The sequence below is a fragment of the Mobula hypostoma genome, chromosome 3, assembly GCF_963921235.1.
Source record: "Mobula hypostoma chromosome 3, sMobHyp1.1, whole genome shotgun sequence".
NCBI lineage: Eukaryota > Metazoa > Chordata > Chondrichthyes > Myliobatiformes > Myliobatidae > Mobula > Mobula hypostoma.
In genome coordinates, this window is record NC_086099.1 from 90,118,939 (window position 1) to 90,366,061 (window position 247,123).

Consider the following 247,123-nt stretch of genomic DNA (forward strand, 5'->3'; position numbering starts at 1 on the left):
TGTCCTCACAATGTTTGCCAACTTTAATAAAATGATGTGTTTTACTTCCCAGTTTGCAGGGTGTGTTAATTCTTCAGTCTGGTTCATATGCCAGCCAGCTTGATGACATTACTCTTTCGGAACTCCACAGTAGTTGGTACCTAGTTGTGAATCAGGTCTGCAAAGGGGAAATCTATGTTACAGAGTTCATTTAATTTATCCAGAAAAATTCCTGGAAGGTCAATAGTAAGAGCTATCTCTTGACTGCTATCATAAATATTCATGCATCCAATTATCCCCTAAGTGATTGCTCTTCGTAAAGGTAAGTGGTGAACATTGTGCTGTGAAAGGTTATATTAACCACTGGCCTTTTCTCACAGAATTTTACTGAAATTGTGAGCACTCGGGCCAGAGTGCCAAAGCACCTTCACCAATCAATCCTATCATTGCAGGTCAGACTCAGCAGTAGCAATCCGAATTACATACGAATACACGGTATGGTGGTGAAATCATGTGGGATTGCTTTGACAGGGTATTATTTAACATTGAGAAAGAGACCTGTGATGAGCTATTAAGTAATCAAAATAATGAGGTCATTATGGGACAGAAATATATCGTTTAAGTATTTGCATTCATAGACTGATTGTATCCACATAAGGTGATGCTAGGTGATGTGTAGGAAGATGTGGGAGGTGGTGTGGTAGGCAATGGATTGAGGTGTCGATCAGCCTGATAGCTTGGGGAAGTAACTGTTTTTGAATCTAGTGATTCTACTGAGGATGGTGTGTAGCCTGTTCCTTGATGGAAGTGGAACAAATAGTCCATAGGCAGGATGGGTGGGGTCCTTTATGATATTGCTGGCCTTTCTCCAGCACCTTTCTACATATATATATATAACCTTGATGGTAGATAGACTGGGGGAAGTATTGCATTTTGCAATTTTAACAGCCCTTTGTAGAGCCCTCCTGTCCACTGTAGTGCAGTTTCTGTACCACACAGTGATGCAGAATGTTAGGACGCTCTCAACTACACATCTATAGAAGGCTGTGTATATTAGACCATAAGATCATTAGACATAGGAGCAGAATCTGGCCATTCAGCCCATCAAGTCTGTTCTTCCATTCCATCATGGCTGATTTATTATCCCTCTCAACCCGATTCTTCTCCCTCTAACTGTTGATGCCCTGATTAATCAAGAACCTATCAACCTTTACCTTAAATGTACCCAATGGCTTGGCCTCCATGGCAATCTGTGGCAGTAAATTCCATAGATTCACCATCCTCTGGCTAAAGAAATTTCTCCATATCTCTGTTCCAATGGGATGTCCATCTACTCTTCAGTTGTGCTCTCTCGTCCGACATTATCTCCATATTGGAAACATCTTCTCCACATCCAGTCTGTCTAGACCTTTCAAAATTCAATATGTTTCAATGAGATCCTCTCTCATTCTCCTAAACGCCAGCAAGTACAGGTCCATTTGCACAGATCCTCAAAAGTTAACCCTTTCATTCCTGGGATCTCCTCTGGACCCTCTCCAATGCCGCCTCATCTTTTCTTAGATAATGCGCCCAAAACTGCTCACAATACTCCAGAATTAGTTAGAGTAATCATCCAACTCAAAAAATAATCCCCTGCTAATGCCCAGAAGAAAGCAGTCAATACAAGGTTCCAAGTGAGAGACTACAGCAGTGGGCAAGAACACTCAGCCCCATTCATCTTAACTGGTCACTCCCTTTAGTTAATTGTTTTCAAGTCTGGGCAATAAATCTCCAGACGGATAAAATAGGTGGGATTAGGCATTGCACCCATCAATCTGCCATTAATATCAACATATTAGTTCTAGTTGTGTTCTTCCAGAATTTAGAGGTGTGGGATCATTTTAATGAAGATTTAGTCAATAAAATTGATAGAGAACATATTTCCAGGTAGAAAGCAAAAGAAGCATTAAAACATGGTTGAGATATAGAGAAGTGATATCACAAAGTAGAGGGTTGGGTTGACTTTGCACTTTGCTCCCTTTAAAGCCTCCACTTACTGGGGCACAACTGAATCTTCAGGACTGACAGTGATGGATCTCCCTTGGGCAGAGAAATTAACATTGTTTCAGTCGCTATCTTATTCCTCCTAAACTGAAGTTAGTATTTGTGACCTAGAAAGCAAATCTGCAGATTTCCCCCACTCTGAAGCATTGACTTAGGATGTGAGTCGGTTTTCCTGGGTTTTTGCAGCCCCCAAGAAACCACTGATAATGTTGTCTGCACAAAGTATCAATTACATCTTTCAGGAGGCAATAGAGACTAAACCATTGCATAATATCACTGCAAATCCCATAAATACATATTCACAATATGACAATGAGTTATAACCAGTGTCGTAAGATATAACACCATAACACCATGAGATATAGGAGCAGAATTAGGCTATTTGGCCCATTGAGTCTCCTCCGCCGTTTCATCATGGTTGATCCAATTTTCCTCTTTGCCCCAATCTCCTGTCTTCTTCCTGTAGCCCTTCATGCCCTGACCAATCAAGAATCTATCAACCTCTGCCTTAAACTTACATAAAGACTTGGCCTCCAGAGCTGCCTGTGGCATAGAATACCACAGATTCACCACTCTCTGGCTAAAGAAATTCCTCCTTATCTCCATTCTAAAAGGACACCCTTCTCATCTGAGTCTGTGTGCTTTGGTCTTAGATTCTCCCACTATTGGAAACATCCTCTTCCCATTCACTTTATCAAGGCTTTTCACCATTCAATAGGGTTCAATGAGGTCACTCCTCATTCTTTTGAGTTCCAGAGAGTACAGGCCCAGCGCCTTCAAACACTATTCATATGACAAGTCATTCAATTATGGAATCATTTTCATGAACCTCCTTTGAACCTTCTCCAGTTTCAGCACATACTCGTGATGCTAAGGGGCCCAAAACTGCTCACAATACTCCAAGTGAGGCCTCACCAGTGCTTTATAAAGTCTCAACATTACATCCTTGCTTTTTATATTCTAGTCTTCTTGAAATGAATGCCTTCCTCACCACAGACTCAACCTGTAAATTAACCTTTAGGGAATCCTGCACAAGGACTCCCAAGTCCCTTTGCACCTCAGGTTTTTGTATTTTCTCTCCATTTAGAAAATAGTCAACCCTTTCAATTTCTTCTACCAAAGAGCATGACCATACACTTTCCAACACTGTATTCCATCTGCCAATTCTTTGACATTCTCCTAATCTGACTAAGTCCTTCTGTAGCCTCTCTACTTTCTCAAAGCTACCTGCTCCTCTAACTATCTTCATATCATCTGCAAACTTTGCAAAATTGCCATCAATTCTATCATCCAAATCATTGACATATAATATAAAAATAAACGGTCCCAACACAGGCCTCAGTGGAACACCACTAGCCACCGACAGCCAACCAGAAGATGCTCTCTTTATTCCCACACTTTGCCTCCTGCCAATCAGCCTCTGCTTTATCCACTCTAGAATCTTTCCTGTAGTACAATGGGCTTGTAGCTTGTTAATCAGTGTGCCTCCTTGCCAAAGGCCTTTTGAAAATCTAAGTACACAACATCAACTGATTCTCCTTTGTCTATCTTGCTTGTTATTTCTTCAAATAATTCCAACAGATTTGTCCAGAAGATTTTCCCTTGAGGAAACCTTGCTGACAACAGCCTCCAAAACCCCGAGACCTCATCCTTGGTAATTGACTCCAACATCTTCCCAACTACTGAGGTCAGACTAACTGGCCTAAAGTTTCCTTTTTTCTCCCCCTCACCCTTCTTGAAGAGTGGAGTGACATTTGCAATTTTCTAGTCTTTCAGAACCATTCCAGAATCTAGTGATTCTTGAAAGATCATTACCAATGCCTCTATAATCTCTTCAGCCACCTCTGTCAGAACTCTGTGGTGTATACCACCCGATCCAGGTGACATATCTACCTTCAGACCTTTCAGTTTTCTGAGAACCTTTTCTCTAGTTATGGTAACCTCACATACTTCATGTCCCTTGACACCGGGATCTTCCACTATACTGCTAGTGTCTTCCACACTGAAGAATGATACAAAATACTTATTCATTTTGTCTGCTATTTCATTGCTCCTCATTACTACCTTTCCAGCATCATTTTGCAGTGGTCTGATATCCACTCTTGCCTCACTTCTACACTTTGTGTATCTGAAGAAACTTTTGGTATCCTCTTTTATATTATTGGCTAGCATACTTTTGTATTCCATCTTTACCTTCTTAATGACCTTTTAGTTGCCTTCTGTTGATTTTTAAAAGTGTCCCAATCCTCTAACTTCCCACTAATTTTTGCTCTATTATATGTCCTCCCTTTGGCTTTTATGTTGGCTCTGATTTCTCTTGTTAGCCTCTGTTGTGTCATCTTTCCTTTAGAATACTCCTTCCTCTTTGGAGTGTGTATATCCCTTGCCTTCTGAATTGATTCCAGAAATTCCCCCTTTGCAGCTCTGCCATTATTCCAGTGTTCTTTTCCAGTCAATTCTGGCTAACTCTTCTCTCATGCACCCACTTTATTCAAGCCCATGTCTATGCAGGTTTACGCCCATTCATGCTCATTCCTTTGGCCTCTCTTGATCTTTGTCCATTCCTCCATGCCTTTCCTCTCTATCGACCTGCTCAAGTGCCCTTTAAACATTGTAATTGTATCTTCCTCCACCACCTCCTCTGACAGTTCATTCCAGTTACTCACCGCTTTCCCTGTGAAGAACTTTTCCATCTGAACATAAAACACTAACGATCTGGACCCTGTGTCTTAAGATCTATGCTGTTTCTTGCTAATTTACTATTTAAGCAGTAAACTATTATGGACCATTTTGTCTAAATTTCCCCACTTGCCCATGTGCATTTTCATATGCAACAAATTTGTCTGGTGGTTTAATCTATTAATATCACTGTATGTTTATGCTTCCATTTACATTGTTTACAATGCTGCCTGCCATTACATTGTTAGCATACCTAGAAGCACAACTTTAAAAATATAATTAATATTTGAGGCCCTAACAAAGGTCACTGAATGAGATCACCTGTCAATTCTGCCCCCATTCTCTTTCTTCTATTTTCTGCCGTTCAGGTCATTTTCCCAACCAGACCATTCAACTTTCTTCAAAACTGCTGACAGTTTCCAGTGAGAATCTGCTCAAGTGATGCCTATAGTCATTCCCATGTCTCCCACTTTAGTCATTCTTTTCAAAACAAAAATCAGTTATATTTGGCATGACATTCCCTTCACAAATTCACACTGGCTATCTCTGACCAGGTGAACAATTTCGTGATGACCAGACACCTATCTTTAATTATAAACCAGTAATTTTCTGACATTTGATATCAGGCTAACTGGGCTATAAAACACTTTTTCCATGTTTCTTCTTAGGTAGCATGTGATACGCACAATTGTTAATGCAATGAATGTTTCTTTTTAAACATTAGTTATGTCATTTGCAATGTTGTAAAACATCTTTTATTATTCCTAGGATGCAAACCATTTTTTTAACATTTCCCTTTGTTGATTTTCACTTTGCACCTGTTTTTTTCCAATTGTAATATTATTTTACCTTCATATTCCTTGTTTACTTTCACAATTCATTTCTGTAGCTCTTACTGCACTATCTACTTTGTTGCCTAGTGTTGTTCTTTATATCACTCCCAGTTGTGTATTATGTCACTTCTGAACTCTTCAGATGTCTATGATTGTTAGTTTTGAATAACCAATGATCTTGCTTGTTTAATAGTATAGGGCAGCTCTATATCAAATTCCTTTATGGAAACAATTCACTGATCTGCTGATTGTTGCCCTATGAACTGATTTGACTGATTCTCCACAGGCAGCCTACATTATTATTCTGGTTCATAACAGATGCAATAATGTTCCAGCATGTTTGAAGCTGAAGAGTGCATATCTGCAGCAGACTAATTTATTTAGAAAAGTTCATCATTATGGGATATTTGACCTATTGTAAAGTGTTCAAAAGAAGCATTTTCTAAAATATTTTTGAAATATTAAATTCTTGTATTTTTGTTCTTGTAGTTTTCAAGAAATAAATGAAAAAGGAAAATACCATTGTTGGTAACAAACATGCTTGACAGCATGTAAAAGGGTAAAGGTATATAGAGTGGGATTTCTTTTGCTATTTAAATGAATGTTAGAAATAAACTTGAAATTCATTTATGTTAAAAATGCTGCTGCACAGGAAATGGACACCAGGTTACTATTTGTGAGTGAGGTCAAGGCATGTACACCTTGTCAGAATATATAACTAAGTAGAATCTATCTAATGCTTATGTATGCTTATGTGCGGCTCTGGAGATGGGCTGATTCAAGGCTGCTGCACCTGACTGAGGCGTTGCAGGAAAACGAGGAACATCAGGAACAGCGGGTTGGCTGCTGGCTGTGTATCCAAAGACCCGAGCCTTTCGGGGCTGATTCTCTGGACACAGAGCTTGCAAAAAGCAACGCAACAGACTCTTAACATCATAAATCAGTGAGTTGTTTGGTGTGTCTCGCCTCTCGCTGTGAAACAGAGCACTTCTTTTCCCCTTAGTAGGGAGAGAGAGAGCCTGTGGTATGTCGAATTACTGGGTGAACGAGTAGTCTTTGGGGTACTGTAAGTCTGGGTATTTATTGATGCTTTGCTACACACTTGAGTGCTCAGTGGAGGGTGTCAATGCTTTTTTGCTGGTGGGGGGGTCGTTGCTTTGCTGCTGCTTATGCATGGGAGGGGGAGCTGGGGGGACTTTAGGGTTCTAACATTTAACTGTCATTCATTCTTTGGGGCACTGCTCTGTTTTTGTGGATGTTTCTGAAAAAAAAAAGAATTTCAAGATGTATATTATATACATTTCTCTGAAGAAATGCACCTATTGAACCTATTGAACATGTGAGCCAACATTTTGTCTGATGCTATTCATGTGCGAATTCTTAAACAGAACCAGTGAAGGAAACAGTGGAGTGGCCTGTGAACTGCAGTTTGGAAGATGTAATCGAATTATGCCAGATTAGAAACATAGAAACATAGAAAATAGGTGCAGGAGTAGGCCATTCGGCCCTTCGAGCCTGCACCGCCATTTATTATGATCATGGCTGATCTTCCAACTCAGAACCCTGCCCCAGCCTTCCCTCCATATCCCCTGATCCCCGTAGCCACAAGGGCCATATCTAACTCCCTCTTAAATATAGCCAATGAACTGGCCTCAACTGTTTCCTGTGGCAGAGAATTCCACAGATTCACCAATCTCTGTGTGAAGAAGTTTTTCCTAATCTCAGTCGGAGATTATGGAGAAATCATGGTCGGAGAAATGGAGAATTAGATTCCAGAACAATCATTCAACTCCCCAAACAAAATAAAATAGAAGGCTTTGTCGGAGTAATAATGAGAAACCTGATCCTTTATAGTTTCTGAGCAGTCTACTGAAATTTTCTGTAATGGAAAATACAACAAAGTTTTGTCATGAAGTTTTCACACACTGAGAAGGTTTGCCTCATTTTGGTTCCATCCATTTTCAACAAAGCAGATAGCTACGTTACACAGATGCCGCATGATGATTGTCTGTTGCATGCTCTACCTCCCTAGAGTGCACCATATGTGCTGAGAAGCCATGGCTGTATTCAGGAACCAATGTGACACTGCAGTCCAATCACACGGTGCATCATAAAACATTCCTCATCCAGATCTTAAGTTCCCAATTATGATTCATGGGTGTTAGACGCATCATAATATGAATAGCCAACAGTTATAGGAAAGATGTTATTAAACTAGAAAATGTGCATGAATAACTCATAGGGAAGATGTTATTAAACTAGAAAGAGTGTGGCAGCTCATTGGTCTAGGAGTATGATTCTTACCTTGGGATTCTATGAGTTACCAGGATGTTTCCTGGACTTGGAGGCCTGAATTACAAGGAAAGGTTATATAAACTAGGACTTTATGTCTGGAACATAGGAGGTTAGGGGTTGACCAGATAGAGGTATATACAACCTCCAGGTGTATAGACATGGTGAAATCACATAGTCTTCTTCCCAGGGAGGAGACGTTAAAAAAAGGAGAGCATAGGTTCAGCGGCAAAATATTTTAAAATAACATCAAGGGTAGCCTCTTCATGCAAAGGGTGGTTCGCACATTTGGAATGAGCTCGCAGAAGTGTGGTTGAGGTGAGAAAATTGACAAGCCATTTAAATGGAGAAGATATGTTTAAGAGCTATGGGCCAAAGATGCAGATAGGACCAGCTCAGTGGGCAACACGGTTGGCATGGATGAGTAGAAACAAAGGGGACATTTCCATGCTGTAGGACTCAATGACTCCATGACCCTGGCCAACCTTGCAGCTTTTGTATTGATAAATAACATGTTGCAGCATTAGAAAATTACCAGATACTTATAGGTGGGTCTTAATAATGATATGGTTTATCAAAAGGCAAAGGATAATGAGTCTTCTCTTGTTCAACAAGTAAATATCTTACACACGCATTATGAAAGTTATCACCACAGCCAGTTCAAAACAATGTATTATCTTGTTTCAGCCATGGTCTGGCATGGACTCCTTCATTGCTGGACATGTTAGAATTATAAATATACCATAAGCATAAACGATACTGGCTGAAATGACTAATGTGCTGGTTCAGTGTATATGACTGCATTTTTTTCACTGTATATCTAAAATAGTCTGGCGATTACAGACTAATAATAGAGCATACCAGACAGTCTTTCCTAATTCTGGCCTGTGCGAGCTCAAGAGAAGAGAGTAGTCTCTAGTGAAGAAAGTTTGGTTAAGTTATATGTCTGTCTTAAGTCCAAATACATTTTAAACACAAATTTCTGATAAGAAAATGGTGGTTTGTTTTAAATTTTCTGTTCACTTATCAAGGATATGTACTTTTGAGAAATTCAGTGCAAGATGCCAAGTTTAAAATGCTATTATATTTACACTATTTCTGGATAGATAGTAAAATTGAAATGTGAAGCATATATTTTAAGAAATTAAATTGTTTACGACATGCAGTATGTACTACATATTTAGTCAACAACAGATATCTACAAAGACCGTTCTACAGGGAACTGTGGAGGGGAAAAGAAGGAAAGGCAGACAGAGGAAAAGATGGATGGACAACATTAAAGAATAGATGGGGAAAACATTTGTGGTGACCCAGGCTCTGGCACACAACTGCGACAAATGGAACAGACTGGTGCAAAGTTTGTCATGATGGCGCCCCGACGACTCCACCAGGAGTTTAGGGCGCAAGGCAAGGCAAGATATCTACTGAACTGCAACAAGAAATCATTGGCAGCAAAGTTGAATTGCACTGGTGAAAGGGTGTGGTGTCCACAAGGCAAAGAATAACTCTCATTACTTTCTAATGCAGGCTAAACCACAGTAATAGTTTCATCAAACAACCAACTCATTATGCCAATGTAACCTAAGCGGAAATATCTTGTGAAGTGGTAACTGCAATTAGCCAATCAGTGATACTTAGGGTCACATCTGGACCCATTAAAGTGGAAGTGCTTTTTGGCTGAAACCAACTTGGATATTTGGTACTTACAAGCTTTGTGGATCTTGAAGATTGCAATGAAGACATGACTGATGGGGGAGAGAATGGACACATTGAATTTCTGATTTAACCTTGGAAACAAGGTGGACAGAAGGATAAATATCTTTTGCCCTCTGGAGACCAAGAAGTCTCTTGGGCTCACAGTACAACAGCAGATAGGTGAGGTGTAACGTAAGCAACATGAGTAGTATGAACAGCAAAGTCCAAAGACATGGTACAATGCAGTGAGATGATTAACAACCCAGCAGGAATGATCAAGATCAGTCAAAAACATCATCAAGTCCCAATGGCTTTAAAGGTACTGCTGTATGGGTTTCCTTCAATGGACATTACACAACTAGCAGATACGCTATCATTCAGTATTCTTAACAACCCAATGTACTCTGCAAGATTTATCACTACTTTAAGCTTCACACCACATGTAATCTTAGATCTTTCATAATCCAAACACTGCAGTGAAATAGGTGTTAATGAAAATGATGATATGCTCAGACCTAATCCTCTTTCTCACATCACTTCTCCCCGATTCCTGAAAAGGTAACTGGGAGACTTATATGTCGTGTATCTTTATTTTTTAAAAGGCCTTTAATAGCATAGGCCACAGAAGGCTAGTGGGTAAGGTCAGAGAATGGGAAGGCAGGGAAGAAATAGAAGTGGTTGTTAGATAATTTATGAATAAAGAATATCTTTTCATGTTGGAAGAGGTTTTATAGTGGTGTTCCACAGTATCAGCGCTGGTATCCTTCACAGGTCACATTCATGGTTCAGTCCCGGGACTAAAAGCACCATTTTTAAATTGCAGCTGATATGAAATTGGTGGGGCAGCGGGGGGGGGGGGGTGGGAGGGCTAAGGTTAACTATGTCAACTTTTGGGTGGATACCAATAAACTTACAGGATAGGCAATCAAATAAAGATCTACACAGATACGCCTTCAGATTGCAAACTACACTGCCTCTAGCTCCAGTGCCAGCCTGGACCTTGACCGACAGTACCTCCAGGTCAAGACTTTACTCACTGCCGCCAGGCCCCCAGGCCCCCAGGCTCCCCTTCCCCTACCACCACTCTCCAACCCCGCCGTCACTCCGGCTCCACCATCAACTCTTGGGTCCTCGGAGCCTCCATCTTCCTCCCACCCCACCCCTCCCCTCTCCTTTGACACTACCAACTCTCTTCCACTCTCTGATCCCAGGTCTAATCCTTGCCGTGTTTTCATCATTGCCTCCAAACTTCCCGTCTCTGGGGCAGAAGGTTCTATCCTCAGCATTCACCTTTGTGCCCCTTCACCTGAACATCAGTCAGCTCCACACCTGCCACAACTTCGAGCTCTTCTTCCATGTCCTCTGTCTCCAACCCACTTTGGCAAGGATTCCATACCCCGCACAGATGAGCCTTTTCCTGTCTCCAACCCTCCTGCTCTTCTTGGGCACCCCACTCTGGTTCTCTATCTGATCTGAATCTTTTCATCTCAACTTGCCCTTGAGACATCAACCATCTCGACTTCCGCACCCTGTCTCTTCATCCAACCTTACCCCTCTGAACCCACTGCTCTCAGCTCTCTCCTCACCAATCCCAACCTTACCATCAAACCCACAGACAAAGGAGGTGCTGTTTTAGTTTAGCGAACTGATGCTTACCTTGCTGAGGCCAGGCAGCAACTCTCAGACACCTCCTCTTACCAATCCCCTGAAAAGGACCCCACTCCACACCATCAGCAAACTATCTCTGGCACCATCACTGACTTCATCAACTCTGAAGAACTCCCATCCACTGACACCAAACTCATAGTCCCTTACCCCACACTGCTCTCTTCTTCCACTTACCCAAGGACCATAAACCCAACTCTCTGGGTCAAAGAACTTGTGTCCTCATACCTTGATTCCATTTGGTCCTCCTTGGTTCAGTCTCTTTCCACCTCCATCCACGACGCTGCTCATGCTCCCAATCTGCTCAGAAACTTCCATTTCCCAGGCGCTGGCTGCCTCATTTTCACCATGGATGTTCAGTCTCTATACATTCCCATCCCGCATCAAGAAGGCCTCAATACTCTCTGCTTCATAACAAAAGAACCAACAAATTCCCCTACATCACCACCCTCCACCATCTGGCAAAACTGCTCCTCACCCTCAACAATTTTTCCTTGGGCCCCTCCCACTTTCTCCAGACACGAGGGATAGCCATGGACACTTGCATGGGCCCCAGATATGCCTGCCTCTTCATTGGCTAAGAAGACCAGTCCGTGTTCAAAGCCTTTCCTGGTAATACTTCCCAATTCTTCCTCTGGTACATTGATACTCCCTTGGTGCTGCTTCATGGAAACACGCTGAGCTCATCCAAGTTATCAACTTTGTCTTTAACTTCCATCCTGCCCTTAAATTCATTTGGTCCATTTCTGACACCTCTCTCCCCTTTCTCGCTCTTTCCGTCTCCATTTCTGGAGTCAAACTGTCAACCGGCATCTGTCATAAACCTACTGACACCCATGGTTTGCTTGGCTATACCCCTTCCCACTTTCTCTCCTGTAAAAAATGCTGTTCCTTTTTCTCAGTTTCTTCTCACCCCATCTTCACGCTTCCTTAGCAGTGATAGAGTTCCTCTTGTCCTTACTTACCAACCCCCATAAGCCACTGCATCCAATACATCATCTTCTGCAACTTCCTCTATCTTCAAAGGGATTGTACCACTAAACCTCCCCCCCCCACCCCTGACTTTCCACAGGGATCACTACCTCCACAATTCCCTTGTCCCTCCCACTAATCTCCCTCCTGGCACACATCCCTCCAAGGAACAGAAATGCTACACTTGCCCATTCACCTCCTCCCTCACCTTGATTCAAAGCCCCAACCAGTCCTTCCAGGTGAGGCAACACTTCATATGTGAATTTGTTAGGGCTGTCTATTGTGTCTGGTGCTCCTGAGGCAGCCTCCTCTACATTCGTGAGACCCATCATAAATTGGAGAACTGCTTCATCATGCAACTCCGCTCCATCCACCAAAAGCAGAATTTCCCGGTGGCCAAACATTTTGATTCCAATTCTCATTCCTGCTCCAACATGTTGGTCCATGCCCTCCTCTTGTGCCAAGATGAGGCCACTCTCAGGGTGGAGAAGCAACACTTATATTCCATTTGGGTAACCTCCAACTTGGTGGCATGATTATGGATTTCTTTTTCCCAGAATTTTTTCCCTCCCCCTCCCTCTTTTTCTATTCCCCGCTCTGGCATTTCACCTCTTCTCACCTACCTGTCACTTCCCCCTGGGTCCCCTCCTCCTTCCTTTGCTCCCATGGTCCACTCTCCTCTCCTATCAGATTCATTCCTCTCCAGCCCCTGACCTTTCACATCCACCTGGGTTTACCTATCACCTTCTAGGTGGCCTCTTTCCCCTTCCCCCATGTTTTTATTCTGGCATCTTTCCCCTTCCATTCCAGTCCCGAGGAAGAGTCTGGGCTTGAAACATTGACTGTTTACTCGTCTCCATAGATGCTGCCTGACCTGCTGAGTTCCTCCAGCATTTTATGTGTGTTGCTCTGGATTTCCAGCATCTGCAGAATTTCTTGTGTTTACACAGATAAGTGCCAGGTAGGACATTCGTAAAGAGGATTAGAAAGATAATGTATCATTTGAATAGTTTGAGTCCAAGTGGAGTTGTGGACCAGTCACTAAATGTACCAGTCACTAAAACTTGCACCAAAGAATGGCAGTTTCATAAAAAGCTACTAATTTCTAAAGGGATAGAACTGAAAACTAGTGAAGTTATGTTCATTCTACATCAAAATACAGAACCACATACTGATTTAGTCACCATTCACAAAAGGGACACATAGGTACTAAAGGTGTGAAGATGTTTGACAAGGATGATGCTTGAAATGCATCAGGAAGAAGGAACAAATGAAGTCTCATTTCTCATAAGAATGAAAACTTAGTGATCACTTGATAGGGGTCTTTGAAGTTATGAAGTGGTCTGAGAGGCTGAATGCATTAGGCCATATCATTAGAAGATAGTCACCAAGAAATCCAAAAGGAAATTGAGAGGAGACTCTCGTACCCAAAGTTCTGTGAGAATGTTGATCTTGCTACCAGAGTGAGTGAGTAAATAGCCTGTATTTACACATTTAAGGGGAAGCTAGACAAGCATATGAGGAAGAAGGCAAAGGAGGGTTATGTTGGCAGATGTGGAAATTTCAGGAAGATGTTTGAGTGGGCACAACTGCTCGGATGGTTTGGCTGGGCCCGACAGCCTGTTTCGAAACTAAATATCCCAGACTGCAATTACTTGCAATCTGCGAACACCAGGTAGGATAGATACACACTGCATACTTGCCTCCACATTTTGGGTAAATTTGGTAGAGTTAAGGGTGTTCAATAACTTTTTTCCCCTGACAAAGAACTGCACAGAATTTATTGTAAGTACGATTATTATTGATCAAAATTATTTTGTGGAAGAAATGACATCCGATTACATTTGCAATATGATTGCTTCTTTCCTCTTGAAATTTGGAATTTAGCCCAAAGTCTTCAGAACCCAGGTTCCCAATTCCACAATCATTGCCTCCATCAAAAACCAATGCTACCATTGTTCCAGTTTCAGGCGGGCAATTGTTTAGAGCTGATATCTGTATTTTGCCTTTAGAAAGCTGATCACTAGAATATTCAACTGCTATTCTCAGTAGATCTCTGGGGGTGGGTGGGGGTGGTCACTGAAGTTGTGAGGTAAAGTATCAGCATTCACAAAGAGCAAGGAGTTGCTGACACTTGCTGTGGAACTTGTGGGCCTCAAATGGGGTCACACCTTGTCAGCACCTCAGGCGTGAACGTACTGACAGAGGGAAGGGAAGAGTGGGTCAGTGCAGGCAGGGAAAAGCAGTAATTCCCTTTCCCACTTGTTGCTCCTACTCACTCATCCAGGCTGTGCCTTGGATCGGACAAATAAGGCAGAGTGCTTTCTTTATCTGAAAGAAGGGGCATGCACTCCCAAATCAATACAACAGTATCACTGGGAGCAGAAGTGACAGCTCTCTCTCGCTTATCTAGTCTGCAGAAAATTCCAAGTTAATCTTTGTAAATGAAAGTTGTGGGTCAGCATACACATGCTCTCTGTGACACTACAAACATGCTTCCCATTACATTCACATACACACATTGTACTGTAGAGAATACTCAAATTTTCATTATGCTTTTTAAAATCTTGAATGACCATGCAGCAATCATAAAAAATCAAATCATATAGCAACAAAAGAGCACCCAAAGAGCTGCCAAATTCCAGGACTACCCCAATCTTTACTGTCCCCGGGCGATGAAACAAAACATTCTATGTGCTTTCTTCACCACCCTGTTTAGCTGTGTTGTCACTTTCAGGATATCATGTACTTGAACCCTAGGACATTCACTTTCAAGTTACTATGTACAGTACCTAAATCAGAGCAGTACATACACAGTGAGTGAATGTCCCCAGGGTTCTCCACTCACTGTGAATGCCCTACCCTGGTTTAACTTCCCTAAATGCATTGCTTTGCAATTGCCTGAGATGAATACCATCCACCATTCTTTTGCCCATTTTTTTCCTGTTGTAAGCTGAGACACAAGAGGTTCTGCAGATGCTGGAAATCTAGAGCGATATATACACAATATGCTGGAGGAGCTTAGCAGATCAGGCAGCATCTATGGATGGGAATAAACTTTTGATGTTTTGGGCCAAGCCCTTCATCAGGAAGCTTAGACAACCTTCCTCATGATCTGCTGTACCTCCAACGCTGGTTCATCTGTAAGGACTTCCAATATTGGTGTCATCTGTAAGGACTTCCAATGTTGGTGTCATCTGTAAGGACTCTGACAAGTTCTGCATGGCAGGCAGATCTGGAAGATTGAGCCACATTGAATTCAGGAGGAGCTAGCGAGGTAGATTCAGAACTCAACGATAGGAAGCAGAAGGTGATGGTTGGAGTTGCACCAATCCCTATAGCACACCACTGGCCACAGGCTTAAATCTGAAGAACAAGCTTCCACTAACATCCTTCCACCTGGTCGATTTCGTCTTCAGTTGGGTACCTCATCCTGAATCCCATGTGACCTAACCTTCTAGATTCAAATACCATGAGGGATCTTGTCAAAGGCCTTGCTGAATCCATTTAGACAAGATTAACACCCTGTGTTTATCAATTCCCTTGGTCATCTCTTCAAAAAACTCAAATTTCTGAGATTCCTACACATAACACCATGCTGACCATCCTAGATCAGTCCTTGTGTTTCCAAATGCACATATATCCTATCCCTTGGGATCCCCTGAGGTGACTTACCCACCACTGATATTGGGCTCACTGGCTTACGCAGCACTTCTAAATAAAGGCACAATATTTACAAGCCTCTGGTCTTCCGATAATCATGCCTAATGATGACACAATTATCTCTGCCAGGACCACACCAATTTCTTCCTCGTATTCCCATAACACCCGAGCATGCACTTGGTTTGGCCCTGGGGATTTACCACTTCTATATGTTTCAAAACTAGCAACACCTTTTCTTTTATAATGTCGATATATTTTCTTCCATGAATTCACAAGCATACTTGAATTTCTCACAGTAACTGCAGATGAGAAGTATTCATTAAGAACTGATCCTTATTCTCTCCTTAGTTGCTTCTTAATATATTTACAGAATCTTTTATGATTCTCCTTTGCATTATCTGTCAATGATATCTCATTTCTCCTTTCTGCATTTCTTCTTAAGTATAAGTTCCTTGAACCCAGCTGACTATACCTGATATATGTTCCTTCCTTCTTCCTGACCAGAGCTTCAATATCCCTACTCCATCCAGCCTAGCCTTTCACTCTAATATGTTGGCCCTGAACTCTGTCTATCTTAATTTTCAAAACCTCCTACCTGCCAGATGACCCTTCAACCACAAGTAGCCTATTCCATTCAACCTTTACAAGTTCCTGTCTTGTGTCAGCACAGTTAGCCTTACAACAATTTAGCACTTTAACACTAGATTTAACAAGTAGATTTCAATACAGCTAAGTGAACGGTGATGCATTTTAGAAAGCTGAATATTATTAACTTATATTATAAACGATATCTTCAAGAAGGGAGAGAGACAGAAGAAAGGAGATTATATGTCAGTTAGTCTGATCTCAGTGGTTGAGAAGATGTTGGAGTCGATTGTTAAAGATGTGGCTTCAGGGCAACTGGAGGTACATGATAAAATAGGCCATAGTCAGCATGGGTTCCTCAAGGGAAAATCTTGCCTGACAAATCAGTTGGAATTCTTCAAGGAAATTACAAGCAGGATAGACAAAGGAGAATCAGTTGATGCTGTGTACTTGGATTTTCAGAAGGCCTTTGATAAGGTGCCACATACAAGGCTGCTTAACAAGCCATGAGCCCTTGATATTACAGGATAGGTTCTAGTATGGATAAAACAGTGGATGATTGGCAGGAGGCAAAGAGTGGGAATAAAGGGAGCCCTTTCTGTTTGGCTGCTGGTGACTAGTGGTGTTCCACAGGGTGTCTATATTGGGACTGATTCTTTTTACGTTAAACGTCAATGATTTGGATGATAGAGTTGATGGCTGTGTTGCAAAGTTTGCAGACGAAACAAAGATAGGTGGAGTGGCAGTTAGTTCTGAGGAATTAGGGAGGCTCCAGAAAGACAGATTAGAAGAATGGGCAAAGAAGTGGCAGATGGAATACAGTGTCGGGAAGTGAATCCTCATGCATTTTGGTAGGAGTAATAAAAGGGTTAACTATTTTCTAAATGGAGAGAAAATACAAAAATATGAGGCACAAAGGGATTTGGGCATCCTTGTGCAGGATTCCCTACAGATTAATTTGCAGGTTGCATCAGTGGTGAGGAAGGCAAATGTGATGTTAGCATTCATTTCATGAGGGCTAGAATCTAAAAAGGACTAAAGGCCTCACTTGGAGTATTGAGAGCAGTTTAGGGCCCCTTACCTTAGAAAGGATGTGCTGAAACTGGAGAGGGTTCAAAGAAGATTCATGAAAATGATTCCAGGATTAAATGACTTGTCATATGAAGAGTGTTTGATGGCTCTGGGCCTGTATTCAATAGAGTTTAGAAGAATGAGGGGTGACCTAATTGAAACCTATCAAATGGTGAAAAACCTTGATGGAGTGGATGTGAAGAGGATGCCTGCTAAGGTGGGAGAGTCTAAGACCGAAAGACATAGCCTCAAAATAGAAGGCGTCCTTTTAGAATGGAGATGAAGAGGACTTTCCTTAGAGAATTGTGAATCTGTGGAATTCTTTGCCATAGGCAACTGTGGAGGCCAAGTCTTCATGTATATCTAAAGCAGAGGTTGATAGATTCTTGATTGGTCAGGGCATGAAGGAATACGGGGGAGAGGTGGAGAAGGCAGGAGATTGGAGCTGAGAAGACAAATGGATCAGCCATGATGAGATGGCGGAGCAGGCTCAATGGGCCAAATAGGCTAATTCTGATCCTATATCTTAGGGTCTTAAGGTAGGACACGAGGTAGCACAATGGATCAGAGGAACATGGAAATACAAGTGTGCAGTTCATTGAAAGAATCGCAGATAAGCAGAGTGGTGAAAAACGTGTTAAGCAGATTGGCCTTCCCCAGGCAGGGCAATGGTATAGGAGTTGAGACATTACCTAGTAGTTTTATCAGTTGCTGGTGAGCCATATTTGGAACATTGTGGCAGGAAAGGTACAGTTAAACTGGAAAGAGTATGGAAGAGACTTACAGGGATGTTGCCAGGACAAGAAGGCCCGAGTTATTGGGAGAGGATGGATGGGCTACTTGTTTATTCCCTGGATAATGGAGGATCATACAGAAATGTTTAAGATGATGAGAGGCAGTGATAAGGTGAATGGTAATTCTTTTCCCTGGGATAGGGGAGTCCAAAACTAGGGGCCATAGAGTCAGAAGGGAAAATTTCATAAGGGACCTGAGGGGCAACCTTTTCACATAGAGGATGGTAAGTATATGGAATGAGCTGCTAGTGCACGTACTTGAGGCAGGAATTACTTAAGAAGCACTTGGATCAGTAGAGGTTTACAGAGATATGAGCCGAAATCAGGAATTGGAACCAGCTGAGTGAGCACTGTGGTTAGCATGTACTTATTGGGCCGAATGGCCTGTATCTGTGCTGTATTGCCCTATGACTCTATGACTTCAATCGGTACATTTAATGTCAGAGAAATGTATACAATATACATCTTGAAATTCTTCTTCTTCGCAAACATCCGTGAAAAGAGAGGACTGCCCCAAAGAATGAATGACAGTTCAACATTAGAACCCCAAAGTCCACAACCCGCAACAGCTTTGACCAACTATTTTTTTGCACAACTATTTTAATCTATGAGAATTATGGTCACTGGTCCATTCTCTAAGATGATTTTAATGTAGCCCACTATCTAGTAGGCCATTTGCATATTACTTTAGAAAACCTTCCTGTACATATGAAAGAAAACGTGCCTCTTTTAACCCCTTAGCAGTATGTCATCCCCAGTCATTGTTTGAGGAGGTGTGGTATGTCACCAAAAAGCTATGGCAAAATTCTACCGAGGTACAATGGAGAGCATTCTGAATAGTTGCATCAGCACCTTCTACGGAGGCTCCGATACGCAAGAGTGAAAGAAACTGCAGACGTTTGTAGACTCATCCAGCTCCACCATAGGCAAGAGCCTCTCTAACACCAATGACTTCTTCAAAAGGCTGGCCCTCAAGAATATGGCATCCATTGTTGAGGACTTTCACCATCCTGAACATGCTCTCTTCACGTTACTACCATTAGGGAAGAGGTAAGGAGTCTGAAGGTACTCACTCAACTGGTTAGAAACAGCTTTTTCTCCTCTGCCGTCAGATTTCTGAATGGTTCATGAACTCACGAACATTACCTCACTATACCTCTTTTTGACTATTTACTTTTTTATTATAACATAATATTTTTACATCTTGCACTGTATTGCAGTACAAAACAACAAAGTTCACAACATACGTCGATGATAAACCTCCAAGAAGAAAACAACATTGTCATAGGGTTTGGAGGCTTGTGTGCGCAATGACCCAGAGAGCTATGTTGGCTGGAGTCAGGGCTTTATGCTTTGGCTCTTGGTAGGGTCACCCATACCAAACAGGTCAAAGGGCATGGGCCAGACTAAGAGTGGTCCATAAGTTGTCCAGGTTCGGGGGTTCAGCTCAGGGCTAACAACCCTGACTGATCATAAAAGAAAATTGTTACAGAAACGGCAATGAAGAATCTTTCTATAATTGTGTGCGACCAAGGACAGACAGAGATGGAGGACCTTCATTGTTGCCCTAAACGCCAGCAGCATAGCAGGCTATAAGAAAGTAAGCAAGTCGATGATAATAAACCTGATTCTGATTCTGCTAGTGAAGTTAAAATCACCATCTATTACAACCCTACAATACCTACACCAATCTGTGATGCAAATTATATTTGCACATAATTCCCACTGACTATTGGAGGACCAATAGTATAATCCCATCAAAGTGATCCTGGCTTCCTGTTCCTGCATGCTACCCATAGAACTTCACTGGACATTCCTCTATGAATATCCTCCTTACGTTCCACTGTGATGTGCTTTCTGATCAATAGCCAAATTCCCCCTTCCTACACCTGTCCCACAGATGTAGCATCTACACCCTAGAACATTGACATCCAAGTCCTGCCCATCAGTCAAGCCTGTTTCTGAGATAGTGTGTCAGACACTCCAGTGCATTATAAATTTTCCTGAGATGTTACCCACTTGAAACAACAACTCTGTTGTGGCCTGTCACCCAGTCAATTTTGGCAGGATGGATGGTGCAGTCGGGGAGCTGGGGGTTGAGCGTCTTAGAGGCACTGATATTCGTTTTCATGGTTAAGGCCATCTGCAGCCTCCAACATTTTTTATCACAAATACATCAAAACATACAGTGAGATGTGTCGTTTGTATCGGCAACCAAGAAAACCTGAGGGTTTGCTGGGGCAGCTTGCAAGTAACACCACACATTCCAGCGCCAACATAGCATGTCCACTACATTCAGCAGAACAGCAGCAACTAAACAAAACCCCTTTCCTCCATCCCAACCACCCACCCACCTACCCATTCATTCATATCTCCAATGCCAGGGCAGGCCAGGCTCCCAGCCTCCACTGGACTCACGGACTTGCATATCAGCCTCTGATTTCCCCAGGGCTCAGGGCTCAGGCCTCAGGCCGGCTGCTCTAATCTGCCAGCTGCAGGGGCCAGAATGGCACTGGACTGAAAAACTGTGGAGGGCAAAGCACACACAAAATAGTGACTAAAGGTACACATAAATGTAATTAATTGTTAATTCTACATTTCTCTTGGCATGCTTGGATGCATTAATATGGATTTAATTTGATTTTACGTTCATCCATTGTGATCTAGGAAACGCTGGGGTGATCAGAAAGAACTAGTAGGTAGGGTCGAAATTGTTGTGAAACTGGATTTGTTATTTCTTAATTTTTATTCTCTTTCATTGTTAGGACAGGGATTTCATGATGATCCTAAATGTCACTGGTGAACGCCTGCCTTCTTGAACCATTGCAATGCTCGTGACTGTGGTTCTTGTACAGTGCTCTTGAGTTCCTGAAGTTTCATATGCAACAATGAAGCAATGCCAATACCTGTATTTACCTAGCCAGGATGAGGTGAGGCACTTCCCCAACAGATGTCCAGTTAATTTACAAGCCATCCCCCACTATGTGGGCCTGTTCTCCTGCAGCAGCACGCACCATCACCTGGCTGAACTTGGAGCGAAAGCCAGAAGAAGCTTCACACAAAAAAAATGAGACCAGAACCTCTAGTAAATGAACTGATGCTGAGGGAAGTAGTGAGTTTTTCCACAAGTCAGTTTGCCCTGTGATATTTTGGGCATCGGCACATCTTGATGAGAGTGAGTTCCAGATGGCAGAGTTGCAGAGCAAGGAAGTTGCAGTCGATGTACTGGCAGACAAGAGAACTCCATGAGATTGAAAGAGAGCTGCAGAGTGCCGTTACAAATTGAAGTTGCTTTGCTTTTAGTTAATTGCACGGTGGGTTTTTTTTGGGGTTTTTTTTTCTTTTTCTCTATTGATATATATATAAAAATTAGTATACTATTATGTTACCTTGGTATGTTATGTTTAAATTACATTGTTTGTAGTTTTTTTTGTATTAATATCTTCTGTAATTTTATTATATTCTAACAGTGTATTAGTGCCTATATGGCTTACCTTTTTGTATACTTATTCAATAAAAAGATTTAAAAAGAAAGAAAGACAAATTGAAGCATTTGTGTCAAGTGAAGAGTTTGCAATATTGATATTGTCATTTGCTTATTCTGCATTTTTTTAGTCTTATCAGCTCTGCATTGTACTGGGAATCTCATCAATAATACATCTTCAGCGAGTCCAGTGACAAATGAGTGTGGATGCCTAATTTTTGACTTGTAAATATACATAGCTCTTAAACTTGTATGTATTGAGCATTTCAACACCTCCACAAGATCCCTTTAAATCTTCCACTCTTGCTGCATTTATACATCTTCAAGGGCAACCCTTGTTTGCATGAATTGTTCTAAGGTGATCATCAAAACATTCAAAATTAGTGCTGTGGAATTATGAACTATTTGCTGTCTGCTTCAAAAAACTAGTTTAACAATCGAATGCAAGAAATGGTAATAATTGTTAGACCAATTCTGCTGTCCTGAATTGGTCAGCAATTCTCCATTGCGTACACTTCTCATGAAAATACTTTACATTTGAAGGACCAATCTTGTATCAAAATTTCAATATTTTTCATAACCATCAAGCTGTATGTCCAGGTGAATTGTACAAAGGAAAGCATTAATACTTAAATATATTTGAATAAATGAAACGATTGGACTAAAGAATGCTTCATTACTGACAAGTGTAAGATAATGTATACTGAAACAAGAAACAGCCAATCGATGGATGGGAGGAGTGGACATTACAAAGGTTAAAAAATTAACTTCTGCCTGTACCATCAGGATTTGAGGGATAGATGCAAATACTGACCAGCAGTTAAAAATTGTTATAATGCCAGTTTATTTGTAACAATTTCAAATGTATTAATTTTAACAGCCTGTGATTTTCTTTGCCTGTCATATAACTGTTCCGCAGTGATGTGCTTCTGCAGTACTAAGTTAACTGCCAAAAATCACATATCTTGTACATACTAATGAAAATTATTTGCTCAATGGCTATTAAATCAGAGAGCCATACAGAATGCAAGCAGCCCTTTAGACCAACTTCTCTGTGAAAATCAAATTGCCTAACTGAGCTAGTCCCATTTGCCTGCACTTACCTTGTATCCCTCTAAACTATCCATGTCTTTCATCTGTCCTGATGAAGAGTCTTGATCTATTTCCCTGCACAGATGCTGCCAGGCCCACTGAGTTCTCATAATTCCATTCTTTTTTTTGTTTGATACTTTCAGTTACATTTGACTTCTACAAGCAGCTTCTATTACTCATCCAAAAATGCAATAGGTAAACTAGCTGTAGTCAAATTTATGCATAGATATACCAACATATACAATAGCCATACATATATGTATTGTATCAATAATAGCAACATTTTCTTTTATGTACAGTCTAATAAAATTGTAAACATTTCATGGCAAGTTTCTCCAAGTATGTAATATATAGTACATAGATGTTAGTATGAATTACAGTAAATGGAATTATAATACCCGTGAATGCGAAATAGTATTGTGTTATGTTTCTATGAATTAGTAATTATATATTTCAATGAAGAAGTACTCCTTTGTACAACTCAACGGAGAAAAGATTCTATGGTGCAGTAGTGCGGTTACTTTCAATTTGATACATAATAGTTTGCCATTTGCCTTAATACATAAAAATATGACTAACAAGTTAAAACAGAAAAAATTAGAAAACACACAGCAAATTATGGTGTAACAGGGATGTGATATCCCTTACTAGTCTTTGTGATCTGAAAGTGATCTAATATTCTTGCCTGAGAATTTCCCAGAATATAAACATTTAATTTAATTGAATGTGATTGAAATATGATTATGAAAAGGAGCATTGCATTGTTCGTTTTCTCTGTGAACTGTGTTCTAAAGTTACATTCTAGACTCTGCGAAGATTCGAAATGAGTAGTTGTTGAAAACAAACTAACCACATGATGGCAATATATCCATCAGAACTGCGGAATTTAACCAACATTTCCTCTGCTTGCTTTTAGTTTTAATTCTTGTTTATATTTATGACATTATACAAATGTTGCTCATACTTTCTTTAAGAAAAAAAGTACCCTATGTGCAATAATGAAGTCAATGTGATTAAATACAGTCAAATAAATTAGCAGCTACCCTTACATTATTGATCACCTACTAAAATTCTTTGGAAGGTATGTGGATACTTTGCCGAGAAAAGCAAATTTCTTTTCAAGAAAAGCCACTGAACCTACTGAGAAAAGGTCCTCTGGTTAAATGGGATGTTTATTCTTTATTGCTCTGCATTAATGTGAATGTGAAGATATTATGTTGCCAAGGGCTGAAACATTCTACTATTGGTTTAAATAGTTCAGATTTTGTTCCAGATTAAAATAAAATTACAATATTTCGAAACTACCAATTAAATCCTGCTTGTGTAATGCAAACATTGTTGTCTTCAAAACTTCTAAGTTTAGTCATTTTTAGATTCAATTACAAATTACACACCGTATCTGTTTATGGAGTTCATGAAACTAAATTATTAGGATTTTGTGAAGTCACACACCAATAATATTCCCATTTGTCGGCCTCTGTGCAACGGTGTCTGCACTGAACAATTGGAAAAGTCTTATATTACCAGCACAATGATTGATCAAGTGAGTACAACGATAGCACTTTCAGAGTACTTGATGTCACTGATCTGCTGAAATGATATATTGTAAACTGCACAGGTCCAAATTACAACATGAGGTGATTTATCCTTCAATACTGTAAATCCATCAGACACCAAATAGTCTACAGAACATGATAAATTCTACATACGGTATGTATTATTCATCAACGTTTATGTCTTTAAAATAGCATGTGGTTTTCCAGTACTGTATAGAAATTGCTTTCATAAATAGAAAAGTGTGTTGCTGCATCTCTGTTTAATATGACTCCTACAGCATTTGTCTCCCAGCTGATGTAAATTATTTGTTGCTATCTCTGCCTGTACACCCACAATAAAAGAGAATTTAGAAATTTAAGTAGTTTCCTCAATATTCATTTAAGTGTTTGGAGCACATCGAGCTTTCATCCAATCTAAGCTTCATTTCAGTCCCAACACATGCAAAATAAAAGAAGAAGGGCAGATTATAAATCATGTTCCTTTTCTCTTAGATTTCCTCCAGCACCACTGCGTTGTGTTTCGATTGACCACTGTTGATGTAGGTAAGTGGACATGAAACTGATCCTGTTTGCTGATTTAGCAACTTAATGGTAAAAATTAGGATAATGATCATGAAGGGAAACCTCTAGACAATTTTTCTAACATAATTTAAGTATTTTCTCTCAAAATGCAGTGCCTATACTATCCTAATAGAGAATTAATAAATAAAAACTCCCAAGAGCAGAATGGGAACAAATCTCTTTTTTTGAATGTAGAAGGACAAGCCTGGCTATATCAAATGGAAAAACAGAAATCATATAAGTGCTGCATCTATAAGCATAATTTAATTAGCATTTTTAAGTTTAAATGACTACGCTTCTATGTCTGGATGAGGCTTTTGTACTTCAGTTTTTAATATGAACTAATTCTCTCTCCAGATGACTGGGCAAGTACTTAATGCTAGGCTCCAGAATAGATATGGTTAACTTGAACAGAATCATGGAGGTTAGCATAAATCATGTATGCATAATATACATAATAAAAATTCATCAAATTGTCCATTGCCCATATGTTTAAACAAGATATTTGTTTCTGGACTTAAATCTGTGGAGATGACTGCAAAGTATGGGCTTTAGTTTTCTACAACTATAGATTAGTATATAACACTCAGTATTTATATCAGAACATAGAACATAGGAAAGATTGTATAGCACAAGAATAGTCTCTTTGGCCCATGGTGTCTGAGCCAAAATATATAACAATAAACATAAAGTTTTAAAACAATAATTCTAGTTGAGTGATTCATGCACTAAATTTGCAACTAGTTGGCATTATTTCAGGCAGAATACTGAAGAATGAGATTTTCTTGTAAGAAGTAAGACACCAATAAAATAGTGTAATGCAATGAATGCAGAGTGTAGGTCAACTTTTCTTGAAAATTTTTTTGGGCATCCTGTCCATAAGGGTAAATCTATCATTGTACCTCTACTAGATGTTATCTGTGTAGTTGGTGCTACATTTTGAAGATTATTAAAGATACCCCTGCACTTTAGAGTCATGCATAATGATTTTCTAAAGATACTGTATGAGCTTATATACAGTACTTTCCTCATATTTCCATTTAATATATTCACTTATATTAAATGGTGACCTAATAGAGGTGTTCAAGATAATGAGAGGCATTGATCGTGTGGATAGTCAAAGGCTTTTCCCCAGGGCTGAAATGGCTAGCACGAGAGGGCATAGTTTTAAGGTGCTTGGAAGTAGGTACAGAGTTGAATGTCAGGGGTAAGTTTTTAATGCCGAGAGTGGTGAGTGCATGAAATGGGCTGCCGGCAGTGGCGGTGGAGGCAGAAGCAATAGGGTCTTTTAAGAGACTCCTGGATGGCTACATGGAGCTTAGAAAAATAGAGGGCTATGGGCAAAGCCTAGGTAGTTCCAAGGCAGGGACATGTTCGGCACAGCTTTGTGGGCCGAAGGGCCTGTATTGTGCTGTAGGATTTCTATGTTTCTATGTTTAAATATTTCTAATGTTTTGAACCTTCATCTCACCTTGGAATTCTTGAAAATGCATATATTAAGTTCAACTTTCTATCTAGTTCCAAATTACCTTAATTATCAAGGCAACTTTCTCATGGTTAAGAGACTTTTTACTTAATTTTCTTAAGATTTAATTGCTTGTTTTTGATTTTTTTTGATTAATATGTATCCACTCTCTCAGTTTCAATTACCCTATCTATTGCCAAGTTTCAACATCAGACCTAGCTATAGCCTTGGTCTGGCTGCAGTTCATGCAATCATACAACCATTGAATTGTTACACTGGGGAAGAAGGTCATTTGTCACATCAAATCTAAACCAGCTGTCCCACAAATAAGGGTATGTGTTCTCTGGAATTTCATCCCTTTTTTTCTGAATTAAGAAAAGATTTTTTGTAGCAGTTAATGTGAACTCTTTCGCACTCCCCCCTCAAGCCTGTGCACATATCATGTTGAGTTAGCCGTAGGGCAATCCATCCATATTAATGATAGTTTACAACTGAAGGGATTTCTATATTTTCTTCACTTACTTAGAGCTGGAACTTTCCCTCTAGCATTTTTATATCTTTGATTTCCAAGAATTAGAACTTCCAGTAGCAGACCTCAACCCTTCAACCCTACATCCTACCATCACAGAATAAAATACACATATGTCAGCAAAGAATTTAGGAGATTTCAATCATGTTAAATTTGTTCATCCTTAGAACTCATATTAATGGCATCTTCTGAACCCCTGAGAACTGACTCCCTTGGATGTGTTACTGCCCTGTGCATAGACTCATCAGTCTTTTACATAAATGGTCTGGAATCCAGCCACATTTTCTTATGCAAGTTATCGATTTCACTTGACAAACTAAACAGAATCATTGAGGTGTGCAGCACATTCAGCCCATCCTATTTGTGCTAGATTCTTTGTAAGACCTGTCCAATTAGATTCATGGTCTTACTCTTCTACATAACTTACAAACATTTCTTATTAAGTTATATACTGGATCTTTTGATATTGTCATATATTGATTTGCACCCATTTTCATGTAATTTATTCTGGATTAAAACCAGTCATTTAAAAGCTAAATCTCTTCAATGACTTTCTGGTAGTTTTGTCACAGTCTAGCAATGTCTACTGCAATTATGCCTAGTGACATAAACAATAATTCTACCTCTCCAACACAACCCATCATTACTTTGAACACCCCTACTACATTTCCCCTTGATGTCCTGTATATAAGACTGTATAAGAGACACAACCTCGGTTTCATTGTCTCTTTGCACAATGGAAATTTCCCTTTCTCCAGTTCTTCACTTCTAAACCAAAATCAGCTCCAAGGATCATGCAATGACTTTGTTAATAAATAAGTATCAGTATTATATTTTCACTGAATATGGCAATACACAAATTGAGTATTTTTCAAAGTAAGTTTTATTATCAAAATATATGCATGTCCCTGTATACAACTCTGAGATTCATTTTCTTGTGGGCATACTTAAAAAACCTAGAGAATAATAACTATAACAGAATCAATAAAATACCATCCAACTAGGGCATTCAACCAGAGTGCAGAAGGCAAAAACTGTGAAAATGCTAAAGAAGATACAATAATAATAAATAAATAGGCAATATAATAGGCAGATGTTACAGGTTGAATGAAGAGTCAGTGAGATGACCTATTGCTCCAGTAGGGAAATTGGAGCAGAACTTATTCATTTCTCAGGCTAGAGCTTGACATGAGTGAAAAGGGATCTAGTGCTTTCCCAGTGTGTATGACAAATAAACTCTTCTCGGGTTTCAGCTGGGTACAGGTATCAATTTGGTATACCTGGAACTGGCTGGAAGCCTGTGAAGAGTGTATTCGTAAAGTTGATATATTTCATTACCAACCTCTCAAAACACTGTAAGTGCTACTGGAGGATAGTCATTGAGGCAGCTCTCCATGCTCTTCTTGGGCACTAGTATAATTGAAACCTGCTTGAAGCAGGTGGGTACCTCAGACTGCCGAAGTGGGAGGTTAAAGACCTCAGTGAACACATCAACCAGATGATCAGCACAGGTCTTTCGTACGTGGCCAGGTACCCCATCTGGGCTGGACGGTTTTTGTGGGTTCACTGTCCTGAAGGCAGCTCACATGTCAGCTTCGGAGACTGAAATTAGAGGATCATTGGGGAATGTGGGAGTAGGCGATGGTTTCTACATGTTTTGACAGTCAAATTGAGCATAGAAGGCATTGAACTTATCTGGAAGTGAAGCCCCACTGTCACCTAATTTGCTTGATTTAACTTTTTAAGATATGATAAGAGGTGATACTCTCTACTTCCACTATCTTAGAAAGAACAACAGAATGGACCTTTCAGAAGGCCAAAGCTTGGTGTTGTGACCTTTGAACATACAAATGTAAATACCATTACAGATATTATGATAAATTGAGAACACAAGACAGTATCCTTAATGTAATGGACATTTGATGTCTATTCTCTGAACTCAAAGAAAGACAGTAAAATATATGGAAAAGGTATCAGGCCCATCAGCCAGCTGGCTGTCCTTTTCATAGCTAGGTTGTTTGCAGTGAATGCTTTTTAAACAGCATCTGTTTCTTGAATAAACAGTCTGTCTTCTGTGAAGATGCCTATAAGGGTTTCTGTGACTCCTGTCATCTATTAAATCCCACCCTCTGAGTGAAACTGTGTTACCATGTGTGTGACTGCAACTCTGCTTCTTTTACCTTGCTGTTCGTAAGACCAGAGATGTAACATTAGAAATAGGAGACAGAGCAGGTCATTCAGCCTCACACAAGCTCACAACGCATTGATGCTGATCTTTTACCTCAGCATCACTTTCTGAAATTAGCTCTATATTTCCCTGATATCTAGACATTAAGGGGGGCAATAACAGAGTTTCCACCCCAATGCCCATCCCAATAGTTCATTATAACAGGGTAAAATACTGGTTACTTCACTCCTTGCTACTACTCAGTAGTTCCACCAGATATGGTGGACCAGTTCTACTCTTGACATTTATGTAATCAGCCTAATCTCCAGCCAAGTTAGAGCACTGCGGCAGTGCTTTTTCGCCGTTTGGTGCAATCTAGTCAAACTGGTGACTGATAAGCCTTTTGTGACTTGAAGGTTATGGACAGAGAGATCCAATAGGGTTCAGTAGCACCTCTCCCCACTCCCACCCCCACCCCACCCCGCAATGCCTTGTTTTCTTGTAATATTTGAATGAATTAGACCTAAGTATAGGAACATGAAAAATAAATTTGCAGCAAGTGGCCATGGGGTTAACAGTGACGAGAAAAGCCTTAGATTGTGGAAGAAATAGCTGGTCATCTTAAGAAATAGGTCAATAGAATTAATCCAGAGAAAAAATGCAACTGGGAAGGCGCACAAGGCAAGAAAACATGAAATATATGAGAAGTTTTGAGTTGTATTGAGGAAGAAAGGGACCTTAGAGTGCATGCCTCATGACTAATTAATATCATGGTTCAAGGACATACAGGATGTTTTCCTATGTAGTGAAAGACATGGTGGTTGTGTTGAAACTATTTGGCCACAGTCTGAGTGCAGTCTACATTGCTGGTCACCACATTGAAGTGTTCCACAGGAAAAGGTACAGTGGTGATGTACAAAGATGTTACGAGGTATGAAAAACTGTAGGAGTGAGGAGAGCTCAGAAAAACTAAGGAAGTTTGTGTTGGAGCAGAAGAGGTTACATTAAGATTTAAAATATTACACTAAGAGGGGCCTAGTTAAAGTAACTGGAAAGGACCTACTTCTTTTGGCAGAGAGGTCATAGGATGAAAGTAAAGTTCAAAGTTCAAAGTAAATTTTATTATTAAAGTACATATATGTCACCATGTTCAACCCTAAGATCAATTTCCTTGTGGGAATACTCAACAAATCTATAGAACGGGAACTATAACAGAATCAATGAAAGACCATCCAACTAGGGTTTTCAACCAGAGTGCAGAAGACAACACTGTGCAAATGCAAAAAGAAGAAACAATAATAATAAATAAATACGCAATAAATATCGAGAACATGAAATGAAGAGTTCTTGAAAGTCAGTCCGTTGGTTGTGGCAACATTGCAATGATTGGGCAAGTGAAATCGAATGAAGAGACTGATGGTTGAAGGGTAGTAACTATTCCTGAACCTGGTTGTGTGGGTCCTGATGGCGGCAGCAAGAAGAGAACATGTCCTGCATGGTGGGTGTCCCTCCTTTCCTGCGACAAAGTTTCATGTAGACATGTTCAATGGTTAGGAGGGTTTTATCAATTGGTACGAGGATTAGATGGGAAAGGAAGAATTTTTTTTTTCACCCAGGGTGCTGGGGCTCTAGAACTCTCTACTTCATCAGATATAAGGAGTACTGTAGGATTGCAGACCAAATACTGGTAGGTAGAATCAAGAATCTGGCTGTGTAGCTAGTTTCCAGCTGGCAGGAACACAATAGGCTGAATGGCTTTTTATGTCATAACCCTTATGTGTCTATATGAATAGACAGAGATCTGCTGTTCCATGGGGAATTTCAGACATTTTGATCTAGATGCACTTTTGAGTTTTTATCTGATTATTTTTCAATAGTATTAGCTAACAGTACTAATTGTTTTCGTTGTGTTAGTCATGTGTGCCTGCCATTCTGGGGATTATGAGCAGGGAAATCTTTTCAAGTTTTGTTTGAGACTTCTTAATACGCATTCACTAAAGTTCAATGATTAGGCTTTAAATAACCTTATTATACTTACTTCAATTGTGGGTTTAAGTCTTCTGAAGATCTGGGAAGTTTGCCTCTTTTCAAATAGCCGTCTTGCAATGAGAATCAGATGAGACAATAACCACACCCACATGGTCATTGTCCGCTTTAAAAAAAGTTAGCATTTATTTAAAGTGTAGTTCACCACGCTGTAACATTAGCCGAAAATATTGCGTATAACTTAAAACAAGAACCTTTTCTTCTCGTTACATCTGCTGGTTCGAGGCAGCTTGGAAGTGGGTATTCTGTACAAAATTTCTCCCTTTTGTAAGCAATATGAAACTTCGCTGCACTCTTAGCTTGACTAGAGAGTGCAGTCACTGTCCTTATTTGCTCATCTTCATGATATTTTAGCCGAATAAAGTAGACGGTGAAAGGTCATCAACCTGAAATGTGAACTCGATTTATCTCTGATGTTACAGATGTTGACTGACCTGCTAAGTGTATTTAATATTATCCGTTTTGTCTTCGGATTCCCAGCATCTGCAATTATTTTAATAATTTTCGATTGGACATAAAATGCATGTTTCCCGGTTTGGCATTACACAGGATAATTGAAAGTGAATTGACAGGCACCCGCAATGAGTATCCACTCAAAAGTTTATTTTATGAAAGTTAGAAATCATGTAGTCCTCTGTACTCATGTTGTCTTTCAGCCAAGAACCATTCAGCGGTTTCAAAACGCTACAGAGCACTAGATTAGATAATGAACTTTAAGCACTGGAAAAGCGTTTATCAAAGTAAAAGCTATTTTAAAAATGACTTTTGAATGATGTGTTAAGATTACATTTAAAAATATTGATGTGCAGCTTTCTCGTGAGCATGCCAATACGTGATACTGACTCTAGGTGGCGCGCGAAAGCCGACAAAGTCAACCCAAGGACCTCTCAGGAAGGGGGATCAGGAGGGGCTAGAATCTTTTAACTGGCGTGTGCTCACCCGCACTTCAATCGCTTTCCCGAAAATAAATTGTTTATGTGACTGCTGGGGTTATGCCTTATTGTGTTCAAATTAAGTTAGATGTAGGAGAGCGGATGATTTGGAGGCAGCGGGCGGTGCTGCTTGGAACTTGGAAATCGACCTTGTATTTATCAAACTCTTGTTGACCTTACACCTCACCCTGGGTTGGAAGAGCCTTGTCATTGTCACGCTGAGGTATGCGGGCTGCGCGAGTTCAGAGACGATGAGTAAAAAGGCATTGGCTACATTCGGACAATTTTAGAGGCGCCGGTCAAAGGAAACTCCGACTTGCGGTTGAAACTCAACCCGCTGAAATAACTTCACTGATAATCCCGCAGGCTAGTTACAGTTCGCATTTAACATGCCGAGCAGTGCGCTTAAACGCAATGACCCTGCTTGCACTGGGAAAAAAAAATCAGTTCTTGTACTTTATTTCCAGAGTTTCGGCTGCTGCTCAGTACGGGGCGTTTTTTTCTTGTCTTCGCAGAGTTAGACGCGTTTTCTCACATGTTTCATGGTTTGCAGCCACAGGAATAATATTGGGTTGGTTATAGTGGTATGGGACATTAACTACCATCCGCCTATCCTGTTACAAGTACCAGCCCCTCACAGAGGGAGACACTCCTCGCATTGTACCTACCACCTACAGCCAGTGGCCTCTTTGATTCGCAACAATGGGAGATTCTGACCGTGGCGGAGACACACAATCCATTCACTCAAGGAGGACTTTTGTCACGGCTTTTGACTTTTGCATGTCAGAAACCGGAGCACGCAGCACTTAAGCAGCCTGTGAGTTTCCGTCTATCGTTTCATCCTCGGACTTTCTTTTTATGCCTAATCAGTCTGGTTGTTTGTAAATTTAACAGGTGATGAGAGGCCACCCGACAAAGATTGCTCCCCACTTTTTTTTTAAAGTCGAATTCCAATCTGTGAAGAATTAACGCCACTCAGTCGTAATTTACATGTGATATAAATGTTTCGTTTAACTGAGACTTTCTCGCTCATCCATTCGTTTTAAGCCTCCGTATATTCTGGCCATATTCCTAATGTTGAAAAATTGTTTTATACTCGGGGAAGAATTTAAAATGCTTGCTGTATCAAATGTTTCCGTGTAAGCTGTGCAAGCGCGCGCATGTGTTGGATAAGAGACAGATTGCTTTGAAATGGTTAAGGGATATTGGGATGGGTTTAGGAAAACAGTATGGCGGAGCTAGGGGCACCCCGCCATTTGACACTGTATTGCCTATAAATTAGCGGCGTGATTACTGTGCAAACAAACGAACACGGTATAATTTATATTGTTTCTCAGGCCGCCCACTCCCAATTGGTTAACAGCTATGAGCCGCACCACAGGAAGGCATTTGGTAAGCTGCTGAAATGAACACGGACCACCCAGTTCGACTACCAAAACGCAGGAAGCAAAGCTGCGCTTAAAACGGGTTATCTTTAAGTTTTTAATGTGTACGCTGTTCTGTTTTTACCCCCTCTTCTGAAATAACATAAATTGTTGGTAACTCCCAATGCTGAAGTTCTATGGATAGTTCGATATGTTTCTATATACAAATAAACGAAGATATACATACACTTATACACGTTGCTCAGTAAACAGCAACATCATTTATTAGGTGCTTTTAGAACTAAATCTTAAAAACACCAAAAGACTTTGCATCAGCGTTTCTTACAACAAATTCTACCATATTTGTGACTAACCACCTGCTGGTCTGTGTGTGCACTGTTTGTGCTTGTCTATATAGTGCCCAATTATATGTCTTAGCATACCTGATTACCAGCAGATGTCTATCCGAGTAGTTTATCTAATGAGTGTATCTAATATATATGTTTATCTGATGTCTAATACGCTCATCAATTCAGTATGTCTGTTTTTCTCTCTGTGTATGGGTGTCGCGCATAAAACGTTGACCCTATATATTATTGTAGCACAGGAAAATATCAAACAGTAATCTTTCATCATTGTCGAATGCGAAATAGGTGCTTGTTGGCCAAATCTTACTAACTTGCAAGTTCTCCGTTTGTATGTTGTGATATTGGAAGTATTTTTTCTTGAAACTGACGATAATTCAATAGATGGATAAGGAATTAATGCGGAAATCTCCCTATCACAGATATTAACGCAATCGCTAATTTTTATTAGATGCGGTCCTCCAGAGTTCTGTCTAAACTCTAAACGGCAACCCAAGGTGCAGCGGTTTCTTCAGACCTTCCGGTAAACCACTGTGCGCCGCTCTTAGGGATAAAAAAAACAAGCAACCAATGAAGAAACGCCGAAACTATGAGCCTCTTTGTGGTGGTCCAATAGGATTTCAGATCTTGGTGGCACGGCTGTCAATCATCGGGGAAGCAATGACATGAAAGACGAGGGAAGGAGCGGAGTGAGAGCGCGAGTGTTAACCTTCTACGGCGCTCACAGGCAACCCTAAGGAGGAGCGATGCCTATCGGGCTCATCTCGCCAGGAAAGGACGGATATCGCCGATAAATAAAAACAAAACTTTTTACAAGTTCAGCATTTTTTGAAAATGGCTCTTCGTGGTAACACCTTGAACCCATTCTCTATCCAGGCTATTTTAACGAGAAAGGAAGAGAATCGACACACGAAAAATTTGGGCGTGTCCTGCTTTTCGTCTGCTACCTGTTGGAAGATGTTGGACAATTTGAATTCCTGTCCAAAGATGAATCCCTCCTCCGGCAGAATCGAGACAAACGGCGATCTGCCGAGTGAACAGCTCTGTTGTGACTCGGATTCGGGCGTCAGCGATGAAAATGACAGTAAAAACCTGTCTATTTGCAACTCGGAAAGGGAATTAGATATTTCTGCAGCCAGTTCGTTACAGGCGAAGTCAACCAAGGAACTGCGATCTAGTTTCAGTGAGGAGACCGAGAAGCGCGACAGTAAGGACCATCTGTGTAACCGGGGGAGAGCAGAAAATTTATCAGGTAGCATACAGTTTATATTTTCCATTGAATGATCTCTCCATTAGCTCGGAGTTTGCAATACTTGTTTTTCGACCACATGTTTATATTTAAATCTTTCCTAGATCGCAAAGTGCTTCCAGGAAATGTCACAATAGGATGTAATTTAATTCAGCGTATTTAAAACTCCGTATTTTTCATTGATCACTAAGCGTGTTAAGAAACTTTACAGAGAAAAGTGCGGAAGAAATTAAAATCGTTCGGGGTTATCGCCAGCCAGCCAGCCAGCCCGCAGACTGCGAAAAAGATAGATAAACAGATAGATTGGTAGATGGATAGATAGGCAGGTAGATGTATACTTAGGCAGATAGATAGATAAATAGATTTATCTCTGTATTGATAGACAGATAGAAAGAAAGAGAGAGAGAGAGAGAGAGAAGTTAGACAGTCGCTATTTATTTAAGATATTATTCTTCACTCCGTAGCTCCAAGTCCAGTTGACGAAGAGTTGAAATCGGGCCAAACCCCGGACCAACCCAAACAGAGGAAGAAACGCTCGCGAGCCGCCTTCTCCCACGCTCAGGTATTCGAGCTCGAACGCCGCTTCAATCACCAAAGATACCTCTCGGGTCCCGAGCGGGCGGATCTGGCTGCCTCTCTTAAACTCACGGAAACTCAGGTCAAAATCTGGTTCCAGAACCGCAGGTACAAAACCAAACGCCGCCAGCTTGCTGCTGACCTGATGGCCTCGGCTCCAGCGGCAAAGAAAGTGGCGGTGAAAGTGTTAATCCGAGACGATCAAAGACAGTATAGCCCGGGAGAATTGCTAAGACCTTCACTGCTTTCTCTTCAGCCGTCTTACCAGTACTATCCATTCACCTATTGCCTGCCTGCGTGGACAGTGGCTGCTTGTACAGGAACTCAATAGCCGTTCATCTTTTACGAACAAAGTTTCAGATCCACGCTCTTAGAACTACAGTATTTATTTGCGTTGTTTTTTTTTAGTGTAAGCTGCAGACTGGACTCGGCAGACAGAGTTTCCATGGTATCCATGTCCTTGATATTTAATTCAAATCTAGCTTCAAATATCTAAAGACTGTCCGCGAGAAGCAAACAGGGAGAAGGTGCTTCTCTGGTTTTCACTGAAAGGAATCTCGATGTTTTGCATTGGTTGGACATTATTTCTTCATTCCCTTCATTCGAAGTAATGTGTGCTGAATGCAAGAAACGTAGAGAAACCGCGAGTTTGTCTCTTAAGTGCAAATATCCGTACAGATATATATTTTATTATACTTCCCGGTTAAGAACAGCAGAGGAAAGAGCAAAACATTTAACATTTTCTCGCAGATTGCTTTGTGTTGATGTTGTGAAGATATTTGCCCCAACTCCAAAACATTTCGATCCGTGATTATATTCAAGCAGTATAGGGGTAAGAACCTAGCACTTTCCATGTAAAAATACTTAGTAGTGCTTAGTGTGGGCGATCATATTCCAGGCTTTTCTTTAATAGTAGCGTGTGAAACTTTATCTGGTTGGTGGTTTCTCCTGAATAGATCCAGGATTGAAAGAATATGAATGAATGTTTAAATAATTGCAGCACAGCGACAAAGGATAGCTCGTTTCAGGGTAGTGCATTTGGAGTTGTGTATCTCTTATAAAATCGTGCACTCTGCATAACTTCCGGTCTTAAAATAAAATTATTATGATTGAAAATACGTGCTTTTTGTTCTGTGTAAATATCCAAATTCGATTATTGAATAGCGATCACGACATCTCATTAAACACAAGGCTTCGATTCTATACTAAACACGTCATTGACCCTACTATATAAATAGTCGTAGGTTTCGGTCTTGGTAACCATGGAATACCGAGTCATCTGGATTTTATAAATCTTTACTTGGTTCCATGGGTCTGCATTACAATTAGAAAGTATAACAACTAGATTTTCTCAAGATTATTTTAAGAGTTGAGCTATTTTTAAAGTTGAGTGCAGTGGTTCTTAATATTCAATCGGCTCACGGGAGTAGGTGCCTAATACCTTCAGCATTATATCTGCTTTGATTTTTTTTAATGTTTCAGGTCTACGGTTAGGCATGCAGTGAAAATGAGGTACACTTCATTTGTACCGTTAATTAATGAGGTTTCCCCGTTAAAAATAATTAAAATATATACCGCATAAAGTATTCACTATAACCAATGGAATGAGGTGATCAATGTTTGTTTACTATCTGGTGGCATCAATGGCGAATTGCCAACATTTCGTAAACTATATTTATTGCATTAAATACATTTCCACAAAATGAAGGTCCCAAAAGTTCACTGGATATGGTTTCCTCAACTATAAGCTAATGAAAATGAGGTATTATGTTAGGGAACTGATTTAAAATTACAGAACACATCTTTTTTCAGTTACTGGGTGGGGCGTATGATGTTGGGATATATCCTCAGGGACTTCCCCATAACAGGGAGCTTTGCGAATCACAATGATCCATTGTCAATGATCTTACAAGACTATTTACAAAGCTAGCAGCCTATTCTGCCTGCTTTGCAATATACGATTAAGACTATTACTCTGAAGCGGGGTTTCTCTTTTTGAAGTTTAACTTTAACCTGCCGCCCAACAAATCAATCCTTGAGAATAAAATAGGCTGGAAATGTCATGATCAATATTCTTACTGGTTAACGCAATAGTCACTGATATCGGTGACACTATGCGACCCCAATTCCACGAACTGGTTGTTGTTTGTACCTAACGCATTGTTTTAAATAAAAAACAGAAACTCTATCAGAAGTTTTTCAGAATAATGAACATGAAATTGTGATTTTATATTTTACAAATCGAGCAGTCATTCTAATATGTATCATTCAAGTATTGTCGTGCTTCATTTCCACAAGATTTCTTTATTCGGAATCTTCTTTAAATTCGGGACTGCAGATGTAATTCGATATTCTGTTAATTCCGTCATTTCTCAGAAAGTTCCCTGTTTCGCGTGCAGCAGTTGTTGTTTTTCTTGGATTTTGGTGTTCACAAAGATTTAAGGATTCTGTGAATTTTGCCAGCGTGTTCCTCAAGCCCTTTTACAGTTCGAGGTTCATTGGGTACCACGTGCGGTCGGATTTAACGGAGGGTGGGGGCTCGTAGAATGCACAGGCAGCATAGGAAAGGATGTTCCATGAACAAGCGCGTATTCTCCCTGACTCTAGTGATGAATTTGCAAAACAAAAATAAAATCATGCGAATTATTTATTGCAACAAGAGAACTGAGTTCCATTTTGATATATAAAATACCTTTCGTCGGCACGTTTATACAAAATTTCATTTCTCAATTATTAAGGAAGTTGACTCTCCACAAGAAACAATTCACATCTTTCCCCAAGAAACGAGTAACTAATGATACTTGCGAACGGCAGAAAAGTGCGAACATATGATGACAGATATAAAGTTTCTTAGCACAATCGGACGCGGTCCTCTTCCACGGCCTGTACCTCCTCCGCCCCCCCCCCCCCCCCCAGTTATATTTCCGAAATGAATGACGACTTGTTTCCAACGGGCTGTTTTCAGAGATAACATAGCGATGATCCCTGTTTGATTAATGCTCAGAGAATGGGAAACACACATCTCTTGTGAATAAATAAAATGTCATTGGTGCACGGGGAAGAAAATGGTCAATGTATATTTCCGGAAGCAAATAAATCGTTGCAAACAACCGAAGAATAGCTAGTAATGGTAGGCGATAGTTCGTATGATAGGCTGTGCGGTATAGTAAGAGGACTGTGATGCTTGCAAAGTCCTTATTGCCTAATATTATGGTTTACATAACTATGTGCAAGATCTTGTCTTTGAGAAAACACGTGTAATTACGTTTTTATAAAAATGTTTTATTTTACTGAACCGAGAACTTGTACTGCTGTCGGGATAGCAGGGTGAATACTAAATGAACACTACTAAATTAATGCTTGGAAACCGGTAGTCGGGAATCAAAATAAAACGCTTGCCCGATTCGACAGCATCCGTGGAGAGGAGAGTTCACGGCTGCCTCACTTCTCTCCGCATTTAATGCCAGATCTGTTGAAACATTTCACTGTTTTTTTTTAAATCCATATAACCTGATGTGATCTCTGAGCATAGCGCAGTATAGCAAGCTTGTTTTTTTTTAAAAAAAGATTCACAATTGTATATTTGTATTCTCTATATCCATTGAGTTTTATCTTCCTGATATTCTATGAATAGCGATGTTTATATTTTAAACGGTGGCTATTTTTTAATCAAATGAGCACCGGCGACACCCCCATTCTGTTAATGTGGGGGAGGGGGAGGCGGCTTTCCTAGAAAGAGGGGCATATCGCGATTTTTTCCATAATACGAAGCTCGGTGCTCTGCGCATGTATAACACGGGTTAAACACGAGTTAAGACGTGTTTGATTTTTTTTCACCTAAATTCTGTGAGAGAAAATTATATTCTGTATTTCACTTATTTTTGGAGGGGTGTAGCTATTTGTCAGTTCTGTGAGGGTAAATCTCCTTAATCCGCAAGGCTGTAATGCGCATGAGCTGTACCATCAATAGAATCAGAATCAGAAACAGGTTTATTATCAACGGCATGTGACGTGAAATTTGTTAACTTAGTAGCAGCAGTTTCTGAAGGTTCTCATATATCATGTAATAGCACAGTATTTCATTTTATACAACAGCGTTTCAAAGATTAACTTTTAATTCGTATACTGTGTGGTATTTAGCAGCTCCAATATCATTTTATAATCCCGTTTAATAACTTTTTAATACCGAATACAGTATACAGCAGTACCGCAGACAGTCTTGAAGTTTAATCTGATAAATAAAACACCAACTCAGTTTTTGTAATTGCAGATGCTTCAAACTGTTTCTACAACAATCGGTGCTTCTTTAACGAAGCATTGCATGTTATAAACGGAGTAGCTTCAAAACAGTCAAACGTGAAAGTGCGATAACAGCGTACTTAATTCACTAATACCGATCACAGAGAAGCATCATTTGAGACATTCGGTTGTAATGTTATAATTAGGATGTTCTTCTGATTAATCGGCACTCTGACATCTCAAAACATCAGGCTAATTCCTAATCCGGTTACTGCAGTCTTTCTGTAGTCTTGTGAACTAGTTTGGGAAGATGTAGTAACTGCGGTTCACCAGCGATAGCATGAGGGAGTGTAGTAGTGAACAATGATTTTACATATTGCGTGTAAAACCGGTGGCAACCTTTGGCTCTGCCTCGACAGCACTTAACTTGGTGCTGAGAGATGCTGATATCAGTATGCCGAGAGGGTTTCCCTTTGCACGAGCAAATAATACGAGCTGAACACCTGCGGTTTTCACTCCTTCAGCTATTGCTTGGTATGCTGGTAACTTGCAACATTCGAACATTACTCGCGTATACAAGCAATTTTATTGTGTTAGCCCCATCTCTGAAGAAAGCAGGGCCAAGAACGATGTTATTATTCCTGATGATTGAGTTATTCAGTTTGAAATTTGCAAACTGATTTCACTAAAACTGAAGTCACGTAATGCAGCCTTGCCAAAGATAAAATATCAGCTTAAAATATATTTTGCACTTTAGTGGAGTTATTAACTACATTGCGAATGGTCAAGTTGATAACGGTGCCATAGTAATCATCTAATGTGCAATGTTATTAGAAACATCGGTGCATACCCCGGGGTAATGCACTAAATATAATTACTGAAAGTCTTTTTCGAGAGTTATTTTGCTTCTACATTAACTAACAAAATCAACGACAACGTCCATGTTTGTTTATTTAGCAATTAATCCAGTGCGGATTGAGGCTACCATCAGCAAGTTGCTATAAATGCATTTGTTTGGGCAGATACTTCTATTTCTAAGGAAAACTTAAACAATACCACGTCTCCCATTGCAAAATATCTCGAGAGGTTTCCTGAATAATAATCTACACTTACAGCAAATTTTAATCACACGCGCAATCGACTCTGGCATTCCAGTGCAGAGTTCAGGGAGGTTGCTCTGTCGGAGGTACTCTGTTTTGGACGAGATAGAAAACTGAGCCCCCAACTGTTCTCTCAGACCGAAATAAAAGACCCCAAAGCGGTACTTTGAAGAAACGTTGGATTAAGGATCTTTATTCCCGCAAATATAAAATAGGCGATATCGTTGTTTTGTGGCATCTTGTTACGTGCAGAATTCTTCATAACAACAATTATTTGTTTACGGAACGACGCAATTGCTGTAAAATGATTTGGAATCTGGCAAAGTTGTAAAAGATATAATGTAAATTAAAGTATTTCTTTCACATGATAGGGAGTTGGTAGGTTGCTGGATTTTATATTGAGCCAAAAAAACTATTTGGATAATGGTATCTCAAAGTATGGATGTGGACATTTGTTTTGTCTGCCAATCTTGGTTCTATTTCTGACATAATCGGACTTGCTTATTTCGTTTTTTAAATGATCAATTGATCTAAATTATTTATCCACCTCACGTTGCGTTGATTTGTTTTTTGCCTCTTTTATCGCGGCCTTCTCGCTTCACGGAGTATGGAACTTTATTGTTTTTATCATTGCCAGCTTAGCGCTAACGTGTTTAGGATTCTCCCCTAAAACACAAAACATGACGCGCTTTGCAATGTACACAAGTAGGAAGTGCTGTCGATAACCAAACAAGCAAAAGTTCTTATTCTTTCTTTTCCGGAAACTTGCCTCTCTTCCACTTTCTGTATCCTTTTCAAAAGTTGCGGTCAACCAGAACGCACTGATAGGTTCTGAGTTTGTTTTGAGAATCTACACCGACAAGCAGTCGATTGTGAGAAGCGTGACGATTTATAGTCTGACTGGATCGGCGGATATCTCGAATTATTCGTCGCTGACTTGTTGTTTTGCTGTGCGGAGTAACATCAATATTTGATTCCAATCTCCGATCAAGAACTGGCGAGGAATCCCTTTTCTACCTCACTAACTGTACTTGGGCGAAACATATACGTGACCAGCTGAAACGTTCCGAACAACGCAAATGCACAAAACGTAGCAGAAATCAACAAAATAATTTATTTCACTTCCATAGTTCTAACATCATATCAATTTCAGACTTTGAGCCGATGTACACGCATACACAGGATACTAAACAGACGCAGCGTTTGTATTTATCACAGGCTTAGCAATGTAACGCCACGATCCATGTAAAATGGATGGAACTGTTACTAAAGCTGATCAGATTGCAGATATTTGGATGTAGGTAAAAAATATTAAGTAACGCAAGGGTTTTGCAATAAACACCGTTCCTACTTCAGGGTGAAAGCATAGGTACCCAGTAATACAAAGGTGCGATTTGAAACACAAGAATTGTTATGCAAAATTCTGAAAGCCATTTAAATGTTCGCAGTTGTTTAGTCTTTATTGTTTTGCTCATTGGCAACATTTAACTGGACGTAACAATATTTATTTATGTTTCAGTTTGCACAAATCGCAATCTCAATATAATTCCTGGTATCAACCAGTTCCTGGGAAAAACGCATGCACGTTTATTATGCTTTATTATATGAATGCATCTCAGTTGAACTAAAACAGACCGACATAGGGCTAGATATTAAAATGTTTTACTTTAAAAGACTTATATGGAAGCAATCAGTTAAGTCTTACATCGAATTGCATTTACCCTCCGGCGGAATGTATATGAGTTCTTTGATATAACATCTCATCTCTCCCTCTCTTACTCATATTTATGCAGCTTCTCCCTAAACGCATCTACGCTAGTCCCTGCTGTTGTGCATCCCACCTTCTTTTTGTAGATATTCCTCAATTGGCAAATGGATTTATGAGTAACCATCCAATATTAATTATCTCGATTTCTGGATTCATCCACAAATGGAAATAGTTCTCGAACTCCACCATCTCAATCGCCTTTCTAAAATAAAAGTAAGACATCCTTTTCGGCACAGACCTACACAGAAAGTTCCTGTATCACATTCATCTTATGCACCTTCTCCGCCGCCTCGATTTCCTTTGTTTAAAGTGGAGAGCAGGAGTTTCTTAACGCGCACTGCTCGACTAAGATGAGATGCGTTTAATTTAACACACACCCAAAAAATAAACCTTAGTGTTCAGCATTTAACTTCTTTATGAAATTCTCATGTGACTTTCGCTAATTAAAAACATGAAATACCGGCAGGTCAAGAGGCATCTATAAAGAGAGAACAGGAGCAAAGATTTCATATCGATGACCTTCCGTCATTTCTGAATATTCCCTCCATTTTCTCTTTTATGTAATATTTTCAACATCCGAAGTTTTCTTTGCTTTAATTTTATATTATTTTCAGTATTGTGTCGAATCTTGTGTACTGGCCTTCTTACCCACCAGCTGTTAGATCATATTGTCTAAACTCTATTTGCTCTTATTTTTCTTACGGAAATGAATTCATCTTGCATTCATTGTTACTTGAATGTAATTTTTATTTCACTGCCCATTTATAATATTATGCATACAATATAATAAATTGGTCAAGTGAATAGAAATGTTGTTAAGTGATATTCCACGTCATGTAGATGTAGAGACAGCCAAGTGGATGGGAGTTATAAATGCTGCTTGTGAATACAAGGACCATTACTGTTTTGAGTGGCGTTGGGGCGGACAGCGCCCCCTGGAGAAAGCGGCCTAAACTCTTCAGATAAATTGCCGAGGCTTGTAGATTGTTTCTATTTACTTGTCATCATGCAAACCTAAAACGGAATTTGAGAATCCATCAATATTCAGAAAAAAATACTTGCAGCTTTTAAAAAAAATACCTTATGCTTGTTTATTGTAATAAAAACATTAGTGTTATAGACGCATTTGCGAAAGATCAGATTTCGACCATCTAAAGACTTCGAGCACAGTTGTACATTCATATGCTGCAGGAATATTCGTGTGGGTGAGCGTACCTGTGCATTTTCTGATTCAGTTTGCACCTACCACTTGCAATGCAAGTGCAAAAATACAACAAACTGTAAATGCTTAGCCATTTTCTTAGATAGATTAAGATAAATACAACTAATATTTCAACGAATCATTGGACCTCATTGAAGAAATCTCCAGAGTTAATAAAGCATTCTAAATATTTCGACCACTAAGAGAGTGTAAGTTCTGGGCTCAGCAATTCTATATATTTCACTCTGTTAATCTATTGGCAAACCTATATAATAGTGGAAGGCAGAATTTCATTGAGTTTATATTGAATTTCATTATATATTGACTTATACTGAGTTTCATTTAATGAGACCATTACAATATCTGTGCTTTGCCAGTAGCAGATGTAAACAGGTGCGCATAATAGAACAGAAATAAACGTACTTATTTCTAAAAGGCAACTAAAAAGTGATGCGATTTACCAAAGACCGAATAAACAAAATATTACATTCCAAATGATATCACGAATGAAACCAAGAAACAATCTTTTTACGCGTTATTGTTTCTTACATTAAAAAAACAGAAATGAAATAGGCTTTCTTAGAACCTCTTTTAAGGTTGAAAGAAATTGAGAAGTATCAATTGCTAATTTAACTAAATTTAGCTCCGAAGTCCTTACTTGCCATCAGCGAAGCCCAAACTGGGAACAAAGTAACATCCACTCTGAGTTTTATAAATTATTCGATGTATACAGTAGCCCGGATAATTTTGATAGCTATCCTCTTTTTCTACGGGTGCAGTCCCAAACGAGCCACTCAAAACCTACTTTATAGGATCCTGGACATGATCCAATTGAAGAAATATTGCAAACGCATAACAGAAAATATTTTGAAGAAGAGCACGGCCGTCGACGTGGACTAGAAAAACGTATTTAACATGCCAATAGAATTAAATGTTATTTACTGTTCCACTTGACGTTATTTTTCAGGACATTAAGTTTTGTCATTCCGGTCAACCGAAATCTAAGGCTTCCTTTCAGGAATAATTATTTTAATCTCAGAAAATAAAATGGCCGGAGGCGTGGGGTGAACGTTATCTATAATGTCGACATAACTGAATCCTTAAAACCAAAACCACAGTATTTGACATAATATCTACATATCACCATGCTCAACTATAGTGTATTTAAACTAAAATATTCCACCACTGAAATGTGGATGGTGAACCTAGTGAGACCACTGCTCACCAGTGAATGAACAGCCCTGTCTCAACCAGAAACTATCCTCCTGTGTGTGCTACGGGAGGCTACGTTTTGGGGGTTGACTTATTTTTTAAAAACAAGCGTACAACATAAGCACCTTCTATTTCACATATAAGGCTGATGGTAAACGGTGCTACCACTTTCTCCAGATAAAAGCTGCACTATAGGATCAATAACGGTATATTTTTTCTCGTGTTCTGCATTCACCCCAAAGATTACACTCTCATTATGTTTTGCTGCAGTTCCAAGCCGTGTTGAAAAGCTCTTACGGTTAAATAAAAAAGTATTATATTACTAGAATGAAATTAAAAGCAACCCTTCCCCCTGTGTTTAATATTAATATCTCAGGTTTGAAATTAATGCAACGTAGTAGCTTTATGATTTGAATTATTAGGTTGTAATTCTACGGTAGTATGTTTTTACAAGCGTGTCCTACAATTTGTTTCTATCTACAATGACATAAATTACTTGATGTGTTATTTATATTTTTCGAACACACGATGTTTGACACAACACAGTCCAGCTCTAACAAACAGTTGCATTGTAGCAGCATTCAGCTTTATCTGCTCTCTACATTTAACCCAACACTAAATTCTTTATTCAGTTACCTTTCAAACCCGATTTTCTATTGTTTGAACAATCTCTTTGTAGCAATAAGTATTTCAGAGATCAGTGTTTAAAATCACCATTTGGTTATTGTTTTGAACAGGTACTTTACAAACTAGGCATTATTATAACTGGCACGGCAACTTCGCTATAAATTTGTGGACGTCCGTCAATATCTACAGAAAACATTTCTTAGTGTAGTGGTTAGCATTACACTGTTACAGCGCCAGCGACGTGGTTTCATTTCCCGCCGCCGTCTGTCAGGAGTCTGCACGCTTTCGCCGTGACTGCGTGGATGCACACTCCAAAGGCGTACAGGTTAGTGGGACTATTGATCACGTGGGTGTAATTGGTCCGCACGGACTCGTTGGGCTGGAAGAGCCTGTCACTGCGCTGTATCTGTAAATAAAATCTAAATAAATAAAATGAACTGTTATTTTCCTTTCAGCACACGAAATGAAACCAAGTTTAAATGATTATCAGTAATTTCAACTAGGATCACCGAAATAATAGATTCCAACTTATTCACAAATTACAGTGCAATTTCGTATACATAGTCGCATATTCTGCTAATTTCTATATTCTTCAGCAAATGCCACATGGCTGTTATAAAGTGATTAATAATTACGTGTTTAATAAACTGTGCTTAGTTTCCCAATCTACGCGAACACGGTTTCAACTGACCAGGCACTACACAACGTGTCAGAAGCAATAAGAAGAATCAGTTATTTATCACAACTTACAGCGGTAGATGTAGTCGCTGTTTAAATGGATATCTATCAAAGGTGCATTCATGACGGCTTATTTTTCACGTTTTATAACCGCGTTGGATAACATTTCTCAACATCATGAGCACAAAGGGGGGCTCAGAAATGACAAACTAGAGAAACGTTTACAATATTATCAGTCTCTGCAGATTTTTTTCTCTATATATTCAGACGCTGACCGAGCAGTTGCTTACTCTAGCTTATCATCCTTCCACTTCAGATGTTCATATGAAACTTACATCCGATCCAAATATTTTCAAGTTTATATTTACATATACCGCGGCTTTCAAAAGCAGCTCCAGTTTCCACGCAATCGTTATTCCAAATGGAATAGTTTTCGAAAACTCTATTTCCCGAGGACAGGCTTGATTCCTGTATCGATGTGTTAATGTACATGATTAATTAAATTGTGCATGAAGACTAGGAGACAGCCATGAGAAACAAAGGCTTTGACAGTGAATGCACACTCAGCTTAGACGGAATACTCGTTTCCGTTAGAGTGCGTCGCCAAAGGTAATTAATGTTTGTGATTTTTTTCTCCCCGCTCTATTTAGATTAATCTACTAAAGGCGGGATATTTGGCCTAGTTGGAAACTAATGCTGCGTGGAACTAGTCCTGGTTGATGTCTGTTGAAATGAAAGAGTATTGATTGCGGTCAGTGCCCTGTTGGTGTCATTAATCATGGGAAACAATCAAGCAGGCTGCCAGTCTGAAAGCCGCAGACAGTCCATCGACGGAACCGAAGCCAACAGGTGGTATTAAAACCTTCTTTAATGCGAACGATAGCAGGATGTTGATATAATCCATCGCATCTTTGCGAAAAGTGCATTGTTTCCTTAAGCTCCGTAGGAAACGTCTGTGCTTAATTTTATTTGGCGTCACGTTTAAACGCTCACCATCAGCAGTCAACCAAATGACCAGAAAGTTAATTATCTTGTCCCTATTGCTTATTAATTTCCACCCTTCGTTAAATGATTCTTATCTGATGGGAGCCTTCGAATGACCAGTCTTTCTATTTGGTATAAATGGAGTCTATTCATAGAACCAACGTTACAATATTTCTTTACTTCGGGTCTTCTCAAGGCCTACAAAATATATTTACTGGGAGAAATAAAAGTACTTCATCCATTTTAAATTTCCTAACTATTTTGTCTTGGTAACTCTTCTGATTTCAAAGTTAATTAAATCATATAACAGCAACCCGGGTGTTGCTAACTATGCTCGTCGGCGAGTTTCACTGTCCATAATTATTTAAAACATTTGAAATCGACAAGGAAATTGGTGGTTAGACAGACCTTGGGTTCAGCCAGAAACATTCATGTAATTTTCTATAGCTTTGTTTCCGTACTTGTGTATACTTTTAATCGTTTGCACATTCCGCAATGATTTTTAATAATTTTATAGTGTAAGTTTTTTAAGACTTGGGAAAGTTTCTTAAACGTTTTAAATAGAATACTATACAACTAAACCGAATGTACTTGACAGCCATAATAGCACTTAATCATTAAAATTATTCTCAATTGCGCAGACATGTTCCATTTGCTGTTCCATATCCAGTTTCACACTTAATGAACTCAAATTACCAACATACCAACGCTATCATTTTGACATCTATCGCATATCAGTGTTACTTATTTAATCAATCATTATATTTTGACTTACCAGTTTATTGTTTTGTAAACGTGACTCAAAAAGAAACGTATTAGATCGCCTTTCAATTCTTTTGAAATATTATCATGAACAGTGCGCAAGAAAAAAAACTATTCAAACTTTAAATAACTTGCAGGTTATTTATGCATGGGCATTTCCTCTCCGTTCAGTCACATCACAACCTAAATAATTCCTTTACAATTTCTTGCCATTCGAGAAGAGAGTATTTGGAGTCCCCCTCTCAACACCACCCATCCGCCCCCCAAACAAAATAATCAATCTGCACTTAAACGGACGCATTTCTCTGTATTTGTAGAAAACACTTTGCTGCGGTTGCCTTTAGCAGAACCATCAAGTACTGTTGTCCAGGTTTTGGGCCAATTCCGGATTTAAAATGTCTTGCTTGCTCCACAAAATGGTTAGTTTGCTTTTTAAAAAAAGAGACAAGATGCCCATTTTAATGATCCCAGTATAATTTGATATTGATTGAACTGCACGTAACTAATTGAATGCGGTATGCACTTTATTGGGAAAAAAAATCTGAAATTTGCCTATTTGTCCAGAAGAATATTAGTTGTATGTTATCTACAGACCAGTGGCATCAATGTATATATCTGTCAAACCAGAGGTCTGATCCATCATGTTCAAATGTGTGTGATAATTTTCTGCAATTGCGCTGAAATAAATTAGGGCATTTCCGTTCTTTTCCGTTAGCAATTGAAAGCGTCGGTTTTCTTGGATTAAAAAGAATCAGTACAATTGACAGTTTTATTAACTAAATAAGCCACGCTTTCGCTGAAGCATTTGGTATTTTGAACTGGTCACTTTCACAATTCCTTCATCAGTCGACCTATAGATAGCACTTTGCAAATGCATCGCACTTCTGTTCCAAGTAGCATTTAAATATCGAAGTGCTTCGGTGGTATTTGATTTTAGAGACATGTGTTGGACAAATTTCAAGACATCAAGTCATTGGATAGATTGGACGGAGAGACTTGTTGAACAGGATCCCAGGTATCTGCAGTGTCGCATTGAAGTGTCCTTCAAACTAAGCACGTTGTACGTTCGCACACCATCTTAAATGAGTTTAAGTTCCAATCAGTTTAGTACTGCGTGAACACAAGTCTGTTTTCAACGTTTTCCTCCGACTTTCTCCAATCAGAGATTTGAAAAAGTTCTTTTGTAATTAGTATTGAACTTTAGATAACGCGGTAATATTTGACATGCTGACCGTTTCTTTGAAAGGCATCACTAACTAACGAAGGATTGCTTTTAACATTCGCGACCTGTCTAACATTTCACAAAATGTAATCTTTTGGCCCGCATGAGATTATTTATGATTAGAAACCAGAGATGTTTGTCATTTTATCTAGCTCCAGTCACGCCAACAGATGGCAATGTATCGGCTTTTCATAAAACCCGTCAAGTTAGTCGTTTTTCTAAAGCTCTCCAATTCAATAAATTAGGTAGCAGAAGTACAAGGTTTCTCAAACGTTAAGGAAACTATAGAAAAACATGTAATTTCTTAATTAACCATGACTGTTAATTAGCAAATCACAACCACTTTGCCTTCACAAATGATCCCAATGGGTGAAATTTGATTAATCCATTACTCGTGATAAAAATTAAATTAATTTTGGCAAACATTCAAATTATCCTAAAGCACCGAATGGGGATGAAAATTTTTATTAACAGTGATAGAAAAAGCAGCGGTTCAAGTCATTAAGGTAGAACACAATGCTTTCATGGCACATATCCTGCATCATGCCAGATCTTTCAATAAATATAAGATATTTATGTGTATACATCCCAAAATAATCTAGATTGTTTCAAAATTGACAAGTGTAAAAGCACAAGTGTGCATTCTACCACAATTTCAAACATTGTGATGAAACATTTATCACAGAAGGGGACACTGAATCAAAGCAAATGTCTCTCCTTTTCACAATTACTTAAAATAATTTATTGATTAAAGCTTCAATTTTAGCCTAAATTATATTAGAGCTGGATTATCCTGTAGCTAGGGGTATATATTTGTACTTCTCTTTGTTTCTCTAGTGTTCTTTAATACTTTTGTATCAATGTTAAGTAGCATCAATTATATTGAATGTTAAAACATAACTTAAAACTATTTTAATAAGATTATCTGTCAAATTTTGCTAAAGATCAAAATGCATAGTCATTAAACGGGGTGCCAGGCAAGAATATATAGATTTACTAAGGCATCTGTGATCACTCATTTATTAATGTGACTACAGAATAATCATCATGAATTCTTTTATTAGACATCTACAAAGATTGTGCCTTAATTGCAAACATTAGTCCATTACTAACATTTAAAATAGATTTTTAGATAAGTAAGACACATACTGCAGGAAGAAAAGGTCATACAGGTCCTCAATGAAATGGAACTGAGTGTGCTTGATAAGCTAAATTCATAAATATAGCTTTTGCCTGTTAACATTTTAATATGTGTAAACATGAATGCACTAAAGAAAGCACAGGTAATGTAAAAAGAGTCATTTTTCATTTATGATTACATCCTTAATATGTTTATTTTTTCAGGGAAAATACAAAACTACTAAGTTACTTACTATAAGCAAGCTTGCATAATGAGTAAGTATATATTATGTACACACCCTTACAGTTAACTATTTTGTTTCATCAAATTATTGAACAATTGCATTTAGAAATAATTATCCAACTAAGGTGTCCAGTAAACAGGAGCAGTGTATTTTTTCCTTTTAAGTTGCAGACCTCTTTCATGGACTTCAGTAAAATGGTTCCAACTAAGGTATGCGGTTTAGAATCAGAATCAGAATCAGAATCAGGTTTAACATAACTGACATATGTTGTGAAATTTCTTGTTTTGTGGCAGCAGTACAGTGAAATACACAAAAACTATAAATTACATATTATAACTTATAGTTTACAGTAAGAAGTGTATAATATAATGTATAATATTAAATATACAGTATATTATATTATACACTGAGTAAAAATATACATGTACACAGTGGCTACTTTATTAGGTACACTTGGACAGCTGCTCATTAATGCAACTATCTAATCAGCCAATCATGTGGCAGCATCTCAATGCATAAAAACATGCAGACATGATCCAGAGGTTCATCTGCTGTTCAGACCAAACATCAGAATCAAGAAGAAATGTGATCTAAGTGAAGTTTACTGTGGAATGATTGCTGATGTCAGAGGAGATGATTGCAGGATCTCAGAAACAGCTGATCTCCTGGGATTTTCATGCACAACAGTCTCTAGAGTTTACAGACAATCATGCAAAAAACAAATGATTTACTCTGTGAGTTTTAACCAAGCAAGGAATTTCATTGCAACTTGGTGTATATGACAGTAAACTGATCTAATCTAAACTGAACTAATCTAATGTTTTGTATAATGACTTCAAAAAGGAAGTCCCAAAGATATGGTCAATCTTATTATTTCAGGAACTTGTTTGTATGAGACATTTGTCATAATCTATGAATGGGAACGTGTGAAACTGAACTTACTTACTTGAAGATATTGCAGTATTTGCATTCTCACAGTAAAAAGGCACACCAAAGATTCAGGTGAGTACAAACAACCTCAGTGTGTCACCTAAATGATTTTTGATGCATTACAATGTTACATCTCAGGGACTTAAAATATGGCACAGGAATTGTATGTTCACAATTGTATGTTAACAGGGTTTGTTAATGATAAAGTATCTTGTATATTTTCCACAGTTTTCATTAGGCTGCAACAGGATCAAGATCCTACAGTTCACATATAGGCATAGTCAGAAATAACAGGAACATTTCAGTTTTTGTTCATATATGTTTATATATGGCATACAAAAATATTAAAGACCTTCTGATCAGCAGAGCTTTACCTGTGGAGTGACTTTCTTATCATTTGTACCTGTTTGATTCACTCCCTGTGGAGTATCAAGACAAGGTTACCAATAAACATCAAAATGGATTAATAGTTACACTATTAAAACTAAATTGTTACCAAATATGGGAATTTCTTGGTATCATCTGTCTATAGATACTTGTTAAGTAAAATGAACATAGTTCATTGTTTTAGTTGTGGAAAATATTTAATATGGGATATTACTTTTTGTTATAATGATGTACTGAATATGTTCTCCTTTCTAATGATTCCCTGTCAAATGTACTGTCAAATATTTTAAAAGGCTTCTATTCTTTTTTATCACTATAATTTTGAGGAGCAAAAGTTGTAGAGTAGAGATGGTGACTATGCTTTCCTGTGATGCAATTTTAGTAGTTTTCTAAGCTTAATATTGTGTACGTCCAGTTTTCTGTTAGAAACTACAATGTTTTTTAAGAGGCAAATTTTGACGAAAGGAAAACAAGGTACAACTGGAAAATACAAAAAAAAGAACACAAATACATAAAAATAAGTATTTGCAGGCTATGCATACTACGAACGTTTGTACATTAATAATTTGTTGCAAATAGTCATACAGCATAGAAACAGGACCTTTGGTCAAACTCATTCATGGTGACCTAGGTGGCTTCCTGACCTAGTCCCACCTGCCTGAATTTGGCTGACTTCCCGATACACTGTTCATATTCATATACCTGTCTAAAGGTCTTTATAAAACTGTAATTGTATCTGTCTCTACCACTTCTTCTGGCAGTTTCTCACTTGAGAAACCTACCATCCTCTATGTGAAAAACTTGCTTCCAGTCCCCTTTAAGTCTTTCCCCTCTCTCCTTCAACCAGTTCCCTTAATTTTTGGATTAGATTAGATTAGATTATGAAGACACGCAGTTCTCTTTTATTTTCATTTAGTAATGGTGTGATATCACAAAACACAGGACAGATCAAGACTGAAAAAACTAACAAAACCACATAATTATGACATATAGTTACAACAGTGCAACAATACCATAACTTAATGAAGAATAGTCCATGAGCACAGTAAAAGTTCAAAGTCTCTCAAATGTCCCACATCTCACGCAGACGGGAGAAGGAGGAAAAACTCTCCCTGCCATGCCCGACCACAATCCGACTCTGAGTCGTCTGAAAACTTCAAGCCTCCGATCAGCTCTCCGACACCGAGTACCGAGCACCATCTCTATCCGAGCGATTCGACCGCAATCTCAGTCGCCAACAGCAGGCAAAGCCAGGGATTTTGAGCCCTTCCCTTTGCAAGATTCACATCGCGCAGTAACGACAGCAGCGAACGAGCATTTCAGAAATTTCTCCAGATGCTCCTCTGTGTTTTCACGTCTGTCTCCATCAAATCAGAATTGTCCACGGCCCCTATTTAACTGATACAATATCATTTTTCACCGGAGGGCTGCGCACGCGCGGCGCGCTGCACTCTCTCCTCCCGCATTTACCCTGGGAAAAAGTCTGTGACAATCCGTCTTATCCATGCCCCTGGTGATTCTATAAACTGCTGGAAGGTCACCCCTCAGCTTCCTTCACTCCAGTAAAAACAGCCCTAGCCTATTCACTCTCTCTGTAACTCAAGACCTTCAATCCTGACAATGTATTTGCAAATCTTCCCTGCACTCTCCATTCTAACACACACTTCTTAACAAGTGACAAGTGTGTCAGTATTAGTGTACAGTATATTAACATTGCAGATACACCGAAAGAAAGTAATTACAAGGAATGGAATCTCAATTTTCTGCCACTGAGCCATTGACTGTGAGACAAACAAATCACACTATCAAAACTAAGCTGAAAATGATGGAATTACCTTAAGATTTCCATCTGAGATCGGTGAAGACACAATAACATCCATTATTTTAAAAAGTAATTATATATCAACTAGGAATGAATATCAATAACATAAAAAGAACAAAAAAGATTATGGTGAGAGAAAAGAAAAATATGAGGGAATGAGAGGAAAAAGCATAAGGATGAGCGTAGTAAAGTCTAAAAAAGGGAAACAGGATTTAAAATAAAAGAAAAGCAAAAGCTGTGAGTTAGGTCTTATATATTCATATATTCATATATGATATATGAATATAGTTTATACACTTGTTCATGTGATTTAATTTATCGATTGCTTTATTAGAGCATCGCTGTTGAGGAAGGAAATCATGTTTGAGCTGGTTGAGCCCAAAGGGTGTCTAAGCCCAAAAAATTGGTTCCTGTCTAGCTGCTGCAGAGAATCCAAGTTAAATTAAGAGACATCAGAGGGAAATGTGGGTCTCTAGCTATTGATTTTGTGTTTGTATCATTATGAATTATTTACTTTGCTATATTTGACATGTACTGGTATCAAACAGTTTTACTGCAGTAGAAAAAGCAATAAAGTATAATGTGCTAGTCTGTTAGCAGAGGAATAAAATGTTCTGCTGAGATCCTACATCATATCAGGAAGTCAGCCTCATTTTTAGGACTAGTCAAAGCCAAGAAGAGAGAGAAAAACTCTTTTATTAGCTTATGATTTATGGAGAATATTCCTAAGAGGTTATCATGCATTACAAAATCAGCAGTTGAGGTCAAAACAAGTATACCCCCCACCCTGATACAAATTAAACTGAAGCTTAATAGTTAAAAATGTCTTATTACAGGGTATTAACAACAAATTATGTTAAAGGAAGTGGTTAAAATGAGACCAGTGTCAAACTGCTTCATTTGAGAACTTTATGTAAAAGTATACAAAGAATAAAATAAATCAAAATATCACAGGGAACCTTCAGCCCACCGTATCTGTGCTGACCATCATGCAATAAGAAAATAAAAACTTATGACACAGGAGCAGAATTAGGCCATTCAGCCCATCAAGTTTGCTCTACCATTTCACCACAGCTTTTTATCCCTCTCGGCCTCACTCTCCTGCTTTCTCCCTATAACTTTTGACAACTTTACTAATCAAGAGCTTATCAACCTCTGCTTTGAATATACACAGTGATTTGGCCTCTACAGCCATCTGTGGCAATGAATTCTGCAGATTCACCACCCTCTGGCTAAAGAAATTCCTCCTCATCTCTGTTCTAAAAGGACGTCCCTCTGTTCCGAGACTATGTCCCCTGCTCCAAGACTATGTCCCCTGCTCCTAGACTCTTCCATCATAGGAAGTATTGTCTTCACATCCACTCTCTCTAGACATTTCAATATTCGATTGGTATCAATGAGTTCATCAACATTCAGTAAGATGTCGCCATTAGTGGCGACTCCTTGTGTGCAGCTCTGAAGAGAATCATCAAGTATTCCTGTTTAGGACTACTGCAGCTGTAATCTACAGTCTCAGCCATGGGTACTTCAGAAAGCAAAATTGTTTTAAGACATTTTTTAAAAAATCTATCAATACTTAAAATGGACAAACCTCAGATGGCAGACTCAGTCCCCCTTTAAGAAAATGGAAGTGGGGATCCCAAGCCAGTCTGTAGGTATGATTGAAATGCGGAGGCTTCAGACTTCCACTCTGGCAACCCTGCTGGCAAAGGTTCAGTTTCTGGAAAATAAACTTCAAGAATCAGAGCAAGGTTGCTGTAGCAGACAGACATGAGGGACTGCAGTGTAACCTGCTTTATGGAAACATGGCTCTCTGGTGTCATTTTGGATACAGCGCTGCAGCTCGATGGCTTCACCATTCTCTGCAAAGTCAGGGCAGCTCAGTCTTTTACAAGTAGAGGAAGTGAGGTATACTTTATGATTAACTCATCATGGTGCACAAATGTGCCAGTTCTGTCTCAGTTCCACTCACCTGACCTGGAATATCTAGCGTTCAAATGTTGTCCATTTTATCTGCCGAGGGAGTTTTTCACCATCATCCTGGTAGTGTTGTTTATTCCACCTCAGGCAGGCACTGGAGGAGCTGAGCTCCTTAACCAGCAGCACAATAATGTGCACCCAGGTGCCTTCCCTATCATTATGGAGATTTCAACCAGGCCAGCTTGAAAAAGTCTCTGAACAGCTACCACCGACATATGGCTTGCAGAACCAGAGGAGCCAACAAACTTGACTACTGTTATACCACCATCAGGAACACTTACTGTGCCATCCCATGCCCATACTATAGATAGTCCAATCAGCTGGTTGTACTTCTACACACAGTGTATAGTTGGTTGGCATCCATCTATCTCGAAGGACAACACGTGATGATCACAAGAAGTCCAGGTACAACCTACTGAAGGCTATTTTATGGGTGAAGAGACAATTCTGATTAAGGTTAGAGTCAGAATCAGATTCACTTCAGCTCTGGCAGGGTTTGCAGGCTTCGATAAAGCGGAACCTGACATAACGAATGGCTATGATGCGTCATTCCTAGATGAGCTCAATGTCTTTTACGCAGGCTATAAAATGGAGAATAATACTCCTGTGCAAATCCCTGCAGCATTTGGTGATCTTGTGACCTCTGTCTCAGAGGCTGATGTCAGAGCACCTCTTAAGAGAGTGAACCCTTGCAAGGTATCAAGCTGTGATGGTGTTCATGGTAGCGCTCTGAAAACCCGCCATCCAACTGGCAGGAGTGTTCAAGGACATTGCCAATCTCTCACCGTTGCAGTCGGAGGTTCCCACCTGCTTCAAAAGGGCGGCAATCACACCAGTGCCCAAGAAGAGCAGCGTGAGCTGCCTCAATGATTATTGCCCAGTGGTGCTCACACCTTCTGTGATGAAGTGCTTTGAGAATTTGGTCAGGGCTAGAAACAACTCCTGCCTAAGCAAGGACTTGGACCCACTGCAATTTCCCTATCGCAGCAATCGATCTACAGTGGATGCAGTCTCATTGACTCTCCACTTGGCTTGGACAACAGTAATACCTGGACAATAGCAATGCCTACATTAGGCCGCTTTTTGTTGACTATAGCTCAGAGCTCAACACAATCATATCCTCAGTTCTACGCAACAAGCTCCAAAACTTCGGTCTCTGAACCTTCCTCTGTAACTGGATCCTCAGCTTTCTCACCGGGAGACCACAGTCTGTGCGGATTGGAAGTAACATCTCCTCCTCACTGACAATCAACACAGGCACACCTCAAGGATGCTCAAGTATGATATGACTAATATGGGCAGAATTTCAGGTGATGATGATAAGGCGTACAGAAGCAAGATAGATTAGCTGGTTGAGTGGTGTTGCAGCAACAATCTTGCACCCGTCAGTAAGACCATGAAATTAATTGTGGACTTCAGGAAGGGGAAGACAAGAGAGCACACACCAGTCCTCATTGAGGGAGCAGAAGTTTCAAGTTCCTGGGTTTCAACATCTCTGAAGATCTATTGTGGGTCCAACATACTGATGCAATTACAAAAAAGTTAAAACAACCAGTTCACTTAAATAGAAATTTGAGGAGAATTGGTATGTCACCAATGATACTCACAAATTGCTACAAATGTACCGTGCAGAGCATTCTAACTGGTATGGAGGGGGCTCTTCACAGGATTGGGGAAAGCTGCAGAAAGTTGTGAACTCAGCCAGCTCCATCATCGGCACCAGTCTCCCCTGCATCAAGGATACCTTCAAAAGACAATGTCTCAAAAAGGCAGCATTCATCACCCCATCATTCAGGACATGCCCTCTTCCCATTGCTACCATCAAGAAGGAGATACAGGAGCCTGAAGACACACACTCAACATTGCAGGAATAGCTTCATCACCTCTGCCATCAGATTTCTGAATGGACAATGGACCCATAAGCACTACTTCAATTATTTTATCCTCTCTTTTTGCATTACTACTTCAGTTTAATTTTTATACATATATATTTTTGTTATTGTAATTTATAGTTTTTATTATGTATTGCAATATACAGCTGCAGTAAAACAACAAATTTTATGACATATGCCAGTGATATTAAACCTAATTTTGATTTTGATTCTAATTCATTTCTAAACTCCAGCGAGTACAGGTCCAGAACTATCAAATGCTCCTTATATGTTAACCTTTTCATTCCCAGAATAATTCTAGTGAACCTCCTCTAGACCATCTCTAATGCAGCACATATTTTTTTAGGTAAGGCACCCAAAACTGCTCACAATACTCCAAGTGCAGTCTGGCCAATGCCTTATAAAATCTCAGCATTACATCCTTGATTTTATATTCTAATTCTTCCAATATCAATGCATTGGTCTTCCTTACTACTGACTCGACCTGTAAGTTAACCTGTAGGAAATCTTGCACAAGGATTCCCAAGTCCCTTTGCACCTCTGATATCTGCGTTTTCTCCAATTTAGAAAACAGACTATGCCTTTATTCCATCTACCAAGTGCATGACCATACATTTCTCTACACTATTTTCCATCTGCCACTTTTTTGCCAATTCCCCTAATCCGTCTAAGTCCTTCTACAGACTTCCTGCTTCCTCTACACTACCTACCTCTCCACTTATCTTTATGTTGTCCACAAACTTGGTCATAAAGTCATCAGTTTTGTCATCCAAATCATTGACATATAATGTGAAAAGCAGCCTCAACACTAACCCCCATAGGCACCACTAGTCACCAGCAGCCAACCAGCACAGGCCCCCCTTCTACCATTCTTTGCCTCCTTACAGTCAGCCTACCTTCTATACGTGCTAGGGTCATTTCTGTAATATCATGGGCCCTTACCTTGTTTGGCAGCCTCATGTGCGGCACTTTGAAAAAGACCTTCTGAAAATCTAAGTAAGTAACATCCGCCGACTCTCCTTTGTCTATCTTGCCTGTAATTTCCTCAAACAATTCCAACAGATTTGTCAGGCAAGTTTTCCCCTGAAGGAAGCCATGCTGTCTTTGGCTTATTTTGCCATGTGCCTTCAAGTACCCTGAAACCTCATCCTTATTAATGGACTCCAACATCTTCCTAATCTAACTAATAATGTCTGCCTGCACATGGTCTATATCCCTATATTCCCTGCTAGTTTATGTATCGTCTAAACTCCTCTTAAGCATCCCTGTCACACCTGCTTCCATCCACCTTCCCTGGAAGTGCAACTATTATAATATGATTTTTTGACCTGACCAACAGGAAGCCCTGGACAACTAGGAGAAGACATTGGAATATTCAACTTGTGGTTTAAGTTGTGTGCAACTGGGCAAAATGCCTAAGCTTCTGTTAACCTGTTTTTAGCGTTCATTCCAAAATTCAAAGGTAAATACTTTTTCACACAATGGACGAAACTAATTTTAATGTGGAACATTATTCCTCACTCCTAGGAGCTCTGAATACTTGCCTGGTTTCTTTTGGAATTTTTGTGCGATTACTGAATTCTTCAAGCTTTTAAAAAAAAATCTTTTAGGAAATGCATGGCATCTATGTGGTTGACCTATTACTTCTCCAAAGAGTAAAGAAGGTTTTTTGAGTATATATATGCTTTACAAAAAGTTTTTGGTTGCAGTGGGAAGATTGGAGGCATAAACTTGAAATTTACATTAAATAAATTCCAATGATAATATTTGTGAACTAATTATATAAAGAAAAATCATTCTTTTCTTCTTTAATTTTGTTTCAACAAAATTGGCAGTTATATTAGCTTTAATTTATTAACTTCTGATTTAGTGGATTTAATGTCTTCCATTTGCAGGGCATCAAGCTATGCAATGAAAAGAATATTTTTGAGTAGCACTTTTATCATGTTTAAATAAATTAAATATGCAATTTATGAAGCTGAGCAAAAGTTTTGTACCAAGTGGGTTGAAAAATCTAAGAATCACCCAGGAAATTAAGCAAGCTTATAGAATGACATTAACAGAATGCTGGAGGAACTCAATAGGTCAGGCAACATCTATGTAGAGGATAAGGAGTCGATGTTTATTGCTGAGACGCTACATCACGACTGGTTTAGAATGGTTTGCTGGATTGGTGGATAATCCCTCCCTATGGGGTTATCAATGAATCCAACACACCAGTGTTTAATACAGAACTGTCCGAATGAAAAGTGACCGAACAGTAAAGGACAGTGTTCTTGACACATTTTAACATTCACACTTAATGTTGTGCTTAGCACATGCATGCTCTTGCTTTCTCTTTAGCAGTACCTAATTTTTCACAAAGCTGTCCTGATCCACAATCTTTCTTCATTATTTACTGCATTGAGTGATTCAACCCTTAACATTCCCTTCAGGTATTAAAAATTCAAATCTTCAACAACTTCTGAAATTAAATATTTTGGAGATAGATCTTCCTTTTCTTATCCTTTCCTTTCTCCTTCCAATCTCATCCTTGTCATGTCTTCATTATCCCTTCTGACTCTCCCCATTTTTGAATTTGAAGGACTAGTCCACAGCAGAGTCTTCATTTTCTTTTATATTACCTTTTGTAAATTAATTCTGAACCAGACATAGTACTGTCCTCTTCTTCCAGCTTGTGTGCATACCTTTGACCACTGATCTCTGACCTATTTTTTTCTGTAGATTTTCCCACAACAGTCTTCAGTCTTGACGTCCTACTAACTGCAGTTTCCCAAAGTACCACGGGCAGAACTATCCTGAAAAATATATCATTTCCACCTGTTTTTTTTAAAAATGTAGCATTTATTTTTTCCTACTTTTACTCTATTCTTCCATGAATAATGTCCTCCCAACCACGTCTACAAATTTTTTGGGTCTGCTGCCATAATAATAATCCCAGTGGCTAATTTTCCTGTCTATCTCATATCAGGATAGCTTGATGGTTCTTTGAATAAAGGCACAGTCGGCCCCCTTCCACTACCATCCTCCTTCACATAACTGAGCTTGTTCTCACATTAATAACTCCTCTTTTCGCATCTCTCATTTACTCTGAATAAAAGATGCTGTTCAGTTGAAGTAATGCCTCTTCTTGTGAGATATACAGAATATTCCATTTTAAAGTTATACTTGGGACTTCCAACCTTACCTCTTTCTTCTGGCAGATAACTCTGTTAATGAAACTTTCTGCTCGTGCACAGAATTCAAAAGTTTCATTACCTTAACTTTATGTTCATACAGTTCATTCTCTCTCTCTCTCTCCCTCCCTCCTTCCCTCTGTCTCTCTCTCTCTCTTTCTCTCTCGCTTGAAGGGATAAGTTAGCATTCAATACTCACTAAAATATTACGGATTCCCACACTTATTTCCATCCTATTCCCCATAAGAACTTTATTTTCTTGTTCCAATTTCTTCAGTTTTCACACCAAAGCTTCTACAAAGTCCCCCTTTTCCTTTAGTCATAGTTTCCCCTGCAGCATAGTTGATAGAGTTCCCAACTGTACTTATTACATTTCCTGACTCACTCTCCCTCTCTCCTGAACACAGATAATGTTTCCTTCATCCTAAACTTCCACCCCTTCAGTTTCCTCATTCATAGAGTAGATTATCCTCCATAATTTCTGCCACCTTCAATGTAGTTTTTACCACCAGATATTTTTTCCTTTCCACTTTACAAAGGGACCATTCCTTCTGGGTTATCTTGATTTAACCCTCCATCTTCACAATACTACTCCCTTTCTCACATAATTCAGGAATTCCTGCTCTCTTATATCTTTCCCATTGTCCAGAGACCCAAACACTCTTTCATGTTAATTTATTTGCATTTGTTCTAATTAATGCTGTAGATGGCATTTGGTGCCCATGATGTGATCTGGGGAAAGAGATATGCAGACTGGGTGATTGCATTGCAGATACCTCCCTTCATTCAGTAAGGGTGACTGCAAGCTCCCGGTTTCAAGCTCAGTCAATGTCACTCTAATTTCTCTATCTTTGGCCTCTCACACACTTTTATAACCAAGTTTAACATTAGCTGGAAGAACAGCATATTACTTCCTACATCTACTCACATTATGATTTTGATAAGCTTAACTCTGAAACAGATTATTGCTTATTCTAGCCTTGTTTACTAATATTTACCACATTCTTTTTCTCTCTGGTCATTTGGCATTTTCAGATGTTATTTGTCACCTCCCTAGACATTGGGATTTACCATTCCCTTTCAATGGATATCATTCCAATTCATGTCGTTCAACTTATCTTAGTTTCTACTCCACTACATATGTTCCTTTTTGCTCTTCACTTTCCCTGTAACCTTTTTAAAAACTTCCTTTTCAATTCTGATGAAAGATCTGAAATGTTAACTCTTTCTCTCTCAATAGATGCTGCTTGATTTGCTGTGAATTTTCCACATTTTTCCATTTTTATCTAACACAAAATATTATTACTTGCAATAAGAACAAGAAGTCAGTGATTCTGAAAATGATTCAGACATGTCCAACAATTTTGTTTCAGCATTGAGTTTTGAAGAGGGTCAGAAGAGCACTTTGTTTCTCTATGAGATCCAATTTGTCTGCAGGAGGCGACTAGCAACACTGAAATTGGTATCTCCAAGAACTCTTTTAAACTGGTGTTTGTTCAGTTCATATTTCAGGAAACTGGTGTCTGTGACTCAGTTCTCTAAGTGAGTCAGCTCACCCTGTTTACCCTGCTAAATCTGACTCTTTCCAGCTGCAGAATCTCCAAGTTGCAAAAACATGGGCCTGTAATACTGTTGCTAGGATAAGCTGTTGGATTTAAAGGAATAACCGGGGTATACCAAGGGAATAGACCTTTTCCAATGCTGAAAGGGGAAGGGATAGAAAGATACATCTAGTGGTGACATCATATTGGGTCTGTCAGAAATTATACATTTTTACAGTCTTTCAAAAGGTTTGGAATTTCTGAAATGTTTTACTGTCAAAGAATTAAATGACTGCTGCCATGGACAGAAACGTCTGTCAATTTTCCACACAGCAACTTCACATAAACTGTGAAAAACTTGTGGCTAATGAACTGCTTTTGCTGTTGTTGGTTGGGAAACGAGTAATGGTGAGGACACTGCAACTCTTCAAAGATAACCTTAGATGCACTTGAAGGGTCAGGGTGGGCCTCAGTGTAATATTTCTTCCAAAATACACGAAGTAACCCAGCACTCCCCATGCACCCCAATGAATTGTTTGGCGAGTTTCAGAGCTCAAATCCTACAATGAAGTTTTTATCAAGAATATTTTTTTAGCAATGTAAACCTAACTGTTCAGCTCAATCATGTCAGTTTTCCAGAATACATAATACCGATTAGCATCCTTTTAAACTGATGGTCAGCACTTTATATCATCTATCAGAAAGCTTGTATTGCACAAAAAAGTCTTTCTTTTTAAAAGGAGTTTGATTGTTGCCAACAGTCAAAGGTGTCAGAAGTCAGACCTGAGCAAAAACTACTGGTTCTCCATATTACTTTCTCTTATTGCTTGTATGAAAATCCCAGCAAGAAAATGTTAAGCAACACACACAAAAAATGCTGGTGAATGCCCCGGCCCGAAACGTCGACTGTACCTCTTCCTATAGATGCTGCCTGGCCTGCTGCATTCACCAGCATTTTTTGTGTGTGTTGCTTAAATTTCCAGCATCTGCAGATTTCCTCGTGTCTGCGAAGAAAATGTTAACATGGGCTGGCTGGTGGCACAATGACATCAGCGCCGGACTCTGGAATGGAGGTTCCCGGGTTCGAACCCAGCCGGGTCCGCTCCCGAGTACGCTTTCCATCCGTGCCAGGTTGAGTGTCAAGATCGCAACTCAACCTCGTAAAATAAAGGGAAAAATACTGCAAAATATCTGTGTGAGGAGTGGCGTGCCACACAGTCTCTCTCTCTCTCTCGCTCCGCGCCTTGAAAAGGCATGAAAAAGACATTGTCCCACCAACATCGCACACGCACGCACAGACGCATGCACGCACGCGCCAAAAAAAAAAGAAAATATTAAAATGACCTAATGGATTTCACGTCTACTTACTAGATAAAGGATTTAGATTTCATATACAATAACCTGCTAAATCATACTTTTTAAAAACGTATTCTTGGGTGTGCATTTCCTTTTCTTTTCTCAGCATTCACATTCTCCATGTTTAACATTTCTTGCGCAAATACATCTGCTCTTATTCTTTTTGCCACACTAGCTGTTTATTAGATTTTGAAAATAAATGGGCATTGGATTTAAGTCGTGATGAGTTTTGCACACATTTCATATCTATGAGTAAACACACAAAGTGCTGGAGGAACTCAGCAGGCCAGGAAGCACCCAAGCAAAAAAGCACAGTCGATGTTGATGAAGAAAAGGAGTAGATTTAAAAGGTAGGGGGAGGAAGAGAGAGACAAAAGGTGATAGGTGAGACCTGGAGGGGGAGGGATAAAGTAAAGAGCTGGGAAGTTGGTGAAAGAGATGCAGGCCTGGAGAAGGCTTTCATAGTCATAGTCATAGTCATACTTTATTGATCCCGAGGGAATTTGGTTTTTGTTACAGTTGCACCATAAATAATTAAATAGTAATAAAACCATACATAATTAAATAGTAATATGTAAATTATGCCAGGAAATAAGTCCAGGACCAGCCTCCAGACCAGGTCCAGGGTCTGCAGAGATCACTCCCTACGCAACTCCCTTGTCCATTCGTCCCTCCCCACTGATCTCCCTCCTGACACCTTTTCTTGCAAGCGGAACAACCTTCTCCGTCACTACAACTCAGGGCCTTAAACAAATCTTTCCAGGTGAGATGACACTTCTCCTGTGAGTCAATTGAAGTCATATACTGTGTCAGGTGCTTCTCGTGTGACATCCTGTATATCTGTGAGACCTGACATAGATTGGGAGACCACTTTGCTAAGCACCTATGCTTCGTCTGCCAGAAGAGGCGGGATGTCCCAGTGGCCACCCACTTTAATTCCACTTCCCATTCCCATTCCAATATGTCAATCCATGGCCTCCTCCACTGTCACGATGAGGCCACGCTCAGGTTGGAGGAACAACACCTTATATTCTGTCTGGGTTGCCTCCAACTTGATGGCATGAACATTGACTTTTTGAATTTCCAGTAATGCTCCCCCCAACTCCTTCACCATTCCCCTTCCTCTTTTCCCTCTCTCACCTTTTCTTCTTGCCTGCCCATCACCTCACTCTGGTGCTCCTCCTCCCTTTTCTTCTTCCATGGCCTTCTGTCCTCTCCTATGAGATTTCTCCTTCTCCAGTCCTGGATCTCTTTCACCAAACAACTTTCCACCTCTTTGCTTCAACCCTCCCCCTCCCGGTTTTACCTATATAGGCACCCGCTAGTCTCATGAGACCATGGATTTGCGCCTTGGAAGATTTCCAGGGCGCAGGCCTGGGCAAGGTTGTATGGAAGACCAGCAGTTGCCCATGCTGCAAGTCTCCCCTCTCCATGCCACCGATGTTGTCCAAGGGAAGGGCATTAGGACCCATACAGCTTGGCACCGGTGTCGTTGCAGAGCAATGTGTGGTTAAGTGCCTTGCTCAAGGACACACATGCTGCTCCAGCCAAGGCTCGAATTAGCGACCTTGAAATCACTAGATGAACGCCTTAACCACTTGGCCACGCACCAACACTATCACCTTGTGTTTCTCTCTCCCCTTCCCCCACCTTTTAAATCTTCTCCTCATCTTTTTTTCCCCCAGTCCTGCCGAAATGTCTCAGCCTGAAACATTGACTGTATTTTTATCTCTAGATGCTGCCTGGCCTGCTGAGTTCCTTCAGCATTTTGTGTGTGTTGCTTCAATTTCCAACATTTGCAGATTTTTTCTTGTTTCATATTTATGATTTATATTGGTATGTTATATGATTATTAGTCAGCTTTTGTGGGAGCTATTAGGTTTGATTTTTCAGTTTAAGGGCCCACCAGGGTCAGTGTTGCCAGTTAATGCGAAGAATATTTGCATCCTAAAACAGATAACGTACCCGGTAAAATCTGAGTAGTGATCACAAAAGTGAGGCAGTCACGTGAAACAGGTGCGGTTGAGCATACAACATTCATTTCTTCATAAGAATATAAATAACTTTCAGTCCCATTCAATCTGCTTCACCATGAGAGAAATAAGGTTTAGCAATTATATAGAGCTTTGTTGTTCCTATGTTTTCCTTATATAATTAATATTTCAAGTACGTTTGAAATGTGTTCAAGATGACATTTTGGAATTCATTTTCATAACTATTACTTGTACTTCAACTGCAGTTGCATGCCTATGCTCTGGACCTCTTTTTAACTTTACTTTTCTCTCCAGTCTCTTTCCTCTCTTAGGTAGTTCCTCAGGATCAAGGATGACTTACTTCCACTTCAGTACTATGGGATCTAAAATGGCTGATGAGGTTAAGGAGGGGACCACAAACTCTACCTCCGATCAAGTGCATGAGAAATTTGGGGATTGGTACACCCCTGCCATCTACATGAAGCTTCAGTGCAATCAATGCAGGAACTCTGCATTCTCAACACCATCCTTAATGCTCATTCTATATTTTAACTGTGACAAACACTAACATTCTTCAAGGAGCTCTTGAGAACATCGAGCCTTGTACCAATTCCTTTAATCATTTGTTAATTTCTGGCCATGACAGAGTATGCAGTGGTACGTGCCTCAAGAGCCTGGTGTTGGTTGTGCAAACAACTAGACTTGGGCATTGGAGTCTCCTAGGGCAACCGTGCCGGAGATATTGGCAGTGTCAAGAATGACAGGAATGATTCGTTTATCCATCTTGTGAATTTGAAGAATTTTATGGGGATAGCATTGGGAATGGTTTGAGGTACCTTCTGTTGTTGGTACTTCATGCTGCAAAAACATATATAGGAAGATAATGATCGCTGCTAAGAAAACCCACTATTGGGTGCTTTGACAGCTCAATAATTCTGGAATTCACGGCTCTGTGGTGGAGACTGTTCCAGATCTACCAAAGTACTTAATGATTTCTCTTGAATGGTCCAATTTTAATTTAAAAATTATATTGCCATATTTATTCTTTTCTCTCATGTAGGGGGATAAAAGCTTACCTATTGCTACCCTATGAAAACTTAAAAACTTTTTAACATTACATTCAAATACTATTTAACCTTCTTCTCAAGGGAGTACCCATTTTTGTTTGCAGAGCAGTTTAATTTATTAATAAATGTAATATGTAATAATCAATAAACTTCTTTAATATGTCCAAACATATGACAAACCTAAAGCCTAATACCTTCTTAAGGGACTCCTCTGTACAGTGCTACATTGGACTGTCTAATTTTAATGAATTATTGCCCAAGCTAAAATACAGAAGGTTATTTGAATAGTTAAGGGTTTGAAAGGAAAAAGAAAAAGTACTAAGACTTGGTGGAGGAATGCTGCAGCAAGGGGTGCTGGACACATTGTATGCCTACAGAGGTGGGCTGCAGAGGATTTGCTGGTCAATCCCTTTTCCGAGCCGATAGCTAAATGGGCATCTCAGGAGCCCAGAAGAGGAAAGCCATCAGGAATGTGACAGAGACAATGGAGCGAGCCTCAAGATGGCTGTGGATCAGGAGGAGTGATCCATGGCAGAATGCTACTCAGACACAAGTCAGGGCTTGATCTACACTGGCAGGGTTGCCCGGGGGAGAGTGTCTGATGCTAAAAGACCCAAAATACTCTGTGACCCCAAGTTACATCACTGACGATGTGTCTGAGTGCATCGCAAGATGTATCATTCTATGTCTTTATTAGTACAAAATGAGTAGCTGTGTTTAAAGAAAGGAAGAACATGCTTATGTATAGTATCTTTCAGATCACGTCAAAGAAAATTACTGTCAAGTAAATGGTTCTTAAAATGTAGTTAACATCGAAGGCTTTAAAATGCACATTGGTTGATTGCCACATAAAATGGACACATTCATTTTTTGATTCTGGACCATCATCATAACTACTAGAAAATTATTTAAAATAGCTATTCAAATTAGTTAAATACAATGCAAGAAATCTATGGCCATTTCTGTTGTGTCATGAAGCATAAACACAATGGGATTAATAGCATAATGAGATAACTTTGTTTTATAAATGATGGATTAGATTATTGTGGATGTAAAATGGTTCAATTTATTGAGCAATGGATTCAAATCACAAAGTACAAGGAACTGAATCCTGTGAAGTTATACGGAAAGTTCTATAACTAGTTTTATTTTCATATTTAAAATATCCTTCAGAATTATTCTTGGCTTGAGTTACAGTGGGCTTCAAAATGCTCAAAATTAACCAAATATAGTGTCAAAAAATCAATATTTTCAGTGCTGGGGATGACCCAAACCTTGCGAGAAAATAAACCTTGTGCTTTCACATCTCACAACCACTTTCAATCATTTTTAAATTCACTGGCGCTTCAAAGTAGCAACTATAGACTTCTGGTTAATTCCCCCCCAACAGTAAAAATGACTGAGGTTTAAACACTCCTGCAACTTAAGTTATGACAAGTCTATACTTGACTGCACTTACAATCTAATTCCTTGTCTTCAGCTGTGAGTAGGAACATATTAGACGGCTGTTTTCAAGCTGTCTGTTTCTTTGGTGTTTTGCCAGTTTTAGCAAAGGATTTCAAAGCAAGGGTCTTATTTTCCCTCATTCTGATTCTGGGTTAAGTGAAAATACTTTTTGCTTCATTTATTTTTGTGTGTGGTATAGGGAGGTACAATTGCACTGGAACTATTACACATTTGCTAACTGGAACAAACATAGAGTAATGATGAAGAAGAATTTCCAAACTTGTAAATAAACCAGTAGTCACCCTAAATAAAAGTGCATTAATATACATATGAGATGCACAATCTGGTAGAATAAAGAGGGAATAAAGCCAATCTGAAGATGAATTTACCTAATTCATTGGTGAATAGCATGAGATTAATGGAAAATGTATGTAATCCTAAAACTGCTACCTTGGCAAAATTGAAGGCCTACAAACATAGGAGACAAATTCATAGGAGTTGATTTTAATTTATTCTGGCTAAATTACATCAGTCTAATTGGAATTATTTTATATGCTTCCTTTGCTGTGTGTGTCATGATAGTCATTCTTGTCTGCCTTATTAAACTGAAGTTCCTATGCAGTCCTGTGCCCACAGAGTGAGGAAACAATGCCCTTCCTGGCAGTAGAGGAAAAATTCCATAATAAAATTATTCGTTATAACCTGTTTATAAGGCCATGATTGAAACATTATTTGAAGAAAAATCCGGAACAAGGAAAACAGCAACATGTTTAGATGCACTGGATATTTACTTTGCTTCCACTGGAAACAACATCATTAAATGATTCAGAATGTGGAGACACAAAATAATATGCTAAAATGAGTACACAATAATACACTTGATGTAAAGGTGTTTACAAAGTCAGAGTTAGCTTAACTGGAACTGAAACTTTTTTTACTAAACAGGCTAGACGTCTACACTGGAACTCAAGAGAATTTTTGAAGGCTGAAAAAACGAAGCAATGTAGCTATGGAAAATTGAACTCTTTGTAAGTAAGGTTGTCAAATTTAATGAAGGGAGTGATGGTAAATTTAATACAGTAGTTAAGTGTTTTTTTTTCATTAAACTATGCACTTCTTATTACTTTACTTCAGAATATACTGAAGCATGCTTTAAACAGACTTGGCTTCCAATGTTAAATTGAGATCAAATGACACCACCAAAAATATCTTTCATGAAGTAGGAACTCTGAAAGCAATAAGACCTAAACACAGGAACACAACATAAGGTTTGGATGGATAGCTATGGAATTTTTACTGGAAAAGTGAGCAACACTTACAAAATTCCCTAGTCAAAAGAGTGTGGATAGAGGTGGTTTTGGAAATCATTCAAAATCCATTCCTAATGTAATGGAAAAATAGAATGCAAATATTTAAACATTATTTAAATTTGTAAATAAAGAGTCCTTATTTATGTTGTAAGCTTCAACTACCACAGGGTTTTCCACATTACTGTCTGTGGAATTAATAAAAATAAATACAGTTACTTTAGTGACAACATTTTATTCGCCTATTTTCTGCTGAAGTGAAATATTTAACAATACTGAAAGCTTGATAAAACTTTTTTTGTTTTGTAAAGAGTATTTGAAGTTTGGAGAGTCCAACTCGAAAAAAAATCTGATCAAAGTAGGTCAAATGATATAATTTGTCATATTTCATTAATCACATTTGTTAAGCCAATTGAATAACTTGTTCTTCACAGTTTAAGTGCTCAGAAAAGTAAACAAGGTTTCTTACAACATACCATAAGACCAAAAGATATAGGAGCAGAATTAGTCTATTTGGCCCATCGAGTCTGCTCCTCCATTTCATCATGGCTGATCCAATATTTCTCTCAGCTCCATTCTCCTGCTTTCTCCCTGTATTCCTTCATGCCTTGACCAATCAAGAATCTATCAAGCTTTGCCTTAAATATACATAGAGACTTGGCCTCCACAGCTCCCTGTGGCAAAGAATTCCACAGATCCACCACTCTCTGGCTAAAGAAATACCTCCTCATGTTCATTCTAAAAAGACGACCCTCAATACACAGGGTAGATCTGGTCTTAGACTGCCCCACCATAGAAAACATCCACTCCATTAAGGGCTTTCACCATTTGATAGGTTTCAATGAGGTAACCCCTCATTCTTCTAAATTCCAATGAATACAGGCCCAGAGCCATCCAACGCTCTTCATATGACAAGCCATTCAATCCTGGAATAATTTTCGTGAACCTCCTTTGAACCCTCTCCAGTTTCAGTACATTCTTTCTAAAATAAGGGGCCCAAACCTGCTCACAATACTCCACATGAGGTCTCACTAGTGCTTTATGAAGTCTCGACTTTACATCCTTGCTTTTATATTCTAGTCCTCTTGAAATGAATGCTAACATTGCATTTGCCTTCCTCACCACAGACCCAACCTGCAAATTAACCTTTAGGGAATCCTGCACAAGGACTCCCAAGTGTCCTTGCATCTCAGTTTTTTTTTGTATTTTCTCTCCATTTAGAAGAGCCAACCTTTTCATTTCTTCTACCAAAGTACATGACCATATATTTTCCAACACTGTATTCCAACTGCCATTTCTTTGCCCATTCTCCTAATCTGTCTGTCCTTCTATAGCCTCTCTACTTCCTCAAAACTACCTGCCCCTCCACCTGTCTTCGTATCACCTGCAAATGTTGCAACAAAGCCATCAATCCCATCATCCAAATCATTGACATATAACATAAAAATAATTGGTCCCAACACAGACCCCCTGTGGAACACCACTAGTCACCAGCAACCAGCCAGAAAAGGCTCCCTTTATTCCCATTCAGCCTCTGTTTTATCCATGCTAGAATTTTTCCTGCAATACCATGGGCTCATAGCTTGTTAAGAAGCCTCATGTGTGGCACCTTGTCAAAGGCCTTGGATCCTAAAAAGCCAAAAGGTAAACTGTTCATAATTGACACTATACACTTAATGACCACTTTACTAGGTACAGGAGTGTCATCTTCTTGTCAGTTTTAACCAATCTGGCCATTCTCCTCTGACCTGTAATTAAAAAGACAATTTCACCCACTGATCTACCACTTACTGGATGTTTTTTTTTTGATTTTTGAACCTTTCTCTGTAAACTCTAAAGACTGTTGTGAGTGAAAATCCCAGGAGACTGGCAGTTTCTGAAATACCCAAAACCACCCTGTCTGCCATCAATAATCATTCTGTGTAACTTGTATCATATTTGGTTTGAACAACTGAATTTATTGAACATGCCTGCATGCCTTTATCCTTTGAGACACTGCCACATGATTAGCTGATTAGATATTTGTGTTAACAAGCATGTGCACTGGGTGTATATTTGCTTCCAGATCGGAACATTTCTAATAACATGATCCATTTTTGGTAAGAATTTATATGAAATTCTTAGGGCTTGATGTCTAGAAATTATTTATTGTATATGTGATAAAAGGTTCAAATAAATGATTGGTATATGGATATGCTGTGAGAGATATTGTTCATTTGTCAGCTTGGTAAAGGTTCCAGTAAAGAATTCTAGGGTCTGCAAATAAAGCAGAGGCCAGACTTCTGTACAGGTGCTTAGTCCTTGATTGAGGATTATTTCTAAATTGAAATATTTAGTGCATAACCAGCATCAAGCTAAATGAACTGAAGATTATTTTGTGAACATGTAATTGGAAACACTGCTTAAAAGTCTACTGTATTGATTCTATTAGTGGTTGCCATCAAACAATTGTCTATTCTTAAACCGTTAGGCAAACTTGAAGTGAGCAACTTCAAGAGAGATATTTCCAGTCTGATAGTAATCTTTATGTTTATTGCTGACTTCCATTCAGCATTTTTTATCAAATAATCTTTCCTTAACAACCAATTTAATCTTGACCTCCACCTTCTCTCCCAGGACCTGCGTTTGGACTGCTGTGTGGAAGCAGACAGGCATTAATATCATCCTTACGATACTGGTTGAGTTACAACAGGATGTCCATCCTGAGCAAAGTGCTGATGAGACAAAAGTTGCAAATATGAGGCAAACCTTCCATTTCAGGCTGCAGTATGCTTCTGAAAACAGAGTTTACCACGTTGTCTAAAATTTTAAAATGGTAATATTTTCCATACTTTTCTGCAGTTCATAGTTTATAAACTATGATTGATCCACACAAACTCTGCTGGATTGTATCTATTCAGCAAATTTAGAGTTGGTATAAAGCAGTTTTAGCAATGTACTGATGATGAACTGGCAGTCTGAATGTGAATTCAGAGCTTGAGCTAAGAGTAAGAGTATCAGGAAGATGTAGCCTTATCCCATTTCAGTTCGATACAGGTTTGACATTGAATTAAAAAGGTTTAAAAGGTTCATTTATTATCAAAGCATGGATGCAGTATACAACTCTGAGATTCTTCTTCTCCAGATATCCAGGAAACAAAGGAAACCATGGAAGAGAAACAGCAACACCCTCCCCCCGTACAAAAAAAAGAACAGCAATGTGATCGTCAACCTCCAAACCACCCTCCCCCGTACGAAACGCAACAAGAAACCCCCCCTCCCCCACACAAAAAAACTAAAAAATGCAACAGGAACACCAACCCCCAAATCCCCCTCACTCCACACAAAACACAACAAGAACATTGACATAAAAAAAAGTGAAATAAGCAGTTTTGTAGACTATCTAGAAGATGTTGACCAAGGGGGGGGGGGGGGGGTTAACTCTCCAAGTTGTGTATAAAATCTTGAGTATGTCCAACAGACTCTTCAGACATTGTGTAAGTCCATTCCTCTTCAATACAATTAGTTAGGAAGCAGAGATTCTTCCCTTGTACTCTTGTATCAATTAATTTCCTATCTCTTGGGTGATTGCTCTGTGCTTGCTTAAAGGATGTGTAAATAGCTATTGCCTGAACCATGGTTACAAACCTTAGCATCACTTTAAATACATTCTAGGTATGTCAAATTTGAAATTTGAACATAATTTATAACAATTATAAGTGACAATTTAGCAATTAAAGTTGAGCTATATTAATTATTATTCAGAAGTGAAGATCAAGCCCCTAGGATCCTGATTAGTAAATACAAAGAAAATGCCACAAGATCGTCTTGCTGAGTTCACAATAAGTTGGAAAGAAATTCCAGCATGGCGAATCCAGTGGGCAGAAGTGAAAGTCACAGTTGTGAAGAGGATAGGGGTGGGGAACCTGGAGGTTGGAATCAAGAAACTGAAGAGGCTGAAATGGATTACTGTAAAAAAAATACACAGTAAGTTCAACATTTTGGATGACTCCTAATAATCTGTTGCCAAGAGGTGGAGAAGAGCAGACAAACCTAGAAATGCAGGTTCTCAGAAGCTCATAGGGGCAAGTATATAAGCACATAAGACAATTCACTTACCTTTGAACTAAACAGAACGGTGTTTAGGTGATAGCAAAAGTACCATGTGGAATTCTAGTCACCACATTACAGCAAAACTGTGATAATATTGGAGACTGTTCAGAGGAGATTTACAAGTATATAGCTAGGTATAGGGGAGTTTAGTTGAGGAAGTATTAGCCAAGCTGAATTTTTTTTTTCTTTAGAACAAATGAGGCCAAGGACGGAGCTAAACATGATTCATAAAGTTATAAGAGACCTAAGTAGGGTGAAAATAAATATTGTATACTTTGGAAAGGTCAGTAACTTGGGGAGATGCATTTAAAATAAAAGGTAGATGAATTAGAAAGATAGGGAGGAAACAACTTTCATTCAAAGAGTCATGGGGCTTGTCACTCATAGCCTAAAAGAGCAGGAAAGCAAAAATCCTCATCACTTACATATAAAAAAATCTGCTTGAATTAATGTGGGGGATCCTACAGATTTACAGGCTGAGAACTGAAGTTTGTGAGTAGTCTGAGTAGCTCTTATATGACATGATGAGAAGTGAATAAATCTGTGAATGTGGTAAAATAGCTATGATTCTATAACCCATGGAGACACATCACAGAAACTAGCCTCCCCATGGATTCCTACATTGCTTGACCCCTCCCACTACAACCATTTTCTCTTCATCAGACATAAATATAGATGTCTGAAAGCACATCCCACCGGGCTCAAGTACCTATTGAATAGACCACTGGTATGATAAGGTGGAGTCCTGACCTCACAGTCTACCTTATGGCCTTGCACCTTATTGTATGCCTGCACTGCACTTTCTCTATAACCGTAACACTTAAATCTGCGTTCGCTTATTGTTTTCCCTTGTACTGCCTCAATGCCATTGTTATAATGAAATGATACTAATGACTGTGAGGCTAAGTACAGCTCCAATGCCATAGTTAAGTTATATTGCTGTTGTTGGCTGAATTAAAGGTGGTGATGAATTGGCAATTAGGAGGGAGATTGAACAGGTCACAAGAACAACCTCTTGCTCAATGTCAGTGAAACCAAAGAGCTGATAACTGGCTAGAGGAGGGAAAAAATGGAGATCCATGAGCTGGTCCTCATTAGGGGGCTGGAGGCAGAGAGGATCAATAACCTTATATTGCTGCACGTTATCTTTTCAGAAGATCTGTCCTGGGTCCAGCCATTACAAAGAAGGCAGACAGCACATCTACTTTCTTTGAGGTTTGTGTAGATTTGGCATGTCATCTAAAACTTTGACAAACTTCTATAGATGCATGGCAGCAAAATGGACTTGCAGGGCAAAAACTTGAACCTCTACTACAGTATTCAGATGCTGGTGCCTTTGGCATTCCAGCAGAGTCTTTGATAGCAGAAGTCAGGTGCTCCGTGATAGTTGAGTTCAAAGTGTTGAAATGGAGTTGTTTGCTACATTCTTTTCTGCGCAAAACTCTTGTGCTAGGGTGAAGATGGAACTAATGCCTATCATCTTTAGCCAAAGTCACCAACATCTGAATACTGCAGCAGAGATTCAAGTTCAGTTTGCTGCCATACATGCTCGAACTGTTGCCATCTTGACTGTGAACAGCTGCAGGCAATGAGTTTTCAAGGTTTGTAACAGTATAACATTCCAAGCTGCCTTTTGGTAAAGTAGCTGTGGCACTATGAAACATGAATCTTCTATTTACTTGCAGACTGGATTTTGGGACCTCACTTTTGTCAATTCAAGTGTCGTTGCTGTTGTTTCCCAGCCGCCAATCTAGACTGCTGTCAATCATGACAAAAAGGTCTAAGTCTTAAGCTAGACTCCTGGGCTAGAGATGCTTAAAGCTGTTTTGCAAAAATGGCAAAAATATACAGACATCAATTAATTACTCAAAACTTTCCCTTGGGATGTATCTCACTGTACAATACAGAACATGAGCCCTGGCGGCAGCATGACTTTTAGAACATACCACATTAAGGTGGAAGCGGCTGCTGATAGGCTTGAAGAAGTATCTGTAAGAAAATGACATTTGTCAGTTTTAAACTTTTGAACAATCGCAATGTTAATCATTCCAATATTACAATCTATTATTTCTGATCAGATCCTAAAATTCTCTCCGTAATATTTGCCACCTTCAAATTTCTCTAGTTCCTTAAAAGCTACTTATGTCTTTGATCAGATAAATATCTCTAGTGCAATTGGTGTCAATTTTTATTGCTATTTTGGTGGCATGCCTTGGGACATGACTCTCTGTTAGAACTCTGGAGGAAAAGGGATACCTTAATAGTTGAGTATTGAAGAAGATTTTTGCATCACCATTGCGTAATCCTCCTACCATCTTTACCTTGAAAGTCACAATTAATGCAAAGATCAGTTGGATCAGGCACAATAATTCATTACGTAAGTACAAAATATCCTTAAGATAACCACTTGATATATGAAAATCTTTTCAACTTTTGCAATCCCTAAATGAGGTTATTATGGAATACTCTCTATTTGGTTGGGCAAGAGCAGCTTCAACTTCACTGAAGAAGCCCAAGACCATTTAAAACAAAGCATCTTGCTTGATTGACACTTCATTCACTGCACTGAATCTTCATTCTTTCCAACACCAGCACATAGTGTCAATAAAGTATAGCATCGATAAAATGCAAACCTCTTTATTAGCTAGGCTACTTTGACAGCATTTTCCAAGGCTGCAAACTTTGCCACCTAGATAAAAGGTTTAAAGGATGACTAACAGTGACAAGGTCCTCTCCTCTGCAGTTCAAATACCATCCTGTCTTGGAACTATTTTCCATTTCCTTCACTGTCACTTGGTACAAATTTTGGAAGTTCCACCAACGCCATTGAGGAGTATCTTCATGAAAAGAGCTTCTGCAGTTCAAAAAGTGGCTGACTCTCACTTCACAAAGGGCAATAAAGAATGGGTGGCAAATAATGGCCTTGTCATCCTGAACAATGAATTAAAATATGAATAAAATTTAAAGCAACATTGGTGTTTATTGTTTATATTTATTGCTAAACTATGGTGTGAGATCTTATGTTTTGTGTTTATTCCAGGTACAGAGTTACTTTTCACTCCATACATTCCAGGACACAACTTTAATGATTAGCTCTTCTGTTAAGCTACTGTATTTCCCAGTTTTGTGGCTCCTTTTTGATTTGAGTGAGAGCAAACTTAAGGAAAGTTTTTTGAGAGATCAGAACTTCCCCAAAAATGTTGAGACCTTGGACAATGCAAAATGGACCTGGACCTAGAAGGAATTAGGATTTACAATGAGCCTCTCAGTACTCACAACAATCTAGGACATATTTAAATCCCTGTCAATTTTCTTATTCAAAATCAATGCTGGCAATCTTTCTGTAACATTTTTTGAATCCATAAAACTCATAATTACTTTGGCAAATGCACATATCTGAAAAATCCAATTCGATCCCACAGTGTTAGTTGATCTCTACCAAGGTTAGGAATGGGGGTTGGGGAGCGGGCAGCATTTACAGGCCTGCTGCAACTTGCTGCAGAATCACTGGATTCATGAATTACCCACACTTTCATTCCTGATACTGATCTCCTTTCACCAATCATTGCATGACGTGTGGAATTTATGGATGAGGTAAGGACTCAGTTGCAGTGTCTCTTAAGTCAAATAACCTGCTTATTATCTTTGCCAGTACAGAAACCAAATATGATGGCCAATTGAGTGAGGTTTAGAAGTTAACTGGTGCTTATGGAACTGTATCCTAGGAAAAGCTCAAGTGACTGCAGTAGAGGAAAGGAGGTGAGAAAATTGGCAACATTATGTCTCCTAAATAAACAAAATTTGTTCATGAAGTTCTGGAGAGGAAATTAGACTTATGGGTGACAGCCAAGAGCATGAAGGATACAATAACGCTGTGAAAGTAGTGTGTGAGAAAGTAATCCCTTTGGGGGAAGTTCGGTCTGCAAGCTTTCTTCTGGCTGACAAGAGAAGCATTGAGATACAGTAACAGAAGAGTCCTCTGGCTCAAACTACTCCAAATGAAATCGAGCAAAGCATTTCTAGCTGACTATTAGAGTCATAGAATTATAGAACACTACCAAACAGAAGCAGCCCATCTAGTCTGTGCCCAACTATTAATCTGCTTCATCCCATCGACCCGAATACCCCTCCTATCCAAATTTCTCTTAACCGTTGAAATTGAACCTGCATCTACCTCGTCCACTGGCAGCTTGTTCCACGCTCTCCTCACTCTCTGAGAGAAGGAGTTCCCCCTCATATTCCCCTTAAACATTTCACCTTTCATCCTTAACCCATGACCTCTAGTTCAAGTCTCACCCAACCTCAGTGGAAAAAAGCTTGCCTGCATTTAGCCTATCTACATATACCCCTCATAATTTCCTATACTTCTGTCAAATCTCCCCTCATTTTCTTATGCTCTAGGGAATGAAGTCCGAACTTACGCAACCTTTCCCTATAACTACGGTCCTCAAGTCCTGGCAACATTTTTATAAATTAGCTCTGCATTCTTTCAATCTTACTGACATCCTTCCTGTAGGTAAGTAACCAAAACTGAACAAAATACTCCAAATTAGGCCTCACCCACATCTTCTAGAATTTCATTACAACACCCCAATTCCAGTACTCAGTACTTTGATTGATGAACGCCAATGTGCCAAAAGCTTTCTTTATGACCCTATCTACCTGTGATGGCATTTTCAAGGAACTATGGATCTGTATTCCCAGATCCCTCTGTTCTATCATACTCCTCACGGCTTTACACCTCACTATTTAAGTCCTACCCTGGTTTGTCATCCCAAAGTGCTACACCTTACACTTGTCTGCTTTAAATTCCAACTGCCATTTTTCAGCCCATTTTTCCAGCTGGTCCAGAACTCACTGCAAACGTTGATAGTCTTCCTCACTGTGTACTATGCTTCCTTGATATCATCCACAAATTTGCTGATCCAGTTTACTGTATTATCACATAGGTTGTTGATATAGATGACAGACAACAACATATCCAGCACCAGTCCCTGCGGTACACTAGTCATAGGCCTCCATTCAGAGAGGCAACCATCTACTACCACTCTATGGCTTTTCCCATGAAGCTAGTGTCTAATCCAACTTAGTATTTCTTCTTGAATGCCAAGCAGCTGAACCTCTTGACAATCCTCCCATGTGGGACCTCATCAAAGGCCTTGCTTAAGTCCATGTAGACAACATCCATTGCCTTGGCTTCATCAACTTTCCTGGTAACTTCTTGGAAAAACTCTGTAATATTGTTCAGACATGACCCACCAATCCTCCAATCCTCTGACACCTCACCTGTGGCTAAGGACATTTTAAATATCTCTGCTAGGGCTCCTGCAATTTCTGCACTAGCCTCTCACAAGGTCTAAAGTAATATCTTGTCACCCCCCTAGGGATTTATCCAACCTAATTTGCCTCAAGATAGCAAACACCTTCTCTTCTGTAAACTGTACGGGGTCCATGAACTCACTGATGTTTTGCCTCACTTCTATAGGCTCCATTTCCATCTTCCAGGTTGCATTCAAAAATGATTTCACTTTTACTCAATATTTTCCTTTCTCTTCTCTATCTCTAAATCAGTGCAATCTGAATTTCTTTTTAAGTCTTTTTGAAGATCTTATTCCCTTTGATGGAACTTTTGTGAAAGTCTGAATAATGGGGCCAGATGGAGCTATGGTGGAGTGGGGAAGAAGGACACTCGCAAAAATGTGACTGTTATAAAGAAGGTAATCTGATACCAATTTCGGAAGGACAGGAAAGCGCAGTTAGGGACAGAAATCCCGAAGATGTTGTCAACGATGCCCACTCTTGCAGATTTTTCTGTTTCTATCAATGAAAATAGCACTGGGAATGAAATAGCTGCTTTGCAGTGAATGCAAGGAGACTTCCCCACTAGAGGATTCTGAAAAAGCTCGGATGGGTTTCAGGAATAAATTACATTTTAATGGAATGAAAAGTTATAGTCATTGCCAAACCACCTCTTTGGTCCTGAAAATTTAATAAACATACAATCTTATTTCTTCGTCAATCAAATCATGTTGAAGATTATTTATGAGTAATCTTACATTTTCAGTCTATTGCTTTTTCTTTCCCAGTCTCAAGTACCTGATTCATTACTTCCGTTTCTAAAGTGACTTAAACATAATATATATTTCCTTGTTCGTAGATTAAAACTTGATGATGATTCTTCAATCTGATTGGTTAAAAGCCTCATTGTTCCTTTCCAGAGTGCAGTGCTGCTTCAAATTTCTGATCAGTTATGCTGAGAAACTCACAAACTCTGTTGATACTTAAAGAGTCTTCAACCTAAATATTAACTTTGATCTTTTCCTTCAGATGCATCCTTCTTGGGGAGTATATCCAGCACTTACTGTTTTTAATTTTCCAACATCTGGACTTTTTATTTTGAGCTTCATCCTTAAAGAGGAGGTGCTTCATGATACGAACTGGTGGTGCAGTTTGGAGGAAGTCAAATTGAGCAAGTGAAAAGGCAGGAATCCTACTTTTCTGATGCAGCATTGGAAGGAATTGTAAATAAGGAGGCAAAAGACTACAACTCCTCAACTAACAGGGTCAGATTAAAAAAAACTACTGAAGTAGTAATGGGGGAAGACAGCTGTCAGGTCAGTGCCAAGAATGCTATCCTAAGGGGTTGGTTGTAATGTTGAAAGTAGTTATTGAAGCACAATTTCAAATCTAGTGCATTGCTAGCCTTACATACTGCTCAATGTATCACATCCTGTCACTCATGTTCTTACAAGTGCAGTCAATTAGAACAGAAACCTAGCAGTCTCATGCACCGCAATACTACAACTGCAAGCTTACACACCAAGCTACTATTCAACCATGACAGGCACATCAACTAAAGAAATAGTGAAAGACACTAATCAATACATTAATTGATTCTCTTACAAAAAATATGTCACACAATAATAATTAATTTTATTAAAATGGTATAAACTTGTATCTGTCTTTCTCCTCTTAGCCAACCTTAGCCTCATGTCTTTCTGCCAAGAATACCAATAGTTAAGAGGCATTTTGGCAGTAGAAATAATCATTCAATATAATACTTCAAAATATAAGTTCAAATACCAGTATATCAATTAGAAGTCAGTTTAAGGTGGAATGAGAAGAAAACTAGGCTAAGTGCCAGTTCCTTGATAGGAAAGGTTTATGAGTTCTCCTGCATTCTACCGTCCCACTTGGTGGCGGACTCCGGAGCGAAGGTTCCCGAGTTTGAATCCAAGTTGGGCTGAGTGTTGAGCTAGCAATTTGGCCTTGTAAAAACAAGAATAGCTTGCTACAGAAACACCGCCATGACGGTGCCCCGATAACTCCACTGTTGAGTTAAGGGCTATTCCTCTTCCGCATTCTACGAATAGTTCCAAATTCTAAATAAAGTTGTCAAAGTAATTTTAATCAAAATACATATATGCCACCATATACAACTCTGAGATTCATTTTCTTGTGGGCATTCACAGTAAATACAAAGAAGTACAATGGATACACAAAACTGTACACAAAAATAGGCAAACAACCAATGTGCAAAAGATATCAAATGATGTAAATACAAAAAACCAAATGTAAACCTCAGGCTCAGCCAGCACGTGCTCGTCCAGGGGAAAACAACTTCTGGCCCTGCCAAACTGAGAAATCTCGTTTGTGTGGATGCAGCATGATGTGTTGCCTGGTTACAAATCCGCGCTGCAAAATATCCAGCAGTACACCATATACAATTAAATGATTGAACTTTATAAATCTTAATCTGGATAGAGGGTTAGTAAAGAAAATAAAAAGTAAAAGGGCCCATTTTAGGGGAAAAAGTCTATTGCGCATCGTCGGAGCTCACTGTCTGTTCATTTGTTCCTGTCAAACTCTGAGTGTAGCTGGCCCTCGGACCCTCGCTCCTCAGTCCACTCCATCCGGTGGTCTTCCAACTCTCTCCATTCGTGCCCTCTCTCTCCATCGCTCCCCCATGAAAGGATCGCGAAAAACCCAGCTCCAGACACACAAGAAAGAACAACATTTCTCCCATTGGATAACATACATTCCAAAGCCCTGTTATCTCTAGCCATAACCCAAGCATTGCTGCTACAGGGAAACCATTACCTTAACAGTGGTACATTACGCAGAAGCCATTACATTAACCTTACAGTGTGTTACACAAAATAATAATAATAAATAAATAATATTGAGAACATGAGTTGTAGAGTCCTTAAAAATAAGTCCATAGGTTGTGGAATCAGTTTATTGCTGGGGTGGTGAAGTTATCCACTCTAGTTAGCAGCCTGATGGTTGAGGGATAATAACTTTCTGACCTTGGTAGTGTGGGACTTAAGGTTCCTAAGTATCCCCTTCTTGATGACAGAAGTGAGAAGAGAACCCGGATGGTGGGGGTCGTTGATCATGGAAGCTGCTTTCCTGTGACAGCACTCTTTGTAGATGTACTCAGTGGTGGGAAGGGATGTGATGGACTAATTTTCTAATTTTACTTGCAGGGGCATTGGCATTTCCATACCAGGCTGGGAAGCAACAAGTCAGTAAACTCTCCACCATGCATCTATAGAAGTTTGTCAAAGTTTTAGATGACATGCCAAATCTTCACAAACTTCTAAGAAAACATAATGCTGCCGTGCCTTCTTTATATTGGCAAATTCTCTGAAATGATAATGCCGAGGAATTTAAAGTGATTTACCCTCGCCACCTCTCATCCCGATGAGGACTGGCTCATGGACCTCTGGTCTCCTCCTCCTGTAGTCAATAATCGGCTCTTAGGCTTTGCTGATGTTGAGTGAGAGGTTGTTGTGGCACCATTCTGCCCGATTTTCAATCTCCCCCCTATATGCTGATACGTCACCACCTTTGATTTGGCCTATGACAGTGGTGTTGTCAGCATATGGCATCGGAGCTATTTTTAGCCTCACAGTCATACGTATAAAGCAAGTAGAGCAGGGATCTAAGTACACAGCCTTGTGGGGCACCTGTGCTGATGGTGACTGTGGAGATGTTGCGAATCTGAACTGTCTGGAGTTTGCAAGTGAGAAAATCGAGTACTCTGTTCCACAAGGAGGTATTGAGGCCTAGGTCTTGGAGCTTATTGCTTAGTTTTGAGGGGATGATAGTGTTGAATGCAGTGTTAGTAGTCAATGAAGGGCATTCTGATGTATGCATCTTTACTGTCCAGATGCTCCAGAATTGAGTGAAGAGGCAATAAAATGACATCTGCTGTGGAACCGTTGCTCCGGTAGACAAATTGGAGCAGATCCAAGTCACGCCTCAAGCATGAGTTGATATGTTTCATCACCAACCCCTTAAAACACTTCATCACAGTGGATGTAGGTGCTACTGGATGAGTGTCATTGAGGCAGGTTCCCATGTTCTTCTTGGGCATTGGTATAATTGGAACCTGCTTGAAGCAGGAGGGTACCTCAGACTGCCGAAGTGAGAGGTTAACTATATCAGTAAACCCTCCAGACAGTTAATTAGCATAGGTTTTCAGTACTCAGCCAGGTACACTGTTTGGGGCTAGATGTTTTCAGTGTGTTCAACTTCCTGAAGGACGTTGAAGGACGTGTTCACCATCGGCCTCAGAGACTGAAATTGTCAGGTTGTCGGGGACAGTGGTAGTTTGTGAAGGTGCCTCCACGTTCTGTCGGTCAAAAGGCAATGACTCATCTGGGAGCGAAACCTTGTGGTTAATGTTGCTTGGTTTTACTTTGTAGGAGATAATAGCATTCAAGCCCTGTCACAGCTGTTGAGGACTGTGACAGAGTGGGTCTGCCACAAGTAACTTATTTCCAGTAGCCCCGTAGTTCTCATTACCCTGTCTGGCAGTGCTGACATAATGCTTATCGGGTGGACATGTTGAGCTAATGCACAACATGGACCCTTTCGTTTGTATTTGCACACTCCAGGACCGAGGCATTCTTTGGCACATCCTGTTTGCTGTTGCTTTCAGTTTCAGGGAGAGGACCCAGCTGATGGATGGGATGTCTTAAAAAGGGTGCCTGTTCATGGTGGCACATGCTCAATGCTGGCTCATTTTGGGGGGAGGGGGGTAAGTGCTGACTCCTGGAAAATGGCTAGTTATTGAATGGTCGTGCAATGTCAGTGTGATCTTATTGTGGTGAGTGCATTTCTGACATTTGTGATTGTGAAGAAGGATGTGAATTCCTGTGTTTTGTTTTTGTGTAATTGTGCAGGCTCATGGTAACAACTCCTCTGCATTCCTTTTCTCCTGGTGTAAGGAGATCCTTACTGAAAGTTTCATTGTGGTGTAAGTGGGGAAGGGAGAAAGGGGTAAGGTGAGGGATATTACTTCAGACTGATGTCCTTGAGCTGTAGTCCTGAAGGTCTGATGGTCTATATCTGCATTTTTTCTTTTGACATTTTTCTTATTTTGCTGTTTTTTCACTGTAAGTATTTTTGTACTTTTTCTGGAAGTTTTTTTTTACACCTCTGGCACACAATAAACACCTTTGCACTGAATGTGCTATTACAGCCTATTAAAGTCCACTCTTTTTTAAGGGCACATGACACTCACCAGAACCCACGGTGGGACAAACAACCTTCTGTGATTCAAGTTTGGTGCCGAATTGCTACTTCACATGTGAGATAGCTTTCTGGAGGTTATACCTGGACCTCTTTTACTTTCCTGGGTTACCAGTCCTGAATGCCACCGATCTAACCCCCAAGCAGATTGTGAATTTCTTGGTTCATCCAGGGCTTCTGTTTGGGGAGGATTCTGAATGATTTTGTGGGGATATATTCATCCCCAAGTGTCTTTATAAAGTCCATGACAACCATGCAGTATTCACTCGGGTCCTCTGAGGAGGTCTTGAATATGGCCCAGTCCACTGACTCAAAGTACTCCTGTAGCTGCTCCTCTACCTCCCATAGCCACCTCTTTATTGTCCTTACAGTTGGTGCCTTGCTCAAATGAAAGTTGGTGATGCAGACTACACAAGAATAGGTGCAGGGACAGGTAGTGCTGAGAAAGCAATCCGATTACAGCAGGATTTAGACAAATTGGAAGAATGGGCAAAAAGATGGCAGATGTTATACAGTGTTGGGAAATGTATGGTAATGCATTTTAGTAAAAGGAACAACAGTGTGGACTATTATCTAAATAGAGAGAAGGTTCAAACATCAGAGGTGCAGAGGGACTTAGGAGTCATTGTGTAAGACCCCCAAAATGTTAATTTACAGGTTGAATCTGTGGTAAAGAAGGCTAATGCAATGTTGGCAGTTATTTCAAGGGGAATAGAATATAAAAGCAAGGAGATACTGCTGAGCCTTTATAAGACACTAATCAGGCCACACTTATATTGTCAACAGTTTTGAGCCCCATATCTCAGAAATGATGTGTTGTCATTGAAGAGAGTCCAGAGGTGGGTCACAAGGGTGATTCCAGGAACGAAAGGGTTAACATATGAGGAGTGTTTGACAGCTTTGGGCTTGTACTCATTGGAATTTAGAAGAATGTGTGGGGGGCGGGGGGGAATCTCATTGAAACCTACCGAATGTTGAAAGGACTATATAGGGTGGATGTGGAGAAGATATTTCCTGTAGTGGGGGTGTTACTTAACTGGCAACAATGTATATCAATCGAGATAGGTTATATAAAAACAACCAAACATTTATTAAACACGGATAAACAATAAAAAAACGAAAACCTTAACCGGAAGTTAACCACTATGCGGCCGTTCAACGAATCGTCACTCGGTACCGATTCTTAAAGCGATAAATTGAAAACAGTTCTTAAAGTGGCAAAGTCAAACACAGTTCTTAAAATAGTAAATTTGAAAGTCCAACAGATTTATACCTACAATTGGGAGAGACTTCTCTGGAGAAGGATTTCTTCATAGACGCGACTTTCGTGCTGGTTCTATCCAAAAGATTCATGATGAAAGAAATAAATGGCTCAAAACAACTGACCTTAATTTCTTCTAGAGAGCAAATCCCGCATGAACTACCTTTCTCTTTCGGCAGGAGTTATCTTTGATGCAGGTCGCTACTTCTTCAATGAAGACTCAATAAGGTCGATCCTTTATTAAACTGCAAAACGTCTCCTTCAGAGTCCCTTCTTCACTCTCCAATGTTACTGAAAAGATACATTAACAAACCTAGCAGCGATTAGTCAAATTGCTGGCTCAGACTTCTGTACCTTACGTTAGAACATAAAACTCCGTTTAAAGTCAAAACTGCGTCATAATGCAAATACACAGCGGAGCAGAGTATCTCATTAACATTCTAACTGGAAAACTAAAAACTAAAAACTAACTGCGTCATCTGAGGTCTTCCCTTATATACCCGTGGTGAACAGGTCATCACGTGACCTCACATCGGCTGGAAAATTACATCAGGTGACCTCCAAAAGACCATTACATCATTCTCACAAGAAAGTCACAAAATCTCCTTGAGGTATGTAACAGGGGTATCCAGAACTAGAGGGCACAGCCTCAAAATTGAGGGCAACCCTTTAGAACAGAGGTAAGGAGGAATTTTTTTTAGCCAGAGAGTAGTAAATCTGTGGAATGCTCTGCCACAAACTGCAGTAGAGGCCATGTCTGTGTGTATATTTAAGGCAGAAGTTGATCATTTCCTGATCAGTCAGGGCATCAAAGGATATGGCAAGAAGATAGATGTATGGAGTTGAGTGGGATCTGGAATCAGCCATGATGGAATGGCGGAGCAGACTTGATGGGCTGAATGGCCTAATTCTGCTCCTATGTCTTATGGTCTAAAAAAAAATGATAGAATTTTACAATAAAATGTTTTGTTCATTACCATGGTGGAAGACAATGTGTAAGTTAATTCTAAGATGGGGTACTTAGATTCAGATTTGCCATGCTCCACTTCGAAGTTAAGTTCCAATTTAACATATGTGGGACCATCAAGAAGCTTTGGATAGGAGTCCCTTTCAATATAAAATAAAGAGTATGCAGTCTGAGATGATTACTATCTAACTTTGTTTCCTCTCATATGAACTCAGGCCGTGGCCACTAAACTCAAAAAGCTATCACAATTGCTACAGTCAACTTTTCTAATGCATTCCTGATAAGCTGCCCTGATTCTAACTTCTACAAATGAGAGGTGAATTGAAAACAACACTGTATAAACTTGTAGTTCTATTCATCCATTCATTTATGACACATATTGGCTTTCAATTATGCAACAGCTAAGTGTTAACATTTTTAACCCTATTTTCAGATTTTACAACTGTAATTTCATAATTTCCCAGTTTTTATAGATCACCTCCTCCAATTTTGGCATTGTGACCATGTATTGTTCTGCAAACTGTGGCCCTAACCTTACACTCTCTCTTTCTTTCAAATAATCTTAAAACCCACCCGGATGATCAAGAGTTTGGTAAACTCTGTTATTATTTCCCTTGTTTCATATCAGAAAATGTTTTAAAGTACCCATGGGAAGCATCTTGGAAATTTATGTTAAATGTTTCATAAATACAATTGCTGTTCTCTTGAGAGATTGTTCCAGTTACAGATGTGTTGATGGTCATGGGCAACATTACAGAAATGGCAAAGTTTTATTGGTGACATAGATAATTGTTCAAATAAAACAGCAAGGATATGAAGAGCCTGATCATCTTCATGCAAAGGTTTGATAGAGGCAGCAAATTTATCAGTGGGGAATGAAATCTTTCATGGTTTCTGATGATATCCCTGTGTGTTGAATCAGTGATGTCTGTCAATGTGTGGCAAATTTGTGTAACCCTCTTATCGTAGGGTTGTTATGAGTTAGCTGTTACTGAGAATACAAGTGAATAGCAAAAAACCTTGACTACTCTGCCATCATCCCTGCCAGTGTTCTTTTCCAATCAATTCTGGACAACTCCTCTCTCATGCCCCTGTAATTCCCTTTACTCTTTCTCAAATTTCATGGTGAATTCGATCATATTATGAACACTTACCCCTAAAAGTTCTTTTATCTTAAGCTCTCTAATCAATTCTGGTTCATTGCACAACACCCAATCCAGAATAGCTGATCCATTAGTTTTAGAGCAACCACGAGCTGCTTGAAAAAAGCCAACTTGTAGGCATTCTAGATATTCCCCTCTTGGAATCCAGCACCAACCTGATTTTCTCCAATCTACCTGCATGTTGAATTCCCCCATGACTATTGCAACATTGCCCTTTTGGCTTGCATTTTCTACCTCCTGTTGTAATTTGTAGGGTACATCCTTACTACTGTTTGGGTGTCTGTATACAACTCCCATTAGGGTGCAGTTCCTTAGCTCTATCCACAATGATCCAACAACTTCTGACCCGATGTTACTTCTTTCTAATAATTTAAGTTTTTCACCAAAAGAGCAACACAGTCCCCTCTAACTTCCTGCCTGTCATTTCAATACAATGTGTATCCTTGGACATTAAGGTCCCAGCTATAATCTTCTTTCGGCCATGATTCAGTGATGCCTACAATGAGGGCATCACTGCTGGTCTGCATGAGCATTTTCTGACAGCAGTATCTGTCCTAATTGGGTTCTGTGAGTGTTTCACCGTGTTGTTCTGCTACGTTTGTTGTCCATTTCCCTTCTTTTGTCAACTTTGATTCCCGCACTCTCTAGTATATGGCTCCCTGTTCTTTTTCCCGCACTCTCTAAAATGTTCACAAGACAAATCCTATTGGTTAATTCAATGAGCCTAACTTAACCAACTGAATTTTTATTTTAAACAGCAAAAATGAAATAGTCAAATCCACAATGTAATTAAAGGAACACCTGGTGCATTTTGAGAAAATCTGCAAATAAAAGTAAAATACCCAACAGCATAACTGTAGTAATAAAATAGTTCATGGTCTTAAACCAGGGTATTACATTCATAACAAAATTTAAATCAAAATTTTGTCCAAATCTTTCTACACACAAATAGAAAATGTGGATCACTTCTACTGAAATTATTAATATGATTGCTCACTGCGCAATCATTATCAAACATTTCTCACTTTTGGCCCTACAATGGAAGGGAAGTCTGAAGCATAAAAATAATTCACCTAGGATACTGCCCCAAGGAACTCTTGCAGCAACATTTTGAGACTGAGATGACTGACCTTCCCTAACCATCTTCCTTTCTGTGAGGTATGTCTCCAGCCAGTGGATCCCTACCCAACCCCTGTCCCAAATTCTGATTGACTTCAGTTTTGCATAGGTTTCTTAACATCGCATTCAGTTATGCCTTCGCTTGATTGCAGGAACTGACATACTCTCATAGCTTCTCTGCTGTATGATTTAGTGACCTGTACATTGCAAGTGCATAACTCATGTCAGATGCTTGAAGACAACTCTGAAACTGCCTAATTTATTTCAATGGAGTTGGGCTGGAAATATTGATTTTTTTCCATTAACACGAGAAAGTCTGCATATACTGGAAATCCAAAGCAACACACACAAAATGCTGGAAGAACTCAGCAGGTCAGGCAGCATCAATGGAAATGAATAGACAGTTGACATTCTGGGCCGAGACCCTTCTTCAGAACTGGAAAGGAAGGGGGAAGATGCCAGAATGAAAAGGTGTGGGGAGGGGAAGGAAGCTAGTTGGAAGGTGATAGGTGAAGCCAGGTGGGTGGAAAGAGTCAAGGGCTGGAGAAAAAGGAATCTGATAGGAGAGGAGAGTGGATCATAGGAGAAAGAGAATGAGAAGGGGATCCAGGGGGAAGTGATCGGCAGGTGAGAAGAGGTGAAAGGCTGGAGTGGGAAATAGGGGATGAGAGGAAAGGGACTGAAATTATTTCTTTACCTGAAGGAGAAATCAATGCCATCAAGTCGGAGGCAACTCCGACAGAATATGAAGTGTTGCTCTTCCACACTTGGTGGCCTCATCTTGGCACAAGAGAAGGCCATGGACCGACATGTTGGAATGGGAACGGGAGACGGAATTAAAATGCTTGGCCACTGGGAAGTTTGGCTTTTGGCGGATGGAGCCAAGGTACCTGATGAAGCCATCGCCCAATTTATGACAGGTCTCACTGAGATAGTGAAAACTGCGTCAGGAGGAAGTCTTGCAGGTGAGGTGTTGTCTTACTTGGAAGGACTGTTTGGAGCCCTGAATGGAGGTGAGGGAGGAGGAGAATGGGCAGGTGTAGCATTTAGGCCGCTTGCAGGGATAAGGTGCGGGATGGAGATTAGTTGAGAAAGACAAATAGACAAGGGAATCATGGGGGGCGGAGAGGTAAAGATATGTTTATTGTTTAGCTTCTTTCCCTTTAATTTCCCTCAAAATTAATTTTTCTCAATTACATATGTCCATAAGTTCATTTTCACCTACTTAAAATTACGAAATTGAAAATCATTTCAATCTGCTTTAACCGATTCTAAACTGCTAACAAAGACACTAAAATAAATATTTTAATTGTCATAGGACTAACTACTTGAGCCAAGATGAACCACTCTGCTTGTGAATTCTCCATAGTAAGCCCTAAAGCAGGGGTGGCTGATCTACGATATGTGTGCCCAAAATAGAATGTGTAAAAACGTTGGCACACAGCATGCAGTGCCATCACTTGATTCTTTAAATCCCCATCCATAATAAAAATGTAATGATCATCTTTACTGCTAGAAGGAAAGCAGATGATTTTTTTACAATCTGAGAGCAGGGAGATGTTTTGACAGGAACATCTCACACCTGCTAGGGGGCCAGCTAGATGGTCATGTGATCAAGTGACGTTGGATGATGTATTCTGAAATCCTCGCAGAACTGGCGTACCAATTAGTGTTTGGATAGTAAGCGGACTAGTAGGCATTGGCTTTGCTTTGTGTATATTTTTTCTTTTGTCATTTGAGAGTATACATTTATATTGGTAAAACTACATTACTTGTTTATTGGTGAGATATTTTTAAATTGTGTTTACATTTTTCAACTTGTTCAGAATGCCAGATACACCAGTTTAGAAACAAAACCATTCAAATGATGGTTGAAGTAGCACAGATTTTCGAGAGGTGGAGTGAAGGGTTTAGCATGATTGAAATGGTTGATAAAGTATTATGAATCTTAAATTTTGAAACAGTGGTGTGCAGGACTTCCTCAATAAAGTAGCATTATGAAACTTTTCATAAATGGGTTTGTGATAAAAGTGAGCAAGAATAAAAAGAAATCATTTCTAAAAAATGCAGCCAAATATTTTTATGACTTTTATTTCAGGTAGTTCCAACTTGATTGCTGCTAATTTTGAAGTTTCAAGGATTATTGCTCAACATGACAAACCACTATGTGATTTGAAATATGTTGAAGAATCACGGCTACAGTGTGCTCCTTTCCTTTCTGAGTTTTCCATACCCAGCACTTTTAATGATTTGCCATTGAGCAGAAACACAGTAAAAGATAGAATATTGTGGACAAACATAGCAGAACAACCAACAACAGATATTAGTTCGTGTAAATTTCTTTCCATTAGTCTCGATAAGGGCACTGATCATTAGCTGGGGAAGCTATTATTGCTTGATTTTGTAGGGGTGATGAAATATACAAAGAACTGGTTAAGTTGATAACATTACCTGAAAAAGTTACAGGTGCTGAAATATGTAAGGGATGTAGCAGAAGTTATCATTTCAAAAATAGTTTCTATGACATCTGATGGTGCACCCAGCACAATTAACAAAGATAAACACAAGACATTCTGCACATGCTGGAAATCCAGATTAATACACACAAAATGCTGGAGGAACTCAGCAAGTTTTAGGGCAGCATGGTAGCGTGGTGGCTAGCACAACGCTTTACAGTATCAGCGACCTGGGTTCAATTCCCGCCGCTGCCTGTAAGGAGTTTGTACCTTCTCCCCAGGACTGTGTGAGTTTCCTCTGAGTACTCCAGTTTCCTCTAACTGGTAACTGTACATTGTCCTGTTTGGACTAGGATTAAGTCAGAGCTGTTAGGTGGCGCAGCTCGGAGGGCTGCACAGTATCTCAATAAATAAACAAACGAAAAGCAAGGCAGCCTCTAATGATTCTGGCCTAGAACAGGACTCATAATGAATGGTCTCGGCCCGAAACGTTGACTGTTTATTCTTCTCCACAGACATTGTCTGACATGCTGAGTTTCTACACTAGCACTGGTAGCTCATTCCACACTCTCACGACCCTCTGAGTGAAGAAGTTTCCCCTCATATTCCTTTATACTTTTCACCTTTCATTCTTAACCCATGACCTAAGATGTAGTCCCACCCAACTTCAGTGGAAAAACAACAGGAATTCTGCAGATGCTGGAAATTCAAGCAACACACATCAAAGTTGCTGGTGAACGCAGCAGGCCAGGCAGCATCTCTAGGAAGAGGTCTCGGCCTGAAACGTCGACTGTATCTCTTCCTAGAGATGCTGCCTGGCCTGCTGCGTTCACCAGCAACTTTGATGTGTGTTGTTTCAGTGGAAAAAGCCTGCTCGCATTTACCCTGTCTATACCCCCTCATCATTTCATACACCTCTATCAAATCTCCTCTCAGTCTTCTACATTCCAAGGAATAACCTAACCTGTTGAACCTTTCCTTATAACTCAGGTCCTCCAGTTATGGCAATATCCGTATAAATTTTCTCTGTACCCTTTCAGCCTTATTTAGTTTTCCTGTAGGTAGGTGACCAAAACTGCACAGTACTTCAAATTAGCCCTCACCAACATCTTACACAACTTCAACATAACATCCCATCTCTTGCCAATGTGCCAAAAGCTTTCTTTACGACCCTGTCCACCAATGACACCACAGTCAATGAATTATGGACCTGTATTCCCTGATCCCTTTGTTCCACTGCACTCCCCAGTGACATACCATTCACTGTGTAAGACCTACCCTCACTGGTCCTACTGAAGTTCAACACCTCGCACTTGTCTGCATTAAATTCCATCATCATACAATGCTTTTTGGCTGAGTAGAGGTCTCGTCTTCAAATGAGTTGTTGATTGTTTGGATCATCTGTTTATGACGAATGATCTTGTCAAGGATTAAATGATGCCATGTGGATTTGTAGATCGATATTTTTTTGCAGCTCCATTTGGGAACAAAAATTTGTCGACTTAAAAGAGCTGAATTAGAAAATACTGAAATATCTGTTAGTGACAGGATCAAAGCATAAAAATCCAGACAATGAGATTGTGAAATTCTGAAATTTCAGTCCTGAAACTTTTAACTGTCTGAAAAATCTTGCAATGGCAGTTAGTAACAGTATTTTCATCGACGTATTCATGTGTCATCCTTTTCAGTAATGAACTTGGTCATATCTAATTATAACAATAGACTGAATGATGAAACTAGTGGTATATGCAGAACTCTCAAACCAACCAAATATAAGCCAGATATAAAATATTTGTCATAATTGGTAAATGAACTAAAGTCTCGTTTTTGTGGAGGCATTAGTAAAGGATTCTTCATCTCATGTTCTCTATATTTATTGCTTATTTATTTATTATGATTATTTCTTTTTGTATTTGTGTTTGTTGTGTTTTTTGCACTTTGAGTGTTGTCCACCCTGTTGGGTGTGGTCTTTCATTGATTCTATTGTGTTTGTTGTACTTACTGTGAATGCCCGCAAGAAAATGAATCTCAGGATTGTATATGGTGACATACCTGTACTTTGATAATAAATTTACTTTGAACTTCGAAAGTGTGCTCTAACCAGAGTTTTATAAAGTACCATTGAAGAGTGTTATAAGGATTTACCCCTTAATAATAATGATCAGAGAGACTATGTATTGACTGACATGTCAATTGACTGAATATGTATTGGCTGAAGCCACACTCAGGTTGGAGGAACACCACCTTATATTCCGTCTGGGTAGCCTCCAACCCAATGGCATGAACATTGACTTCTCAAACTTCCGCTTATGCCCCACCTCCCTCTCGCACCCCATCTGTTATTTATTCATTTATATACACACATTCTTTTTCTCTCTCTCCTTTTTCTCCCTCTGTCCCTCTCACTATACCCCTTGCCCATCCTCTGGGCTTTCCCACCTCCCCCTTTTCTTTCTGCCTGGACCTCCCGTCCCATGATCCTCTCATATCCCTTTTGCCAATCAACTGTCCAGCTCTTGGCTCCATCCCTCCCCCTCCTGTCTTCTCCTATCATTTTGTATCTCCCCCTTCCCCTCCCACTTTCAAATCTCTTACTAGCTCTTCTTTCAGTTAGTCCTGACGAAGGGTCTCGGCCCGAAACGTTGACAGTACCTCTTCCTAGAGATGCTGCCTGGCCTGCTGTGTTCACCAGCAACTTTGATGTGTGTTGCTTGTTTATTGACTGACAAGTAACTTTTATTGTATCAACTAAAGCAGTGGTCCCCAACCACTGTACTACCGGGCTGCAAAGAAACCATATGATTTGGCGATATGAACCGATATGAGTCAGCTGCACCTTTCCTCATTCCCTGTCATGCCCACTGTTGAACTGTCTGCAAGAATATTGTCAATATTAAACAGGTCTGCGGTGCGCAAAAGCTTGGGGACCCCTGAACTAAAGGACTTAAGGTGTGATATTAGAATGCACGCAGTACATAGAATAAGGTAGCACAGTTAGAGACTGGCAGGTATGATGCTGTGGGCATCACTGAGTCGTAGCTGAACGATCATAGTTGGGAGCTTAACATCCAAGGATACACCTTGTATCGAAAGGATAGGTAGGTAGGCAGAGGGAATAGGGGTTCTTTTGGTTAAAACTGTAATGAAATCCTCAGAAAGGGGTGATATAAGATTGGAAGGTGCAGAATCCGTGTGAGTAGAGTTAAGAAACTGCAAGGGTAAGAGACCTTGATAGGAGATATGTACAGGCATACAAACAGTAGTGAGGATGTGGGATATAAATTGCAATGGGAGATAGAAAAGGCAAAACGTAATAAGGGCAACATTATGATAGTCATGTGGAGTTTCAATACCCAGATATTTTGGGAAAATCAGGTCGGTGCTGGATCCTAAGAGAGGGAATTTGTAGAATGCCTATGAGATGGCTTTTTAGAGCAGCTTGTGGTTAAGCCCAATAAGGAAAGGCAATTCTGGATTGGGTGTTGCGTAACGCACCAGATTTGATTAGGGAGATTAAAGTAAAGGAACACCAGGAGGCAGTGATTATAATATGATACAATTCACCCCATAGTTTGAGAGACAGAGGCTAATGTCAGATGCATTAGTATTACAGTAAAGAAGAATGGGGAAATATTGCAGTGTCCAGATGTGCAAAGCCAAGAGAGCTACACACACACACTCAAGGCTGTAATTGCTGCCAAGGGTGCATTTATTATATATGGACTTGAAGGGGGTGAATACTTACGCAACTATCTTGTGTTTTATATTTGTAATTAATTTAGATCACTCTGTAGAGATCCGTTTTCACTTTGACACAAAAGAGTCTGTTTTCTGTTGATCAGTGTTAAAAAAAAGCCAAACTGTAACTTAATGTTATAAAACAATAAAACATGAAAACTTCTGCGGATTTGGGGGGGGGGGGAACACTTTTTATAGGCATTGTATAAAAAGAGAAATGAAAGTGGATATCAGACAGTTGGAAACGACGCTGGAGAGGTAGTAATGGGGGAACAAAGACTTCAGTCTTCACGCCAGAAGATATTGGCAATATGCCACAAATTTGTGAGTACCGGGAGCAGAAGTGAGTGCAGTTGCTGTAATTAAGAAGGTGCTTAGAATACTGTAAGTTCTGAAGGTAAATAAGTCCCCTGGACCAGACAGACTACATCCTAGGGTTCTGAAAGAGGTAGCTGACGAGATTGTGGAGGCATTAGTAATTATCTTTCAAGAATCACTAGCTTCTGGAATGGTTCTGAAGGCCTGGAAAATTGCAAATATCACTCCACTCTTTGCTAAGGGAGGATGGTAGAAGAAAGGAAATTATAGGCCAGTTAGTCAGATTTCAGCATTTGGGCAGATGCTGGAGTCCATTATTAACAGTGTAGTTTCAGGGTACCTGGAGGCCCACGATGAAGTAGACCAAAGTCAGAAGCAAACTCTTGCCAGACAAATCTGTTGGATTTCTTTGAAGAATAGCAGGCAGGATAGATAAAGAAGTCAGTGGATGTTGAATATTTGGAGGCGGTCTTGGACAAGGTGCCTCACATGAGGCTGCTTTACAAGATAAGAGTCCATGGTATCACAGAAAGACACTGGCATACATAGAAGGTTGGCTGACAGGCAGTAGGCAAAGAGTCGGAATAAAGGAGGCCTATTCCGATTGACTGCCAGTGCCTAGTGATGTTCCACAGGGGTCGTTATTGGGACCAGTTCTTTTCATATTATATGTCACCAATTTGGATGATGAAATTGATTGCTTTGTCACCATGTTTACAGATGATACAAAGTCAAGTGGAGGGGCAGGTAGTGTGAGGCAGCAAGAAGTCTGCAGAAGGACTTAGACTGGAAAAATGGGAAAGCAGTTGCAGATGGAATATAATGCAAGGAAACATAAACACAAAATATTCTGCAGATGCTGGGGTCAAAGCAACACTCACAACGAGCTGGAGGAACTCAGCAGGTCAGGCAACATCCATGGAAACGATCAGTCAATGTTTCAGGCCGGGACCCTTCATCAGATGATCGTTTCCATGGATGCTGCCTGACCTGCTGATTTCCTCCAGCTTGTTGTGAGTGTTGATGAAGGGAACTGTATGGTCATGCACTTTGTAGAAGGAAAAAAGACTTTTTTCTACCTGGGGAGAAAATTTAAAAAAATCAGAGGTGCAAAGAGACTTGGGAGTTCTTGTGCAGGGTTCCCTAAAGAGTTACTTGCAGATTGAGTCGGTGTTAAGGAATTTAAATGCAATGTTGCTTTTCATTTCAAATGGACCAGAATATAAGAGCAAGGACGTGATGCTGAGGCTTTAAAAGGCATTGGTCACACCACTCTCGGAGTATTTTGAGCAGTTGGAAAGGGGCCAGACGAGGTTCACGAGAATAATCCCGGTAATGAAAGCGTTAACGTTATGAGGAGCGTTTGATGGCTCTGGGCTGTACAGTTACTAGTTCGTTTACAAGAATGAGTGGGTGGGAATCTCATTTAAATCTATCTGACAGACCTAAACAAAAAGAATGTTTCCTATCGTGGATGAGTCGAGGACACAGCCTCAAAATAGAGGAGTGTCTATTTATAACAGAGATGAGGAGGAATTTATTTAGCTAGAGGTAGTGAATCTGTAGAATTCATTGCTACCGATGGCTGTGGAGGCCAAGTCATTAAGTACATTTAAAGCACAGGTCGATATGTTCTTGAGCAGTACGGGTGGCAAAGGTTACAGTGAGAAGGCAGGAGAATGGGTTTGAGAGAGATAATAAATCAGCCCATTCTATATGGAATGGCGGAGCAAAATCGATCAGCCGTACAGCTTACTCCCATGTCTTACAGTCTAACTAGCGTTTCAGTAAATCAATATCATGAAAATTGAGTAAATATGCCACCAGATTTCTCGTGTTCTAACCATATTTACACGAAAGGGGGAAGTTATAATTACTGTTTTGCGGCACACTTTCACGTGAGATGCGTGGAATTTTAACCAATAACTGGCTGTGATTCCCAACCCCTCGTTTCAATGTAAGTAAACAAAAGATTAACTTGGACGGAAGGTTATCGACCTCCAATCTGTGTTCTCTCCCCACAGGGGCTGCCGGAGCAGCAGCACATCTCGACGTAAGAATTACCAATGGAAGCGACGACACTCCGCCGGCGCGTCAGCAGCGCGGCCCCGCGGCCCCGCTCGCTCTCGCCGAGCAACTGCGTGAACTCTCACCCCTTCATCCCTTAGCGACCAATTGCGTCAGACTGGAAGAGCCCATCGTTCACAGAGGGAAGAATGTAGTATTGCACATCATTGTAGAGCAAAGGCGCCGAGACAGTACATGCGACTATATGGTTACCAAAGAAGGTTCATAAACTTCTTCCAATCATTGTTATGTTAGCTGTATTCCCTCCATCGCCCCCGTGACTGAACGATGTGAATTCGGAATGCTACTCCCCATGTCTTGAAACGTTTCTGAAAATGGACCCTGGCAACGGCGAGCTCCAGCTGTGAACGCGACGGGATCCGGAGCGGAACCCGGACCGGCCGACCACCAGAATCCGGAGCGGAACCCGGACCGGCCGACCACCAGAATCCGGAGCGGAACCCGGACCGGCCTACCACCAGGATCCGGAGCGGAACCCGGACCGGCCGACCACCAGGATCCGGAGCAGAAACCGGACCAGCACTCCAAAAGCATCCAGAGCAGCACACCACTAGGATCCGAAGCAAAACCCAGACCAACACTCCAACAGGATCCGGAGCAGCACACCAATAGGATCCGGAGCGGATCCCGGACCAGCTCACCAACAGGATCCGGAGCAGCACACCAATAGGATCCGGAGCGGACCCCCGGACCAGCAGACCACCAGGATCCGGAGCAGCACACCAACAGGATCCGGAGTGGAAACTGGACTGGACACCGCGTGGTCTGCTGACAGTGGCACTCAAGTGCCAGCGACATGTCCGACTCCGAGGACGAAATTCAGGACCGTCAGCTGAAGATAGTCATCCTTGGGGATGGCGCGTCAGGAAAGGTGAATGGTGGCGATTGAAAGCCCTGAAAATATGGGGCCCGTCTCCCATTCTGACCGCCTTCACTCTGCATGCCTCATTCTTCGTCAACCGCTGGTCTGTAACCACCTACCCCCTTCAGTCACCATAAGTCTGCCACCATTGGGCCCCCAAGCACCCTGACCTCTGCTTCACATCCCCACTACTCCCTGCCATCTTGTTTCTTCCCTCCCACCCTCATTCCTCCTCCTCAACCCTCTTACTTCCCTCTCCCGCCCTCTTACTTCCTCCTCCCACCCACTTATTTTCCCCTCTCCATTTCCCACTCTTCCACCCTCTATTTCCATCTTTCTCCTTCCACTACCTATTTTCGCACCTTCCCCCTTCCTCTGACTATAACCCCCTCCCCCTCTGATTACACCACTATTCCTCCTCCCACTTCCCATTATCCCCACCATTCCCCCTGTCCCCCTCCCGCCATTCCCCCCACGCTGTCCCCCCTCACCCTTCCTCCCCATGCTGTCCCCCTCTCACCATTCCCCCCAGCCCCTCCCACCATTCCCCCCCAGGCTAACCCCCTCTCAGGTATCCCCTCCCACCATTCCCCCCCAGGCTAACCCCCTCTCAGGCTATCCCCTACCACCATTCCCCCCTACTATCCCCTTCCCACCATTCCTGCCATGCTATCCCGTCTCAGAATTCCACCCATGCTATCTATCCCCCTACCATCCCCCTCACTATCACACTCCACTGTTCCACACCCTTTTTGCACTGTTCTGACTCAAAATATTACAGCCCCATTACTTTCCTAAAGTATTGCTGCTTTGCACTATTTCCCAACTTCCAATATTCTCCACCCCCCCCCCCCCCGTTTTCCAACCACTTGGTTACGATTACTGCCGCTACAATTTCAGCCCTCTTTCAGTATTCCCAACTATTATGTTCTCCCACTATTTTTCCTCTTTCTCATCCACAATTCCATCCCACTGTGCTAATCCTCCACTCCACTATTCCCCCCCGCCCCACCACTGTAATCTTCCTTACGCTATTCCCCATGCTTTATTGGTATTAGAATTTGCTTATGATTGTCATGTGGACCAAGATAGAGTGAAAAGCTTGTCCTGCACTCTGTTCATGTGGATCAAACCATACCCAGTGCATTGAGGTAGAATAAGGTAAAACAATAACAATGCAGAATAAAGTGTAAAGTTACTAGAAAAATGCAGTGCAGGTAAATAATAAAGTGCAAGATCACAATGTGGTAGATTGTCTGGTAGTCCATCTTATCATACAAGACGCCCATTCAAATGTCTGAGAATTTTGCAATAGAAGATGTCCTTGAGCTTTCAGGCTTTTGTATCTTCTGCCTGATTGCAGAGTGGAGAGGAGAGAATGTCCTTGGTGGATGGGGTCTTTGATTATGCCGGCTGCATTACTGAGACAACTGGCAGTATGGACAGAGCCCCAGAGGGGAGGCTGCATCCCGTGTCCATACTGGCTGAGGTGTGTCCATTACTCTGCAGTTTCCTGCAGTCACGTGCAGAACAATTGCCATTCCAAGCCGTTATGTATCCAGAAAGAATGCTTTCTATGCTGCATCAACAAAAATTGGTAAGGGTCAATGGGGATGTGCTGAATATTTTTAGCACCCGAGGAAGTAGAGGCATTGGTGAGCTTTGTTGGCGATGACATCAATGTGGTTAGACCAGACGGGTTATTGGTGATGTTCACACTGAGCAACTTGAAACTCTCAACCTCAACACTTGATGTTTACAGGAGCATGTTTTCTGAAATCAGTGATCAGCTCTTTTCTTGACATTGATGACAAGTTGTCATGGTATCATGTAACGAAGGTCTCTACCTCCTTCCTGTACTCCGACTCATTGCTATTTGAGATGCGAACCATTACAATGGTAATACAACTTGTAGATGGAGTTAGGGCAGAATCTGTCCGCAGTTATGAGTGTGCTGGAAGTAGCGTCTGAGAATGTAACCTTGTAGAGAGCTTCAGTGTTTAGAATAGTTGTTGTGGAGGTGCTGCTGCCTTGCCTTACTGGTTTCAGTCTATTGGACAGGAAGTCAAGGGTTTCCCTCCCCAAAAATTCCTTCTGCATTAATACGCCTCCCCACTATTCTCCACAGCACTAATCCACTTTCTCTTACTATCTCCCCATCACTATTCCCTCTACACTAATCTATTCTCTCACTATTGCCCCTCCAACAATTCTGGCTCACAATGATACCCCACTATTCCCTCTTCCTATTATTTCCTGCACCAGTCTCTCTCTGTTCCCCCATCCCACTCTGCCCTCTCACGCTATTTCCCTTTCCCACAATTTTCTCCAGCCCCATATTATTCCCATCCCCCATCATTTACTCCTTCCCACTATGTCCCCCACTAATCCACTATTAACCCACTCGCACTATTCCCGCTTGCAAATAATACCCCACTGTTTCCCTCACTATTTTTTCCTTACTGTTCCCACTCTCACTTTCACCCTACAAATCTCTACCTCTGTTCCCATTTTCTCAGTATTCCTCATTTACAATGTTCCCTGCATTTTCTCCCACTATTAACCCCCAACATTCCCCCACCCACTAACCCTCCTACTGCTAACCCTACACCTTCCCTTTCCTCCTCCCTTCACCTCCCCTCATTTCTCCCACTTCCATCCACCACCTTTCAGTTCCCCACACCCCCTTTCCGCTTCTCATTGCACCTGTTTAGGACCATGTTCTTTGATGCTCAACATTCTCCTCTCATTCCCCTGTTTACCCTACGGCTTCCCTGACCCCTGTCCTCACCACCTTCTCCCACTTAATTTCCTGTCCCGCTCCATCCAATTTACCCTCCCCTCAGGCCAACCCTCTCCTTCCACTTCCTGTCTCATCTTCTCTTTCCCTCCCATTTGCTTCGGTCCTGCTGCTCCTCCCTCACTTTTCCTCCCTGTTCCTTTGCTTTCCCTCATATTGCTTTCTTTTTCAACTCTACTTTCAATTTTCTGCTCCTGATAATCTTTGCACTGTGATCCCATCGCCTGCCCTCCTCTCACGTTTTATTACTTTGTAATTGTCCTTGGTAATTTTATTAGGAATGTGTCTTAAGATGAATGCTTAACTGTTACAGACCTCTTTGGCAATGCGTTTTGCGCAGGAAGCTTTTGGAAAGCAGTACAAACAAACAATTGGGCTGGATTTTTTCCTGAAACGAATATCTCTACCAGGTATGAATATTCAAATATGTTGCATGTCATTTTCAGTATAATCAGTATTCAATGGAATGTTACTTAGAAGTCTTGGAGAACAGACTGGTGCCTGAGATTGGTGAAGAATTTGCCAAGGTCTCCTGTGACCTAAATTGGCATTGTGGTCAGACAGGCCTCCAGTAAACCTTCGACAGAAGTCAAAAACCACTCGCCCTACTGTTGAGAAACACTGAAAATAAAAACAAATAATGCCAGTAAATTAAGACTTTAAAGTATTTTTAGAACTTTAACAACTTTGAACAGCTCTTTAACTTCTTTAAAACATTCCTTTAGAACAAAAATAATTTTAAAATAATGTAACATACTACTTACTTTACATTTTTCTTTGCAGCCGCACAAAAGAGTTTATGGATCCTGGCATAGGATTACAATTTTAAATTCCCATTTTAAATATTGGGGATTTCTTAAATATGTGGTCTGCCTCTGAACTCCGTATAATGTAGTTTCGGATTTCTATTAAGTGCCTCTCTTGTGCATTCTCATTCTATGAAAACCTGATTTTATTTCTACCAATCTTCAATACGTAATTAAAATGTGCACGATATTTGTTTATATCCTTGTAAACTACCCTATGACAAATAGAAAATATATTGTTATTTTACCTATGAATGTGTTTCCTCCCTTTACTGGGGATGAGATAAGTTCGCTTTTATTGGGGGGAGTTTGCAATGGGATTGCTCTGGAAATGAAAAAGGTTACCAGCTTGATTTTGTACTTTGTAGTCATGCCCACTGGAAGCGTACAAATCCTTGGAATTTTCCAATATGAATCAATGAGAATTACCTTCTTCCTTTCTAATGCTCAGAAACACACATTTACTCATTAGTTCTCTAAAATTTCATCTGTAAGTCCATTAGAACATTTCTTCTCATTTTGGTCTTAATACAACCACTTAACTTCCAGGACATCAATGAAACAGTAAACACTCTACAGGTTTCCCCCGCCATCCGAAGGTAGAGCGTCCCTATGAAACAGTTTGTAAGCCGGAGTGTCGTAAAGCGAAGAAGCAATTACCATTTATTTATATGGGAAAAATTTGTGAGTGTTCGCAGACCCGAAAATAACCTACCAAATCATGCCAAATAACACATAAAACCTAAAATAACAGTAAGATATAGTAAAAGCAGGAATGATATGTTGAATACACAGCCTATATAAAGTAGAAATATGTTTTCACAATCATTGCGCACTTTTCTCCGTAGCGAAAATCTCACGCAAGCGCCATTGGCAGAAACACGGTGCAAGCGCTCTCCAGTAACCTTTAAGCTATGAAGCTGCCAAATCATACCAAATAACACGTAAAAATATGCAGCCGATATAAAGTAGAAATAATGTATGTACAGTGTAGTATCACTTAAGGGAATCGTGAAGACATCAAGCACAATGACGATAGTGTGTTCGGCTGAGTCGTTGGAGTCGCTCCAGGCAGCGAACCGATACCGATCCGCGAAGCATGCAGGGGTACAGCGGTGGCCGGGACGCACCCAGCACATCTTTATAAAAAAAAAGACCGAAATAAACAAGCTAATTAATTAGGTGCCACCCGGCATGTACATGTCAGCCCAGTTCAGAGGTGACGCAATCGGTAATCGCCTCTGATCTGGGCCGATATTTACATGCTGGGCGGCACCTAATTAATTAGCTTATTTATTTCGGCTTTTTTCTTAAAGATGTGCTGGGTGCCTCCCGGCTACCACTGCATTCTCTGCGAATCGGTATCTGTCCGGGGCCCGGTGGTTGGGGTGGTGGGACACTGGGATGTCACTCATCGTTGATCAGGGCAGGCAGGTCATCTTCTCTTATATCTGCCTGCCTCGATGTCGAAGGTCGAGGTTCGTCCTCTGCTGTGGCTGATGTGGAAGGCTTGCTTGACTGCTTAGCCTCGCGCATTTTTCTATCATACATTTCTTTGTAAGCACTCAAACCATCCTGCCAATATGCCCTAAACCAGCGGTCCCCAACCGCCGGGCCGCAAAGCATATGCTACCGGGCCGTGAGGAAACGATAAGATTTGGCGATATGAGTCAGCTGCACCTTTCCTCATTCCCTGTCACGGCCACCGTTGAGCCATTACGCATGCGAGGTCATTACCCACGCGTCATCCATGTCAGCGCGGGAAGGAGATCAACTCCTCGAGCTTGCAAATGACGGCGGGCTGAGAAGTATGTTTGACATAACACCTCTGCCGGCATTCCGGATCAAAGTCAAGTCTTGAGATAGCCATGAAAGCACTGAAAATGTTGCTTCCAACATATTTCTGCGAAGCAGAGTTTTCTGCAATGAATGCAACGAAAACTAAATTGCAGAATAGACTGGACATAAGGAACCCCCTTCGAGTATCGCTGTCTCCCATCACCCCTCGATGGGACCGTCTTGTTGCAGGAAAACAAGCCCAGGGCTCCCACTGATTCTGCGATATTGGTGTGTTGCAATGATTTTATATGTTCATACGGGGAAAATATGTGCTGTGTGTTTAATATTCCAAATGTTACGTAAAATGTTATGATGCTATTGACTTATATAACCATATAACAATTACAGCACGGAAACAGGCGATCTCTGCCCTTCTAGTCCGTGCCGAACGCTACTCTCATCTAGTCCCACCGACCTGCACTCAGCCCATAACCCTGCATTCCTTTCCTGTCCATATACCTACCCAATTTTTCTTTAAATGACAATATTGAACCTGCCTATACCACTTCTACTGGAAGTTCGTTCAACACTTACTGCAAGCTCCTCTGATAATTGACTTATCACTATATTCATGTGAGGAAAATATGCGCTGTGTGTTTATATTAAATTTGTTAGATAAACCCTTTTAGAAATGAAACTGAGTGTATTAGCCACTTTTCACTTGTATTCCGGCCGTGATTAACACCCCCCCCCGAACAGAATCGCCAAAGCGATTTGCAGGAAAAATAAATTGGGAGGCGCACGCAGGATACGCATGCGCACTGGTGCCTGCGCAAGGCTTCATGGTCATTGTAGTCTTTCTCTGGGTAAACACAACGTATTTGACTGCTACTCTTGTCCGTTGGCAATCCTACTCCCCCCACCCGGGTCGGCCGGTCCTCAAGAATATTGTCAATATTAAACCGGTCCGCAGTGCAAAAGAGGTTGGGGACCCCTGCCCTAAACCGACGTACACTTTCAAAATTAAAGTCGTACTTTATCACTGCAGCGAAAATCTCACGAGGTCGCCTCACGTTCAGTTCCTGGACGACTTCAATTCCACTACTGCATTCGGTTTTGATTGTTATCCTTTCCTCATTCAATTGCATCAGCTCTTCATCTATCAGTTCTTGGTCATTGGATGCCAAAACTTCTTCAACATCATCTTCGTCAACTTCCACAAGCCAAACTCACTTTGTCCTTACTTCATTCACCACGATCGAAACACTTAATTATGTCCAGTTTTACGCCAAGTGTAACACCCTTACGAGCTCTTTTAGGCTTTTCCGAGACCTTAGAACTCACCTTGCTCATGGCTGCTCACAGCACATGTTTAAGCAATGCCGGCGAGAATGCTGTTCTGAATCCGAGGGAGAGCGGCTGCTCGGGGCGCGCGCTGTTTTTTTTTTGTGCGCTGCCTTTTATCGCACGCTGCCTTTTTTCATAACAGTGAAAACACCTGTTAACAAAAACAGGGAACTAATGTAGGTCTTTCGTAACAGCGAGGTTTCGTAAAGCGAATGTTCGAAAAGCGAGGGACACCTGTATTTGAAGACTGTTCATTCCTGATAGTTTTAGAGTAGGATATGGATAATGAGGAAAATATTCTCCAGCACGTTGTATTTTGAATATTATTTGTGAAATTTAAATATTAAATACAGTAAAAATAACTGACAAAAAAGAGAAAAATTATGCCCTGAATGTGCTTGTCATTTCTAATATTGTTTCATTATCAAAATATGGTCTCAAAAGTTGTTCTTTAACTCTTGCATTTTTTTGGAGATTATTATGTGAATTTTATACTTGGTTTGTCTGATCATCTATTTCAACAGTGGAAAGGTTTGAGTTAGGAAATTGGAATACAGGTTTCCCCCGCCATCCAAAGGTAGAACGTTCCTATGAAATGGTTCGTAAGCTGAAATGTAGTAAAGCAAAGAAGCAATTACCATTTATTTATATGGGAAAAATTTGTGAGCATTTGCAGACCCAAAAATAACTTACCAAATCATGCCAAATAACACATAAAACCTAAAATAACAGTAACATGTAGTAGAAGCAGGAATGATATGATAAATACGCAGCCTATATAAAGTAGAAATACTTTTCCAGTCATTACTGAGCTCTTCTCCGTATCGAAAATCTCACGCAAGCGCCGTCGGCAGAAAATCTCACGCAAGCGCTGTTGCCAAAAACATGGCGCAGGCCCTCTCCAGTAACCTTTAAGCTATGAAGCTGCCAAATCACACCAAATAACACGTAAAAATACACAGCCGATGTAAAGTAGAAATAATGTATGTCCAGTGTGGTATCACTTACCAGAATTGGTTCAGCGCTGAGCACACTCATGGTGGTGTGTTAAACTGAGTCATTGCAGGTTGGGTGGTGAGTGGCCCCCACCCTCCAGGCCGCCGACAGATACTGAACTGCGAAGCATGCAGGGGTGCAGCAGTAGCCAGGAGGCATCCAGCACATCTTTAAGAAAAAAGCTGAAATAAACATGCTAATTAATTACGTGTCCGGCGGCACCTAATTAATTAGCATGTTTATTTCGGCTTTTTTCTTAAAGATGTGCTGTATGCCTCCCGGCTACCACTGCATTCTCCGTGAATCGCGGGGTGGTGGGACACTGGGGTGTCATCTCGTTGTCTGTTTCCATTAGAGCAGGCAGCTCATCTTCTCCTATGACTGCCTGCCTCGATGTCGAAGGCCGAGGTTCATCCTCTGCTGTGGCTGATGCGGAAGGCTTGCTTGACTGCTGAGCCTCGCGCATTTTTCTGTCATACAGTTCTTTATAAGGAAGGATTCAAACCATCCTGCAAATATGCCCCAAACCGATGTACCCTTTCAAAATTAAAGTCGTACTTTATCATTGCAGCGTAAATCTCACGTAGTCACTTTTGGTCCGTTCGCTACTGCATTCGGTTTCGATTGTTATCCTTTCCTCTTCCAATTGCATCAGCTCTTCATCTATCAGTTCTTGGTCATGGGATGCCAAAACCACTTCAACATCATCTTCATCAACTTCCACAAGCCAAACTCACTTAGTCCTTACTTCGTTCACCACGATCGAAACGCTTAATTATGTCTAGTTTTATGCTAAGTGTAACACCCTTACGAGCTCTTTTAGGCTTTTCCAATACCTTAGAACTCATCTTGCAAACGACTGCTCACGGGCACGTGTTTAAGCAATGCCGGCAAGAATGCAGTTCCGAATCCGGGGGAGAGTGGCTGCTCGGGGCGCGCGGCACGCTGATTTTTTTCACGCGCTGATTTTCCCAGCGCGCTGCTTTTTTTTTGTAACAGTGAAAACACCTTCTGAAAGTGAAAACAGGGTACTAATGTAGGTCTTTTGTAACAGTGAGGTTTCGTAAAGCGAACGTTGGAAAAGCGGGGGACACCTGTACCTTAGTGAAATTTTCAAATGCTGTTGAAGACAATTGAGACAGAAGCAATTTACATCATTCTCATGCTTCATTTCTCTGAAAGCAGTATTTATTTGTAATCACCTATTAGCTGTCAGGGCACCACAGGAATCTTCCAAGGATACTTTTACTCTAGTTTTCTGGTTATTAATTGTAAATGGGTAGGAATTTAGCCTCGATCTTACTAGAATTTGGAATTTAGTATACAAATTGCCTTAGCTTTGTTTTAGACAACTTTAAATACCAAATTTTAGTATTCATTGTTTCATTCCTCATTTAATTTTAACTGAAGATTCTGTTTGAATAAAATAAACAATAAAGATGAGCAAACTTTTATGTATTTCCATTTTGGCTTAATTAATTTTTTTATCTCCAATATGGAAGACACTGTTTCCAAAATAATTAGTAAGAAAATTAATGACACAGAGTAGAGAGGTTATTAAGAACAGTTTCTATGGAGTTCACAAAGCTACTAGTGGTACATCTTCTGGACTGTTATCACTGGTATCTGCAGCCTGTAATTTTCCTTTGAGAAATACACTTTTGAAACATGCAAATGCACAAGCAATCTTATGATCTCCTGAGGAGCCTGAAGAATTTGGCAAACTTGACTCTCAGGAATGCAGGTATGACCCCTAAAGTTGACTGGTTAACCACCATAGACTGTGAGGGTGGATTTCAGACCAGGCTGAAGTAACGAGGAACAGGTCTACCTCTCCCTAGCCTATACAGTCACTGGACAGGGGACCTAAGGAGAAAGACTGTTGATAGGAGGGAAATGAAGGATTACTGCATTGGGTGTTTCACTGAGACATATCCCCTCCCCCTCCCCTCCCCCCCCCCCCGCCACCTGGCACTGTGCTTGGCCTGATGGTTTCCCAGTTCACTGGATAACCGGACAGCAGCATCAGGGAAGGGCAGAGGAGGTGGTATCTGCTTCATGACAAACTTATTGTGGTGTTGTGACGTAGTGGGCTAGTCTCACCCTTGTTCTTCTGACCTGAAACATTTAATAATTAACTGCCAACCATTCTACTTACTGAGAGAACTCTCCGTCGTGATTCTGTATGTAGTTTACATATCACCAAAGGCAGATGTCAAGCTACTACATGATATGTTGAGCGTCATGTTTAACAAACAAGAAATGACCTACCCTGACGCCATTCATTTCCTTGCTGGGAACTTCAGTCAGGCTGGTTTGAAGAAATCTCTTCCCAGCTACCATAAGCATATATGCAGCACCAGAGGGCCCGACACTTTCAATCACTGCTACACTACCATCAAAAATGCCTACCATTCCATCCCTGGACTGCATTTTGGCAAATGTGATGAATGCTGTTCCCATTCTATCTGCATATAGGTAGAGATTAAAGAGCAAGACACCAAAGGCAAGGATAATAAAGAGGTGGCCATGAGAAGTCAAGGAGCAGCTATGGGACAGCTTTCAGTCAGTGGACTGGGCTATGTTCACATGAGTCCCTTCAGAGGACCTGAGTGAATGGTTGTCATGGACTTTATAAAGACACTTGTGGATGTATGTATCCCTGTGAAATTATTCAGCTTCTTCCCCAACCAGAAGTCCTGGATGAACCAAAAGATGAGGGTCAGATTGGTGGCATTCAGGACTAGTAACCTGGAAAGTAAAAGAGGGCCAGGTCTGACCTCCAGAAAGTCATCTTGAATGCAAAGTGACAATTCTAGAGCAAACTTGAATCACAAAGGATGTGCAACAGCTGTGGCAGGGTTTTAATGTTATTACCTCCCACAAAATAAAACCAAGGGACAAAACAATAACGAGGTTTCACTCCCAGATGAGATCAGTGCCTGTTGTGCTCACTTTGAACAACTGAACATGGAGGCACCTTCATGACCTCCACAGCCCTCGACCACTACATGATTTCACTCTCTGAGACTGATATGAAAGCATCCTTCAGGAGCGTGAATTCACAGAAAGCATCTGGCCTAGACGGCATACTGAAGTCCTGGGCTAATTAACTGGCAGGTATGTTTACAGGCATCTTCAACCTCTCGCTTCGCAGTCCAAGTTACCCAACCGTTTCAAACAGGCTTCAGTCATACTGGTGCTCAAGAAGAATGTGGTAAGCTGCCTCAGTGACTATCGTCCAGTAGCATTTACATCCATTGTGATGAAGTACTTCGAAAGCTTGGTCACAAAGAACAGCAACTCTTGCCCGAGGAGTAACCTGGATCCACTCCAATTTGTCTACTGTCACAAGAGGTCAATAGCAAATGCCGTTTCATTGGCCCTTCACTCATCTCTGGAACACCTTGATGATACGTACATCGGGATGCTCTCCATTGACATCTGCTCAGCTTTCAACACTATCATGCCCTTGAAACTAATCAATAAGCTCCAAGATCTTGGCCGTGATACCTCTCTATGTAATTGGATCTTCAATTTTATCACTTGGTCAGTACAGATAGGCACAACATTTTCTCCACAATCACCAGCAGTACAGGTGCACCACATGCTGTGTGGTTAGCATCCTGCTCTACTTTCTTTATACCTATGATTGTGTGGCTAAGTACAGCTCCATTACCATATTTAAGTTTGATGCTGTAGCAGTGTGCTACACACAGCACTAGAATAACCACATGGAGTCGGTGAGTTGGAGTTGCGATGAAACAGATTTATTCAAACTTCGCGGCCTGCTTTAAAGCCTTTCTGTTCCCACCCTCCCTGGGCGGGACTGCTATGGGGAATGCATATTCCCAGACCCTTTCCATGCACGGGATTTTCCCCCTGCTGGTGAAGATGGCCTGGCGCCCTTTTTGGGGCCGGCCCTCTGCCTGCGCGTGTTGTTGTGAGCCGGTTCGTGTGTGCTAGAAAGTGGGTCGCCACAATGCCACCATTGTTATTGGCGAATCAAAAGTGGTGACAAATAGGTGTATGGGGGGAGATTGAAAATCTAGTTGAATCGTGCCACAACTGCAACCTCTCACTCAATGCCACTCAAACTAAAGAATTGATTATTGAAGCCAAAGGTCCATGAGTCAGTCCTCATTAGGGGATCGGAGATGGAGAGGGTTAGTAACTTGAAATTCTTTGGTGTTTTCCAGAAACAGCACATCATAATGAAGGCATGACAGTGCCTCTGCTCTCTTAGGTTTGACAAACTTTGCTTAGACTTGCATAGATTTGGCAACTTTGACGAACTTCTATAGATGCACAGTGCAGAGAATCCTGCCTGGTTGCATTATGATCTGGTATGGAAACACCAATGCCCAGGAACTGAAAACTCTACAGACATTGGTGGATACAGCCAGTCCATCACAGGCAAAACCATCCCCACTATTGAGCACATTGACAAAGAGTACTAACAATATCCATCATCAAGGATCCCCACCAGCTAGGCCAAGTTCTCTGCCTACTATTAACACTGGGCAGGAGGTACAGGAGCCTTAGGTCCTACACCACCAGGTTCAGGAATGCTTATTACCCTGAACTGGTGTGGATAACTTCACTCACCTTAACTCTGAACTGATTCTACAACCTACAGACCCACTTTCAAGGATACTGTAACTTGTGCTCTCAGTATTAGTGAGTTAGTTTGTTTATTTATTTATTCATTTTCATAACTTGTCTTCTCTCACACATTGGTTCTTTGTCAGTCTTTACTCATGTATAGTTTTTCATTAATTTTATTGTTTCTTTGTTTTCCTGTAAAAGCTTGTAAGAAAATGAATTGTAATATGTAGTATATAGTAACATATATGTACTTTGAGGAAAAAAATTGCTTTGACTTTGAATGTTCTTTTCTGCTTAGATCTCTCTCACCTCCTTGTTGGCATTTTGATGTTTCATTGATGTCTTGTCTCATTGTGCACTGGGGAAAAATCATAATTTTTATTGTTAGTGCTATTCTTCATTTATCACTATTTTTGTCTCCAACTGTTCACTTCTTCATACCTCTATATATGTTTTTGAATATTGACTAATATATAGCATATGTCCTTAGACAGTAACTGCCATCCAATTTAAGTCTCTCCTTTCTTGGTTGTTTAGTGCTTTCTGGTATCAGTATTGAACCATTTAATATTAGACAACTTGCTTTCTCTGTCTGTAGCGGAATGGACCAGGTCATCTTAACTTCTCTGTCTCCATGAATATAGCCTGATTTGCCAGGTATGTCCTGCAGGCCTGTGTTTTACAAAAGTTACATGCTTGTGTTCTCACTCTCCAACTACTCTCTTCTCATAACTATTGTGAATAAAAGACCATGTTCTGTCTCCTTAACCTGTCAACCTGATTATCTCACTTAACATTGGCCTGAAGATGAACTTTATCAGAGATATTCCCTTTATCTTAAATATCCCATTCCCACCCTCCTGTGGCTTGATATTAACTGACTTGATTCCTTCCCAGTTCTGACCAAGTTCTTTGCATCTGAAACATTAACTCTGTTTGTCTTTCAGAATATGCTACCTGATATACCGCATATTTCCAGTATTTTAAATTTTTATTTCAAATTTCCAAAATGTGCAATTAAAAAAAATTCTTTCATGCTCGTCTGTTGTGCTGCTGAGAGTGCAAAGGAAATTGACCTGGATTGGAGGATTTTGCTAGTTACTAGACAACGGGTTGACCCTTTGAGAGAAGGGTGGTGCAATCTGATGAGACCAGAATGAACATTAAATTTTCCTGAATGTTACTGGTATCGCTTTGCTTTGGAAACTGAAGTAGAAAACCACAGTTTATTAAAGACGAACAGCGCATAGCAAAGCAAATATAGCTGCTCTTTGTTTAACAAAGGACACTTTTGATGGCATCATTTCTGGTTTATCTGTCACCCTTGTGCCCCTTGTTGTCATTCTGGAGACATGCAGCCCTTTCATTCCCCGTCTCTTCATCTCTTCTGCTGTTTATTCTTTCTCTCTGATCCTGGAGACGTGCATGCCTCTCCTCCTCTGTCTCTTCTTCTCTCATTTTTTGCCCTGACTCTTTGATCCTGGAGTCGTACATCCCTGGCCTCATCCGATTCTTGTTCTCTCCCTCTCCTTGCCGCTTCCCGATGACGTTTGGCGTCATCTCTTGACCATAATATCACCCTTCCCTTTCCACGTGGCATAATTAGGCTGACCATTTGTTTTACCCTAACGCTGGATAGAAGATACAAAGCACTAACACCAAAGGATGCTGATTATTCTTGATGATGTGGTTGGCGCTCTCTGAAATGGACATGATATAGTCACTGCTGTCCTTTGACTGCAGCAAAGGGTTTTATGGTTGTCTCGAAGTACGTCATTACAATAAGATTTAATTATCTCTTATTGATGGGTGGCAGTTCGATCTGACCCAATCCTGCACATGCTGATGGTGATTAGCAGAATGGGACCCCTGAAAGTAGAGCTGCCCTGACCTTTTGGGTAGATGGTCAGAATTTTTACCATGGTTAGGCTTATGAAAAACAAAAAGGCATAGATGTAAGATTAGCAAAAAAGAGTTTTGAAGGAGATTTCAGGGGTAAAATTTATTTGCACAAGACATCGGGTGATACCTGGAAAGTGCTGGCAGAGGAGGTGGTGGAGTCAGATACAGTCACTACTTTAAAGAGACATTTAGATAGACCATTATAAAGGCAAGGGATTAAAGGATATGAGCAATGCAGGCAAATGGGGTTAGTGTAGATGGCCAAAAGGTCATCATGGACATGATGGGTGGAAGGGCCTGATTCTGTATTGTACAAATCTTCGACTCCATCACTCTCTGATCACTCTACATTATTTCCAACAACTTTATTAATCTCACATTGCAATTTTATTTTCTTGATAGTATGAGATGAATTTTGTACAATATTTGTCTGAAATTAGTACAAAAAGTGTATCAATTTTATTCATCTCAAAATAGTCATTGCATGATTTGTAATGAGGGCATAGTGGTTTTAACACAATAGTTTCTATGTACCTCTCCCGTAATTTGCTAACATTAACACCCCTGAACTTACTTTACATTGATATTTCTCAATTATAATTAGCTGATTGCAACTGGAACACATATTGCGATGAGCTATCAAAGCATGCTATATCAGACATCCCACCCTGCAAAAATTCATTTCAGGGAGATAGCACCACCATTTCAAGGAGGTAGCACCCTCGTCCCCCGCAACCCCATATCCCACCACCCCCCAGTCGACCTCCAAGGGTGCATGTCTACGGGACATTTGATTATGAAAGAACACAGCAAATTATCTGACACATATTGAAATTATTTACACACACACATACATATATATATTCTTTAAGTATTTTGTTGGCAATCTCAATGCTAATGCAAGTAGCTTTTCTATTTCTTTTGCAAACTTTCCCGTACTGTGATGTGGCTGTGCTGAAAAGAACTGTGAAATACCTGAGCAGCCTTCCCTGCGATTAGCCTCCCTAATATGTTGTGGTTCCTGAAAGAAATAAAAGCATAAGGTGTATCCTTATTATATTGTCTTATGTAATACTTTGTTTAGTGATTTTGTCTAATCTGTAAACCAAACTGTAATCTGTAAACTGGGTATATGCAGAAAATGTGACATTAAAATATGTACTTATATATTATCATGGAGTCATTTTTTAATTCTATTACAACTTTAAGCACGTCTATAGGGAGTTTGGCCTCATCACGTTGGACATCAATAGAGTAGCTCCTTAGCAGCCAGCCAGCTACTTTAAATAATGTTAGCTATGCTAATGAACAAATGACATCTGTTAAACTCACCTCAACATGTCTTTTACAGTCCTAACCCACATGGACAATAGAAAAGTCACTGTTGCAAACAGTGCAGTGAGCAACACTGTCATTATTTTTGACCCCTATTAGGCAGGGGTATACTTTAGTGTAGTCTGGGGTGAAGTGCGTTTTATATTTTCTTTTTTTGAAACACTTTGCCATGGCGGTGCAGGACACGAAACAGAACTGATGGAGAGACAGAGGTCGACTGTAAAACCTGCCCACAGAGAAAACTGATAGGTCTACTTAGCTCAAGGAGAGACCAATCAGGGTACTCACTCTTGCTCCTGCTCTTGATCTCGCTCTCGTTCTCGGTCCCGTTCTCGTTCTCACTCCCGCTCTCCCTCTCCCTCTCATTTCCAGAATATTGTATATAATTTGCGGGCATCAGGGAGTTGCTATTAATATGCGGGAGACTCCCAGAACTTCCGGGAGAGGTGGGATGTCTGCTATATGTTGTGCTCCTTTCTCTCTGTCCACAGTGAGGCCATTGAAATGTGGATCACGAATGATGATCAATTTCGGCCTTGATACATGGTCAGTTAATGTCAATAACAGGGCTACATAATTAATTTGGCTTTTGTGCTGTAACTCTGCTATGAGTTCACCAATAATTTAGTTAATTCGTTCTGAGATTGATTTCATGTCCCTTTCTCTGAATGGACATAGCAGACTGTACAGCATCTTGACATGAAATGTTGACTATCTCTTTTCCTTCCGTAGATGCTGCCAGACCCACTGAGATCCTCTGGCAATTTTTTTTTCACTGCAGACAGGATTGTTGCTGCCAGCCATATGACTTGTGAAAGTTTTAGTGCTGTTACAGACAGTCAAAACTAATAGTCTATTTCAGTTTGATAATTCCCAATATCACGGGGTGAGGGTTATGATGGCTGGATCCCAAATGTGAGGAAGGAGGCCCTTGAGCCAAACAGAATCTTTAATGAAGTGCTCAGTCTTTCCATCACAAAGGTAGCTTGAATTCTTGGAAGCTCTAAAGATATGAGACAAACTTCTTGAAAAATAAATCAGTACATAGCCAATGAGTAACTATACATAAGAATTTGCAAGGATTGTGGTGGAAATAATTGTTGACTTCATAAATGGAACTAGGTTAGGCAACTGACTATGCAATATTTAATTAATCAAAGCTTGCACTTTATTGTCTCTGCACAAACAACAACATTAACTATGTGGACCCCAGGCCAACAACTTAAAACACGAATTCTTCTGTTTCCTAGTACCAATACTCATTCAGACCAATTCTCTAAATTATAACACTAATAGAGAGATCTTCCATTGGCCAAATGTTGGATCCTTTTTCTCCCAGCCCCCAACATGGGGATTCTTCCATGTGATAGTTAGTCCTGCAGTTCTTGCTGCTCTGCATTTGAAGCTCCTTACTTTGAAACACTTATCAGTTCACATGTTGCATTTCAATTTTGTTGGCATGAGGTCATCTGACTGACCTATGTTAGTTTCCTATTGGATGTAGTCCAAGAGCTATACAACTTTGTGCTTTAGGTGACTTCTTTGTTCTATTTGAACAAAGGTTCAAACCAGGTCATGCAGACAATGAGAGATAATGAGAATACTTCTGCAAACCTGCTATTGTACACAATACACAGCTTATTAGAGAATGGTCTCAGGATTATCAAATCAATAGCAGAAACTCCTCGTGTCCACATTCAGATCTCTGATCAGGTCATCCCAGAACAGGAAACAGTTCATCAAACAATTCCAAGATGGAGGCTACAGAACAGCTTCACAAAATGGCAGCTTCCATTCCTTGAAGCACATGGCAAGAACAAAGGCAATTGGTTTTTCTGCTTCCACTGTGCTTGATTTATTCGAGTGCGATGTTTCCTTCCATATTTTAATTCCTTCATGGCCAACATAATTACTGAACAGTAGATTGTAGTTTATTTATTTTAGCAATGTGCTAAATTTTGGTACTATTGCTAAAGAAAAGAACATTCAATAATTGTTCATACTTTAGTGTGCCTTTAATATGTTGATTCCTGTAATGAGCTATCCTACATTTTTCCCCACTATTCCCAATTACACAGCTATGACTTATTCATATAATTCACATTATTAGCTCTGTGCTGAGAAACAATTTTCATTATTTAATTAAACTTGTTAGTCAATTAATCCAAATTGGTTGAAACAGAAAACATCATCAGTCTGCAAAAAAAAGAAAATAGTAGTTGATATGATAATTAACTTTCAGGATTAGCAGCAAATTTTCACACATTTCTGCATGCTTTTTGAGAGTGAATCAAGTCTCTGCTTGCTATTTATGTTATGTGGAAAATGCTGAAAGCACATATAAGTTAACTGTGGGTGACTTTTTTTTCATAATTACTTCACCAGGTGCCCTCCAGAAACGCTTTGAAATTTTATCTGCCATGTATAGCTTGAAATGAAATATTCTTAACATTAAATTTGCACTCTTCTGCAAAATCTTCAAAAATAGTATCAACCTATTGACAGCAACTGACCTGTCCAATTCCATTAGCATTTTACCTCTGAATGAATTTCACAGCCTCTTGGTATTTACTTTGCAGTGGTGAGGATGTAGATTAGATCGGTTTGAAAGATCCTCAGGTTTTTAATTGAGGAATTTCAACCGCATTATAGTTGATCACAAAGAGTGTCTGTCTTTTTTAATTCTTAATTCTTATCTTTCTTAATTACACAGATATGTTGAGATATCTGCAAGTATTATTTACTCATGCATCCTCTGGAGTCTAGCTTCAAATCTCACATAGGCCTCATAAGTCAAATACTTAGCATTGCAATCTATGTTTACGCATTCTGCTTTGGTGGTATCATTCCTATTGTGAGCAAATATCATACCTACAACGTCAAGTAGAATGTAATGACTGGTAAGATTTTCCCATTGTCACCTAGTAAGTATGTGAAATAACTTGCCTTTCGATATACACTGTTCTGCAAACTATTTCCATTGACTGAGTAATATAGCAAACATATTATTCTTTACTCAAAACAAAAGCATGAAGGAAATTTTGAAAACAGATCTCAGTGCTAGAAAGAAAAACTGTAACCTGGGGAGAGATTGTGAATACAAATGATTTTAAGTTATTACTTATTTAGAATAAACTCCTAAAAATGCAATATTTGTGACGCATATCAAAATTCAAGTTGCCTTTCCCTTCCTTCTGACTTCTGAAGAAATAACGATTCCTTGCTGGAGTTGGCATCATCCTTTACATTCTTACCCCACTGGCCATTTTAAAACAAAATGCAACAACGGTAATTGTTGATGAGCTATAGAATCACAGGTATCAAAGCTGGGCTTAATGTTTCTTTTCCCAAATGCATACTTTGAATTGATATCAACGATGTAACCTAGGCAGAGGAATTTTGACTGCCATCTTTGCGCACACATATAGTAGCAAATAATTTTTTTGGTGAAATTTGAGGCCATTTTCAGTGCAGTAATTGCATAAAATAGGATTAAGTATGAATTTCCTGTGATGCTTTCCTTGATAAGCAGCCTCTACAGGGCCAACCAAAGGTGTTACTGTCTTTTTTAATTGTCTACATAATTGCAAGACGCTATTGGACATTAAGAACTTTAACTACTGCAGATCTACCCCATTAGCAAATTGCAGAGGAGCTGGACTCTATGTGGACCATGTTGCTGCCTAATACCGAGAGGTGTCAGAGTCGGTGCATGAAGGCGGTGCACAGTCTAACAGCAAGTGATTGTCTTAGTCAATTTTCTTGTGATTGCTAGACACTGTTGGATATTAGTAATATGGAATGCTGCAATGTGTGGTTTACTGGTTTATTGACGCTACTGACGGTAGTAGAGCTGCGTGGTCTCAGTTGCAGCATGGACTAGGCCTCAGGCCATGGTGTCATCTTTGCAGCCACCCAGGAGAGGTGACAACATAGGCGGTGTGGCATGGCGTCCATACTAGTGTTGATCCTGGCCGCCAGTGTTCGCTCAGTGGAAGGCAAATGGACTGTGCTCATCTGCAGACTGCTGTGACCTTGTTCTTGCCGACAACATCCATGGACTCAGGGTCTTGGGCTATATTATATATTATTTGTGTGACTGTCTGCTTACTACTATCTCCTCTGCTATATGTGCTTAGTGGTGTTTGTGACTATTGGTACTGTGTTCGTACCTTGATGCTGGAGGAACACTGTTAACTTTGGCTATATTTGTGGGTATTCGTGAATGGGTGAATGACAATTAAATTTGAACATGAACTTGAAATAAAGTTCAAGACGATGGCACCAGTGAACAACGTGACCAAGGGAGACATCCTCAAGAAGGTTCATAAAACTACTTCTTTTACTTCTTCTTTTTTCTTTCAAATGTGGTTCTGCTACTGTTGGACCAAAATGTGATCTGCAGTTTGGTGATGTCTTTTTGGATGGATTGGGCAATCTGGCTCTTTGCCATCTCAGAGAGGATTCCGTGAGGTTTCAAGGAAAACGTGCAGCCTCAAGGCCAGGAAGCCTGGAGATGAGCCCATGACCAATTCCATTTCTCGCCGATCCCTCCAATTAAAGCATCGAGGAAGATTGGAATCGTTGAGGAGTGAGCTGAAAGTGAGCAGGTGTTCAGTGCTGTCTCCCAGTCGCTGCAGTGAGACGAAGGTGTCTGTGTGTGACAGTCTCTCTCTCCATTTTTCCGCTGCTCCCAGAGGATGGTCCCTCTCTCCCTCTCGCTCGATGCCACCAAAGGTTTGTGCTGGAGTGCTGGGTCTTGGGTATGGTTTAATTGATGTGGTTTGTGGATTGGACTCTAGCTCATGTTACGATGTGTTTCTCGTTCCTGGTCGCTCCTTTTTTTGTTGCTATTTTGGGCGATTTTGATCCGCACAGCCTGCGCTGGATTGAACTGAGCTGAACCGAATGTGTCTGGACTTTTATGATTTTAGCCTTCATCATAATGTCTTACAATGCTACCTGTCAGCCTAGTCATCATATGGGAGCCCAACCACGGGAGGATGAACCCTGGGCGCCCTCCCAAGACTATGGTCAACACGCTCCTAGAAGACAGTGGAGCAGCTAATGTAGATGAACTGAACACACTGATAAGGGAGAGGGAGAAGTGGAGGGTCCATCATTGTGTCTGACACTGGCCCCCTAGGCCTGAGTCGACGTAGTAGTAGTACTTATGATTTTGTGTTTTATATTCTGTGTTTTCTCGCTCATTTTTTTGCTGCGTGCGCAATTCGTTTTTCTTTTGCACATGCGTGAGGGGGAGGTTAGGGTGATGTTTTTTTTCCCTTTAAACTGGATCGAAGGTTTTCTTTGTTTCATGGTTATCTGTGGGAAGGCGAATCTCAGGATTGTATACTACATATATACTTTGATAATAAATGTACTTTGAATCTTTGTATGTGGGCCAGTTACTTTGCAGATGGCAAAACAAGTTTAGCAGAGCCTACAAGATGGTACCTTCATATTAACATAACTTTGCAATTCCTTCGATGAATGATCTCGATCACCAAGAAGTTCAAAATTTTGTAGCTTCTTACTGAACACCATCATACCATTATCCACTTTTGTAGTGGTTTAGAACAAATCCATGCTATTTCGACTGGAAATGCTGGAAACATTGTAGGTGGAGTAGCATCAGATGGAGAAACAGAATTGACAAACCAGATTAAAGGTCCACTGCAGTGTCTTAGAACCGAAATATTAAATGCTGAATGTTTTGAGCTTTTCCCATGTGAAACCCCTTTTTTACCAGGAGGCTCTAGAGCTGCGGCTCCTTAGCCCCCTAATAACAGCCAGTGGACTCAGTGGTGAGAAAACCACCTTTCTCAAACTCTGTACGTCTCAGGTTGGTATAATTCGGGTCCCACCAAAATCGGGAAGTTGGGATGTCTCGACCACCAAAACCCCGATCTGTGTGAATATTGTGTAAATACTGCCCCCAGCAATTATCCATTGACAAGAAATAACAGATCATCCACTGCATAAGGAAAGTATATTTACAAATGTCAGCTTCATCGAACAGTTAGTAGGAAAAAGAAAAGGAAAAGAATAAAAAGGGCCCATTACAGTTAGTCCAGTCCAAATGTGCATGCAAGTTGGAGCTCATCTTGAAGTTGTCTTTAACTCACACGCTGGACCCATGGTCTGTGTGGAAGCACACACCACATTCCAATCTTCACTCGAAATCCATTTCAAAAACGGGCTCCCCCATGGGAACATTGGTCCTTCTTCCTTGAAGCCATTCATCTGCACTAAGCACCTTGTGCAACAGGGACAGCATCCTCAGCCATTTTCCCTCCTGTCCTCTCCCAGCTCCCACTAAAAAAGACCTCGACCCACACTAGTATCCGTCACCAAAACCTCTCCACCCAGCGTTCTCTAGAACCTTCTCCCAATTCTGCCATCCTGATCGGCTGACACAACATTCCTAAGTTGAACAGCATAGCCCCTTACCTTTAGCTCAAATCCAGACGTCCTAAATGCAGAACAGACTGTTCTTATAGAACAGCTAAAATGAAATACCAACAATGTAGCGGTAAAAATCTTAAATAGGGTGTTATACGTGCTATTTCTGGTTTCCATCATCTGCAGTATTTTTGATGTCATCTGCGTAATATTGTCTGAATCTGCCCTATCCTTGCCTAAACTCCCTTGATTGCCATTTCCATAAGCTTGTAACCTTTAGACTTTGCAACTCTGATGGCCTCTCTTTCTCTTTACTTTCCATAAACGTGAGCTTTTTTGAAGCCAGGTGCCCACGTCCTATTTTGTAACACACCCTTCCTCTTATCATTCACATTCACTCATCACCTGAAATAATGTTGGGCCCCAGATAAATGACACATTAATTTAAAATTCTACTCACTTTTACATGTCCTGCTCTTACTCATCTCTATACCAAAACTTCTCGATAACTTTGTAACCTTCCATGATACTTGTGCTCCTTCAACTTTTACCTCTTGAGCATTTCCAAGTTTAGTTGTCAATGTCTAAGAACAGAAATTCCCATCTTAAAACTTCTTCTCTCTGTCACTGTTGCTCCAATTGACTTCTTAAGATGTCACCAAAAACCTGCATCTTTGTACAGGATTTTCATCATCTGTGAAAAGCTTTTCATCATCTATCCATAGTTTTTCATCATCTCTCCATGGCTTTATGTTGCTCCATGTAATGTTTTATTGATTATTCTTGTGTGAAGTGCTTTGGGATACTTTGCTGCATTAGAAGTGCTGTATAAATGGAAATAATTGCTGTTTTTAAGAAGGCCCTTATTCAAAATGGAAATTAGAAGTGGATTTACTAGATTTGTGAAATTTTTGTTTAAAGCTTAAAGCTATATTGGTGTTGCTGTGCGCTATCACAGACGTTAATTTTAATTCAAACATTTAACATTGAAAAATCAGATTTTGTGCATTTTTTCTGAAAACAAGACTAATATTCCTTTGGCTCAAATATCACTGTAAGATGTGCTTTTACTCTATGTCATTGATCAATTATGGAAATATAAAATTCAAGCTAAGATTTTGTATGATGTAGTTCTGAAAGGAATTTGGGGCTATCAGATGCTGGTATCCTAGTAAGTCTTGATCTATGTTTAACTGTGCATGTACAGTCCAGAGTGTCTTGGTTAGATGCTAGAGCATACAACTATCCATTATGGCACCAGTGTTCAGCAAAGGAACAATGACTTCTTGAAGAGCAGGTCTAGCCATCAACTTTATGCCACTGGTATAAGGATTGTGACACCTTTTCCATGATAGTTTTTTCTGTAAGGGGCTTAATGAACCAGTGGTACCAGTTTTAGAGAAAGAGATCAGCCATTCAGACAGAGCTGAGAAAAAAAATTCTTCAAACAGAGGATATTGATTTCTCTATCCAAAAGGACTGGAAGGCTCTTTTAAATTATTTGGTAGTGTTTTCAAATAGTTTCAATTAAATTTATTTATTAATGGTAAAAGTATTTTAATTAATTATTTAAGTCTATTTGATTACACTTTATATGTTCCTAACTGTCTGATACAGTTTAAAAGTTGCTAAAAGCTATCAAAGACTTAGGGTGTTTCAGAGCCAGGACTTTCGTGTACAATGCTTTGAGGCCCACTCGCAATATGTAGTAATGAGTTTGTTTACCCTTTGCTTCTTGAAGAAGTGTGTGCAGGAGAACATGGAACACAGGCAGAGAAGTCGGGTAGCAAGCTGCTCAATAACAAAACCTTCCAACCTTTCTAATTCTGAGGATGCTGAATATTTTTATAGTTAACACTTAAAAAAATTAACACATTGAAGATTGACTTGCTGCTGTTTATCAAGATATGCATTAAGCTGCTTAAATGGTTCATGGTATTGAAGAGTATATTTTTATCGAAGCACCAAAATGGTGGTTGAAGAGCACTCAGGGCAAGAGGTAAGCTTGAAAGAAGTGTGTGGTTGTCCATCATTGCATGAGCTCACATTTGATTAATATAGAGTAAACCTTTTCTTAAAGGATCTACTGTAAAATATGTTTTAACAGTTATTTGGGTAGCATCCAGTAAATAGGACTGTCCCACTGAATGGATTATTTCAGTCTTTTAATGAAAAATAGCCAAAGTAATGTTTTTAATTCAATCCTTGGCTTTTGACACTTAAAGTAAGGTTAAAAGCTACGCCAAAAATGTTTTACAATGTTAATACTGAGTCCCAATGTGGGTTTTAAATTCAGCCCAGTATGGACTGGTCAGTGTGAAGCCTGTATTTAAAAAAAATTAATGCATTTTTTTGGTTCATTTATATCTTCCACTGCTATAAATGCAGTATTTTCCCCCATAGCTTTGGTGATAGAAAGGAGAAGAGGAGCAATTCTTGAAGCTCTTAGAGGAAGACCTCTTCCATATGATAGATAAATGCTTGCTTTCTAATATGTTCACCATATCTGCCAAATGTAAATTGCTGCAAAATATATGGCAATAAACTTCTAAATATTGATTTTGGTTAACTTCAATATTAAAAAAACTAAACTGCTATTAAAAAATATTACCTCTTTGCTCATTATACACTTAATGTTTTTCAAATGATAAACACAAGTGTTTGCTTCGGCTCAGGTTTAATTTGTGACCCATAATTAGACACTTATGGACTATTTGCAAAGTCTGAAGATGAAACTCTTCTATGTATTAAGGCAAAGTGTATTTAAATCCAAAGATTATCCACATGTTATTTTGCGTCTTAACTTGTTAGGCCATATTTTGTATGAAGGTATAAACTGTACAATAATTAAGCAATAAAAAAAAATACTGATGTCTTTGCCTACAAAGATCATGCCATTTTTCCTACTATTCAGACCCTTTACATCATAAGGAAACCAAAGTAAATAATTTGCATGGATTTTCTGTCATTTTTATTTCTGCCATTTCATGTCTAATTGGACTTGTGTCTCTGCTTTGCAGGTAATTTAAATGTTACACTACAAGTCTGGGATATTGGAGGACAAACCATAGGCGGAAAGATGTTGGACAAATACATCTATGGAGCTCAAGTGAGAACTTTTTGATTTTTAATCTCCCTGCGAAATAAAATATATGCAAGATATTTAGATTGTAAAGCATTAGAGATGTTTTTAATGATTTGACTATGATTATGGATTGGAAGGTTTTAGAGGGATATGGGACAAAGGTGGGCAGATGGGACACGTTTGGGACAAGCAAAATATTGCAAAGACATGCTTATTAGTAAGATTTGACAACATTTGTGGAAGAATTTTTAAATTGATCAGTTTCAATGGTATATCCTACAGAAAGTAGGATGTGATGTGATACTGAGATCCACGCAAAGCAGCTGCCTTTTATTCACAAAGGTTGCAATAGGTGCCATATTACATCTGAAACTTTGTATGCATGCAGTCCTGGTTGCAACTGCATTATAGATATTTCTGGTTCTGGTATTTTTTTTTACAATTCTCATTGGACCTGGATTGATCTGTTTAATGAATTTTATAGTTGAGTTCAGAACGGGTTGTGTTTTGATAGCATCACTCATGCCCATTTTTGAGCTGGAAGATCCATCCCATTTAGAACAATGTTAACGCTACATAACAAGATGGAGTGCGTCATCAGAATAAAAATGTGACTTTGTCTCTAAAATAGATCCCCGTCAAAGGTTCATTTATTATCAAAGTACACAACTCTGAAATTCTTCTTCTTCGGGCAGCTATGAAACCAAGAAAGAAAAGAAGGGCAGCATGATTATCAACCTTCAAATCCCCCCTCCCTACACAAAAAAAAACAAACAAAAACAGATCAGGTATATCAACCTCCAAATCCACCCCCACCGCCCCGACACACAAAATAACAAACAAAAATGGAACGGGCACATTGACCCCGAAATTTCCTTCCTTTCACAAAAAATGAGAAAGTTTGGATGAAAAACACAGAACATAAAAAAACTATAAAAAGTATGACACTGACGAAAAGTCTATAATCCAAGTCCAAATGCAGAAAACCTGGGCAACACTCTCCGGGCACGTTGGTGGGCTCTCCCCTCTGGTACAGATTGATCAAAAGACAGGCAGCTGGCACTCATTCTCCGCACTCCTCTTGATGCTTCAATCTCCCTCCTTGCTTTAATTGGTGCACAAAGGAAGCTTTAATTGATGACATGCAGTCAAACATCAGCTTGCGTCGGATTCTGCAGCCTAGTGGCTACAAGGTTTGCATACGCTGCCTCTGCCTCCCGGAATCCTCTCAGAGAATGCAGAGTGCTGGAACACCCAAATGATCTCCAAACAGCAAATCTCAGGCTCTAACAGTTCTAGGATCACATTCAAGATGAAAAACAAATGTAAAAGACATAATAGAAGTGAAATATATGGTTTCATGATCTATCCAGAAGATGTAGACCGAAGGAGCGTTGTATGCAGGCATTATCTTGACCAGAAAACAATATCCTATCAGTACTTTTACAGCAGGTGCATCTGCAACAGGTGGGTTGATGAGGATTAGCTTAAAGTAGTCGCTCATGCTGGAAGAGTACATGCATACAGTCTTGGAATTTGCAGTGGAAGTACTAGCTAAACTAACAAATTGAGTCATTTCAACTATCAGTAACTTGCTATCTCAGAAATCTTCAATCGATTGGCTCTTCAGTGAGCTTGATGGTATCAGGTTTTGGATCCAGAAGCACAGGTCACGTTCAAAACGTCAACATTGTTGACTGTAAAACTGCACAGGCTTCTTTAAGTTCAAGTTCAATTGTCATTCAACCATACATAATTACCCATGAATGAATACAATCAAATGAAACAGTGTTACTCAGGTCAAGATGCAAAACACAGTACCAACAGTTACACACAACACAAAAGGCACGTATGAGATAGCAAACCCATATAAGATTTTGGTAAAATACAGTCACACAAAATACAGTCCAAGACCCTGAGTCCATGAATGTTGCAGGAGTCTGAAGTTGAAGACAATACGGATTGTTTTCTGCTGAGTGAACACTGGCAGGCACTGGCATGTATTGTTCTCTTACTGTTGTAAGGAAAATTCAGAGAATTCATTCAAAGAAATAAAAGCTATACCTACCTAGGCTGATGGATATCACTAAAACCACCAAGTGGCTGTATTGTGTGTTTTATGCCATTTTCAGTTACAAAATCAGATCAGTCACAGATTGTGAAGTCAAAAAGTTGTCTTTAAACCCAGCTACTTAGTGTTTTCATCATTACAATCTGTTCCTTCAAGTTTACCTGAATCTCCCAGGTCTTAAAAAAAAAATGGAAATTTACTGTTGCAAATTGTGGGTAAAATTGTTTCCAAAGCCTCCTGGAAGGAAACAATTCTATGATTGAAATATCATTAATCTAATGAAAGGTGTATTTCCATTAATGCTCTGTTTTTGTTCTCAGTCCACTTTACAGTATCAGTAAATAATATTAGATGATTTCTCAGATTAGGTTAAGAAGAAATCATATCTGATAACAATTAAGTAGTGTAATTATCTATATCTGATAAAATAATTTTGGCATCTAGATTCTGGCTCTAAGGGAATTCCAATTAATATTGTAAAGTTGCAGTTACTCACTGATGGCTTCCCAAACTTGGGGTCCAAGGATCCCTTGCCTAATAATATTCGTCTGTGGCATAAAAAAGGTTGGGAACTTTTGCACTACAATAACCCTACATACACTACAATAAGACATACATCTTCCCATGTTTTGCCATCTTGTCAGTTCCTCTAGCTCCCGTTAGCTATTGGGAGGCCTGCAATATAGCCCATCATTAGTGACTGCACCTTTCTTATTGTTATGTTCTACGTATGTGGCTTTGCTAGCTAAGCCCTCCAAGTTAACCTCTCTTGATGATTTCCTGATTTTCTCCATAATTAGGAATACAACTCTCCCACCATTTTACAATTTGCACCATTTTATATATTTTTTCATTCCTTATTGTAAAGTCTGAAGCAGCTACACTGTATTTGAGCTGCCAGTCCTGCATCTCTCAAGCAATTCTGTGCGACGAACACAGTATTATTATTCCATATACTAATCCAGACATTAAGCTCATCAGCCTTACTTGCAATACTCCTTGTATGAAAATAAATACACATCAGGTCATAGCCAGAGAAGTGATGACCCTCTGTTAGACTGTTCGTGGTAACTTATTTTTTGTTCTTTCTACTTCTCGTCTAATATTTATTTCCGTGCACTTGTAATGCTACTGTGACACTGTAATTTCCTTTGGGATCAATAAAGTATCTATATATCTATCTATCTATCATCATTCTTGATGTGTTTATCCTGGCCCTGCTTGCTTTTCTCATGAGACCTTTTAACTCATTCTGCTGACCTCTGGTTTCCAATTTCCTATCACACTTGTTGAAACCCTCCCGAGTAGCATTAACAAACCTCCCTGCAAGGATATTGGTGAGCTTCAATATGGTCCCACCTTTCTTGAAAGAGATATCAACGATTCAGCTATCAGAAGCCCCCTTTCCTAAGGCAACTCATTAGCCTTATGTTCAACCATACAATTTTCCTATTTCTGAACTCACTAGCATTTGGCATAGGGAGTAATCAAGAGATTACAATGTAGCAGTTTTACTTTTAACTTATGAACTTATGACCTAACTCCCAAAATTCTCTATGTAGGGTCCTTCATCTCTCTTCCTATGTCATTGGTACCAAAATGGACCCCAGCCTCTGACTGCTCACCCAGCCCTTTCAAACTGTCCTTTGATCCTGGCATCAGGAAGGCGACACGCTATCCTGAAGTCTCGCTCACAGCTACAGAAATGCCTATCTGTGCTCCAGCCACGGAATTCCCAGTACTATCGGTTGCTGAGACTTTGACCTTCCCTGCTGTACGACAGAGCCGAATGTGGTGTCACTGCTCTGGCTGCTGCTATTGCTCTCCCCCGAGAAGCCATCCCCTAAGCGGATCCGAAGCGGTATGCATGTTAGAAAGGGGAGTAGCTACAGGGTGCTCCTGCACTACCTTCCTGCCCCTCATGGTGTTCACCCATCTATCTGGCTGAGCTGACCATTACCCTGAAATTCTATATTATTTTCTGCTTCCTTTCTGCTCCTCAGTGAGTCTACTTTACACTCCATAGAATCGATGACATGTGAAAGGAGTTGATGCACTTATTGCTAATGTAGTATTTGGGTTCACTTGACGTTTCACAGCATGATGAGTAAACCACTCCAGTGACTGCCATTTCTACCCCTCAGGTTACTCAATGACATTTAGAAAAGTAAAGACTTTATCTTGACTCACCTTTTCAATTCTTAGTCTCCTCGTCAACGTGTCTGCACTTTGACATCAAGCAGAGCATTTTGACTTCAAAACAGCCCTTCTCAAGAGCTGGAGGAACAGGTATGCGAGCAGATCATGCTGTGATGTTAAACCAAAACAACCGTGATGTTTTGTTGTTGAAATGAATAATAAGCTATTTATTTGTCTTCACTCTCCCGTAGGGTATTTTATTGGTATATGATATCACAAATTACCAGAGTTTCGAGAACCTTGAAGATTGGTTTGCCGTAGTGAAGAAAGTAAATGATGAGTATGAGCAACAGCCTATGGTTGCACTGGTTGGAAATAAAAGTGAGTAACCTGTCAATTTTGTGGCATATCTTAACTGCATATAAATATTTTGTATTTCAAGAAAGAAATTTCAGTTTGGGATCACATGGGTAATTTTTAATGTCTTAAATAAAATTAACAGTTTGGAAAGGTAAACTCATTTTGCATGTTCATTCAAGAGAGGAAACTATCATCAGCTTTCCTTCCAACGTAAATTGCCTTATTTCCCATTAAAGCAAAGGAAACAGGCAGTATTCTTTCTTAACATTGTCACTCTCCTAGATCAATATTATACTGTGGCTTACAACTGTAAGCTGAATCTGATACTGTGCTTCGGTGCCTGGTCTACATATAAATGGTCCCGTTTATGAAATAGTCAACAAAGGGATTATTTTGTTTACTTCCACTTTCTAGCTCTTGATCTTAAACCTTTCGCTTATGGCTCTTCAAGTTCTCGATCCATGTACTTTGAAATTAGTGTAGGTTTGTGCTTTGAGTAGTGGTTTTTGGGCATTCACTTCTTATTGGTGAAGACATTTTTCATTGACTCACTTTGATACTTCTACCCATTATCTCATATCTGTTTACATTTGCTATCCTCTTGTTATGGCAAATGCATTTTACTTGTTTGCACTGTCGTAAACAATAAGATCGTTCCTCAGCCTACTTTAATCCAAGTAATAACCGTCAATGTAGCTCGTCTGCTTTGAAATATAACTTATCAGCTGTGGCAACATAATTGCAAAGTACTTCTGCATTGTCTCTCATAAATGATCAGAATTATTCACAATACTCTGTTGTTATACACTACTTCAGCATGACCTGATTGCATTTGTATCCTTTGCCTCTGTATTTGTATGCTTGCCACAGGACAAGATGCCTTTGTTCTTCTACATTTCCTTGTATCCTACGATTTATCTCATATTCCCTTGCCTGAATTACCTTACAGTTCTTAAGTTTGGATTCCATTTCCCACTTTTTTTTATTGCTGGCCATTCCAGCAACCTGTAACATGTTTTTTGCATGATCAGTCTCATTGCCTGTCACTTTTGTTATCTTTGGCAAACTAATCAATTGTGACTCCTGTATATAAATTGGAATCACTTACATTTGTCACAAAGAAACAAGAGGTCTCTACTGATCTACTTTAAGCTCTTTACATATAAATCTCCAGTGACAAAACTGTCAGTGACCATTATCCTCTATTTTCTCCATATGAGCAAAATTTTAACCCAGCTGCTACTTTCCCTTGGATCCACTAGCATTTTTCAGTTTTGATTAATCTGCCATGTGGGACATTGTCAAAGACTTTTCTCAAATCCGCTTACACTACCAAAGGGATACTATAATATGCCTCTTCAAATTATTTTGCTTTACCCATATGTATTTAATCATCTATAAATGTTTCTAAGTGTCTTAGTTTTTAAAAAATGTCTTTTACTAATTCATCATTTTCAAAATATTTACATTAACATTTATATGTTTTAAATGATTCTTAATGCCGGAGGCATTTAAAATCTATTAAACCAATTATGACTTTTCCCGTCAGCAAAACCCCCGACCAGATTGTACAGATTTGGAAGCCTGTCTGGTGTATTTTTTTGGGGGGAGGTGTCCTCGCTATACAGCTCCAGGCTTTGTTACCGTTCATTTCATTGTGCTGGACTGCATAGTGCTGGTGAGATAGGCATTCTGCACCTGAATAAGGTTGGAGTGGACAAGGGATGACCACAGGTGCCAGCAGCAGCGATGGGGAGATGGCCAGCCTGATTGGGTATTTGATGTTTGAGACTATCATGAGGAGATCTAACCAATTCAAATCGTAGTTTTACTCAGCAATGTTTTCGAACAGAGGTCTTGGAAGAGCAAGAATCCTAGGCATTTTAGCACACCCTGTTCTTTGATGAATTTGAAATGGTCCCTTAACAACATTATTTTTTTTTAAAATCATATTTAAACTTCATTTTTGTGGTTATTTGTTTTGACATATCATTGATTCTTATGGTTTGTGTGCAAACTTTAATTCAACATTCCAATAATTTGCATGCACCTCAAGCTGTGGACCTTGCTGCTTTGCTTGAAGGCTTACCTACCAGTTGGTTAACAGCAGAAAAGGCAGGACTTTACACATCCAAGAATATAGCAAGAATGTATAAATATTCAAATGGAACTAAGCTTCCCAAGCAACGTTGACTGGATTGCAATAATTCATAGAATGGTTATGGCTTTGGCACTCCAGGTAAATGTGCTTGTTTTATGATTCCCGATTTTTTGAAAGGAAGTAAACAAATGGTAGTCAAATTCATCTCATTCATAAGAAGGAAAGCATTAAGTGGAGAAGCCCAATTATCAAAACTGTCTGTTTTTGGTGTATGTTTACAAAGTAAGCAGGAATTGCAATATAACGACCAAGTAGATCAAATCTGCAGATAAAATTAGTCGGAGTGATGTGACTTGAATAATGGGAACTTGCACCTTGGAGAGCTTGACAAATCATCTAGGTTGACTGGCTGTCTTAGATGTGTAGTAAATAATAAGACGTAGTGTAAGTTAATTGAATTCAATTTATCAGAGACTGTGCACTTTGATTTAGTCAGGCTGCAGTTGTAGCTTTCAGTCATTATGACATGAAGGAAGCCTTCGTGAACAGGCGACAGTACAGACAAAAGAACAAATGTTTCACTTTGATACACTTAGGCAATATTGTATCAGATGTAGATCCTGCAAAATCTAAGGAAAATGTCATATAAACCAGAAAATGAGGGAAACTCATTGTTGGAGCTATGATATGTTTCTCATTAAACTTCCAAATGTGTTTTGGATTGCTCTGTAGGATCTGAGGCAGGCAGAACTGCTAGGCTGAATGCAGGTAATTTTTTTTGCCATAAACCATACGTGAACTAACTTTAAGGTTAATTTTAAAAATATTTATAAGATTCCCACATCAAACAAATTTCAGATTTAAAATAATAATGATGTTTGGATCCCTTAACTAAAAAACTTGTATTTGAATACATTTTGTTGGAAGGGAAGGAACACTCCTGTTCTCTTGTTCTCTTCAGACAATTACCCAACAAGAGTACCTCCAGTAAGTTAAGTGAAGGAAATTATTAACAACAAAGAACTATCTTTTATATTGCAATGGAAGCATTTGCCAGGTGTTTAGAACTTGTGCCATTGTGCAACTTGTAAAACATTCACACCTTATGTTTGTAATTTGAGTAAAACTGTCATTTTGTATTTCAAGTTGTGGAATGACTGTGTGAGTAATAAATCAGTGATAACAAAATAAGGAGCCTTTTCACTGGGACCTAATTTTGTCTCAGTTGAGCATGTCTCATCTTAGGCGGCTTTAAGGATGGAGAGAAATATCCTTTTCTCTCCATCCCTAAGCTGAGGCTACCTCCCCCCACAATTATATACCAAAAATTATATTGAAACTACAGCACTGAAGCAAGGCACTTGGCCCAGTTGGTATATGCTAGCTTTATGTTTCACTCAGGCATTCTTCTATCCTTGTACATCAGTATTAGAATAACTGTTTATTCCCTTCCACCTCATCTTTAAAAAGACATAACTGTGGGAAAGACATGAAGGTAAGACAGCCAATAATATCAAAAATGATACCAAAAGTTTTTATAGATATATAAAGAGTAAAAGAGAGGCAAGAGCAGATATTGGACCACTGGAAAGTAATGCTGGAGAGGTAGTAATGGGGGACTTAGGAAATGGCAAATGAACTGTATCAGTAATTTGCATTGGTTTTCACTGTGGAAGACACAAGTAGTATGCCAGAAGTTTGAGAGTGTCAAAGAGGCAGAAGGGTTAGTACAATTGCCATTACTAGGGAGATGGTGCTTGGGAAACTGAAAGGTCTGAAGGTAGGTAAGTCAGCTGGACCTGATTGTCTATACCCCATGGTTCTAAAAGAGGTAGCTGAAGAGATTGTGAAGGCATTAGTAATGAACTTTCAAGAATCAATAGAGTCGTGGTTCTGGAGGAATAAAAAATTGCAACTGTCACTCCACTCTTTAAGAAGGGAGGAAGGCAGAAGAAAGGAAATTGTAGGCCAGTTAGCCTGAACAAGATAAAAGCCCAAGTTTTTACAGGAAAGATACTAGCATGGATAAAATATTGGCTGATTGGCAGGAGGCAAGGAGTGGAAATGAAGATATCCTTTTTGGATTGGCTGCCGGTGATTAGTGTTGTTCCACAGGTGTCTACATTGGAACCGCTTCTTTTTATGTTGTTCATCAATGATTTGGATGAGGTAGTGTTGAGGAAGCAGAGAGGCTGCAGAAGGACTTAGACAGATTAGGAGAATGGGAAAGATGTGGCAGAAGGAGTACAGTGTAGGGAAGTGTATGGTCACGCACTTCGGTAGAAGGAATAAAAGCAAAGACTATTTTCCCAATGGGGAGAATATCAGGTACAAGTGGATTTGGGAGTCCCCGTCCAGGATTCTCCAAAGGTTGATTTGCAAGTTGAATCAGTGGTGAGATGGCAAGTGCAATGTGTTACGTACCCCGTAACTGGGTTGCCAAACCAGCAGAAATGGATCACTCAGTTGGAGTCTGGATTACTAGAACTAAGAAAGTTTTATTAAAGAAACAAGCAACACAGTACTCTAATCAAAAGGATAATAAATGCAACAGTTCAGCAATGATAAACACACATGTACACAGAATTAAGATAACAGGATCAATCAAGCTCTATCGTTGTCTAGGGGTAAATGACCAGTTTCAAGGTGATGCAAAGTTCAGTTCAATTTAGTTCAGTTCAGTTTGCAGTAATCGCTGCCATGGGAGATGGACAATGGGGGGAAGGAGAGAGAGAGCAAAACGAATGAATATTCAAACGGCTTCCACACACAGACCTTCGCAGTCAGCTTTCGGGCGAGCCCTTTGTGATGTCATCTGAGGTCACCGACCGTGACCCCCTCCGTTTCCAGATACGATCGTTTCTCTGCGGTGAAGCTGGCACCCAGGCAAGGGTGGACACACACCAGGTTCCCGCTGATCGTGCCTTTCCACCCTGTACGTCTATGGCTCGATCCCGCGACCAGCCGTCACTTCCCACTGACTTGTGGGAGACGCACCGCTTCCAGGGTCTCGTTACCTCGGGGTGTCATGTGTGTCGCCTTAGCGAACCTGTCCCTTTTTATCCCCCTGCTGGGGTATCGCCTGTCCATCACTTCAAACAGTTCAGGGTTCAAAGGGGAAGCCGATCTGCCAGCTCTCCTTCCGTTACTCTCTCCTGTCCCTTCATTAACATCTCCAAATGCTGCTCCATTGTTTTCCTTATCTCTCTTTCTCCTGAAGACAGGTGGCAGACCAACTGCTGATCCCACTGGTGCCAGCCCAGGCCAGCTAACATCTTAATTTATGTGTATTCTCGTCACACTTCCCACCTTTAAGGATTTTTACCGGGGTAAAAATTACAAACATGAATACATTATTTGATACACACAAATACACATCTTTATTAGCTATTTGGCTAATACAGCGAATTTGAAGTTGTCAACACCTTGACAGACAGTCAGCAATCACATTTTCCGTCCCTTTTATATGTGTAATTTTGATATCAAATTCCTGTAGCACCAGACTCCAACTTAGCAATCTTTTGTTTTTATCTTTCATATAGGCCAAAAACACTAAAGGGTTGTGGTCGGTGTAAATTACCAGTGGTTTCCGTGCCGGGCAAATATAAACTTCAAAATGTTGCAATGCTAGTATGATGGCCAGTAACTCCTTTTCCACAGTGGAATAATTTCTCTGATGGATATTAAATTTCTTGGAGAAGTAAGCGACTGGGTGCTCAACCCCCTCTTTGTCTGTCTGCAACAGCACCGCCCCGGCAGCTTCGTCGCTAGCATCTGTTGCTAGGGAGAAGGGTTTTGAAAAATCAGGCGCATTTAGCACAGGATGGTGACACAGAATCGCCTTCAGACTCTCGAAGGCTTGTTGGCAAAGGTCGTTCCACACAAACTTCGCATTCTTTGGCAAAAGCTTAGTGAGAGGGAGGGAAATATCCGCAAAGTTTTTGCAAAATGTCCTATAGTACCCCACCATCCCCAAGAACCTTCTCAGGGCTCTCTTGTCTGTCGGGGTGGGGACCTCCGAGATAGCCCGCACCTTAGCCTGCATCGGAGCCAGCTGCCCTTGTCCTACCAGATAAGTGACCTTCGCGTGGCCGAACTCACTTTTTGCGAGGTTCACTGTCAGGGTGGCTTCGGACAGCCGTTTAAATAGCTCCTCTACCGCCACAATGTGCTCCTCCCATGTGTCACTCCAGACCACTAAATCATCAATATATGCTTCTGTGTTCCTTAGTCCCTTTATTACTGAATTAATCATCCTCTGGAAGGTCCCTGGGGTGTTTTTCATGCCAAAAGGTAGAACATTATACTCGTATAAACCGGAGGGGGTGACAAATGCCGAGATTTCTCTAGCCCAATCTTGGTGATGTACGTAGCTCTCCCCACTTTATCGATGCAATCGTCTACCCTTGGGTTGGGGTAAGCATCGGTTTTCGTGATAGCATTCACCTTTCTGTAATCTGTACAGAATCGGATGCTCCCATCGGCTTTCGGGACAACCACACGGGGAGGCCCATTCCGACTTGGATGGCCTAATAATATCTGTGGCTAGCATGTGTTCAATTTCTTTCTCCACTAGCTTGCCCTTCTCCAAGTTCATCCTATAGGGGTGTTGTTTAATAGGCTGGTCTGAGGTGACCACAACATCATGCACCATCCCTTTGCATCGCCTCGGGGCATCGGGACATACATCTGCGTGCCGGTGAATTAGCTTTATCAATGGCCTGCTTTGTTCGGGGGTTAGGTGAGAGACCTTATCAGCAAACTTAGCCAGAACAATAGAGTTCTGCAATCGGGTCGGCACCATATTCATCTTCTTGAGATGGGTTTTCCCCGTCTCATTCGACACCCCCGCCTCATTAATTTCCGTGATAACACCAACCGGGTTTTCTTTCTGATCGTGGTAGGCTTTTAACATGTTAATGCGTACCAACTGTGTGGGTTTGCGCCTGTCCGGCGTTTCGATAACATAATTCAAAGGGTCTATCTTTTTAATTACCTTGTACGGACCGTGGAATCTCGCCTGGAGGGGGTTGGCTACCACTGGGAACAGAACTAAGACCCGATCACCCACTTGGAACACTTTTTCGCGGGCACGCCTATCGTACCATTTTTTCATTTTAGTCTGGGAGTGTCGCAGATTTTCTTTTGCAAGGTCACAGATCCTTTCAAGCCTCTCACGAAATTTTAAAACGTAATCAATCACATTAACCTGGACAGCTGGACTGGAACATTGCTCTTTTAGTAAGGTCAGGGGTCCTCTGGGCTGATGACCAAAGACGAGCTCGAATGGGCTGAACCCCAATGACTATTGAACCGTGTCCCTCACGGCAAATAAGAGGAGGGGCAAAGCATCATCCCAGCTCCTAGCGTTTTCTTGACAGTAAATTTTAATTATGGTCTTTAATGTGGTGTGGAATCGTTCCAACGCCCCTTGTGACTCAGGGTGGTACGCGGAGGCCAAAATCTGCTTTGCTCCCATCTCATCCAACATCCGTCGGAAGGTGTGAGATGTGAAGACACTCCCCTGACTCGACTGGATTTCCCTGGCAGCCCCACCGTAGTGAAAAATTTCACAAGCGCCTTTACCACTGCGGGAGCCTTTACGCTGCCCAGGGGCACCGCCTCCGGAAACCTGGTGGCGGCGCACATTATAGTCATCACATACTCTCGCCCACTCGCAGTTCTGGGCAGGGGACCAACAAAATCCACAATTACTCAAGAAAAAGGTTCCCCGAAAGCGGGTATCGGTCGAAGGGGTGCCTTAGGCAGGACCTGATTTGGTTTTCCCACCACCTGACATAAATGACATCGCCTACAATATTCAACAATATCTTTCCTCATATTTGGTCAGTAAAACTCTTTCATAATTCTGTCGACTGTCTTCCTCACCCCAAAATGTCCACCGAGGGGTACTTTGTGGGCCAGGTTAAAAATCTCGCCCCTATAAATTTTCGGCACTACCACCTGGTGTCTAACTCCCCATTCCTCATCTGCGGGCACAGTACGTGGTCTCCATTTCCTCATTAGTACTCCCTCCTTTACATAATAGCCGACTGGCTCCCTTCTCAATTCTGCGTCAGAGAGAGCTGTCTCTGCCAAATCCATCAGCTCCTCGTCTCGCTCTTGTGCCTGTATAGAGTCCTTCCTGGCTAATGCTAAGTCTGCCTCAGCCCCCTCACCTCCTCTTGTTCCACCACGCTCCTCCTTTTCACTTTCTACCCCCTCCTTGTACAAGGCTGGCAGAAACGTCTCAGCTAGCTGTATCTCAGCCTTTGCAGCCTTCCTCGGCATCCGTTGAGTTATTGCGCAAACAGGGTAAACCTGTGAGTCCATGGGCGGGGCCTCAATGCTGGCAGGCTGACTTGTCAATCTCACGGCTGGGAACACGATTCCCCCGGCGAGGTCATTACCGAGCAAGACTTCCACACCTTTCATCGGTAATTCGGGCCTCACCCCAATCGTGACTAGTCCAGAGACCAAATTGCTTTGTAGGTGTATCTGGTGCAAAGGCATGGCTTCCGTCCCTTTTCCAATGCCTTTGATCACACTGACCTCCCCAGTCTCGGTCTCTGAACTAAAGTCTAAAACACTCCTCAAGATCAGTGACTGACAAGCTCCCGTGTCTCTCCAGATCCGTACTGGAACTGGGTTTAACCCCTCCTTCACCGACACCAAACCGGCCGAGATAAACCTCTCGCGCCCTTCCTGAACCTTATCCAACCTCCCCTCTCCTGGAGGTTGGAGGTTGGTTTGCCGGCTCAATACAGCCAGTTGGAACCCCTGTTTTTCCTTTTCCCGTCTCCTTCTTTGGGGCAAAGCACCTGGACGCAAAGTGTTCGACTTTCCCACAATTATAACAGACGACCCCAGGAAACTTCCTACCAGACTGCTCCCGGTCTACCTTATCCTTCTCACGAGTCCCCGGCTTACTTACTGACTTTTCTGGCGGACTCTCCTCGCCGTCCTGACTACCCTTCTGGTAGCCTTTACTCGGGGCAAACTTCATTTTATGCGTCAGCGCATACTCATCCGCTAACTTAGCAGTTGCGGCTAACGTGGCTGCCTCTTTCTCATCTAGGTAGGGTCTCATACCCTCAGGGACACAACCTTTAAACTGCTCAATCAGGATCAGCTGTAGCAGTCTATCATAATCCCCCTCTACCCCCTTCGAGGCGCACCAACGCTCACAATATGTCTGCATCTCACGGGCAAACTCTAAATACGTGCGGTCCCACTGCTTCCTCGCATTCCGGAAACTCTGCCGGTATGCCTCCGGGACCAACTCATAAATCCTGAGGATGGCCTCTTTCACCACCTCATACCTCTGGGCATCTTCCGCGGACAAAGCTGAGTAAGCTTGTTGGGCTTTCCCTTTCAGTACACTCTGAAGCAAAACAGCCCACTTATCCCTCGGCCAGTCCTGACTGGTAGCAACTTTTTCGAAATGGAGAAAGTACCGATCCACGTCGGTATCGTCAAATGGGGGAACCAGCCTAACCTCCTGGGTTGCCCAGAACCCTCCACCTTGGTTCGGCACGGGCCCCTGCTCTGCCCTTATCTTTAACTTCTCCAGCTCGAATTCCCTTTCCCTCTGTTTCTCCTCTTGCACCAACTGTCTCTCTCTCTCTCTCTCTCTCTCTCTCTCTCCCGCCTTTCTAACTCTTCTCTCTCCAACTGTCTGTCCCTCTCTTTCTCTTCTCGCTCCAACTGCCGTACCCGGAACTCATGCTCGAGTCTCAGTTTTTCAAGCTGCACCTGTACCGCGTCTCCAGCAGGTTTTTCAGTAGACACCACCTCCAGCTCCCCTTGGGGAAACACACCTTTAGATACATAGTGCTCTACGATAGCTCTGTGTATCTCCTCTCTCCTCATTGTCGACTTCCCCTTAGCAAGATTCAACCGTTTGGCCACAGCTACCAATTCTGTTTTCCTGGCATCCTCTAATGCCTCCAAGGTCGGCGCCTTTATAAGTTCCTCAGCCTCCATTTCTGCTGTTTGTCTTTTCTTTCTTTCGGGAATTTTAACCCAATCAATTTACTCCGTCCCAAATTTAGCGTTCAAAATCGCGGACGAGAACCCCACTTACGTTACGTACCCCGTAACTGGGTTGCCAAACCAGCAGAAATGGATCACTCAGTTGGAGTCTGGATTACTAGAACTAAGCAAGTTTTATTAAAGAAACAAGCAACACAGTACTCTAATCAAAAGGATAATAAATGCAACAGTTCAGCAATGATAAACACACATGTACACAGAATTAAGATAACAGGATCAATCAAGCTCTATCGTTGTCTAGGGGTAAATGACCAGTTTCAAAGTGACGCAAAGTTCAGTTCAATTTAGTTCAGTTCAGTTCGCAGTAATTGCTGCCGTGGGAGATGGACAATGGGGGGAAGGAGAGAGAGAGCAAAACGAATGAATATTCAAACGGCTTCCACACACAGACCTTCGCAGTCAGCTTTCGGGCGAGCCCTTTGTGATGTCATCTGAGGTCACCGACCGTGACCCCCTCTGTTTCCAGATACGATCGTTTCTCTGCGGTGAACCTGGCACCCAGGCAAGGGTGGACACACACCAGGTTCCTGCCGATCGTGCCTTTCCACCCTGTACGTCTATGGCTTGAACCTGCGACCAGCCGTCCAAAACTTCCCACCGACTTGTGGGAGACGCACCGCTTCCAGGGTCTCGTTACCTCGGGGTGTCGTGTGTGTCACCTTAGCGAACCTGTCCCTTTTTATCCCCCTGCTGGGGTATCGCCTGTCCATCACTTCAAACAGTTCAGGGTTCAAAGGGGGAGCCGATCTTGACAGCTCTCCTTCCGTTACTCTCTCCCATCCCTTCATTAACATCTCTAAATGCTGCTCCATTGTTTTCCTTATCTCTCTTTCTCCTGAAGACAGGTGGCAGACCAACTGCTGATCCCACTGGTGCCAGCCCAGGCCAGCTAACATCTTAATTTTATGTGTATTCTCGTCACAAATGTTAGCATTAATTTCAAGAGGACTAGAAGATAAAAGCAAGGATGTAATGCTGAGGCTATATTAAGCATTGGTGAGGTCTCACTTGGAGTATTGTGAGCAGTTTTGGGCCCCTTATTTAAGAAAGGATGTGCTGAAAATGGAGAGGGTTCAGAGAAAGATCACGAGAATGATTCTGGGAATGAAAGGGTTATCATATGATCAGTGATTGAAGACTCTGGACCGGTACTCGCTGGAATTTAGAAGAATGGCGGGAGGTGGGGGCGGGGGGGGTGTGGAATCTCATTGAAACTTATTGAATGTTGAAAGGCCTAGAATTAGTGGATGTGAATTGGAGGTTTCCTTTGGTGGAGTCTAGGACCAGAGGGCACAACCTCAAAATAGAGGGGCATCTATTTAGAACAGAAATGAGGAGGCATTTCGTTAGACAGTAGGTGGTGAACAGATGATGGTAAAGCCCAGGTCACTGGTTGCATTTAAGGTGGAGGTTGATAGGTTCTTGATAAGTCCGGACTCAAAAGGTTATAGGGAGAAGGCAGGAGAACAGAACTGAGCGGGAAATGATCAGTCATGAAATGGCGGAACATACTTAATGGACCAAGTGCCCTAATTCTGCTCCTACGTCTTATGGTCTTATGTAGTTAACTGCACTTCCCACCCTCCCCTACCCCCCATGCTACGAGTACATTTATACTTTGGTTTAACTATTCCCTGTGGTACTGAGTTCCACATATTCATCACTGTAAAATCAAAAACTTTATCTGATTTCTTTGGATGACTATCCTGTATTGATAGTCATTGGATTTATTATTTCATTTAAACAAAAACACCTTTTCTATTTGCTCCATTAAAATCTTTCATTATTTTAACAACTGATATTTCATAATAATGAATCAACCCTTGATTAATGCAAAATGGAGACCCAACCTGTTTGTTCTGTTGCGAAAGATATATTATTACATTTTTACTAATACCCAAATCATCTTTCTTTTTGTACTCTCTGCAGTGTCCTTTGTAATGATTTGACAAGCACAACTCTGTGCATTACAGCTAAGAATAGTTTTACCAGTACCTAAAATGTTAAGAATAACTTTTCCAGTTTTGAATTGGTTCATTTTAGAAATAAACCCAAATTTGCAGAATTCATTTTCCAAACTCGGGTAAATACAGTTTTACATATTTTCCATTTGTACTCAACATCATTTTCTGTCGCTTTATTTTCCAAATTGCACTCTGAATTTGTCAGACTTAGCTCTCCTCTGAGATACTACCTTGGTCTTCATAAGCAGAAGAGATTCTGTAGATGCTGGAAATCCAGAGCAACACACATAAAATGCTGGAGGAACTCAGCAGATCTGGTGGCATCAATGGAGAGGAATAAACAGTTGATGTTTCAGACCAAGACCTTTCATCAGGGCTGGAAGGGAGAGGGAAGAAGTCAGAATAAGAATATTTGGGGAGGATGTAGGGGAAGGAGTTGGTAAACACTGGTAGTTGTTCGATGAAACCAGGTGGGTGGGGGAGGGGATGAAGTAAGAAGCTGGGAGGTGATATGTGCAAGAGATAAAGGGCTGAAGAAGGAATCTAATAAGAGAGGGCAGTGGTCCATGGGAAAAATGTGAAGGAGAAGGGACACCTAAGGGAGGCGATAAGCAGGTAAGGAGAAGAGAAGGGGTAAGCAGGAAGCCAGAATGGGGAATAGGCAATGAGAGAAGGGAGAGCTGGAGAAATTATTGGAAGTTAGAGAAAATGTCGTCCTCAGTGCCTTTTTACTGTCTTCATGTTTGCTCAAAAAAGGATAATTTAACGCTGTGTTTTTTGCCAGTTCTCTAAAATATCATGCCTCATTATGATGAATTGTCTTAATTTCTAATACAATCATGTATTAGTAATTCTAAATACATACCAGTATATCAGATAGAAATGCAAAAAAAAATTCGTAGAAGTGTTGAAAAATTTTTGAGAGTGTTAAAAAGGAATCGAGGAAATGATCAAAGAACACTTGTTTTAAAATAGCTTGTGAAAGAACAGAGGGGAATTGTGAAGAAAGACCCTTCAGACTGAATTTCTTCAGCTCAGATAGGCAGTGTGTTAGAGAGTGTGAAGCAAATTTGGAAGTAATTTTCACAAGGAAGTTGGGTACACGCTTGCAATCTTTACCAGACTATGAAGCAGGAATGGAGGAGTGGGATTATTCTAAAACTGCAGTGCAGGATGTCTGAGTGCCATTCTTTTTGTTGTAAGTATCTGTGATACATAATCACATTACTTTGAATTTGTGTATTGTATGTGTTAATCAGTATACAGATTTCCCCCACCATCCAAAAGTAGAGCGTTCCTATGAAACGGTTCGTAAGCCGGAAGGTTGTAAAGCGAAGAAGCAATTTCCATTTATTTATATGGAAAAAATTTGTGCGCGTTCGCAGACCCAAAAATAACCTACCAAATCATGCCAAATAACACATAAAACCTAAAATTTAACAGTAACATATAGTAAAAACAGGAATGATATGATAAATACACAGCCTATATGAAGTAGAAATACTTTTCCACAATCATTGCCTGCACTGTCCTCCGTAGTGAAAATCTCACGCAAGCGCTCTCGGCAGAAAATCTCACGCAAGCGCCGTCGGCAAAAACACAGCACAAGCGCTCTCCAGTAACCTTTAAGCTATGAAGCTGTCAAATCATACCAAATAACACCTAAAAATACACAGCCTATATAAAGTAGAAATAATGTATGTACAGTATAGTATCACTTACTGGAATCAGGAAGACAGCGCAGAGCGCACTGATGATGGTGTGTTAGGCTGAGTCGTCGGAGGTTGGGGTGGTGCAGTGGCCCCCACCCTCCAGGGCAGTGAACCGATACCAATCCGCGAAGAATGCAGGGGTACAGTGGTAGCTGGGAGGCACCCAGCACATCTTTAAGAAAAAAGCCGAAATAAGCAAGCTAATTAATTAGGTGCTGCCTGGCATGTAAATGTCGGCCCAGATCAGAGGCGACGCAATCGGCTCTAATCTGGGCCGACAATTACATGGCGGGCGGCACCTAATTAATTAGCTTGTTTATTTCGGCTTTTTTTCTTGAAGATGTGTTGGATGCCTCCCAACTACAGCTGCATTCTTCGCAACTCAGCTACCGCTGCATTCTCCGTGAATCGGTATTTGTCCACGGCCCGGGGGTTGGGGTGGTGGGACACTGAGGTGTCATCTCGTCATCGATCAGGGCAGGCAGGTCATCTTCTTCTATGTCTGCCTGCCTCGATGTCGAAGGTCGAGGTTCGTCTTCTGCTGTGGCTGATGTGGAAGGCTTGCTTGACTGCTTAGCCTCGCACATTTTTCTATCACACAGTTCTTTGTAAGCACTCAAACCATCTTGCAAATATGCCCTAAACCGACGTACCCTTTCAAAATTAAAGTCGTACTTTATCATTGCAGTGAAAATCTCACGCAGTTGCTTCACGTTCAGTTCCTGGATGACTTCACTTTCGGTCCGTTCGCTACTGCATTCGGTTTCAATTGTTATCCTTTCCTTCCAATTGCATCAGCTCTTCATTTATCAGTTCTTGGTCATGGGATGCCAAAGCCTCTTCAACATATTCGTCAACTTCCACAAGCCAAATTCACTTTGTCCTTACTTCGTTCACCACGATCGAAATGCTTAATTATGTCTAGTTTTATGCTAAGTGTAACACCCTTACGAGCTCTTTCAGGCTTTTCCGATACCTTAGAACTCAGCTTGCAAACGGCTGCTCACAGGCACGTGTTTAAGCAATGCCGGCGAAAATACCGTTCCGAATCCGGGGGAGAGCGGCTGCTTGGGGCACGCGCTGATTTTTTTCCACGTGCTGCCTTTTTTCGTAACAGTGAAAACACCTTCTGTTAGCGAAAACAGGGTCTTTCGTAACAGTGAGGTTTCGTAAAGCGAACGTTCGAAAAGCGGGGGACAGCTATATTGTGAAACTGTACTGTGAAGTTTACAAGCTGATAAGTTTGTAAACTACCATAATTGACCCAGATGCCTAATAAAAAGCTCGCAGTTCTGCTTGGACTTGTTGACTTTTATCTACACAACTGTGTGGCTGACTGGGAATCTAGAGTAGAAGTGGGAGTCCTGAACTTCCATATGATGATAGTTGCTGTGGTTACTACATGAGTTTCAACAGGGATGTTTAAAACCTCAGTGAGTCCATTTATTTGAGTGGGAATAAACCGCAGCAGAGAAAAACGCATACAAGGTAATTTTTTTATTCTTTAACTAGTTGAGTTGACTTAAATGTTGTTATTCGATACTCAGTGTTTTAGGCTTTTTTTCCTTAAAAATAATGGTACCTTTACAACGTCTTTAATTTTGGGAGGCCACTTTGCCAAGCACCTACTGCCAGGAAAAGCAGGATCTCCTGGAGGCTACCCATTTCAATTCTATTTCCATTCCCATTCTGACATGTCAATCCATAGCCTCCTCTGCTGTTGTGATGAGGCCACACTCAGGTTGGAGGAACAACACCTTGTATTCCATCTGGGTAGTCTCCAACCTGATATCATGAACATCGATTTCTCGAACTTCTAGTCATTGCGCCCCCGCCCCCCCATTCAAAGATGTACCAGTTGATAGGTTAATTGGTCATTGTAAATTGTTCCAGAAAGGCCTATTCTGTGCAGTATCTCCATAAATAAAAATAAAAATGTACAACACTGGAACAAATTGTTTAGCCCAATCAATCTACACCAGCATTTTCTCTCAGTTTAATCCTCCTCTTGTGCTTCCCCAAGTAAGTCGATTAACATAGTAATCTCTTCCCTTCATCACATGATTGTCCAGCCTCGCCTTGCATCTGTCTACGTTATTGGCCTATAAATTCCCAAATTATTTTGTCACTTTAGATCAAGAAGTTTTGTCTGAATTCCCCTATGAATTTCTTGCTGGTTTTGTTACAGTGATGGTTTCCAGTCTTTCTATTCTTTACTAATGGAAATATTTTCTCTATATCTGCTTTATCAGAATCTAATTTTAAAGACCTTTATTATTTCATAATTAACTTTCTTTTCTCATGATAATACAGTCTTACTCATTCCCTCTTTCCTAATATGCCCTCACATTTCTGGTAGATCTTTGTTAATCTCCGTCCCCTTTCAATATCTCTATATTCTTATTATGTATAGGTGAACATAACTGAACTATTTATTACAAGTATTTCCTCTGCGCCTATTTTGGTGCTGCTGACAAGTGGGAGCCTTTTAGGATTTCTAGGCACTTAGTCTCAGATCAGGTACAAAAGAAGTAGCTACAGAGTAAAACTGATCTTCTGCTCCAGCACACATGAGGAAATCTGCAGATGCTGGAATTTCAAGCAACACACATAAAAGTTGCTGGTGAACGCAGCAGGCCAGCCAGCATCTCTAGGGAGAGCTACAGTCGACGTTTCGGGCCGAGACCCTTTGTCAGGACTAACTGAAAGAAGAGCTAGTAAGAGATTTGAAAGTGGGAGGGGGAGGGGTGATCCAAAATGATAGGAGAAGACAGGAGGGGGAGGGATGGAGCCAAGAGCTGGACAGTTGATTGGCAAAAGGGATATGAGAGGATCATGGGACGGGAGGCTTAGGGAGAAAGAAAAGGGGAAGGGGGAAGCCCAGAGGATGGGCAATAATGGATGGGGTACGAGGGGGAGGTGGGGCATTAATGGAAGTTAGAGAAGTCAATGTTCATGCCATCAGGTTGGAGGCTACCCAGACGGAATATAAGGTGTCGTTCCTCCAACCTGAGTGTGGCTCCATCTTTACAGTAGAGGAGACCGTAGATAGACATATTAGAATGGGAGTGGGACGTGGAATTAAAATGTGTGGCCTCTGGGAGATCCTGCTTTCTCTGGTGGACAGCGCGTCCACCAGAGCATCTGCTCCAGCAGTGTATTTTAATTTTAATTGCACCGATTTGTAGACAAAGGAGACTGTTCATACTGGAATATGGAATTACTTCCCCCTCCTTCTCATCCCAATATTCTATATACTGGCAATCTTTCCTCTTCCCTCTCATCCTGAAACGTTAACTTGCATCTTTTGTCTCCACAGATGCTGATTGCCCTGCTGGGTTCTTCCAGCATTCTGTTTCTTGCACCAATTTATATTGTCTACGTTTTAATGTAGGTCTTTCGTAACAGTGAGGTTTCATAAGAGCAAACGTTCGAAAAGCGGGGGACACCTGTATTTCAAGCAGTAGTTAATTTTAGAACTTCAAAGTAACCTGTTGAGTTGCACATAACTGCAAAGTGATGAACTGTAGGTAAACTCAGAGTCCTACAGCATGGCAACAGGCCCTTTGGCCATCTTCTCCATTTCGACTATGGCCCCACCATTCGTCTCATGTGTCGGCATTTGCCCCATAGTTCTCTAAACCAGGGTTCCTAACCTGGGGTCAGTGGATAGATCCCAGCTATCCGTGAACTTGGATGGGAAAACAATTACATTTTTATTTTTCCTAACCTCTAACTGAAATTTTTTTTTCAAATAAGAATGTGGGCAACAAACCACAATAGTACTGGCAGTACCTGTGACTTTGTCACCAATAGAAATCACACATATTTTCATATCACCTTATAGCTATATAATATCCCAAAATATGATTTACGGTATGGTAATTATTAAACCTGCCACTGGATTGAACATGATTGCAGTCTTTCCTGTCTGCAGATGCCCGTGCAATGTAGCTGGCCTGCACCATTTTGGGCAGCCCTGCACTTAGTAGTTGTTCAGTCATCAAACGGTGAAGTCACGTGATCTCACATTTTTGACCTAGACACATACAGTTCTCTCCATTATTCCTTATCTACAATTGCTTGTTGATCAATGCTTAGAAGGAGGTCAGCCATTTTTATTGTTTGTTAAAGTTTTGCAAAGCTGGACAGTTCAAATGAGAATTCTTAACTCTCTATAAGGCTGTGTGGCCTTTTGTAATACCATGCGACTCCATATGCAACAGTAGCCAAATTCCAGGAAGGACACAACACCTGAGCTACTACTGTAATCCTTCTGTCTATCTACGTATCTAAAAGCCATCAAAAATGTCAAAACTTTGGATAAGTTGTAAAACCTGCTGTAGTTTACTTACTTGGCATACAAATTTCTTGAATGTTGTCCATTTCATCAAAGTACAGATTACTTTATTTTTTTAAAAAATGTATTAAATTACTTTTAAACCATACAAAAATTTTGAGTTTCAAAAACTATCAATAGATTCAAGTACATTACTTTTGCTTCATTTATTTTATAATGTTTACAAACCCAATTTAAGTTGAAATGTCGAAGAAAAGGAAGTATGATGAAAGGTATGTATTACATGGTTACACTTACATTAATGGACGTGACGGACACAAAAGTCAGTGCTTTTTGTGCGCGAAAATTCTTGTGAATGGAAGTATGAAACCAGCAAAACTGAAAAAGCACCTCTCATCTGTCTGTCCTGAAACTGCATCTAAAGATGCAGGTTTTTGTCTCATGCGAAGAAGATCCAATTTGAAAAAGTTGGGACACTTCCAAAATTTGGATTTGCCTTTTATTCAAATACCTTTCCTTGAAGCATCCAATGGAGTTGCGTATTGGATTATCAAGCAAAAGAAGCCCTGTGCTATTAGAGAGACCTTAGTAAAGCCATGTGCACTGGAAGTGGTCAAGCCGGTTTGTGGACTTGAACAGAGGGTAAAACTGAAACAGTTCCCTTATCAAATAATGAGATATGTTCTAGAATAGTTGATATTTCTTTTAACATTTTGAAGCAGGTCATTGAGGAATTGGCAGCCTCACAACTCCCAGTCAGTATGCAACTGGATGAAACTACAGACACCTCTCACTGTAGTCAACTCCTTGTTTTTGTTTGTTATGTGCATGTTGATGCCATCAAAGAAGAATTCTTATTTTATGAGTCCCTTTTGGAAACTATAGAGACTGTCAACATTTTGGAAATGGTAAAACATTTTTTTGCTAAACAAATGTTTGACTGGGAAGAAAAACTTCATGCTCTGCACGGATGGAGCTCCTGCGTTGCTTGGTAATCCTTCTGGTTTAGCTACCTTAATGAAAAAGGAAGCTCCTCATGTTGTCATCATTTATCGTTTTTTTTGCACAGATGTGCACTGGCAACAAAAATTCTTCCAAGAACTTTGAAAGAGGTTTTATGAACAGACATAAAAATCCTCAAGTTTAGTAGAAGCAGATCTCTGAATAATTGCATTTTAAAAGCCTGTCAAGAAATGGGTGCAGAATATGAAGTGCTTCTCCACCACACAGAAGTTCACTGACTTTCAGGAGGACAAATCTTGAAGAGCTTGATCGAAGTAAGGACAGAAAAAGAAAACCCATTCTTGGAACAGTTTGGGAAAAAAAGGGTTGTATCCCTGGGTTGGCTTACCTGGCAAATATTTTCAACCATATGAATGAAACAAATTTTTCAATTCAAGGTCCTGAAGTCACCATTATGGATGTTGCTGAAAAATTACATGCTTTCTTCGCTATGTTGCCGATATGGAAGAAGAGAGTAGAGGCCAACATCTTTGCCAACTTTCAAATGCTGGAGGAAGTGCTTTAGCAAGATAGAGTTGAGATACAAAATTCTCTGTCAATTTCTTTGAAGAGAGACATCTGCAAACACCTGGAAGCACTTCAGAACTCTTCCAAAAGTTATTTCCATTTTGACGGCATTAAAGTTGAACCATGGTTCCACAATCCCTTTCTTTCAAATATAAACTTTCTCGAAGATGTTGATCTAGCCAAAGATGAACTCATTGATCTTTGGACAAAAAACTTACTACATTTGTAGTTGAACTCAAAAAGCTTTGAAGAATGCTGGTGTTCCTTGCGAGAAACCTGTCTTCGCTTTGTAAAGCGAACTATGGAAGCTTTAATTCGATTTGCAACAACATATCTTTGCAAATCAGTATTTTCAACACTTGTAACCATTAAAACAAAAATTCAAAATCGTTTGGATATTCAACATGACATGCATGTTGCTTTGTCCAAAGGCAGCCTCATAATTTAATGTGTTTTATTCAAGCTAAGCAACGATAGCCTTGACACTCAAATATCTTTAAAAAATAAAATTTAACTTTAACGTGCCTATATTTAAATATAGTCTTGTTATTTAATGCTTTACTAAAGAAGCACATACATTACTATATACAAATTTGTTTTTTTAAGTATTTTGATAATTGTATCTTAATATAATTGATTTCTTTTGTAATCCTATATATTATATTTTATATATCTAAGTACATTATTCTGAGAAGAGGTTCTTAGGCTTCACTGGACTGCTAAAAGGGCCCATGGCATAAAAAGATTAGAACCCCTACTTTAAACCCTTACCTACTGATCTACTTATTGTCATTAATTTTAAGTTTTGTTATCCTTTAAATGTCTTTCAAATGCTGTTATTTTTAAGATTTTAAATATCTTTTAGATGCTTGAAATTTGAAAGAGAAACATTTTGAAATAGCTTCTGATGAAATGCTAACTCTTTTACTCTCTCCGCCTCTAGATTACTTCCAGAATTTTCTGTTTTATTTCACAATTTTGCGTGATTATTTTGTTCTCCTTTACACTTGTGTACTGGAATTGATATTAAGCAATCTTGAATCTTGTGCTATGAGCCTTTTTCCCAATAGAAATGTACCAGAAAATTCTCGAACTTATTTAATGCAGTAACCAAAAGTAAAATACTGCAGATTGGGCAGAAACCAAATTAATGTTTCAAGTCAAGTCAATGTCCTTTCATCACATCATCACCTTGAAATATCAAACATGTTTTTGTACACACAGTTGCTGCCTGACTTGACTATTTCTAGCATTTTGTATTATGATTTCATTTGATAGAGGATGTTTACATCTCATGGTGAGATCAATTTTACTTTGTGAATTTAGATTGGATTTAATCTTGGATCATTACACTTTCAGAATATGTTAGCCAATAAACACCAGTTTATCCAGGAAGGTTATTTCTTTTACCTGTGGCTGATAGAGTATCTAGTACACAAGAGATTGCAGATGCTCTAATCTAGACTAATCATAAACTACGAGAGGAGCTCAGTAGGTTAGGCAACATCTGTGGTGATGCTGCTTGACCTGCGAAATTCTTCCAGTAGTTCATTTTTTGCTTTTAGTAGTATCTGAATTATCTCAGTTAATTCTACCTTGCACAGAAGAATGAAACCAAGAAGAAGTAAGGAAGGGCTGAGGTACTGTACAGTCAAGGATTATTGTATAAGAATTTGAATAAGTTTTTAAAAATGTCTTTGAAATTTTAGTTTGAGGCAGTATATTGATAATTAGTGATAGCTGTTTCAGTCATTCCTGCTTTCCCAATATCACTTTCCTGTCTGCGACTAAAGCTTTATCCAGTCGAAGATGTGTATAGTTTACAATGGACACCAGCTTGTAATTTAAGTAACACAACAATCATACTTCAGAGAAAGATGAGTAATAGTTTGTTCTGGATTCCAGTTTTCTGCATGAAGTGTATAAGTATCACCAAACTGAGATGCATTTACTTAATTTGTGGCCTTAGACCCTTTAGTAATAGAATAATATATTTTCTGTATAGTGCACCATATTGTACAACAATCCACTCCATATGTATGAAGCCCATCATTCTAGTTACCATGAGCACTGCAACATAAAATCCATCAGCTGTTACATATTGAATATCAGCATCAGAATCAGATTCAATATCACCAGCATATGTCGTGAAATTTGTAAACATTATGGCAGCTGTACAATGAAATACGTGACAAGTAAATAAAGAGAACAAAAACCTGAGTTACATTAAGTATATATATGTTTCTTAAGTGGTTAGATAAAATAAGTAGTGCAAAATAACAGAAATAAAAGAAGTAATGAGGTAGTGTTCATGGCTTCAATGTCCATTTAGAAAACAAGTGGCAGAGGGGAAGAAGCTGTTCCTGAATCACTGACTGTGTGCCTTCACGCTTCTGTATCTTTTTCCCAACAGTAACGGTGTGAAGAGGACATGTCCTGGGTGATGGGTGTCCTTAATGATGCCTTTCTAAGGCACTGCTCCTTGGATACTACAGAGGCTGGTATCCATGACAGAGCTGATTAATTTTAAAAGTTTCGGCAACTTATTTCAATCTTGTGCAGTGGACCCCACCCCCCCACCCCCAAGAGATGATGATACAGCCAGTCAGAATGCTCTCCACTCTACATTTGTAGAAGTTTTCGAGTGATTTAATTGACTAACTAGATCTCCTCAAACTTATAATGAAATATAGCCACTGTCTTGCCTTCTTTATAGCTGTATCAATATGTTGGGTCCAGGTTAGGTCCTCAGAGATATTGACACCCAGAAACTTGAAATTGCTCAGTCTCTCCACTTCTGATCCCTCTGAGGATTGGTTTGTGTTCCCTCATCTTACCCTTCATGAAGTCCACAATCAGCTCATTGGTCTTGCTGACATTGAGTGCATGGTTGTTACTGCAACACCACTCAACTCACTGGTATATCTTGCTCCTTTATGCCTTTTCGTCACCATCTAAAATTTTGCGAACAATGGTTGTATCATCAGCAAATTTATAGATGCTGTTTGAACTATGCATAGCCACACAGTCATATCTCACAACTGTTTCAGACGTAAGTTTCTGTGGCCACATTTATGACAGAAATCTGAGAATATACTTCGAATATTATGGGGATAAAGTGTAAAAAGATGGAAGAGACATATGTGCATAAAAGACTTAAAATCAAACTAAATGCATCTATTATTTTACATTTAATACACAGATATACAGTTGAAGTCAGAAGTTTACATACACCTTAGCCAAATACACTTAAACTGCTTTATTTTAAGAACGTGAAATGTCAGAATAATAGTAGAGAGAATGATTTATTTCAGTTGTTATTTCTTTCATCACTTTCCCACTGGGTCAGAAGTTTACATACACTTTGTTAGAATTTGGTAGACTTGCCTTTAAATTGTTTAACTTGGGTCAGACTTTTTGGATAGCCTTCCACGAGCTTCTCATAGTAAGTTGCTGGAATTTTGTTTCATTCCTTCAGACAGAACTGGTGCGGTTTGTAGGCCTCCTTGCTCGCACACTCTTTTTCAGTTCTGCCCACAAATTTTCTTTCGGGTTGAGGTCAGGGCTTTGTAATGGCCACTCCAATACCTTGACTTTGTTGTCCTTAAGCAATTTTGCTGCAACTTTGGAAGTATGCTTGGGGTCATTGTCCATTTGGAAGACCCATTTGCAACCGAGCTTTAACTTCCTGGCTGATGTCTTGAGATGTTGCTTTAATATATCCACATAATTTTCCTTCCTCATGATGTCATCTATTTTGTGAAGTGCACCAGTCCCTCCTTCAGCAAAGCACCCCCACAACATGATGCTGCCACCCCCATGCTTCACGGTTGGGATAGTGTTCTTCGGCATGCAAGCCTCACCCTTTTTCCTCCAAACATAATGATGGTCATTATGGCCAAACAGTTCAATTTTTGTTTCATCAGACCAGAGGATATTTCTCCAAAAAGTAATATCTTTGTCCCCATGTGCATTTGCAAACTGTAGTCTGGCTTCTTTATGGCGGTTTTGGAGCAGTGGCTTCTTCCTTGCTGAGCAGCCTTTCAGGTTATGTTGATATAGGACTTGTTTTATTGTGGATATAGATACTTGTCTACCTGTTTCCTCCAGCATCTTCACAAGGCCTTTTGCTGTTGTTCTGGGATTGATTTGCACTTTTCGCGCCAAAGTACGTTCATCTCTAGGAGACAGAATGCGTCTCCTTCCTGAGCGGTATGACGGCTGCGTGGTCCCATGGTGTTTATACTTGCGTACTATTGTTTGTACAGATGAACGTGGTACCTTTAGGCATTTAGAAATTGCTCCCAAGGATGAACCAGACTTGACATCATTTTCTGACCTCAAACAGATAGAAAATTTGTGGGCAGAACTGAAAAAGCGTGTTTGAGCAAGGAGGCCGACAAACCTAACTCAGTTACACCTGTTCTGTCTGGAAGAATGGAACAAAATTCCAGCAACTTACTGTGAGAAGCTTGTGGAAGGCCATCCAAAACGTTTGGCCCAAGTTAAACAGTTTAAAGGCAATGCTACCAAATACTAACGAAGTGTATGTAAACTTCTGACACACTGGGAAAGTGATGATAGAAATAAAAGCTGAAATAAATCATTCTCTCTAGTATTATTCTGACATTTCACATTCTTAAAATAAAGTAGTGATCCTAACTGACCTAAGACAGGGAATGTTTTCTAGGATTGAATGTCAGGAATTGTGAAAAACTGAGTTTTAAATGTATTTAGCTAAGGTGTATGTAAACTTCTGACTTCAACTGTGTATATATACTATGTTCTCAATATTTCTGTCACAATGTATTGTTCAAACCTACATTGTAATGGAAATTTGAAAAGCAAATATTTTGTGGCAATTAGTTCAATCAATTGACATCCTGAAAAGGCTATTAGAACAGCTTATTGCATCATTTATTATATGAATAGAAAGAACTATTTCATATCATGAAAAAAAATTCTGCACAACTGTTTTACTTCACCAGATGTAAAACATTATTAATGCTTTCCAAAAGACCTTTGGATTAACTTGCATTTAGCTTCCTTATTTAGATTATAAGTATGATCAAGTGCATATTGCTTGTTTCCTTGTTTACATGTGTTCCGTGGTGCCTCTTGAAATAAGATCATACTGTTTAAATAATAAGTGGGCTTACCATGTTTTTATGAAAAAGTAATATGAAATAGTTTTATGTTATGAAGAATCTCTTTATTATGTTTGACCAATTTAGCTTCTAAAGTTGAATTGGTAATGTTTTTATATTGTTTAATTATGTTTCTGGCCAAACCTGCTGTGTTCAATTGTTTTCATATGTGAATTATTATTTGTATTGTAATTCTTTACATTTGTCAAAGGTTATGTAGAATTATATGGTTTGTTTTAGTTATTCATGTTATCTTGAGGATTTGGCAAAGCTGGTAAGGCCAGCATTTATATTTCATCCCTATTTTACCTTGATTAGGTCGTCGTAGACTGTCTTCTTCAACCCCTACGGTCCTTCTGGGTGATGGTATATTAACATTGTTGTTGGGTAGGGAGTTCCAGGATTTAGACCCAGCAATGATGTAGTAATGACAGAACTGATCCAGATTAGCATTGTTTATGATTTGGAGGTGATCTTCAATGCTGTGGTGTTCCCATGCACCTGCCGACCTTGGTGCAGAGGTTCTGGGTTTGAGAGGTGGTGTTAGAGTAGCCTGGATGAGTAACTGCAATGTATTTTGTAGCTGGCACCCTCTAAAACCTCTGTGTGCTGGTAGGGAATGAATATTAGAGTGGTGGATGGGATACAAATTAACTGGGCTGCTATACGTTAGACTGTGTTGCTGCACCCACTGAGATAAATGGAAAATATTCTATCATGCTGCTTACTTGTACCTTGATGATAGCAAGGGTTTAGCGTATTAGGAGCCTCATAAAATCAGTCTCTGTCCTATTTTTTATCAGCTTTATCTTATTGAATTTTTGGTTAGTGGTTTTGTCAGTTTGTTTCTGGCAAAGCATTCAATGATGGTGATATTCAATATTAAATATTAAAGGTAGATGATTGATTTAGATTATGAGGACACGCAGTCCTCTTTTATTGTCATTTAGTAATGCATGCATTAAGAAATGATACAATTTGTTCCTCCAGAATGATATCACAGAAGCACAAGACAAACCAAGACTAAAAAAACTGACAAACACCACATAATTATAACATATAGTTACAACAGTGCAAAGCAATACCGTAACTTGATGAAGAACAGACCATGGCACGGTAAAAAAAAGTCTCAAAGTCTCTCGAAAGTCCCGTCATCTCATGCAGAGGGTTGAAGGGAGAAACTCTCCCTGCCGTGAGCTTCCAGCGCCGCAAATGTAGCATCCTGGAAGCATCGACCACAGCCGACTCTGAGTCCGTCCGAAAACTTCGAGCCTCCGACCAGCCCTCCGACACCGAGCACCCATCTCTGCCGAGCGCTTTGACCCCGGCCCCGGCAACAGGCAATAGGCAAAGCCGAGGATTTGGGGCCTTCCCCTCTGGAGATTCTCGATCGCACAGTAGCAAGGGCAGCAAAGCAGGCATTTCAGAAGTTTCTGCAGACGTTCCTCCATGCTTCTCACGTCCGTCTCCATCAAATCAGGATTGTGCACGGCCCCTATTTAACAAATACGATATCAATTCCGAGCAGCTGCGTGTGCTGTGTCACGCCGCCACCTTCTCCTCCCCTTAGACTCATGATGGAGACTGTCATTGTTTGTCACTTCTGTGTGCAAATATTAGTTGTCATTATTTGCTCATGCCTGAATGTTTTCTCGATCTTGTTGGATGTAGGTATAGGGTGGTTCATTTATTGTTGCTCTGAAAAGAGAATCTGCAACTATCAGAGAACCTCCCATAGGGTCTGATGAAACAACTGAAAATGCTTAGGTCCAGGCCATTGTCCTGAAAAATTCTTGCAAAGAGGGATGATTGACTTGCAAGTATCTTCATTTGTCTGAGGTGTGGTCCTAAATATTGAAACCCATTGACATCAGTCTTATCAGAGCTCAATGATGCCACACTTGATCAAATTCAGCTCTTTGCTCCAGTTTTGACAAATGCTCTGATTAGATCTTGAGCAGAGGAATTCTGGTTGTCCAAACTGGGCTTCAGAGAGAAGGTTATTGGATAAGTCTGGCCATAGTGTTACATTTTGGGTAGAGTACAGTGCTGCTGTTGATAGTCTATCATTGCCTAGTTTTGACCTGTCAGATCTGCTCTATGCTTCACAGCAGCAAAGAGGATGTACTGCCAAAACTACTTCTCCACTAAGACTGTGTATCGATCGCTTCCAGCTTTTGTAAAAAGCTACATCAGTTTTGAGGTCAGGTTAGTTTATCTGTTGTGTTGGTTCATTCATGAAGTATATAGACCTAGACTAACAGTTCTGATCTGCAGGGCGATGCTGGTGTTATCAATCAGAATTGATGGTGGACATTGAAATCCATTACCCATAGTGCATTCTGCACCATTTCTATTTCTAGAGTTTCTTACAAGTGTTGTTCAACATGGAAAAGCATTGATTCATCACCTGAGGAAGGGGATGTAGGAAGTAATCAGGATGAGTTTTCTCTGCTCATGTTTAAGCTGATGCCATAATCCTTCTTAAAACTGGAGTCAATGTGAAGGACACCAAGGAATACTCCCTTTCACTTTGCCTCCACCACTGATAGATTTCTGCTGCTAGCAGGAGGGAATGTATCCAGGTATTGTAATGAGGGAGGCTAGATCATTGTGCTATATGGTGCTGTGAATTTGACTATATGAGGGAAAACTCTCCCCATTTAGAAGTTAATTCTCTGTTGTTTGTGAGGTGGAATTTCCAAGATGTTGCTCTGTGGTTGCTTATTGGCCAGATCAGAAAAAGATGATTTCTTGAAGAAAATTAGTGAATCTGATCAGTTTACAGGCAATTTGATAGTTTTTATGGTTATAATTACTAAAGTTGGTTTTTCAAATCCCAGATTATTAACTGATTTTTAATTGAAAAAGAGTTCAGGTGTCTAGTTTGTTAAACTAAGCCTCTGTATTCCTGGTGTGTAACTTAACTACTGCTTCACCTCTGGAAAGTTCAAAACAACTTAATAATCAAAAATAAGAGTTTTGATACAGCAATATGATTTTTGATGTTTGTGATTCTCTTTTCTGAAATAATTATGCATAAGTAGCTATAGATGAAGTTCAATTTATCTGTTGCTATAAATATTGGAAATGGCTGAGAAATTAATATAATGTACATTTCAGTTTTTAACAATTATAGCCAATACTTTAAATCTAGTCATAATATGATTAAAGGGCTGATATTATTTTTGATGTATCCTTTATGATTGAAGTATGACATCCATTATTACCATGTTTACCTGTGCAGTATATTACTCCGGACATTCTGTTTTGCCATTCAGTTAACCCTCTTTTAAAACTGTGTCAACTTCTGCTAATGTCACCCCAGTATGCACAGATCCCTAAGGCAAAACACTTAGCTTGGTTGGAGTTGTGTCAGATTTCTTTGCTTTTCCCACCATCTGATCTGAAACCAGACTCCTTAAGTGTCAAACCAACTTTCTCAACAGATTTATTGTAAACAGAAATTAACCCAGGTTGCATGGGAGCCATGTACTTTGTGATTTATGACTCTCAAGTGGGTTTTGGCTCTGGTTATCTGCTGCTTCTATGCAGGGGTATGAATTATCAGGCACCAGTGTACTTCAGATGGATGAATGATTTCTGCTGTTGAGACATGGAGATGTTAACCAGATCTACTCCCAAATAAAGACTAATAACACTGATTTTTAAACATTGTTCATGACAGATGGGAGTGAGGAGGAGAGTGGATAGACTCTAATTAAGAATGTTGACTGTATGTTCTCTTTAGCTGTGATTGATTAGTACAGGAGTGCTATCTCTACACAGGAAATGATGCAGTGATACATTGCTAGGTGAAAGGTTAAATCTTAAAGTATGTTTTAATTTGTGTGCCCTGCTGTTGGTAGTAATGCATTAGTTTCAGAATTTACAGTGACACTGTTTGGTAAAGCTGTTCCTATAGGGTTCAATTTATAAGCTTAATATAGTTAAATATGGTTCATTTCCTCAATGATAAAATGTGATAACAGTAAGCATATTTATAATCATGCATTTATATATTCAGTAACAAGCGGTATGCCTTAATATGCCAGGGTAGTAAGTAGACCACTTTCAACTTTTATTCATTATATAAGATTAAAAACAAATTATTTTAGATGTGAACATCAGCATGGTCTTACATCCTTTAAATTTTATAGCTTTGAAGAATGCTTCCGATATTTATCTGACTGCTTTCAGCTTAGTTTCCTAACATTTTCTGTGCTAAATTTCCTTGAAACAGATTTCAAAATTATGTAGGCATTTTTGTGCATGGGGACAGTAACATTATGTTCTTATTTTTTCCAGTGATACTTCATGTGCTTATATTTGATTTTATGAAGCAAGATGTCCATTGGATATTCAGAGTTTAAACTGGCATCCATTGAAATTTTCCTGTCATAGGCTAAAAACTGTTCTTCACTATTCCCACGAATCACTAAACGCCTCGACCTGAAACGTCGACTGTACCTCTTCCTAGAGGTGCTGCCTGGCCTGCTGTGTTCACCAGCAACTTTGATGTGTGTTGCTTGAATTTCCAGCATCTGCAGAATTCCTGTTGTTTACCATTTTCAGACATCTTTGATACAAGCAACAATTGTTGTTGGCATAACCTCTGGGATTCTTGCTGCTATCAATTGGATGATATTCCTCCTGGGAAAAAAGTCAGAATCGGGTTTAATATCACTGACATACAGTATGTCATGAAATTTATTGTTTTACAGTTCGTAAGTAGTGCAAAAAGAGAGGAAAAGAAAAGTGAGGAAGTGTTTATGGGTTCACTATCCATTCAAAAATCTGATGGTGGAGGGGAAGAAGTTGTTCCCTCAATGTTGAGTGTGTCTCTTCCTTCTTGATGGTAGCAAGGAAAAAAGAGGGGATCTTTTGGGTGTTGGGGGTCCTTAATGATGAATGCCGCCTTTTTGAGGCATCATCTTTTGAAGGTGCCTGGATGCTGGGGTGACTAATGCCAAGATGGAGCTGACTAAGTTTACAACTTACTGTAGCTCTTTCTAATGCTGTGTAGTGGCCATTCCATATCAAATGGTGATGCAACCAGGTAGAATGCTCTCCATGGTATATCTGTAGAAATTTGCAAGCATCCTTGGTGACATACCAAGTTACCTCAGACCCCAAATGAAATATAGCTGCTGTCGTGCCTCCTTTGTAATTGTATCAATATGTTGGAGCCAGGATAGATGTTCAAAGATGTTGGCATCCAGGAACTTGAAACTGCTCAGCCTTCCCACTGCTGATTTCTCAATGAGGACTGGTGTGTTTTCCCTTGACTTACCCTTCCTGAAGTCCACAATCAGCTCCTTGACCTTACTGATGTTGAGTGCTAGATTGGTGTTGCGGCACCACTCAACCAGCGGATTGCTCTTGCTCCTGTATGCCTCCACGTCACTGTCTGAAATTCTGGAAACAATAGTTGTGTCATCAGCAAATTTACAGATAAGTGTTTGAGCTGTGCCTAGCCACACAATCGGGGTGCAGAGACAGTTGAGCAGTGGGCTAAACATCATTCTTAAGGTGCGCCAGTGTTAATTGTCAGCAATTTCCAATCCATACTAACTGAGGTCTCCCAAAGAGGATGTCAAGAATCCAGTAGCTTAATGCTGATGGAAGATCAGGATGGTTGAAGTATATTCAAAACAAGCATTATTCATGACACACACAAAATGCTGGTGGAACGCAGCAGGCCAGACAGCATCCATAGGAAGAAGCACAGTCGATGTTTTGGGCCGAGACCCTTTGTCAGGACTGACTGAAAGAAGAGATAGAAGAGATTCTTACTTTGGATACTGCCTGGCCTGCTGTGTTCCACCAGCATTTTGTGTGTGTTGCTTGAATTTCCAGCAACTGCTAATTTTCTCGTATTTGGATTATTCATGCCATCTAGATTGAGAAAGCATGGAAGGCAAAGGACAGAAATTGAACCGAAAGTACTTATTTCAGACTTTGATGATTGCATTGTTAAGGTCAAAAAGGTTAAGTTCTATAAACTGATATGGTAAACTGTAGTGCAGTGCTGTGCTGAGTATTTCTGAATGCTTTTGCATCACATTTAAGGATATTTTGTGTTCTGTATGTCCACCATGAAATAAAATGAAAAGCAAGATTGAGACCACCATATAGCCAGAAATCGCTGTCTTCCTTAACAAACACCAATATATTAGAACATTAACTTGATAAATATACTTGTTCTCTTTTCATAGACATGTTTATGCATTAAGAAGCCAAAAACCTCAGTGTTTGGATTCATGTTGTGTAATCAATGTGGCAAATTAAAAATCTTTCAGAAATGAGGTCTTAATACAGATAGATTTATTTAATCTTTCCATACAATGGGACTTATCCCTAATCATTGTTGTATAGCAACACACATCAAAGTTACTGGTGAATGCAGCAGGCCAGGCAGCATCTCTAGGAAGAGGTACAGTCGACGTTTCAGGCCGAGACCATTGTTGTATAGCTTGTTTTGGGAAGGGTAAGATCATTGTTTGAGAAAAAAGCATGATTTGACATGTAAGTCACTTTCTGTCAGTGGTTTGCTGATGGTGTTGTTTCTAGTTCTATCTTGCATATCCAGTGGTTGTATTAATAAACTAAGCAGCGATTTATTGCACCATTGAGAATAGTTATGCTAAAATAGACACATGATGAACAAATTATGATGTAGTGCATTAGCTTAAGCATAAACAGGTATAGTTCAATATGCTTTAGTGTTTGGCATAGTGAAGACACCTCAAAGTTCAAAATTCAAAGTACATTTATTATCAAAGTATGTATACTTTATACAACTTTGAGATTTGTCTTCTTGCAGGCAGCTACAAAACAAAGAATCCCAAACGAACCATTAAAACAAAAGACCATAAAACTCCCAACATGCAGAGAAAAAGAAAAGTGTAAGCAATAAAGTGCATTTGCACTGTGATTGTTGCAGGCCACAGCCACAGTTCGGTGCAGAGGTGAGTAAACCTCGCAGAGCAGCAAACTGAAGTTCAGTGCAGAGTTGAGTAAAATGGGTAGTGCAGCAATTGAACTGGCCCATACCTCGCCTCTGGCCCCGACACCCTGACCTTTTCAATCTAGCTCAGTGCTTAAATCATTCAAACCTCAAGTCATGCCTTGCTCTCGGATCCGGGCCCTGACGCTGTTGATATGCTCTTGGGCCGGTGCCCCACCACCTCAATTTGGCCTGTACCCAACTTTTCCAATTTGGCTTGGCGCTAAAATCGATTAAACTTCAGGCCTTTATTCCGTCTCAGGCCTGGTTGGTCTAATTATTTTGGTCCAGTTTTTTTTTTAAATGATATAAAGGAAAATAGGGTGGCAAATCAAACATATCAACAGAGAAATACTATCATGCAGTTAATACTGCTGGCTTTATTTTCCTAGAATATGGAGTTAATTTAATTTTGCTGTACAGTATAAGAAATTGCAGCCGACAAATTTTCTTTGTAAGCACATGTAGCAAGTTCCCCCACTGGATTTAAATGTATCCAGAAAGTGTCTAAGTTTCATCCCAAATCCGTGCTGAGTCAGTTCTTAGTATCTCTTGCTCAGAGAGGCAAAAATAGGCAACATGTATTACACTTCCTGAAATGTATTAAATATAAAATGATTCATTGTACATAGTACAATGTAAGAATAAAAAAAGGCCGTTGAAGCTATTCATTGGCACTTTTCTTAAGAATTTTATTTACAGTATTAAAAGTATCACAAATACTGTAATCTAAAGTGTAAAAGATATCATTGCATGTATTTTCTGACATGCTTCATTTGAAATTTGTAGCAGTTTATGTCATATAAAATAGAACGTCCAGAGAGATAGAAATAAGGCATTTATCTTATATTTCAATATTCAGGTAAGGGCATGGATATAATGATTAGAATAGATTTACAACTTGATCTACTGTTTGCAAATTGTTGCTGATTACTGATATTATTTATCAGGATTTACTCTGTAGTACATGCACCACTTAAAATACCAATCTTTTGTTTGAACTAATTGCTGTAGAAGAACATTGTTAGTGCACTGCATAGAATTTGTACCCAAGATCAAATTCTGCATACTGTAACATTTGTACCCTCCATTTTATTATTGTAAGTTTCTGCTGTTTACCACTGCAGGGTTCAAAATGCTATTGTTTACAATCTGAGAGTCTGTATAATTACCTTGATTTCCAATGTACACCTTTCACATTTTCAATGACGTGTTGCTATATAAGTTGTTGCTCTACTTTCTGAAATAGCAAAACAACATTACCATCAAATCATATAACGAAGGATACATTTTTAGGTCTGCAGCACTGTCAAAAGTTTTTGTACACATTTTAATGATATTGATTAAATCCTTTGGTATAGCCTGTTATGGTAATACAATGTGCACAAAGAATGCTTGCATTAATAATACTATATATTGTTTATATTTGCAGCATACTTGAGTATGTTGCCTTTATTTAGTGGATACTGCTCATTTGTCATTGAAGCAGTAAACGTCAGTCATTCCCTTCCGTGTAAACCCTTCCATAGGCTTCCTTGCGAAAACCACCATCAGGGATTTTTTGAAATTCTCTCTAGATAAAATATTTTAACTATGCAAATTTTTGATCTCCTTCTGTGCAAAGCTAAGTAAACAATATTATCATCATATTTGGATCACTTTGTAAATTTTGTACTTTTAACTTGCATGAAAATTTTCTATAGCTTCTTACATAGCATAGAAGTATAAAACAGTAACTTGGTCAAAACTATGGAGCTCATTGGTCATTTAAGGAAATTTTAATACAGGGCCCTGATTAATGACCAATTTAATAATTACTCTTTCATTAACTTTTGATAGAAGACATTTAATCTACCTAGAATCATGACATCTGACTTAATGTGGTGCATTTGGGTTTCAGATAATTTTTCAGTTTGGCACCATTCTAAACATGTTTCTGTTTTTCCATTTAATGTGAAATAAATGTGCCATAAGATTTTACATAGAATTGCATAGAAGTAACAAAAAATTACAACAATTAGCACACATTTTAAATTACAAAACATGATAGAGTTCATTATTTTATTATTTGATCAGATCTCCAGGAACATTCTGCCAAATTAATTGCGGTGCTCTTTATGGTTACTCTTACACAAAAAGGTTAAGTATAAATGGAACATACTGATATTTGATTTACTCAAAGAAAACGTTTGTTGTAGAGTTTCTTTTGATTTCATATTTACAATTGCATTCAATGTCTTCATTCATTTAGTGATTCAGAAAGCAAATATTGTTGCATGTGCTATGCATAAGAACCCTTTCTGTAAAAACTTGCGTGGTATGTCATAGATCATTAACTTTGAGTAACCACCTGATTTGGGGCTGTCTGGCTGTATCCTTATAGTTAAATAGGCTTTTCTCTAACCAACGTGACATGGTAATTTGCAGTAATGCATCTGTTAACTTCTATGGGATCTCTTCATTTTGTGATATAAGTTCAATTGGGATAAAATGCAATATACTGCAATTATCTTAATGAAATTGCAAAAGCAGGCAGAACTGTTGCTAATTTCAAGCACAGTAGATAAGCTGTATTGAGTAGTAGGTGTAGATTGGGAATTAAAAATTAAAAAAAAAATCTGAATCATGAAGGTGCACATTTTTAAGATAAATATTGAAGTTGTGTGTCATTAAATGTAAGTTGTATGTCATTAACTGTATGCTCTATAGTCTTAGCCATGGACCTGCATTCAGTTGTGCCTGAGGGTCAAGATGTGTACCTTCACACACTGTAGAAAAAGATGCTGATAGGCCCTGCTAATTGTGCCTTGAGGAGCTATTTTTGGGTTGGAAAATGTCCGCCAGGGTTGGAAAACTTATTGAGGGCTTGGCTTGGGGATGAGTGTGGTTGATCATTGCCTTCAAGGTGTGGTGGGTGAGTGCAGATATTGGCCATAATTTAGAGCCTGAAGGATGTGGGGTTGGTTGGTTGGAGATTTTCATCTTGTTTTCAAACTGAGAATTTGGGGGATTACTGTTAATTTAGGGTTTCTGCATGAGGGGGAAGATGGTGTTTTTTTTAAAATATAATTTTATGGCTTAGTTTGTGAAACTATTTGTAAAATTGGAAACAATCCAATTGCACATTTAGTTATTGTTTTTTTGGACCACCTATATTCTGTTCACTATGACAAACCTGCGGTTTCCTGTTGCTTATCGCTTTAGTTCTCCATTCCACTTTCACTCTGACCTACTGGTCTGTGGCATTTTGTGCTTTTACAGTAAGGCCCAATACAAGCTTTTGGACTAGAACTTCATCTTCCATCTAGGCATGTTTTGGACATATTATTGAATTCTATAGCTTAAAGCAACCTGATTTCTCTGTCTGTCCTCAATCTGTGATGTTGACTGAGATTTTTTATTTTTTGCCCATTTTCCTTCTTGAAGTGGAGGACATGCCTAATCGGAACTGCAGGGCATGTTTTCTTGCTCTGCAGTTTGCAACTTAAAGATCCTTTTCTCTATGTTCTCATGCTTCAACTGTTCCCTTTCACTTACTTATAAGTCAACATAGTTTACAGTTTTTCCCAAAGGTGAACCTTGTTTTACTCTGTCAGAACAATTGACCCTCCCTGTGTCTTCACAACTGTCTTTTTTTATGCCTCCTTTGTCGGCTATTTAGAGCAATCTATGCTCCAAACCTACACCTGCGCCACTCTCCGCTACCATGATTATTCCACTGATGCTGCTTCCTGCATGAATTTCAACAACATTGTGAACAATTCCATCATCATCACCAATACCTCTCTCCCTTTCTTGATTTCTCTTCTGCATCTCAGGAGACAGATTATCCACCAATGTCTACTACAAGCCCACTAACTCTCACAGTGACCTCAACTACACTTTCTTGTCACTGGTATGGATGCCATTCCTTTTTCTGTGTTCCTCTGTCTCTGCCACATCTGTTCCTTTGATGATGCATTTTGAGATGTTCAATGTCCTCCGTTTTGAAAAGATGGGGCTCCCTTCCTGCTATTGCTGAAGCCCTCACCTGCATCTCCTTTATTCCCTCACTGCATTTTGCCATCCCTAGGCATAATGGGGATGGTTTCCGTAGTCCTTACCTATAATCTAATCAGTCTACATATCCAACGTTTCATTAGAGTCAGAGTCGAGAAGACGGCACATGTAATCCCTCCTGAATTGTTAATCTACCTAGTTGCATTGAACTGCACCCAGACCATAGTCCTCCATTCCCTCCCATTCGTGTATCTATCCAGATTTCTCCTAAGTATTGAAATCGAACCTGCAGCTACCATTTCCAATGGCAGTTCATCTCACACTTTCACCACCCTCTTGGGTGAAGAAGTTCTGCCTCATTCCCCTTCAGCATTTCACCTTTCACTCTTAACGCATGACCTCTAGTTCTTGTCTCATCAAACCAGAGTGGAAAAAGCTTGCTTACATTTACCCTGTCTCTACCCCTCATAATTTTATATTCCTCTATCAAATCTCCCCTCATTCTTTTACGCTTAGTGACTAAAGTCTTAACCTATTCATAGACCTCCAGCTCCAATTCCTTAACGCAGTCTGTAGGAAGCTGCAGCTGGATGCACTTCTTACAGGTGTAGTCAACAGAGACACTAGATGTCTCCCCGTCTTCCCACCTCCTGCAAGTGAAGCACTCCACTGTCCTGACTGCCAGGTAGGTGGAATTGACAAAGGACTGAAGAAGATGAAGACGATGGAATCTGACAGGAGAGGAAAGTGAAGTATAGATAAAGGAAGAGTGGTGGAAAGATAACCAATGTGTTGTTGATAGGCAACTCAATAACTCAAGTCCTGGCAACATTCTTCGAAATTTTCTCTGCATCTTTGTCTTATTTACATCTTTCCTGTAGGTATGTGATCAAAACTGCACACAATGCTCCAAATCAAGCCTCACCAAGGTCTTATACAACTTCAACATAAAATCTCAATTACTGTACTCAATACTTTTTTTTATGAAGCCAATATGATAAAAGCTTTCATTACGACTCCATCTACCTGAGATGGCACTTTCAAGGAATTATGGATCTGTATTCCCAGTACCTCTGTTCTATTGCATTCCTCAGTGCCCTACAATTCACTATGTAAGTCCTACCCTGGTTTGTCCTCCCAAAATGCAACACCTCACACTTGTTTGCATTAAATTTCATCTTTTATTTTTTCACTCCATTTTTCCAGCTAGTCCAGTTTCTGTTGCAAGCTTTGATAGTCTGGCGTTAGTTTCTTTGCAGCTTCCGTGGTCTCCCATTTCTGCTTTGCACAGTGATCACGTTTTTTGTTACTCACTCATTTACTCACCTTCCCCTTGGCATTTGCCTCTGTAAACACACCAAGTCCTACAGCTACTCCCACACCATCATCCAGGGCCCTGAACAAGCCTTCCAGGTGAGGCAGTGTATCACATGTGAATCCCACAGTGTTAGTTAATGCATTTGATTCTCCAGTTGCAGCCTTTTCTAGTTCAGTGAGACCAAATGCAGAGGGTGACCACTGAACACTTTCTCTCTCTTTGTCTGCCATGCCAGCCAGGATCTCCTGGTGGCCAGCCATTTTATTTCTGTTTTCCATTCCCACACTGACCGTATCGCTCCATGGCTTCCTTCACAGCCAGATTGAGGCTATACACAAATTAGAGAAAGACCACCTCATATTCTGCTTGGACAGCCTCAAGCCTGGTGGCATAAGCATCAAATTTTCTATCTTCCTGCAATCACTTCCCCTCTGTACCTTTTGTCTTTTTTTTCCCTTTTCTCCTGATCCATTTGGACCCATCCTATCTCTTTTCTCTCCCCCACCCTTTGCATCTGCTTATCAACAACACACTGGTTCTCTTTCCCACCACCCTTCCTTTGTCTATACTTCTCTTTCCTCTCCTATCACATTTCATTTTCTTCAGCCCTTTGTCAATTCCACCTATTACCTGACAGTCAGGACAGTGAAGTGCTTCTCTTGTGGGATGCTGGAAGACAAGGAGACCTTAGTGTCCCTGTTGACTACACCTGTAAGAAATGCATCCAGCTGCAGCTTCTTACAGACTCTGTTAATGATTTGGTGCTGGAGCTGTATGAATTCCAGATCATTTGGGAGGCTAGGGGGTAGACTGACAGGAGATACAGGAAGGTAGTTAAACCTAAGATCAGAGCACAGGTAACTGGGTGACTATCAGGAGTGGATAAGGAAGATATAACCTAATGGAGAAAAGCCACAGCTCTCTGGCACTGAGTCTTTCTCTGTGACTCAGAATGGAAGTGTTTGGGAGGGTGGGGGAGAAGAATAGGAGAGCAGTAGTGATAGGGGATTATAAACAAGAGAAAATCTGCAGATGCTGGAAATCCTAACAATACACACAAACTGTTGGAGGAACTGAGCAGGTAGGCAGCATCTATGGAAAAGAGTAAACAGTCCACATTTTGGGCCAAGACCCTTCATCAGAACTGGAGAAAAAAAAATGAGAAGTCAGGGTAAGAAGGTGGGGTGAGGGGAGGAAAAGGTACAAGGTTAGTAGGTGATAGGTGAAACCAGGAGAGGGAGAGGTGTGATGTAAAGAGCTGGGAAGTTGATTGATGAAAGAGATAAAGGGCTGGAGAAGGGGAAATCTGATAAGAGAGAACAGAAGGCCATGGAAGAAAGGGAAGGGGGGAAGAGCACCAGGGAAGTGATGGGCAGGTAAGGAGATAAGGTGAGAGGCAATGGGAACGAGGAATAGTGAAGGGGGTGGGGAGACAATTACTGGAAGTTTGAGAAATCGATGTTCCTTCCATCAGGTTGGAGAATAGCCAGATGGAATATAAGGTGTTGTTCCTCCAACCTGTGTGTGGCCTTATCGTGGCAGTAGAGGAGGCCATGGACTGACATGTTGGAATGAGAATAGGGAGTAGAATTAAAATGGGTGGCCACTGTGAGATCCCGCTTTTTCTGGCGGGCAGAGTGTAAGTGTAGCCTAACTGTAGGGGATACTTCACCTGTGAGTCTGTTGGGGTAATCTACTGTGACTAGGGGCATGTGATTAGTGGGGTGCCGCAGGGATCAGTGCTGGGTCCATTGATGCTTGTCGTGTACATTAAAGATCTTGGATGATATATGTGGTAAACTGGATCAGCAAATTTGCGGATAATACCAAGAATGGGGGTGTAGTGCACAGCAAGGTAGGGTATCAAAGCTTGGAGCGGTATCTTGACCAGTTGAAAAATGGTAGAGAGAATTCAATGCAGACAAGTGTGAGGTGTTGAACTTTGATAGGTTAAACCAGGGTTAGGCATACATAGTGAATGGTAGGGCACTGAATCAATATGTTATCACGTCAATGGAGGTACAAATGAGAAGCTGTACTGGTAAGCTATATTAGGCAAAATATTGAAAGACAACTGAAAAATGTTACTGTTTATTGGTGTTTGAAAACATTTAAAGTTGCATACATAAGGCTGCTATGAAACTGAACACTGTGCTTAAAGGTCTTGCTAAAGTCCATGCAGCTGATATCCACTGCTTTTCTTTCATCAACCTTTCCGGTAACCTTCTTGAAAATCTGTACTTAGAATAAATCTGTTTTGTTAATTTTATGTTCAGTTTACTATCAAATAGTGGCGGGAGCAGAAGATGGCGGCGCGACACAGCTCACAGCAGCCACTCTGGTGGTGATATCTGTTATCTGTCAAGTAGGGTGCCGTGCACAATCCTGATTTGATGGAGACAGATGGGAGAGCACGGAGGAACATCTGGTGAAACTTCTGAAATGCCTGCTTCGCTGCTGCTGCTACTGTGTGATCCAGAATCTCCGGATGGGAAGGCCCCGAGTCCTCGGCTTTGTTTGTTGCTTGGCTGCCAGGGCGGGGTCAAAGCGCTCGGCAGAGGATGGTGCTCAGGGAGGCTGTGTCGGAGACTCGAAGTTTTTGAACGGACTCAGAGTCAGCTGCGGTCGGGTGCTTCCAATGCATCGGCAAGTTTGCGGTGCTTGTAGGTTCATGGCAGGGAGAGTTTCTCCCTTCTACCGTCTGCATGAGATGATGAGGCTATTGGGACTTGAGACTTTTTTTACCATGCCCATGGTCTGCTCTTTATCAAATTACGATATTACTTTGCACTGTTGTAACTATATGTTATAATTATGGGGTTTTGTCAGTTTTAGTCTTGGTTTGTCCTGTGTTTCTGTGATACCATTCTGGAGGAACGTATCATTTTTTAATGCATGCATTTCTAAGTGACAATAAACGAGGGCTGAGTGTCCTCATAATCTAATCTAAAATAGTTTTACTGTAATTTTCTATTCTTACAAAGCAATTACAGTAATGTGGTTAAGAAATAGTTTACAGAGTTTGTGAATGATTAATTAATGTTTTGGTTTGTGGCTAGTTGAAGGGGAGGGTGGAGACTATATAAAAGGGACTTGGATAACAATGCAGTAACTGAGAAGGATTCCCAAGTGGAGAGGGCTTACCAGATAACTGTGTAGTAAAATATTGTCCAAATGATGGAGCACTTAGTGCTTTGTTACCTCTTCTGGGCAGTAATTTCTTATGAGGTAACTGGTTTGAGAGACAATGTAAAGAAAAGATTTACAAACTCGCTCCCTCAACCATCAGGCTCCTGAGCTGGAGTGAATAACTTCACTCACCGAACACTGAACTGATTCCACACTCTGTGGACTCACTTTCAAGGACTCTGCAACTCATGTTCTTAAGATTATTTATTAATTATATATTTATTATTATTTTGTTTTAATTTAATTTTATATTTTGTTTTGATTAATTCAGCATAATAACAGGCCCTTCTGGCCACGTACTACCCAGTTACACCATGTGACCAAATAGCCTACGTATGCCTTTGGAATGTGGGAGGAAACTGATCACAGCACATGGAGAAAGTACAAACGTCTGAAACTGAAGCACATGGTCACAGGGAGAAAGGACAAACACCTGTCAGACAGAAGTAGGAATTGAACCTGGGTCACTGGCACTGTAAAGTGTTATACCAACTGCTAGGCTACCACACCATCCCGCTCCCCAACTTTCATATTTGCACAATTTGTCGTCTTTTGCACATTGGTTGTCTGTCTGTCTACGTGTGTAATTTTTTTATTGATTCCCTGTTTCTTTGTATCTAGTGCGAATGCCCACAAGAAACTGAGACTTTTGCACAGTACTTTACATATTAGACTATATTACTGCCGCAAAAAAAAAACAGATTTTATGGCATATGTGAGTGATAATAAAGCTGATTCCAATATGGGTCTCTCTTGTGGGCTGAGAGTGGAAAGCTATCAGGGAGTAGGGAATCATGGTTGGGAAAAGGGGAAGGCAGAGGGGAGGGAGCGGGAAGCACCAGAGAAACATTCTGTAATGATCAATAAACCATTTGTTTGGAATCAAATGACCTTGCCTGATGTCTCAGGGCTGGGTGTGTCTGTACCCGCACCACCCCGCCACCCCTGGCACTCCATCCTTGACATTCCCAACATCCTTTGCTCCTACCAGATTAACAAACTCGCTCTCCGCTCCACATTGACAAATATAGAACTGTGTAGGTACCTAGCCCTATGTAAGTGCCCAAGACTTTTGCACAGTATTGTATGTCCTTTGATAATAAATTTACTTTGAACTTTGAGCTAGCTATATATGATTTTGAAGCAGTTCACTTTTTGCTGACATCACAGCAGGCAGTATTTATAAAGTGTCACGTTGTAAGACATTTTTTTGAAATCTATAAATCTTACGTCTACTGTACTTTCTTTTTATGTACTTTGTGTATAAAAGTGAGAGACAGTGGACCGTATTTTATGGATAAATGTTAGTGCTAAACTTGTTGACATATTTATTGATCATTTCCTGACTCCATCTTGATTGGGACCAATAATAGTCCATTAATGGTAAGGAATGTGTTGCAATTTTGCTGAGAAGTCTGCCCAAAAGTATGTTCATTTGAATGGAGTAAAGAGGCTATTGCAAAGAAAGGCTTTAGACGACTTACCTTTATTGAGTTAATTGTGTTTAAAGATTTAATTGTTTTAAAGCAATCATCTTTAAATAATTTAAGGAATAGGAGCATGAGTAAGTTATTAAACCTCCTGTGCTCCACCATTCAGTAAGATCTTTTACTTCATTGCCACTTTTCTGCACTAACTCATATCCCTTTCTTCTAATATTCAAAAATCTATTATACCTTGGGACTGAGGCTCAACACCAATTTCAGATAGAGAAAATCTCCATCCTAGGAAATGATCTGTTCAATCTTTTTTGCACTTCCTCCATCAAAAGTATAGCCTTTTGATAGGGAGATTAAACCCGTACACAGTATTGTGGGTTCAGTCTCATCTCTGCCCTATACAATGTACAAAAGTAATGATGGCTTGCTTTACTTTACTTTACTATATCATATACCCATATCATCTTGAAATAAATGCCAACATACTGTTTAGTTTCCTTATTACATGCTGTGTGCGCATATTATCCATCAGTTGATAGTTTTATATTTGTGGATTGCCAGGTCCTTTTGAAAATGAAAATCTGTTAATTACTCACCATTTAAAACAATATTCCGTTTATTATTTTTTTTCTACCAATGCAAATGGCCTTAACATTTTCTGCATTATTTTCCAATCTTCATGATCACACTCATTGACTATCTGTATTTCCTTGAAATTTTACGCACATTCTGCTTAATTTCTCCTCATACGACAAACCCCATCAACCTGGTGAACCTTTGTTGCTCTCTTCCTCTCTCTATCGCAAATCGATCCTTGGATAAAGACACCAATCCCTTAGCTATATTACAGAAAGGCTATTATTACCAGTCTGTATAGTCAGAATAAGCCATCTTATACTCTTTCCTTTTTCAATAAAAGCTAATGTACAGTTTACCTTTCTAATTGCTTCTTACTCCTGATTAATAACCTTTTGTGATTCATTATAAGTACAGCCAGGTTCCTCTGGACACCAGTAGCTGTCAGTCTTACACAATTTAAAAAAAAAACTTTTTTTTATTTTTCCATTAAATTGCAAGACCTCACATTTTTCCTCATTATATTTAATCTGCCATATTCTGAGTCATTTCTTTAGCCTGGCTTTTTCACCTTGAATCTTCCCTGCATTACTTTATAGACTTTATAGCCCACAGTCTGTATTAATATCACATTTGAATATATTCCTTCTCCAAGAAATTGTAGCTCTCAAATTTCATTTGTTATTTGTAGGACCATACCTTACGCAGGTCAGCCAACCTGTGAGATATTGTAACACAGATTTATGTAAAACCATTTATTCAAGACTATTTGAAAATTTGAATGGCATATCCTTTAAATATGTTTCTTTTTTTCCAAATTAGTACTTTCTGAAACTTCTGATGATGTTAATGTGCAATTGTTATGAGAACCATTGTATTTGTGGTTTCCCTCTTGCTTCCACGGAATTTTGATGCTCATCTTTTCATGCATGTGTTGTTACTTGTGTTAGCTTGCATGATGTTAGAGTTTACTTCAAGCAAAGGTTCCCAACCTGGAGTCCATGGACCCCTTGTTTAATGGTACTGGTCCGTGGCATAAAGGAGTTTGGAAACCTTTGGGAACCTTGAAAGGTTTCATGTTGGTAAATATCATGTATCAATTTATGTGAATCTGTAATGATTTCTTTTCATATTTTATTGTGTATCTGCAGTACAGCATATTTGTGCTGTTGATGGGATTTAATTACTTGCCCTGTAATATGTTGAGGTCCTCAGTAGGCCTCAAATATTTTATTTCTTTATTTAGTGATATAGCACTAAGTAGGCCCTTTCAGCAACCCCCAAAAATGTTAATTTAACCCTAACCCAATCACAGGACAATTTACAATGACCAGTTAACCTACTGCAATACCTTTGGGCTGTGGGAGGAAACCAGGGCACCTGGGGAAAACCCATGTATTTTACAGGGAGGATGTACAGAGACTCTGTATGGACAGCACTGGAGTTGAATTCTCAACTCTGATGCCTCAGGCTGTAATAGTGCCTTCCCACATAGGCAATTAAAAACGTGTATTTCTCAATGTCTGATGTTTGCAACTATCACTTGAATCTCACTGTAGTGATTATCCAGTGTACCACCTGAGAAACAATAAAATAACAGACCATAATATTTATAAATTTTCAGAGATGTTACTCAGGTATTTATGATTATGAATACACACAGTCCTCTTTATCGTCATTTAGTAATGCATGCATTAAGAAATGATACATTATTTCCTCCGGTGTGATATCACAAAACACAGGGCAAACCAAGACTGAAGAAACTGACAAAACAACATAATTATAACATATAGTTACAACAGTGCAACAATACCATAACTTGTTGAAGAAGTCCGTGAGCACAGTAAAGTTCAAAGTTTCTCAAATGTCCCACATCTCACGTAGACGGGAGAAGGAAGAAAAACTCTCCTTGCCACGCCGACCACAATCCGACTCTGAGTCATCCGAAAACTTCGAGCTCTGATCAGCTGTCCGACACCGAGTACTGAGCGCCATCTCTGTCCGAACGATTCAACCTCCTTCTCGGTCGCCAAAAGCAGGCAAGGCCGGGGATTTTGAGGCCTACCCTACGAAAGATTCACAACCACACAGTAATGACAGCAGCGAATGGGTGTTTCAGAAATTTCTCCAGATGTTCTTTTGTGCTTTCACGTCCATTCTCCATCAAATCAGAATTGTCCACGCCCCTATTTAACGGATACGATATCATTTTCACCGGAGAGCTGTGCACTGCCATCTTCTCCTCCCACCGAGGAGATTTAATCTGAGATGGTCAGAATAATTAAGACATTCGATGTTTTTGGGTTGTCGCTGACTGCATTGATTGGATTCCACTGTCTGATATGTCACCAATCTGATTCCTGGAGGTTAGTGCCTACAGCAGCAGCAATATAACTGGTAAACAGTCCTCCAGAAGAAGCAATAACATTTTCCTATTTACTGTCAATTCCTCATTTGGAATTAAGAATGGATTAGATAGTGTCACATAGTGAATTGCACAGCAAAATTAGCAGGACGTGGAGCTAAAGAAAAGCAGGTGATAATATAAAATTGTCTATTGAAGGGCAGAGAAAGTTACAATCAAAAGGAAAGGGTTCCTGGAGGATTTTATTCTCTTTCCACTCTGACAGAGACCTGCTGAAGGGTCTCGGCCCAAAACGTTGGCTGTACTCTTTTCCATAGATGCTGCCTGGCCTGCTGAGTTCCTCCAGTGTGTTGTGTGTGTTGCTTGGATTTCTAGCATCTGCAGATTTTCTCTGTGACAGAGAGCTCTGTAGCTTTCAATGGGAAATTTTGTAAATATTTGAAATGGTAATGTGAAAGAGTAGGTGCATTTGGGTCTAGATATCAGTGTATAAATGGATTAGCGGTTGCATTAAAATGAAATATCCATTAAAATGTCATTTAGTATCTCTGAAAATTACTACTGTAGTATAAAGAATTGCTATGCCTGCCAGTTACTTACTTGTGATTGTGGTTCCTGTACATAGATTACTTTTACAAGTGCACTTTTCTTCCAAATTCTTAAATTGATGATGTAGTTCACAATTACTGAATAAGACATTTTAGTTTTTGATATAGAATTTCTTACATGCTCTCACAGCAGATTCTTTCAATATTTCTGTTTATAAGGAACAGTTATGGTACTGTAACATATGGGGTTCCAACAGTGAAGTTTTTGTCCTTTAAAAAATTTGTTTAGAAATGCATCTAAAACCAGATCCAGTATTCCACTCAGACTGATCAGCTCAGTGTACCTTCAAAGGCAATCAAATAGTTTCCTGTACATGCATACACATATCTGATTTTGAGCTGCTTCATAATCATCTGCCACTGTATTACACATGTTTATTACAGATTTTGATGAGGATTTTGTTGGCAGTGCAGAAATGTGAAATAATATTAATCTAGTTGAGACATTCATTCTGTTCAGTCACTAATTTTGACAATTATATGTATTTTAAACTTTTGTAAACCCTCATAATGTTATCTAATTCAAATCCAGAGATTTCTCCACCAACCCCACCCCCCCCCCGGCCATACCATATAGCATATGTGAAACTTGTACTGACTAAACATTGTTATAACACTAGTAAATAATACTTGCAATTCATCACATTTTACAAAACAGTATTTGCATTATTTTGCGATTGAGCTACAGTTTGCACAATAACTATAGTGAAGAGATAAGAGATGAATAAAATACCTGCAACAGTCCCTTTCTATACTGCTTACCTGCTAAGCAGTCAAGCTTACTTCCTCATAGTGATTTTCATATTTACCTATCAAGCTGAATGAAGAAATATTAAGACGTATTATGGCATTTGGAGTAGGAAGAAATTGGATTGTGAATTAAGATCTTTTATGGTACATGGGATCTTGAATCAATACGACATTTTTAATGACTTGTTAGGTAACCAATTCTGTTGCTTCGTTAACAATTAAAGCACCAAATAATCATTTATCACCATTAATATGTTAGAAACTAATCCATAAAAAATTAGGCCTCTCACCTTCTAACCTCAATAATTATGGATTAGAATGAAGAATACTGTATGTGTTACTGTACTTAATTATGTGACAGTGATTTGATTTTTCAATTTATGTGAATTAATTCAGTAGTAATATTAGATTAGACTCTACTGATACATATCAGATGTTGCTTGTCATAATCACACAGGCAGAATTGTTCAAAGTGACCTGTACTGTATAATGAGTAAAGAATCAGAGAATGTAATCATTGGGCAACAGATTCTCAAAAAAAACTTTCCTCCATACATAAGTAAGATGTCGAGTCTAGAAGCTGTGCTGGCAGCTAGTATGAACCATTTCTGAATCAATTGCTGCTCAAAAAGCAATTCAGTGCTTGCTGCTGAAGGACCACAGGAAAATAACAGCTCCGCGGTAAAGACCAATACCCATTGTGAAGAGGTAGTCTCCCACCGTTTTGCTAATTTTAGTCTCTGCATTCAACACTCCACTCTTCGAAACAGATATAGGTCAGACCAGAACTCAGCATCACAACTATGTGTGGCAATGGAAGCGGTCGGAGTTTCTCACAATGATCCCTGCAAGACCAGTCAGCATCTGAAATTCCATTAGGATAAACAAGTATCACATTTTTTATCACAGATGATGGGTGGAGCACATGTATACTTCCTTATTTCCTCAGATAGTTTAATGACCAATGTATTTTATCCAGCTATGTAGGAACCAAGTAGAAGGGTTGAATCTGCTTGGAGCAATGACTCAGATCAAATCCATCTCAGGTGATCTAATGGGCTTATCCTGCTGGCCTTACAAACACTGACATGCACATGCAAAGTCTGTGCACAGCATTTGGGCATCAGGTGGAAAATGGAAAGGCACTCCTCCACCACTCCCCCAACCCTTTCCACTGCACCAAATTTTCCTACACTTTAGACTGCATTAAAGCTTCAAAGTGATAAATCTCTTAAAGCTGGATGTGGTTGTTAAAAGATTATAAATGTCTCCAATATTAGGGATGTATAAACTATTAACGTTGTAAATAAATAAAAAGTTAAAACTAAGATGAGCACAAAACTGAAAACAGAAATTAATAACTAAAATAAAAGAAGTAAAATGATTTTGAAAATATTAACCCTCCTCTTTATCTCCTTAATATTTACCCCACAATCCCCTGTGAAATAAGTGGTCTCTTCAATCCTCTTTTGTATGTCATTGAATTCCACATTTGAGTCCAGTTCTAAAGTGAACTGACAGATTTCACCCTCCATGTCTGACAATAAGACCTCACACATCCTTGTTTAACAAGCTAAGTATTCTGCCAGAAAGAAAAAGGGAAGAAAATTTAATTACATTTTGTTGAAAAGTTGGAATGCATCATAATTGGATAAAATTGGTCTGTACAGTTCTAATATTACAGTGAATAGTTTCTATCATCTTTTTCTACTTCTTCCCACTTTTCTCCTCTCTCTAGTGTTAGTGTACTGTAATGTTAGTATATGGCCTACTGAAATGGACTACTGCATTTTATTGTAATGAAGTTGGAAACTACAATTGAAGCAGGATATCCAAGGAGAGGTTTACAAAATTTTGGAGATTCTGGAAATCTGAGATACAAACAGAAAGTACAGAAAATGCATGTCAGATTAGACAGCGTTCATGAAGAAGGAGAAATATTAACAGTTTATGTTAATACTATTTAATTAGAATTGAGAACATTTAGAGATAAAGATGGGCTTAAGATGCAGAGAAATGATGAATTGGAGGAGGGGATAAAGGGAAAGTTCTATTTACTATTATAACATTTGTTGTTTAATCAATACTACCTTCAATACTACCTTCCTCCTATCATAGACCTGTACCTTAGTTCTCTTCTCTGCACAAAAGCTATGCTTATTTTTAACTTTTCGTAGTTTTTCTTTCTTTCTCTAACTCTTTCTCTCTCTCCCCCCTCTCTCTCTCATGCACTCTCTCCCTCACTCACACTCACACTGTCTCTCACTGTCTCTCACTCGTATATGCAAAGACACACATCTAGCAAAAGAAAGATATTTCCTCTGCTTCCTTTCTGTATCCTCTTATCCTCTCTCAGTTGCCTTTCTCTCACTTTCCTTCTTTCAGTCTTTATACTTTTCTCTCTCCTCTCTTACTACCTCTTCCTGTCTTCACTTTCATTTGTATTTGATAAAGAAATCGATGCAAGAAATATGTAGTAAAGAATAACTTAATAGTGATAAACTGAGGTAAGCTAAATGCTTTCACTTATAACCGTTGAGTCCAGTCTCCAAGCACTGGGCTTCCCTGCAGTGTGTGCATATATAATAGTGTATTCAGTCACTTAACTGTTCCTGGCACTGCCTTCAATTCCATTTCTGGTGCAACTACTTCTCTTGCTGCTATTGACAGCATTAATTTTGAAAGCTAACTGGAATGCAGAGGTGGATTCAATAATAACATTAAAAAGGAAACTTAATTAACATCTGAAGTATAAATATTTACAAGGCTGTAGGGAAATAGATTAGATCAATTTTGATAGCTCTCTTTTAGAGATGGTCAAAAGGCCTCTTTTTGTGCTATTATCACCACACAGACCACAGAATCTTATAACTAATAATGCAGGACATAACAGTAGTAATATATAGAATAGAAACAAGGTTGGACCTTTATGATTGAAATTTGCTGAATTGACTTCTAATCTGATTTTGGTCTATCTAAATTAAGCAACCTTTACCAAGTTACTTTAACTCTGCAGTAAAATATTGATATTTGTGAATAAGTCTCTTTTGCCTTTAATGTATCTATAAGTTTTTACCAGCACAATTTTAAAATTGATATGAATGAATACTAAATACTATAGTGGTTCTTTTATAAACAGTTTGGACTACCTCGAGTCAAGGTTTAGGGTCAAATTCACTGCACAATATTGTATGTAAATACAAGATAAACAAATACTAGGAATTAAATGAACCTACTTTAACTGTTTGTAGCTAATAACAATCTGTCATAGGCATCTGAACAAAGGTATAAACAGTTTATTTTGTGTTTGGAATTACTTCCTGAGGGAGGTTAATGTAACACATAGTTTGTCAGAAATGAGCAAAACCAGATCAGTGAACAAGATTTTTGCCTGATAAAGCATAATGCAAAGGATTGTATCAATGCATTAACTAATTGTATTTTGTATTTAAAAGGACTGAGCATAGTCAACTCAACTTGTGATTCATTAAGAATTAATGTTTGTAATTTCATTGCAGATCTTGCATTTTTTTCTGGAAGCAAAGTTTATGAGCAATGTGATCAGCAGAAATATATACAGATGTAAACACTTTGTTGAGAATGTCCAGTATTTTAAAGTCAGTTGTAGCACCACATATTGGTATGGTTTCCATCATATTAATATCCATCAATCTTGCTGAACTATTGTTTGTAAGCAATGACAGAACTCCTAATAATTACTACCAAGTGTCCACCATAAAACATACATTAATTCTTTATTTTTCCCTTTCTTTAGTAAATATGTTTACTATTAGTTCATTGAGTTCAATACTGTCAGTTTATTGAGACGCATCGTAGCTAACAGCAGACTTTAAGTCATGCATGATCAAAAATTACTCTCTATCTAGAATATAGATGTATTCTTTTTTACAAAAGATAACCAATGAAATGTAACTCATTTCTTCTGCTACTTGTTCTCCCCAGAACCTTCCCCCGGAGGGATTACTATCCTGTTATGATAAGTGTGAAACATATATGAAGAATGTAACTGTATTTTGTCATAATATGTTGTTAGTGTTTATGAGGTGTTAGCAAGTAATAGTCTGACCTATAAGGTGGTAGGTTGAGAATTTAAGTCCTACCTCAGAAACTTGAGCAGAAAATCCAACTTGGCACTATAGTTCAGCATGGAGGGATTACCTCAGGTTTTGAGATGAAATACTAAACTGAAGTATGTCTGATGGCCCAGTTGAATTTTAAAGATGATAGAATCAAAGACTCAGAGATACAACAGGAAACAGGATCTTGGTCCATCAAATCCACACTGACCATCAACCACCCATTATACACTAATGCTACATTAATCTAATTTTTGAAGGTGTTTTCTGTTGTAACTTTACAAATTATTTCTCCTCGATGATGGAAACATTATCTGATTATGGTCATTTTGTTAATTTTGTCTCCTTTGATGAAATCATATACCAAAAGTACTTAAATGGCTGTAAAATTACTTTGAACAATCTGAGGCCATGTAAGACATTGCTTACTTATGTTTCGAGACTCAAAGACTTATTGTTTAACATGATTATTTTGACTGAGCTTTTGTTGTATTCCTTCTACATAATGGTTAGCTTATTATTAAAGGCTTGGTGGCAGTAGTAAATCCTGAGATTTGATGGAATTGACAGTTTTTTGAAATCTTAATTAACTTTGAGGTTGGTTGGTTCTCGGTTTTATTCAGCGCCATGTCTGAGCTCTTGTTCTGTCCTCTTCCTATTGACATTTGTCCTTTTCTCAGGACATATAAAAGATGTACTTTAGGTATTTATGGAGAATGTTGGTCACCGCGGATAAGAATCTTTTTTTTTTCTCCACACTGGGAGGAGGAGCAGATGCTTCTGTAACGATCCGTTATATTGGCTCGTGTATGTCTAGGGGAAATCCAGCCCAGCACCCGCCTCAACACTCCCCACAGGGTGGGTGGCCGCCCGAATCAATGACAACATCAATCATCAGCCAGCACACCCAGTAAATTTTAACAAATACACTTTATAGATATTACTAATTCTATGACATTAATATACATTTGATACAGAGAGGAAAGTAATGAAAAAAAAGGCGCCAACACTTATCAAAGTCCAAAGTCCAAGTTCTTCGCGCGCTACTGTTGGAGCTCAATTCGACTTCAGACGACCACCCAAATTCCGTCGACTCACGGCTCGGGCCCACCCTTAGTGATCAACCGTAGCCTCTCCACACGTCCGTGGTTCTCCTCGTCTCTCCTCCGACTTCCCGCCTAAACTCAGTCCACAGTCATATCATACAGCATGGTATCCGAAAACAAAACGATACATAACCACCCATTGGCTAATAGAACCCTGCTATCTCAATTTAAAGTAAAACAAACTGCTAGCGCAAACTCTCTTCAGCGTTAAAGCACAACAAAGCCGCATTCCCCAGATTAACATAACAAAGTCGCCATTTTAAATGAAACAAAAGAAAGACCCCGTACACTTTCATTTGCATTTAGTTGGTGACTGACAAACAAGAGAATATCTGCAGATGCTGGAAATCCAAGCAAAAGTAGTGGTCACTGATGTGTTTTACAAATGGTTTTGAAAAGGTGGGTGGATTGTTGGAGAGTTTGAAGGAACTGGTTATTGGGAGGGGGTGGCATTTCCATGGCAGTAGGAATTGTAACAGCAGAGAAAGCTGTGGGCAGTGTGATGCTAACATGGCATTTGTGAAATTCTGGACTGTTAAATAAAATGTTTAGATTTGGAACCACAGTCAATAAACATATCTATACATAGGGTAAAGTTCCATCTGCAAAAAAGCATGGTGTGGTTTGTGTGGGTTGTAGTGGAGTAGTTAGTTTTTAGCAAGGAATTGCATTTCACACCAGTTCTTCTCCATCGTTTGGAAGCCTACTTTTATATTTGCAAGCCTGCACAAGTTATTAACAGTGATAAAAGTGCTTTCACTTGTTAGCATTAGCATGGTAGTAATTGAAATGCACAGCCTTAATGAGGATCACACAACGAAACAGAGAGGAGTTTAGGAAAGATGTCAAAAGATGTTGGAATGTCAAATTCTTTGCCACTGAATTTTGTTGAAACAGAGTGCGTAAAAAGTTTTGATAGGAAATTGGGCAGCTGCTTTTCCAAAAGGCAGAATATTAAAGGATCTATGGCAAGTAAACTGGAGGATGGACTCAGACTAGATGTTCAAGGAGAAAAACGTCAATACAACCTTGAAAGACTGAAGGCTGATTTATATGCTGAAACAATTAATGATTTATAAATTTTATAGAAACTAATGTTAAGGTTTTGTAATCATGCATTGTTGGAATTGTGCTGATTATGAATGGATGCTTTATCGTTTAGTAGGAGATTACCAACAAGGATCAATTCTCAGCATAGTCTAGATAAGAGCAAATCATTTTTCACACAACTAAGTAGGCTGCATAAACAAACTGCTAATGAATCCAAGGCCATTTTGAGTTTTCTGTAAACATGAACCCTTTGATACTCATTGCATCTGGCACTGACCAGCTTCAAAATGAAACAATACTGAAAGCAGTAACCAAACTTTATTATTATTTGTACATTTGGAATCATACATCATTTCTTTTCTTTTGTCATAGTGCCCCAGTTCATAAAAGGCTGCCCAGAACAGTAGATATTTAAGGAAATTTGTGCTGGCCATTTAAGATAGATTAATGAAGAAGTAAGCAGTCCTTCTGACTGAGGTGATGTTACAAATCTGTGAATTATATGTATATATCATACAAAATTTAACCATTTTTAAATGTGTTTTAAACTCGGCTACTTGATGAGAAGATGTATGTCAGGTTTGGGTCAGGTGTATATTCTTAAAAAAATTTTGCATGTTGATTGAATTGTGCTTTGTCATACAGGCCTGGCATAATTCTTTGTTCATATTGGGATGATTTCTTTATTAATGCCATGTGTGCTCTGTTCTTGATTTGATCAATATTTAGCACTTCAGTCTTAAACAAATCAGTAGCACTTTTGAAATTGTTATATATATGGCAAGGTTTCATTTGGCTTATGAAAGATTAAGTACTGTACTCAGCTTGGGATCAGAATGACCATAGTCAGAGCAAGTCAGATTTGTGTTAGGTTTTATTAGACATCTATTACTATCAGTACCAGAGAGCAAAAAGTATTTGTGTCTCTGAAATTAAACCACCATAAAAACAAAACTTTATAAAACATTGTGAAAGAATTTAGACCATAAGATCAGAAGGCAAAGGAGAAGAATTAGGCCATTTGGCCCATTGGTTCTTCTCTGCCATTCCATAACATTTATTATCCCTCTCATCCCCATTCTCCTGCTTTTTCCTTATAATCGTTGACACCCTGACCAACCAAGAACCTATCAACCTCAGCTTTAAGTATACTTAATAACGTGGCCTCCACAGCTGTCAGTGGCAATGAATTTTACAGATTCACCACCTGCTGGCTAAAGAAATTCCTTCTCATCTCTGTTCTAAACAGATGTCCTTCTATTCTGAGGTAGTGCCCTCTGGTTCTCGACTCACCTACTAAAGGAAACATTGTCTCCACACCTACTCTATGTAGGCCTTTCATATTCAATAGATCTCAATGAAATGTCTCCTCATTCTTATAAAATCCAATGAGTACAGACCTGGGGCCATCAAACACTCCTCATACATTAACACTTTGATTGACAGAATTGTTCTCATGAACCTCCTTTGTGCCTTCTCCAATGCCAGCAGATCTTTTCTTCGGTAATGGGACCAAGGCTGCTCAGAATACTCCAAGAGCCACTTGACCAATGCTTTATAAAGCCTCAGCATCACATCATTGTTCTTATATTAAAATATTCTTGAAATGAATGAATTACATTGGCCTGTAAGTTAACCTTTAGGTGATCTTGCACAAGCACTCCCAAGTCTGTTTGCACCTCTGATTTTTGAATTTTCTCCCCGTTTAGAAAATAGTCTATACCTTTATTCCTTCAACAAAAGTGCTTGACCATACATTTCCCTGCACTACTGCTACTTCTTTGCCCATTCTCTCAGTCTAAGGGCTTATACGGACTCCCTGCTTCCTACGCATTGCTGTCCATCCGCCTATCTGTGTATCATCTACAAACTTGGCCAAAAAGCCATCAATTCTGTTATCCAAATAATTGACATATAACATAAAAAGAAACAGTCCCAACACCGATTCCTGCAGAACACTATTAGTCACTGGCAGCCAACTAGAATAGGCTTCCTTTATTCTGACTCTTTGCCTCCTGCCAGTTCAACCAATCTTCTATCCATGCTGGTATATTTCCTGTAATCCCATGGCCTCTCGTTTGATTAAGTAGTCTCCTGAATGGCACATTGTCAAAGGCCTTCTGAAAATCCAAGTAAACATCATCCACTGACTCTCTTTGTCTACCCTGTCTGTCATTTCGTCAAAGAATTCCAAGAGATTTGTCAGGCAAGATTTCCCCTTAAGTAAACAATGCTGACTTTCGCCTGCTATCTCATGTGCCTCCAAGTACTCCGAAACCTCATCCTTAATAATGAAGCTAGGCTAACTTACCTATAATATCCTTTCTTTTGGCACACTGCTAATGTCTTTCACAGTGAAGACTGACACAAAGAACTTATTCATCTGTTATTCCTTTACTACCTCTCCAGCATAATTACCAGCAGTCCAATATCTACTTTCGCTTCTCTCATACTCTTATGTATCTGACAAAAACTTTTGGTATCATCTTTGATATTATTAGCTAGTTTACCTTTATATTTCATCATTTCTCTCCTTATGTTTCTTTTTTAGTTGCCTTCTGTTGGATTTAAAAGCTTCCCAATTCTTTAACTTTCCACTAGGTTTTGGTATATTATATGCCTTTTCTTTGACTTCCCTTGTCTGCCACGGTTGCCTCACTCTTCCTTTAGGATACTACTACTCCTTTGGGATGTATCTATCCTGTGCCTTCTGATTTGCCCCCAGGAGCTCCAGTCATTGCTGTTCTGCTTCATCACTGACAGTGTCCCCTTCCAATCAACTTTGGCCAGCTCCTCTCTTATGCCTTTGTAATTCCCTTTACTCCACTGTAATACTGATACATCTGACATTATATTCTCCCTTTCAAACTGCAAGGTGAACTCTATCATTATTATGATCATTGACTCCTTTACCTTAAGGTCCCTTATTACATTTGCTTCAATTCACAATGGCCAATCCAGAATTGCCTTTCCCCTAGTGGGCCCAGCCATAGGCTGTTCTAAAAAACCATCTCATAGACATTCTACAAATTCCCTCTCTTGGGATCCAGCACCAACCTGATTTTCCCAATCTACCTGCATATTAAAATCCCCTATGACTATTGTAACATTGCCCTTGTTATATGCCTTTTCTATCTTCTGTTGAAATTTACATCCCACATCCTTGCTACTGTTAGGGGGCATGTATATAACTCCCATCAGTGTCTTTTTACCCTTGCAGTTCCTTAACTCTATTCACAAGTATTTTACATCTTCTGATCTTGTCATCCCTTTCTAAGGATTTGATTTCATTTTTGACCAACAGAGCTACCACTCTCCATCTGCCTCCCTGCCTATCCTTTCATATAAAGCGTATCCTTGGTATTAAGCTCCCAATTATGATCTTTCAGCGACGACGCGATGATGCCCACAATGCCATACCTTAGTGGTGCTACAAGGTCATCTACCTTATTCCTTATTCTGCCTGCAATCAAATATAACATCTTCATTTTTGTATTCATCACTGTTTTCAATTTTGCCCGCATGTTACACTTGAAATTTGCCAATGTTGACGTAGAAGTCCATATTTATATTCAGGTCTTACTATTTACTGGTTATGTAGCAGTCTTATTTACTGCAACCCAATTAGCAATGATAAAAATAGATGACACCGTCTTATTGCAATTTCTTTTCATCTTAAAAATCAGATTATTTCTATTTTGTTTGAAATATTATGTAAACACTGCAGTTGTTTTGATGAGTATGGCATGCTGCAATGGATTCTAATACAAATTGCTCCTTTTAGGCTCTAAAAGGATCTTTTTAGGATCAAATTAAATAAGCAGATTTCAGAATGTTCCAAGGGATGTGCAGAATATACTTGTGGATGCTACTGAGTCTCTGCTTTTCAAAACCCTGCAAATAACACACAGATTTATTATCAAGGGCAGCATATGATATATACAGGCTTAATATGTTTCAAGTATTGTGCAATAATTTTTTTGTATGTTCTGTAAGAAAAATTCTACCTCCACAGTTCAATCTTTTCCATGCTATCTGCTTGTATGTCTGATGTCAAGTTCTGATGAGCCTTGCTTTCATCCAACTGCACCTTGAGTCAACCAAAGTTTTCAATCCCTGGCATAACTCTGCCTCTTTAAAAGATACTCTTAAGGTACATACTTAGTTTGAATGAGAACATGTGCAGTCAAAGAAGTATTTTTTGCAGCACTGAGCTGCAGAGCCAATAACTTTCATCAAGATTGCCTATTTACTCCTTTTAATAATTTTTATTTTGTCTATGTTTCTGATGTTTTTTAATTTTCTAATTCACTGACGTTAATGATCCCATTGCCAACTTACAAGTCTAGCCACCTAAAAATCATAATACTCCTAGCATTAAAATATACACACTCCAAACTATTCAGCCCATCATACCTGTTATTTTGATTTTGCCTTTCAATACTTGCCCTGACATCTACCTTCTGGTCTAATCCATCCCTTACTGACCTGGGGCTCTGGTTCCCAGCCCCCAGCAAAGTAAGTTTAAACTCTCTTGATTAGCATCAGCAAACCTCCTGGCCAGAATATTGGTTCTCCTCCAGTTCAGGTACAACCTGTCCCTCTTGTACAGGTTATTCCTTCCCCAGAAAAGATTCCAATCAACCAAAAATTTGAAACCCTGTCCCCTACACCTTCTTTGTAGCCACTCATTCATTCATGCTATTACCTCATTCTTATCTGCCATAGCCCGTGGCACAGGGAGTAATCTGGAGCTTACAACTTTGGACGCCCCTTTTCTTCAGCCTCTGCCCTAACTCTATTTCCTCACTGGGTAGGACCTCTTTCCCTTTTCCGCCAATGTCATTAGTGGCAATACGACATCTGGCTGCTCCCCCTCAGCCTTGAGAATCCTGCAGCCACTCCCGATACATCATGGATGCTAACACCAGGGAGGCAGTACACCTTCCTGGTGTCTCTTTTGCGGCCACAGAATTCCTTTCTGTCCCTCTAACTATTGAGTCCCCTATAACTACTTCACTGCTTGACCACAGTTCCACTACCCTGTCTGGTACTGCCGTATTCTGATGAGTCATCCTCCCAGCAGTATCCAAAGGGGTATACTTGTTGCTGAGGGGAATGGCCATAGGGGAAACCTGCACTGACTTCTTCATCCCCTTACCTGTCCTGGATGCCACCCATCTACTGTCCAAAGACTGTACTCTGCGTATGACCACCGCTTCAAAAGTCTTATTATAGCCTCCTGAATGATCCTGAGTGCAGCCCACTCGAGCTCCAACTCCTTGATCCAGTCAGTCAGTCATTGAAGTTGGATCACTTCCTGCAGACATAGTCACACTTCTCATCTATTTTCAGTTTTCATCTTTTACACATTTATATTGAATTTCTTGGCACACTCAACATGAGGAAACTGGATATACAGGTTAGTAACGGATTAAGAAGTGACGTAATCCCAAGCAAACAATATAATTTCAAAGACTATTCCTGTATTTCTAGATTTAGTTTGTCTTCCCCAAAAATTACTGGAAATGCATGTTGATAATAGTGCAGCAAAGTCAATGTGTCACCCCTGAGACAAACAGAGAATCTCCTTAATGGGATTAAGGGATTCAGAAGGACTGAGATGGGAATGGGCGTGGGGTGATGAAATAGAATTGATTAAGAGATCTGTTCCAAAAATGGAATAAAGAGGGAATGCAAGGTTCAATTTAAAAATATACAAAGGAAAAGTAAAAAAAAAAGTAAGAAACTTCAAATTTATTGTTTGAAAACTTACCTGAATCAATCTACCATCCAGAGGAATAAGATTTTGTGCACATTTCTTAATTTTCTGAGCAATAAAAGTGGACTGGCATTCTTTAACAAATATTATATAATTACCTAGTTAATTACAAAACTTATTTTTCAGGCATGTGTTTAATGGTCAATTAATATGCATTTGCAGAAATGATAAGAAAATTGGGATTGAGTAAGATGTTAACTGTGGGGATAATGGTAAAATAACGTAGATCAGCCAGCAATGTTTAGCATTTTGGAACTTGTGAGATTTATTTTCTTGCTGCAAGTTTCTGGTCATTCAAACACAGTTGTTTTCACTTCCAGCAAGATCTTTTTAAGAATGACAAGCATCAAGGAGGATCACATTTTTAAATAAAAATGAGTAATTGTCATTCCTAATGATTGACACTTGGAAAGTTGCTTCTGCTTCAGAGGGGAAGGGGAGGGAAGAAAAGTAATATATTTTAAAGAGAAACAGATGCCCTTGTTTTTCAACATAGTCTTTATTCAAAGGACTTCTGCAATATTTCCCTTAATCTTTCCACTTACGCTCTGGAATAAATGGATAGGCTAATGTGATGTCAGTTAGAAGATGGGTAGAGCTTAGCCTTTGGATGAAAATGGTAACCCAGAGACAAATTGTTCCAGTGTCACACTGGTCTTGAAAGGTATTTTTTTTTCTCTCATATTTATAAATGAGAGACTATAAAATCTGCCAAGAATAATCTGGTGATGACTAAGAATGTTATTTTTCTTTTAAACAATGATGTTTTAAAACGGTTCCTTCATACATTGTTTATCATAACAGTAACTTTAGTTGTTTCTTTAAAATCAACTCAAAATTGTGATGTCACAAATGAAAATTTTCTTTGTGGCCATTCAAAATCAATCTCATTTAAAGTAACTAAAATTCATTTCTGGAAAAATTTAAAGCGTATTACTTGTCAAATATGTACTGTACTGACTTTTTTTTTAGTAAAGTAAAATACATAGCGATCTTAAAAATATACTACTGGCATTGCTGTGTCCATGCAAAAACGTCATTTCAAAAGCCACTTAAAGTTCCATCAAAAAGATGTAATACACAGAAATTGACAGAGATTATTCAAATTTGGGGGTAGAGATTTTCTTTACGTCTCAGCAAAAGAATGATTTGGACTGGATGTAGGTAGCATTTGAAATTCTGTTACCTTTTTTTAAACTAGTTTGATCCTGAATGAATTGCTCTGGATCAAAAAATCCATAACTAATGAAAAGTCCAGGCTAGAATAGCCTGTCTGTAGGCTGAATGGCCTGTACCTATGGTGTACTTTTCTAGTATTTAATATCTGTGATTTTTCATACTTGGAAATGAGAGCTTTTAAAATGGACATGCGTTATTTTAATTGTCATTAGCTCATGTACTTTGATGAAGTGATATTTTGATTCTGATAATTACATTTGTGGGAATTATGCTTTCACATTATCCTGATTATCAAGCAAGCAAAATTATTTCTTTTATAGTCTTGCACAATCATACACTAAACTATGCTACGTTAATGAAATAGACATCTGTTTAATTCAAAAAAAAAATGTTTGTTGAAGAATAATCAGACTGTCTTTTATTACTCCCATAGTTGACCTGGAGCACATTCGAACTGTGAAGACAGACAAACATCAACGATTTTGCCAGGAAAATAACATCAGTGGTCATTTTGTCTCTGCCAAAACTGGAGATTCTGTGAGTTTGAATCATTTCCAACATACAAATCTGTTGTAACATCTAACTTTGACTGGAAAAATTAAAGTAGTTAAAAGCTATTTAAAGGAGATTGAGATTAAATCCAGATATGCACTAAGTATGAAAGACAGTGCTAACTAATTAATGTACAGATTATTTATTTGCAATGTTATGTGACAAGATAGTATATTTGTGATTACCCAGATGTTATTAGGCCTTAACTTGCAGGCAGATGTTATACATAAATTCACAGTTTCTCAATTTATGCTTTTTCTTCTCTGCTAATTTGCTGGTTGCACTTCAGCATTTAAATCCCTATGTCCAGTGGTGGAGTACATATCTGTGGGAATTCCTTACATTAGGGAATCTGCTATTATTAAACTTGGTAAAGAAACTCTTCATTTGTTTCCATGAAGACAGATCTAAGAATTTATTAGAATGGGAGAAATTTATGCAGGAGTAGGCCATATGGTGCCTCGTCCCTCCTCCGCTCTTCAAAAAGATCATGGCAGATTATTTTATTCAGTGCCACTTTCTTGTGTGAACATCATATCCATTCATTCTCCAAATCTTCAAAAAGGTATTTTTTTTGGATTTATTCAGTGACTCAGCCTCCTAAGTGCAAAGTTCCAGATGTTCACTGTCTTCTGGTAAAGTAGTTCCTCTTGTCTTTGAGACTGTAGGTTCTTGGTAGCCGACACCTCGGTCAGGCAAAACATCTGTCCTTAAAGTCTTATAAAACTCTGATATGTTTCAGTGATATAATCTTTTGTTAGAATCAGGTTTAATATCACTAGCATATGTCAAGAAATTTCTTAGCTTAGTGGCAGCAGTACAATACAATATATGATAAATATATAATAAATTAAGTATATATATATATATGTACATTAAATAGTTAAATTAGAAACAGTAGTGCATAAACAGAAATAATGAAAAAGGGAAGTGGCGTTCAAGGGCTCAATGTCCACTTGGAAATCAGATGGCAGAGGGGAAAAAGCTGTTCCCTAATCGCTGAGTGTGTGCCTTCAGGCCTCCTTCCTGATGGTAACAATGAAAAAAAGGCATGTCCTCCAAACTCTTCCAACCTAAAGATTCAAAGACCTGGTCATTTAAACGCTTCTCAAAGCATAATGCCCCCAAACCCAGGATTTTCTTTGATGAATTCTTATTGAAAAACAAAACTTTTTTTTTTGCGAAATCCTTTTGACTGTTATTCTGACTTTGGTCATAGAATGCAGGGGTGGAGTACCGGCAGCAACAGTGCCAGGTCCACTGAACCTATTTCAATGGAGAGGTCTTTGAGCAATATGCAAGTTTCTGTTCATTCAGTTATACCTATGAGAATTATTTGAATTAATTGCAATCTATTTATAGTAATGGTTGATTTTAAATATTTTAAACATTACAATCTCTAATTTTATTCATTTTTATGTCTTCATAGTATGATTAATATTTCATATTGTTAATATTTTTGAATGCTCATGCATGGCCACAGACGTTTGAAGTCTTCTGACAATTCTAATTGGAGATGAGACCTGGCATGGTTTAGCATGCTGTCAAAGTATCTTTGGGGCAGGAGATGCTGCTTTCAGCAGGAAGGCCTCACTAATCAGGAGACAGATTTAGGGAAACATTACCAAATATCGGCAAGTCCTCTTAGGTGTTCCTCTGGATCAAAGACTTACGTCCTGGTGGTGTGACTTTTGAGGTGGATGGTAATGCCAGGCAACCTCAGACTCTCCCACAGATAGAGTACAAAATGGCCCAAAGGGCAGGCTGGTATATTGTTTCTGAGTGGGTGCATTCACCTGACACTTAGAAAGGACTTCTACACACCCTTATGTGTGCTTAAGCTTCTTAATACCATCTCAAGAGCATCTTTTGAGCAATGGGACAAATTGCAAAGAATAATTATCTCTTGAGAAGACTTTCTGCCTGGTAATCTGCTCCAATATCAATGCTCCGAATAGAGTGTTTCTTTCAAGACTCTGTTGTCTTCCCAGTACAATTGAGTAAGAGGAACAAGGGCTTTGATGCAGGGTATTTTGGCCTGTAAGGATAGATTGGTTTGCTTAGCCTCCTGGTGAAGTTTGTGAATTGGCCTTGGTGGTAGTATTCTCGTGCATGTTGCATATCCGGAAACTGAGGCCGGACATGGTTAACTTGTTCAGTGAAGTTTTTAAGAGGATGGGCCTTATAGCTAACATCTGTAAGTCTGATATTGTATGCTTGGATTTTCAGAAGGCCTTTGACATGTGCTGCTCATGAGGCTTCTTGACAAGGTAAGAACTCATGGCATTATAGAAAAGATACTAGCATTGTTGGCAGATTGGCTGACTAGCAGGAGGCAAATAGTGTGAGTTAAGGGGGCATTTTCTGGTTGGCTGCTAGTGACTAGTGGTGTTCTGCGTGAGTCAGTGTTGGGACTGCTTCTTTTCATGTTATACGTCAATGATTTGGATGACAGAATTAATAGGTTTGTGGCCATGTTTGTGTATGCTACGGAGATAGTTGGAGGGGCAAGTAGTGTTGAGGAAGCAGGGAGTCTGCAGAAGGACTTCGACAGATTGGGAGAATAGGTAAAGAAGTGGCATATGGAATATAGTGTAGGAAAGTATGTGAACATCTTCACCTGCACCTCAGTGAGATCCACACTTGCCACAACACTGAGTTTTTCTTCCGTCTCCGCGCCCTCTCTTGAAAACCTTTGTCTGGTTCTCTGCTTGCTCTGGATCTTTTTTTCTCTAACTGTCAACTAGACAGCAACTGGCTCAATTTCAGCATTCCTCTCTCCTCCTTGAACCTTAACCCCTTTGAAAGCACTGCCATCCATTCTGTCTCTGCATCAATCTCAACCTCACCATCAAACCCACAGACAAAGGGGGTGCTGTTGCAGTGTGGTGGACTGACCTCTGTCTTGCGAGGCCAGGTGGCAACTTGCAGACATCGCCTCCTACTTACCCAATGAAAAGGACCCTACTCTGGATCATCAGGCCACTGTCTCCCACACCATCATTAACCTCATCAACTCTGGAGACCTCCCATCCACTGTGACCAAGCTCATAGACCCCTTACCCCACACTGCTCATTTCTATCTCCTACCAAGATCCACAAACCTGAATGCCCGGGTGGGCCCATTGTCTCTGCCTGCTCCTGCCCCACTGATCTTGTGTTTGTATACCTCAACTTCATTCTATCCCCCTTGATTCATTCCCTTCAACCTTCATCTGTGAGGCTTCATATGCTCTTGATCTCCTCAACAACTTTCAATTTCCTGGCTCTTACTACCTTGTTTTCACCATGGATTTCCAGTACCTATACACTTCTATCCCTCATGAAGAAGGCCTTAAAGCACTCTGCTTCTTCCTTGACAAAAGACCTGACCAGTTCCCCTCCACCACCCACTTTCTCTGTCTGGCAGAACTGGTCCTCACCCTCAGCAACTTCTCCTTCAGTTCCTCCCACTTCCTCCAAACTCAAGGGGTAGCCATGGGCATCTGTATGGGCCCCAGCTGTGCCTGCTCTGTTACTGGCTAAGTGCAGCAGTCCATATTCGAAGCCTTCCCTGGTAATGCTCAACTCTTTCTGCACTACATTGATGGTTGCATTGGTATTGCTTCATGCACCCATGTTGAGCTTGTCAATTTCATCATCATTGCATCCCATTTCCATCCTGCCCTTAAGTTCACTTGGTCCATTTCTGACACTTCTCTCCCCCTTTTCAATCTCTCTCTCCATCTCTGGAGACAAACTGACTACTGATATCTTTTATAAACCTACCGATTCCCATGGTCACCCTATCTCCTGTAAAATTTCTGTTCCCTTTTTTCAGTTGCTTTGTCTTTGCCGTATTAGCTTTCCGTTCCAGGATATCAGAGATGTCCTCCTTCTTCAAAGGTTGGTGTTTCCATTCCTCCACCATTAATGCTGCCATCACCTGCATTTCCTCCATTTCCCGGATATCTATGTTCACACTATCTTCCCATCCCCTTAACTGATAGTAGTCCTCTTGTCCTCCAACCACCCCATGAGCCTATGCATCCAACACATCATTTTCCACAACTTTTGCCTTCATCTTTACCTCCTCCCCACTCTCTGTTTTCTGCAGGGATTCCTGCCTGTATGATTCCCTTGTCTATTCATCCCTCCACACTAATCTCCTTTCTGGCACATATCCTGCAAGAGAAAGGATTGCTACAACTGTCCATTCACCTCCACTCTCACCTCCATTCAGTCCTTTCAGGTGAGGTAACACTTCACCTGTGCATCTTTTGGGGTCGTCTACTGTATTCAGTGCTCCTAATGTTGCATTGGTGTGATCAAACGTAAATTGGGGGACCGTTTCATCAAGCATCTCTGCTCCATACGCAACAAATGGAATTTCCTGGTGGCTAGCCATTTTATTTACTATCCCCTTTCCCATTTTGACATTTTGGACCATGGCTGCCTATTTTGCCATGGTGAAGCCTACTCTCAGAGTGGAGACGCAACACCTCATATTCTGATAAATATAGACTCCAACCTGATGGCATGAATATTGATTTCTCCTTCCAGTAATTTCTTTTCCCTCCCTCTTCCCTCTTCTTACCTCTTTTATCACCTTCACCTGGTGTTTCTCCTCCTTCCCTTTCTCCCATGGTCCATTTTCCTCTTCTTTCAGATTGGTTTGTCTTTGACCCTTTGCCTTTCCCACCTGTCACCTCCCAGCTTCTTTCTTCACCCTCCTTGCACCTAGCTGGTTTCACCTATCACTTCTAGCATGGCTTCCTTCCCCTTCCCCAACCCCACTTTTTTATTCTGCCATTTTCCCCCTTCCTTTAAAGTGCTGATGAAAGGACTCAGGCCAAAACTTCAACTGTATATTCATTTTCATTGATGCTGCCTGACCTACTGATAAACTGCAATATTTTCTGTGTGTTGCTCTGGATTTCCAGCATCTACAGAACCTCTTAATTGTGTGGTCATGCAACTTGGTACAGGGAATATATGCATAGGCTATTTTCTAAATGGGAAGAAAACTCAAAATCAGAGGTGCAAGGAGACTTGGAAGTCCTCATGCAGAATTCCTAAAAGGTTAACTTACAGGTTGAGTCGTTGGTAAGGAAAGCAAGTGCAATGTAATCATTCATTTCAAGAGGACAAGAATGTAAAAACAAATATGTAATGTTGATGCTTTATAAGGCATGGGTCAGGCTGCACTTGGAGTATTGTGAGCAGTTTTGGGCCCCTTATCTAAGAAAAGATGTGCTGGCATTGGAGAAGGTCCAGAGGAAGTTCACGAGAATGATTCTGGAATGAGGCAGTTAATATATGAGGAGCGTTTGATGGCTCAGAACCTGTATTCGCTGGAGTTTAGAAGAATGGAGGGGAGGTGGATCTCATTGAATATTGAAAGGCCTATATAGGATGGATGTGGAGAGAATATTTACTATAGTGGGGGAGTTTAGGACCACTGGGCACAATCTCAGAATACAGCGACGTACATTTAGAACACTGTGGAGGAGGAACGGCTTCAACCGGAGGGTAGTAGATCTGTGGAATTCATTGCTACAAGGTGTTTAAATGTACGTCGCTCTATTCTGAGGCTATGGAGACCAAGTTATTCGGTAGACTTAAAGCGGAGGCTGATGGGTTCTTGAATAGTCAGGACATCAAAGGTAGGCAAAGGCAGAAGGCAGGAGAATGTGGTTGAAAGGGATAATAAATAACTTGCCTATGATGGAATGGCAGAGCATACTCAAATGACAGAATGTCCTAATTCTGCTCCTATGTCTTGTAGTCTAATAGTTTGATAAAAATGTAGAGAAAAGCTGCAGTAGAATGGGGAAGTTTCAAGGTGGTAGTGGCATTTTCCTCAGTTCCATCCTTCTTCATTCGACTTGATTCAATAAACCTAACTTGGCACAAGCCCAAGAGTCAGAGGAAGTTGCTGCTCCACTCTAAAGTTCCTGAGCAAGTGACTATCAAAGGAGTTGGCTTTGTTGCTGGTGGAGAGCATAGCTGTACAACATAGCACGTATTGTACTACGTGAATGACAACATCTGTAACAAAACAAATGTAACAGTAGTCCCCAAACTCTAGTCGTTTATATTTCTGAGCTGCATTAAAGAACATAAGAAAAAGGAAAAGGAGAAGAAGAATATTCTTGTAATTTCCAACCTAAATAGCTTTCTCCTTGTGTGCCACTCAAATGATGCATAAAAACGCCAAAATACTGTTGAACCTCAGACCCAGAAAAAAATTGAGGGATTTAAGCACTTATTATTTTACCTTTTTTTCAGATTGAAACTGGAGCATTTGCTTCATTTTCTTTGTGAGGAGATGGCCAATAAGATGGTAGCAATATTCAATCTGCAAAGGACATCAGTTAACGTGTAACAAAAGTGAAATAGTATTGATAAAGGACTGAGGTCCTTTAACATCTGCCGGACGATGCTGAGGATGTTCTACAAGTCTGTGGTGGCCAGTGCTATTATGTTTGCTGTTGTGTGCTGGGGCAGCAGGCTGAGGGTAGCAGACACCAACAGAATCAACAAGCTCATTCGTAAGGCCAGTGATGTTGTGGGGATGGAACTGGACTCTCTCACGGTAGTGTCTGAAAAGAGGGTGCTGTCTAAGTTGCATGCCATCTTGGTCAATGTCTCCCATCCACTGCATAATGTACTGGGTGGGCACAGGAGCACATTCAGCCAGAGACTCATTCCACCGAGATGTAACACAGAGCGTCATAGGAAGTCATTCCTGCCTGTGGCCATCAAACTTTACAACTCCTCCCTTGGAGGGTCAGACACGCTGAGCCAATAGGCTGGTCCTGGACTTATTTCATAATTTACTGGCATAATTTACATATTACTATTTAACTATTTATGGTTCTATTACTATTATTATTTATGGTGCAACTGTAACGAAAACCCCGGGATCAATAAAGTATGACTATGACTATGACTATAAAATAAATCGAAGAGCCGGGCTCGGGCTCGTCCAAAAGCTCCTCAGTGGCACAAGGCAACATCAGTGCAGAAGAGATGGCTCGTGGTGGAGGAGTTAAGAAGACAGGAGGAGGCAGAGCGAAACGCCAGGGCTGTTTCAATGGCCAAGCAGGATCAATGGACTAATCGGGAGAACCTGGAAAACAGCAAACTTAGCTGGCGTGACATCTGGGAGATGGGGGGATCTCGGCTAAGTTTTGTCATCAGAGCCACTTTTGACCTCCTACCCACACCCCAGAACCTGAACCAGTGGCGGGGAGAAGACCCCGTTTGCTCTCTTTGTCAAGCACCTGCATCACTAAGGTACATTTTAACAGGATGCACCACGAGCCTCACCCAGGAGCGGTACACTTGGCGGCATAACCAAATTCTCAGACAGCTGGCATCAATCTTGGAACAGAGGCGAATCACCACAAATGCTCTCCCACAAACATCGGCAGGAAATGTCCACATCACACGATTTGTACCAGCAGGCCACCCTCCAGAGCACCATATAACATCAAAAGATGTAAGCATTCTGCAGGTTGCTCGGGATTGGAAAATGGACGTGGAATTGGTAAAAAAGCTTGTGTTTCTCCCAGACATTGCGGCTACAACACTCCGGCCAGACATGGTCCTGTGGTCCACAACAGCCAAGCTGGCATGTGTTGTGGAATTGACAGTTCCATGGGAAGATGGTGTCAAAGAAGCTTATGAGATGAAAAAGACAAAGTACTCTGAACTGGCAACTGAAGCTGCCCAGAATGGCTGGAAGACCAAGATTTTCCCTGTAGAAGTGGGATGCAGGGGATTCATTGCTACATCTACGACCAGTCTATTGAAGAAGATGGGGGTGAGGGGGTCACTCCCTCCAACAAGCAATCAAGTCCTTGTCAAATGCAGTAGAAGAAAGCAACAATTGGATTTGGATTAATAGGAAAGTCAACAACTGGGCTGCAAGATGAAGACAGGAGGGTATGGAACTGAGGGGGGTGTATCTGGGACGCCAGGTAGCATCCTTGAACCCTCTGGAGACGTTGCGGGCTTATCAACGAAAAGTCAAAGAAGGAGGGTGCCCACCTGATGACGTACCTCCCCTCCCTCCTTGTCACCACTCCAAGCCCACTGCCAACATCGAGAGTGCCAATTTACCATAGGGATTGAAACATCAAGTCTTAGTAGCTCTACTACTTTAATAAAATTTTGTCAGATTGAATGTTTCAGAATACGAAATTCCAATTATGTAGACCAGCTATTCATAGTTCATAGGTTCATTTATTATTATCAAAGCATGTATCCATAAACAACTCTGAAATTTGTATCCAGATAGCCATGAAACAAAGAAAGAACATGAAAGCCACTCAGAGAAAAACATCAAAACCGCCCCTTCCCCACACAAAAAACTAACAGAACATCAACTCCCAAACACTCTTCCCTCGCACAACAAACCAGAAAAGGAACAGGGGATAAAAAAACAGAATATAATACCATTAGCATGAAAAAGTCCACAGGTCCATAAATGCAGTAGATCAATCCATAAATGCAGAAGTATGATATTGTAAGGTTCTGCACTAAGAAGCCATACGGAATGGTGATTGATAGTCTATCAAACCTACCACCTCTTGGATGATGCTATATTCAAAAAGAGCTGACAATATTCACTTTTAGCTCCTTTAGTGAGCAAGCAGAGACCAGCAGAACACCTCCATTTTTGATCTAGGAGATATGGAAATCTACTCACCGAGCCTATTGGATTTTTACTATACTGTGAAGAAGTCTTATTGAATCTGTATCTGAAAGAGTATTTTCTTTGCATTTTCTGAATTGTTGTGACTAACAAAATCTACATTTGTGAGATTGTTCCAATACTCTTAGATATCTATTCCTTTTGTCCATGGACTGTTAAATTGAACAATGATGTGTTTTGGTCTCCTTCCTTTCGTTATCTATCTGTTACCACTTGCTGCCATCTTCTTTAACTGTGTACAGTAATCTTTTTCCAAGCTCCAGATTGTAGCTATATATTAAGGTATGTGTTTCGTTATTATTGGGTAGGAATTCACTGTGCTCTTTTGCACTGAATGTCATCTCCAACAGAAGGCCCAAAGAATGAAATATAGCCTGGAGCCTTATGATCATTGTTTGAGTGAACTCTTATTAACTGTCTCACCAATAACAGACTCAGGGTAAGTTCTGAATGTGAAGGGACAGAATCAAAAAAGTTAGTGTGGAATCAGGAGAGCACTCCTACATGTCATTCTGACTTTGTGGGAATAATATAAGAATTTCTAAACTTCACCTCTGTAGCCTTTAGGTTCTTGCTCATCACAAACGAGTTTCTGATGGAAGTCTTAAAATAGACATAAGGACATTCATTTACATTTATGAGGTCTTACTCCTATTTTGCCAAATGCCCTGACCCATTTGACTGTTTCTTTTGACATAGAGCATTCTTTGAATGTGAACCACATTATGCCTGGTTTACAGCTGTTAGATGTGTGCAATGATGTTCAATTTTCACTCCTATCTCCACTTTCTAACAGTGGAATTAAAGGATTATTCCCTAATGTGGATTGATAGCTCTGCATCAGAATTACAAGAGTTTGAAGTCAGATTAAGTGGGATATTTTTCTTTTAGCTAATTTCCAATTTTGCAAATTGACTTTTGGGCAATTTATTTTTACATTGCAGTCTTAATATTACTGTGAATCTTTGCATAGTTCATTATTTTAATTTGCAGATTAACTAATGTTTACCATAAGTCATTAGTGTTAGTATAGCAAGATCAGTACTGTAATCATTGTCCACCAGCCATTATTTTGCATGAATTACTATTTAAAGCATACATCGTCCAAAACATAGAAGAATTTTAAATGAAATTATGTTGCAGATCTTATGCTTTTCGTCATAGAGGTCATGTTTGTCTTTGTTAATAACATGGGCCCTCCCATGCTTTCCATGAATTTGTGTTAGAATTGGTAACACATGAGAGATAAAGGTGGTTTTAAGATGCAGGGAAATGATGAATTGGAGGATGGGATAAAGGAAAAGCTCTGTTTACTATTATAACATTTGTCATTTAATCTCCACTACCTTCCACCTAACATGGACCTATATCTCTCACCCTCTCACCCCCTCACCCCCTCACCCTCTCACCCCATACCTACCTACCAAGAATATTCAGTTTCTTTTTGTTTATTTGCAATAAATAGAGCAGTTTAACAAGAATCAACCATGCATGCACTAACTATTTCTACAATAGAATAAGACCAATGCATTTTGCTAAACACAAAACTTACTGTTTCTGTGGAACCTAGTGACAATGTATTTGTTTCAAAAGTAACCGTTCTTTTTCCAGCACTGAATCTTTCATCACTTCCAAGAAGGATTGGTACAGGTCAGCAATGTGAACGTTACATGTTGGGCTAATGTCATCAAATCAAAGTTCATTCTTTCAGCAACATTTTTTTGTATGTCAGCACACTGGCCATTCCTTCACTGATAATGGGAGACAAAATCACATGATTTTCCATGTCACTAATCATGGAAGAACTACATCATTAGATAACCAGTGGTTGAGAGCCTATAATATGGTCAAGGCAAACATTTGCTCTTGATCAGAGAAATGTGGAACTTTTTGTCAACATTCTGAAAGTTTTAGTTATGGTGCCCAGTAGCACAGGCAGTTGGAGTTGTCATAGCTCACTTTCAATATATAAATGTTATTAGAATTTGTGAGCAAAGGATACACATTTCCTATTTTGAATTCACAGAAAACACAATTACTAATTCAACAATACTTTCATATTTCTGACATTTTTATCTGGTGATTTTTATTAAGGTGTAGAAAAAAAATAATTGATATATAAATATAAAATTTTATACAAGGATGTGGGTAGATTTGATTAAATATTTACTCATGTGCAATAGAAAAGAATCTGATGATTTTTGACATATTTATATTAAACTTGTTTCTGATGATTTAACCTGTTCTATTTTGCAGGTATTCCTCTGTTTTCAAAGGTTTGCTGCAGAGATTATTGGTATTAAACTAAATAAAGCAGAGATTGAACAATCACAGGTATTGAAGATGAATAACTGAACCCTCTTGCTTTCATTAAGATATTACAAATCTGATAAAGATTTAATAATTTTAATTGAAATAACAAATATTTTGGTGAATCTTTAAATGCTATTTCAGATTTGGTTGAGTGCGTACGAGAAAATGCTCTTTTCCCTGTATAACTAATATAATTTAAATTCATGCACAGACTTTTGACGTTGCTGGTAAGTCCACCATTAATTGCCCATTCATAAATATCTTTAAGAAGTTGGTGATAAACTGCCACTTTAAACCACTACATTTATGTGGTCAAGATGCTGTTAAGATAAAGCCACAATGAAGATTAAGGAGTATAGATTACACCTCAGTCAGGTCAGTATTTGACTTGAAGATGGTAATGTTGGTATGTACTTTTGGCCTTAATCTGTACTGTAGAAGACTAAGGATAAAGCATCTTAATTAATTTCTGCAATGCATCTTGCTAAGATGTGAGTTCGTTAAAATATTCTACTTATCTGTACAGAACTCAAGTACTGCATTAATTTCTGTATGGAACAGAGTAAACGAACAGGAGCTGGACATTCTCATTGCTGACTGTTGGTGCAAGTCCAAAAACAGCAAAAAGAAGCTATGCAAATCTTTATACTTTTATTTAATATTCAATGCCATTTAATAATCTTGCCTGTTAAATCGTGTTTCAAAGTTTACAACTAGTTTAAAAAAAAAACTAGCCCCTCAAATAATTGTAGCCCTGCAAATTCAACCTGCAAACTGCACTCTTTTACAAAAAGATGGGAATCCATTACAAAGGGAAATCAATCCAGACTATTCCATATTAATGGGTTTTTAATAAAAGATGTGGTTCTAATAGATAGGAGGAAACCTCTAGTCTCATACTTGGATGAGATGTTGATTTTAGCTATGTACTACAGTGACAAGCATTTACTCCCAAATAGATAGATTATCCAGAAAGTTGGAGTCCATAATGATAAGATTCCCTGCCTTTCTAAAAGCCCATTAGCCTTCCTGTGATTCTGATGGTCCAGACAAGCTGGCTCTGGAAGGCATGGGGGTGGTCAGTCATTTTAACTCAGCTTGACCTCATTATACAAGAAAGAGGAGTGTGAGAATGAATTGGCAGAATCAGCACCTTAGTTTTGGATGACAAATTATATAGCTGTTTAATTTTAATCAAGTAATTTCTTATCACCAGTAATGCATTTTTAAGCTAATAAATTTCTTTGAATGACAGTTTTCTCCCTCTTTCATCATATTTAACTTATCTCCTCTCCTTCTATCCTCACTACCTCCTCCTATCGTACAGTTTTTTTCAGAAAGGTGGGTGGGTGGCCAACTGGTTAAGAAGTATATTTGAATCTTCTAGGGTACATCTCTCTTTGTTGTTGTCCAACATTTAAAGAAGTATTTGTCTTCCACTCAAATTAAATTGACTTTATATCTTACATCTTTCAAGTACTTGAGGAGTAAAAATATTTACATTACATCTCCATCTAAATGTGCAATTTATAGTAATTTGTAATAAATGGTATGTACACCAGGACAGTCAATACAGCATAGGAATACAATTGTATCAGCATGAATTAATCAGTCTGATGGCCTGGAGGAAGAAGCTGACCTGGAGCCTGCTGGTCCAGGCTTTTATGTTGCAGTACCGTTTCCCGGAGGGTAGCAGCTGGAACAGTTTGTGGTTGGGGTGATCCATTGGGCCCTTTTTATGCACCTGTCTCTGTTAATGTCCTGAATAGTGGGAAGTTCACACCTACAGATGTGCTGGGCTGTCTACACCATGCTCTGCAGAGTCCTGTGATTGAGAGAAGTATGGTTCCCATACCAGGCAGTGATGCAGCCAGTCAGGATGCTCTCAATTGTGCCCCTGTAGAAAGTTCTTAGGATTTGGGGGCCCATACCAAACTTCTTCAATTGTCTGAGGTGAAAGAGGCACTGTTGTACCTTTTTCACCACAGAGCTGCTGTGTACAGACCAAGTGAGGTCCTTGGTGATGTGGATGCCGAGGAACTTGAAGCAGTTCACCCTCTCAATTCCAAATCCATTGATGTCAATAGGGGCTAGACTGTCTCCATTCCTCCTGTAGTTCACAACCAACTCCTTTGCTTTAGCGACATTGAGGGAGTGGTTGTTTTCTTGACACCACTGTGTCAGGGTGATGACTTCTTCTCTGTAGGCTGCCTCATTACTATTTGAGATAAGGCCAATCAACGTGGTATCGTCAGCAAATTTAATTAGCAGATTGGAGCTATGGGTGGCGACATAGTTATGGCTGTACAGAAAGTAAAGGAGGGGAGTTAGGACATAGCCCTGAGGGACAGAGGTGAGGGAGCCCATTTTCACGACTTGCCGGCGATCTGACATGAAGTCCAGGATCCTGCTGCACAAGACAGGGTGAAGGCCGAGGTCTCTGAGCTTCTTGTCTGTTTAGAAAATGGTCTATGTCCTTATTCCTTCTACCAAAGTACATGACCATGCAATTCCAACACTATGTTCCATCTGCTACTTTGCTGTTTTTCCTTGATCTCTCTAAGTCCTTCTGCAGATTCCCTGCTTCCTCAACACTACCTGTCCCCCACCTATCCTCATGTTAACTGCAATTTTGACCACAAAGACATTAATTTCACCATCCAAATCATTCACTGACTCTCCTTTGTCTATCCTGCCTGTTATTTCCTCAAAGAATTCCAACAGATTTGTTGGACAAAAATTCCCCTTAGGGAAACAATGCTGAATTTGGCCTATTTTATCATGTGCTTCCGTACCCCGTTAGCCTTTCTAACCACTGATTTTAGGCTAAATGGCCTATAATCTTTTTTCTCTATCTCCCTCGCTTCTTAAAAGAGTGGAATGACATTTGCAATTTTCTAGTTCTCTAGAACCATTCCAGCATCAAGTGATTCTTGAAAGATCATTACTAATGGCTCCACAATGTTTTTACAACGCTGGGGTGTAGGCCATCTGATCCAGGTATCTTATTTACCTTCAGAACTTTCAGCTTCCAGGCATCTTTTCCTTGTTATTAGCAACGGTACTCCTACCGCTGAGACTCTTGAATTTTTGACATACTGCTACTGTCATTCTTTGTCCCCCATTACTATCTCTCCAGCATTATTTTCTATGGTCTGATATCTATTCTTACCTCTCTTTTACTTTTTATATTTCTGAAAAAACTTTTTCAATCGTCTTTTATATTATTGGCTATTTTACCTTCATATGTCATCTTTTCTCTCCTTATGGCTTTTTATTTGCCTTCTGTTGGCTTTTAAAAGCTTCCCAATCCTTTAACTTTCCACTGATTTTTGCTGTATTACATGTGCACTCTTTTGCTTTTATGCTGTTTGAATTCCTTTGTTAAACATGGTTCTGTCATCTTCCCTTTAGAATACTACTTCTTCTTTGGGATGTATCTGTCCTGTGCCTTCTGAATTGCTCCCAGAAACTGCAGCAACTGCTGGTCTGCCGTCATCCCTGCTAATGTCCCCTTCCAATCAATGTTAGCCAGCCCCTCTCTCATGCCTCTGTAATTTCCTTTGCTCCTCTGTAGTACTGATTCATTTGAAGTTAGCTTTTCCCTCTCAAACTGCAGGGTGAATTCTATTTATGAACTCACACAAAATTCTGGAAGAACTCAGCAGGTCAGGCAGCATCTATGGAAATGGATAAATATACAACATTCTGGGCTGTGACCCTTCTTCAGGACTAGAAAGGAAGGAGGAATACACCAGATAAAAAGGTGGAGTAGGGGAAGGAGGACTAGCTAGAAGGCGATGGGTGAAGCCAGGTGGTTGGGAAAGGTAAAGGGCTGGAGAAGAAGGAGGAGAGTGGACCATGGTAGAAAGGGCTGTAGGAGGTGTTCCAAGGGGAGATGATAGGCAGGTGAGGAGAAGAGGTAAGAGGCCAGAGTGGGGAATACAAGAAGAGGGAAGGGGGGGAAGTTACTGGAAGATGAAATTGATGTTCATGCTATCAGGTTGGAGGCTACCTAGACAGATTACGAGGTGCTGTTCCTCCACCCTGACAGTGGTTTCATCATGGCAAAGAAGAGGCCATAGGCCGACATGTTGGAATGGGAATGGGGATAGGAATTTAAATGGTTGGCCACTGGGAAATTCCGCTTGTGATCTCTGCCCCCTAATGGTTCCTTTATTAAATACCCTCATCAAACCTGATTCATTACACATTTTTCCTAGTGGGCTCAACCACAAGCTGCTCTAAAAAGCCTTCTTGGAGGCATTCTTCAAATTCCCTTATGAGGATCCAGCCAACCTAATTTTCCCAATCCACCAGCATATGGAAATCCCCTATAACTATTATAACATTGCCCTTATTACATGCCCTTTCTGTCTCCCATTGTAACTTGTACCCAACATCGTGGCTTGTACATATATAACTCCCATCAGAGTCTTTTTACCTTTGTAGTTCCTAAACTCTACTCACAAGGACTCTACGTGATCCTATGTCACCCTTTTCTAAGGATTCGATTTCATTTATTACCAACAGAGCCACGTCACCTCCTTTGCCTACCTGCCTGTCCTTTTGGTACAATGTGTTTCCTCGAATGTTAAGCTCCCAACTGTGAACTTTATCCAGCCATGACTCAAGCAATGCCACAAAGTCATACTTGTCAATCTCTAACAATGCTATAAGATATCTGTCTTATTCTGTATACTGTGTGCATTCAAATATAACACCTTTTCATTACCCTTTTCCCCCATGTAACACTTTCGCTTATTTCACTGACTGTGTTTTGCCCTATCATCTGCCTGTCTTCCTCATAGTCTCACTATATGCTGTATTTACTTCTATACCAACTGCTCCATCCTCAGCACTATTACTCAGGTTCCCATCCCACTACAAAATTAATTTACACCCTGCCCGACAGCTCTAGCAAACCTGCCCACAAGGATGTTGGTGCCCCTCTTGTTCAGGTGTTACTCGTCCTTTTTGTACAGGTCATTCCCTCCTCAGAAGTGATCCCAATGATCTAGAAATCTGAAACCCTGCTCCCTGCACCTATTCCTCAGCCACACATTCATCTGCCAAAACATCCTATTCTTACCCTTACTGGCACCTGGCCACCTACCTCACTCCCTCTCTTCTGTCTTCAGGGCCTTGTTCCTTTTCCTACCCAAGTAGTTGGTACTAGTATGTACCATAACCACCGGCAGTTTACCCTCCCCATTTAGAATGCTGTGGACCCAATCTAAGACATCCTTTACCATGGAACCTGAGAGGAACATACCTTTTAGATGCCTCATTCATGTCCATAGAATCTCCTGTCTGTACCAGCAACTATGGAATTGCCTATCACTACTGCACTCCTGTTTCCCACTTCTGGCATGGAAGGTTGGTCATTAGCCCAAGTGGGCTTGTCATAGTCATAGTCATACTTTATTGATCCCGAGGGAAATTGGTTTTCGTTACAGTTGCACCATAAATAATTAAATAGTAATAAAACCATAAATAATTAAATAGTAATATGTAAATTATGCCAGGAAATAAGTCCAGGACCAGCCTATTGGCTCAGGGTGTCTGACCCTCCAAGGGATGAGTTGTTAAGTTTGATGGCCACAGGCAGGAATAACTTCCTATGACGCTCAGTGTTGCATCTCGGTGGAATGAGTCTCTGGCTGAATGTACTCCTGTGCCCAACCAGTCCATTATGTGGTGGATGGGAGACATTGTCCAACATGGCATGCAACTTGGACAGCATCTTCTGCGGCCAATGTCCTGTGGTACCTGGAATCTGAAACATCGATGTTAGTAGCAACCTGCCAAAATGTTGTTTTGGGATCTGGGAAGTGATGTGACACATGTAGAGGATGGTATGAGGATTTGGCTTACCACTCAAAATTGGAGGTCAGAATTTGATCTGACACATGTTGGGCCCTGGGGTTGGAAATGATCTGGCACATTTTGGGGTGGCATTAGAGATCATTATTTTGGGTAGAGAGGTTGTTGGAATCATGGAGTTTAGCATGGTTTGTTTGACATGTTCTGTTGGAGAGATTGGTGGGGTGAGGCTAGTGTGGTCTGATGGAGAGAATGGATAGACTGACATTGGAAAACAGTAAGATTAGATAAACTGGCATTGTCTGACATGGTACCTGGGGACACCAATCTGATGGGGTGATTAGAGTTGGGAGGGCTGATATTATCTTACAGAATTTTGGATAGGTTGAGAAGGCCTGATGGAGAGGCTAAGGAGACAAAAATGATCTGACAAGGAATTAAGAAGACCTACCTGTTCTTTCAAGCAGATCAAGAGCAAGGCCAGCATGTATATTTGAGGGGGAAATTTAAGGTGGTGAGACCAAGGCCAGATACCTGTGTGAAAAAGTGGCACTGGGCATAGGATAACCAAGTTGGGAGTGAACACAAAGTTGGGAATAAAGGAGAATCGCAGTTTCAGGAACGGACTGGAGACCAGTTGGCATTAAGAGGTTGGTTTAGTGCAAAAGGGAAAGTGTGTTTGGATAGAGCTATGTATTTTACTTACCTTGAAGTCTTCTTGGGCCAGTGCTGCATTTGTAAGGCCATGTTGTTTTGGAAGTATCCAATGTTGAATTCTGATGTTTAAATTCAAAGTTCTTTTAGGAGTCAGGAAAGAGGCACAATACTTGTTGCTTCATGATTGTTTTCTTAAGCATTGATAGGGATACGAATTGACAATAAACTGGACTGGTCAAAGAACACTGAGGCTGTCTACAAGAAGGGTCAGAGCCGTCTCTATTTCCTGAGGAGACTGAGGTCCTTTAACATCTGTCGGACGATGCTGAGGATGTTCTACGAGTCTGTGGTGGCCAGTGCGATCATGTTTGCTGTTGTGTGCTGGGGCAGCAGGCTGAGGGTAGCAGATACCAACAGAATCAACAAACTCATTCGTAAGGCTGGTGATGTTGTGGGGATGGAACTGGACTCACTGACAGTGGTGTCTGAAAAGAGGATGCTGTCCAAGTTGCATGCCATCTTGGACAATGTCTCCCATCCACTACATAATGTACTGGTTGGGCACAGGAGTACATTCAACCAGAGACTCATTCCACCGAGATGCAGCACAGAGCGTCATAGGAAGTCATTCCCGCATGTGGCCATCAAACTTTACAACTCCTCCCTTGGAGGGTCAGACACCCTGAGCCGATAGGCTGGTCCTGGACTTACTTCCTGGCATAATTTACATATTACTATTTAATTAATTATGGTTTTATTACTACCTAATTTATTTATGGTGCAACTGTAACGAAAACCAAATTCCCCCGGGATCAATAAAGTATGACTATGACTGTGAACAAAGGAAACAGGAATAGAAGCTAGTAGTAGAAGACTTAAAGACATGAGACTAAGATGCTAAGAACAAGTTGGTGCTACTTTGTGGTTAGCTATTTTATATCCATAGATGAGGAAAAGTTCCATTCTAATTTGTAGATTCGAGTCAACTATAAAGAAAGCACCTATTCAAATAATGCAAAACAAAGAGACTTCCAGAGCTTTCCAGAATTGTACTTTGTATAGCCACTAGAGGCATATTAAATTGTTATATGCATATAAGAGCTACTTAAAATGCAAGCAGGTAATTAATTGTTAAACTGCAAAGAAAATAGTAATTAAACAGTCTCATCTAAAAATTGAACAGTTGTATCTAACACCAATGATGGTGGCTCCCAGGATAATATGGTCTAAGTTGGGAAATTATATCATTGTTTGCTTCCCTGATGTAGAAAATTTGTTGGGCTTGCAAAGTGACCAGAGGTGCCAGTAGGAACTTCCAGAATTCTTACTACTGCTATGAGGAAAGAGGTATAGGAGCCTTAGGTCCCACACCACCAGGCTCAGGAACAGTTATTACTCTTCAGTCATCAGGTTCCTGAACCAGCATGGATAATCTCACATAGATAGATAGATATTCTTTACTGATCCCAAGGGAAATTGGGTTTTGTTACAGCCACACCAACCAAGAATAGAGCATAAATATAGCAATACAAAAACCACAAACAATCAAACAACAATATGCAAACTATGCCAGATGGAAATAAGTCCAGGACCAGCCTATTGGCTCAGGGTGTCTGACCCTCCATGGGAGGATGCAAAGTTTGATGGCCACAGGCAGGAACAACCTCCCGTGATGCCCAGTGTTGTATCTCGGTGAAATATGGCCTGAGTCCAACAGCAAAAAGTTCAATATCCGGTTTACAAACACGTTCCTCGATCGTAATATGACCAGGATTGCACCATCCATTGTTAACCAGAACTGTAAGCCCCCAACTCCTTTACGCTTAGCGCTCTCAGTGCACTTCCGGTCAGCCTGAATGGTCTGGAAGCCCTCCATGGAAAAGTTTTGATCGGGTATCACTCACCTCTTTCCATTTCTTTCCTTTCTTTGTTGTTTTATATTTGCACAGTTTGTCTTCTTTTGTACATTGGTTGTCAGTCCTTGTTTATGTGTAGCTTTTTTATTGATGCAGTTGTATTTCTTTGGTCTACTGTGAATGCCTGTAAGAAAATGAATCTCTGGGTAGTATATGCGATATATACGTCCCTTGATAATAAATTTAATTTTAACTTTGAACAAAACAGTCAGTTTTAACCCAGATATAGTTGCAGCTGGGATTTGCTTTGGGTTAAATCAATTTTCAATTACAAAGAGATGGACAAAAATGGCTGTAGGAATTATTAGAATCTGGTATCTCAACCCAGAAATAGTTGTATATAGGAGTTGCTCCGTGTTAAATTACATTTACTTTGAAGATGGTGCCAAGATGTAACCTTTGATTTGAGTCGCAGCTCAGATTTAGATGTTTTTAATTGGTTTAATTTGTAATTTTTTTTTAGGTTTGTAAGGATGACAGAGAGCGGAGTTAGGGCTCAGGTTAGGGTTTAGCAACAGGAATGTGGGGGAATTGGAGGTCAGGCTAGAGCCTAAGTCTCTGCTCTGAGTTGAAAGACCAGCAATGCCGACATCTGACATCCGTGGTTAGATGGTGGACTGGCAGAGAGTGGATGAGGGCCCACCCCAGGGTCAACAAGTTGTCGGTGGGTCAAGTTCCATGCGGAAAGGAGGAATCAGTTTTGATGATCCCCTGGGTTTACAAATATGTGAGACTGGAGTTCAAGGTCTAGTGTTCATTGGCAAGTTCTGACTTCAATTCTTAGTGTTCAGTGATTGGCATGTCCTGAGATCAATGCCAACGATCAAGGACCGAGATTTGAATCTGAAGTCTGAAAGTTGAGGCCTATTGGCCAGAGCCGAGTCTGTAAATCTCTGCAACACTCATAAAAGTTGCTGGTGAACGCAGTAGGCCAGGCAGCATCTCTAGGAAGAGGTGCAGTCGACGTTTCAGGCCGAGACCCTTCATCTGTAAATCTCTGCAAGTTTGCTGGGGTGGTTGAAGCCGGTGTCGGTAGGCTCAAGACCATGTTCATTGAAGGATAGAGGCCTGTTCTGGGAGTTAAAGGACTGTGTATGTGTGTGGGTGTGAGAGAGGAATGGGGCTTGTTTTTGCTATTGTTGTTTTCTGTGTTGTCCTGCTGAGCATTGTGAGTATGCGATGTTGGCACCAAAATGTGAGGTGACACTTGTGGGCTTCCCTCAGATGCCCTCAACATGTGACAAACAAACTTAACTCTTGAATCTTTAAACCATGAAGAACCACAAAATAAGGCAATGCTGCTAATTTTGTTTCTAGGTAGAGCTATTCCAGTTAAACAAAGTAATTTTATGATGCTCTGGCACTTTGTGCGAGGTAAGCCATCCTGTGATTAATGTGTTTCTGTTTATGTAACCTATGATATAATAAGCATTTCAATCAAATTAAAATACTTTTCCTTTCGCATTGAATGTTCCATCACATTTTGATGAGGCTAAGACACTTTTCTCACTAGGTGCATTCGTGTACAGGATTAAAAGGCTTTTCATAATCCGGCTAAACTTTAACAGAGAGATGATTCTGGACTGAGTGAAAGAAGAGCAATGTATTCTAATGAAATTTGACAGAGCAAGCCCCATTCCTCTCTCACACCCACACCCGTACACAGTCCCCAACCACTGGGCCGCAAAGCATGTGGTGCCAGGCCACGAGGAAACGATATGAGTCAGCTGCACCTTTCCTCATTCCCTGTCATGCACTGTTGAACTTGAACATAGGGTTGCCAACTGTCCCGAATTTGCCAGGACAACCCGTATATTGGGCTAAATTGGTTTCTCCCATACGGGACCGCCCTTGTCCCGTATTTCCCCCGCTAAGGTAGAGCGTTCCTATGAAACCTTTCGTGCCGAAATGGCGTGAAGCGAAGAAGCAATTACCATTAATTTATATGGAAAAAATTTATGAGCATTCCCAGACCCCAAAAATACTAACAAATCATAGCAAATAACACATAAAACCAAAAATAAATTAACATTAACATATAGTAAAAGCAGGAATGATATGAAAAATACACAGCCTATATAAAGCAGAAATAATGTATATACAGTGTAGTCTGGAAGATGAAGGCAAAACCGATTTGTGGGGGGGGGTGTGGAATCGGCACGTACACGCACGCGCACATCACATGCGCACGTCAAGCATGTGCACACAGCTGCCCACGCAAGGCTTCATGGTCATGGTAGTCTTTCCTGGGGTAAAGTGTCCCAGGATTTGACTGCTACATTTGTCCCTTATTTGGGAGTGAGAAAGTTGGCAACCCTACAACCCTAACTGTAAAAGACATATTGAGGTGAGTTTAACCCTACTTGAACACCCACGCCCGGTCAGCCGGTCCACAAGAATATTGTCAATATTAAACCGGTCCATGGTGCAAAAAAGGTTGGGGACTCCTGCAGTAGATGACCTAAATATTTGTTAACTCTGTGACCATTTTCATTTTCCCCTTGAGGTCCTTTCATTGTTTGAGGGCGAGCTGGGAAGCTATGTTTCAGTGAAACTTTCTGCACTAATGCTACCATACTGAAAGTAATAGAGATGGCTAAAAACATTACATGGTATCCCATTCTCTTTGCTAAAATGTGTTTGTGCAGGCATTGGTGTAACTCTCATGCCTCAGGGAATCCTTGAAAATCCAAAGAAAATGTAACATTGACACTGAACCACACAAATGCAGTTAAACCATTGCTCCAAGGAAATGAAATACATATTAGGAAATCTATGCTATAGAATTTTTAAATATATGAAGCAAAACCAAAAATGCAAAATGGAACACATCTTAATTAATATTTTAAATTGATTTTGGATTAGGAAAATACCATCCACTGAAGTTACCAGCAAATTATATATTTGCTTCTTTGCATTTTGCTTTAATCGTATCATTAATAATTATCAAGAAAAACAACAAAAAATTATGTTGGGCCTGCATTGTTATCTGATATGTGGTGTGTGATTAGATGTAGGAACTAAACAAATATTTTGGGAGTTACAGACATCCCACCCTGCAAAAACTCATTTCAGGGTGGTAGCACCCCCGCCCCCCGGAACCCCATATCCCCCCCCCCCCCGCCCAACCTCCAAGGGTGTATGCAATACTGTACTTTGTTTAGTGATTTTGTCTAATCTGTAAACCAAGTTGGGTATATGCAGAAAATGTGACATTAAAATATGTACTTGTATTATATTATATTATTATGTTTATTCTATTACAACTTTAAGCAAGTCTACAGGGAGTTTGGCCTTATCACGTAGGACATCAATAGAGCAGCTAGCCAGCTAGTTTAAATAACATTAGCTAAGCTAATGAATAAATGACTCCTGTTAAACTCACCTCAACATGTCTTTTACATTTTAACCCGCCATGAGCAATAGAAAAGTCACTGTAGCAAACAGTGCAGCGAGCAACACTGTCATTATTTTTGAGGTCGACTGTAAAGCCCGCTCACAAAGAAAACCGATAGGTCTACTTAGCACGAAGAGAGACCAATCAGGAAGCTTGTTCTCCCTCTTCCTCTCAAAAAATGGATTTCTGGAATATTGTATATTATTTTCGGGCGTCAGGGAACCGCTATCAATATGCGGGAGACTCCAGGAACTTACAGGGGAGGTGGGATGTCTGGTGTTAATTGAACCTGTAGTAAGGATTGCAAACTGGAAAGGCTGGGAGGTTGGAGGTTAGATATAAATGTTGAAAACTCCCTGTAGTTTATAAACCCCTATATTACAGAGCATTTCTGAAAAAACATCAGGTATGTAGTATTAATTTAGACAATGTTGTCAGACAAAATGAAGTGAAACTGATCAAATAGTTAATTATGTACATTATGTGGATTATAAAGCACAGTACTCACCCGCGTCCACCCTAGAATTTTTTTCTTGTTTCAAATTATTTCGACCACTATTAACCGATGTTTATATGAAGAAAAACATAAATTGGCACAAACTGAACAAATGCATTACCCTGCCTGTGGTCAGCAAGTATATATACAGACAGTTCATTGGAAAACAAAATTATGGAACTGCTGGAGATTAACTTGGTTCCTTTTGCATTATGATTGTTTGCATTAAAACTATTTATTTTATACCAGACCTAAAGAAGTGTGGATATGCATGTGCTTTATCATAAAGGAGCACAGTCTTTTTCATATATCTGAGTGAGGTTTGGTTTACCATAGTAAATTTGGATTTCCTTTCCAATTGCATTTGTACACATAGAAATCTGTGAAGTTGTGCAGCATGTTCCAAAGTTTTGATAAAACTGGAGTGTAAACTGTGTGACTAAACTGAAACATAATTGCTCCTTGTGCACCTGGTTGAGGGGTTTTCAAGACTATCAATAAATTAAATTTGTACCCAAGCAATTGCAACACACAAAATGCTGGAGGAACTCAGCAGGACAGTCAGCATCTGTGGAAAAGAGTAAACAGTTGAGTTTCAGCCCAAGACCCTTCAGCAGCACTGGGGAAAAAGATGTGAAATCAGAGTAAGAAAGTGGAGGGAGGGGAGGAAGAAGCACAAGGTAGTAGGTGATAGATGAAACTGGGGGACGGGGAGTGGTGAAGTTAAGAGCTGGGAAATTGTAAAGAGCTGGAGATGGGGGAATCTGATAGAAGACGTTAGAAGACCATGGAAGAAAGGGAAGGGGGTGGAGCTCCAGAGGGAAGTGATGGGCAGGTAAGGAGATGAGGTGAGAGAGGCAAATGGAAATGGTTCGGGGGTGGGGGGAGGCAAATACTGGAAGTTTGAGAAATTGATGTTCATGCCATCATGTTGGAGGCTACTATAATATAACGTGTTGTACCCAACCCATTGATCTTTTTGTGGCATTGCTTCAACTGCACCTCATGTACTTGATGATCTGCACTTCACAGTACTGACAGAAATAGTGTTGACGTAATGTGATACAATTAATTTGATTCTGAAATTATGGACAAATTATGGACAAATTATGGACAAATCATTTTAATCTGACAAGCTTGGAAGTAGGATAGTAGCAAAAAAGCATTATTTTTATTAAGCATTAGAATTTATGCAGTTGAAAGTCCTTTGTTTATTTTCATTACAGTCTCACTTAAATGTCATTAAATTTCTTGGCGTTTATACTGTTTGGTCTCCTTTATTTGTAAAATTATATGCATCTTAGTACATACATGTGTATGTAGTGTATAGAAGCATCACGATCATTAGTGATCCTAACTGTGCCCAGTGTAGCCTACACACCACTCCAGTCCACTTTATATGTTTGCCTCTTACTGACCTCATATGTGACCTAATAATTCATTCAGTTACACAGATCATGACATATGCACTCACTGTGGTCTTCCCTGTATCTTGGGCTGTATATCATTCTATAGCAACTGAGACAGTATTTGATTGAAAATTAAGGAATGTGGAGTAGAGGAATGTGTGGACTATTATAAGATACTCTATCTGGGATTAGTTGCTGTGATGGTCATATCTCAGTGGGGAAAGCAGCAGTATTGGACGGGACAGAAAGTGGAAAGTGGCCAAAAATGGTTGAGTTGATCACTTGGTAACCAGTGTCAGTAGTGTGACTGTGCTCAGAGAATTAGTGGAATATGAAGGCATATTTTTATTCTGCTGGGTGTATGGCTGATCATGGAAAGAGTAAAAATGATGAATGAATGTAAAATATTTTCATGTGGAAGGTGATAACTGACCTCCTGTCCACATTGGCTCATGGCATTAATTGTTAACTAAATATGTTAACATAAAATTCGGAAAGCTTAATTTTTTTGTCCAGCTCAGGATAAATTAATTGTAAATAATGACCAATTGTAAACTCAATTCAATTCAATTATCACCCACTGATCTCATATCTCTTTATTTCCTTAAATGATAAAGGATGTTCTCTGTGACTAAGTACTTATTTGTTCCATTGTGAAATAATCAAGTTCACTTTGTTTTTTTCCATTAAATTCATAAAAGCTTAAATTTTTGTCCACATTTTCTGTACAGCTCAGGATAAGTTAATTGTAAATAATATGACCAATTGTAAATAGTAATAAGGGAGGCAGTCACTCATATGTTGCAGGAGGCAGGTATCTGGGTGACTGTCAGAGGGAAAGGGGAGAGGCAGACAGCGCAGAGTACCCTTATGGCCATTCCCCTTAGTAATAGAAACTGCTTTGGATACATTGGTGGGGGGAAATGGAGAAATGTCCTACTGGGAAAAGCTGCAAAAACCAGGTCTCTGGCAAAGTCTTGGCCCGAATGTTGACTATACTTTTTTCTATGGATGCTGCCTGGCCTGCTGAGTTCCTCCAGCATTTTTTGTATGCTTCTCTGGCACTGACACTGGCCCTGTGGCTCAGAAGGGAAGGGGAAAGTGGTGATAGCAGCTTTATCAGGTTAGGAGAAGACTCAGGAGGTTTGGTAGATGAGAACAGGATTCCCAGATGCCCTGTTGCCTCCCAGGTGCCAGGGTCAGACACATTTTAGATTGCATCCAGAATATTCTAAAAGGGGAGGGAGCAGCCAGAGGCCTACCAATGACATAGGCAGAGGGTATGAAGAAGTTCTGCAAAGTGAGTTCAGGGAGTTAGGTGCTAAGTTAAAGAACAGGACCTCCAGGGTGGTGGTCTCAGGATTGCTATCTGCACTGCATGCTGGTCAGTCTAAAATTAGGAAAGTTCAGGAGGGAGGGCTTCAGGTTTTTGGATTATTAAGTTTTCTTCCAGGAATGCTGGACCTGTCTAAGTGGGGGCGGTTTGCGCCTGAACTGGAGGGGACCTTGCGGGAAGGTTTGCTGGTGCCACTCCGAGAGGTTTAAACTCCTGTTGTTGGGAACCAGAATGCCAGGGCAGCTACTGGAGTTGTGGGGAAAGTAGATGCTAAACCCAGCTACAAAAACAGGAACCGAAAGTTTGAGCATGGTGGCACTATTGTTCTGAGCTGTGTCTATATCAGTGCAAGGTGTATTGTATGTAAGGCAAATGAGCTTAGAGCATGGATCAGCATGTAGAATTATGATATTGTAGCCATTAGTGAGACTGGGTTGACAAAGGTTCAGGGTTGTCCACTCAGTGTTCTAGGGTATGTTGTTTTAAGCATGACAGAGGTGTCAGTATTAAGGGGGGGGGCGGAGACTGGACAGAGTGGAGGGCTCGTTTACCAAGGCTATATAGGTAGAAAAAGTTCAAAGTAAATTTATTATCAAAGTACATACATGTCACAATATACGATCCTGAGATTAATTTTCTTGTGGGCGTACTCAATAAATCCAATAACCATAATTTATTCAGGGTGGACAACCAGTGTTCAAAAGACAACAAACTGTGGAAATACATAAAGATATAATAACAGTGATAAATAAATAAACATTAATAAATATCAAGAGCATGAGATGATGAGACTTTGAAAGTTAATGCACAGGTTGTGGGAACAGTTCAGTGATGAGGTAAATGGAGTTATCCCTTCTGGTTCAGGAACCTGATGTTTGATGGTTGAGGAGCCTGAGGAGTAAGTGAAGGGTATCCACATAAGTGGGATATTTAGGGTGATCAACAGGATTTAGAGGAGCACATTTGTAGAGAGACAGCAGCCAGGTGCAAGAAAAATAAGTTTGTATAATAAGTGATTTCAATTTTCCATGAATATGTATGTACTGGGACTCCCATATTGTCCATTTCCTTACATGTTTTTTACCTGTACTGCACTTTCTTGGTAGATGTTACACTTTATTCTGCATTCTTTTATTGTTTTACTTTGTACTAGCTCAGTGGACTCTAATGATTTGATCTGCATGGACTGTATACAAGGTAAGCTTTTCATTGTACCTCAGTACACATGACAATAATAAACAAATTCCTAGTCCAATGCAGTCTACTTCTAGCATCAACACTTTGGGCAGTGAGTTTTATTTTGTTCATGTTGTTAAGGATTTTTTAAAATTTGTATCATTGATACTGTCGTATTTAATGATTGTGTGATTTTAAGTCCACCAATATTGGGTGGGATTTCCCTGGTGCCAAAAGCTTAGATGCGGAAGAATTTATACATTCAGGAGGGTTTCTTGAAACATTATGTGGATAAACCATTCTAGATCTTTTATTGAGAAATGAGCCTGGCCAAGAGATCAGAGTCTCTGTGGGACAGCATTTTGGGAACAGTGATCATACCTCCCTTAGGTTTTAAGATGGTTATGGATAAGGATAAAGTTGGATCTTGGGGTAAAGTGCCTGAATGATGAAAGGCTAATTACACCAATATTAGGCAGGAGCTAGGGAGAGTAGATGGGAGAAGCTGTTATTGGTAAGTCTAGATCTGATATGTAGAGTCACTTAAAGGTCAGCTGCTCAGAATTTGGGACCAACATGTTCCTGTGAGGAAGAAAAACAAGATAGGAAGGTTCAAGAACCTTGGATGACAAGAGCTGCTGTAAATTTAGTGAAAAAGAGAAAAAAAAAAGCACAGGTAAGGTTTAGGAAGCTGAATTTGGCAGGGCCCTTAGGGAACATCAAGGAAATGGGAGAAATGTTAGTCAGGAGGGATCCCAAGGCATTTTATACATAGAACATAAAATAGTACAGCACTTGACAGGGCATTCGGCCAGTGGTACCATGATCTTGATACCCATCTATGCTTCTCATAATTTTGCAAACCTCTATCAGGTCTTCCTCAGCCTCCAACGCACCTGGGAGAACAATCCAAGCTTGTCCAACCTTTCCTATAGCTTATTTGCTCTAATTTAGGTAGCATCCTGGTAAAAATCTCCTGCATCCTGGCCACATCCTTACTATATTGACAGGATGTACATGAAAAACAAGAAGTGGGTAGGATCACTCAAGGACAAAGGAAGGAATTTGTGTCTGGAGCCAGAAGAAGTGCGTTGAACCCTAAATGAATACTTTGCTTCGGTGTTAACCAAGGAGAAGGGCAGGAGGGATGGTGAGATCAGGGTGGGGTATGCTGATATTCTAGGTGTTGATACGGAGGAGGAGGAGGAGGAGGAGGAAGTGGTGGTGGTTTTTTTAAGAACATTAAGGTGGATATGAAGCCAGGGCCTGATGAGATCTATCCCAGGTTATTGAGAGAAGCAAGGGAAGAGATTGCTGGAGCCTTGACGGAGATCTTTATAGCCTGTCTGGCCACAGGTGGCATTTTGGAGGACTGGAGAATAGCCAATGTTTTTCCTTTGTCATGGGGACAAACCATGAAATTATAGGGCATTTAGCCTTACATCAGCCTGGCATCAACCTTACATTGGAGAAGATTCTTAGGAATAGGACTTGCTCACATCTGGAAAAGCATGAACTTAATAGGGATAATCAGCATCGCTTTATGCAGGTGTGGTCAAATCTTAGATTTTTGAGGAAGTCATGAAGATCATTGATGATTGTAAGGAAGTGGACAGGATATCCACAGTGAGTTGATAAGTTGGATACAAAATCAGCTTGTTCTTAGCATACAGAGGGTAAAGCAGTGGATATTAGCAATACAGATCAACAAGGTCTTTCAATTCCAGAAGGTTAAGGCACGTAAGATCTACAGTGACTTGATAGATTGGATTAAAAATTGTCTTGGCGCTAGAAGACAGAAGGAATTGGTGAGGGGTGTTATTGTGATTGGAGGTTAGTGAGCAATGATATTGCATGGGGATCATTTCTGGATCTCTGTTGCTTCAGTTATATATGAATAATTCTAACAAAGGTGTAGCTATGCCGATAAATCTGTAGATGACACAAAAATTAGTGCAATTGTGGGTAGTGAGAAAAGTTGTCAAAGAATGCAGCAAAATGTATATCATGTAGAAACTATAGACAGATAAATGGCACATGGTGTTTAATCTGAACAGTGTTAAGTTTGCACTTTGGGAGGAAAATATATAGTAAATGGCAGAAAGCTTTGGGGCATTGATGTAAATTGGAATACTGGGGTGCAAGTCCATCACTCCTTGAAAGTAGCAGTGCAAGTACATAGGATGATAGTGAAGGTAAATGGCATACTTGACTTTATTTGTCAGGACACTGAGTATAAAAGTTGGGAAGTCATGCTGGAGTTGCACAAAGCTTAAGTTAGGCCACATTTTGGAGTATTATTTGCATTTCTGGTTGCTACATTGTAAGAAGGATGTGGAGGTTTTTCGAGGGGATGCAAAAGTGGTTTACCAGAGTATTGGCTCTGGTAAAAAGTGTGGACGAATGTGAATTAATTTCTCTAGAGACTGAGGGGGTGACCTGACTTAATTATAATAAATTATTAGTGACATACAGTGGTAGACAGTTAACAACAGGAATTCTGCAGATGCTGGAAATTCAAGCAACACACATAAAAGTTGCTGGTGAAAGCAGCAGGCCAGGCAGCATCTCTAGGAAGAGGTGCAGTCGACGTTTCAGGCCGAGACCCTTCGTCAGGACAGTTACTGTTTTTCATTTATTGGAAATGTCACAAGCTAGCAGGCTTAAGGTGAGAAGGAGAAAGTTTAAAGAAAATTTGCAAGAGAAGTTCTTTTGAAAGAAAAGCTGGCAGCTGCTGGGAAAACACTGCCATGTGAGGGAGTGGAACTAGATACGACAGTAATAAGGCAGACAAATGATCAGGCAGGGAATAGTGCAGAGGTTCCCATGGACCAATACCATTAAGCAAGGGATCGACGGACCCCAGGTTGAGAAACCCTGGAATAAAGGGATGGAAGTATTACAGGAAGGTTCAAAGTTAATTTATTATCAAAGTACATTTATGTCACCATATACAACGTTTTCTGGCAAACATTCATAATATACAAAGAAACATAATAGAATCAATTAAAAACCACACACAAGATGAACAACTAATGTGCAAAAGACAATCAACTGTACAAATACAAAAAGATAAAATAAATAAATAAATAAATTATAACTATCAAGAACATGAGATGAAGAGTCCTTGAAAGTGAGTCCATAGATGTGAGAACAGTTCAGTACTGTTGGGAGTGAAGTTATCCCCTCTGGTTCAAGAGCCCGATGGTTGAGGAGTAATAACCTTTCCTGAACCTGACAGTGTGGATTCTGAGACTCCATTGTCTCCTTCCTGATGACAGTAGTAAGAAGAGAGCATGGCCTGGATGGTGGGGTCCTTGATAATGGATTGTGCTATCCTGTGACAGTGCTTATTGTTGATGTTCTCAATAGTGGGGAGGGATGGATCCATGATGGATTTTTTTGTAGGTTTTTCCACTTGGTGTTTCCATACCAGGCTGTGGTGGAGGGTATACTGACTGGTTTCTGTTAGAATTTAGTGTTGGCGCATGGCCAAGTGGTTAAGGTGTTGGACTAGTGATCTGAAGGTTGTGAGTGTGAGCCTCAGCTGAGCCAGCGTGTTGTGTCCCTGAGCAAGGCCCTTAACCACACATTGCTCCTGCACATTTATAACCCAGCGTCGGCAGTTGGTGCAGTATGGACAAGATGAGACAAGACAAGACACATCTATAGAAGTCTGTCCAAGTTTCAGATAATATACACCCATGCATTAGGATTTATCCTAATGATCTTAGTAGTAAGCTAAAAGAATCACACTGCCTGCTTGTTTTTCTATCAAGCCTATTTATTTTTGAATGGGATCAAAATAACATTAAGGAGACATAGATAACTAATAGGTTTTTGGAAGTCTTGGTATCAACCAATAGGTATTATATCCTGTCTATGAATTTGGAGAAATGACCATACCATTGTCATTCATGCAGCTTGGTCTGGAGTAGGGCCAGAATTATATAGCACTCAAGTGGGACCAAGCCATCCAGATACAACTCTAAAATGATCATTTACAGGAAACAAATCATCAAAATCATCACAGATTTAAGGTTCTTCTATTAATTTAATGATTGTCACATCTCTTCTTAAGATGGTGCCAAGCTGCGATCTCCATTGAGGTAACGGCTCAGTTTTAGATGCTTTGTAGTTTTAGGGACAAAGAAGGAGAGTTGGGGTCCAGGTTAAAGCGTAGGAACAGGGATGCGGGTGCAATTGAGGACAGGCTGGAGACTTAAGTCTCCACTCTACGTTCAAAAGTCTGTGACGTGAATGTGGGACATCTCCGCCAGGCAGGGATGTCAGATGTAAGACCAGCAGGCAAGTATCGACAAGGGCTGGTAAATCCCCCTCCCCCCCCACCCCTCTGTAAGGTCAGCAAAACTGCTGGTAGGTTCCGAAGTTGGAGTCCTATGTGGGCAAAAAGAACAAGGTCTGAGATTACCCCTTGGGTTTGTGAATTGGCGAGACTGAATTTGAGGCCTAGTCTTCGGGGTCCTGTCATTGTCCTGTTCCAGTGGTGACTGGCAAGTCCGTTCGATGCTGAGGATCAAGGCCCCAGGGTCAAATCTGAAATCTAGAAGTCGAGGCCCGTTGGTCACAGCTCTGGTTCTATGAATCTCTATGAGTCTGCTATGGCAGTCAAATGCCCAATATCTACAGGTCTGAGTCTGAATCTGAGTCCACTGGAGACATGAGGTGATGGCCTGTCTGGGGATAGAGAACTGTGTTTGTGCATAGGTGGGAGGAAGGAATGGGGACTTGTTTTGCTGTTATTGCTTTCTTGCTTGTTTTGTTCTGTTATGTTGTATTCTGTGTTGTTCTGCCAAGAATTGTGACCATGCTGTGTTGGCGCCAGAACGTGTGACAACACTTGCGGTCCGCCTCTATCACACCCTTGGGTGTGTTGGTTATGAATACAAAACACATTTCAGTGTCTGTTTCGATATACACAAGATAAGTAAGCTTGAATCTTGAGTAACAGGATATCTTAAAATACAGAGAGGTAGCCTAATAGTGTAGTAGTTGGCACAATGGTTTACAGTACCAGTGACATGGGTTTAATTCCTGCTGCTGTCTGTAAGAAATTTGTACTTCTCCCTGGGACCACTGGGCTTTCTCCTGGTGCTCCGATTTTCTCTCACAGTCCAAAGGTATACCAGTTGATAAGTTAATTTATCGTTGTAAATGGTCCCGTGATTAGGCTAGGGTTAAATCGAGTTGCTGGATGGCGCAGCATGAAGGGCCCGAAGAGCCCATTCCGTGCTGGATCTCAATAAGTAAATATTTAAATAAATAAATACATGTACTTAATCTTAAAAATAAATTCTATTTCTATATAGGTCTCCAATTGCTCTGCTAATTTTTTTTGGAAAAGAAAAAAATATATCGCCTAGGAAGCCAGATTGAAAACGCCACACATGCAGAACTTCAATTAAGAAGACTGTTCCATTCTGTTCTTAATATGGAGGCTGAGAAACTTACGTTTCTTAGATTTTTCTTGTTACCTTCCTCTTTTTCCATCCTAAAGATATTATTCATTATCAAACCGTTTTATTGGTGCAAAGGAGATCTCTGCAGCAAATGCAATCATTATAAAGGAAAGGGAAATTGAGGTGTGTACTATAGGCAACCATGATGTGATCAAACCTCCAGTAATGCAAGTCTTAGTGGTTTCATTTTCCAGCCTGATCTACAGAACATTCATGGCATCAGCCTTTTTAAATGAGCCCATTTGAAGGCAGAGAGGAAAAGAGCATAAGCAACTTGTGTAGCGTTTCTATAAAAGCTACTTGAGAATTTTCTGTTCATCACACATTAAACTGCAGTTTGATGCCTATTGCAAGAATATAGATAAACATGTCTGTTTGAAATTTAGTTTTATAAATGTGATAGCTTATTGCCAGTTTCTTAAAGTATGGATATCAGAAGATTAGTTTAAGGTATAATGCATGTTTTTTTTGGATAAAAATCAATTATATTTTGAGTACAGATGCCCCTCAGAAATAGTACTATTTTAGGTATTTTTAAGTGTCTCCCATTTGTAAAGTATATTTTCCAGCTTAACTGTGCTGTCTATTTATTAATGGGTTTTCACTTTAAATTCGTAATCGAAAGCTTTTCAAGCAGTGAGGGATTTTAAGCAGAGCTTTTTCTACTTTATTAAACTGACTAATCAGTAGAAGGATTCCTGTTAATCATGTCAATGAATAAACACTTCTAACCTCAATGATTTGATTTAATTCAGTAGGAAATATTTCAACTTGTCTGCTAACTTGTGGAGTATCTGCTTTCTTCCAAGTAGAGTGGCCAATTATAACATTACATATTAGAACTAATATTCTTCTATTAAAGAGTGATCGTGTGCAATGGTTTGTCTCTGCTGTTTTCGTCCCTGGAGTTAGTATAGTAATTTATTGAAGAATTACATGCAATCGTGGTGCATTTTTTAAATATTTTATGTTATCAGTAAATATTTTTTAATGTTCTTCACAGTTCACAGCTGTATTTAAAGTTACCTTTAACGTATTAAAATGTTGCAATTCAAATTTATTTTCATAGATCCCATCTAAATTGGCTATAAATTATCTGAAAGAACCTGTGTTCTCTAATTTAACTTATCTCCTATCTTGTATGTTGCCTTCATTTTTGCCATAAAGCTCAGCCTGAATATATTGTTTTATTATGGACATTGGCACTAATCAACTTAAAATACTATGTTTGCTGTTGGTGATAAAATATTATCTAACACAATCTCTGTGCTTTAGTACTTTATTGTGCTACTTGAAACTCTTTCTTTATTGTTGCTTATACAAATTGTGAAACATTTCAACTTCATCTTTATTATTTCCTCTCATTCTTTTCTTTTTGTCAACTTCATTACTCTTTTGCTTTCCTGGCATCTTCTTATTGGCAGCATATTGTCAGGGCCGAATTGGTAAATTACCCACATGATGCGAATCTATCCCAGGGTTCTGTACCCTGCCGAAGTAGAGTGTGTGTCATACAATAATTTCAGGTACTGTGGCAGAATCTTCAATTAGTCACTATTTTAGAAAATATATTAAATACAATAGAATATAACATAGTACTGTCAACTATTAGTTAAATCATTTATTTTAAGTATCAAATATAAATGTTGATTTTACCTGTATTTATTTCCATACTGTTAACAACCTGAGTGATAATATAGTATCTTCAGTGAAATTAAAATATATTCTACCATGTGGTTCCCATATTGTGATTTCTTCCAGTTCTTTGTTCATTGGATTTTACTTATGAGTAGGAAGAATCAATTTATTAAAGCAGTTATAGCTATTTTATGAAACACTATGTTAAATCTGTGTTATTGTCTTCTAGCAGTCAGTGATACAATGATAAATTATAAGTTTTACTGACCTTCTTTAATAATCCCTTATCTAATAAACTAACATTTTGTGCAGAATTTGTTGAATGATCTATAATATGGCTGCTTTCTCTTTTATGACAGCGCGTAGTGAAGGCAGATATTGTGAATTACAGCCAGGAGCCTGTGGTGAGAACTGTGAACCCTCCCAGAAGTTCAATGTGTGCAGTTCAGTGATCCTGTCACATACCCATATTAGTACATTTGGCAATCCTGCTTCGTTCACACAGGCCCATTCTTCCTCAGGAACTTCATTTTGACAGCAACCATCTCTGCAACACAGTTACTGTATGCTAAGAAACACAAGGCAGCCACTGTCGACTGCAGAGATCCACGAAGTTGGACCATGCATTTGAGTATGATTTTCTAAATCGAGTCACGAAAAGATATTTGTCACTTACTTTAAAATGATGATGTAACTGCATCAAATGTGTATTTTGCAACTTAAAAAATCAAGTTTGTACAACAGGGCATTTAAATGTATTTCATCATTTACAGAAATCTGTATTTTAAATGAAATCTCATTTAAAAGAACAGGGTAGAGTTTTGTAGCCCTGAGGAAAAATATTTTTTATTGCAACTTGATTTTATTTTAGCAAATGTGGACAGGATCGTATACTGGTATGAAGATCAGAGTCTTACAAGATAAGAAAGTGGGAAGCCTGTAAAAACTAATTTGGCCCTCTGAAGTATGGCCCTTTTGTACCTTTACTTTGTGCAGCATCCAGCTTGAAATCTTTTGTTTCTGTTACTTTGCTTGACATATTATTAAATGCATTTATGACTTTGAGTATGATAGTTATTTGATTATGTTACATCAAACAAAATCTGTGTTCTCATAGCTTGAAATATGGTATTTGTACCACATGATATTTTTCAAACCTTGGTAGGGGTTTCCTTACCATTTTGTTTTCAGGCTTTCTGCTTATTGGTTTTTCCTTCTGATTCTTGAAAAACAGTGATGTTTGTCTTTGCATCTTCGTGAAATTTGTAAATCCGCTCCATATTAAATGTTAAAATCTTCATCTCTATTTTTCTGAATGAGGCACCTTTTGCCTAATAATGCATGCTACGGTTATTTGTCATTTTTATTTGTCAATCATACATTTAATTTTTGCCAGTAATAAATGCTATTTATTTTAAAATGTAAAACTTGAAATTCTTTACCTAAATTCTCTATATTTTAGGTAACCTTGCTGTCAAATTTGACCACCTTTGTTTGATGTGTATTATTTATAGGATCCCAGGCTGTTAGTTTATTCTATGAAATCAAGTGGGAGAAATTAGAACCCCAATCTGACTGACTTCATGCAGGATATCCCATTCTAAATTCTCCAGCCATGTTAAGGCAGGACATTCTATAAACATTCTTACCAAGGTACTATGAGGAGCATGAAAATATTTTTTGAAATTTTGAATTGACTACCATAGCCTCTTTAAGTTTAGCTCTTCAAAAATTTGATTAGAATCTTTCTTCATGCTCACCCTTCACCAATATTTTAATTTAAAGAGTAGAATGCCCCTGCATGGTCTGAGAATTCCACATTTCTTTGTATCCTCTCACCAACCTATCTAATCAATTTCATCATATCTCATTATTTGTACATATACAACCCTCTGCCATGCACATATTCTACTAGCGTACTACAGAAATAAAATACTACAAATAGATGATTGGGAAAATGAGGTGCAATTCTCACAAAAACAGATTCTGCACCAATTCCAGCAAAAACAGAATGCTGGTTTTCATCCTCTGAAATTTTGGAGTTTCAGGCTTTTGTGAGTAATATGTTTCTTTAATAAACATTTTGCCAGTGGCACTGAGCATTTTCTGTAAATCCAATAGATAAACAGTTGCATTGTTTGCATTCATCGAATGCTGCATTTTCTATTTATATGTAGAAATCTAATGGAATCTTCCTAACTTTATTTTATCTTCACTCTAGTAAAACCCTTTGTATAGTAGTTTTTTTTTATTATTTCACTTTATTATTAATAACAAACCATTGACTTGTAGCTGCCTTAAATCTGTGTGTATGTGTGTATACATAATATAATATACACACATATATATAAATAATATATATATTATATACACACACACATATAGTTCCCTTCCTACATTTTTTCTTTACTTAAATCATACTCAATGCACTGCCTACGGGACTTAGGCTTATGCATATTGATAATGACGTGTTTGTTTAAGACACCCCTGTACTTCGACATTTTCCATATATCTTTGTACCAATGATCAAATTGAATGCAGTGCAGCAGCACTAATTTAACCAAACCTTTGTCCATGTTTCTCAAAAATAAATACATATTTGGATACCAAATATCTGACACTTGCTGAATACACAGACCCCCTTAAATATATTTTGTTTTAGCTGTTTAATTTTAAGAACACTCTGAAGTACATTCCATTTGATACTTGAATGAGTGCAGCAAAGAAAAGAGTATTGACATTTGCATTTGGACCTAATTTGTATTTTTGAATTTTGTGGAAGCAGTCAAATCTTTGTGGATTGTTGGTAACAGATTGAATAATTTCCATTTGAAGTTCAGCAAAACACTAACGTCATATACAGCCAAACAATGTTGGCAAATTTTATAAATATCATGTATATTTTAGTTTGGTGACAGTAATGACAAATATTTCTTTGAACTTTAAAATAGTCCTCACTAATACTTCATGATAGTAATTGTTAAGCAAATTAAGGTACAATAATCAGTATAAAATAGATTAAATGTATTCAATAAAATCTTTTTTGCAGTTTTCTTAATAAATGGTTCATGTTGCTATCTGGATGCATTATGTTTGCATTATGAATAAAAGCTTATTTGTTTCAAAATATTTTAAATATTTGAACATGAATTTTGTCATAAGGATATTTAGTTATGTTGCAGATTTATTTTACTGCTTTATTTCTTGCAGATAAACGTGCATTACACCATTAAAGGGATATAGAATATGAACCCTTTAAATTATTGGTGGGCACAGAACTGGAATATAATTGCTCTTGAATGTTGTAAATTATATGTAGGGCTTATTTGTATGTGAATATATTGAAAAATGCTTTATGCTGTTAAAATGTATATCTGCTCATAAATACAGAATCATTGAGATTTGTGAAAGTTAGCTTGGGCTGATTTATTGAATATACGTCACTAGTCTAGTTATCAAAAATACTTTAATTATTTTACTTTTACGTTGATTCTTTTAAGTGTTCATGCACATAATGTGCAATTAAACAAATTGTATTTTTAAAAGTAAACTTAACCAATGTAGTAATTTAATGCAAAGTTGCTGAAATAATTGTACAAGTCAAAATTCTGTTTTGTTCTTCCAAATTTCAATTTTGGCTCTAGGTTTACAGTATCGTTTGTATGGACTAAGACAGAAATCTGTGGTTAAAGGGCCTTTATCACTTATAAAAAGTTCAGTGATACTAAAATATAGACTTGTGTTTCATGTTTCCAGACATTCCTCTATACATATTCTGAAGCAGGCATTCTGTAGCGGGATATATTCCACATTTTCCTACAGTTCATTATTGAAGTGAGAGGACTCAGAAGAATAAGACAAGAATGAAAATGCCCCTGTTGTTGCTGTTGCTATGGGCCTTTGTCTACTCGAGGTGAAGGAGTACCTTTCTTTCTGACCTTTCTCCCACTTTCTTGAGAAAAGATGCTCAAAATCCTTGGAAAACATAAAAGGGGATAAAGTCTTCCTATGTTGGCACTCCATTTTTTTTTATTGCTTTGAGCCTGAAGATTGAATATATCTTTGTCCAAAAAAAGGGCCCCTAAGGTCCAACTTGTGAGTTTGATGTTGGAATTGTAGAGGTTTTACTGCATGTTGTACCTTATGTATTTTCTTGCAGAAAGCAGTGTCAGTTCTCACTCAAAATTTCACTGTATAAGGATACAAAACCAGGGAAGTCCTAGGTTTGACTACAGGCCATTATTGGATTACAGATGTTAAACTTGAATTTCAATGGTATCAAGTTGGATTTACAGGAACCTCCTTAATCAAAAATTTACCTATTATCCTATTGTACTTGCCACAGAACAGCACAACAAAATGACAACCAAAATTTTTAAAGACAGATAAACCTGTCATCGCTCCGTGGGAGTAAAATTACCCTTTACTCACAACATGAATATGAAACATCTCTGTTGGTGTGTTCTGGAGCAGAAACTTAAATTCTTAAATCATGGAAGTCTGTTAGACTACAGTTTGCATTGATGGCAAGAGAAAAGAAATTTGAAGATAAATATTTAAACAATTTCATTTTGGAAAAACATCGCATGAACTATTTGCTCTCAAATGTAATAAGTTAGTTCAATAAATAATTTACACTAAACATTGCAAATGCTAGACTATTATTCATTATAGGGATATTTTAATAAATTTGTCCGAGTTTGTTATACTTATCAAAATCAAAGTAACTAAGCCTACTTTGTTCCACTGTGTAATTCTCAAATATTCAATATCAATAGGTATGTAAAGCAGTTCACAATTATGTAGAAATTTTCAGTAGTGAATTCTAAGCACATTTTAGTGTGGAAGTCACTTCGCCATTCTAGTAGATGTCACTTGATTTATGAAATAAACAGTTCACATAACAATTTTTTAAAAATAACATATTCTACATGTCTGAATGTAGCTTCAGCCACTTCAACATTTTTCCGAACTATTTCTGAATACTTTGCACTGGAATAAATTCATTACATATTTCTGGTATATTGGACTTGTCACTTGAGCCAAGTGAGGGTTTGGATAACTTGGACTTGAATCTTTTCTTTTTAACAAATGGAGAAACCAAACCAACTTATAGATCCGTTGGTGGTGATAATGGAAAGATGTGTACTTTAGTCACACATGCAATACACCCAGAAGCAACAGGGCTGTAGTATAAGATTTCTCCATTGGCTCTGGTAAGGCATTGCATAAATCTGAGCACTAATAGAACTAAAGTCTTTTAAGCCATCACCTTTTCTTCAGCAAAGATAAGCATACCAAACACTAACTAACTGTTTGCAAAGGAGTTTCCATTCCATTGAATAATGTAGTTCAATCCATCATTGGGAGTCTATCATCACAGTAGCTTTTCCTTTGGTTGGTTACTTAGCTCATTAAGGATGTGGTAGTTACTAAAATTAAAGGGTGGCACGTGGTGAGTGTAACACGTTACAGCACCAGTGACTTGGGTTCAATTCCCATCGCTGTCTAATAAGAAGTTTGTACGTTCGCCCCGTGACCATGTGAGTCTCTGCTGGGTGCTTCAGTTTCCTCCCACACACCAAAGATGTACGAGTTAGGTTAATTAGTCACATGGTTGTAATTGCAAGGTGCTGTCTCACTGAGCTAGAAGGGTCTGGTACTAATTTAAAAAAATTACTTTTGGGTGCCACGGTAGTAGTTAGCACAAGCACTATTGCAGATCCAGCTGTTCAGAGTTCAGTTCTACCGCTGTTCTGTGAGGAGTCTCTGTACGTCTTCCCGGTGGAATGCATGGGTTTTCCCAGATGCCTCTGTTGCCCCCCCCCCCCCCACAGTCCAAAGACCTATTGGGTAGATTAATTATTTATTGTAAATTGTCCCTTCATTTGGTTAGGGTTAATCTGGGTTGTGGGGTTGAAGTTATGAATTTAATTATCAGTCAGCTTTCTGGGTGGATCCTATCTGAAGTGAGCCTAGATTGGTCTCACTCTAGTACCTAATAAGACTTTACAGTCCCATGTGACAGATGGACATGAAAGTCTGACGCTGGTGTTTGAATATTGAAGCTTGGAAATCTGCACTGTTGAGGCAAAATCTGGCAATTGAATCAAAAATATATGGCCAGTTGAAATTTCCAGAAGCGTCAGAACATGCTGGTGGTTATTAAAGTAACACTGGTTCTCATTCAAGCATGTATATGTTTGCATCCACTATCTGCTATGAATTAATTTGTTTGACCTAATTAATTGAAATAAACATTTGTAAAGTGTATTTTAAAATATATTATTTCCAAAAAAAAGTTAAAAATAAACTGATCTGCTAATCTTGAATCCAAAAGTATTGAAAACAATCTTTGGAAACTTCAGTTTTAAAGGGTATGTGTGTGCCCACGTAGTGTCTGTCAGTGTACAGAAATTGTACTTTTTTTATATACTGTAATTGAAGCCATGTTTCAAGTCTCTATTTTTTTTTGCCTAATTATTGGGCTTCTAACATTTCAGAAGGGAAAGGTTCAAACAAGTTCTAAGCCACACTGATGTGGCTGGAGGTTCTCAAATATAACCAGTAGTCATTATTGAGCTGGATAACTCAAATGCAACATGGTAATCTCCAATGCTTTACTGCATGAACTCCTTGAGTTTACTGCCAAGAAACTAAAGAACCATTTGATTGATGTTTAGTTAAAAATGGAACACAATTGCTAGTTTGAATCATATCAAACATGAAGTTGAAAAGGCACTTCCCATCATAAATCCACCAATCCACCAGAGGCACAAACTCATCATCCCCTGGGATCGATGGTTGCCTATTTATCATGAATCATTTTTGTGATTGGATGGGTATGCACAACAGGATATTATTGAATCCTTGGGACCCTGACCCTCCAAACTTTTATTCTCCGTCCTGATATTAGCCAATTTTCTGACCCTTCCAGAACTCCACCACCCTCTCCTAATGACCTCCCATTTCCCCACATTGCACCAAATTGTCCAAGCCCCTCCTTCCTATCACATGCTATGCAGCTTGATTCCTCACCGCAGCAGGTGTCATCCTCTTAGCCTCAGCTCCTTCACTTTCCCAACAACTGTCATACAGTTCCCATCACAAAGGAAGATGGATGAGTCCTTGGGTGTTGCTGATTTATTAAGTTAAGTTTCTAGTCCAAGCACCATTAAACTCCCACATACCACAGCCAGCTTCCCAAGCCTAGATTCAGGAGAGGAGGACCAGATGCCACATGATAGTACACAAAAAAAATATGTGATGCCCAGTAATTTCCTAAAAACTCCAATCATATGCAGGTATTAGTATCTTATTTTCTGTGAAGGTTCTCTCTGAGATACAGGATATCTCAAACTTAGTCACAAAGTTTGATGAGTTTGCAAAGGAATGAACTGTAAATAGATAAAATAAATAGACTTTAAAACTGCTTATTTCAATTAATCAGATCAAACAAATTAATTCACAGCAGATAGTGGTTGTAAACATGCACATGCTTGAATGAGAACTAGTGTTACTTTAATAACCACCAGCATGTTCTGCCACTTTTGGAAATTTCAACTGGTCATATATTTTTGATTCAATTGCCAGATTTTGCCCCAGTGGTGCAGATTTCCAAGCTTCAATACTCAAACACCAGCACTACATTTTCATGTTCAACTGTCACATGGGACTGTAAAGTCTAGTAAGGTGCTGAAGTGAGACCAATCCAGGCTCATTTCAGATAAGGTCTACCCAGAAAGCTGACTCATAATTAAATTCATAATTTCAAATTACCCCATTAAAGAATTATCCTTTCAAGCCTGAACTACATGTGAACAACCTGAAGCAAAAGAGAAGCTAATGTGTATCAAAAAACCTGTTAATGTAAAAAGCAGAGTTAAGTTAATGAATAGAATATCTTGGAAGTAGCCATGCTTGTCACATTTGTAACATGTGGTGCTGTCACTAACAATTCTGAACAAGGAATACTAAAGTTGAAAACCTAGTGCTACGGATTTATGAATGATCTGTTGAATGAAACTTTAATGACAACAGCCTTTGCCATCAACAGTCTGAACAAGAAAAGGGCGGGGAGACTGTTTAAATCATGAACAATCTGAAATAGTGAACATGACCACATCTGATTTAACCAGCACAGGGTAGTAAGCAGGGAAATTACATACTCTTGAAACATGGATTAGTAAATTACAGATGTAATTGAGGTAGGGTGCATCAGAAATCAAAGGACAATTGTTTTTAGTAATAGCATGCTCAGGAATCCCAGGTCTTAGGAAGGGAAATATCTGGCTGGATATGGCAATAATACAGCTTAATAGTAGGCCATTTGGCCCATTATATGCATGCAACCATCGAGCATCCACACCAATTCTATTTTTCAGTACCTGATCTGTAACCTTCAATGCTTTGGTAATTGAAGTATTTGTCTAGCTTCTTCTTAAGGGTTATGAGAGTGTGTAAAAGATCTCTCTGAAGCACAGATGGTGTAAAAGATCTCTTTTAAGGTTATCACTCTTTACCTTAAACATAGCTCCTCTGGATTTGGACACCCCTGATATGGGGAAAAGTTCTGTAATACCTGCCCTATTTACGCCCCTCATAGTTTTGTATATCCTCTTATGTTCCCTCTCCAAACTCAGCCTTATAAACACACCAAATTCAGTCTCTCCTCATAACTGAAGTGTTCCATCGCAGGCAGTATCCTGCTGAACCTTCTCTGCTATCATGTTGTTCCTATAGTGTGACGGCCTGAATGGCACACAGGATTTCTCCTATGGTCTCACTGATGTTTGATAAAGCTGTACAATAAGCTCCCATACCATATATTCTATGCCCTGCTTCATGACAACAAGTTTGATAAGGAGGTGGCCTTCTTCACCACCTTATTAATCTGTGCTGTTCCAATCAGGGATCCTCACGGTTGTACCCAAGGACCCTTTGTTCCTCAGTACTTAGACCATAAGATGTAGGAGCAGAATTAGGCCATTCAGCCTATTGAGTCTCTTCCATCATTTGATCATGGCTGATTCATTTTCCCTCTCAACTCCATTCTCCTGCCTTCTCCCCATAAGGGCCTTTACAGTTCATAGTGCCCTTCCATTTATGTTGCATGTTTTATCCTTATTAGTCCTCCCAAAAGACAAACTCCTCATATTTATCAGGATTAAATTAAAACTGTAGTTGCTTTGTTGCGGCCAGATTGAGCATGTTCCCTGAAATAAACTCATGTATTACCTTCCTCGGTCTCTGATGGGCAGAACCTACTCCTCCACCTCATTCTGTTATTCATGGACTTCCACTCCCCACAATCATGATCACCCTTCCCTGTATCCATCTCCTATTATCTTACTCTATATTGTATAATCATTGCAGTATGTTTTGTCTAATTGCAATTATGCATAGTGTGTTGCTGAATGCATGCAAGTTCATGAAGGGGTAAAGAACCTTCAAACAAATATAAATTCTTTGTGAAATTTTGTTTCAAGCTGAAACACTTGCTTTTGTTTATTTTAAAATTAATTTATTGAATTGAGATAGAAGGTGCATTATCTCTTTGAGCAATTTATTGAGCAAAAATCTAGTGCTACTCAAGAGAATCAGCAATAGAAAAGCAAGGTTTACATGGGATTTGTGTGAAACCTAAGCATTGCAGGTGTGGTCAGTCCTTTGGACAGTTCCCAGAGATTATGAAACCTCCCAGGGGAACATTAAATGAACCATTCATGATCAAAGAACTTGGTATTGTTTAGGTTTACATTTATCTCAAGGGCAGTGTACAGACGAAACAGTGAGGTCTCTCATACATGCTCTTGGAATTATTATTTAATTAACTAACTTCTTTCTCATGCTCATTGCAAGATATTCATCCGGTAATAAAACAATGTAAACAATTACAGTATTGTGTATTGATAAATGGGAATGACAAAAATTATTGTCATCATTGAGTGGCAGAATATTAATAAACATTCTACTTTTAGGTATTTATCCTGTAAAATGTCTAAAACATTTTATGACATTGTGATTTGAAGTTTTAATGATTTCCCATGCATTTACAAAGTTTCTCATGCATCAAAAATTTGATTTTGATGATCATTACAGAATGCATTTCAACATCAACGTTTTTATTGCTTAGACAAACATTGCAATATTTCAAACCATGTCTGATGTATTAAACTGTGCTATAATTAAATGAAACCTTTATGAAAAATATTTCTGTTAATGTTAACTTTATTTTATTTAATTGTTCAATATATCTAGAATTAGACATTTTTTCATGTGCTGTATGAAGGAAAATATTTTAACAGATTATGTCCTCCAAAGAAAAGACATCTTGACTGCTGACGGCAATGGGAATAATTCAGTGAAGTCCTGGCTACTACTAAAGCCTCTTTATTCTCTGTGCATCGCTTTGGCAGTAGGTCATCAGGCTGCAGATCGGCAAGTGCGTTGTGAGAGTGCTGACTCCATCAACAGACTAGAGGTAATGGGGTTACACAAACTGCATGTCTGTCTGACTAGTCATACGAACCCAGTAAGCTGATCAGTTAGTCCAAGGAATTAACAAACTGCCCTCACTACATGGGTTTCATTGAATACTTGGGATTCAATCCCAGCACAACAGAGTTCCTCACACTGAAGGATTATTATATTTCATTTCCTTATCCAAGTAAATGGCTATTTTCAGTCTATTTTTCACAGTATGCATACACTTGTCAGCATTTTTTGCTAAGAAGTTAATATAAAGGATATTCTAGTCCAAACTCTTGCTTTGGAGAAAAAAATACTGTTTTATATTTAAATACATACTGCAGAATTAAAACTTTAGAGGTGAATAAAAGTTCACCTGAATTAGCAGACATGATTTTGCTGACACAGTAGGTGCTGACCTCAATCAAACCCTCAGCATGTTGCTAACAATTTCATCCTGAAGCTTTATTCTTTCCTACCATGTATCTCACACTAAAGAGCAAGCTAAATTGGATTACCTACCATTTTCAACAGAAAGATGGCTTGACACTGTAGAAACTCAGAAAGCAGGGAAACAAATCAGAAAAACAATCCTCAAATATTATGCATACTGTATTAATTCTGAGGTGAAAAATATTGCTTCAACTATTCTCAGACCTTTTCTTATCTGAATGCACCATTTCTGCTATTTCGATGGATAATATCCCAAATGCTTCAGTACATTTTTATTTGAATACTTAAGTTGTAATTGTGCTGAGGATAATGAACAGTTTGACAATCTGGTATTTTAGTAAAAGTATAGCTAACAAATCTGCCTTTCATAACAATGTGTTTCATGAGACTGTTGTTTGAAAGGTGCAATATTTCTAATTTTGTACATAAATTTAAAAAGTACATTTTGAAATGTTTATCAACTTTTAAGTCACACTGATAGATATTTGGAGCTCCTTTCTCAGAAGTGTCTTTGAAACTTTAACTCTTTTCTCTTCTCATAGATATGGCCTGACCCATTGAGTATATCCAGCATTTTTTGTCTTTGTATTTTGGATTTCCATCATCTGTAGCTTTTTAGATGTTTGCAATGCTGGGCACCTAGCAGGTTAGGCAGCATCAGTAGAAAAAAAAACAGAGTCATTATTACAGACCTGGAATATGGAGTCTTTCTTCACTCCCACAGATGCTGCTAAATCTCTGTAGTTTTCTGGCATATCCTGGTCTAATCTCAGATCTTCAGTATCTGCAGATTTTTGCTTCAATCATGTCTCTTGTTTGCTCTCTCCAAATATAGTACCTCGCACTTTTCCATATTTAATTCCATTTGCCACATTTTTAGCCATTTACCCAGTGATAACTTCCTAAACTCTAAAACATTCTTCAACACCATACTGCCAATTCTGGTATCATTAACATAAAAAATAAATAGATGCACAAAATTGAAACCAATTAAAAAAGACAGAAGGGAAAGGAAAACCCAAGAAAATAGAGAACATGGAGAAGAGTAGGATGGTGTGTAAGTATTTATTCCTGACCTGAAATTTTAACCATCACAATCATCATAAACATTTCTGAAATATGCTACCAATGGTAAAAAAAAAGTCCCAGGATAAAAATTTACATTTGTATATTTTTTTTAAATTACTTGTGGAGTTGAAGTTCCTGAATTTGAAAAGAGAAGTGAAATATCAGAAGGTGGTAAGATCCAAAAAAGGTCATAATTTATAGTTACCAAGATGTCCTGACTATGCTTATTTGCAACTAAATTGTAATTTGGTTGTGGGGGCAGCAAGAGTGTCTTCTGAAATGTTTTCCCATTCCTCATGACAAGGATGATTCTCAGATTATTTCAGGAATTGTAGTTATGCTACATTTTAAGGCCACCTGGACTGCTCTCAGCTGAAAGTGGTTGGGAATTTGATTCAGTCTCTTGTGAATGCCCCACATTCTGCCAAATTGGCAGAACTTGATCCAGTTGACTAAACAAAAGGGTATTTTCACTTCATCGGAGCAGCAACATAAAATCCATCATTTTGTCTGAGCTAAGGAGAGATTCCTGAGTTCCTTTATCATATCCAATGGAATAAAAGCTGGGGAAACATTGGAATGATGAGCTCCTTGTCTGATTTTTCTACCATTATTTTTGAATTCTTCTCATTCTACTTGCTGCTTCATTTTTGTGTCATAGAAAGAAACAATGTATATTCAGTACGTTTCATGTCTCAAGACAACTTGGAGTGCTTTGCAGATAAACAAGTGCTTCAGAAGAGTAGTCATTATTAAAATGCATCTATTGTGATTATAAATCATTTGCTTACTTTCCCTCATGATTGTGGTTATTTTATCCCCCAAAATTAAATTGATTAAAAAGAAATTGACTCCCTTTTAGAAAAATGCTGATTGAATATTGGTTGGATGGAATAATAGATTGTTGAGTTATGGTCAGTCCTTTGGACAGTTCCCAGAGATTATGAAACCTCCCAGGGGAACATTAAATGAACCATTCATGATCAAAGAACTTGGTATTGTTTAGGTTTACATTTATCTCAAGGTCTGTGTGCAGACAAAACAGTGAGGTCTCTCATACATGCTCTTGAAATTATTATTTAATTAACTAACTCCTTTCTCATGCTTATTGCAAGATATTCATCCGCTAATAAAATAATGTAAACAATTACAGTATTGTGTATTAATAAATGGGAATGGAAAAATTCTCATTGTTGTCATTGAATGGTAGAATATTAATAAACATTCTACTTCTAGGTATTCATCCTTTAAAATGTCCTTCTATGACATTGTGATTTGAGGTTTTAATGATTTCCCATGCATTTACGATGTTTCTCATGCAGCAAACATTCAATTTTGATAATCATTACGGAATGCATTTCAACATTCAGTGCGGTTGGGTTGAGTTGTTCTCCAATCTTGGCAATTTACTTGCAAACGTTTTGTCACCACGTGAGGAGACATTATCACAATCACCAGTGCACTGATGTTGTCTCCTCACGTGGTGATAAAACGTTTAAAAGTAAATTGCCAAGATTGGAGAACTCAATGCAATTACAGACGTATCAACCACATGTGCTACACATCTTCCAAATTATTTCCAACATTCAATGTTTTTATTCCATAGGCAAACATTCCAATATTTTAAAGCCATGTTTGATATATTACGACACCAGTGAAATGTTTATGAAATTCATTTCAATTGTTAATGTTAACTTTATTTAGGAAATTTAATTGTTAAATATGTCTATAATTAGATTTTTTCATGTGCTGAATGAAGCAAATTATTTTATAACATAATATCCTCCAAAAAATAAAAACACCCTTGTAGAATGTTGTGCTGTGGAATTTTTGGATTTAATTGTCTCAGTGGATTTTTATTGTGGCATGTTTATGGTTTCATGAAAAGCCTGTACAAATCAGGGTCTATGAATAGTTCCGAGGCACTGAGGTTCTAAGAGCACTGCAGTATCAGATAACAGATGCTTTCTCATCTCATTAACTGGCAGAGGTATTTCTATTGGCACTGTAAGGTTTTCATTCAGAGCAACTCCTGGTCATCTAGGTATTGGAAGGAATTATACCGACTGTGATTGTCAGCTGTCATTACAGTGGCCAATAACAATTGAACTCACCGTAAGTACAGTATATGATTCAAATATCATGGCATGATGTTAAAGGTGTTAAGTATTTGGGTCTTTTCATTGTGGAGTCAAAATTATTCAGGTAAATAAGGTTTGAGATTTTCTGTTTGGAAATTCATTAACATACTGAAACTACCTTCTACAAAAGAAGATTCATAAAGGAATTTCATTCATGGGATCAACATTCCAATCTCAGACTAAAGTACTTAAAGTAAAGTCTGCATCTTTAAACTCTGGCTCTGTTCATTTGGGATTTATGCAAGTTGCAGTTTAATGTAAAACTTAAATCTAAATTGGATAAGTTTTGACCATTATATTTATATTTGTTTTATTTTTGATGTATAGGTAAAATAACCCAGCAAGTAATATAATTGAATTAGTGCAAGCGGTATCAATAACCTTGTCTACTGCTGTAGGTAACATTAGGGGCATTTTATCCGTTGTAAGTGGTTTCATGTCTTGTAGCCATAATAATAATAATAATAATAAAATAATCAAAAATGCAGGACTAACTTATTAAGCTTACTTATTCAGACAATTCTATGGCTCACTCTGTCTAAACACTTGAGGTAAAAACAGTAATTGCTGGAAGTATTCTGCAGGTCAGGCGGAATCTGTGGAGCTTAACAAAAGAGTTATTGTCTCAGGTAAATGAAATTTCATGAGAACATTGCTCTGAAAAGTTAAATTTGTATTTTAACTAAGTATTTATCCGACTGATCTTTGATGAAACTAAGAAAACAATGATCAATGCCTTGATAAAAATGTAACATCATAGGCTGATGCAGCCCTCAGGGCAGAGTCCAGTTATCAGCTGACAGATGGAAGAAACACAACAGAAGAGAGAAGTCCCTCTGTATTGAGGACTAATTCATATTATTAACTCTGAAGTTATCCAGTGATCAGATAACCAACAACAGGCTGGTTTTATTTTCCGTGAACTCTTCAGCATCTGTTGATAGATTGCTGCCATTTCTTTGTTTCGGATGTGGCAATATGTTCTTAAACAACTATTAAGCAAATAAGTTATTTGTGGAAGTACAAAGCATTTAATTCATGATGGTGCTATGAGTAATTTGATGACAGATTTTGAACAATTACTAGCCAAAAAGTGTTCTTAATGCTTATGAATTGTTAATAATCCATCACAATTAGAATAGGTAATGATTGGCTAATTTGATGACACTTACCTGCAATGCTCTTCTGCAATTTTTTTAAACCCCTTTGATGTAAAGGGCCAGCTGTGCACTACTGCCACAGATAACTAAAGTGTATGGATTCCTGACACTGCCAGAAGATGCAATGAGATAGAGGAATGTGCACAGAGAGTGAAATTCCAGCCTGGAATGATGGAATATCCAAGAGAGTCAGAGAGTGCGCTCAGTGATTATTGACAGCAACCTTGGACTTCAGAGGTACAACAGAAGGAAAAAAGGCAGGAGGTAAAGTTAGCACAGAACCAGAAAATTCACACATTATAGACGCCTGGACATCAGTATACATAAGAAACACCACATCCAACTCTTGAAGCTATACAATAGTAATGATGGGGAGAGGTCCATGGAAAGAAATAAGCAATTGGACAGAATCACAGTGGATCTATCACAGAATGAGAAGAAGCACAATTTTTTTTGAAGGAATAACCTCCTTGACTACAGACTCAAACTGACATATACTTAGGTAATGAGAAAGAGAGGTGATCTGGCACAGACACAGCAGTTCATACATGAAAAGCAATATTTAGCATATTTTTACTAAAATAGATGAGAGGTTCCTATAGTTGCCCCTCAGAACCAAAACCAGGCTGAAATACTTTTTTACCCAGTGTAATGGATAATTGGCCCTTGCAAAGGAAAATACAATAAACCCATTTTTGGAAAAGCTCAAAATGGCTAGTCTTCCTTCCTGATCCAGAGGACATAGGTGTAAGGTGAGTGAGGGAAGATTTAATAGGATTTTGAGGGGAATTTTTTTTTATGCAGAGAGTGGTACATATATAGATGAGCTGCCAAGTGAAGCAATCGAAGCAGGTACAACAGCAACTTTTGAAAGACAGTAGGAAAGGTTTAGAAGGATATAGGCAAAATGGGACTAGCTTGGATGGGCAATTGGTTCCCACGGACAGAAGGTACCTAATAAAATTGCTACTGAGTGTAAATTCCAGTGATGTTCCTCCTCCAGTGTTGATATCTATTGCAATTGTCCTGCACCATTAAATGTCTTATTACTCTTCTCCATGGAAACAGCAAATTTGACCTTCACAGTAATTGTAAAGACCATGAAGCCACTGTTAAAAGACAAGAAAATGGCTCTTTATGTATTCTTTTACACAGGCTACAATAAAACATACTTGCCAGAAGAGTTCTTCATAATTCCCTTGTGACATATAAATTATTTTTTGTTCTGCCTATCACATTTGAAAATAAATGACAGAAGGCTGATGAGGTAAGAATGAAGATTCCATGGTGTAACTGAGAAGTGTCCATTTTGCTTTTGCTATTTTATGCCACATATACTAATCTGACAGTCTGACAAAAGGTGATTGTTTCAACATGCTTTGTGTCACTATTTCAGAAAGAGCTAAGGTGATCTCAGTTTAACATCTGAGCACTTCTGGCAATAACCTTCGTCTTTTACCAGCACCATTGAAATCAGTTTAGTATTGTGTGTGTGCAGGGATAACTCCATCTTTGAGACAGATTAAGACCTATATAGTTAAATATCCATCTACCTGAACAGCAAATGATGAGCACAAGTCATTAGTTCCCATACTGGAAAATAACCTTCGTAACAGCTAAGGTTAGCTCATAACAACAGGATCCTGACCAATATAAAATTAAATTCTTTCTCTTGCTTGAGGTTTTAGTGGTTGTTGACAACACAGCCAGTTGCAGATTATGTTGGATAAAGGACACTGTATCACTTTCCCATAGCTAGAGGGAAAATCCACCGTTGTTTGTAACAGAGATGGACTTCTTTGAAAAACAGATTAACAACTAAACATTCGATCAGTAATTTAGATTTATTAACTCTATATTACTGTATCTCCAAGAATTACTGTTTCAAAAACTTGCTGAAATTCCAAACTTGCCAAGGCTAAAGCAAACTTTAATGGTAATCTTTTGAGCTTTAAGTGGAACTTTTAAATGTATAGGTTCACGTGGACAGTCGCATTTATGGGGAGTATTTTCCACCAAGGGTCAAGAAAATCTTCCTTCCTCACCTGTGCAGTGAAGCCTGACACCAACATGTCTCAGTCCTGAGATAATCACCTTTCGAAGGAAGGGTGACAGTAAGGGCCTAGGGAAAATTGGAGGGGCTTAATTAATGGAAATCCCACATAGAGACTCTATTTCACCTGGTAGGTTTTGGAATGTATTTACTAATGGGTCAGATCAATAGTTGAAGGAATGCTGATCAAAGGACATGGAAAATGAATTGCAGGCTGATTCATCAATGACCATCTTTGGAAGAGGTCATATGAGGGGATGTTTGCTGATGAATACTTAACCATTTTCATGAAAACTAAGCTGTGCTTGCTTTTAGGCAACAGGAAAACAATCAACACGGACTGTTGAGTGGCAAAGAAAATTCATGCCATTTCAGTACGACGTAACAATTGATGAGAGAAAGTCTAACTTCCTATCCTTAACACTCAATGGCATTACCATTATTGAGGTTCACATCTTCAACATTCTGGGTGACACCAATGGTTAAAAACCCAACAGTGACCATCCATATAAATACTAAGGCCAAAAGAGCAGTTTGAAAATGGAGTATCATGGAATGAGCAACTCACTTCTCGATACCATGAAGTACACCTGCTACAGGATGCAGGTCAGGAATGGAACACTTTCCACTTGTCTGGTTACGTGCAGTTTGGACTGTAACAGTCATGAAGACCAATATCACTTGGGACAAAGTAGCCACATGTTTAGCACCTAAATACTTAGCACCTTAAATATTCACTCCTTCCCCTATTATTGAACCTGGACATTTCGCACTTACCTGGCTGGACATTTCCAGTAACACCATTTGCACAGCAAACTCTATTTTCAACAGTGCCGGTACTGATATGAAGATACCACTTGTAGATCCCTGCCTGACCCATCTTTTAGATGAGAAATATATCAAAGTTCAAAGTAAATTTATTATCATAAAACATATAGGTATATTACCATATACAACCCTGAGATTCGTTTTCTAGCGGTACACTCAATAAATCTATAGAATAATAACCATAACAGACTCAATGAGAGACTGCACCAACTTGGAAGTTCAACAACTGTGCAAAAGGCAACAAACTGTGCAAATATGAAAAGGAAGAAATAATAATAATAAATAAATAAGCATTAACTACTGAGAACATGAGATGAAGAGTCCTTGAAAGTGAGTCCATAGATTGTAGGAGCATTTCAATTATGGACCAAGTGAAGTAGAGTGAAGTTATATTCTTTGGTTCAAGAGCCCGATGGTTGACGGATAGTAACTGTTCCTGAACCCAATAGTGCAAGTCCTGAAGCTCCTGTACCTTCTTCCTGATGGCAGGAGCAAGAAGAGAGCTTGTCCTGCAAGGTGGGAATCCCTGATGATGGATGCTGTTTTCCTGCAACATCGCTCCATGTAGATGTGCTCAATGGTTTGCCAGGCTTTACCCGTAATGGACTGTACCACATCCACTACTTTTTGTAGGATTTTCCATTCAAGGACACCAATGGTGTTTCCAAACCAGGCTGTGATACAGCCAGTCAATATCCTCTCCACTATATATCTACAGAAGTTTTCAGGGTTTTAGATATTATGCCGAATCTTCACAAACTCCCAAGGAAGTAGATGCACTGCTGTACTTCCTTTGTAATTGCATTTGTATGCTGGGACCAGGACAGGTCCTCCTCCAAAATTATAACACCAAGGAAATTAAAATTGCTGACCCTCTCCATCTCTGATCCTTTGATGAGGACTGGCTCATGACCTCTGGTTTCCTCCTCCTGAAATCAATAATCAGCTCCTTGGTTTTGCTGACACTGAGTAAGAGGTTTTTGTTGTGGCACTACTCAGCCAGATTTTCAACCTCTCTCCTTTATGCTGACCCATCACCACCTTTGATTCATCTTTGATCATAGTGTCACCAGAAAACATGAATATAGCATTGGAGCTGTGCTTAGCTACACAGTTATATATGTAAGGCAAGTAGGGCAGGGGGCAAAGCACACAGCCTTGTGGTGGCCTGTACTAATGGAGATTGTGGAGGAGATGTTGTTGCCAATCTGAACTGACTGCAGTCTGCAAGTGAGGAAATCGAGGATCCAATTGCACAAGGAGGTACTGAGGCCAAGGTTTAGGAGCTTATTGATTAGTTTTGAGGAGATGATGGTATTGAATGCTGAACTGTAGTCGATAAAGAGCATGCTAATGTATGCATCTTTGCTGTCCAAATGTTCCAGGGTTGAGTGAGGAGTCAATGAGATGGATCTGCTGTGGACCTATTGTTCTGGTAGGCAAATTGGAGTGGATCTAGGCCACTTCTCGGGAAGGAGTTGATATATTTCATCATCAACCTCTCAAAGCACTTCATCTCTGTGGATGTAAATGCTACTGGATGATAGTCATCAAGGCAGTTCATTATGGTCTTCTGAAATTGTGATGGTTCCTACATGTTTTGATGGTCAAAATGAGCATAGAAGGCATTGAGTTCATCTAGAAGCGAATCCCTTCTGTCTCCTGTGTTGCTTGATTTAACTTTATAAGAGGTATTCAAGCCCTGCTACAACTCTCGAGCATCCCTTGTTCATTTGAGTTTAGTCATGAATTGCTACTTTGCCCAGGAGGTGGCTTTCTAGGGTTCATACCTGCATCTGTTGGTCACCAAACCTGAATGCCTCTGACCTGGCTGTCAGCAGATTGTGAATCTCATGGTTCATCTAGGGCTTCTGAATGGGAATGATTTTGTGGGACACACTCATCTACAACTGTTGTAATAAAGTCCATGACAACTATGGTGTACTGATTCAGATCCACAGATGTTTTCCTTGAACACAGCCTAGTCCACTGACTCAATCTAGTAGCCGCTCCTCTGCCTCCTAAAGACCACCTCTTTGTTGTCCTAATCTCTGGAGCTTTGCTCTTTAGCTTCTGCCTGTATTTAAGTTGGAGAAGGACACCTAAGTGATCTGATTTACCGAAGTGCGGTCTGAGCATGAAATGGTGGGTATTCCTTATCTTAGTATAACTGACTTCTGGTGCTACAGGTTGTATGCTGATGGTAACAGTAAGCACCATTCCTTCATTGTTAAATGAAATACAAATCTTAGAATAGTGTTCCCAACAGTGGGAGTATCTAGAAAATCAAAAAGTAAACTGCCAATGCTGGAAATTAAAAAATGTCCGAAATCGCTGCGAATACTCAGCAGGCCAGGCTATATCTGAAAAAGAGTTACTGCTTCAGGTCAAAGACCCTTCATTAGAACCAGACAGTTCAGACAAAGGTCTTCAACCTGAAATGTTAATTCTGTTTCTTTTCTCAAGGACACAGTTTGACCTGCTGAGTATTTCCAACATTCTTCTGTAGTGGCAGATACAGTGAGTAGGTCCTAGAGCACATGTGGTGGAAAGGATACAGGAAAATAACAGGGCAACTGGACTGATAGGACTGCTCTGAGTGCTGGTATTAGTAATGGAGCAAAGCACTGGATTAATTTTCACATTAGTTTTGAATAAGTATACACATTATAAGGCAAATGCCCTGCCTGTCTTTTTTAAGTGTACATCTATCTGGAACTCTTAAAAGATATGCTGAATTTAATCTTATTTTGATGTTACTAAATTTTATTGATACAGAATATAAAGGGAATGATGATAAATAAGTATTGTATGCCTGTGCATGTCTGTGAGATGAGAGAGAGAGGGAGGCCATGTGAATGTATGTGTGCGCGTGAGAGAATGTTTGTTTGTGTGTGTATATGCACATGTGCATGTATCTTGGCTTTCTTATAAAAATTCACACCGCTAACATTTGCTTCCTCCATCTTAATTGCAAGATTTATTTAGTTAAGTGTGGAATGTGTGAGGATATGCTTATTTATTTATCGATCTCTGGTGTCAAAGGCAAACATGTTTTATTTATTTTCCAGAAACCAACTATAAAACACCTAATTTCCTTCTTTCTGGGGAAACATCTTCTCTACATTGTTTCAGTGGGACAGTGCACTTTTTGGACCCAGCCAGGAGCAGAAGTAAACTGAGCTTCTTCTTCTTTTCACAATTGTCCAGCAGCACAGGAGGAAGGCTTTTTAATTCTTCTGCTTCTTGCATTCACCAAAGTGCTCTTGATTCCGATAACTATAAGACATTTTCTAATGTGGTCTGTCTTTACCAGGAGAATCGTCTGCTTAAAAGTCATGTGACGATAACCAGCAAAGTAAGGTTCCTGGCAGAATATAGCTAAGCAAGCACCTTGCAGGTTGTTCATTCAGTTTACTGAGGTTGAAAGTGAAAGAACTATTGAATATATTACTGATGATTACTGGTACTTTCAATGAAAGATGGCATCTCAATTTTATCAAAACATCTAAATGAGTCCTGAATATATTTTGATGCACATAGCCACAAATAAAAATTATGTTGAATGCACAGTACTTGCTATCTGTCCCAGAAGCACCTTATGCCACATCACCTTCAGAAGTTCTGAAAAGATGGTATAGTTTAAGAAATGGTTAACATTTGTAAACAGGACAAAAAGCTTTCTGATCCCAATGTATCAAATTTTCAAATCCAACAGAAATTTCTGTCAGTCTCTGTAGCTTGTATGTGTAAGTTTAACACAAATAAAGATAGTCATTACAAGTAGTAATTAGGTTTCTCAGTATTCTTCCTGTCAGTCACATTGTTGAGAACTTTGCTTAAAAAAATAGTATTTGCACCAGGCCACATTTAGTCTGTTATAGAAAATTGCAAACATGATTGGTACCACATGCTGAGAATGCTGGAAGATGTTATGCCCGTTTCAGAATGAGAGGTTAAAGGCAGAAAACCTAGACGTGGAAATAAATAAAAGGTTATATTTCTGAATTGTAGATATTAGACAAATACAGATTCTGGGAGGTCAAGTTTCTCTGTCAACCAGTGTAAGGAACAAAACCTTAATTGTTGAATAGATCCTTATCCAGTTCAATGTCAAACTCCAATCATGTTTTCAAGGCACGTGCAATAAATGAATGTCTTTTGTGAACTCCACAATCTAGGTGAATTGGACCTACTAACAAAGCCAGGATCTCCAGGTAGAGCTACATACAGGGTTGGATTTGAGTTACAATCATCCACTAATATAAAATAAAATTTATAGCTTAGCTCAGATTTATTCCAAGAATACCTCTTGCTGAACTTTATCTAAGTTCATTAACTAGATGTTAAGGAAAGTACGGCAACTTTTTTTCCTCTATGAATTACTTGATTTACTTCCATATATTTCAGAAGTGCTAATAAGTAGAAAATTAAACTATATGGGTTTTTAAAAAAAGCAGAATTCAAATCAGGTATTAGTACAGTTAACGTGGGTCACCCTGCCTCATTTTGGCAGACCATCATTCGGGGAAAGCAAAGAACCAAAAATCCTGGGTGTCAATTGCAAGTAAAGGCTGGAGAAATTAGGCCACAGTGTTCAGCTTGGATCAGCTCTTATCTGGGTGCTATTTGTGTCAAATAGGCTTCAGTACAGGGAAGGTTGTGCGTGAGGATCATTGTAGCATTGGTGCCATGAGCACAAGGCTTAGCGTAAGTGTGGCTGGCACCTAGCTGAAGAGTTTCAAATAGACGGATAATGTTGTAATACAGAGTGCATCAGCAACTTGTCAATTAATCCACCAACCCACATATTTTTGCCATGTGGGTGGAAACCAGAGATCTTGAAGAAAACTCATATGGTCGTAGAGTTATGGCTCACAGACACAGATTGGAGGGGGCGATTAGGTACAATGTGGCATTGTGATTTGGATGCATTTTTAGAGTATGCTCTAGGAGATTCTGGATGAATGTATATAGCCCAAGTTACTAAACATGTATAATTTAGCCTCCATGCACACAAGCAGGGTATCCCCATGTGTGGAAAAGGCAAAAATGCAAAAGAGTTTTGTCCAGAGCAACATGTCAGTGTTAACGGGGTATACAAATTGTTAGCAGGAACTATGGAATCTGGGTCATGTAAAGTAAAACAGATGCAATATATGGTTATGGGGACATTATGGCTTATAGCTGCAAAATGCTTTCATTACCCAAAGCAGCAGCATGCAAGCTCTGTGTTCACAGAGGCAGTTAATGGAAGGGAAGCCACTGTAGTAGGAACTCAGTTTAAATACTGTACTCACCACTAATGCTAATAAAAACAAGACCAATTTTGGTTTCAACATTAACCTCAGGACCATTAAATGAGCAACTGAGATAAATATTGGCAGAGTTGCAAATGGTCCTGTCAAAGTTTAGTCGAGCTCTTAATGTATGCTGGCGGGACCTTCAAATCATCAAGACAAATAAAGTGTATAATCCTCTTGTAGCAGAAAGTTAGCCATAGTTCATCATTGGCAGAGTCACTGGGTCCAATTCATCAATTTTCTGCATCACTGCTCTTACACCTCCTCTTCCCCCCACCCCCCAACAGAGAAAGGGCAGAGGACAAGGTTTCCTGAAGAAGTCATGTCATATGCTGTTCCACAGTTCAAGTTCTTTCAGATTCATGAGTGGCAATGGAGTGAAGCATCCTTATACTTCTTCTTACCACCTGGATTCTTCTAGGAAGCAGAGAAGTCAGTTTACATGGTGGAAGAGGCATTGAAGGTTTTGGTTTTGAGCAAATATGCCCGTTAAATACCAAGCTTCAAAACTTTGAAGCATACTTCATTCCACAGCAGGGTACACGCCAATTGAGTAGCTATCGAACATGAAATCCAGAATGAGTTAGAAACTTGTACACCCCGATTTGAAGGGAAAAGTAGAAGGAAGGAAATGCAAACTGTGTGAGCATCATGACTCAAACTCCAGAGAGTTTCCGTGAGCACATTAGAATCTTGCATTCTGATATCTCCCAGTAAGGCAGTGATGTAGAGCTGCGATATTGGGAGATAAAGTGGATGTACTAGGTGAAGAATTACAAACATGAGAAAATCTGCAGATCCAAGCAACACACACAAAATTCTGGAGGAACTCAGCAGGCCAGGCAGCACTATGGAAAAGAGGAAAGAGTCAATGTCTTGGGCCGAAACCCTTCATCAGGACTGGAAAAAAAGATGAGAAGTCAGAGCAAGAAGGTGGGGGGAGTGGAGGATGAAGTGCAAGGTGGTAGATGATAGGTGAAACCTGGAGAGGGGGTGTGGGGTAAAGTAAAGACGTGGGAAGTTGATTGGTGTAAGAGATAAAGGGCAGGAAGAGGGAGAATTTGATAGGAGAGCATAGAATACCATGGAAGAAAGGGAAAGGGTGGAGCACCAGAGGGGGCTGATGGGCAGGTAAGAAGATAAGGTGAGAAAGGGAATTGGGAATGGGGGAAGAGTGAAGGGGGGGCATTACCAGAAATTCAAGAAATTGATGTTCACACCTTCAAGTTGGAGGCTACTCAAAAAGAATATAAGCTGTTGTTCCTCCATCCTGAGTTTGACCTCTTTGTGGCAGTAGAAGAGGCTATTTATTGACGTGTCAGAATGAGAAGTAGAATTGAAATGGGTGGCCACTGGGAGATCGCATTTTTTCTGGCAGTTGGAGCTCTTGGTGAAGCAGTGTCCCAGTCTGCGTCAAGTCTCACCGATATACAGCAGGCCACACTGGGAGCACCGGACACAGCACATGACCCCAGGAGACTCACAGGTGAAGCGTTGCTTCACCTCAAAGGACTGTTTGGGGCCCTGAATGGTAGAGGGAG

General features: G+C 39.6%; 2 protein-coding genes across 5 annotated transcripts; both read left to right on the forward strand.

The window, feature by feature from the left end:
* Positions 1-32,419: 32,419 nt before the first annotated feature.
* On the forward strand, positions 32,420-36,771 carry nkx3-2 (NK3 homeobox 2). Of its 2 annotated transcripts, XM_063042188.1 has the most exons (4): positions 32,420-32,920; positions 33,441-33,495; positions 34,284-35,084; positions 35,546-36,771. In XM_063042188.1, exons 3-4 carry the CDS (start codon positions 34,667-34,669, stop codon positions 35,986-35,988), a joined length of 861 nt encoding a protein of 286 aa, XP_062898258.1. In that variant the 5' UTR covers positions 32,420-32,920; positions 33,441-33,495; positions 34,284-34,666; the 3' UTR covers positions 35,989-36,771. The 2 variants fall into 2 exon arrangements, with proteins under 2 accessions (XP_062898258.1, XP_062898259.1); XM_063042189.1 differs by lacking the exon at positions 33,441-33,495.
* Positions 36,772-97,527: 60,756 nt separating this feature from the next.
* On the forward strand, positions 97,528-226,678 carry rab28 (RAB28, member RAS oncogene family). 3 transcript variants are annotated; one of them, XM_063043422.1, is made up of 8 exons: positions 97,528-98,306; positions 101,411-101,507; positions 123,296-123,384; positions 127,822-127,951; positions 187,640-187,743; positions 198,719-198,796; positions 221,893-221,994; positions 222,466-226,678. In XM_063043422.1, the coding sequence occupies exons 1-7, from the start codon at positions 98,232-98,234 to the stop codon at positions 221,986-221,988; spliced, it is 669 nt and encodes a 222-aa protein (XP_062899492.1). In that variant the 5' UTR covers positions 97,528-98,231; the 3' UTR covers positions 221,989-221,994; positions 222,466-226,678. The 3 variants fall into 3 exon arrangements, with proteins under 3 accessions (XP_062899492.1, XP_062899494.1, XP_062899495.1); XM_063043424.1 differs by lacking the exon at positions 221,893-221,994 and having other exon boundaries at positions 222,466-226,676; XM_063043425.1 differs by lacking the exons at positions 221,893-221,994; positions 222,466-226,678 and adding an exon at positions 214,966-215,009.
* The last annotated feature ends 20,445 nt before the right edge of the window (positions 226,679-247,123 follow it).

Bases quoted from the DNA above. Each gene is read 5' to 3' on its own strand.
- rab28 (XM_063043422.1), top strand. From the start codon at position 98,232: ATGTCCGACTCCGAGGACGAAATTCAGGACCGTCAGCTGAAGATAGTC. The intron at 101,508-123,295 runs GTATGAATATTC...TCTGCTTTGCAG, and splicing joins GAAACGAATATCTCTACCAG to GTAATTTAAATGTTACACTA. The intron at 127,952-187,639 runs GTGAGTAACCTG...TTACTCCCATAG, and splicing joins TGCACTGGTTGGAAATAAAA to TTGACCTGGAGCACATTCGA.
- nkx3-2 (XM_063042188.1), top strand. From the start codon at position 34,667: ATGGCTCTTCGTGGTAACACCTTGAACCCATTCTCTATCCAGGCTATT. The intron at 35,085-35,545 runs GTAGCATACAGT...TTCACTCCGTAG, and splicing joins GAGAGCAGAAAATTTATCAG to CTCCAAGTCCAGTTGACGAA.